Source organism: Bubalus kerabau, chromosome 1, assembly GCF_029407905.1.
Source record: "Bubalus kerabau isolate K-KA32 ecotype Philippines breed swamp buffalo chromosome 1, PCC_UOA_SB_1v2, whole genome shotgun sequence".
Classification (NCBI taxonomy): domain Eukaryota; kingdom Metazoa; phylum Chordata; class Mammalia; order Artiodactyla; family Bovidae; genus Bubalus; species Bubalus kerabau.
The window spans coordinates 207384904-207668604 of record NC_073624.1 but is presented as its reverse complement, the minus strand read 5'-3'; the positions used below and the strand labels follow the sequence as shown (position 1 = coordinate 207668604).

Here is a 283701-nt window from a genome sequence, read left to right as displayed (position 1 = left end):
GATGTTTTTAAAACTCCCCAGGTGATTATATCAGCAGTGGAGGTTGAGAACCATTGTTAGAGGTGCTTAACATTAGGGACTTCCCTAGCAGTCCTGTGGTTGAGACTCCATGCTTCCAATACAGGGGGTGCATTCCCTGGTGGGGGAACTAAGATCCTACATGCCACTACCAAAAGATTAAAAACAATAAAAAAAGTACTCAACATCAAAACCATGGTGTGGGCTCTTAAGGCTGCTGGCTTGGAAGCCTTTTGCTGCTGCTGCTGCTGCTAAGTCCCTTCCGTCGTGTCCGACTCTGTGTGACCCCATAGACGGAAACCCACCAGGCTCCCCCATCCCTGGGATTCTCCAGGCAAGAACACTGGAGTGGGTTACCATTTCCTTCTCCAATGCATGAAAGTGAAAAGTGAAAGGGAAGTCGCTCAGTCGTGTCCTACTCTTAGCGACCCCATGGACTGCAGCCTACAAGGCTCTGCCATCCATGGGGTTTTCCAGACAAGAGTAGTGGAGTGGGGTGCCATTGCCTTCTCCGTGGAAGCCCCTTACCCCTGCCCTAATTCTCACTAGGGCAGTGGATCTTGAAGTGTGGCTCCTGGACTGTCAGCAGGGAACTTGTTAGACACGCATTTTCTCTGGCTACATCCCACAGTACAGGATGAGAGAAACTCTGAGTTGGGACCCAGCAATGTATTTAACAGCTTTCCAGGAGATTCTGATACTCCTCATGTCTGAGAACCACATTCTGAGGGTTGAATGGTTATCAGGCCTGAGGTGTCTGGCTGTCCAGACAGGGCACCTTTCTTTTGTTTTTAAACTCATGTATGCTGTCTGGGGAGGCCTTACAAATAGCTGTGAAAAGAAGAGAAGTGAAAAGCAAAGGAGAAAAGGAAAGATATAAGCATCTGAATGCAGAGTTCCAAAGAATAGCAAGAAGAGATAAGAAAGCCTTCCTCAGCGATCAATGCAAAGAGATAGAGGAAAACAACAGAATGGGAAAGACAAGAGATCTCTTCAAGAAAATTAGAGATACCAAGGGAACACTTCATGCAAAGATGGGCTCGATAAAGGACAGAAATGGTATGGACCTAACAGAAGCAGAAGATATTAAGAAGAGGTGGCAAGAATACACAGAAGAACTGTACAAAAAAGATCTTCATGACCCAGATAATCACAATGGTGTGATCACTGACCTAGAGCCAGACATCCTGGAATGTGAAGTCAAGTGGGCCTTAGAAAGCATCACTATGAACAAAGCTAGTGGAGGTGATGGAATTCCAGTTGAGCTCTTTCAAATCCTGAAAGATGATGCTGTGAAAGTGCTGCACTCAATATGCCAGCAAATTTGGAAAACTCAGCAGTGGCTGAGAAAGGTCAGTTTTCATTCCAATCCCAAAGAAAGGCAATGCCAAAGAATGCTCAAACTACCGCACAGTTGGGCTCATCTCACACGCTAGCAAAATAATGCTCAAAATTCTCCAAGCCAGGCTTCAGCAATACATGAACCGTGAACTTCCTGATGTACAAGCTGGTTTTAGAAAAGACAGAGGAACCAGAGATCAAATTGCCAACATCCGCTGGATCATGGAAAAAGCAAGAGAGTTCCAGAAAAGCATCTATTTCTGCTTTATTGACTATGCCAAAGCCTTTGACTGTGTGGATCACAATAAACTGTGGAAAATTCTGAAAGAGATGGGAATACAGACCACCTGACCTGCCTCTTGAGAAATCTGTATGCAGGTCAGGAAGCAACAGTTAGAACTGGACATGGAACAACAGACTGGTTCCAAATAGGAAAAGGAGTACGTCGGGGCTGTATATTGTCACCCTGCTTATTTAACTTATATGCAGAGTACATCATGAGAAATGCTGGACTGGAAGAAACACAAGCTGGAATCAAGATTGCCGGGAGAAATATCAATAACCTCAGATATGCAGATGACACCACCCTTATGGCAGAAAGTGAAGAGGAACTCAAAAGCCTCTTGATGAAAGTGAAAGTGGAGAGTAAAAAAGTTGGCTTAAAGCTCAACGTTCAGAAAACGAAGATCATGGCATCCAGTCCCATCATTTCATGGGAAATAGATGGGGAAACAGTGGAAACAGTGTCAGACTTCATTTTTTGGGCTCCAAAATCACTGCAGATGGTGACTGCAGCCATGAAATTAAAAGACGCTTACTCCTTGGAAGGAAAGTTATGACCAACCTAGATAGCATATTCAAAAGCAGAGACATTACTTTGCCAACAAAGGTCCATCTAGTTAAGGCTATGGTTTTCCTGTGGTCATGTATGGATGTGAGAGTTGGACTGTCAAGAAGGCTGAGCGCCGAAGAATTGATGCTTTTGAACTGTGGTGTTGGAGAACTCTTGAGAGTCCCTTGGACTGCAAGAAGATCCAACCAGTCCATTCTGAAGGAGATCAGCCCTGGCATTTCTTTGGAAGGAATGATGCTAAAGCTGCAACTCCAGTACTTTGGCCACCTCATGCGAAGAGTTGACTCATTGGAAAAGACACTGATGCTGGGAGGGATTGGGGGCAGGAGAAGAAGGGGACGACAAGGATGAAATGGCTGGATGGCATCACTGAGTCGATGGACGTGAGTCTGAGTGAACTCCGGGAGTTGGTGACAGACAGGGAGGCCTGGCGTGCTGCGATTCATGGGGTCGCAAAGAGTCGGACAGGACTGAGCGACTGAACTGAACTGAACTGATGCTGTGCCTGATGGACCATTTAAGTAAGAGCTTTGTTTTCGTTGTTGTTGTTGTTTTAGAGTTAGTTTGACTGCTGTGCAATTCCCTCCTTCAGGCCAACTTTAAAACCGCCTCGGGCGATAGGTACAACAGCGGCCTCACCCCCACCCTATTCTCCAGCGTAGGCAACCCCTATGTGACGTCACGGTTACCTCAACGTCATAACCACGCCCCTGAATACGTCATAGTGTCCTGGGCATCGTAGGCACATGGCGCAGCTGGACAACCCTGGAAAGTGCGAAGCGAGGGGCGCACTCTGAGCCGGAATGGGCGACTGGAAAGGTTACATCAGTGCAGTGCTTCGGGACCAGCGCATCGACGACGTGGCCATCGTGGGCCACTCGGACAATCGCTGCGTGTGGGCCTCGAGGCCTGGGGGCCTGCTGGCGGCCATCTCACCGCAGGAGGTGGGTGTGCTCACCGGGCCAGACCGGAGCACCTTCCTGCAGGCCGGGCTGTGCGTGGCAGGCCGCCGTTGCTGCGTCATCCGAGACCACCTGCTGGCTGAGGGTGATGGAGTGCTGGACGCGCGCACCAAGGGTCTGGATGGGCGCGCCATCTGCGTGGGCCACACGCCTCGGGCGCTCCTCGTGCTCATGGGCCGGCGGGGCGTGCATGGGGGCATTCTCAACAAGACGATGCACGAGCTGATCCATGGGCTGCGCTCGCAGGGCACCTAGCAGGACAGCCAGCCAATCCAGAATAAAGTCTGACCTGGGCATGGCAGACTCACACTTGAGTTGTGAGGGGGAGTGGGGGGAATTGCCGATGAGGAAGGTACTTTACTAGATCCTTGCGGAAGGGTGCCTGGTGAGATTGGTATGAGTCCAGAGGCTTCCCAGTCTCCTAGGCTCTATCTCAGGACCTCCCGTGGGTGCCCTGCCTCTGCACTAACTCCCTAGGCCAGAGTCCGAGGGCCTTGGTGCCTCCCCAGGGCCCCTAGGGACACCCAAGCTGAGGAGGGGGTAGCCTCCTCAAACCCTCCAACTCAGACCTGAGTATCCTTTCCCACAAAACTTCCACAAGTCTGTGTGGGACAAACTCTAAAGGAAGTCCCCTCCCCACCCTCCCGCACCACTCCCTAAGCTGGGGCCAGAGTACTTCTCACCTCCACCTAGCAAAAAGAAGCACTAGCAAGGGCTGTGGGTGGGTAACATGATGGGGTTGGTAGCTTGGAGAACAGCTCTGGGGCTTCCAGGCCCTTGCATCCCCCCACAACACTTCAAAGGGGGTGGATGTGGAGGTGGGGAGGCAAGTGTTGTAGACCATCACAACTAGATGCGGGGCCCTACAGTCTTCCTGCCACTTTGGGGTCCAAAGGCCCCAGAGATGTCCCTGGACTAGAGGGAGGAGCTGTGGCATTGCCCACACTTTGCCTCTCCTTCTGCAGACCTCTGTTCAGGGGGCCCTATGGGAGAGGAGGAATTGAAAAACTTGGGTGGGCTTAAATGAAGCCTGGTTTACTGCCCAAAGGCAGAGTATAAAGGTGGGAGGGAAAGTGGCTGGTCTCTGCCCGCTGCACCCTGGGGCCCAGGGCATGGCTTCTCTTGCCCATCTCCACCCTCCCTCTCCTTCCTCCAGTAGCCCTGACGGGCCCCACCTGTCACTTGGTTTCTGGAGAACTGATTTTATCCCAGAGAAGAGGAGGGAGACAGGTAGAGAGCAGAGGTCAGCCTGCTGGGGTTGGGAGATAGAGGTGCACAGAGCCCTCCTTCCACTTGCCTTAAGGTAGCCCTCAAGGGGGCTTCCAGGGAGTTTGAATTGTGGATTGGACTCGTTAGGCAGGGTCAGGAGGATTGTTGGGGAGAGCTTGTTGGCTGGCTTTCCCAGGGCACAGCAGGCCCTCTTTCGGAGGGGAGACAGTACTGCTGAGCCTCAAACCATGATCTGTTCCTCCTCTCCAGATGGAGAGCAAGCAGATTTCCAAGTGCACAATGAGAGTTTCATTTCTTTCTTTTCTTTTTAATCAGGCAGTGTTAGGAAGGGGCTTGTAGCAGAGATGCAGAAACCCTGGGCGAGGATGAGGAGAATGGTATCATGGAGGAAGGAAGGTGGCAGGGACGGGGTGAGAATTCAAGCAGTGATCAGGCACCCACATCTGTGCCCTAGCAAACAGCTGTAGGTCACGTACACGGACTCACCCTCATTCCCACCCAGCCTAGTCAGGGTTGTGTGTACACAGGGACACAAGTGCAGGCTTCCAAATACATATGCAAAGGACTCACAATCATACCCAGATACCTTGCAGTTGGCATGCGGCCCCCCCACACGCACACACACACTGACTCTCAGCTGCACAAGCCAAGACCTCCCAGGACCTGTACAAGCACCAGCACATGCCCCGTCGCACCTCTTTGCCCTTCCACCCTGGGCATCTCAGACACAGGCCCCTTCTGGCTCCAGGCAGCCATCTGGGCTGGAGCCTAGAGACGGGTGGCATTGTGGTGATGGGGCATGGCAAGGCGGGGGGAGGGTGTGGCGGGGGGCAGTTCCTCCAGGAAGACCCTGGCGGGCAGTGGGGGTGAGCAGGGCTCGGCCCTGGCACAGCACAGGGTGGCACGGGTGATGAGGCGGTCCAGGGGCTTCAGGGAGTGCATCCATAGGGGCAGGAAGTCCCACGTCTGCAGCCACTTGGGCAGGTACCCGGGGCTGCGACTCTGCAGCACGCTGACAAGTACCACGAAGGCCAGCAGGGCCCCTAAGGGTGCACCCACACCTACCATAGCCCGCCAGCCTGCCATGGAGAGCCCAAACACCATCGAGGGCAGCAGCAGGAAGCACAGGAGAAGGTAGAGGACAGCGAACCAGCGATACTTGGCCGTGCATTTGCCCAACGCCTTGGCCATGCGGATAGGCAGGCGCGTGCAGGGCACGGGGTACCACAGCAGGATGCCGGAGATGTTGAAGAAGAAGTGGCAGAGGGCAATCTGCAGGGGAGAGGGCAGAGGGGCAGAGGCGGGCATGGGCCCTAGCTCCCGAGTCAGGATTAGATGACGGGACCACTGGCTCTGGGCAGCAGGAAAGTCAGCACTCAGGGCTAGCACGCCCCCAGTGAAACACTGGTACACTTCCGGACCAGTGGGTACATAACTGCTGCCCTAAACTCTCCACATTTCTTCCCACTAAGCCCTCTCTCAGGAGTTCCCCAGCAGATCCCATCCAGATCCAGGAGCTGAAAGATTCATACTGATTTCTGGTTCAGAAGCTCTGGCCTCCTGAGTGGGCAACATCCTGGCTTATCAGTTACTCCTTTGCTCCTAGAGCAGCAACCCCTTTGCTGTCTGCCCCGCAGTCCTTGATCCCCCAGATGGAGCCAGGCCCCCTCCTAACAGCACCCCTTCCCTAGAGTGTGAATCCCACCGACTCTTGTTCATTGATTGGCATGTATGCACGCGCACACACGCTCAGTCGTGTCTGACTCTGGGTTCTCAGCAATGTCTCCCTTGTTAGACTCTAAGGTCTTGATGGTGGCACCAGATATACTTTGCCCATATGATTTCCAGAGTCTGGCATAGCAGGTGCCCCCTACTAGGCAGTCAAAAACTGTTTGGTACACACTGCCTACATTGGGTCAGGCTTCAGGTGCCGGTCTTAGCCCTGCCCTCCCTCTGGCAGGGCTCCTCTCCCAAGCTCACCTGGAAAGCACTGGACAGCTTCTCCCGGGGGCTGGCCAGGGCAGCCAGTATGGCCGTGGTGGTGGTACCGATGTTAGAGCCTAGTGTGAGCGGGTAGGCGCGCTCAATGCTGATCACACCGAGGCCTGGGGGCAGAGGAGAGGACATGGGCTCCCCAGCTCCCTCCTTCAGTCCTTTCCCTGCCGGCCCCTCCCCACCCGAACCTGCCTCCGTGTGAGGACTCACCGATGAGTGGGGTGATGGCTGAGGTGAACACAGAACTGCTCTGGACGACAAAGGTCATGCTGGCCCCTACCACCATGGCAAAGTAGCCTGTGGCCCAGGTGAAGGGGGTGGGAAAGTCTGCGAGGAAACTGTCAGTAGGATCAGTGGGAGGGGATTGAGAGGGGCGGGGACGTTTCTTGGGGAGGAGGTCTCCGATGCCAGCTTCCAAGTGGCACCTTGTCAGTCTCCTGCTCAACTGCGGCAGCTTCTCCTGGTCCTCCTTGATCTTGGATTAAAGACCCTTAGCCTGCTTCCATCACACTTTTGCTCCCTTGTTCCCTCTGCCTGGGATAGCTTCCTCACTCCTAAATATTCATGCTCAGGACTCAGCGTGGATATCACTGCCGCTGGAGAGCCCTCCCTGACGCCAGTCCCTAGGCAGACTTTGCTTCTCCTTCCTCTGAACTCTCACAGATCCACAAATGCCCCTTATTCCAGCATTTGTCATACGGCCTCTGCCCATGCCAGGTGGGGTCCCCAAAGCTCAACATGAGGCTTAAATGAAAGTTGGATGGTGTCACTGCCCCAACCCCCCAAGTACCCCCATCGCCCTGGATAAAGTCCAGGCTCTAAGTGTAGCCTGCAGGGCCCTGTTACCTCGCTGACCTCTCCCTGGCTCTGTCCACCTCACTCACCGAGCTCCCACCACAGGGCTGGCCATCTTTCTGTGCCACAAGCCTGCCTCAGAGCCTTTGCATGTACTGTTCCCTCCACTCAAAAAGCTCTTTGGCCACGTCTGACTGCTTCACATGTAGGTCCCTGCTCAAATGTCACCTCTGCACAGAAGCCACTGACCACCTATCAAAAGCAACTCTTCCATACTCTACTTGCTGTTTTTGCTTTCTGTTTGGCAGTTACTGTTCTCTTTTATCTAAATTCATCCCTCCTTGATCATTTATTTTTTTACTGTCTTCCCATGTGTGCTATGAGCCCCCTGAGGGCAAGAGCCATCTCTGTGAGGCTCACCTCTGTATCCCTCACACCACTCTGTGCTTGGTACACAGAGGGGACTTAATGACTGTTAATTGAATCAAACAATGGCCTCTGGGAATCCCTTTGGAGCCACCTGCTGGAACGGAAGCAGCCACAGATTCCCAGCTTGTCAGCATCTCAGGGACCTCATATATCACCCAGTCCAACCTGTTCTTTGTTCACATGGGGAAACTGAGGCTCAAAGATGGTAGGGCTTTACCCAGATCACACAGTAAGGCAGTGGAAGGATTAACAAGATCCAGAAGGCCTGTCCTGGGGCCTGCCCACCCACCACTTGGGGCTCACCGGTGTTGATAACCTTCTGAATGACCTTGGCCACCTGGCCCTTGAGCAGAGAGTTGAGGATCTTGACAAGGAGGATGAGACAGGTGCACAGGAGTGCCAGGGAGCCAGCCAGGAGGATGAGCCCCACAGCTAGGTCAGGCAGCCCCGTGTCCACAAAGATGTGGTTGCCTGTGGGGTTGGGGAGTGGTATCAAGTTGCTGCCCCCTCAATCCGGCTCCCAGCCCCCAACCTTTGCCACCCTCTTGGACTCAGAACCTCGTGTTCCTTCAACCTCTACATGAGAGCCTGACCCAAGCCCAGGAGCTAGGCTGGCCAACAGCTGTCCTCCTGGGCTGGAAGCAGCAGTGGCCAGGTGGAAGATAGCCCTGCCTCTGCCAGGCTCTTCCCTGCTGGGCTGGACATCTCCCATACTGTGGGCACTCACATTTCTCCAGGGTGGCATTCCTGAGCATCCGGCTGGTGTTGGCCTCTGCCCTGGGCATAGGAGTGGGAACCTAGATTAAGAGGAGAGGTCAGTTCAGTTCAGTTGCTCAGTCATGTCTGACTCTTTGCAACCCCTCGGACTGCAGCACACCAGGTTTCCCTGTCCACCACTGACTCCCAGAGCTTGCTCAAACTCATGTCCATCAAGTCGATGATGCCATCCAACCATCTCATTCTGTCGTCCACTTCTCCTCTTGCCTTCAATCTTTCCCAGCATCAGAGTATTTTCTAATGAATCAGTTCTTCAAATCAGGTGGCCAAAGTATTGGAGCTTCAGCTTCTGCATCAGTCCTTCCAATGAATATTCAGGACTGATTTCCTTTAGGACTGACTAGTTTGATCTCCTTGCAGTCCAAGGGACTCTCAAAAGTCTTCTCCAACACCACAGTTCAAAAGCATCAATTCTTCAGCGCTCAGCTTTCTTTATGGCCCAACTCTCACATCCATACATGACCACTGGAAAAACCATAACTTTGACTAAGTGAACCTTTGTTGGCAAACTAATGTCTCTGCTTTTTAATATGCTGTCTAGGTTGGTCATAGCTTTCCTTCCAAGGAGCAAGCGTCTTAATTTCATGGCTGAGATTGACATAGCAAATTTAGGAAAATGCATTCTGAGACTGGGGCTAAAATGGGGGTTAGGGAGAGATGGGGATGGAGAGGATACAGGTGGTCCTTGTGACTGCATGCCCTTGGGTGCTTTGCTTGCCCTCTGTTTCCTCTAGTGATGAAATGGGGGTGAAAACATCTGCCACAGGAGAATCTGGCTGAAGTTAGCCCTCAGAATACTCTACTGCATCAACTCACTGATCTGGCTCTCACCGGGGCCTGCAGGGGCCTCCTGATCAGATGGCATCTTGTCCATGTTTCTCCCACCTCTCCTTGGCCCTGGATGCTGCTGAGCATGGCCCACTTCTGGAAACTCTCCCTTTCCCATCTTTTATTATCAATCCCTGCCTCAGTGCCCCCCTCTTCCCCGGTACCCTTGCCCCACCCTCTCCCCTCGGGCATCTAGCCCAAGTTGCTGGAGTTTTCCTCAATTCCTTGTCCAGAGAGGATGGAGCCGAGGGCCCAGGCCCCATATTTCTTCCCTCCCCCTCTAATGTCAGTGAAGAGGAGAGGGTTCCGGAGGAGGTCCTTTAACTCAGAGGGCCCAGGGCCAGGCAGGTCGCCTAGATGAGGGGCTCAGGCTGTGTGTGGAGGTGTTGGGAAGCATGTTGGGTCTAAAGGGGCAGCAGCTGCTGAGCTCCAGGCCACTGTCACCATCCAGAGATGCAGCCCAGCTCAGCCAAAGGGCCTGCTTTTACAAGAGAAACCACAACTCTGAACATTTAGATAAAATCTCCCAATCTGTAAATGTTGGCAACTGCTTCAAGATGTACTTTATAATTCTGTGAAGGCCAGTCTGACCTGGGGACCACTCCTTTGTAGCCTTCTTGAGTTAGGGATTTTTTTTTTTTTCCTGGCACAGCTTGTAGGATCTTAGTTCCCTGACCAGGGATTGAACCCAGGCCCTCGGCAGTGAAAGTGTGGAGTCCTAACCCCTGGACTGCCAGGGAATTCCCTAAGGAGTTCTTTTTAAAAAATGCAACCTGAGGCTCCTTACCTTTCCCCCAGCGTCCTGTCAGTGAAAGGAGAAAGTGGGCCAGGCTTGGCTGCAGAAAAGCCATGTCACGAAGGACAACTTGGGTCCTGGAAAGGGGTAGTGACTCCTTGGGTCCCTAGCAAAATGCAAGAACCACAGTGTCTGTCACCACATTCTGCCACCTGTGGGAGCTGATATAGACCCTGGTCCCATTCTCCCTAGGGGGTCAGCAGCTTACACCCCTCTGACCTCTCTGGGTGCTGGGGGGAGGGGCTCAAGTGGGGTATGGCACTTGGATTTACAGATCCTTTATGTTTTATTCTAAATCGTGTCATTTAAAAAAAAATGTGTGTTAGAGATGGGCTTCCCTGCTGGCTCAGATGATAAAGAATCTGCCTGCAATGTGGGAGACCAGGGTTCGATCCCTGGGTTGGAAAGATCCCCTAGAGAAGGCATTGGCAACCCACTCCAGTATTCTTGTCCGGAGAATTCCATGAACAGAAGAGCCTGGTGGGCTAGAGTCCATGCGGTTTACAAACAGTCAGACAAAACTGAGGGACTAACACACACTTGTTAGAGATAAGGACTACTTATGGCACATGACTTTAAATCGGGGCTTATTGTAGTGGCATGTTCTCCCGTGAGTGGGGCAGCGTACTCATCTGTGCGCCCATATTAGAGCCCTGCAGCACCTTCAAGCCTCGGCCATAATCACAGGCTGAGAAATCAGAGAAAATGGTCTCTGATGGGCTTGATTGCAAAAGCCGGCTGGGAAAGCGATGGTAACTGGGAGGGAGCCAGGTTTTTGCTATCAGGTAGATCTGAGTTTAGTCCTGCTTTTTATCCCAACTATCTTGCGCAGGTCATGCCACCTCACTGATCCTGTTTTCTCTAAAGCAGGATAAGAAAAGAGCTGTGCTCAAACCCCAGCTGAGCACTCCCTGCTGTGTGACACTGGACCAAACACGAAACCTCTCTGAGCCTCCGTTTCCTTGTCTGCAGCGTGCGGTCCATAATGCAGCCCACTTCTCCCCAGGGGCTAGTTGTGAGAAATCTGGAAAAACAAAGTGTGGAATTTATGTGCCTGAAGAGACAACCCAAACTAAGGAGACTTCTGGCAACTGAAAATGTGAAAGTGTTAGCTGCTCAGTCATGTCTGACTCTTTGTGAGCTCATGGACTGTGGCCCGCCAGGCTCCTCTGTCCATGGGATTCTCCAGGCAAGAATACTGGAGTGGGTTGCCATTTCCTTCTCTAAAGGATCTTCCCAGCCCAGGGATTGAACCCAGGTCTCCCGCATTGCAGTCAGCCTTTTCGCCATCGGAGCCACCAGATTAAGCTCACAGAGGGATGTGAGCTCCAGGAATTCTCCCCACCACCCCGGAGGGAGGCGGGCGGGGAAATAGCAGCAGTGTTTGGGCCTGTACTGTAGCCGCTCCTCCAGGAGAAGGGGTGTTCTAGGGTCTTTGTTTTCCTGGAAGCAGAGCGTGAGTGCCGTGCTAGTGGCACCCTCTGGTGGCGAAGAGGAGAATTCATTTTTACAGCCCTACCTATCACCCCTGGAGGGTCTCCAAGTGGCTGTGGTCACCTGCTGGCATTTATGCCGGATAGTCAGAGTGGGCAATGGACACATATGGTGGGATATACATCTGGAAGAGAAGTCGAAATGGAGAGTCAGGAGTGTGGGGTGTAGTTTACGCCAGGACTTTGGTCTCCCCTCAGTTGCATAGCCTTGGGCAAACCTGTCTGAGCCTGTTTAAAATGGGGTTGTGAGGGGCTTCCCTGGTCCAGTGGTTAGCAATCTGCCTGCCAAGGTAGGGGACACAGGTTGGGTCCCTGGTCCTGGAACTAAGATCCCACGTGCTGCAGAGCAACTAAGCTTCTGTATCACAACTACTGAGCCCTCGAGCTACAACTGCTGAAGCCTGGTGCACTTAGAGCCCGTGCCCTGCAACAAGAGAAGCCACCACAGTGAGAAGCCCGCACACCACAATTAGGAAGTAGCCCCCACTCACCACAACTAGAGAGAGCCCACATGCAGCAACAAAGACCCACCGCAGCCAAAAAATAAATAAATTTTTAAAAATGGGGTGTGATAATCCCTGTCTCCCAGGTTGCAAGTCTGTGGAAGAAGCTTCTTTCATCCATGCATGTAGGGTTGACAATCCACAGGGTGACCAAACAGGAAGGTAATTCCCAGGACAGTGTCAGGATCCCCTGAGCATAAAGAGTTGTTGGAATACTAATACCAACTCTGGCTTTTTCTTTCACCATCTGGAAAATCCCAGACTACCAATCACATAGGTGCCCTGGAGGCTGGCTCAGGCGATATTGGGCCTGGCTTGGTGCAAGCTGGAGGCAGTGAGAACAGGTCAGAAGGGGCCACAGGGAGACCCAGTGGCCAAAGGAAACGTGTAGGAGGAGCTGCCAGGGCACATGATTGTGAACCACTTTCCTGAGGGGACTGTCCCAGAGAGAGGGCCAGGACCGGGAGCTTACCTCCCACCCCCTGCCACTCTCCAGGCCAAGGAAATTCTATCTGGACCCTGCTGTCAAGGAAAGGTTTCCCCAGGAGGGCTGGGTTGAGAAACCAGTGCACGGGCGAGTGGTAGCAGGAGCCATGGAGGAACGTGTGAAGACAGGGAACTGGGCAGCTTGCTTCTGGTCGCTGGACCTCAAGTTCCAGGTGGACCATGTCCGCCTCACCAGCATCACTAAGAGTTCCATCGGGTGAGGGCCCCATTTGCATCCTGCAAAGGGAGACTGGCCGAATGCAGCTGCAGGCGGGCGGCGGGGATTTCAGTAAGCAAGGATCACCACGGGCCGAGGAACTCCTTTCCACAGCTCGCTTTTTGATCAAAGTGTGTGACTCACTTTGCAGTGAAGCAGAGGGGATTTTAGTGATTCAGAGAGGTTGGAGACTGCCCAGCGTGCTTGTGAGGAGAGATGTGTTAGTGGGGTCATAAAGCCACTGCAAAAGCTGTCTGCATGGGCTTTTTGATATCGAACTGCCTTGAATACTCAGCACTGAGCTGGAGCTGTGTGCCACTCAGATGCAAAGGAAGCTTGCAGGGCCGGTTGAAAGAATGTTCTCTGTTCACGCTGGGATTAAGTCCAGGAACATCAATAGGGAGTGAAGAAGCTGTGCTGTTTCCTCGTCTTTCTTTCTTGATGGCGTTACTTGTATGTCATAATCAAGGGGAAGTAGATACTGTGGATTGGAGAAGGCAATGGCACCCCACTCAAGTACTCTTGCCTGGAAAATCCCATGGATGGAGGAGCCTGGTAGGCTGCAGTCCATGGGGTCGCGAAGAGTCGGACACGACTGAGCGACTTCACTTTCACTTCTCACTTTCATGCATTGGAGAAGGAAATGGCAACCCACTCCAGTGTTCTTTCCTGGAGAATCCCAGGGATGGGGGAGCCTGGTGGGCTGCCGTCTATGGGGTCGCACAGAGTCGGACACGACTGAAGCGACTTAGCAGCAGCAGCAGCAGATACGATGGATTATGGTTTTGATGAAGCGTTTTCCTTATTTGATGGCTGAATGAGAAAGTGTGGTAATTGCCTGCTTCCTTGTTAGCCTGGTGTGATGGCTGGTCGATGAGTGTCCAACTGATCCAAACGGAGCCTCATCCCAGGCGTGAGAAGCCAGGAAACAGCAGGAAGAACACACAGGACAAGGGGGCACAAGCCTGCGGCAGTCTCCAGCAGAAGGACCCCAGTATCAGTACGAGTGGCTGTGTGTCTCCAGTGAGGTCTCCATCACCTGCTTGTCCTGCTCCTGGGCCGGTTCCCTGTTGGTCCTGGTTTTCCCAGGCATCCTTGTAGCGCTCTCTCCCTGCCCTCCTCTGCACATTACCCGGGCCCCCAAATATGCAAGAGCTGTCACTAAGCAACTCCCTAGATCCCGATGGGGAGAGACAGCCCTAGAATGCAAGACCTATGCTCGGGGCCCTGAAGCGATAGAACAAGCTCTAAAGGGTTTCTTAGCCTCTTGGAGCCTATTTCTTTACCTGTGAAACCACAAGGTTGAGCCAGATCAGTGGTTCTTCAACTAGTGGGCTTGTTGAAATGCAGACTGCTGGGCTCCACCAGATTTCTTTTTTCTAATTTAGTGGGTCTAGGAAAGGGCCAGATACTTTGTGTCTCTAGTGGGTTCCCAGGTGGTAGGTGTGCCGTTGGCCCACACTTTGAGAACTGATCTTTGGGCTAATTCAATAACTTGCCAACTCTAATTGATTAGCAATGACTGCCTGAGCCGGTGTGAGCCTGGGAGGGTGTAGCAATATCCGCCACAGGTGCAGCATCATAGCAGAAGTGCCCCCTACTTGTCCTCCCAAGCTAAAGGATTGCCAAGGTTTCTGGTGCTGCTGCTGCTAAGTCGCTTCAGTCGTGTCCGACTCTGTGCGACGCCATAGACGGCAGCCCACCAGGCTCCCCCATCTCTGGGATTCTCCAGGCAAAAACACTGGAGTGGGTTGCCATTTCCTTCTCCAATGCATAAAAGCGAAAAGTGAAAATGAAATTTCTCAGTCGTGTCCGACTCTTCACGACCCCATGGACTGCAGCCTACCAGGCTCCTCCGTCCATGAGATTTTCCAGGCAAGAGTACTGGAGTGGGTTGCCATTGCCTTCTCCGGCCAAGGTCTCTGCAGAGCTTTTAAACAGACCGTGATGCTAGCAGTCAGCTGTCTGAAGAGGGAGTCTTCTCATCAAGGCTGGACCTGGTACTCACCTCTGTGGGGTCTGGGTAACACCAGACCCGGATGAGGCTGTGATTTCTCAGGGACTCGTCCCCCGAGGCAAGGCTGGTAATCACAGACTTGTCCAGCTGTGGGCAGTGTGGGCGGTGGCTGTGAGGGTGAGGTCCTACAATCCCCTGGGCCCCACCTCACACCCGCCCTGCCTCTACCTGGATGATGAGCTTAGTGAAGGGCTCCGTGATGATCTTGAGCAGGTCAGGGGCATCGCGGCCACCGCGGATGTTGAAGGAGGCCACCACAAGTCGAGTGATGCGGTGCAGGTACCCCGTGGCAGCCTCCAGGGGCAGCAGAACCAGAACTGACAACCAGTTAAAGCAGTCGTGTACAGTAGCCCCCGCGAAGGCCCTGGGCGGGGAGGCCATGTTGCAGGGCAGGCTGGATCCGGGAGACGCTCAGACTACGGGCTCCTAGCATGAGGGACCACCCTCCCCCAACAAGGACAGGCCCCTCCCCACTCCCCCCTCACCGCCGGAAGTCAGTTCTGTCCCCCGCCTGCATCAGGGCCACGATGGTGTTGGTGACGGAGGTGCCGATGTTGGAGCCCATGATGATGGGGATGGCAGAGCTCACCTCCAGCACTGGTAGAAGGAGGCAGGAGCTGGGTGGGGCGGCCACTCAACTCCTGCCCCCACAGTTCCTCCTGTCAGACCCGTTGCCCACATCCTCAACTCAGCAGGCATTCTTGCCACGCTGCTGACTCTGCTCAGCCTTGGCATCACAGGTACGAGGGGCATGTGCTGTGTGCGTGCGTGTAAACTGACGTTCACATATGCGTAGTGCCCCTGCGAATATGTGACTGTGTGTGTGGGTGAGTGTCCATCAGGACATGGGTCCTATATTGTGCCTCTGTGCTTGTGTGTGCACATACGTACACGAGTGTGATGTCAGTTTCATGTGTCAGCTTGGTTAGTACCCAGTTACTCAATGCAACTCTGATCTAGATGTTGCTGTGATTTCCCTCAACAATCAGTTGACCTTAAGGAAACAAGATTAATCTCAGTAATCTGGGTGGGCCTCATCCAGTGAGATGAAAGGCCCCAAGAGCAAAACTGAGGCTTCCCTGGGGAGGAAATTCCACCTGTGCCCTGCGGTATCAGCTTCTTCCTCTGAGTTCTGGCCTGCCCTTCCCCATGGCCTGCCCAGCCTGCCTTGCAATCACGACAGTCAGTTCCTTGTGATAAATTGTAGATGTCTCTATACCTCCTGCAGGTTCTGTTTCTCTGATTCCTCTGGTTCTGTTCCCCCGACTGATGGAATGAGTCAGTGTGTGGCGACATGGAAGTGAGCCTTCCTGGGCCTGTACTCCCCACTTGCCACCCTTCCCGGCTCCTGGGTACCCCTCCTGGCTGAGACTCGAAGCCACGCTTTGGAGAATAGAGTGGGAGATGCCAGAGCAGCCCGTTGTCCTCTGCCCTTGTCTCCTGCTCTTCCCACCCAGAGCCCCAGGCCCAGCATTGAAGGCCCCTCTACTCTCCCTGACCCTGGTGGGCCCACTCACAGCCAGAGGAGACCATGCTGACCACAATGGATGTGGAGGTGCTTGAGCTCTGTACCAGCACAGTCACCAGGATCCCCACCACCAGGCCCGCTACCGGATTGGACAGGATGGCGTTGTCCTTGAAGATGTCGCCGGCCACCTTCCCTGGGGAACATAAGCCAGCATTGTCCGAGACGCTTCGGGCCCCTTCCCTGGCTCCCTCCCCTCTGCCCTACCTCCAGCCAGCTGGAAGGCCGAGCTGAGCACGTCCAGGGAGCACACGAAGAGGTAGAGGAAGCAAAGCATCAGTGGCACCTTGAGGAGAGTCACGCCAGCCCGGCGCAGCTTCTGGACCAATCCGGGTTCTGGAGACAGGCGGTTGTGAGTGCAGGGGGTAGAGGGTTCTGCCAATGACTGCCAACACCCCTGCTACCCCAACCCAGGCCCACCTGGCTTCCGCTCATCCTCCAGGGCCAGCTTGGCAGGCAGTGGGTCATGGTGCTCCACAACCTCCCCACAGGGGCAGCCATGCTCTGGGAGGGCCACGGAGCCCACGCTGGGGAAGCCATAGGCCGAGGTCCCTGGAATCCTGTGCAAGACTGGGGAACAAGGCTGATGGGGATTTGCCTGGGGCCTCATGTCCCAGGGAGGGTTGGAGGGGTTGGACGGAGGGCTAGAGGCCTCCCTCCGGGGTGGGGCCATATGCAACAGAGGGCAAACAAGGTCCAGGGATGGGAGTAGCACTCACCCTGTGGGCTGGGCATGTAGGCAAAGGCAGCTCCATGCATCATGTGCCCCCCATGGAGAGTGGGAGTGGGGAGTGGGGAGACAGCCCGGCCTCCCACCTTCTCTCCATAAGACATCATCTCAAGTGCACACTGTGGGCCTGCGTGTCAGATGCACAGCAAAACTGAGTGACAACTGCTGTGCCCCGGAAACTGACACACACTCACACACTCATCCCCCAACATCCACACCCATACACTCACTTGCACAAACGCCCATGGTGTGTGATCCCGAACACACCCCCAGTGAAGCACACCCTCCACCACCACACACACCCAAAGAATCACACAGGTGCTCAGCACAGATTTGGGGATTCATTCATTCATTCAGCAAGTATTTATTGAGCGTCTACTCTTTCTAAGGTGCTGAGCTCGATGCTGGAGTACAGCTAGCTAAATACAGATACAGCTTCTGCCCCCAGGAAGCTCAAAGTCTAGCAGAGAAACAGATGTCAATGAAATAATCCCTCAGATCGATGGAACGTGGCAACAGGAACAAGCATTCTAATGACAGAGGAAGGTACCACCAGAGGTGTCCCAGAGGTACAGCGGTTCACCCTCACAAGTGAACTTCTTTCCCTATCCATCCCTACCCTTCCCCACTCTGCCCCAGCAATACAAACACTGACGGGACTTTCTGCCATGTATGAGGCTCAAACCAGGACTGGTTTAGTTAAGGAGGGTGCCCACCCTGACCCCAAGTCTGGGAAGTCTCCAATTTGCTTTAGGACCCCTTGAACTGCCCCAGGAGTTCTCAGTGGCTGTTGGGGTGGGAGTACCCCCATCTACTTCAGCACCCCCACCCTCCACCCCTCAACCTTATTCTAAGAGTCCTGACTGTTGGGGTTGGGGACCATGCAGAGCTGAATTCCAAGCCCTGAAAGAGCATGAGTCCATTCTGCAGACTCTGAGGCAGTGAGCCAGGCTGGGCTGGGACTGAGATGTTACAGGGGACGGGAAATGCGAGCACAGTAAGGACAGGGGCAAGGGGCCCATTTTCTGCTAAGATGGGGATGGGATTGGGATGTGGGGACTCTGGACTCACCTTGGTGTTCTGTGTTTCAGCTCCTGCCAAGCAGCTCAGGGAAGCCCTAGGAGCCTGAGGAGAAGCTGGGACCTTCTCTTTATACCTTTGGGTCAAGGGCAAAGTCCCTAGAATCTAGCTTCCCTCCCTCTGTTCCCCAATTAACTTCATCCTGGAGATTCCTCCTGGTTAATTGCTAATCGTCAGCTCTGCAGGGGGAGTCTGTGGATAGGCTCTTTCCTCTCCCACACAGATACCCAGCCTGAACTGTGACTCAGAACCGGCAAGGATGGCACAGATGATCCCGTGTCCCTAGGCAGAGACCCTGATGTCACTCAGACACCTCATTCCCAGAGTCCCCAGAGACGCCATGGCTCTGGCCTCTTTCTCTCATTCTTGGCCGGACTGTACTCCCCAGGAGGAAACCCAAACACACTTTATACTTGCTTTGTCTCTGAGTGTCCTTAGGGACATTTGAAGGAGAGAGAGTGTGTGATGGAGGAAACAGCAGAAGACAATCTCAAAGGGGCTGTGTAGTGCTCAACCGTGGAAGGTCCACAACCCTAGATCTGAGATATAACCCAAGAGAATGTAAAGCCCCTACTTGGATGGGGCAGGGCCTGGTCTACATTTTAGAATGGTTCTGGGAGTGGGAGGGTTGCATGAGTCAAGGGGAGTGAGTCTGGAAGCAGAGAGACCAGGTAAGAGGGTGATGAGATGGTCCAGGTGATAGAGGATGAGGTCTGAATCTAAGTGGGAAGAAAAGAAACAGAGAGGAGAATGTGTGCTCCTGGGATGCTTTTTATTGAAATTTGAAATTGTTAGGCCCTAGTTGTATTCTTTGCGACTCCATGGAATATACAGCCCATGGAATTCTCCAGACAAGAATACTTAAGTGGGTAGCCATTCCATTCTCCAGGAGATCTTCCCAACCCAGGGATAGAACTCAGGTCTCCCGCATTGCAGGCGGAATCTTTATTGTCTGCCCAAGTAGTTGTTATGCTTGGGCAGAACAACTGGTGTTGGGGGTGGTGGAGGGAGAGGAGGTGTATCACAGCTGGGTTTCTGGATCAACAAGCTGATGATGACCTGAGGTCTGTTGAGGAGCCCCTGAAATGCAGGGAGTCTTTGAAAGTTTCTTTCCCTTTCATAGGACCTTGAAGCCTGAGTTGGGAGCCCATAACCTCATAGAGACATGTCATTCCCTTCTCAGGGATTCAGAAAATGGCAATGAGTATGGATTTATATGGGAGCTGTAGGACTCAATGAGCTAAACGACCCATCTCAGTGCCTTGAACAAAGGACCTCAGCTTGTTTGTTCTCTTCATGCTCTCATGCCCCTTTCACTGTTTCTAGGATGGTTGAAGTGTCCCTGCCAAAGAAATGGCCCCAACTTCTCCAGATTCTAAGCCCTGTTTCAGGTCAACAGCTCTTGGCTCAACAGCCCTCTCATTGCTCAACATCTTATACATCTTAGGGTGACACAGACCCAGCGTTTTCCTTCAAGGAGGATGGACATGTTTGTCCACTTCCCTCTTTAATATTAGTGCTTAATTTGCACAGCGCTGTGGGATTATCCACTGCGTAGAGTTCACAATAGACTGTTGAAGTGACTAAGAGCAAGGAAACAGGCCAACCTGCATTTGGATCCCAGCAGCCCCACACTGCGGCCATGGTAGTTCAGGCCACAAAACCCACGAGGGTGAGGGGGATGGAGGCGTGCCTGGGATTGGTTTTGAGTAGAGTGATCATGAGTCCCAGTTTTCCTGGCCACATCTGGGTTATGACTGTTGGCCCAGAGTCCCTTTCATTTTGCAAAGTGCCCTGGTTTGGAGGATAAGCCATATGGCTTGTTCTGGAAGATTCTGAAGAACTAAGGCAGGGAATCAGCCACCGGGTGCTTACTAGAAGGGTCTCCATTCAGAGCAAAAGGAATATAAAAGCAATCCTGCTACCCAGAAACATCACTGTGGTGTCTAAGACACTACCTTTCGTCTTTTTCCCTGTGCCTGCCGTCTATGCAGTCGCACAGAGTCGGACACGACTGAAGCAACTTAGAGCAGCAGCAGCAGAAAACTGCATCTTGCTTTCTTTCATCTAACATTCTAACATGAGCCTTTTCCTCTGTCTTTACACCCAGCACACATATTGTTTTTAGTGATTGCATCACATTCAGTTATGAACCCTAATTTACATGTTGAACCTATGGGTGTTCTAGAACCTCTCTTACTTGGAGGAAGTGATTTGGGTAAGATTGGGGTTCATTCACGGGTGGTAGGGGTGTTGCTTATCCAGGGAAACGCAGTTATTACTGAATTCTTCTGTTGGATTCATCCTGAAGCTCAGAGGCCCTGATGGGTTTGGAGGTTGTCTGGGTACAAACATCCCCACCCACAGTGGTTCCAGGGACCCCCACCCACAGGCGTGGTCCTCTCTCCTGCCTGCTCCAGTCAGGCTCCAGGCAGCAGCAGTGGTATCCAAGGTGCTCCTTATGAACTGGAGGCACGTCTCCTTTTTAAGAAGGTTTGGACCTTTGACAGTTTTGAAGCCCACCTCCCCTGACCTCAGCTCAGGGTTTAGCAGGGGGAGACAGTTATTAATGAAATGCCTCACAGGAGATACAGTTACAAAATGCTGTGGACATCCACCAATTCCAAAAATATTTTGTGGGCAGTGGGGCTCCTTGGGTCTTCCCCAGTGGCTCAGTGCTAAAGCATCTGCCTGCCAGTGCAGAAGATGCAAGAGACGTGGGTTCGATCCCTGGGTCAGGAAGATCTTCTAGAGGATGGTATGGCAACCCACTCCAGGATTCTTGCCTGGAAAATCCCATGGACAGAGGAGCCTGATGGGCTACAGTCCATGGGCTCCCAAAGAGTCAGACACGACTGAAGTGACTGAGCACTCATGCATGGGGCTACCACAGCCCTAGCAAAAGCATAGAGGTGATCAGAACTGCCTTTGGGGCTCTTGAGAGCAGGGGAGAAGGTGGCCACATCCCAGCCCCCAAGCATCTCAGCCCCTCTGCTCATCTCAGCTTCTGCTCACAGCCTGCCTCCTCCCTGTGTGTGACAGACTCTGTGTGTCCCCTGAATGGTGGGTCCCACCCTGTCTGCTCACCTCTACTCCAGCCACGGCCTCCCCCAGACCTCTGGACCTGGAGCCTGGGTGGTTGGCGGTGCCTCACACTGAGAAAAGGCATGCAGGAGGAGCAGTTTTGGAGGGAAGATGCCAAGATCTGTCTGTTCTGAACTGTACTTCTGTGTCTGAGATGTCTCTGGTGCAGGCAGTTGGAGCTGCGGGTCTGAAGCACACGGCATGCTCCTATCCCCACGTGGGGCCTCCAGCACATTCTGACCTCAGTGAGCAGCACATGGGCCAGACACAGACCCAGACCTGGAGCAGGCATCTTTGACACGTGTTTGCCTCCACCTCCTGGTCTCAGATCCATCCCCCTATTTTCCCAATTTTCCTTTTCCGGGAGCTTCCTAATCCTTCTGCCACCTCCCTGTCCTGGCCACCATTTCTCAGCTGGCTTAGTGCAATAGCCTTTCTGTCCGATGGCTCCCCACAATCCCATCTCCAGAAAAACCGCCAGTCACCTTTCAAAAGGCAAATCTCACCATGTCACCCCTGTTGCTTTTAAATCCTGTCCCTGCTAGCCTTTAGACCAGCATCCGGTCACAGCTAGGGGCCCAGTGTGACTTGACTTACTGCCTGCATGGCCTCAGGTGAAGGTGCCCGCAGGGAGAGTGGGCACAGTGAGGAGAGACCCAGCCAAGCACCCACATTTGAGGGAGGACACAGGAAGAGGTACAATAGGAACCCGGAGGAAGAGCAGAAAAGCAGGTGCCCCAAAAGCCAGGAGCGTCCCCGTTTTGAAAAAGACACCCTGGTCAGCATGATCAAATACTGCTGAGATGTCAGGAAATGTGAGAACAGAGCAGACTGAGTGACCTGGGAGAGCTGAACCGGGGCAGTGCTGGGCAGGGGAAGGAGCAGGAGGTAGGAGCAGAGACAGTGCAGCTAACGTGAATGGGGCAGGTGACAGGCTTGGAATTTCATCACATGGATGACAAGGGTCTCTCTAGGAGTTGCACAATTGCTGAATGGAGTGGAGAATGGTACCAAGAGCCAGTATGTGGATCAGAAAGGGTGTGAGACTTGGGATCCGGCACAACCAGCTCTGTTTCTGCAGTTCTCTGTTGAGATTCATTTTCTCCTTAAATATACACCGTTTGCTTCACGTGAGTTTTCTGTGGGACCTAAAGTTTGACAACAAGCAAAGGAGGAACAACTAACATTCCAGTCCATGGGATCACAAAGAGTCGGACACGACTGAGGGACTAAGCACCGCACCACCCTGGGTCTTCATTGCGGCTCAGGCTTTTCTCTAGTTGCGGCAAGCGGGGGTTACTTGCTCATTGCTGTGGACTGGCTTCTCACTGGAGTGGCTTCTCTTGCTGTGCAGCACGGGATTTGGGGCTTCAGTAGTTGCGGCTCCCAGGCTCAAGAGCAGAGGCTCAGTAGTTGTGGCACACTGGCTTAGTTGCTCCAAGGCATGTGGGATCTTCCCAGAACAGGGATCGAACCGTGTCTCCTGCATTGGCAGGAGGATTCTTTACCACTGAGCCACCGGGGAAGCCCTGACCCGGACTTTTTGAGGGGATCTCAATGACCACAACAGGGTTTCCCATCAGCACGGTTTGGGGAACTTGTGCCTCTTTTCATTCACATTTATTCATTCAACCAACATATAAGCCCCACAGAGGCAGCACAGAGCTGTACACTGGGAATATGGGCGTCAACATTCCAACCCAGCGTGTGGCCAGCCAGACTGCACACCCAGCATGAGTGTGCATTGCACACGTGGATGTCTCATTTCTGTATCTGTGGTCAAGGCAGCCACTCTAACCAGCAGGCTGTCACCTGTCACCTCCTTCTGGGAACAGAGTGTTCCCTCCCTCCCTGGCCCTCTTGACTGGCCTCTCATAGAGAGCTGGATTTTGATCTGAGCTGCCCGGCACAGAGCAGGCAGAGCCCGGAGATGTTGTTCCATCTGAGCCCCACTTTCTAGAGTGGGGCCAAGACTGCATTAGATCCTTTGTGTCCAGGGCAGGGGTGGCTGGCCTGAGGATGCCGTGTCCTTGTATAGGGGATTTGTGCCCCATATAATGATTAATCCTGATGGCCCAGTCACCAGTCACTCATTGACTGACAAGGCCAAAGTCTGTGGCCAAAAGAGCTGAGGCCGCTTTGGGCTTTTCTCAGAAATCACTTCTTCCCCTGCAGCTCTGTTCGTTATGTGCCCCAGCCCAATGCCCTTCCTGCTGGCCTCAGGAACAGGCCTGAATGGGAGGCTGTGAACTCACAGCTGGTGGTCCCAGCCTCTGGCTTCTGGGTTCCAGACCTGAAGCTCAGAGGTGGGCTTCAGACTTAGGGTCCTGGCCTCCACGGTCTGGACATGGAGCTTGTCTCCAGTTTCTGGGGCCCCCACTCTGGTTCTGGCCTCCAAATGGGCTCCAGGATCTGAGTTCTGGTCTCCGGCTCCAGTTTTAAGCATCAGATGTCAAGCTCCGGGCTCTGGTTCTTGGCGCTGGACTTCAGGTTCTGAGTCCTCATCTCCAATTTCAGATCCAGATGCCAGGTTCAGCTTTCCGCTCTTGGCTCCCTGTTCTGGGTCGGAGCTTCAGTTCCCAGATCCAGGCTTTGTGCTCCAGATCCCAAGTTCTAGTTCCACCTTCCAAGCTTCAGGTCTAGGGTCTAGGTTCTGTGTTCCTCAGCGCCTCGGCAACGACGCAGGAAGATGGTGGCCTCCTCCTCGGCTGGTGGGGTTACCTTGACCCATCCACCTTGGTTGGCTGCTTCCTTCTGTCAGCTGGCACTTCAGGCTAGCCTGGAGGTCGGATGCTCAGTGGGGCTTCTCCTTGGCTTTCTGTCCCTCTTTACACACAAGCCAGTTCTCTGGAGACAGGAGCTGAGACGGTCACAGAGCACTCCTCACTTAGTCCCTGCAGGAGTCACTGGACATGTACACATGTCCATGTCCCTTCTTCTTGGACCCTCAGGACCACGGTGGACATGAACGGCACCCCCTGCAGTTGTGCAGGGGTAGGGGCCTGTGCCCAGATCTGGCTGCATTTGATTCAGTGTAACCAATCATGTGTGTTCTTCCCTATCCGGGTCTTCGTTTCCCTGTGGAAGCTGAACTCCAGCCTTTAATCCCCCAGAAGTCCGAGTCACCTGACCACCAGGCCAGGCCCCCTGCTGGGTGTACCCTGCACTGCCCTTGCGGGTGGGGCGGCTATTCCTGGAGCACTAGCCCGCGGCCACGTCAGCACTTGCAGCCCAGCTCCAGGTGAGAAGCCAGTGCCTCTACCCTGCCCCCACCCTGGCTCAGAACCAAGGTCCCTGTGTCTATCCCATACTCCAAGGCTGTTAAGGCAAGTAGGGGGACAAGAGGCAGATTCTCTCTTAGAGGCTCAGAGCCCATGGCCTAGGGCCCCTGCGTATCCCTGAGGAAGTCACATCTGCCCTCTCTGTGAAGGTTGTAGGATGGGGGTGGTGGCGGCTGCAGAGTGGTCCTGCATGTACTCTCCCCCTTCCTTCACCCTGGGCACTGGGTGAACAGGCCGACTGCCCCCAGGGCTGCCCCGCTGGTAGCATGAGGACAAGCAGCTCTGCTGCGTTACCCACCCAGGAGTCTGTGCAGTGGTTTTGAAACGCGGTCCCAGGGGTTGACCAGCAGGTGCTCCTTGCCCCCATCTCTGTAGATGGGGCTTGGCCAGGCTGAGATGGACGATGAGGGCTCAGGGCTGCCTCTAGGGGTGTGATGGGGAGGGGAGCATGAGGGGACTGTGGCAGAGGGACACACCCAGCTGGTCAAAATGGGCTGAGGGGGCAGAAGACCCCTGGGCTGAAGACCCTAAAGGAAGAGTTTAGTACCACTTTTTGAGAAAGAGATGGCAGACCAGCAGTGAAAAAGAAGTGGTCTAGAGGAGTGCTTCGTGATAGTATAATTATTTTTAATTGTGTTCTTTAAAAACAAATTAAAGGCGAAAGTCTCCTTTGACTACTATTTCATCCTGGTCTTCTTCCCATCTCTTTGTGAGTGTGATATGCATCCTTCCAGAACATTCCTCTCCTTTCTGTACACTTGTAAGTGCCTAGTGTGTTTGTGGTTTATATGAAGGTATTGTGCCATGTTCATTGCTCTGCTTTTTCTTTTTTTTTAACCAAACAATAACATGTCTTGGAGAACTTTCCGTAGCAGGACAGGCTGTACCCAATTCTTTATCTGCTGTGTGGTATTGGAATGCACATGTTGTGTAACCCCAACCCCACCCCATCCACTTTTCCCAGTTTTCAGGCAATATACCATCCTGCAGGGATGGGCTCCTTTGTGTCCATAAGTGAGGGATTCTCTAGGGGTGTTGCTAGAGTCACACACTGTGTGTTTTTAAGTTTTAACAGAAATTCTCGAAATGCCCCCCAAAGTAGCCATATCCTCTCCTGAGAGGGCCCAGGCTCCCCAACGGGGGTCCTACAGTATCCAGGCCCTCCTTGTGTCTGTCCCTGAATCAGACAGAGTGCTGGTGACACCCCAGCGACAATTCCCTGTGTGATCCTTGGACTAGTCACTTGGCTTCCTGCAGCCCTGATGTCATCCACACCAGTCTGTTTTGTTGTGAGGACAAAATGAGATAAAGGATGGAGCAGTTCTAACTTGGGGACCTTGGTAGATGTGAAGTCTTCCTCCTGCAGGGACTGACCTTTATGGAGACTTTCCTGCCTGGCCCATGATCCCCTTTCTAATGGGATAATCTTGTTGGTCCCTAAGAGCAAGAGGCATCATCTCTGGGAGTGGGGATGGAAATCTGTAGGAGAGTGGGCCTGGCTTGCAGGATATTCCAACTTTGGGAAGATACCCCCCTCTCACCTGGTGTCCCCACCTCTCTATCCCAGGGCATGTGGAAGAATGCCGCAAGGGAGACGCTCCAGTCCCTGGGGAAGTAGGAGCAAGGTTCTGCAGCTGATCAGGGACAGGACAAAGCTTGCCTCCCTGCCTCCATGTCTGGCTACAGACTGTGACCCTGGTGCTGTGTGGTCCCCTGCCCAGCACCCCCACTGCCCTGCTGCCCTGAATTCCTCACTGGGACTAGATCTGTGGGCTATGGCATTATCTGTCAGCCCACTAGGCCAAGCAGACACAGCAGTAACTAAGACGGACAAAGTTCCTGCTGACATATATCATTCTGTCAGCAAAGTGGAAATAAGTAAACAGGGTCATTACAGAGTGGGCTGAGTGCTGTGAGGGAAGAAAAATGGATAAAATGGTAGAGAACAAAGTCGGGAAGCACGTGGAACTTCTCTGGTGGTCCGGTGGTTAAGACTCTGTGCTCCCAATGCATGGGGCCCGGGTTCAACCCCTGATCAGGGAACTAGATCCCACATGCCACAACTAAGACCTGGTGCAGCCAAAAAGACACACACACACACACAAAGTTGGGAAGCACTGCATATAGACTATCATAGTCTGTTCAGGTGGCTCTAACAAAAAAACCCAGCAACCGGGGGGCTTGTAAACCACAAAAATTTATTTCTCACAGTTCTAGAGGTCAGAAGTCCAAGATCAGGGTGCAAGTATGGTGGCATTCTGGCAAGGACCTCTTTCAGGTCATAGACAGCCAATTTCTGTGTCCTCGTATGGTGGAAGGGGTCAGGGAGCTCTCTGGGGTCACTGTAAGGGCACTAGGCACTAATCTCACTCATGAGGACTCCATTCTCATGACCTCCCCAAACCCCACCTCCACATACCATCACCTTGGGGATTGGGATTTCAACACATGAATTCAGGGAGACATAAATGTTTAGACCATAGCACAATGTGATCAGCAAGCCTCTTCTGAGGTGTGTAAGCTGAGACCTTCAGTGAAGAGGGACATCTATGGTTGTAAGTCTTAGAAACTCACTCAGAGTCACAAGCACACACACGAGCATTGGCTTGCCTAATGAGGAAGTCTAGGAGTGGATGGGTGAATTTAGGAGTTTAGATCCTTTTCATCAAGAATCGCCATCCATCAGACCCGCTTTCTTGTGCTGGTTTCATTTGCATGCATGTTCTCTCCCTGAATGCCTTTTGTGCAAATCCCTCAAAGGACAGTAGAAAATGACCAGGATTAGGATTCTGATTGGGGTCAGAGGATCATTCCTGAACCACACTCAGTAGCCAAGCCTGGCTCATGAGATGACCCCAACAGCCAAACAAAATGGGCTGAGGGGGCAGAGGGCTAAAGGCCCCAAGAGGAAGGCCTGTACTCAACTTCTAGAGTTGTTGTTCAGTCACTCAGTCATATCCAACTCATGCACTGCAGCACACCAGGCTTCCCTGTCCTTCACCATCTCCCAGAGTTTGCTCAAACTCATGTCCATTGAGTCTTTATGCCATCCAACCATCTTGTCCTCTGTCCGCTTCTCCTCCTGCCCTCAATCTTTCCCAGCATCAGGGTCTTTTCCAGTGAGTCGGCCCTTCACATCAGGTGGCCAAAGTATTGGAGCTTCAGCTTCAGCATCAGTCCTCCCAATGAATATTCAGGGTTGATTTCCTTTAGGATTGACTGGTTTGATCTCCTTGCATCCAAGGGACTCTCAAGAGTCTTATCCAACAGTTCAAAAGCATGAATTCTTCAGCACTCAGACTTCTTTATGGTCCAACTTTCACATTCATATATAACTACTGGAAAGTGAAGAGGAACTGAAGAGCCTCTTGATGAAAGTGAAAGAGGAGAGTGAAAATACTGTCTTAAAACTCAACATTCAAAAAACTAAGATCATGGCATCCAACTTCTAGAGAAAGGCCAGCAAACCCCACTCATCTCTCCCAGGAATTTTCAAGGGTAAAAAGTCAGTTACAAGATAGGGGGCAGGTATGGGGAGCCCCTGGCAGAGGGTGAAGAACTGGAGTGGGGAAGAGAGCTCAGCCTGTCAGAGGTAGTCACGAGCACGCCTCACTCCTCCCGGTGCCTTTTCAAGGCTCCTGTGTCCCCTGTTTCTCTATCACAGACACTGGGATTGAGTCTGGCTTCTCTGCCTGAAGGCTGGGGCTCTCCTTCCTGGGTTCTCCCTGATTCCAGATTATAGGAGGCTAAACAGACATGATGATTAAATGTGATACCTGGCCCTAGACTGAATCCTATATTAGAGGGGGAAAGATGCTATAAGAGACTTCATAAATTTGAATATAGATTGTGGATTAGATAAAAGTATCTGTCAATTTCATGTTGATAACTACTGTGGTAAGAGAATATCCTTATTCTTCAGAAATACACACTAGAGTTTTGGACATAACTTACCCTCAAAAGTGCTAAAAAAAAAACAAGCACTCACACACACATGGATACACACTCAGAGCAAATGCTAGAACAAACAGGTATATGGATGATCCTTGTACTATTTTTATTTTTGTAACTTTTTACAAATTTGAAATTGCTTTAATAAAAAGTCAAATTAAAGTATGCCAGTGGAAAAAGAGACATGATTCCCTTTATTTGCAGATGATATTGAATATCTATAAAACCCTAAGAGGATCTAGTTAAAAACAAAAACAAATAAAAACAACCCCACCCAGAATTAATAAGAGAACTTGGCTGTATACAAGATAAATATATAACAATCAATCTCAGATTATTCTCCATTATATATTATTATAAGATTTGAATATAGTTCCCTGCGTTATACAGTAAATCTTTGTTGCTTATCTATCTTAAGTAGCTTGTACCTGTTAATCCCATTCTCATAATTTATCTCATAATCTGAAAAAAAACCCCAAAAACGGAATCTCTCTTGGTTTGTGTGCTCTTCATGATAATTCAAGTTATATAGTCATGACTTCCGTATGTTTGCTATACCTCCATTAAACTTAAAACAGAATCACCTTCCTGTACACCTGAAACAAATATAATATTATCAATCAACCATACTTCAATTAAAAAAGAGTGTGTTTCTCCCCAAAAGAATCACAGAATGTTAAAAGGGATCATTGCTTCTCCTCCTGGGTGGGCTCTGGGCTTCCCTGGCTGCCTGGAGACAGGGAAGACCAAACAGCCAAAACAGGTAGGGCCAGAACCTGCCCTTGCCACAACAGCCAGTGTCCTCCTTGAGGCCTTCAAGGAATCCAAAGGAGCCCACTGCCATGTCTACAGAGACATATTTAGTCTCCACTAGCAAAGGAGTTGAGTGACCAGACACTGTACTCAGATTCAGAGACCTAGGAACAGCACGAGGACGCCAGCAGAGGCACAGCTCCCCAGAGGGGTCTGCCCCCCCTTCCCTTTCCTCTCTTCTCCCCTTCCTCCCTCCCCCACTTCCTCTGTCCCTCCCTCCCTCTCTCTGGCTGTCTCTGTCTCTTACACTTACACCCTATACTCCCGTGCAATCAGGAAGAGAGGCTCTGACAACAGGAAGTCAGGGGGTACATCCTGAGGCCCCCAAGAACTTCCTGGCACTGACCTTAGTGACAAAGGCAATGCAATTTTGGGGTGGGGGCGGCGCACAGTGTAGACTGGCACACAAGGAAGACACCTTATGGCAGAATAATAATAATAATTATAATAACAATATCATACATCCAGGACAAACCCAGCTGCCCCAAGCCAACTGCACAGTCCAAGTTTCTGGGTAGAGGGAGGGGCTGCCTGTCTGCACCCCCAGGCCTTACTCAGACCAACTACTGGAAGAAGGGCCAGCCCCTCCTCCTGCTCCCCGCTGAGGCCTGGCACGTGGTGGGGAGGCTGGCACTGCCAATGCCGCCCCTCTGCACTGGGCACATCTGCACTGGGGGCTAGGCCCACCTCCCCCTGGTGGCCTGGCAGCGAGGGATGGATGAGCAAACCCGTTAAGGGACTAAGTGGTGGCAGCTGTGGGGTGTCACTTCCCTGAGTCTCCTCTCTACTCCTTCCACCTCTTCCTGCGGGCCTGCCCGTGGCAGGAAGGAGCCAGGGACACTCATGGCACAGACAGGGCATGCAGAGCGGGCCCATGGCATGCTTGGCCCGCCAGGTGCCATGCAGCCAGCCTGGACTGTTGGGTAGCTGTCAGAGGGCAGAGTGAACAGTGGAGTCCGAGGTGCTCCCCTTGGGCTGGGCTGCAGATTCCACTTGTGGTGGAGGCTGCTGGGAGTTGGGTCCTTGGGCAGGCAGCTGCAGAAATTCTGGAAGCACTAGGTCCTCTTTGCGCAGAAGGCCCCTCTGGTCATGGGCTCCACAGCTCTGCACTCGGTTCAGCAGCTCCACCAGGCCTGGGGGTGGTGGCAGAGTCAAAGGGCCCATGGGTGCAGACCTACTTATGTGGCCCATCACAGACCCACTGTCCTTACTATGGCCACAGCCTCCCTAAACCCAGCACTAATGCTCCCTTCCTGCCCCCATCCTGGCCCTTCTGGTCCCTCAATCCCAGGAGACCCTGTTCCAACCCAGTGACATCCAGGCCCCTGCCTCAGCTCAAGGCTCTCTGAGGCCACCCTCCCTCAATGGTCCTCAACCATTCTGGTCCCTAGCCGCCACTATTCCCAACATACCTTCAATGTCACAGGTCTGCCGCTTTCCAGTGATACTACTGGGCACTTGGGCCAGTGAGTTCAGGGACGGTGGAGGGAGGTTGGTGGCCTTGTCCTGGATTCTAGGCAGTCCACCCTGTGAGAACGTGGTGTTGGAGCCATAACCAGGAGGGGAGACTGATGGGCAAAAGAGGGCACCCAGCCCCTGGCTCACCTGACTGTGGCAGGGGGGTATGTCACCAGCCTGAGGGATCGTCACACCTGCAGCAGAGGGCACCACAATTCCTGTTTGCCTCCTGCCTGGACCCCCTTCCTATTGGGGCAGAGGTATTCTGGGGGACCAAGCCATGGGGCCAACATCCCTTACCTGGGAGAGTGTCCAAAACCAATCTCTGGGAGGCCACCGAACTCACTAGTTTCTCCAGATCCAGCGGCTGCTTCTCGCCTGGCTGAAGCCACAGGTCAGTAGCCCGCGGGACAGGCAGCCCTCCCCGCTGTGCCCCGGTCCCTCGGCCCCGCGGCTTACCAGGCGTAACACCACTTGCTGCGGGCTCAGGCCGTGCTTTGTGAGGATGGGCTGCAGCGCCTCCTGCAGCCGCTTGGTGGGCTTGGCCGAGATCCGCACCAGGCGCTCCAGCGCCGACACCTCGAGCCTGCGCGGGACCCTAGCGCTGCAGAAGGGTGGAGAGCCCTGCGCGCCTCTCCCCCAACACACCAGGGACTGGCCCAAGACGGGGTGGAGCCTGAACTGGGCGGTGGGACCGATGGGAGGTGGGGCCTTAGCCTAGGGGGCGGGGTTAGTACAGGGGCCGGACTTGGAAGGACAACAGCAGCCCGAACTGGGACCCCAGTGAGTGCTGGGACCCTCGGCTGAGGTGTGATTACTCGAGGGTGATTCACCACTTACTCGAGGGTGATTCTGTTCTCCAGCCGCACTTCCTGGTCTGCGAGCACGGTGCAGTCCTGATCCAGGACTAGGGCCTTCTGCAGACGCAGAAGGGCAGAGTTTCAGAATTCCTTCTCCTTCCCCCTCCCCCCATCCCAGGTCATTCTCACGTCCTTCCACGACCTAGACTATGGAGGCTCCCTAAGGGTCAGAGGGAAGGGCTGATGGTCCGGTGAGCCATAGAGATGCGGACAGAGTAAGAGACCAGGCTGGATCAGAGCCTAGAGTGGCCCAGACTAGGGAGAAGGGTGGCAAGAATGCTGGAAAGACTTGGAAAAGGAGCAGAGTTATGGGAAACATGGAGGTGAGGTAAGCAGGAAATAGTAATGGGGCTACTTGGTTAAAAGGGCCAGCTTAAGGGCTGGAAGAAACTACCTCTTCCTGAGCCAAGTGGGGATCTGCCCCCTGGACAGCTGCCCTTTGTTCCTCAGGCACGTGAAACTTAACCCTGCCAGCTAGACGCATTTCCTCCCTCACCACCCACCTTTGGTCAGCCACCCAGGCCTTGTCCTTATTTTTTTACACTTGTCCACTTCTCTCCATTCCCACCTACTAAGGACACTTCTTGTTTCCTCACTGCAAAAAAAAAAAAAAAAGAGCTCTTCCCTCAAGACACCTGTGAGGCCAGAAGGATGTGAAGTATCTTACACAGTGCCTGACACAGTTGGTACACAAAAGTAGTGATCACCCGGCGACCTGCACCAGCCGAGGGCTGGGAGGCAGCCTCTCCCAGGGAACAGGCCTGTGCTGTCTGCAGGGACAGGTGGAGTGTGGGTGTGAAGTTATATTTAGCAGACATGAGAACCCATCTGGGTTGTGGAGGCTGCCTGGGAGGCCAAGAGAATGGGCAGAGTTTCTTCCACTGTGGCCCTCACACTCCTGTGCTCCAGGCCTCTGAATGTGTCCAGCACTTCTTAGATCCCCCTCTGCCTGAATGTCCTCCCCCCACAGCTCTGCCAGGCAAACTCATCCTCATCAACCACCACCTGTTCTCTGAAGCCTCCTGGGACCACCCAGAAATGCCTATCTTGCCCCAGAAACTCTCTGGAGGGTCAACTCCTCCTCTGTGATCACATTCTGCTTGGCTCACCTCCTGCCTTTGGACCTGGAGGACCCTGGGTCCCTCTGCTCACTCACCTGGCAGGGCCTTAGGAATGTCTACTGGGTGAATGATGTTCTGACAGTCCTCCCTGGGATATAGCATCCTTTCTTTAGATTCCCCCTTATCGGATGGTTTAGTTTAAGTTCAAAGCTATGCTAGTTTGTACCTAAAGGAAAATTTTTCATAGGCTGGATGAAGTTGGGCTTTCCTGGAGGGAGTGAAGGGTCTCCAAATGGCCATTTCAGGAATGGGCAGTCTGAAGTCTGGGGGTGACAGGGAAAAACCCAGCTCCAGCAGTGGAGTCTCTTCATATCACATTCATATCACAGTCTGTGGATATGAATGAAGATGGAAACCAGGATGGGAATGGGATGGGGACAGGATTTTTGTGGGGTAAGAGTAGATATCTGAATTTGAGTGAGGAATTGGTGCTGGATTGATTTGAAGTTGGGCATGGGGCTGAAGGTTGTAGTGAGGGCTGGAGTCAGGAAGTGGGTAGGAATGGGGGATGGGTTAAAGTTAGAGATGGAATTGATGTTGGGGTCACAGCTGAGCAGAGACAGGAATGGGGGGGGGCGTGGTTCAGGATCAGGAAGGGATTTAGAGTTGGAGACCAGGCCAGGTTCACACCTGCTCATTGCCCACCAGGTAGACCTTGATGTCAGGTAGAGAGAGGCCTCGTTTTTCACAGATGCCTGCCAGCATGTCACGGATGGTGAGGCCAGGTCGGGCCAGGGCCAAGGAGGCTGTGCCATCAGGCAGGTATACGCAGCAGTACTTCCCTGGTCGGCTTTCATTCTCACCTTCTGAGCTCCCAAGGCTCTTCCGGTGGCTCTGATCCAGAGCAGATGTCAAGGGAAGTGATGTGTACACATGCAAGGACACAGAGACAGGTACACAGGTAAGCTCACTGGGGCACACACAGGCACACACGTGCCCAAGGGCACACTTGCAGACAGGCAGGATACATCCTCCTATGGGAATACATGTATACTCACCCAAGCCTATGGGCACCCAAGAGACTGGTCTACCCACCGACTGCTACACACACGCTCTATACACCTGGTCACCCACACATGCACACACAGGCTGAAGAGTTCACCCGTAATATGCATGGGGCCCAAAGCAGTGAGGACAGGAAGAAAGTAAGGAGGCTGAGTTGTTGGCCATATGGATCAAGTAGGGGATGAAGTGGGGCTAGTGACGGAGAATGATCACGGTGGCCACTCAAAGGGGTAAGAGTCAGTGACCTGGGCCCACACCTCATCTCACCTAGCAGTTGGCTTACCTCAGATTTGCTGCTGGCAAAGGCAAGGTAGCCCAGGTCCAGACTGGCAGAGGAGTTGAGCGATCCCTGGGACTCACGGCGCAAGGTTGTGTTGGCCGCCCCGCCGGCTAGTTCTAGAGGAGAGGAAGACTGAGCAGGACAGGCCCCCTCTCCTCACCCCTCTGCTGAGGCCTCTCTGCACCCGAGCGGACTCTGCTGGAGCCCTTTTTCAGGGGTCTAACGGTGTTTGGGTTCCGGGAGGCTTCGCTACTGATGGGGACTTCCCAAACTTCTGGGCTCTAGCGTGGGAACCGAACCACCAGGGGAACGTGGCGGGGTGGGGGTGGGGGTCCACAGGGCCCTGCATTTCGATTTTCACTGACTTAGACTGCAGGACCAGTAGGAGGAAGGGGTTGTTCTCCAGACTTGCCCAGTTTCCTGCCCTCTCTATCTCTGCGGCCCGCTTCTGCCTCACCCCTGCGGAAGGACTTGCGGAGCGGGCGGCCCTCAGCAGGTGGCAGCTGCCCCAGCTCCTCCACGCCCAGCGGCAGCGACTTCCCGGGCTTTAGCTTCGGCTTCTGCAAGACACACGGAAGGCAATGGCACTGGGCGGGGTGCCAGCCCTCAGGCCGACCGTGAGCGACCCCCGCAGATCTGCACCGGGACACTGCCCCCCACAACCCCGCGTGCGCACCTTTCTCATGGTGTCGGGGCTGCCGGGGCGCCAGGATCCAGGTTCCCGCAGGGGGCGACCCTCGGCCTCCGCCAGGAGGCACTCGCGGTACAGAGGGGATTTGACGAAGCGCGCATAGCTGTCGAACTTCATCAAGTTGAAGATCTGCGGAGGCGGCGCCGGGCGGTGAGCTGCGGGGAGCGCTCAGCTAGCCGCCGAGAGCGCTCAGCGAGCCGCCAAGGTTCCAGACCCGGCCCTGGGGCTTGGGTGCATCCCCAACTTTGGAGGCGAGCCCCGAGCCCCTCCTTGCCCCAGGCGCCGCCCCCCAACCCCTCCTTCACAGTAGACTCTCGTCTTCCCTCTGACCCGCGCCCTGCCCCTACCTTTAGCCGAGTCCCAGCATCCAGATTTGCTCTCTTCCCCACCCCACCCCCACCATCTCTGCCGCTCAGGCTCCGCCCCTGGATCTGGCCCCGCCTCTGCTCCGCCCAGCTCCCTTCAGAGGCGACGCCCTTTATCCCAGGCCCCGCCCCCTGGGACAGCTCACCTGAAGCTGCTGGGCCCGGAACATGTCCGGTCGCGGTTCTGCCAGCACTTCCTCGCCGAGCCAGGCCTGCCGGTCGATGTTTACGGGGCTCAGCGCCTGGCTGGACAGGAACTCCTGGTAGATGTTACGGGCCTCCTGAGCTAACTGGGGCAGGGACGGACAGGAGGTCAGGGGCATGGCTCAGGGCTTGGTCCCATCTCTCGCAGCCTCAGCTCCCCCTTCACCCCACCTGCTGGGTGTCGCTGGCCGGGATCTGCTGGAAGCGCTCGCAGGCCTTCCAGAAAGTCACATTCTCAGCACTGAACTCCTTCTTCAGGAACTCCTGGGGATGGGGAGAAGGAGGAGGCAGGTGGAGACCCAGAGACCTAGTCAGGGGATGTGGTCAAAGAGATTGGGATAGAAAGAGGGCCCAGAGGCAAAACCAAATAGACAGATGGGATCAGATCCAGAGGCACATAGAGGGAAAAAAGAAGCAGAGAGAAGGAAACTTCCCAGTTGGGAGAAGAGCAATGAGTGCCAAAGAAAGGCTGGATGAGGAAGCCGACAGAGGAGTCCAAATCTGGCCAGCCTGAAACCCCAGCCATGCCCTCTCCCATGCCCCCCCCCGCCCTTCCCCCCATGGTGGCCACTGCCATCCACCCTCCCTATCCCACCCCAGGGCTTACAGTGAAGTAAGCCAGGCCCAGTGGGTCCTGTAGCAGCCGCTCGAAGGACAGGCCCCAGCTGGCCACAGGCTGCTCCTCGGTGGGGAAGGGGCTGCTGGGGCCACTGGGGAGGCTGTGGATGCTGAGGGAGCTGCCTCGGCCCTCGCCCTGGCCCTGGGGCCCAGTCGTGCTGCTCAGCTCTGCAGGGGGATGGATAAGTGCAGGTGAGCCTTGTGGCCTTCCCCAGCCCCTGGCCCAATCCCATCTCAGGTACTTTCCCTGGAAAGAAAGCAAATGGCAGGGGTATCCCCACCCTTTCTCCACATACACCCCCCTCAACCCCCACCCCCAACTCCAGCCAGGCTTTCTCTATACACTTTGACACTTACCTCCATCGGAGACAGCCAGAACCTACAAGAAACCCAAGGCAGAAAGTCAGAGTAGAGCCCCGGGGGGATTCTCAAGGGACAGTTTGAGGCCCAGCCCCTGGGACCAGAGCTGTGTTCTCATCTGCCTGGAGGGCCATGCTGGGCATCCTTAGCAGGATCACTGCTTGCTCATGGTTTTTCGCAGGCTGCCCTGGGCTCCCCTTCCGTCATGTGCCAACCACCTTGTGTGCTAGGACTTATGCCAGGTACCCTCCAGTCACTCCTGGTAGACCCCTAGCTCCCACTGGGTGAGCCTGGATGTTGAGCATGGTGGGTAGGAGCATAAAGTTTGAATCTTGTTTCTGTTACTAGCTCTGTGACTTTGGGCAAGTTACTTGTTTGTCTCCATCTATAAGTGAGGGGGGAGTGATAATAATAGTGACTTACTTCCTGTGCCTGCTGTGAGGGTCAAATCAACTTAATATATTTCCAGTATCTACAACAGGGGCCAGCATGTGGCAAGTGATATATCGATGTTGGCTGTTTTCTTTGAGAAAGGAGAGATTACCTGTGTAACTGATGATCTCCTTATTGTAACTGTTTCTTCTTGGAAACACCCTACCTTGGGCAGGGCATGGGGTTCTATTTTATAGTAGAGAGCAGTGGTTCTCAAATTTTCGTGTGCATTAGAATGATGCAGGGGCACCTCTGGAGCTTCAGGTTCTCCCAGGCAGTGTTGGTGTGGCTGGTTACGAACCTCACCGGGAGTAGCTACAGAGGTCAATCCCGACCTCTGTGCCCCCTCCCTCACTCCCCACCCTGGGTGCACAATTCTGACTTCTCTGGGAATCCCAGCCATTAGTGAAACAGAAAAACCCTCCTTTCAAAATGACTCTCACAGTGGTTTCCCTTGGTCTTCCTACCTTCCTAGCAGCTCCTCCAGCTTCCTCATTATCTATACATGCAAGGCGGCCTTTACCCTTCTCTGACTCTGTTCTGGGCCCTTTCTCCCTCCCACATCTCCCCAGCTTCAAACACGTATAGCCAACTTCCTGCTGACATCTCCACCCAAATGCCCCATAAGCCCTTCCAGCTCAGCCAGTCCCAAATGGAAGCCACTTTCTGCCGCCACCAGCGCAGGGCTGGGAACCAGCTTCTCTGCATCTGGTTTTCTTCCTATCACCAGGGTTTGACTGATCCCCGGTTCCTTCCTGCCTTGGCCCTGCTGCATTTTCACCAGGTCCTGTCACAGGAGCTTCCACCACCTGTCCCTTCACTCCATCCCTACTGGAAACACGTGTGCAGATGTCTCCTCCCCAGGAAGCCTCCCCCTGCCCTCCTGGCTGGAATATTCCTCTCTGTCCCCCACTTCTACCTGGGAGCACCCGGGTCACACATCTGTGGGCCAAAGCTGGCCTGCAAACAGGTAGGATGTTATTAATATCAGAATTTTTTTTTTAACTTAAAAGGGGTTACCCACATTTAAGAGTCAGGCATTTCACATGACACCCGGTTTCTGCCCCAGCTACCCTGAGCTTCTTCCCAGCACGGCAATCCTGGCTGTTCCTGAGCAACAACTGGTTCCTCTAGAAGGAGTTCACACTCTCCTCAGAGGACTCTGGGGCCAGTTTGATGCATTTCTGTTACTTACGGAAGCAGGTCCCAGGCAACCTGAGTTCAAATTTGTGCTCTGTGACCTTGGGCAGGATGCTTCACCCCTCTGTGCCTGCATTCTCTGTACATGCTAAGTCCCTTCAGTCGTGTCCAACTCTGTGCGGCCCCATGGACTGTAGCCCACCAGGCTCCTCTGTCCATGGGAGTCTCCAGGCAAGAATGCTGGAGTGGGTTGCCATGCCCTCCTCCAGGGGATCTTCCCAACCCGGGGATTGAACCCTCATGTCTTGTATCTCCTGTGGGGCAGGCGGGTTCTTTACCACTAGTGCCACCAGACGGGGCAAATAATGGTCCTGACTTCAAAGGCTTGCTGTAATTAAAGAAATTAAATATACTTAGAACTCAGAGCACCACCTGGCATGTGGTAAATTTCAAGGAACATAACTATTATTGTTGTCTCACTAGTGTTGGTGTCTGACCCTGCTTCAGCTTTCAGCTTTGCCAAGCCCTGCTGTAGAGGGAAACGTACAGGTACTGGGTCCGCTGGACCCGGATTCAAATCCTAGCCCTGTCCTTTTCTAGTTTTACCACCTTGGCCCCTCCCTGAGCCTGTCTCCAAGCTGGACTGTGGGAATAAGACGTTGATGAGGAGGAAGGAAAGCTTGTGCACAGGAAAGCTGGGCATGGAACCAAGCTGTGCCCCCTCACCTGGGCGCCCCAGCCCTCGCGCAGCCGCCCCAGCCCTCGCCCAGCTGCCTCTGCGCTCTCCCATCTGACAGCTTCATCAGAATCCTCCCCTGGGGCTGCGGGACAAACTCCTGGGGGGTGTGAAGGGGACAAGCTGAAGCTCAAGATTCCTTCCAGCTGTTCTTTCCCTTTCCTGGCAGCTGCCCTCATGGGCGGGGCTTCCCAGGTGGCACTAGTGGTAAAGAAATTGCCTACTAGTGCAGGAGACCTAAGAGACACGGGTTCGATCCCTGGGTGGGGAAGATCTCCTGGAGGAGGGCATGGCAACCCACTCCAGTATTCTTGCCTGGAGAATCCCATAGACAGAGGAGCCTGGCACGCTACAGTCCATAGGATAGCAAAGAGTCAGACCCAACTGAAACGACTTAGCACAGACTTGCGCCCTCGTGGACATCTGCCTGCCCCGAGTTCTTCCTCCCCAGGCTGCTCTGTGGCTGTTTCCAGCCTTGGTCACCAGGTCAGGTCTCCAGGAACCAGCCTGACTTTCCCCTCCTCATCCACAGTGGCCATCTGGCCCTTCCTCCTCCCACCCACCACCGTCTCTCTGGCCCGCCCTCCAGCCTGGACTCAGCCTCTCCCTGGCTCAGCACTCTCCACTGCACTCTCCCCTGGTTGGAGGGGTGGGGCAGCGGAGTAGCAGGATGCTCATGGGCAAGCCAGAACCCCAGAGAAGGCAGAGGGACCTGGGCTGGCTTACACTTGTGTTTTGTTCCTTACATCTTGTTTCATGGATTGTGTCTTTAGATGGGGCTGGCTCCCTGGTCCTCTTCTGGTCCCACTCCATCTGGGAGGCAGAGCAGTTGCTGGGTTACAGCTGAAGCTCTGCTGGGACCTGACTAATGAACCTCTTCAGCCTCCCCCGTGGCCTCCCCCTCACCTCCACCCTCTGCTTTATCAGACTTTTATTTTGCCCACACCCCTTCACACTCCTGCTTCCTGCTTTGCTGTTTCCTCTGCCTGGTATCTGCTCCTGCTCCTGCCTGCAGTCTCTGCCTGCTGACATCGGTTATCCCTAAACACCAGCTGCCCTGATCCCCGTCCAGTGCATGCTGCCTGTTTATGTCTGGACCTCTCCCCTTCCATCCTGTAGCTCCTGGAAGGCAGGCCTGTACTACAGGAGAGAATTGGCCTGAACTCCCTCCATAAAAAGCACTAGCCCAAGTGCTCCCGAGCAGCCATGGGGGCCCACATAGCCCCCCTCTGCCCTTGCAAGAGACACTGGCACCCCTCCATCAGGGATGCTGTGGCTCCGGACCCCCCATCTCTGTGGCCTACAGTTCTTCCTGGCCCTCTCTTGCCCCACTAGATGTTAACCCATAGAGCTGGGGCTGAGACAGGAAGTGGCAGGGAGTGGGGATGGAGTCCAGTTCCAGATCACCATTCCAGGGCAAGTCACTTCCCTTCTCTGGGCCTCAGTTTCCCCCTGGGTAGTCTGGCGCTCAGCACTCTCATCCTCCAGGGTTGCCAGGAAGGGATGTGGTGGGTGTGCAGCAAGGAGAGTGGCTGCTGCTGCTACTCAGGGCTCTGACCTGTCCAGGCTCCTGGGCCTGGGGAAGTTGTGCTGAGCCAGGCTGGCCTTGCCCCACCCTGGCCTGCCCGAGGAGAAGTGGTGAGTGAATGGGAGAAAAGGGGAAGAAGGGATGAGGAAGGGTGTGGTGGTAGTGGTGCCCCTGACCCATGATGTGGCCTCAGTTTGCCATAGTTCTTTCCTTGGAAATGGGCGCTGGGGGAGTCGCTGGTGTCTGAGAATACCCAGGTAAGAGTGGCCCAGGGTTTCCTGTGCTCTCTCCGACAGCAATGGCACACAGCCACGTTCTCCCTCCATCCTCACCTGGGGTGGTAGGTATTATGGCTTCCGTTTTACAGATGAAACCCAAAGAAACTACACAGCTAGGGAGCGCCCAAGTTGAAATTAGGGCCCCAGTGTGCCTGCCTCGGGAGCTTGAGGTCTGTCCTCCACAGAGTTTCCTCCCTGCGTGCACAGGAGACATACCAAGGAGATGAGAGGCCCAGGGCCTCTCAGCCCCTGGGGTGTAGCTGGGCAAGGTTGATTGGGGTAAAGAGCTCAGGGGCTCCTGGATGAACTCTGCCCTCTGGAGGGGGTCAGACTTCAAAAGGAAGTCTGATTTACTGAGCAACTTCTGAACCAGGCCCTCTATACTGTCATCTCATTTCATCCTGGCTTGGGGTGACTAGGCCCCAAGATCCTATCTGGGAAGACATGGCTGCCTGGCTCTGCAGCCTGAGTCAGCCCTTGGAGCTGACCCCTAGCCCTGGATTCCAAGGTGAAGTGGGCTCTGCCTTGCAGGTCTCCCCCAGAAGGAAGACTGGGTGCCCTGAGAGTGACAAGACTCAGTAACTCCAGGCTTTAGGCTCGCCAGCCCTCAGGCCTTGTTCCTGTTTCCCCGAGTCTAGGCATTTCCCCAAGCTACTCCCCGCTCTGGCTGGCACGTCCTTTCAGGACACCTTCCACACCAACAATGCATGAAACGACTGGAAAAGTTGGTTTTCCTTCCCAGGTCCACCTCAAGCTTTCTCTCTTCCTGACCCACGCTCTTAGCCAAGCCTGCATTTTATCCCAGCATTTGTGCTGTGCCTTCTGTGCTTTGCCAGACCAGGAGCTGTTTGAAGGCAGGGGCTAGGGCAATGGGCTTGGGTCCTGATGCCTGGGACAGGGCCAGCACTGAGCAGGCCCGAAGGAGGGGTTGTTGAACGAATGTGTGAGTGAACAAATGAAGCAGCAGCTGGGACCATGTGAAGGCCTCTCTGGGAGGGGGCTGGGAGCCATCTCTAAGTGACAGGTTGCATTGCAACCGCCTGACAAGCTGAGTGGCAGAAAGACGAGGCTGACAATTGAAGCTGCCTCAGCAGGGAATGACAGGTGGGGGTGGCGGCAGGGGGAGATAGGGGCGGACTGAGCCAGGCAATTCTGGGAGGCGGAGGAGTCCTGGCATCGAGTCAGATCGGCCAGGTTCACAGGCAGGTCCCTCTACCTGCCAGCTGCTTTTAGCATGTCATGTCCTCCTCTGAACCTCCCTCAGGAAGTAACTCATGGAAGGAGGCTGACAGCTGGACCACATCTGTGGATATATGAATCTGATGCCTGCCTATCCCTCTCCATTTCAGCTGAGCATGGCTGCAGAAGCCTGCCTGAGGGCCAGTGAGTGGCTGATCTGTGACCCTCGGGATGCCAAGAGGTAGCACAGAGAGTCAGGATGGAGTTGGGGAAGGGCAAAGATAAACCTGAGTGTGAAAGTTTCTGAGAGGAGCTGGGGTGTCCATGGACTTAAAGAAGCTATGGGTTGACATGCGATGGGCAGAAGCTGGGTGTCTCAGCCCCCTGGCTGCCCTGTAATTCTGGGCACTGCTCAGAAGCATCAAGTCAGCTACCTCTGGGGTGGGTATGGGAGTGGGCATGTTCCTCCTTGGCATGGATGCCCTGGGAGGCGTGAGCCAAGCCCCATGCCTCCAGGGAGTGCGAGGCCACTAAGTGCTCAAACTTTCAAAGTTAGGTTGATGGTAGATAGTGAGGTGGGGGACTGGACCTGGAGGGGTTTGCCTCTCTCCTGCCCAACAAAGAGATGCTGGAGGAAGAGGTGTGGAGACAGGTCTTAGGAATTAATAGGAGGAGTAGGGGTTGGGAGTAGCTCAGCTTCTTGGTGAGGCAGGACATCCTTGAAGAGGTGCTGAGAATGATGAGGGGCATTGGGCTGACATATAATGGAGACTCCCCAGTGGGTCAAGGACCTCAGATTCATTATTCCACTTAATCATCTCAAGTGGAGGAAGGTCTGTCTCTGAGGGTCTGTCCCTAGTCAAGGACAACAAAGCTGAGATGAGATGAGAACCCAGGTCTCTGTGGACAGTTCTAGGCTGGGTCTGGGTCAGAGACTAGGACACTGTCTGGACTTTTTGGAGTTTTTAGGAGGAGCTGGGTCTCTGCCAAGTGGGCTGGTGTCCAGGGGAAGAGACGAGAAGCCCAGCACAGCCTGTCCCATCTGCTGAATGAATAAAGAAGCTGCCTCTCCAAAGGCATCTCTACCTGGACGCCAAGCCACCAGAGGATTTAAGAGGTGGGGCGGCGGCAATAGCCAGGGCCATCCCAGGGCTCAGCTCCCCCCACCCTTCCTAGAAACCCAGGAATAGAACAGACAGGAGCTGCAGGGACCTATCCTGATCCTGCTGACCCATGCCAGGCTGCCAAAGGACTGCTAGCTGTGGCAGGAAGCCTCTGGAGCAGGTCTCAGTGGAGGGTGGTGACCCCATAGGAGCTGCCCCTCATCATGGCATCAGGATACCAGGTGAGGGAGGGGGCTGAGGCTAAGTGAGGCATGGGGGTTCAGGGCCTCATGGGGGTATACAGGGAGCAAAGGGCATGCCAAGTCTTCCTGCGCCTCTAGGAAGCCGGCAGCCCCAGATGGTGCCTAAGTAGCAGGTGAGAGAGCCGTGGGGACTGGGCCAGAAGCCTATGGCTACTCTCCTGTGGTCTCATCCCCAAGGTGGCCCCAGGTCCCCATCAGAGCCATCTGGAAGGTCCTGGGATGAGGGCACTAGGTTCCACCACCTGCTGCTGTCTGTCCACAACTTCTCTAGCCCAGCCCTGCCGGGTGTGCCTGTTGGGCTCCACCCTGGGTGTGCCTACCCCCCCGCCTTGGGCCTGGCCCGGAGCCCACACTCACCATGCGTCCGTTGGGGACACCCAGGTGCTTGGGCTTCCCTGGCATGCCGCTGCTCTTCACGGGTCCCCGCCGCGTGGGGCGCCCACCATGGGGACTGCGGGCAGCTCCGGCCAGAGCTTGCACGATGACGGGCAGATGACAGAGAGAACCCAGGTCTGTTCCTGCGGGCCCTCACATCCTGAAACACCAGCTCACTACCTCTTTTCTCTGCCACAGGAAGTGTCTCTATAGAAACCGAACCACAGAAAGAAGCAAGGTCTAAGAGAGCGAATGTTTCTTCCTACACACACACACACACACACACATACACACACACACACACACGCAGGCGCACACACACATTCACGCGCACACACACATGCCGCCAACGCACCCTTGGCAGTGCCCCACGCAGGCACCAACATACAGCAGAGGCCTCTGTGTGCCCAGAGAGGAACTCAGCCCAGTCTGGCCCATCTGGGGAGTTCCAAGAGCATGTCTGGGCACGCAGAAGTACATGTTCACACACCTGGGCACCCTTGTACAAGCTGCAGGGGCTCCCGTGTACACCAGGACATATGTACTGTGATCTGAGTGTCCATGTGCGTTCTTCACTTAGCACGCACCTATCCCACCTGCCGTGTCCTGGATGTGGGCACATTCAGCGCCTTTCCCCCTGGCAGTTGTATACGTACAGTTGCCACCTCTGTCCTGAGACATCTCCAGGCTGTCCTTCCCGGGCCTGTTCCTGTGTGTGCAGAGAAACGGCTGCATTGCAGGCATGGTCAGGCACACACAGACCCTTCAGGTGTGTGGGGCAGAAACTCACGGGTTCTCCTTCATCAGGAATATCTGGGCGTTCAGTCATGTGAATGCACAGTCCCTTGTGCACAGTCACACATGTGCACAGGCACCTGTGAATTCAGGCACCCCAGTGACAGACACATACAAGCAGGTATGCACACACTCACCCACCTGGGCGGGGAACAGGTCAGGTTCCCAAAGACGCCTGTGCATTCAAGTCACGTGAGAGTCCCTCCTTCAAGTAGTATTGTCGACTGAAGAAGGGCACCCTGCCTCCACGGCCTGGCCCAGTCCCAGATGAACTCAGGCCCTTCAGAGTCTTCAGTTGGCCTCTTTTTTATATGTGCATGTATCCAGCATGGGACTTGTATTTTACCTCAGTGTGGGCTTACTTAAGACTTCTCTGGTGGCTCATCAGTAAAGAATCTGCCTGCAATGCAGGAGACCACCTGCAATACAGGAGATGCAGCTTCAATCCCTGGGTCAGAAAGGTCCCCTGGGGAAGGAAATGGCAACCCATTCCAGTATACTTGCCTAGGAAATCCCATGGACAGAGGAGTCTGGCAGGTTGCAGTCCATGGGGTTGCAAGAGTCGGACATAACTTAGTGACAAAACCACCACCATGGGTTTACTTGGGGCTTCTGTGGTGGCTCATCGGTAAAGAATCTGCCTGCAATGCAGGAGATGCAGGTTCTATCCTTGGCTTGGGAAGATCCCCTGGAGGAGGGCATGGCAACTCACTCCAGTATTTTTGCCTGGAGAACCCCATTGACAGAGGAGCCTGGCGGGCTAGAGTCCATGGGGTTGTAAAGAGTCAGACACGACTGAGCAACTGAGCACATACACACACATGGGCTTATTTAGAGCTCTCAAGTCACTTGCCACTCCAGTTTGGGCCCCTCTTTCTACAAGGATAAGGTGACACCCCATCTTTCATATTATACCCTCTACTCCATTGCACCCTTCTAGGGCCATGACCTGAAAACTTCAAAGGCAGAAACAAGTGACTCTTCACGACAAATTTATGTCATCTTCTTTGGCACACAGCTATGCTTTAGTTTCCCAGGCGCCCTCACAGTCAGGTATGGCCATGCGCTAACTTGTTCCCATCAACTGAATGTGAGTGGAGTGGAGTGTGCCAAGGCTTTTAAGTCCTATGTGTCTTCCACATTCTTTCCTTTCTCTTTAGCTGACTGTACACAGAAGATGATGAAGCCCTAGGGGCTTGTGGAACCACAAGAAGGCAGGGGCCTCGGTCTACACATTGGTGTAAGAAAGCAAGCCACCAGTCAACCAGGAACACCAGCTTTGGACTGTTTGGAGAGAGAGAGAGACCAACTTCCTCGAGCTGTTATACACATGGGGTGTATTTGCTATAGTAGCTAGCATTATCCTAGTTAATACACCTCTTCGCCCAGTTCTAACTCACTTCTTTCTAGACGGCTTGCTCTACAAAGGCCACCAGATTGTTGTTGCTCAGTCATTAAGTTATGTCCAACTCTTTGCAACCCCATTGGACTGCAGCATGCCAGGCTTCCCTGTCCTTCACTATCTCCTGGAGTTTGTTCAATGCTCAATCTCATGTCTATTGAGTCGATGATGCTATACAACCATCTCATCCTCTGTTGCCCCTGTCTCCTCCTGCCTTCAGTAAGTCATACTTGGTGTGTGTGTTGGAAGTTGCATTTGGAGCATTGTCAACGGTAGTCTTAAGGTCTGTGACAGTGTCAATATATCTGTGACAGGGGGTGGTAAGGTGTGTGATGTGAGTGGCAACCACCTGCCTGTCCGCTGTGCAATGGATCTGGGCCTAGCTTCATAAGGCTTTAAAATTTACAAAGTCTTCCCCCAACATGACCTCCTTCGATCCTCACAAACTTCTTGTGAATGATGCTCATTGAATAATTTTACAGTCAGGAAACTGAGATTCAGAAGTGAGTTGCTGGGATTCCCTGGTAGTCTAGTGATTAAGAATCCACCTGCCAATGCAGGGGATGTGGGTTTGATCCCTGGTCCAGGAAGATCCCAAATGTTAAGCAACTAAGCCCATGCACCACAATTACTGAGCCCACATACAGCAACTGCTGAAGCCCGAGTGCCCTAGAGCCTGAGTAACAAGGGAAGCCACTGAAATGAGAAGCCAACGGTTTGCAACAAAGAGTAGCCCCTGCTTAACACAACTAGAGAAAGTCCGCATGCAGCAAGGTTACACATCAGGTTAGAGCTCTGCTGAGCTGTGGATATGTGTGCTTGAGGCGCTAGGAGCTGGCCCTGGGCCACCACTGGTCCAGATTCCAACAGCTCATCTTCCCTGCAAAGATGTAAGCATCCAGGTTCTGCCTGGAACCCCCACCTCCCCTTAAGCACATCCCCTGCTTGCTGCTGCAGAGATATGTCTTCCTACCACTCCACAATGGATGCCAGTTTCTCCCCAGGAACCTCCAGCCAATCCTGGGACTTCCCATCTCTCAGCCCTTGTTTAGTTTTCTCCCCTCCATAATTGTGGTGATACTTCGATGTCACAAAACACAGTTCTCAACTTTTCTTTCCCTGTCTTCCCACATGGGATTTGTTACTGATATCTAGTTTACCTGCAGACTTCTGCTCCCCCTTCCCTGTGGAAACCTCCCTGGCTCAGGCTCCCCATCTCTTATCTGGTCATAACACCTTACCTCACCTGTAACCTCCCTCCAGTATCTCTCGCTGTAGCCAAGGAAACCCCATGATTGGTCACCCCCATGCTTAAAACCATCCCATTGCCTTCTACTCCATAGCTGGAATTAAAGGCTCTTTGAGTTCTGGCCTCAGCCATACTCTTCCCCTACCACTCCTCAGCCATTCCAAACTGTAATTCCTTTTGCTTTCAGGGATCTTTCCTGGTCTTTGCATTTCCTGTTCTCTTTGCTAAGGATGCCTTTCTGGTAAACTCTGACTCATTCGTCAGGGTCTCTTTCCAGATTCTAGACCAAATATCCATTCTTTTACCAATTACTTATTAATCACCTTCTGTGTGCCAAGCACTTTTCTAGATGCTAGGGATTCAGTAGTGACAACAGCTGATAAAAACCCCAACCCTCATCGAAGTCTAAGTGTGTGCATATGTCCTTGTTTGCATGTGTGTGCTGTGCTTAGTTGCTCGGTCACGTCTGACTGTTTAAATAGACATGGATATTTCTTCGGGAGCGCATACCTCTCAGAAGAGGACTTTTGTTGTATATTCGTCTGATGTCGTTGTTGTTTAGTCGCTAAATCATGTCTGACTTTTGTGCCACCACATGGACTGTTGCCCACCAGGCTCCTCTGTCCATGGGATTTCCCAGTCGAGAATACTGGAGTTAGTTGACATTTCCTTCTCCAAAGGATCTTTCCGACCTAGGGATTGAACCCACATCTCCTGCGTTGGCAGACAGATTCTTTACCACTGAGCCACCAGAGAAGCCCCATATAATTTTAAAAAGATGTCTTATTACTTAATCCCGAAGAAGTTCATTCATTCAAAAAGGTAAATTTTGGGGACTTCCCTGGTGGTCCTGATCTTGGTGAGGCAGCAGTGAGTGGTGGCATGAAGTGAGATCTGAATTCCCTACCCAGTAATTAAACCTGGGTATCCTGGATGAGTGGAGAAGGCAATGGCATCCCACTCCAGTACTCTTGCCTGAAAAATCTCATGGACGGAGGAGCCTGGTAGGCTGCAGTTCATGGGGTCGTTAAGAGTCGGACACGACTGAGCGACTTTGCTTTCACTTTTCACTTTCATGCATTGGAGAAGGAAATGGCAACCCACTCCAGTGTTCTTGCCTGGAGAATCCCAGGGACAGAGGAGCCTGGTGGGCTGCCGTCTCTGGGGTCGCACAGAGTCAGAAACGACTGAAGCGACTTAGCAGCAGCAGCAGCATCCTGGATGAGAACCAGAAATCTTTTTTTTTTTTTTCCACGAATAATCATTCTTTTTTTATTATTATTATTTTTTTATTTTTTTTTAAATTTTATTTTTAAACTTTACAATATTGTATTGGTTTTGCCAAACATCGAAATGAATCCGCCACAGGTATACATGTGTTCCCCATCCTGAACCCTCCTCCCTCCTCCCTCCCCATACCATCCCTCTGGGTCGTCCCAGTGCACCAGCCCCAAGCATCCAGTATCGTGCATTGAACCTGGACTGGCGACTCGTTCCATATATGATATTATACGTATTTCAATGCCATTCTCCCAAATCATCCCACCCTCTCCCTCTTCCACAGAGTCCAAAAGACTGTTCTATACATCAGTGTCTCTTTTGCTGTCTCGTATACAGGGTTATTGTTATCATCTTTCTAAATTCCATATATATGCGTTAGTATATTGTATTGGTGTTTTTCTTTCTGGCTTACTTCACTCTGTATAATAGGCTCCAGTTTCATCCACCTCATTAGAACTGATTCAAATGTATTCTTTTTAATGGCTGAGTAATACTCCATTGTGTATATGTACCACAGCTTTCTTATCCATTCATCTGCTGATGGACATCTAGGTTGCTTCCATGTCCTGGCTATTATAAACAGTGCTGCGATGAACATTGGGGTACACGTGTCTCTTTCAATTCTGGTTTCCTCAGTGTGTATGCCCAGCAGTGGGATTGCTAGATCATAAGGCAGTTCTATTTCCAGTTTTTTAAGGAATCTCCACACTGTTCTCCATAGTGGCTGTACTAGTTTGCATTCCCACCAACAGTGTAAGAGGGTTCCCTTTTCTCCACACCCTCTCCAGCATTTATTGCTTGTAGACTTTTGGATCGCAGCCATTCTGACTGGCAACCAGAAATCTTAACTGCCAGACCAGCAAGGGCTAGAAGCTATTTTTCCCTGGATCTTTGCCCCCAGTGAAAAATGCACTTATCACAAAGGCAGAAACTGTAAATGCAGGTACAGAGTTTATTACTGGAGATATAGCACAACAAGAAGTGGGAGAGCAAACAGAGAAATGCTTTGTTAAGATAGAAGCAAGGCAGAGATACAGACTGGAGAGAAAGGGTGTGGGAGTCCCCATTAGTGAAGAGGAACACAACAAACAGGCAGATAAGCCATTTATATAGGGCAGTTCTTCCAGGTCTTTGTCTTCCTTCCAGCCAATTATCTGGTTTCTTTTTTCACACCTAGCCTACCCTGGGATACTCCCCTGGGTGCTGCTGCTGCTAAGTCGCTTCAGTCGTATCCGACTCTGTGCGACCCCAGAGACGGCAGCCCACCAGGCTCCCCCGTCCCTGGGATTCTCCAGGCAAGAACACTGGAGTAGGTTGCCATTTCCTTCTCCAATGCATGAAAGTGAAAAGTGAAAGTGAAGTCACTCAGTCGTGTCCAACTCTTTGTGACCCCATGGACTGCAGCCTACCAGGTTTCTCCGCCCATGGGATTTTCCAGGCAAGAGTAGTGGATTGGGGTGCCATTGCACCCTTCAGCCAAGATGGATCTCTAAGTGAAGACTTCTGAGAGGAGCAAGACTCACTATGGCCTGGCATTATCCCCTGATTTTTGACCCACAAGGAGCCTTTCTGCACAGGTGTAACATCTCCCTTGTCCCAAAAGAGGAGGGAATGGAGATCCCTTAATCCTTTACTCAAACAGGATTTTGTTCCTCTTTGTCCTTGCCATGACTGTTACCTTAGGTGTTTACAAGAGGAAAACACTGGTTATTTACCCTGTTTCTGCTGTTACTTCCATTTTGGAGGGCAAACAGGAGGCTGGTTATAAATGCCTTAAGTGGAGTCCACCTATCTCTTGTTTCAAGAAGTGCTAACAATTGTTAATACCCAGCCTGAAGCCCACTTCTTCATGCCCTATGAAATACAACAGGAAATCAGTTGTAAATGTCTAACCTGGAGCCCATCTATCTCCTACATTGGTCCAGTGGCTAAGACTCTGTCCTCTTAATGTAGGGGGCCAGGGTTCCATCCCTGGTCAGGAAACTAGGTCCCACCAAGAGTTCACAGTTCAGTTCAGTTACTCAGTCGTGTCCGACTCTTTGCGACCCCATGAACCCCAGCACGCCAGGCCTCCCTGTCCATCACCAGCTTCCGGAATCCACCCGAACCCATGTCCATTGAGTCAGTGATGCCATCCAACTATCTCATCCTCTGTCGTCCCCTTCTCCTCCTGCCCTCAATCTTTCCCAGCATCAGGGTCTTTACAAATGAGTCAGCTGTTCACATCAGGTGGCCAAAGTATTGGAGTTTCAGCTTCAGCATCCGTCCTTCCAATGAATATTCAGGACTGACTTCCTTTAGGATGGACTGGTTGGATCTCCTTGCAGTCCAAGGGACTCTCTAGAGTCTTCTCCAACTTCACAGTTCAAAAGCATCAATTCTTTGGCACTCAGCTTTCCTTATAGTCCAACTCTCACATGCATACATGACCACTGGAAAAACCATAGCCTTGACTAGACGGACCTTTGTTGACAAAGCAATGTCTCTGCTTTTCAATATGCTGTCTAGGTTGGTCATAACTTTCCTTCCAAGGAGTAAGCGTCTGTTAATTTCATGGCTGCAATCACCATCTACAGTGATTTTGGAGCCCAGAAAAATAAAGTCAGGTACTGTCAGCTACCCCATCTATTTGCCATGAAGTGATGGGACCGGATGCCACATGCTGCAACTAAAAAAAAATTCCCACATGCTACCACTAAAGATCGAAGATCCTGTGTGCTGCAACTAAGACCTGGAGCAAGCAAACAGTTTTTTTTTTTTTTTTTTTTAAGATGTGTTGTTGAAGCAAAGAACAGCAATTTAAAATAGAGCGGAGCCAACTTCTTAAAGGAGCAAGCAACCAACTATTCCATCCTGTGATCTCTAACAGGGTTATTAATTCAAGTGTCGAGAGGGCCAGGCAGGTGCTGTAAATTAGTGGCCAGAGTGGAGATGAGCTTTGAAAAATATGGCATTTTTAGCAGGGCAGCCCCATGACCCAAGTGTGGTTGGGTCTTCCAATTTTTCCTGAGAAGCTGAAAATTTGGATTTTTAATATGCATTTGTCTCATGATTTAAAATATTGGTTTAGTGTTAGTGTTAGCCACTCAGTCGTGCCCAACTCTTTGTGACCTCATGGACTGCAGCCCACCAGTCTCCTCTGTCCATGAGATTTTCCAGGCAAGGATACTGGAGTGGGTTGCCATTTCCTTCTCCAGGGCATCTTACCAACCCAGGGATTGAACGCGGGTCTCCTGCACTGCAAGCAGATTCTTTACCGACTGAGCTATAGTTAAGCCATTTATTGAAATAGCATCAGTAAGAGTTCTGTTTAGCTGTGGGCCACCTGTTTCTCATATTTGATCCAGTCTGCTTCCCTGGACGTTTCACGGAGGGGACCCACTACAATCATTTGGATATGAATGGGCCCCAGACATCACAGGGACGGGGATTTGGGACGCCTCCTTCTGCTGAAATCCAACTGGCCCTGAGGAGCTGGGAATAGTGGACGCCACCAAATAACAGAATTCTAAGTCTCCAAAGGCTTGGAGCCACAGACGAAAAAGCCCCGCCTGAGGTCTAGAAGGCGCAGAAGTTGGAATTCAGGCCTCCACCTTCAATTTAGAACTCCTTTCTCCTCTGACTGGGAAAGATTACCCCAGTGGCCAGAGGCCAAGTGTTCTAGGGGCCCATAAAAACTACAAGTTCCAGCATGCCCCGCCACACAGACGATCCCCCTCGCAGCCGGCCGACACAAATCATCCTTCTGCACTCCGTTGGCCCGCAAGCCGAACGTGCTGTTCCATGATTGGTTGCTGCTCTGGTAGCTCCTAAGAACCCATTGCTGAGGCTGGTTGACAGGTGTCTCGCAGGCGCCAAGGCACTCGACCAGGACAGGGGGCTGCTTAGCAAATAAAGCCGTCGTCCACTCGGCAGCGAGGCTTTGCTTTTGCTGGGAGTTCCCAGGTGACACTAGGGTTGGTGGGTTTCGAGCCGGAGGCTATTAGATGGAACACCCGGAAGGCGGAAGTCCTAGGACGGAAGTGGCCGAGAGGGACAGAGAATGGCGGCGGCGGCGGCAGCAGGCTGGATTTGGCGCTGGGGCTGGGGCCGGCGGTGCCCAGGGAGGTCTGGGCTTCGCGGCCCCGGCCCAGGCCCCACTATACTTCAGCTTTTCCTCTTGTTGCTGGGGCCGGTGGCTGCGGATATAACTGACGGCAACAGTGAACATCTCAAGCGGGAGCATTCGCTTATCAAGCCCTACCACGGTGAGGCCTGTGGCGGGAATGAGTTTAGGGTAAGGTCGAGGCTGGACGGAGTTGGGGAAGGGATGCTCTTTCTTCTGATCAGGGCTGCCCTGTGGGTTCCCTGCCTCCGGCAAAGCTAGTCCTGGCCCGGCCTCTTACGCACCTGTCTGTCCTTGTCTCTGTCCGCAGGGATCGGTTCCAGCTCCACGCTCCTCTGGGACTTCCAAGGAAGCACAATGCTCACGAGCCAGTATGTGCGTCTGACCCCTGACGAGCGCAGCAAAGAGGGCTCTATCTGGAACCACCTGGTGAGTGGTTCCTAAGAGGGGAGGCAGACCATGAAGTAAGCCACTAGAGTTGATCTTCAGCAGGCCTGAACTTGATTTGAAGGCCAGCCCCCCCCTGCTCCCCCGCCCCCTTGGTCACTTGCCTTACTACTTGCCAGTAGTAACAGGCGATGGCTGTTGAAGTTAGTGTATGTAAGGAGCTGTTCTCGACACTTTGTTCACCTGTCTCCATTCCTTCAAAAGCCATGTGAAGTAACCAATGTTATCTCCGTTTCACTGGCTGAAGAAGCTAAGACTCAGAGTTGAAAGTGCCTTCCTCAAAGTCACATAGCCAGCAAGTAGTGGAGCTGTGGTCTGCTTCAGCTGAACCCTCTCAATAGTGGGATAAATGGAAGGAGTGGGGTCTTTATTGGGTGTTTTATGTGTGTTAGGCACTGACTTTAACGTGCCTTATTGCACTTAGCTCTCAGACTGATATAGGTGGCTTTCGTGACTCTGCATAAGCAGAGCAAACACAGAGAGTGAATGGCTATAAACAGCATTTAAATTCTGTCTCATCTCCAAGTCCAGCAGTTCACTTACTGCATTTGACCCCAGCCTGGATGGTGGAGGAACCCCTTAAAAATCCTTGCAGATGTCAGTCTCCTTCCTCAGTGCTGGATTGGTCTGGTCATCAGTGGACTCATGGGCAGTTTTAGTTTCTGCGACCTTTGCTGCAGAGGTTACGGACCTTCAGGTGTCTCAGGCATGTCATACGTAAGCAGTGGCCGCGATCTGCTGCTGCACAGACGCCACACCAAGGAAGGTCAGGAAGCGGTGAAAGGGGAATAACTGGGGGTAGAACCTACTCCTCCCCTCCACCTGCCTGATCCCAACCCTTTCCATGGCCTAAGCAGCTGGCAGTGATCTGGGTTTCTCCATCCGCCGCTCTTTGGTCTCTCTGAATGACTTCCCATGTAGTTCTGAGAGCCCACACCGTCCTTGTGTGGCCTTGTCTGCGTGTTACTTCTCCTCCTCTCTTTGCTGCTGGGGCATCTGGAGATACTTTGCTTAGCTTTCACTCTGGTCCTCAGAGCCTGGGGTCTCCTGTGAAGGGATAAACATGCACTGTGTCTGCACGGTCTGGCCCCTAGTGCCTCGCATCTCCATTCGTCCGCTCTGTTAATATTCTTCCGGCTTCTCTGGCTGCCATTTTGCCTCAGGACCTTTGCACTTGTAGCTTCTGTCTGGGACACCGTCTCCTGGCTCTTCGTGCTTGCTTGGTTTCTCCTTATTTGTTAAGTTTTAGTTCGAGTGAGTGAAGTACTCAGAGAGTACTTCAATAACTACCTTGTTTCCCCTGGAGTCACATTCTCTCACTTTATTCTGTCATGTAACTTTAAAATATTTCATTTTATGTTTATTTGGCTGTGCCAGGTCTTCGTTTCAATACAGAGGTCTTTGATCTTGTGACGTTGAGGATCTTTTTTAGTTGCGGAATGCAAGATCTTCTTCCCGGACCAGGGATGGATTGATCCTGAGCCCCTGCATTGGGAGTATGGTCTTAGCCACTGGAACCCCAGGGAAGCCCCTAATTTCATTTTATATTATGATTGATTTACAATATTCTGTTAGTTTCAAGTATACAGCAAAGTGATTCGTTTATACATGTATCCATTTTGTTTTCAGATTATTTCTCGCATATAGGTTATTACGGAATATTGAGTAAAGTTCCCTGTGCTGTACTGTAGGTCCTTGTTGATTGTCTATTTTATATATAGTAGCGTGTATTTACGGAGAAGGCAATGGCACCCCACTCCAGTACTCTTGCCTGGAAAATCTCATGGACAGAGGGCCTGGTGGGCTGCAGTCCATGGGGTCGCTAAGAGTCGGACATGACTGAGTGACTTCACTTTCACTTTTCACTTTCATGCATTGGAGAAGGAAATGGCAACCCACTCCAGTGTTCTTGCCTGGAGAATCCAAGGGACGGGGGAGCCTGGTGGGCTGCCGTCTATGGGGTCGCACAGAGTCAGACATGACTAAAGCGACTTAGCAGCAGTGTGTATTTATTAAGCCCAAACTCCCAATTTATCCCTCCCCCTGCTACGTTTCCCCTTTGGGAACCAAAAGTTTGTTTTCCAAGTCTGAGAGTCTGTTTGTTTTGTAAATAAGTTCATTTGTATCTTTTTTTCTCTTAGATTTCACATAGAAGTGGTATCATATGATATTTGACTTTTGATGTCTGGCTTACTTCACTTAGTATGATCTCTAGGTTCATTTATATTGCTGCAATTGGCATTATTTCATTCTTTTTATGGTTGAGTAGTTTTCCACTGTATATACGTACAACATTTTCTTTATCCGTTTCTCTGTTGATGGGCATTTAGGATGCTTCCATGTCTTGGCTATTGTAAATACCGCTGTGATGAACATTGGGGTGCATGTGTCTTTTTGAACTATGATTTTCTCCAAATATTTCCAGGAGTGGGATTACTGGATCATATTGTAGTTCTATTTTTAGTTTTTTAAGGAACCTCCATGCTGTTCTCCATATTGGCTATACCAATTTACATTCCCACCAGCAGCATAGGAGGGTTCCCCTTTCTCTGCACCCTCTGCAGCATTTATTATTTTTAGATTTTTTGGTGATGTCCATTCTAACTGGTGTGAGGTGATGATACCTCATTGTAGTTTTTTTTTTAATCCTTAGGTAGCTTTTTATTATATCCTCCAAAAGAGCATATGATAAGAGTCAGAGCAGTGGTATAAAGTGCTGAAGAAGATCAGGAGAGAGTTGACTTACTGTCTTCAGACTGGGGTGGATGTGGCTTCACAAAAGAGGTAGCAGTTAAACAGAAGGAGGTGCCTTCTTTCCTGAGAAACCAGAACCCCTTTTGCTTTCTCCCATACATACATCCATTAAGAGTACTATTCTTTGCTAAAAGATAAAAGTTTAAAGTCATCTGAGGCCATCAAGGAATTACAGGGCAAAAATCATGATGGGTTTCCAGTTTTCTTCAGCATGCAGAGTTATCTGCTCCTTCCTGGAAGCTAGACTAGTGGTGGCTGTGCTCTCAGGTCCCACCCCTGGGCCAGTGGAGGCAGTTTTCTGGCAGGTCAGTGGTCGTCCCTCCTCCCCCAAGGGGGCCTGCTCAGGAGCTGGCGTTCCTCTCCCCAGGTAGGCAGCAGCCAGCATCGCTCTGGGGACCTGGAACATCACCGCCACTGCACCCAGAAAAGCTAGAAAAATGATACCTACCCCTCCCTCCCCAATCTGACCCCTGCCCCGAAGTGGCTCTTTCACTACCCTTGGTGATAGCAGTGGTGGTGGCCAACTTGCCCCTCTGCCCCTTGCCCATGGTGCCATCTCCACACTGGCATTAGCGAGGACTCAGCCCCAAGCCCCCTCTACTGCTCAGAGGCTATGCTGCCCACCGGGCCCTCATTGTAGTTCTGATTTGTATGTCTCTGATAATGAGCGATGCTGAGCATCTTTTCTTGTGCTTTTTGGCCATCTGTCTGTCTTCTTTGGAGAAATGTCTATTTAGATCTTCTGCCCTTTTTTTTTGATTGGGTGGTTTTTTTGATACTGAGCTGAATGAGCTGTTTGTATATTTTGGAGATTAATCCTTTGTGGGTTGCCTCATTTGCAAATGTTTTCTCCCATTCTGTGGATTATGGTTTCCTTTGCTGTGCAAAAGCATTTAAGTTTCATTAGGTCTCATTTGTTTTTGGATAACTTTTTTTTCTTCGGCTGCACTGCGAGGCATGTGGAATCTTAGTTGCCCAACCTGGGCCCCCTGTGGTGGAAGCATGGCGTCCCAGTGGCTGGACCGCCGGGGGCTCCCATGCTTTCAGATAATGTTTATTTTTTTTAAAAAAGTTTATTTATTTTAATTGATTGCTGATTGGTTTACAATATTGCTTTGATTTCTGTCATATATCAGCATGAACTAACCGTAGGTGTACTTATGTCTCCTCCCTCTTGAATCTCCCTCCTTCCTCCAGCCATTCCCACCCCTCTAGATTATTGTGCAGGGCTTAGTTGCTCAGTTGTGTCCAGCTCTTTGCCAACCCCATGGACTGTAGCCCCCCAGGCTTCTCTGTCCATGGGGGTTCTCCAGGCATGAATACTGGAGTGGGTTGCTATGTCCTCCTCCAGGGGAATCTTCCCAACCCAGGTTTGAACCCAGGTAATTACAGAGCCCCAGTTTGAGTTCTCTGAGTCATACAGCAAATTCCCATTGGCTATCTACTTATATATGTTAGTGTATATGCTTCCACGCTACTCTCTCCTTGAATAACTTCTAAGAATGAAATTTTTCAAGGAAGTGAGTTCAGCATAGAGTAAATTTTTTTTTTTTAAGTGAGATACAAATTGTGCTGAAACTGCTAGAAATTGGTTCAGTTACAAGTAACTTATGATTGGAAGTCACTGGTGGTTGGTAATATCACAGGGCTGAGAGAATTCTGCACTTGCCATCATCAGATTTTCAATCTGGAATATAATTCTCTTATCTTCCTGTTTAGTGGAATCTAAATATTGCAATATGAGATCCACTCTTTTAAATGCTGTGTGCATGTGCTAAGTCACTTCAGTTGTGTCCCATCTCTTTGCAACTCTATGGTCTGTAGCCCGCCAGGCTCCTCTATCCATGGGATTCTCCAGGCAAGAATACTGGAGTGGGTTGCCACTCCCTCCTCCAGGGGATCTTCCTGATCCAACCCATGGCTCCTGGATTGCAGGCAGGAGCTGAGCCACCGGGGAAGCCCTTTAAACACTATTAATAAACCCAAATTGTATGTCATTTTTTAAAATTGAACTTATATTTTCACTTCATATCCCACACAGAATTTTATCCTAATGCAGTGTATGTAATACTTGAAAATCTTATTGATTAGCCTATCATGTTCTTCTGTGACTAAGTGTAATAATTTAAGCTTTTTAACTTTGTTGGGACCTTGAAATTAAGTTTTAATATTTTCTTTGGGATTATTATAGTTACCACTGGTACACAATTGATCAAAAGAAATGCCTTACACATTACACAATTTTTGAGTAATTATTACACCAAGTAAACATTTTTTGAAATGCATCTCATTGAGCTGTCATCTCCCCATCCCCATTTGAATGAATGTCATTGTCAGAATGAGAAGCTTAAGCATGACTTCTGCTTTTTGTTCACGTGAATGCTGAAAATTTGCGTTCGCTTAGGCATCACCGATTCGATGGACGTGAGTTTGAGTGAACTCTGGGAGTTGGTGATGGACAGGGAGGCCTGGCATGCTGCAATTCATGGGGTCGCAAAGAGGCAGACATGACTGAGCAACTGAACTGAACTGAAGTAGTAGATGGAGATGCAAGGAGTTTTGTTATAGCAGGGGTCGTTCAATATTTTGAACTCCTTTGATTTATAAACCCCAAATGTAGTGACTTTCATCAGAAATTTTAATGGAAAAAAATGTTAATGATGTATCAACTGACTGTTAGATTAGCTCTGCCTTTCACTTTGTTGCACGCCAAGACATAGAAACCACCTAGCTGTAAAATGGTTCATGACTGTCAAGTGATTGATTCTGATTTAGCTGGCCTGGGGAGGACCAGGGCATTAATATTTCTCAGCTCCCCACATGGCTCAGCTGGGATGGAGGGCCATGACCATGTCATGTTCTGCCCCCAAAAGCAGCTTTACACTAGTTCCAGCCCATACCTCATCTGCTTACAATCCTCCTTTGTACCGTCTTTATCATAGTACTCTCTCTGATGATCTGCAGTCTTACCTGTAGTATGGGGAGACTTTCCAAGGCTTGGATAGTCTTGATGGTATCAGTTTCTAGGTCCTCAAATTCTGTGTGTGTGTACTCTTTCCTAAAACTGACCTTCCTGCAGGCATGCTGGGGACAGGCGGGGAGGTTTTCCTCTCCCATCCTCCGGTGCACAGTTGCCCTTCTCTGAGGCACACCTCCTACTAGCTTGGAGTGCTTTGTTCCCAGGCACAGGAAACTCCTGGGCACCAAAGAGACCATTTGAAATATTGGCTTCTGGGCTGACTTTTGTGTATGTAAGTTACGTTTTAAAAATTTTTTTTCAAATATATAAGTCCTTTTCTAGTTATCTTTATTTTTTAAGTTGTTATTATCGATATCTAGTTTAATCTCTTCATGGTCAAGAAACGGATTCTGTGATTTCAGTCCTTGGACATCTGTTGAGACTTGCAGGTGGTCCTTCAAGTGATCAGGATCTGGGGGACACGTTCATGTGTGCTTGTGAAAGATGTGGATTCTCTGCTGGTTGAGTGAAGTGTGCTATTTAGATCTTTAGGTCTGTTTGCTGATTGGGCTCAAATTTCTATATCTTTCTGACATTTTGCTTGTTTTTATCAGTTATTAGAAGAGGTGTATTAAAATGTGTGTGTGTGTATTTGCCTTCATCTTTATAGTCTGTCAGTTTCTACTTCATATATTTTGAGACCAACATTTTCCTGGTAAATGGAGTCCTTTGTCATGGAGAAGAGTCCTCTTCTAAACTTTGTTATTGGCACAGCTGCACAAGCTTGCTTTTGCTTAGCATTTGCATGTACTGTCTTTTTTGGTCCTTTTCTTTCCCCTACCTCTTTTAGAGTTGTCTCTTGTAAACAGCATATAACCAGGCTTTTGGGTGGTTATCCTTTTATTTTTATTGTGATAAAATACAGTAACATAGCAATTTGCCATTTAACCTTTCTTAAAAAGCAGTTTATTTATTGGTCTTTGCCTAGACTTAGCTGCAACATGTGGGATCTTCAGTCTTTAGTTGCAGCATGTGGATCTTTAATTGTGGCATGCAAATCTTAGTTGAGGCAGATGCTGTCTAGTTGCCTGACCAGGGATTGAACCCAGGCCCCTGCATTGGGAGCCTGGAGCCTTAGCCACTGGACTACCAGGGGAGTCCCCCATTTAACCTTTTATTGTCTTTTATTTTTAAACAGTTTAATTTTTCAAACCATTTTTAATGGCATTGAGATAGTTTTTAAAAGTGTAAATGGTCACCACACAGAAGGTAAGAGTATACAATGGGAAAAAGGCAATCTCTTTAGCAAGTGGTGTTGGAAAAGTTGGACAGCCTCATGTAAATCAGTGAAGTTAGAACACATGCTCACACCACACACAAAAATAAACTCAAGATGATTTAAAGACTTAAATATAATACATTACACCATAAAACTCCTGGAAGAGAACATCGATAAAACATTCTCTAACATAAATCGTACCAGTGTTTCCTTAGGTCAGTCTCCCAAGGCAATAGAAGTAAAAAGCAAAAATAAACAAATGGGTCCTAGTCCAACTTAGAAACTTTTTCGAAGGAAGCCATAAACAAAATGAAAAGACACCTATGGATTGGGAGAAAGTAAAAGTGGCTCAGTCATGTCCAACTCTTTGCAACCCCTTGGACTGTGATCCATGGAATTCTCCAGGCCAGAATACTGGAGTGGGTAGTCTTTCCCTTCTCTAGGGGATCCTCCCAACCCAGGGACTGAACCCAGGTCTCCCGCATTGCAGGAGGATTCTTTACCATCTGAGCCACCAGGGAAGCCCAGGAATACTGAAGTGGGTAGCCTGTTCCTTCTCCAGCAGATCTTCCTGACCCAGGAATCGAATTGGAGTCTCCTGCATTGCAGGCAGATTCTTTACCAACTGAGCTACCAGGGAAGCCCGGATTGAGAGAAAATATTTGCAAATGATGAGACCAACAAGGGTTTAATTTCCAAAATATACAAATAGCTCATGCAATTCAATAATAATTAAAAAAAATTTTTTAAATGGGCAGAAGACCTAAACAGATAATTCTCCAAAGAAGATATACAGATGGCCAATGCCTGTGTGTATACTCAGTTGCTAAGTCAGATTCTTTGTGATCCCGTGAACTGTAGCCCCCAGGCTCCTCTGTCTATGGGATTTTCCAGGCAAACATACTGGAGTGGGTTGCCATTTCTTTCTCCAGGGGATCTTCCCAGTGCAGATCCACATCTCTTGCATTGGCAGGTGAATTCTTTACCACTGAGCCACCTGGGAAGCCAGTTATTCAGTTCAGTTGCTCAGTTGTGTCCGACTCTTTGTGACCCCATGAATCGCAGCGTGCCAGGCTTGCCTGTCTATCACCAACTCCCGGAGTTCACTCAGACTCACGTCCATCGAGTCAGTGATGCCATCCAGCCATCTCATTCTCTGTCGTCCCCTTCTCCTCCTGCCCCCAATCCCTCCCAGCATCAGAGTCTTTTCCAATGAGTCAACTCTTTGCATGAGGTGGCCAAAGTACTGGAGTTTCAGCTTCAGCATCATTCCTTCCAAAGAAATCCCAGGGCTGATTTCCTTCAGAATGGACTGGTTGGATCTCCTTGCAGTCCAAGGGACTCTCAAGAGTCTTCTCCAACACCACAGTTCAAAAGCATCAATTCTTCGGCACTCAACTTTCTTCACAGTCCAACTCTCACATCCATACATGACCACAGGAAAAACCATAGCCTTGACTAGACGGACCTTTGTTGGCAAAGTAATGTCTCTGCTTTTGAATATGCTATCTAGGTTGGTCATAACTTTCCTTCCAAGGAGTAAGCGTCTTTTAATTTCATGGCTGCAGTCACCATCTGTAGTGATTTTGGAGCTCCAAAAAATAAAGTCTGACACTGTTTCCACTGTTTCCCCATCTATTTCCCATGAAGTGTTGGGACCAGATGCCATGATCTTTGTTTTCTGAATGTTGAGCTTTAAGCCAACTTTTTCACTCTGCTCTTTCACCTTCATCAAGAGGCTTTTTAGTTCCTCTTCACTTTCTGTCATCTTGCAAATCAAAACTTGAGTGAGGTTCCACCTCACACTGGTCAGAATGGCCATCATTAAAAAATCTACCAACTATAAGGTCTGGAAAGGGTGTGGAAAAAAGGGAGCCCTCGTACACTGTTGATGGGAATATTAATTGGTACAGCCAGCATGGAGAGCCCTCAGAAAACTAAAAATAGAGTTGTCATATGATCCAGCAATCCCACTCTTGGACATATACTTAGATAGAACTCTTAATTTGAAAAGATACATGCATCCCTATGTTCGTAAAAGCACTATTTACAATAGCCAAGACATGGAAACAACCTAAATGTCTGTCAACAGATGAATGGATCAAGATGTGTGTGTGTGTGTGTGTGTGTGTGTAAACACATATACACACAAACGGAATAGTACTCAACCACAAAAAAGAATAATGCCACTTGCAGCAACATGGATGGACCTAGGGGGCACTAGTGGTAAAGAACCTACCTGCTGGTGCAGGTAAACAAGAGATGCGGGTTTGATCCCTGGGTCAGGAAGATTCCCCTGGAGGATGGCATGGCAACCTACTCCAGTACTCTTGTCTGCAGAATTCCATGGACGGAGACGTCATAAGGTTGCACAGAGTCAGACACGACTGAGTGACTTAGCATGCGTGCACGGATGGACCTAGAGATTACCATGCTGAGTGAAGTTAGAGAAAGACAATCTAATGATATCACTTATGTGGAATCTAAAATATGACACAAATGAACATATATACAAAACAGACTCACAGACATGGAGGACAGACTTGTGGTTGCCTAGTTGTCAGGGGGTTGGGGAGGGAAGGATTGGAAGTTTGGGATTAGCGGACACAAACTATTAATGCAGGATGAATAAACAACAAAATCCTACTGTATAGCACAGGGAGCTGTATTCAGTATCCTGTGATAATCTGTAATGGAAAATATGAAAATATGCAAAAGACTATGTATGTATAACTGAGTCACTTTCCTGTGTAGCAGAAATTAACACAATATTGTGAATCAGTCTGCAGTAAAACTTTTAAAAGTGTAACGTCTACCAACAAAAAATTAGTTTCAATTACTATAAATATGTATCTGTATGAAAAAGAAAATTTAAAAATTTCTCAAATGTTTTATTGTGGTAAGATATACATGACATAAAATTGACCGTTTTAACCATTTTTAAGTGTACAGTTGAGTGGCATTAAGTACTTTCATGTTGTTGTGCAGCCATCACCACCATCCATCTCCAGAACTTTCTAATCATCGGAAGCTGAAACTGTGCTCCTTAAACACTAACTCCCTGTTTTCTGCCTCTCTACAGCCCCTGGTAGCCACTATTCTACTTTCTGTTTTTGAATTCGACTCTTCTAGGTACCTCACATAAATGGAATCATAGAATATTTGTCTGTATCTCACTTATTTCACTTAGCATAACATACGCAAAGTTCATCCATGCTGTAGCATGTATTAGTATTTCATTCTTTTATGGCTAAATAATATTCCTGTGTGTGTGCACCACATTTTGTTTATCCATTCATCTGTTGGTGGACACTGGGTAGTTTCCACCTTTTGGCTATTGTGCTGCTGTGTACATGGGTGGACATAGGTGGCTACTGAAGTGCCTGCCTTCACTTGTTTTGGTAAATACCTAGGAAGTGGAATTGCTAAGTTATATGGTAACTCTTTGTTAAACTTTTTGAGGACCACCAAACTGTTTTCCACAGCAACCACACCATTTTACAGTCCCACCAGCAATGCACCAGGATTCCAGTTTCTCCACATTTTTATAATACTGTATTTTCCATTTTTTTAATAATAGTCATCCAAACGAATGTGAAGTGGTATGTGGTTTTGATTTACATTTCTCTAATGATTAATGATGTTGAGCATCTTTTCATATGCTTTTTATATACAAATTATTATCTTCTATGAAAAACATGTCTATCTAAACCCTTTGTCCAGTTTTGGGTTGTTTTTTGTTGTTGAGTTTTAGGAGTTCTTTATGTATTCTGGACATTATCAGTATATGATTTGGAAATATTTTCTCTCATTCTGTGGGTTGTCTTTTCATTTTCTTGATGTTCTTTGACATGTAAAAGGTTTTAATTTCGTTGAAGCCCAGTTTATCTAATTTTTTTGTTGTCTGTGCTGTGGTGGCATATCCAGGAAATTATTGCTAAATCTAGTGTTTCCCCTGTTTTCTTCTAAGAGTTTTATACTTTTAGCTCATTAGTTTTTAAGTCTTTGATCTGTTATTTTTAAAATTAAACTATTTTTTTGAGATAATTGTAGATTCACATGTAGTTGTAAGAAAAAATAAAGAGATTAAGAAGTACAGAGTTCCAGTTGTAAAATTAATTAAGTCATGGGGATGTAATATATAGCATAGGGAATGTGGTCAATAATATTGCAACAATAATAGTATTACAGTAACTTTCTATGGTGACGGATATTACTAGACATGTGGTGATCAATTTGTAATGCATGTAACTGTCAAATCCCTATGTGGTACACCTGAAACTGATGTTGTATGTCAACTATATTTCATTTAGAAAAAAGAAAGACAAGAATACAGGGAGATCCTGGGTACCCTACCAGCATTCAGTCTGTCTACATTTTGTAAAGTCACTGATACATTTGGGTTTAATCTACCATCTTACTACTTACGTTCTGTTTGTACTGGCTGTCCTCTGTTCACTTTTCTCTCTGGTCTTGGCTTCTTTTGAGTTGGTTAATTTTTATTCCACTTTTATTCTTCTGTTAGCTTGAAAGTTCTGTGCTTATTTCCCAAGATTTTGGTGATTACTCTGGAGTTTAAAACACAGATCATGTTTTACCAAAGAGTACTGATAAGATGTACTTTTAACTCCTTCCAGGACGATGATAGGCTTTTAGAACGATTTAACTTCTTTTACCTTGTTGTTATTAATCTTTCTGTTTTAAATCACACAAAACAGTATTGTTTTATACAGCCAAGTATTCGTTTGTATTTTTAGTCTCATACTTAGTTTAGTCATTGGTCTTCATTCCTTCTTGAATCTCTGACTTCATGTCCGGATCTGGATCACATTTCTCCCTGAAGAATTAAAGATAGCCTTAGTGTTTTTGTCTGAAAATGTCTTAATTTCACCTTCTTTTTTTTTAAAGAGGATTGCATAGATGGATCTGTCGATTGTGGGCTGGCAGTGGTGGTGCTTCTGCCGGCCCTTCAGTCTTCTGAGGCCTGGCCTCCTGTGATGGCAGAAGCGGTGGCGTTGGTTCAGGCACCGCCAGCTACTGTTCTCTCGAAGGAACCACAGCGCAGATCCCCGCAGCTTGCCTCTTCATCTTGGTTTTGTCACAGGAGCAAGTGTGCTTGTTGTGCTGGCTGATTTCCATTCTCTTCACCATTTTCCTGAGGGAAATAGCAGATCCCATATTTACTGGCTCTTCTTAGTGTGTTTAGTTCTGTTGCCGAAAATTAGGTCCGAGGCCAAAGAGCACCTTCATTCTTGAAAGATACATGTGCTGAGTATAGAATACTATGTTGATTATTTTCCTTCAACTCCAAATATATCAGTCTATTGTCTTCTTACTCCTAGTGTTTCTGTTGAAAATTCTAGTATCAGGCTAATTATAGCTCCTTTGAAGTTAATCTTTTTTTTCCTTCTGGTTACTTTTAAGGGTCCCTGGGATGGTGATGGCGGTGGTGGTTCTCTCTCTCTCTGTGTTTTGTTCCTATCTTGTCTCTTCATGTGCCTGGTATTTTTGGTTGTGTCCCAGATACTGTGTTTGTACAATATTTTGTTAAAAGTATGAGGCCTGAGTGAGTCTGTTTAGTCTAATTTCAGGGATTGTGAGAACTCACAGCTGAGCTGCAGTCCCTGGGAGCCCTTTCTCATTCGTTCTTACTTTTCAGTTGTGAGTTTTGTCACCTCAATGCGAAGCAAGACTGATTCACCAGTCCTTCCACCCCCTCAGCAGGTCTTGGACTCAGATTCCTTGCACATCTGTCATGGAGACCTGCTTTTTATCACCTCGCCGTTGCCCCCCTCCAGAACCTGCAGGGTCTCCCAGAGCCAGTGAATTGTCAGAAACTGGGAGGGCTGACTTCACACTGTGTCAGACTGCCGAGCAGGTGCCTGCTAAGCCTGTGTTCTCAAGGGCCGCGTCTTCTCACCTGAGCCTCTGGAGCCCAGGCCCAGAACACTGCCTGGTGAATCAGTGATGCACAAGCCACGATGGGACATAGGGTTTTTATTTTTTATTCTTTACTTGACTTTTTTATGATTACAGAAGTAATATGTTCAGTATAGAAGATTGAAAATGTAGAAAGTAAACATTCCCCTCCCGGAGTTAGCTTTCATTAATGTTGGTCATATTTCCTTCATTTCCTTCTTTCTCTGGCCATAGACTAATATATATATTTTTAAATGAGCACATAGCGCTGATACTGTTTTCAGCTTGTCTTTCCTCTTATTATCTTTGACATCTTGATCTTGACTTGTGAGAGCTTATGGATCTCCCTCATTTTGTTAAAAAGCTGCAACAGCCAAATTGCCCCCAAGAAGATGGGAGCCATCCACTGTCCTCTGGATTTAGGCCATGTTTCTCTTCATTCTTGTCTGCATTGCTGCTCATGATCTCTTTAAGCCTTGCCAATCTGATAAGTCAGCAATATGTTGTTTTAGTTTGCCTTTCAGCTAGGCCTTTGTTTAATTACTTGCTTACACACCCATCTGCAGACTTTACCTAAGCAGATTCTTGTTAGAGTGTCAATACCATAGTTTTCATGAGCAGCTTCCTGGTAGGCAAAGCAGGCTGGTGTCCTTGCTGTGGGCCCAGCCTTGTGCCTTCCTTCCCTCACATCACAGTAGCTCAGAGGCCCCAGAGCTGCCCTTCCAGCCCCCAGGCCTAATATCACCATCGCCACCCTCAGGCTGGGCTGAGACTGCAAGAGGCAGGTGGTGTGCTGGCTGAGAGTCTAGGGCTTCAAGTCTGCCAGACCTGGGTGTGGGTCAGTGTGAGGGGAACACAGCGGGGATGGAAAGCCAGAAAGGAGTCGGTGCAGCTTGTGTTACAGGCCTGAAGGCCATGGCAGCTGTAGGCAACAGCAGAAGTTTCCGAGTCAGACAGTCCTGGGCGTGCGTCAGGACATCCACTTACCTACTGTGGACAAGTTATTTCGTCTCTGAATGTGTTTTCTTTTTATAAAATACATGACTCAAATAGGGATAGTAATCCTTCCACAAGATCCCCGGGGACAGGAACAGTGGGGATGGAGAAGAAACAGGGCTAACAGGTTTGGCTGGTATCAAGGAAAGTAAGTCAAGGTGTGAGAATCAGCACAGGAGAAGACGGGCCAGGGCGGGTGGAGTCTGGGCCTCAGCAGCCTTGGGACAGTCTGTGGCCTCCCCCTTCCTCCCTACTGGGGCCCTGCTGCTTAGCCCTGTTCTGTGTCCCGACTCACTCTAGGTCAGTTGCATTGAGTAGGCAAGCCTGGGGAGCTCTGACAGCCCTCTCTGCTCTCCCTCTAGCCTTGCTTCCTCAAAGACTGGGAGATGCACGTTCACTTCAAAGTTCATGGTGCAGGAAAGAAAAATCTCCATGGAGATGGCATTGCCTTGTGGTACACCCGGGACCGCCTGGTGCCAGGTAGGGTGGTGCTGGCACAGGTGGGCTGCTGTGGCCAGGAATCCTTCACTCTGCACTCCCTGTTAGGGCACTGCTGCTCCTCTTTGAGGAAACATGGGGCCTGGGGAGTGGCTGGAGGGAGCGTCCCTGTAGAAGAGGACCCTGTGGTCAACTCTGCCCAGTGTGGCCTGGTCTTCACCAGCTAAGTGGGTTTTACCGTCCTATCATCTTAAGAAGGAAAATACAAGGGAGACTGTGACAGAGACCATCTGTGGCCCACAAAGCCTAAAATCTTTGCTCTCTGGCCTTGGACAGAAAGTTCGTGACCCCTGGGTTCAGGGGTGGTCCTTACTGCATGACCATCTGGTTTTTACAGATTAGGTATCCCCTTGCCCCCGACACCTCAGAGCACATAGACAGGTGCTGTTCTTTCACAGTTCAGGCTTCAAACTTGAGTCCTCTCTGCCACATGCCTGAGACTACCCTTCCAACGCCTCTCACCCCACTTAGAGATCCCTTCTTTCTCCTGGGAGCATGACTGTGGGCTAACATCTTTTGACCCCATCCATGCTGGCGTTACTCTGTCCTTCAGGTACCCCTTGGGCAATTCCCAATTTCTCCCGTCATAGGAGCATCTCCTTCTAATTCTAGGGCCTGTGTTTGGAAGCAAAGACAACTTCCATGGCTTAGCCATCTTTCTGGACACATACCCCAACGATGAGACCACAGAGGTAGGCCCTTGCTCTCCTGCAGAGCAGGACAGGACTTCTCCCTGGGTCCTGCGTGAGAGCAGCCTCCAGGGGTCAGGGTGGTGGGTGCCCCGCGGCCTCCCACTGGCTGGGCTGCCCTCGGAGTGACCGGTGTCTTGTCTCAGCGCGTGTTCCCGTACATCTCCGTGATGGTGAACAATGGCTCCCTGTCCTACGACCACAGCAAGGACGGCCGCTGGACTGAGCTGGCGGGCTGCACGGCTGACTTCCGCAACCGCGATCACGACACCTTCCTGGCAGTGCGCTACTCCCGGGGTCGCCTGACGGTGAGCAGGCAGGAGGGGCAGCTCTGCGGGGCTTGGGAAGGCGGGCAGGCCAGCCCTGGGCCACCCTTGACCTGCTGGCTGGCCGCAGGTGATGACTGACCTGGAGGACAAGAATGAGTGGAAGAACTGCATTGACATCACGGGAGTGCGCCTACCCACTGGCTACTATTTTGGAGCCTCTGCCGGTACCGGCGACCTGTCCGGTGAGTGTGCGGGCAGTGCAAGGCATCCAGTGTCAGTCTGGCCTTCCCTGCCGTCGGGAGCTTGTGACACGGCAGATCCCTTTCCTCCTCGACCTGCCTCCGTTTGGTTCCACCCGTGCCTGGATTTCTTCCCCCTCTTCCCACGTGTGTGCGCAGTCCTTCAGCTATCTTCCCTCTCTGTCATCTGTGAGCTGGAGGTGTTTGAATCTGGTGAACCCAGCAGTGGACCCCCACGTTTCCCTCTCCAGACCTGAGTCACCAGCAACATGCCCAGCAGGCCTCTCAGCCTTCACACGCCCACAGCCAGAGGCAAACAAGCCTCTGCTCTAGTGGTTACTTGGGTCAGAACGCCTTGGTGTTCTTCCGGCCTCTGCTTTTTCTCTCACATGCCGCCTCCCATTTGTTGGCATGTCCTGCTGGCTGTGTCTTCTTTTCACCCTGCAGCAGACCACTCTTATTCCTTTACTGCAGGCAGGTCTGGGCCACCGTCCTCTCTTGCTTGGACAATTGCAGGAGCCTCCCGAGGGTGCCCTCCTCCCAGCACCACAGCCGAGCTACTCCTTCACCTCACTCAGGGCTGAGGCTGCTGTCCTGCCAGCAGCGGGCCTGTTGCCTGCCGCCACATTCCCTGTGCCGCATCCTCTCTGCTCTCTGATGACACTGCCGCTATAGCTACTCTTCACACCCACCCCTGCCCTCCTGCCTCGGGCCTTTGTGCCTGTGTCTCTCCAGGTCTTGCTCAGGTATCTCTTCCCTAGTGAGGCCATCCTTGATTCCCTCATTTAAAGTCACACACACACACACACACACACACACACCCCCCAGTCCCCTGCACACTTCTGTCGCCTTTTCTAGCTTTATTTTTCTTTATAGCATTTAACCGTCCTGGTATCCACTGTGTAATTTATTTCATTGTCATGTATCCTCACTGAATTGTGAGCTCCATGGAGTCAGGGCTCTGTCTTGTTTGGCCCATGGTGAGTGCTGTAAGCTTTGGGGTGCTACCTGCCCGTGCAGGCCTCTTGAGACCACCAGGCCTGGGTGGCACTTGTTGGTGGCCCTTGGCGCTGGCCCTTAGTCCCTTCTCAGGGCCAGCTCTTGTTGACCAGAGTTGAGAAGCAATGTGGTAGACCAGACAGAGGCTTGTTTGTTGTCAGGATAGATGTTTCCAGGGCTTATGAGCCAGCCACTGTCCAGGAGCGTCCCCGTCACCATGGAAGCGTCTGGGTCCATTTGGTTCTCGGAGTGTCTATTGTTTTAAGGTTTCTAATATGGAAATTCCAATTGTATACCCACAAGAGGGAAGATGGTGTGATAAGCCCCTTACTGCTGTTACCCAGCTTCAATAATTACCAGCTCACAGCCTGTCTTGTTTCATTTGTGGACCCAGTACAACCCTGCCCTGGGTCACCTGGAATTCCATCTGACTGTTTCAGCAGGCATCATGAGAAGGCTCTGGAAGCAGAGCTATGTCTGTGACAGTGTATTCTCTAAGTCTGTTTGAAGAGGCCCTGGGAAGGGCGATGGAGGGGCCATGCCTGCAGTAGTGTGACCCTTAGGCAGAGGGCTGTGCATGCCCACCTCCTGCAGGTGTCTCGTGGCTGTGTTCTTAGTTAGGTAGCTGTCTCTTTCCCCTTTTGTACAGCTGAGACCATTGGGCATTTGGGAGTTGAAGAGAGGTGGATGTCAAGTTCGGGCACCCAGGAAGTGACAGAGCTCAGATGGGCCCTGCTGTCTGACTCCAGGGCCCCTGCTTGGCCCTGGGCTTCCAGGGCCACTCACACCAGCTGTCCAGTGCGCTGGCCTCTGCCTGGCCTGGCCGCAGGGTCCTTGCTCTTTACGCTTTCAGGTTCTGGTCAGTTAGCTGAGCTGAGAGCTGGTGGTAGGCTGACTGGGACCCTCGTCTCATTTCTGAGCCTCAACCTCTCCATCTCCAAATGGGGTTGTCAGTTACTGTCAGCGTCAGGCAGGGGTTCTCTCCTGCCCATACTTAGTGGACCCGGGCCCTCCTCAAGTCTCCCCAGGTACAGTCGATGACTGTCACAGCTGAGTGTCTGGTGGCTGCCCGCCCCCGGGAGGGTCAGGCTTCTCAATCAGCTGTGCAGCAGTGTGTGGGCCTCTATCCGGTTCTCTTTTCAAGGACATGCTGCCTCCAGGCAGTGCACCTTTGGCCCTGTCTGTACTTTCTCATTTACACGCCTCAGTAACCGCAAGACGGAGATTACCACCCCCATTTGCAAATGAGACTGAGCCTCAAAGAGGGTAGCAGAGCCAGGATTAGACCCAGCGATGTTGATTGTAAAACCTGTGCTTTTTCCTCTCTGCTCTGCTTCCTCCCAGGTTTCTTATTGCTGAGTTCTGGAGTATTCCAGCCCCTGAATACTGCTTGCTAGAGGCTGCTAGGTTCTCCCCAGGGGACCTGGCCACTCTGTGTGGTGTGGGGTGGGAGAGGGTTGAGCTCGTGTGCCAAAGCGGCTCCATGCCCCTTAGAAGCTAACTCTTGTCCTGCAGACAATCATGACATCATCTCCATGAAGCTGTTCCAGCTGATGGTGGAGCACACACCGGACGAGGAGAGCATCGACTGGACCAAGATCGAGCCCAGCGTCAACTTCCTCAAGTCGCCCAAAGGTATGCACGAACAGCCCCTCCCGGTGGGGCCTGGGCTGGCTTAGGCAGCTGCTTGGGGTCCATCTGCCCTTCCCTGGACCCACTCAGCCCTTGAATCAGCAGCTAGTGCTCATGAACAGGCATGTGAGCCCCTGGCCTCTGCATCATCCTGCACTCAGTGCTGGGATCACGGCCGGTGAAGCCAGAGGGGCTGTTTGCTGGTGCAGGCGCTCTGGTACCTCAGTGCGTGGCCTCAGCAAACAGCCTGCAGTAGGGCCCACAACTGCTGGGGGAGCTGATCCTTAGGCTTCCTCAGCTAAAAAGAGGTAAAAAGGCAGGATGCAAACTTGAGTTTTGGCAGACCTCCAAGTCTGAGCCCTTTGCAGGGTAGTAGTCAGCTAATACTCCATCCTCACAGAGAGAGAGTTTTCAGGATGGATGGGGAGTGAGGACCCTGTGTGTGTGTGTGTGTGTGTGTTGCGAACTCTACTTCAGGAGCCCCAAAGTTGTGCGTGTGGGCCCAGCGGGAGATAGAGTACCACTGGAACCCAACATTTTATGTGACATTTCACTTTTTAAAGATTCAAGTTGCTTTTAAATGTTTTGGGGGCCAAACAAACCCCACCATAGACCACTGATTTGCGGCCTTTCATTGAAGGCTTCCTGCTGCCAAGGCTTTTGGACACATCTGCTCCAGCCCACCCAGCAGCCCATGCGGCTGGCCTGGCAGGGGTTAATTCCCAGTCAGACAAGTGGGCCCACTGGGCTAGAAGGTCAAAGCGAAAGCACAGAGGTTGGGGGTCAGGGCCCTGGGAGCCCCCCAGGAGGCACGGAATGCATCCACATGTGAGGGAGGGCAGACTGTGGCCAGGGCCATGTTTCTTCAGCTGGGGACCTCAGACCACTGCACCAGGCTGGGAGTGGTCTTGGGAAAACAGGTCCTGGGCCCACCTAGGCAGACTCAGGCTGTCAGGGAGATCCCAGGCGTGCAGTTCACCAGCTTCTTGCAGCAGAAGGCACCTCAGCCTGAATCCCGGGGAGCCTTGTTCCCAGTGAGATTGTCGCTCTGTGCATGCCCCTGCCCCGTGCTGGAGCCTTGTGAGCAGGCCACAGCTGCTGCCTCGAGGGTGGGGTGGGGCCTTATCACGCTGTCTCCTGGGAGCCCGTTCGGCCTCTCATTTACCCCTCTCTCCTCCTTTAGACAATGTGGACGATCCAACGGGGAACTTTCGCAGCGGACCCCTGACGGGGTGGCGGGTGTTTCTGCTGCTGCTGTGCGCGCTCCTGGGCATCATCGTGTGCGCCGTGGTGGGGGCCGTGGTGTTTCAGAAGCGGCAGGAACGGAACAAACGTTTCTACTGAGCAGCCAGCCCGTGGCTTGGGGAAGGGCCCTGGCGCTAATGTGAACTTTTTTTTTTACTAGGATTGTAAAAGGAAAATAAGATGACCTTATTTCTTAACCGTTTCAAAGAAATAATTAAAGTATTTTCATATATTTTGCTTCTTGCCCAATGGGGAGTAAGGCTGCAGGGCTGGGGAATAAGGGTTTTCCATGCCCACAGCCGGGGGCAGAGGCCCTGGCCCTGTGCCGGCCTCTCAGGAGCAGGGGGTCTGTGCCTGGTGCTGGGCCGAGAGCCTGGCAGGTGGCTGTGAACACTGGAGGCCCCCCAGGCCACACTGGGGTGGGCGCCTGAGGACACAAGCAGTGATCTTGTTCTGTGCTGTGTGGTGTGTGTGGCAGAAGAGGAGGCCAACTGGGGAGCCTGTTTCTTCCTGTTCATGCTCCGAGCTTCTTTCCAAGGCCGACCCTCGGGTGAGGCTGGAGGAGCAGTTTGGTGGGGCCCAGAGTATGATGGTTTGCTAAATAAAGTGAAATAACCAACCTCAGTTGTGTGGCTGCCCTAAAAGGTCTGCTTTTCTCTTCTTTGAATGACTTCCAGGTGCTTTCCAGCTTCAAGCCTCGTCCCCTCAGGCGTGGCACGGCCCCAGGAGGCAGGTGCTGGGGTCTCCATTTCCCAGTTGGGGAATCACAGTTCTTAGAGGTCAAGCAAAACTTGCCTGGTGGCACACACCACTGGCAACATGGGGCGAGGCCTGCACTGTCTCCACGCACCCGGGGCCTCTGGGAAAGGACCCACTGAGGGGAGGATGTGGTTCCCGCACAGAGGGTGTGGTTCCCACCCAAGGGATTGTGGGTCAGCGGTGGTGTTCCCCTTGGTGTCATGGCTGGTCAAAGGTGGTTCAGGACGTGAGGAAAGCTCACAGTAAGTGCCACGTGTGGCAGCCTCTGTGGCTCACTCCCAGTGCAGCTGGCTGCTGCATCCAGTCTCCCGTGACCCCCGCCCGCCATGGGACGGGCCCCCATCCAGCCCAGCACCTTCCCGCTCCCAGATAAACATTTCAGCCACCACTGACTTCTTATCATGTTCCTTCTCCACAGAGAGAGTCATGGGACATCCGACAAATTGAGAGTGTTTCTTCACAATCTCCTTTATTCTTTCCTCCAAGGACTTAGTTAGGTCTTTCAGACACAGAATGGCCTTTGTTCTTCGGCCCGTAGGTTTGCCTCTGATGGTCCTAACTGGACGATCCTCCTACAGAAGGCTCTAGTGGTGATAACGGCCACTTTCAGTAGCCAAATAGGTAGAATAAAACCCAGCACCAAACTCTTCTGTCACAGAGAGCTCTGCAGCAGCCTGCAAAGCCTCCATGAGTGCCTTGGTCCCAGACTTGCAATAGCACCAGGGTTATCGATCAGCACATCCTTGGTCGTCCCTATTTTGGTGTCCACCGCCCTGAGGGTTCGATTTTACTCGTCTGGAATGAGGTTAATGTGCAGCTCTTTCTCACATTTTAGTTTACTGGTGTCTGTCAGTCTTTCATATCATAATTTTGTCCAGAGCATCTGATGATTTAGAAAAAAGCTCCCTCAGAGATAGCTATTTGAGTGGTAGTTATTGCTGCTCAGTAACATCAACTGGGTAATTGCTTCCTGAAAGGCAGGCATCTCAACCTCCTTCTCTGTCAGTTGGTCTGGGGTCTGGGTTTCCTCAAACACCTTGGCTAAAGAAGCACACGGGTTTTTTTTAGCGTCAGTGCAGCACCAGGACACAGAAGCAATAGAACCTCCATCTTCAAGCAAGCGCAAACCCTCGCTTCCAGTTGTGGGCAGGCTTTTTGTAATTGACATTATCAGACTTTCATTGTAGAATAGGTAATGTAAAAGTAGATGAGGTGAAGAGTGAGAACTTATTTTCTCAGTCTTTCAGGCTCACTCCCAGAGCTCTTAGTTGGTCTACTCTTAACCATCTCCTGTCCCTCTCGATGTTTCCTGCGTATATGGCTTAGGTGTCAAGAGATTGTTCACACACTTGACTTCGAGAGGTCTGAGCTGTGTTTCCATCATATGGGTTTGGGAGCTTGTTCATGAAGCCATAAGAGTAAATATGCTGTTCCTCATTGAAATGTTTTATTAAGCACTTAACTCAAAATGGTTTCTTTACTTGAAAAGTAGCTAACGTGGAATGCGCACTTTGTGCCCAAGGATTTGGTTCTAAGCGGTTAACAGGAGTTAACTCCCTTCACTCCATGCCCTTGTGGATGCAGGAGATCTGTAGGGAGAGCTCGTTGAGGCTCCGCCTCATTGAGCATTTCCCTCTTGGAGAGGAGCTCCATGTCCACAATAACATGCACAGCCGAGGCCTGGAGCCTGCACCCCCCTCCATGACCTCAGCAGCCATGTCATCTGCAGCCCACTCGCCATACTCGGTGTTTCCTGAATTCCTGACGTAGACAAGTTGGCATCTGCTACTCTATAATTCTCACCCTTGAGTGTATGTTAAAGTCACCAAGACAAGGAAAGTGAGCCTGCCTTCTTCTCCAGCTCTGGTGTAAGAAGGTGGGGCCTTGGCAAGGGCAGGCTTTTTTGGCTTTGTTTTTTAAAAATATATATATATATATTTATTTATTTATTTTAATAATTTTATGTATTTAGTTTTTGGTGGTGCTGGGTCTTCATTGCGGCAGGCTTTGCTCAAGTTACAGAGAGTGGGGCTGCTCTCTCGTTGCAGCGCTCAGGCTTCTCGTTGAGGTGGCTGCTCTTGTGGAGCGCGGGCTTCAGCACTTGCAGCTCCTGGGTGCTAGAGCACAGGTAAGTAGTTGTGGCGCCTGGGCGCAGCCACTCTGTGGCTTGTGGGATCCTCCTGGACCAGGGATTGAACCCATGTCTCCTGCATTGGCAGGTGGATTCTTTGCCACCGAGCCACCAGGGAAGCCCAAGGGCAGTTTTAAAAGTACTCCCTCCCTTGCCTGGGTGGTTCTGATGAGAATCCAGGCTTGAGAACCAGCAGGTGTCAGGTCACTGATTTGAAGGCAGAGCGTAAAGTGATGGTGTTGGTCTTTGCTTGACTGTCAGGGTCTTGTTTATATTCCTCTCAAAATTCACACCCAGGGGTGCTTCCTCAGAAAATTAGATGGTTAGATGTATGTTCTTAATCTGTCTTTTCATACCCGTGGGATCATGATGCTGTAATCTACGTTTTTGCCAAGTGTGTTTAAAAATTGAGTTATTTGATCATCTGAAAGTTATATCTAAATGCATATCCCTGGACTTGCTGTGCAGTGTGAGAAAAAACATTTCAAAATGTTTGCATACCTCTTCGTTCTCTGCCCTAAACCTGTGCCCTCCCCTCAGATGTGACCACTGCTGGTTCTGACTTTTTATGTGTTTCTAAAAAATTTTACCATGGAAGTGTGTATCCCTCAGTACATAGTATTATTTTGCATTTAAAAAATTATAAATGGTACACAGATGTATTCCTCAGTGTCTATTTGTTTATTTTTGGCCTCACCACTTGGTTTGCAGGATCCTCATTCCCTGACCAGGGGTTGAACCCTGGCCTGTGGCAGTGAAAGCTTGGAGTCCTGACCCCTGGACCACCAGGGAATTCCTTTCCTCAGTGTTTAAAATTCAGCATTGTTTGTGAGCCTTTGGACTACATGTAGCTCAAGATGTGGCCTGAGCAGACTCCAGTTCCATTCTGCACTGCTGGACATTTAGGCGGTTTCCAGGATTTGCCCTTAGAGCTCTGCTCTGCACAATCGTGAGCAGTCTTCATGCACAAGTGTACAGGAGCTACTGTTGTAACCCACGTGAGTTTCAGTTTTATTACAGGTCAGGGTGCTCTCCAAAAGGGGTCACATCCATTCCACACCCGTCTTGGCTGCCAGCCCACTGCCGCTTCTCAGCACTTGATGTTGTTAAGAGTGCTTAATTTTTGGTAGTCTGATGAGTGTACAAAAGTCTTCATTTGTTTTTCTTTTCTCGTCAGTGGAGGCATTAAAAAATTGGGGTGCCCTTTGGTTGGGGCCCAGACTTGGGAGAAGGTGGGACCTGGCAGATCCTTGGACTCCCAGCAGGGAGGGAGCACAGTGTAACAGTTGCTTCTGCTGACGAATGGGGCGAGGTCTGTGCTGCTGTGAGTGCTGAACGGGCGGGAGCCTCTGGCTACTGCTGCTTCCCTTGGAAAAAAGGAGAGCAGTCCCATCTGTCTGTTCTCCTAGTCTCCATCCAGGACTTCCCAACAGCAGAACCCAGCAGGAAGCTGGCTGGCTAAGGAGCATGGCAAGCATAGTTTACAGAGTTCCAGACACAGCACCACAGAGCAGTATAAAAATGTGGGCTTGTGGCTTAGAGACGACAACTAACCCGCAGACAGCAGGCTGCTGGGCACGCGGCTGCCTGGGGGGTGGCACACCAGGGTCCCTGGGCCCGCCACTGCTGCAGAGGGCGTTCACAAGGAGAGAAGTCAAACTTGCATGCATGTGTAGTTTCCTTTTACTCATGGTTGAAGTTAATTCCAACTCACGCAAGTGTGATCAGAAGGAGAATCTAATATGTAGAAGGAGGAATGACGTTAAATGGCTAAGTTGGTAAATTTAGTAGAAACTTCACTTGTCATTGAGAATGTGGAAGGGAGTGGATCTCGTGGAGAGGGGGTGTTAGGAGGGGAGTGGGCAAACCCTGTTCTGCCTTGCTTGAAGCCTTGTGGAGGAGACAGGGATTCATAATAAACCGGGTGGCTTGAGGCAGACGCTCCCAGTCTCAGCTGATGCACTCAGACACCACTGCTTGGCTGAGCACTCCAGAAATCTCAGTGCCTGAACTGGGTGGGGTCCCCTCAGTATCCTGTGGTACTAATCTTAAGTAGTCAGCATTAAACCGCCATTCTGAGGGAGGGGCAGAACAGGAAACCAACAGAAATTGTTTGGGATTTTGGTTATAAATGGCTGTTTTAAAAATTTGCACTGACTTGCCTTCCTCTTTGCTCTCCAATTCTTGTGTTCCAGGTCCTTTTGCATTTTGTGTTGTGTTTTGTGGCATACGCCTATTAGATATTCTCTTAGAGACGGTTCAGGGGAAGTTATCATTCTGAATTCTTCTCTGTCTGAAAACAGGTTTATTTTGATTTTATACTTGTGTTTAGTGAGGTCAACTGTAAGTCTGATGTCATCTTCTGATTCTTGCTCCTCTCTGATTCTTCTTTCCAGAAGTTTTTAGGAGTAGTTATGTTTGATGGTTTGAAACATGGCCAGGATGTGTCTGGGTCTGAATCTTTTTTCTTTTCTTCTCCTCCTTGGCACTAGGTATCTCCTTTCAGTTTGACACTTGTGTCTTTATTTAGCTCTGGGAAGTTTACTTCTGTTACTGTCTTATATTGTTCACTCTTCTGATGACCTGCTGTGTTCGTTTTACAACACTGCCCAAAGTTCTTTCATGTTTCTCTACTCAGGAGGTAGGGTCCATGCTCTGTCTGCCCTCTCCTTGCGTCTGGTGGGTTTCTGTTTGCTTCCGTTAGTGGAATGTGGCAGAGGTGAGGTGCTGTGACTTCTGAGGCCGGCCTTAAAGCCCAGGCAGCTTCACCCGCTTGCCTGGGACACTGGCCCTGGGAACCCTGAGCCACCATGGAAGTAGGCCTCCAGTCCCAGCTGGTCCCGTCCCTCACCCTCCGGGTGCTGACATGTGAGGGAAAAAACCATCCAGACTCCTGCATCAGCTGTTCAGGTCCTTCAGCAGAAGCCCCAGATGTCGTGGACTGGATGTGGAGCAATTCATTTGCTCCTTCCATATCCCTGAACCACAGAGTCCTAAAGGGATTGCTGGGACTTACCCGGTGGTCTAGGGTGGTCCAGGGGTTAGGACTCTGTGTTTCTACTGCAGAGGGCATGGGTTCAATCCTTGGTAGGGGAATTAAGATCTTGTGCATGCCCGTGGTACAGCCAAAAGAAAAAGAAATATTCTGAATGTCCATCAGTAAGTGAACGAATAAACAAATTGTTAACAACAACAAAAAGAGATTGCTGTTTTACATCACCAAGTTTCAGGGTGGCTTTTTATGCAGCAGTGGATAATTGGACCATGCACACACCCCTACCACCGCTCCTCACCATCTCCTGGTTCTCTCCCGAGCTCCAGTTGAGAGGAAGTGCCTTGGCCTTGATCACCCTGCTGTCCTGGGCTCTCGGTCATCCAGTTGTTGGAAGACAGTCATTTCCCCCAGCAGATGTGAGCCTCTTGCCAATGCCTTGAGTTGACTCTGCTGACCAGATGGGCGATGTTTGAACTGACATGTGCCAACCCTTGGGGACATCACTCTCGGCCTCCTCCCACTTCTGGCGGTGGGGAAGGGCAGTCCCTGCACATACAGGGCCACAGGGTGACTGTCAGGTTAAGTGGCTGCTGATCTCCTCCACCTGCGTTAACATACTGTAGGCATGCTTGCAGCTAGTAAAGGAGCAGTCCATCAGAGCACTGGGTGCCAAAGCCCAGGTCTTTGAGGACCGTAAGTGTTCCCCTTTCCCGTCTTGGGAGGGCTGGATGCAGACATCCAGGTATCAGCATGAGGTAGACCATGGCTCTCAGAGTTGGGTCTGGGGGGCACCAGGCCAACTGACCCAAACTGCTGGGGGGCAGAGCCTGGGAATATGCATTTTTTTAAAAAGAGGAGGCCTGTGCACACCATAGACACTGAGTCAGCTGTCCATGTTAGCATTCTCTGGTGGCTTCCACAAACTCACTACAAAGCATTCTGAAAACCTATGATAACAGTAAAACAGTCCAGTAGAAATATTGCTTTATCTAGAATGAAACTGGAGAAATTTCAATGTTCATCATCTTGGACACAAAATCCATTTGGTAACAGTACTCCCCACTCTCCCCAAGAAAGCAGACAAGCACAGCACTGTAACTCAAGAGCCCAAGCATCAATCTCCTTAACCAATCTCCATTTAAGGGTGAGTGCAAGGAACAGGGTCAGGACAAGCCCCAGAAAGCACTCCTTGGCAGCTCATTCCTGCTAACACTCCAGTCAAATATTACCTAGTAAGAAAATTCCCAAACTTAGGATGGAATCGTTAGAATTTTACTCTCATATTCTCTCTCTTGGAGAGTTCCCTCAGTTTCCAAGAACATGGTCTCCCTTGAAGGGAACTTCACTTGAGGGAGAGCCTCCACTTTTTCCTGGGCTGGTGTTTGAAGTCCCAGATTTGTGGGCTGGAGCGACGTTTTGTGGCAGCTCTGCAGCCTTGAGCATTCCGATTCAGAATTTTGATAAGGAGACTCGCTCTAAAATCTACTTACAGAAATATAAACCTGGAATGCAAAAATAAACGCTTTTAGGATGCAGCCTAATTCTTAACATTGCTTGAATTGGTTATGTTTCTCTTCATCCATGCACATCATCTGAGAACAAAGTTAATGTCACGTAGAGTGTGCACAGCAATACAAATTCCTGTAAATAGGCCAACTCGCCATTTAAGTAAGAAGGTGTCATCTCCCTGACACTCTAGAGAATCACACCCCAGAAACATTTGTGACTGAGAAAGGAGGAGACCCCCTCAAAGCAGAAACTTTATCAATCACATCAGGAACTGAAGTTTTTGCCAAGGAGAAAAAAGACTTTGCTAAAAACAATTACATGGGTTCATTTAAATAACTTACAGGTAGTATCAATTCTGTTGTGTGTTTATTTTAAAACACATCAAATAGGGACTTCCTTGGTGGTCCAGCTAAAGCTGAAACTCCAGTACTTTGGCCACCTCATGGGAAGAGTTGACTCATTGGAAAAGACTCATGCTGGGAGGGATTGGGGGCAAGAGGAGAAGGGGACGACAGAGGATGAGATGGCTGGATGGCATCACTGACTCAATGGACGTGAGTCTGGGTGAACTCCGGGAGTTGGTGATGGACAGGGAGGCCTGGCGTGCTGCGATTCATGGGGTCGCAAAGAGTCGGACACGACTGAGCGACTGAACTGACTGACTGAACTTGGTGGTCCAGTGAAGACTTTGCCTTTCAGTGCGGGGGATACAGATTCATTCCCTGGTTGTGGAGCGAAGATCCCACATGCCTCTCAGCCCAAAAACCCAAAACATAAAACAGAAGCAATTATTGTAACAAATTCAATAAAGACTAAAAATGGTCTAGATCAAAAAGAAAAGTAAAACCCACATCTAATAATACATGCAATGATTTAAAAATCAAATATATCAAAGGCCATAGCAGCAGCAACAAAAATGACCACTCTCCACGATCTCCAGTTCGCTCTCCAGGGGCAGGGATTTTCAACTCTTTTAGCTCTTTTTCCTGGCAGTTACTTTTATGTTTCTAAATGATATGCCTGTTTTGTCTGAATATCTAAGTGTTCAGCATTATGTATTCACTTCCTTGTACGATACTTGAGGTTCAGCTCTTTTACATCCGCCTTCTCCCCAACCTCCAAATGTGATTATGTCCCTATTTTTAGCTAAATAAGTGATCATTATCACGATGCAAATGTATTCTACTTTCAAGCCAGGTAGAGCCGACCCAGTTCCAGTGCCTGACTGTGCAGCTTTGAGCTTTTCCTTGGGTTGCCACTTGCCTCATTTTTAACTTGCAGTGTTTCCCGTATACAGATCCTCTGGCCTCCCTAAAGCTCCTCCACAGCATTTCCGCCTCCTTTCCCAGTCGTTCCCCCTCCAGCCCAGGTGCCCCATCCCTAGGTTCTTTGCCCTCCTGAGTCAGAGCTCCTTCTCCTGGGCTTCATTCTCTTTCTTCCTAGGCACGAGTGCCTACTTTAGCTAAAATCTAAACTCTGACCCCTGGTGTGACCTTGGCTTGTCTTTCTCCTCCCAACTCTAGAGATAGGACAGACAGAATTTCAATCAAGCGTCCACCTCAGCCTGTTACATGCACCCAACAGCTCCAGACCCCTCCTTCCCGAACATACCATAAAGACAGTACCCTTGACCCACATGTTACATGTCAATGGTACCTCAGCAAAGCTGGGAGGAATTATGTGAAATTTTAGATTGAAATACTGACAAGTGCAGTGATTGTAGATTTCTGGCTGTGTTTGAATCCTTCCTTCACCCTTGCATCTTGAGAGGAGCAAGTTCAACTCCTGGGTGTCTCTGTGTCATCTTAATAGGGGTCAGGTGCGTCTGCCTCAGGCTTGCTGAGAGCAAAGCATGCAAGAACCCATTACATGGAATAATGTCTGTCTGCCAAGACAGAGCCCCCAGTAACTGTTACTGTTAATACAAATTATGCTGCTCTTTCCTTCCATTTTGTAACATGCACTCTCTGGCTGTGGAAATTAGTTGTCCCTCAGTAAAGTTGGTAGTTTTCTGTCTAAAAATTCCTATTTCTCATGACTTTTATTCTAATTATTTCATTGTATGTTGAGCTCAATCTAGTTTTATCAAATTTTTTCTCATATATTTCCTGATCCCTCTTTTTAAAAATAAGCAATTTTAATTTTGAGCTAATTGGAATCCAATAGCTTTTTTTTAACTTTCTAATCATATCACCCTCAAACCATAAAAGATTTTCTAGATCTGAAAAATGAAAAATATCCACAGGCTTCACACACTCAGTTGGGGGAACGCTGTCTTCCAGATAGGTGCTATCTCCTTCATGCTGGTCAAAACCTAGATTTAATCCAGGGTGACCTTTTCCAGCTCTGTTGCTGGTGAGGTTAGAAGTTAGTGGGAGTCATCAAGTGGTGCTTCCAGCATGTTCTTTGAAGGGGCTGGCTCAGCCTGACGCTCACCCTTCTGCCCCTGCCCCTGCTCCTTCCTGGGATGTCCACCTAATGTTTGGAAGTGCAGTGGCCATCCAAGAGGTGAACTCCAGGACAATATCCCGTGTCACAGCAGAAAGGCAGGAGCTGCTGGCTGCCGCAGTCCTGCCAGCCCGGCACACCTGATGCTGAACACTGTTTCCTGAGAGAAGAGCAAAATGGAACAAAACAGACACAGACCGGGACTTCCCTGGCAGTCCGGTGGTTAAGACTCCACACTTCCACTGCAGTGGGGCTCAGGATCCCAGGTCAGAGAACTAAGATCCCACATACTGCTCATTGTGCCCCCCCTGCCCCCTGCCCTGCCACAAAGCCAAACAGAAACAGACTCACAGATACAGGGAGCAAACTACTGGTCACCGCAGGGTGGGGGTAGGGCAGGGGGAGGGGAGTAAGAGGTACAAACTACTCTATAAAGTAAATAAGATGCAAGGATATAATGTACAGCACAGGGAATATAATCAGTGTGTTATAATAACTGTATGGTATGCAATTTATAAAAATATCAAATCACTATGTTGCACACCTGAAACTAATACAGTTAAAGTCACCCATTCATCACTTAAAAACAATTAAAAGCCCTATGGGACTAAGCCCCAGGTTGGCCCTCTGTCACTGGCAGCCTAATTCAGTTTCAAATGGCATCACTGCCTCGATGGACATGAGTCTGAGTAAGCTCCGGGAGTTGGTGATGGACAGGGAAGCCTGGCGTGCTGCAGTCCATGGGGTCTCAAAGAGTTGGACTGCACTGAATGGATTCATGAGAGACTTCAACTATTTACTGAAGAGACTGGTTTCCCTAAAGAATGATTCTGAAGAGTCACAGTTAACTATGAAGTGACGTACGTTTACACGAAAATGTGTCTGGGACCTAATTCTTCACTCTGGTTCACTCCCTGTTTGTAGTTTGTTTATTTTTATTGAAGTATGTTGATTTACAATGCTGCGTTAGTTTCTGCTGTACCGCTAAGTGATTCAGTTATATATATATATATATTTATATATAATATATAAATACAAACTCTTTTATGTGTGTGTGTGCATGCTAAGTTGCTTCAGTCATGTCTGACTCTTTGCAACCCTATGGACTGTAGCTTGCCAGGCTCCTCTGTCTCTGGGATTCTCCAGGCAAGAATACTGGAGTGAGTTGCATGCCTCCTCCAGGAAAAATTATATATATATATAAAAGTTATATACATATAATTATAAAAATTATATATATATGTAAATTCTTTATTCTTTTTTTTAAATTTTTTCCATTATGGCCTATCATAGGATATTAAATATAGTTCTCTGTGCTATATACAATAGGCTCAAGCCATACTTGAAAGTAGAAAAGGAATAGCTGCATTTTCACGAAAAATGTTTATGATCTTGCTGTCATCTCTTGTGTGCTGTGAGTCTCACCTAAAGGCTCAGTTTACTCAGCTGTTTCTGCTTCTGTTTCCCATTCCCTGAAGTTTTTCGGTTCTTCCTAGAGCTCACTACTCCCCCGGATGTTTATACCCAGCCTACTCTGGTCTGCTCCAGGATCTGCTCACTATTTGTAGAGGAAATTACATGCCCACCTCCCCAGACCAGACAGATGGAAACCAGTGTCTTACTTTGGTTCTCTTTCGTTGAGTGCTGTCCACCCGAGTCGATTCCTACTCGTTCTCCTTGGCGTTGTGCTTAACCTCTGAATAGTCTCATCCTGTGGGTTTTGGGCTTTTTTTGGTGCTTTCATTTTTCTGTGAGTCTGTACTGAACTTCTAGAAATTTCTCTTGAAATTATGGGATGTGTGTTTTCTAATGACTTTAATGGGGCTTTTGGAGAGGAGAGAAGTAGATGCATATGCCTTCGCTTGGGATCTGGTCTGTATTCTTCTGGCAGTGAGGTGAGCTTTTCTTTGGGGTGTAAAATGTAGATTAGCTTTTGCATTGTGATCGCACAGTTAGTTTTCAGAGGTGGAGTTTGATCTGTCTGTGTTACATTGGCTTTGTTCTATTCCTCAGATGCTCTGTATTTTTCCTTTTTGGTTTGTGTGATGAAAAATGAGAAAAACCAACTGAGGTCATTTGTTTTAGAATACTGTTGGTATTTCTGATAACTTTTTATTCATGCATGAACATAGGGGTATTTTTTTTTTAATGTTCTTTTTTCTGAGCAGCATATGAGGAAGCACTTGACCTTTTTTCTTGCCTATCTTTAGTCTTTAGCTTACCAGGCTGTGCTTGTACAAACTAGAATGAAGCAGTCTGTGAGTGATATATTGTTCCAACTGAATGAGAACAGTCAGTACTAAGGAAAAATATCCATTGGGAGATCATGTAGATTATAGGCTAATAATTAGAGATCTTAATAAGATATTGATTCTTTGAAAATAGGACATATTGACTTGGCTTTATCTATAAAACTCGGAGGAGGCAATGGCACCCCACTCCAGTACTCTTGCCTGGAAAATCCCATGGATGGAGGAGCCTGGTGGGCTGCAGTCCATGGGGTCGCTAAGAGTCGGACACGACTGAGCAACTTCACTTTCACTTTTCACTTTCCTGCGTTGGAGAAGGAAATGGCAACCCACTCCAGTGTTCTTGCCTGGAGAATCCCAGGGACAGGGGAGCCTGGTGGGCTGCCATCTATGGGGTCGCACAGAGTCGGACACGACTGAAGTGACTTAGCAGCATAAAACTACCCAAGTTTGTGGTCAGTACTAAGTCACTTTACTTTTATAAAAATTTTTAATAAAATGTACATAACAGTAACCATTTTAACCATTTTTCAGTATACAGCTCGGTGGCATTAAGTTGTGTGTTCATAGTATTATGCAACCATCACCATCGTCCATTTCCAGAACTTTTTCTTCATCCCAAACGGAAGCTCTGCCCATTAAATAGTAACTCCGCTTTGCCCCACCTCAGCCCCTGGGAACCTCTGTTCTACCTTCCGTCTCTGAATTTGCCTATTGTAGATTCCACATTTAGTGGACTCATGTAATATTTATCCTTTTGGGTCTGGCTTATTTCATTTCACATGTTTTCAAGGTTAGGATTAGGGCTTCAAGTTAACGAGTATCAGGGGGACTTCCCTGGTGATTCAGTGGCTAAGATTCCGAGCTCCCAATGCAGGGTGCCTGGGTTGAATCCCTGGCCAGGGAACTAGATCCCACATGCTGCAATGAAGGTCAAAGATTGAGTGTGTGGTGACCAAGACCTGGCACAGCCAAATAAATATTTTGTTAAAGGTTAATAAGTATCAGAAATGATGACCAAATAGTGTTCCATTATATGGCTATACCACATTTTGTTTATTTGTTCATCTGCTGATGGACACTTGGGTTGCTTGCACCTTCTGACTGTTGTAAGACTGCTGTGGGGCTTCCCCAGTGACTCATTGGTCAATTGCCAATGCAAGAGACAGGAATGCAAGAGACATGAATGGTCAATTGACGCATTGCCAATGCAAGAGACATGAATTCAATCCCTGGTCTAGGAGGATCCCACATGCCACAGGGCAACTGAGCCCATGATGCTCTAGGGCCAGGGAGTCACAACTACTGAGCACCACAGCTAGAAAGTAGCCCCTACTCACCGCAACTAGAGAACGCCCAAGCAGCAACGAAGACCCAGCACAGCCAAATACATTAAAAAGACTGCTGTGAATGTGGGTGGACAAGTATTTCTGTTTGAGCCTCTGCTTTCAGTTCTTTTGAGTATAAACCTAGGGGTAGCATTGCTGGGTTTTATAGTAATTCTGTGTTTAACTTTGTGTTTAACCTGACTTTGCATGGTGCTGTAATCTTTGGCATAGGCCCAGCCAGGCTGCCTTCCTACTGCTGGATAGCCTGGACTTGTGACTATGACTCGCTCAGCTGTGTCCCACTCACTCAGGGCTGGCTGCCCTCCAGGGAACACACATGGAAAAGATACCTGCAGAGTATTTCAGGAAGCTGACCTGCTGCTGGTTTATGGCCTGTGTAGTCCCAGTCTACAGGCAGTAAGGAGGTCACTTCCTGGCAGGTCAGACATGCTGGCGAACTTGGGATCTCAAGAAAGATGATACCCCTCCAGTTAAAGGTTATGCCCATGAAACCTGGTAGAGGCTAGTTGTGATAGCCCTTGGTTCCTGAACTCAAAGTGGAGGAACTGACGAGAACCTTAGCTAATACTTCTGGCTTTATGGAAACTGTGACTGGGGGCTTTAGCAAGCCCCATACTCAGTGCCAAGGTGGACTGTTGTCAGCTTCCTGAGGAGGCTCTAAGTGTTAAAGAACAGCTCTTACTCTGTAGGGAAAACGTGCCAAATAGCCCTGCACATCAGGGTAATTATATACATTCAAAACATGGTGATGGTTCCCACCTCACTGGTGGAATTCTTGGTTCCTTGGTGTGGTGTCAGGATGAGCGGGTTGGCTTTTCCAAGGAACAGTGTTGTTGGTGATCAAGTTGTAACTGTCTGAGGTACTTGCATGTGCATTGTGATTTTGTATCACAGTATCTTATTGAGCAAATGAGCCTCTGCCTCGACAGGCACGCGGTCAGTCCGAGGACAGACAGAAACCAAGCAACCCTCCGTGCCGGATGCCCAGGGGCACCTCCTTCCTTTTGGCCATTTTGAGCCTCAGTGACCTACCGAGGTTACCGGGTCCCCGAAACCCCCTGGTATTTGTTGACTTCCTTGCCTCTCGCTCTCATTTCCTTGGCCTCCATTTCTGTTTATTTGGATTGTTTATCAAAATAACCCAGTCGCACACAAGCCCTGGTGGCAGCCACGGCTTTCAAGGAGGGGAAGGACCTAGCCTAGAAACCCATCTAGTCCAACCTAAACACTGACACCTAATGCTTGTTCCCATCCCTTCCAAGTGCAGAATGTGGCCAAAAGGGAAACTGAGGAAGGCCCTGACCACAGGAAGTATTGGACTCTGTCTTTGTTTGGTTCCTTGATCTGGGTTGGCTTTGCCACCATCAGCAGAGGACAGGCAACAAATGGGCACAGCTCCCAGAAAAAAACAAAATGTCATAGACTGGATAAGCCAACACAGTCTTTTGGAAAACCGCAAGTTCACAGATTAGTAACCAGCCCAACCCAGCCGGTCCTGAATGGACCACCCACAGGCTTCACTAAATGGACCGTTCAGTCTGTGGAGATTGTGGTTTTTGACCTTGCGGCCTTTGTAAGCTTTGCCCTCATGCTTTGTTCAGGAGAAAATCTTAAGAGAGGCTGTTCCCTCTGGCGTGAAAAACACCAGTTCTATGGTCCCCACCCTCCCAGGGAACAACTTTTTAAACTCTTCTAGTTGTTTCTTCCAACCCGGGAGAATAGCAGTGGGCGGACACAGGCCCACAGAGAGGCAGAGGCTTAAGAAGCGCCTGCCCCGGGTGAGAGCAGAATGACACAGGACTTGGGGTGGGAGTAGACTGGGGGTGGCAGCAGCATATCCTGGGGACAGAACATCTGAGAAGAGAAATGTATTAGGTTAAGAAAAGTGCACATGAAATATATTGGGCTTTAGGGTTTATTAAGGTGTATGTATGTGATAAGATGGGCTTGGAAATAGTCTGTGATATGCCTGGAGAAACAGAATTAATGGACTCATGAGCACATAGCTTGGTTGCTGTGCTAGTTTTCTGTTGCTGCTCTAACAAATGCCTGCAAATGTAGTGACTTAACACAGATTTCTTTCTTACAGCTCCATTGGTCAGAAGCTCAAGGTGAACCTCAACCAGTTGAAATTGAGGTGTCATCAAGGCCCTGATTCTTTCTGGAGGTTCTAAAAGAGAATGGTGTGCTTGCTTATCCAGGTTGTCACCAGGATTCACTTCCTTGCAGACATAGGGCTGAGTCCCTGCTTTCTCACTGGCTGTCGGCTTGGGGCCATCCCCTGCTTCTGCTTCTGGAGGCCAGCCACATTCCTTGGGTAGTGACCTGCTTTCTCCATCTTCAAAGCCCTCGATACCAGACCAGTCCCTCTACACTTTGAGTCTCTTCCATCATGGCATCTCTCCATCTTCTGCTGCTGCCTTTGTGAGCCCATATCATTACATTGGGCCAACATGGAAAATCCAGAATAATCATCCTATTTTAGAGTCAGCTGATCTGCCACTCTAATTCCCCTTTTGTGATGTAGCATTAAGATATTCACATGTGTGATGCCAGGGGTTAGGATATGGACATCCTTGGGGGTCATCGTTCTTTCTACTGTGGTCCCTAAGCTGAGAACAGGGTAAAGCAGACAGAATGGACTACTAAGGATTTATATTCAACATTTGCTGGGAGGGCAGAAGCCTGAAACACAGAGTAGCTGCCCTAAGCAGAGGGTCCCCTGAGTCTGAGCTTCACAAATATCAGGGCTTTTCCTACTGTTTGGATTTTTTTTCTACCGTAGACTAGTCTTGCCTCCTTTAGAACTTCTTCTCAATGGAGTCATACAGTATAATTTTTTGTGTAAGGTCATTTTCACTCAGAATAATGTTCTTGAGATCCGTCTTGGTTGTGGTGTGTCTTAGCAGCAACATGTCATAGGTTGGGAGATGGTATTCACACATACCTGTCAAAGAACTTGATCTAGGATTTCCCTGGTCGTCCAGTGGTTAAGAATCTGCCTGCCAATGCAGGGGACGTGGGTGATCCCTGGTTTGGGAAGCTTCCACAGGCTGCAGGGCAACTAGGCCGTGCAGCACAACTGCTGAAGCTTACATGCCGTAGGGCCTGAGTGCTGCGGCTGCTGAAGCCTGAGTGCCTACTTCCAGCGCTCTGCAACAAGAGAAGCTGCCATGATGAGGAGCCCCTGTTCGCCCCAACTAGAGAAAGCCCACAGCGCAGCAATGAAGACCCAGTGCAGCCAAAAATAATAATTAATTAAATTAAAAACTTGATCTAGAGTATATGAAGGGCTCTTAACACTCAGTGATGTGTTTTTTTCTTATGCAAATGAATCTGTGTGCATTCTTTATTGCCAGCTTTTTATACGTAATGATAGATTGTGGTTGTTGTAGGCTGATTAATGGCTTCCCCAAAGATGTCCACATCCTAACACCTAAAACCTGTGAATATGTTACTTTAGATGGCAGAAGAACTTGGAAGTTGTGATTAAATAAAGGATCTTTAGATGGGAAGACTGGCCTGGTTACCTAGTTGGGCCCAATGTAATCACAGTGACCTTAGAAGAGGGAGACAGGAAGGGCAAAGTTGGAGAAAAACAGATTTTTGAGGATGTTACATTCTTGGCTTTGAAGATGGAGGACTGGGTTACAAGTCAAAAAACACAGGTGGATTTGGAAGGTGGAAAAGGCATGGAAATAATGATTCTCTAGTATTTAGGGGGATCCCAGTCCAGCTGTCCCCTTGATGTTAGCCCAATGAGATTTCTGATCTACCTGACTATAAGATAATGTTTATGTTGTTTTAAGCCAATAAAACTCCACTCAAAAGGCAGTAATAAGACAGTTGATTCAATATTACAAGTGCAAAAGATTTGAACATACACTTCACAAAAGAAGACATACATATGGCCAGTAAGCACGTGAAAAATACTCAGTATCATTGGCCCTGCCTGCTTTTCTGGACCTTTCTCTCCTAGGAAAAATACTTAATCTTCTGGGTTTCCTTTCACTTTATTTAGGGTGTCCTTCACAAGTTTTACATTTTTAAAAAATGAAATTTTAATTTTAGAAGAGTTTTACAGGAAAATTACAAAGATCATACAAAGAATTCCCATATACTCTACACCTGGGTTCCCATGTTATTAACATCTTACATTGATATGGCACAGTTGTTACAATTAATGAACCAATATTGATACTTTATTCAGATTTCTTCAGTTTTTACCTAATGTTCTGCTTCTGTGCCAGGACCCCATCCAGGGCACTGTGTCACATTTAGTCATCATGTCTCCTTAGGCTCCTCTGGGTGGTGACAGTTTCTCAGACTTTCCTTGTTCTTGATGACCTTGACAGTTTTGAGGAGTACAGGTTAGGTGTTTTTTTTTTTTTTAGGATGTTCTTCAGTTTGAGTTTATCTGATGTATTTTTCTTTTTTTATTTTTAATTGATGTATCTCTCTTAATTAAACTGGAGTTATGTCCACACTCTGTGCAGCCTCCATTTAAGGACTGTGGAGTTATGCCAACTCCTTGAGGGCAGAGTAGCCATGTATATTATTTAGAATTCTTTTGCATGGGTGACTTGTCTCTTCTTCTGATTTATTTAGTCAGTCGTTTATCTGTATCAGTATAGACTCTTTTATACACCATGACAACTTTATTTTGTTGCTCAAATTGTTCCAACTCTGCTTTCAGCTGGTCCTGGGTTCCTTTGACATTTTCCCATCACTGTGTGTGTGTGTGTGTGTGTTCATCACGTATTTACTTTCTGGCACTATAAGATGTTTCAGTCTCATCTTATATAGTTACTACCTGGTTCTACAATCAGCCGTTTCTCCAAGGAGCCCTGGTTCCTTTCATTGGAGAATGGTATTTGAAATCAAGATCTCTAGTTCATCAAGTACTAGATGTACTCATGAAGTTCAATTTATCTGTGTTTTGTGTGTGTGTGTGTTTGATGTCAGATCTGAAGAGGCTTTGTCTAACCCAAGGTCACAAAGGTATACTTCTACACTTTAAGAATTTTATAGTGTTAGTTCATTCATCTAGGCCCACGATCCATTTTGAGTTCATTTTTGTGCATGGTATATGAAAGAGGTCCAACTTCATTGTTTTCCATGTGGGTATCCAGTCATCCCGGCACCATTTGTTGAAAAGACTTTTTTCCCATTGAATTGTCTTGGCACCCTTGTCAAAAATCAATAGATATTTCTTTTTAAAAAACATTTATTTATTTTTGATTGCACTGGGTCTTCATTTCTGTGCATGGGCTTTCTTGTTGCAGAGAGCAGGGGCTATTCTCTAGTTGCAGCACCTGGGCTTCTCATTGCGGTGGCTTCTCTTGTTGCGGAGCACAGGCTCTAGGGCATGCAGCCTTCAGCAGTTGAGGAATGTAGGCTCAGTAGATGTGGTTCTTGGGCTTAGTTGCTGCACCATATGTGGGATCTTCTTGAACCAGGGGTTGAACCCGTGTCCCTTGCATTGGCCAGTGGTCTCTTAACCACTAGATGGGAAGTCCCTCAATTGATATTTCTTCAATTCTTGAATGTATAATTGGAAAAGAGATACCTGGCAACTGGAAGAATGCTGATGTTGGTTCCCTACCCCTTAGAGTGAAAGCTCCAGAAGCTGCTCCTCTGTACCAAAATAGGAACCTGGAAACAAGACTGCCTCCCAAGGGGAGTTGTAGAGCTTAATGCCACATCCCCACATAACTCAGCTGTTGGCTGCTGGTGACTCAGATTGCAGCTGCTGTCCCAGGCGTCACTGGAGCAATTCAGCACATCTCCTGACAGTTGGTAGCTGTTGATCTAGCTAATGCCTTTCTCTCTATACCAATTTGTAAGGCTCTCCAAAGACAGTGTTTTTTTTTCACCTACTGGGACCAACAACTTGCCTTCGGTCTTACCTTAGGGATATGTCAGCTCTCCTGCTCGGCTGTAATATAATCCATAGACCACTCGACCACCTTGACGTTCCAGAAAACCTGATGCTGATCCTCTGCACTGACGTGATGTTGACTGGTCTGATAAACAAGAAACGGCAGATACTTTTGATATCTTAATAAGATGCACGCAAGTCATATGGTGAGCAGTATGAACCTCACAAAACCTCATAAAATTTCAGGGGTCCACCACTTCTTCATTTGGGAAGTCTGATGGTCTGGAATATATCTCTTCTCTGATAAAAGACAAACGCACCTTCCACAACCTACCACCAAAAAAGAGAGGCACAGTTCTTGGTGAGTCGTTTCATAGTGGAGAGACGACACTCGCCATGTTTGTGTCTGATCCCTTACCCAGTGAGAGCCACCTGGAAAGCCACCTGTTTTTTATATTATTATTATTATTTATCCATTTGGCTGTATCAGGTCTCAGTTACAGCACTCTTTAGTTGCAGAATGCAGAATCTTTTAGTTGAGGCATGTGGGATCTATTTCCTTGACCAGGGATCAAACCTGGACCCCTTGTGTTAGGAGCTTGGAGTCTTAGCTCCACCAGGGAAGTCCCAGCCACCTGGGCTTGAGAGGTGACCAGAACAAGGGCAGGCTATGCAGCAGTAAAAGCTTCCCCAACACTTGGGCCTCATGATCCAGCAGAACCAATGACACTCGCTGTGTCTGTGACAAATAGGAATGCTGTGAGGAGCATCTGGAAAGCACCAAGAGAATTACAGTGCAGACCTCAGGGTTTTAGAGCAAATTCTTCCCCTCCTTTGCATATAGAACTATTCTCCCTTTGAGAAATATTTTCTGGTTTTGGGTTGGAAAGGCCTAACCTTTCTGATCCCTTGATGATGCAGCCTGAGCTGCCCAACGAACTTGGCATTGTTGTCCTTATATTGTCCTTTGGCACACCCAGCAGCAACAGAGCAGACTAGAGACTGGGCTTGGGCATGTCCAAAGGCACACATAGGGTACACCATGGGGGGCTTGGACTCCTTTGCTGCCAACTCCTGTGTTTGCCTCTTGCCATCAGTCCAGGCCTGTGACCTCATGGAGAGCCTTCTTGGCCAGTTGACTGAGAGAGAAAGAACTTGAGCTTGGTTTCCAGATGGTCTGCTTGAGAAGCTTTTGACATTCAGAAGCGGACAGCCCTACTGTAGGTGAGAAATCTCACGGGCTAAATCGAGGGGACAGGAGGGCTGGGTTCCTTCTAGACACTCTAGGGGCTCATCCATTTCCTTGCCTTGTCCAGCTTCTAGAAGCCACCTGCATTACTTGACTTAGAACCTCTTTCTCCATCTTCCAAGCCAATTGTATAACATCTTCAAATCTGTTTTTCCCTGACTCTGACCCTCCTGAATTGGGGTCAGAGGTGAAGAGAAATCCTCTGGGCAGCACATCTGGCTGTGCACTTTGTCTGGAGTGGAAAATGCCTGGAAGAATGGGTGTACCATGATTTATGGGCAGTGGCTGATTATTTGGCTGGATTGTCAAAAGTCTTAAGAGGATCAAAATTGGAAAATTAATAATGAGGACATCTGGAGCAGAATATGTTTGGCCCTCTAGGAAGGGAGCAGACTGTGAAGTTTTTTGTGTTCTGTGTGGATGCCCACTAAAGGGCATCTATGCAGAGGAGGCTCTTCATAATTAGGTGGACAAAATAACACCTGTGGGTGTCCATCACCCTTCTCCCAGCCACAACAGGCTGAATGGACCCATGAGCAGAGTGGCCTTGGTGACAGCAGGGGAGCCTGTGCACGGCTCAGTACCACGGGCTTCTGACCACACCTGATTGGGGTCATGCCCCTGCTGAGTGAGCTGGATGACAGCTGCAGAGACCAGCCCTGAGCCCCTGATGAAGGAAGAGTAGCCACTTTCCTGGTTTCTGGTTGATTGTATTCTCTTTTCCATCATGGAGGGGAAAGAAATTCACTCTTACAGATATAGACACAGACCCTTAATCTAGATCTGAATGTAGATTTGTCTTCCTTGGCATATCTTTGGGCGTCCCTGGTGGCTCAGATGGTAAAGAGTCTGCCTGCAATGCAACAGACCTGGGTTTGATCCCTGGGTCAGGAGGATCCCCTGGAGAAGGAAATGGCTACCCACCCCACTATTCTTGCCTGGAGAACTCCATGGACAGAGGAGCCTGGTGGGCTACAGTCCATGGGGTCGCAAAGAGTCGGTCACGACTGAAACGACTGCCACTTTGACTTCACTTGATCTAGATCTGAGACTAGATTTGTCTTCCTTGCTTCTGATGCTTCTTTTAGCTCCACCATTCTGGACTCACACAGCGATCTACCCGCTGTCATGGTGCTCCGCACAGTGTTGCTTCTGACCACAAAATTAATTCCTCTACAAAGACACAGCACTGGGTCCATGCTAATGGCATTAACTGTCTTGTTACTGAGTCCAAGCTCCTACTCCTCCCTGCATATTATTGTTTGGTTGAAAATTTGTGTCCAACTCTTTTTGGCATCCCCAGGGACTATAGCTTGCCGGGCTCATCTGTCCATGGGATTTCCCAGGTAAGAATACTGGAGTGGGTTACCATTTCCTTCTCCAGGGGATCTTCCTGACCCAGGTATTGAAGCCGCGTTTCCTGCGTAGCAATCTCCTGGATTCTTTACCTCGAGTCACAAGGGAAGCCCCAGGTCCCAGCATGACCAGCCAATAAATCAAGAGACAAGGTGTTGATACAAGGAATAACGACTTTATTCAGGAAGCCAGCAGACCAAGAAGATGATGGACTAGTGTTCCAAAAAACCATTTTACCCGAGTTAGAATTCAGTCTTTTTTTGTACTAAAAGGCGAGGAGGTGTGACTGGTTGTTGCAGACTTCTTGATTCTTTAATCCTTTGTTCTTGCAGCTGTCTGCATAGATCTGTTCACATATAATCTTCCAACAAGACAGTTGTTACTTTCTGTTCTACAACTTTTTATCTCTATTTGAATGGGAAAATGTTATACTTGTAAAGCCTGTGAGGCAGAGCATTGAGAAGGAGCTAGTATGTATATTTCAGGCTGCAAGGAATATTCTTTTACAGATGTTCAGAACCAGCATGACCAGGCACAGGCAACACAGTGCAGAGCTCACAGCTACAGGAATAGATCCAATATGTAGGCAGGTTTATTCTTCTCTGTCATAGTCTTACCACATAGTCTGTCATCCAGAAGTGGCTGACTCAATGGAAATGTGGAATGGCTCTCTGAAGACTCAGCTATGGTACCTTCTTGGAGACGGCACCTCGAAAGAATGGGATTCTGTCTTGCCAAATTCTGAGCGCTGCAATGAAGAGTAGCCTCCCTTGCTGCAACTAGAGAAAAGCCTGAGCAGCAACAAAGACCCAGCATAGCCAAAAATAAAATAAAAATAAATATAAATAAATAAATAAATTAGGTAATAATATTTTTTAAAAGAAACAGTGTATGAGAGTGTAAACCAATGACTTTATGTGCAGACAAGTACTCCTTTAAGTATTAAGATGCTAGGGAAAAAAACAGCTTTAAAAATACAGAAACAGGGAATACCCACTCACAGGTTCTTTGAGGATGAAATTTATCCAAAAAGGAGATGATTTGAGAAACTGACAAAAAGCTCTTGATGCCTGGAATATGTTATCTGTGGGTCAAACTATAAAACAAAGATAGGAAAAAGGGTGGAGAAAATGTGTGTAAACCTTGTACGTGCTGACAGTGACTGAACAGTGGGGCGGGGAGAGCCTGGGGAAGCACGGTGAGCTCACCCATCTCACAGAGAGAACAGGTCAGCATCCAGGGATGGCACTCAGAGCTGGCAAATAAAATAGCAGAAACCTAAATGAGGACAAAGGCCTGAGGGCCTCATAGAAGTAATTAACCGAAAAATAACCACTAACCGGAAATACAAACCTCCTCACCTCCAAAAGAAATACAAAAACAAAAGCAAAGTAATCATACAGAGAATTTGTTGCTGCTTCAGTCACTTCAGTAGTGTCCCACTCTTTGCAACTCCATGGACTGTACTCTGCCAGGTTCTGTTTTCCATGGGATTCTCCAGGCAAGAATGCTGGAGTGGGTTGCCATTTCCTTCTCCAGGCGATCTTCCCGACCCAGGAATCAGACTTGGGTCTCCTGCATTGCAGGCTGATTTTTTACCACTGAGCCACCTGGGAAGCCCTAAAAATAAAACAACGCAGAGTGAATATGACATGGTACAAGATAGTTGACACTACAAAGTATCAGTTATATCAGTAAACGTAGATGAATTGAACTTACGTAACAGAAAATTATATATAATATATAATAGTGAAAATGAAGTTAAGCATTTCAGTTTCAGTCATTTGACCTTGAGTGATCTCAGGGCTTGCAGACAGAATACCATGAGTCACAGGAGTGAGCGAGCAGGGAGGAAGCTAGGAGTGAATCACACAGTACGTCTCATAGAAAACGGCTTCTGCTGGGGCTTCCCAGGCGGCGCTAGCTGTAAAGAAACCCGCCTGCCAGTGTACTGAAGAGACGTGGGCTAGACCCCTGGGTGGGGAAGATCCCCTGAAGGAGGGCATGGCAACTCACTCCAGTATTCTTGCCTGGAGCATCCCATGGACAGAGGCGCCTGGCGGGTTATGGTCCATGGGGTTGCATGACTGAAGTGATTTAGCACACACACAGGCGTGCACACACACACACACACACACACACACACACACAAGTGGCAGGGGTACGTTGGGAGGGGGTGAGAAAATGCAGAATGATGGGGCCAAAATGTACCTGAGAGGCCTCAGCCCTGAGGTGTAGTCTCCCCCACAGTAGGTTCACCATCAGGGCAGAGTTGACAGTAGACTCACTTGGGCCTCTTTTATTAATACCAGGCAGGTAGGCTTGTGGGTCCTCCGGGGACCTGAGACTGGCAGGAACTGCAAAGAGGAAATGGAACAACTTGTACTAGTGAGGCCACCTGCATAGACCTGCCAGTAAGGATTTCCTCAGACCCAGGAGGCTCCTGAACATGAAGAAAGAACAAGCAGTTAGAAAGAATGTACTGGAGATATGGGGCCTGAAAAGTGTCATTGTTGACACAAGAAACTCAGTAGATGGGTTGAGTAACAACATGTATTCAACAAACTAGTAAATCAAAAGATCCAGTCAAAGAAGTGTGGATGAAAACAATAAACAGTCTATAATAGGAATAGAAAAGAATTTTATTTGAGCCAAACTGAGGGCTACAGCCCAGAAGACAGCCTCTCAGATTACTCTGAGGGACTGCTCCAGAGAAACATGGTTTATAGCACGGTTTTATGTCTGGTCAGAGCAAAGAACATCAAAGTCAGGGTTACAGTCCTTCAGGATTTTGGTTTTTAAAAAAAATCAGATCAGCCCATATACATTGAATCAGTATAACCTTGGCATGTGAAATGTAGTCTTATCATCTAAGGGTACCAGCATTGGTGTCCCAGGAAGTGAGAGACAGTTCAGTCACTCAGTTGTGTCCGACTATTTGCTACCCCATGGATTGCAGCACACCATGCTTCCCTGTCCATCACCAACTCTCGGAGCTTGCTCAAACTCATGTCCATAGAGTCGATGATGCCACTGAACCATCTCATCCTCTGTCATCCCCTTCTCCTCCCGCCTTTAATCTTTCCCAGCATCAGGGTTTTTTCAAAGGAGTCAGTTCTTCACATCAGGTGGCCAAAGTATTGGAGCTTCAGCTTCAGCATCAGTCCTTCCAATGAATATTCAGGACTGATCTCCTTCAGGATGGACTGGTTTGATCTCCTTGTAGTCCAAGGGACTCTCAAAAGTCATCTCCAACACCACTGTTCAAAAGCATCAGTTCTTCAGTGCTCAGCTTTCTTTATGGTCCAACTCTCACATCCATACATGACTGGAAAAACCGTAGCTTTGACTAGACAGAACTTTGTTGGCAAAGTAATGTCTCTGCTTTCTAATATGCTATCTAGGTTGGTCATAGCTTTCCTTCCAAGGAGCAAGCACCTTTTAATTTCATGGCTGCAATCACCATCTGCAGTGACTTTGGAGCCCAAGAAAAGAAAGTCTGTCACTTTCCATTGTTTCCCCATCTATTTGCCATGAAGTGATGACACCAGATGCCATGATCTTTGTTTTCTGAATGTTGAGCTTTAAGCCAACTTTTTCACTCTCTTTCACTTTCACCAAGAGGCTCTTTAGTTCTTTGCTTTCTGCCATAAGGGTGGTATCATCTGCATATCTGAGGTTATTGACATTTCTCCTGGCAATCTTGATTCCAGCTTGTGCTTCTTCCAGCCCAGCGTTTCTCATGATGTACTCTGCATAGAAGTTAAATTAGCAGGGTGACAATATACAGCCTTGACATACTCCTTTTCCTATTTGGAACCAGTCCATTGTTTCATGTCCAGTTCTAAGTGTGTATGTATACAGCCTTGACATACTCCTTTTCCTATTTGGAACCAGTCCATTGTTCCAAGTCCAGTTCTAAATGTGTATGCTTCTTGACCTGCATACACATTTCTGGGGAGGCAAGTCAGGTGATCTGGTATTCACATGCCTCAGGGCAGCTAAGCCTGTGCTCCACAACAATTGAACCAGCTGTTGAGAGCCCACGTCCCCTAACCACTGAGCATGCAAGTCCTGGAGCCTGTGCTCCACAACAAGAGAAGCCGCTGCAAGGAGAAGCCCAGACACTGCGACAAAGCATAGGCCCTGCTCACTGCAACTAGAGAAAGCCCAGGCACAGCAACAAAGACCCAGTGCAGCCAAAAATACAAAAGTAAAAATTTTAAATATATATTAAAAAATCAGTAATAGAATTTAGAAATGATAGAATCCATTCCCACAGAGTTGGTTCACTGGATGCATAAGGAAATCAAAAGTAACAAGAAATAAGCAAAAAAAAAAAAATACATTCTGCCTTGGTTATTATCTGTAATTGCTAAAATGAAAGCAAGAGTGTTGCAGATCCTGAGACTGGGCCAAGCTTGGATTACAGATGGTCTGAGCTACAGGCACTAGTATCAGGGTCACTATCAAAGGGAGAAATGATACTGGAACCACAGTGAAGATATGTATATATTATATATGTTATATTATGGGCTTCCCAGATGGCGCTAGTGGTAAAGAACCCACCTGCCAATGCAGGAGACATAAGAAATGTGGGTTCGATCCCTGGGTTGGGAAGATCCCCTGGAGGGATGGCATGGCAGCCCACTCCAGTATTCTTGCCTGGAGAATCGAAGTTATATATATTTTTAAACTTGGAACGCTTTACAAATTTGCACGTCATTCTTGCACAGGGGCCATGCTAATCTTCTCTGTATCGTTCCAATTTTAGTGTATGTGCTGCTGAAGTGAATACAAGCTCTGATAGTGAAGGGCCCTAAATAAGTTTGCTTTATTTATTCTTTGTGGAGGAATTTTTAAAGCTGGAAGACAAAGATGGCTAGAGGCCTCCAATTATCTGGGGCAATGGCCCTGCAATATAATCAAGATAAGAACTGACCCCTGCTGGAGACCCAAGGCCATCCGAACTTGAGTGAGTAAAATGGTCAGAGGATGGAGAAGAGACTTTTCTGGGACTCCTTGATATGGGAGCCCCGTGCACTGTGATTCCAAAATCTGTATGTGAAGTCCTAACAGTGCTATAGCTAAACTGGGAGGATAAACGGGATAAAGGTGAAAGTCTGGATGAAAATCGAAGGCAAGAACAGACTGCATGAAGTGGTTGCACCTACTTTGTTGTTTAGTCACTCAGTCGCGTTCGACTCTGTGACCCCATGGACTATAGCCTGCCAGGCTCCTCTGTCCATGGGATTTCCCCAGGCAAGAACACTAGAGTGGGAATCCTCCTGACCCAGGGATTGAACCCACATCAAGACTGTATGAAGTGGTTGCGTCTTCTTTACCTGAATGTATTGTGAGGATGGATACTGTGTCTGACTGGGGAAGGCTTCCCCTACCAGCATTGTAAAACAGGAGGCATGGAAATCTACCCTTCTTCCAATATGGATTGGAAACATTAAATGGGAACCTGTGAGAGTGCCTGAGCCCACACAGGTTGTTGATTTGCAATTCCAAAGCCCAGTGTGCAGTGTGCTGCTGCTGCTAAGTCGCTTCAGTTGTGTCCAACTCTGTGCGACCCCATAGATGGCAGCCCACCAGGCTCCCCCGTCCCTGGGATTCTCCAGGCAAGAATGCTGGAGTGGGTTGCCATTTCTTTCTCCAATGCATGAAAGTGAAAAGTGAAAGTGAAGTCGCTCAGTCGTGTCCGACCCTCAGCGACCCCATGGACTGCAGCCTACCAGGCTCCTCCGTCCATGGGATTTTCCAGGCAGGAGTACTGGAGTGGGGTGCCATTGCCTTCTCTGCAGTGTGCAGTGTAGACTGGCGTTTATAGCAAAAGCCTGTGAGTGCCACCTAGTGGCAACTTCTGGGATTTGGGACCAGAACATTCACATTTGAGAGAAAATTATTACTAAAAGACTTGGACACGACTGAGCCTCTAAGCACACACACACAGCTTGCTATTGGGCTTTGAGATTTCCCCTATGACTGAGAGACATCAAATAACCTTGAACCTGAAACACTCATTATGCCTTGGGTGATGATGGAGAAATACTCTAACGGGGAGGGCAATGTCCAGGAGTGTTCCGTCATACAGTGGAAGTGTTTCATACAGGAACATGCCACAGAATGCCAGGTGATACTTACTCTTTTCCTCTAGGGCTGACTCGGAACCACCTAAAGAGCTGCTGCATCATCATCAGAAAATCCTCAAACAACAAATGCTGGCGAGGGTAGGGAGAGAAGGGAACCTTCCTACACTGTTGGCAAGAATGTAAATTGATACAGCCATTATGTACCAGGTGGTGCTAATGGTAAAGAACCTGCCTGCTAATGCAGGAGATAAAAGAGATGTGGATTTAATCCTCGGGTTGGGAAGATTCCCTTGAGGAGGGAGTGACAACCCACTCCAGTATTCTTGTCTGGAGAATCCCATGGACAGAGGAGCCTGGCAGGCTACAGTCCATGGGGTTACAAAGAGTTGGACTTGACTGAGCAACTTAGTGCATGGCCACTGTGGAGAACAGTATGGATGTTCCTTAACAAACTAAAAATAGAGCTACCATATGACCCTGCAGCCCCACTTCTGGACATATATCTGGAGAAAAATATGATCAGAAAAGATACATGCCCCCCAGTGTTCATTGCAGCACTTTCTTACAATAACCAAGACATGGAAGCAACCTAAATGTCCATCACGACAGATGGATAAAGAAGATGTGGTGAATATATACAATGGAATATTACTCGGCCATTAAAAAGAAGGAAATAATATCATTTGCAGCAAAATGGCTGGACCTAGAGAGAGTGATACTGAATGAAGTAAGTCAGACAGAGAAGGAGAAATATTGTAGATATCTCTTATATGTGGAATCTAAAAAGAAATGATGCAAATGAACTTACAAAGCAGAAAGAGACTCACAGGCTTAGAAAACAAACTTATGGTTGCCTGGGGAAAGGGGTGGTTAGGAAGTTTGGGAAGGTTGTGTCACAGTGCTGTATTCAAAATGGTTAACCAGCAAGGACCTAGTATATAGCACATGGAACTCTGCTCAATGCTATGTGCCAGCCTGGATAGGAGGGGGCTTTGGGAGAGAATGGATACATGTATGCATGTCTGCTAAGTTGAAAGTCACTTCAGTCCTATCTACATCTGTCTGTTTATGGACTGTAGCCCGCCAGACTCCTCTGTCCATGAGATTTTTCAGGCAAGAATATTGGAGCAGGTTGCCATTTCCTCCTCCAGGGGATCTTTCCTACCCAGGGATCGAACCTGCGTCTCCAGTGACTTCTGCATTGCAGTGGATTCTCTGCTGAGCCACCAGGGAAGCCTGGATCCATGTATATGTATGGTGGAGTCCCTTCACTGTTGACCTGAAACTACCACAACATTGTTAATCGGCTATACCCCAATACAAAATAAAAAGTTTGAAATTTGAAAAAAAAAAAAAAAGAGCTGCTGGATCCTCTGGCTACAGGCTACTTGGGCAGTGCCCTATGAGCTGCCCTCCACGGCCAACAAAGAGCTGTTTGGTTTGTGGGCAGAAGCTCCACAGTGAGTGGACACCTTCCTCTTTGGCAGGCTACCACTCTGATAGAAGAAAATCAAAGCAAGTCAACTCAGGGGGCCGATTTGCATTTTTCCTAGCAGTGGTGGAAGGACTGAACAATAGTAAAAAGACCCTATATTTGGGTTTTTACAGACTCACAGGCAGGGGCCAATGGCCTGGCCATATGGCCAGGCAGAGGGCAATGGAAAGCTGGCCTGTTAACAGGATGACCATATGGGGTGCATAGGACATGTGACGCCCAGCAGAAGAACACCTGCCGGATTTGGAAGATGATTTGAATTAACAAATAGGTTTCCTAGGGTGCTCATTTGAGGTGGCCACCTGGGTCCATGAAGTAGATGGACAGAGAGATGTCATCCTCAGAGTAAGTTTGATGAAGAAATGAACAATTGAAACTTCTTTTAAATTGAAGTATAGTTGATCTACAATGTTGTGTTAGTTTCAGGTGTACAGAAAAGTCTTTCAATTATATGTATAATTATATATAACTATTCAATATCATGGTAATCCAAGCCTATGCCCCAACCAGTAACACTGAAGAAGCTGAAGTTGAACGGTTCTATGAAGACCTACAAGAACTTTTAGAACTAACACCCAAAAAAGATGTCCTTTTCATTATAGGGGACTGGAATGCAAAAGTAGGAAGTCAAGAAACACCTGGAGTAACAGGCAGGGCAAATGCTAATAGAGTTTTGCCAAGAGAACGCACTGGTCATAGCAAACACCCTCTTCCAACAACACAAGAGAAGACTCTACATATGACATCACCAGATGGTCAACACTGAAATCAGATTGATTATATTCTTTGCAGCCAAAGATGGAGAAGCTCTATACAGTCAGTAAAAACAAGACCGGGAGCTGACTGTGGCTCAGATCATGAACTCCTTATTGCCAAATTCAGACTTAAATTGAAGAAAGTAGGGAAAACTGCTAGACCATTCAGGTATGACCTAATCAAATCCCTTATGATTATACAGTGGAAGTGAGAAGTAGATTTAAGGGACTAGATCTGATAGAGTGCCTAATGAACTGTGGACGGAGGTTCGTGACATTGTACAGGAGACAGGGATAAAGAGCATCCCCAAGAAAAAGAAATGCAAAAAAGCAAAATGGCTGTCTGAGGAGGCCTTACAAATAGCTGTGAAAAGAAGAGAAGCGAAAAGCAAAGGAGAAAAGGAAAGATATAAGCATCTGAATGCAGAGTTCCAAAGAATAGCAAGAAGACATAAGAAAGCCTTCCTCAGCGATCAATGCAAAGAAATAGAGGAAAACAACAGAATGGGAAAGACTAGAGATCTCTTCAAGAAAATTAGAGATACCAAGGGAACATTTCATGCAAAGATGGGCTCGATAAAGGACAGAAATGGTATGGACCTAACAGAAGCAGAAGATATTAAGAAGAGGTGACAAGAATACACAGAAGAACTGTACAAAAAAGATCTTCACGACCCAGATAATCACGATGGTGTGATCACTGACCTAGAGCCAGACCTCCTGGAATGTGAAGTCAAGTGGGCCTTAGAAAGCATCACTATGAACAAAGCTAGTGGAGATGATGGAATTCCAGTTGAGCTATTTCAAATCCTGAAAGATGATGCTGTGAAAGTGCTACACTCAATATGCCAGCAAATTTGGAAAACTCAGCAGTGGCCACAGGACTGGAAAAGGTCAGTTTTCATTCCAATCCCAAAGAAAGGCAATGCCAAAGAATGTTCAAGCTACCACACAGTTGCGCTCATCTCACACGCTAGTAAAGTAATTCTCAAAATTCTCCAAGCCACACTTCAGCAATATGTGAACTGTGAACTTCCACATGTTCAAGCTGGTTTTAGAAAAGGCAGAAGAACCAGAGATGAAATTGCCAACATCCACTGGATCATCGAAAAAGCAAGAGCGTTCCAGAAAAACATCTATTTCTGCTTTATTGACTATGCCAAAGCCTTTGACTGTGTGGATCACAATAAACTGTGGGAAATTCTGAAAGAGATGGGAATACCAGACCACGTGATCTGCCTCTTGAGAAACCTATATGCAGGTCAGGAAGCAACAGTTAGAACTGGACATGGAACAACAGACAGGTTCCAAATAGGAAAAGGAGTACATCGAGGCTGTAAATTGTCACCCTGCTTATTTAACTTATATGCAGAGTACATCATGAGAAATGCTGGACTGGAAGAAGCACAAGCTGGAATCAAGATTGCCAGGAGAAATGTCAATAACCTCAGATATGCAGATGACACCACCCTTATGGCAGAAAGTGAAGAGGAACTAAAGAGCCTCTTGATGAAGGTGAAAGAAGAGAGTGAAAAAAATTGGCTTAAAGCTCAACATTCAGAAAACTAAGATCATGGCCTCTGGTCCCATCACTTCATGGCAAATAGATGGGAAACAGTGAAAACAGTGTCCGACTTTATTTTTAGGGGCTCCAAAATCACTGCAGATAGTGATTGCAGCCATGAAATTAAAAGACGCTTACTCCTTGGAAGGAAAGTTATGACCAACCTAGATAGCATATTCAAAAGCAGAGACATCACTTTGCCAACAAAGGTCCATCTAGTCAAGGCTATGGTTTTTCCTGTGGTCATGTATGGATATGAGAGTTGGACTGTGAAGAAAGCTGAGCGCCGAAGAATTGATGCTTTTGAACTGTGGTGTTGGAGAAGACTCTTGAGAGTCCCTTGGACTGCAAGGAGGTCCAATCAGTCCATTCTAAAGGAGATCAGTCCTGGGTGTTCATTGGAAGGACTCATGCTAAGGCTGAAATTCCAATACTTTGGCCACCTCATGTGAAGAGTTGACTCATTGGAAAAGACCCTGATGCTGAGAGGGACTGAGGGCAGGAACAGAAGGGGACAACAGAGGATGAGATGGCTGGATGGCATCACCAACTCGATGGACATGAGTTTGAGTACACTCCGGGAGTTGGTGATGGACAGGAGGCCTGGCATGCTGCGATTCATGGGGTTGCAAAGAGTCGGACACGACTGAGTGACTAAACTGAACTGATATAATTATATATCATATATATATTATTTTTTAGATTATTTTCAGATTTTTAGATATTTTTAGATATTAGAAGTTACTACAATATATTGAATACAGTTCCCTGTGTTATACAGTAAGGCCTGTTGTTTGTCTATTTTATATAACATGGTGTGCTTAGTCACTCAGTCATGTCCAACTCTTGTGACCCCATAGACTGTAGCCCGTCAGGCTCCTCTGTCCTTGGGATTCTCCAGGCAAGAATACTGGAGCGGGTTGCCATTTTCTTCTCCAATATAACATGGTGTGTATCTGTTAATCCCAAACTCCTTGTTTAATCCTACACCACCCCCTTTTCTCCTTTGATAACTGTAAAGTTTATTTTCTATGTCTGTGAGTCTGTTTCTATTTTGTAAATAGGCTCATTTGTATAATTTTAAAAAACAATTTTATTTACTTATTACGGGTCTTCATTGCCGTGTGCAAGCTTCCTCTAGTTGCAGCGAGCGGGGTCTGCTCTGTCGTGGAGCGCAGGCTCGTTGTGGTGGCTTCACTTGTGGAGCACAGGCTCTAGGCACGTGGGCTTCAGTGGTCGCAGCACACAGGCTCAGCAGTTGTGGTCAAGGGCCCTAGAGCGCACAGGTTCCGTAGTTGTGGCGCATGGGCCTGGTTGCTCAGTGGCATGTGCAATCCTCCCAGACCAGGGATCGGCTCTGTGTCCCCTGCATTAGCAGGCAGATTCCCATTCACTGTACCACCAGGGAAGTCCCATTTGTACCACTTTTTAAGATTCCACATATAAGTGACACCATATGCTATTTGTCTTTCTCTGACTTACTTCACTTAGTATGATCATCTCCAAGTCTATCCATGTTGCTGTAAATGATGTTATTTCATTCTTTTTATGACTGAGTAATATCCCATCATATATCTTCTTTATCCATTCATCTGTCAATGGGCACTTAGGTTGCTTCCATATCTTGGCTATTGTAAATAGGGCTGTGGGTATATGCGCAGAAGTGGACTTTCTCTGGCAACTCTATTTTTAGTTTTTTAAGGAACTTCCATACTGTTTTCCATAGTGGCTGCACCAATCTACACTCCCACCGCTAGTGTAAGAAGGTTCCCTTTCCTCCAGCATTTATTTTTTATAGACTTTTTGGGATGGCCATTCTGACTGGTGTGAGGTAACACCTCATTGTAGTTTTGACTTCCATTTCACTAATCACTAGCAATGTGGAACTGTTTTGGAGGTCTAAAACATGGGGAAATAAAAGCATAAATGGCTGGTTTACACACCATTATGAGTGTGGAGTTACACACAAGTGGGTGGGGCAAGGGATAGTCCCCCCCTAGTTAGAGTCCTCTGCTTTTGGGGGGATGGTATTTGGGAAAGAGGAGGTAGGAAAAATGGTGGTATAATTATTTTTCTTTTTTCCTCACATCACTTCCACCTCTTTTGTCCTACCTGATGCAATGGTCCAGGACCAGGGCTGCAACTGCAGATGCTGAACGCAGGGATGACCCCTAACAAACTGTAACTATGCCTTTAAATTTTTATGTCAGATTCTTAAGGGTCTGATGCGGTGGGTTGTGCCTTCACCCAACTTGGCAAAATTGGGGCTGAGGGTGAATACCGCTGTATTGCTTAGTGGTTGGGATAGCCCACCAGTTCTGCGCCCTTTCAACCCTACCCACAGGAATGAGAGTGGCCTTGGGGAGGGTAGGTGCTAGACGAGATTTGTATTGCTGCTGGCAGTCTGGAACAACCCTCTCCCCAAGTGGGAACATTAGGGTTTGAATGGAGAGGAGGAAGAGGAATGGGGTGTGTGTGTGTGTGTGTGTGTGTTGGTCTCTCAGTAGTGTCTGATTCTTTGTGACCCCACGGACCTACCAGGCTCCTCTGGCCATAGAATTCTCCAGGCAAGAATACTGGAGTGGGGAACCATTCCCTTCTCCAGGGGATCTTCCTGACCCAGGGATTGAACCTGGACCTCCTGCATTGCAGGCCGGTTCTTTACCATCTGAGCCACCAGGAAAGCCTGTGAGGAATGGTAGCTGAACATAAAGTTTAATGATTTATGCAGTCTACATTGGTACCTCAAGAGAGGCTCAGAGTAAGATGTTATTGTCTCTTAGCTCAGTTACACCAGATGCCTGAAAGGATGATGACATGTTGCCGAGACCACTCCTGCTTTTACAGCCTGCAACAATTGAATGGAAGTCGCCAGCCTGAATGACATCCATCACTCTGGGAGACATTTCCACCAGTGAACTAATTCTCACTGGCTGAGTGGGACTCTGGTCACGTGCCAGAGGTTTTTCAGGATATGTCTGCTGCCACACTGCGATAGTGTGCAACACTGGCCTTGTTACAATACTTATATTCATAGTCACATGTATTGGGGAAATTCAGTTAAAGCCCCTTGAGGAAGTCAAATAGGTGGAAAATGACTAGTCTCAGGAAGAACTGGATTTACCTAATTATTAGCTAATTTCTAAGGTAAATAGTTCTATACAACTTTATCATAAGATTCAAAGGGGACAATGAACAATTGAATTAGTACAAAAATATGAAACTGCTTGTAGGACAGATGAGCTGTTTGTTTGTCCCTGCTCTGACAGGGACACTTGGCCCTGTACTCAGGTCAAGGAGCAACAGTTAGAACCGGACATGGAACAACTGACTGGTTCAAAACTGGGAAAGGAGTACAAAAAGGCTGTATATTGTCACCCTGCTATGCAGAGGACATCATGCAAAATGCCAGGCTGGATGAAGCACAAGCTGGAATCAAGATTGGTGGGAGAGATATCAACAACCTCAGATATGCAGATGACACCAGTCTAATGGCAGAAAGTGAAGAGGAACTAAAGAGCCTCTTGATGAGGGTGAAAGAAGTGGGTGAAAAAACTTTTTTGAAACTCAACATTCAGAAAACTAAGATCATGGCGTCAGATCCCATTGCTTCATGGCAAATAGAAGGGGGGAAAATGGAAGCAGTGACACATTTTATTTTCTTGGGCTCCAAAATTACTGCAGATGGTGACTGCAGCTGTGAAATTAAACCGTGCTTGCTTCCTTGGAAGGAAAGCTATGATAAACCTAGATGGCATATTAAGAAGCAAAGACAAAGGTCCGTCTAGTCAAAGCTATGGTTTTTCCAGTAGCCATGTATGGATGTGAGAGTTGGACTATAAAGAAGGCTGAGCACCGAAGAATTGATGCTTTCGAATTGTGGTGCTGGAGAAAACTCTTAAGAGTCCCTTGGACAGCAAGGAGACCAAACCAGTCAATCATCAGGGAAATCAACCCTGAATATTCGTTGGAAGGACTGATGCTGAAAGTGAAGCTCAATACTTTGGCCACCTGATGCAAAGAACAGACTTAATGGAAAAGACCCTGATGCTGGGAAAGATTGAGGGCAAAAGGAGAAGAGGGCATCAGAGGATGAGATGTTTAGATAGCATCACCAACTCAGTGAACACAAATTTGAGCAGACTCTGGGAGATAATGGAGGACAGGGAAGCCTGGCATGCTGCAGTCCACAGGGTTGCAAATCATTGGACATGACTTAGTGAGTGAACAACAGCAACAACCTCAACACTGGTCCCCCAGCTGTTAGGCAATATGATCATTTTGCTGTCAGAGGCTTGGCCACAGGCAAAGGTTGTCCTGTGTCTTAAAGAATTTAACTGTCCCCAAAGAGGTCTGGATTTTGCCCTCAGGTCCTGGGAGATACCTTTGTTTTTCCTAAATTATGCTTTATTTTCTGGGAGTGTTGGGCTCAGTTCAGTTCAGTCGCTCAGTCATGTCTGACTCTTTGCTACCCCCACGGATTGCAGCACGCCAGGCTTCCCTGTCCATCACAAACTCCCAGAGCTTGCTCAAACCCATGTCCATAGAGTTGGTGATGCCATCCAACCATCTCATCTTCTGAAATCCCCTTCTCCTCCTGCCTTTATTCTTTCCCAGCATCAGGGTCTTTTCAAATGAGTCAGTTCTTCACATCAGGTGGCCAAAGTATTGGAGTTTCAGCTTCAGCATGAGTCCTTTCAGTGAATATTCAGGATTGATTTCCTTTAGGGTTAACTGGTTGGATTTCCTTGTAGTCCAAGGGACTCTCAAGAGTCTTCTCCAACACCACAGTTCAAAAGCATCAGTTCTTCGGCCCTCAGCTTTCTTTGTATCCAACTCTCACTCCGTACATGACTGCTGGAAAAACCATAGCTTTGACTAGATGGATCTTTGTTGGCAAAGTAATGTGTCTGATTTTAATATGCTGTGTAGGTTGGTCATAGCTTTTCTTCCAAGGCAAGTTGGGGTAGCCAGAGAAAAAGACCTGATTTAGGGTGGGTGCTGACCACACCTCAGGGTGGGGACTACTCACACCAGAAAAACCGCACAGCTGAGTTAGGGTCACAAGGTGTCAGTTGATCTGCAGACTGAGGTCAACCAACCAATGTCTTCCCTGAGTAACTCAGAACAGCCTCCCGAGTGCACAGTACACTGTGTGTGTCCTGGCTACACAGAGAGGAGCAGACATCCCACATTTCCACTTCTGTAGACTCATGAACTTCTTCACTTTGATTCTTAATCTGTATCCCTTCTCTGTAAGAAACTGTATAATACAGTGTATACAGGGAGTATAACAGCTTTGAGCAGGTTCTGTGAGTCCTTGAAAATTGCCACTCCCAACAGTGCTTTGGTGAAACCGCTGAATTTGCAGTTAGGGTCTGAAGTGATGGTGGTCTCATGTGAGTGTGATCCTTCTCATCTCTAACCTGTACCGTTTCTTAATCTTCTCACAAAGCTTAGTAGGAATCTGAATGATGAGCCTCTCCCTCTAACTGCCAAACAAGTAAGGACTTGCACTCTTAAGAAAGTAAACAAAACAAAATAATATAGGACTTCCCTGGTGGTACAGTGGATGGGAATCCATCTGCCAGCTCAGGGGACATGGGTTCAATCCCTGCTCAGGGAGGATTCCACATGCCACGGAACAATTAAGACCCGTGTGGCCCAATTACTGAGTCGGTGCTCTAGAGCCCAGGAGCTGCAACTTCGGAAGCCTGTGCACGTAGAGCCTGCGCTCCACAGAGAAGCCACCACAGCGAGAAGCCTGCACACCACAGTGGTGAGAGCGGCCCTCACTCACGCAACTAGAGAAAGGCCGTGAGCAGCAGCGAAGAGCCAGCACAGCCAAAAAATAAATAAATTGAAAAAAACCCCCAATATATACTTTGATATGGTTATACGCCATTACATTTTCTCTCACTTTTTATATTCTAGAATCAGTAAAAAATTATAAGGCATGAGAAGAAGCAAGAAAATGTGCTTTATAATAAAGAAAATATAGTCAATGGAAGCCCCCCTCCCAAAAATAAAACCCTAAGTTATTGGAATTAGCAGGCAAGGACATGCAGCAACTATTATAAATATATAAACTAATTAATAGCAAAAGAATAATTGGGATAGAGAAGGGGTAATAATAAGTTGAATAGTGTCCCTCAAAAATTCATGTTCACCCAGAATTTCGAATGTGACCTAATTTGGAAATAGGATCCTTACAGATATAGTTATAAAATGAGGTCAGTCTGGGACCCTCAGGAGGGAACCAACCCTGCTGACACCTGGAGTTTGGACTTTTCCAGAACTCTCAGAGAACAAATTTCTATTGTTGTAGGCCACTCAGTTATAATATGTGTTATAGAAGTCCATAACACATGGGTAATGTGATATTCTGGGATATGGGTAGAACACTTTACATAAAGGACTAAGTGGAAATTCTAGATCTGAAAAATACAGTAGCTGAAGTAAAAACTACAATGGGTGGGCTAAACGCCAAATTAGATGTTACAGAAGAAAGAGTAAGCAAACTTGAAGCCAAGTAAATAGAACTTATCCACAGTGAAGCAGAGAGAGTAAAACACACACACACACACACACACACACACACACTAAGAATGCTGTATTGTAAACAATTAGCCTTCAATTTAAAAAAAATTAACAGCATCAATTCCCCTTGATATATTATGAAACTGGGAAACATACATGAAATTGAGATCAGATTAAGAGAGGGGAGAGACAAGAGAGGTGGAGAAAAATATCTGAAGAACTAAAGACTGAAAAACATTCCAGATGCTTAAAACACAGCAAGCAAGGCAAACGCAAAGAAAACCACATGCATGGGTGTCATAGCCAATGAAAGTGAGAGTGAAAGTTGTTCAGTCTTGATGAACTCTTTGTGACCTCATGGACTGTGGCCTGCCAAGCTCCTCTGTCCATGAGATTCTCCAGGCAAGAATACTGGAGTGAGTAGCCATTCCCTTATCCAGAGGATCTTCCCAACCCAGGTCTCTGACATTGCAGGTGGATTCTTTACCTGAGCTACCAGAGCCAATAACTGAAAAAAAGAAAAAAATTGGAATAGAGGAAATAAATACGTTACACACAGCAGGAAGTGCTAAGAATTCCGGCTGACATGGAAAAGAAATACTAGTCAGAAGGCAAACCAGTAACATAATTAAAGTGCTGAAAGGCAGTCAACCTAGAATCTTATAGGTAGTGTAAATATGCTACAGAAATGAAGATGAAATAAATACATTTTCAGTGAAGAAAAGCTGGTTCAGTTCAGCTCAGTTCAGTCGCTCAGTCGTGTCCGACTCTTTGCGACCCCATGAATCGCAGCATGCCAGGCCTCCCTGTCCATCACCAGCTCCTGGAGTTCACCCAGACTCATGTCCATAGAGTCAGTGATGCCATCCAGCCCTCTCATCCTCTGTCGTCCCCTTCTCCTCCTGCCCCCAATCCCTCCCAGCATCAGAGTCTTTTCCAATGAGTCAACTCTTCGCATCAGGTGGCCAAAGTACTGGAGTTTCAGCTTTAGCATCATTCCCTCCAAAGAAATCCCAGGGCTGATCTCCTTCAGAATGGACTGGTTGGATCTCCTTGCAGTCCAAGGGACTCTCAAGAGTCTTCTCCAACACCACAGTTCAAAAGCATCAATTCTTCGGCGCTCAGCTTTCTTCACAGTCCAACTCTCACATCCATACATGACCACAGGAAAAACCATAGCCTTGACTAGATGAACGTTTGTTGGCAAAGTAATGTCTCTGCTTTTGAATATGCTATCTAGATTGGTCATAACTTTCCTTCCAAGGAGTAAGCGTCTTTTAATTTCATGGCTGCAGTCACCATCTGCAGTGATTTTGGAGCCCAAAAAATGAAGTCTGACACTGTTTCCACTGTTTCCCCATCTATTTCCCATGAAGTGATGGGACCGGATGCCATGATCTTCGTTTTCTGAACGTTGAGCTTTAAGCCCACTTTTTCACTCTCCACTTTCACTTTCATCAAGAGGCTTTTGAGTTCCTCTTCACTTTCTGCCATAAGGGTGGTGTCATCTGCATATCTGAGGTTATTGATATTTCTCCCAGCAATCTTGATTCCAGCTTGTGCTTCTTCCAGTCCAGCGTTTCTCATGATGTACTCTGCATAGAAGTTAAATAAGCAGGGTGACAATATATAGCCTTGACGTACTCCTTTTCCTATTTGGAACCAGTCTGTTGTTCCATGTCCAGTTCTAACTGTTGCTTCCTGACCTGCATACAAATTTCTCAAGAGGCAGATCAAGTGGTCTGGTATTCCCATCTCTTTCAGAATTTCCCACAGTTTATTGTGATCCACACAGTCAAAGGCTTTGGCATAGTCAATAAAGCAGAAATAGATGTTTTTCTGGAACTCTCTTGCTTTTTTGATGATCCAGTGGATGTTGGCAATTTGATCTCTGGTTCTTCTGCCTTTTCTAAAACCAGCTTGAACATCAGGAAGTTCACGGATCACATATTGCTGAAGCCTGGCTTGGAGAATTTTGAGCATTACTTTACTAGCATGTGAGATGAGTGCAACTGTGTGGTAGTTTGAGCATTCTTTGGCATTGCCTTTCTTTGGGATTGGAATGAAAACTGACCTTTTGCAGTCCTGTGGCCACTGCTGAGTTTTCCAGATTTGCTGGCATATTGAGTGCAGCACTTTCACAGCATCATCTTTCAGGATTTGAAATAGCTCAACTGGAATTCCATCACCTCCACTAGCTTTGTTCGTAGTGATGCTTTCTAAGGCCCACTTGACTTCACATTTCAGGATGTCTGGCTCTAGGTCAGTGAAAAGCTGGTAGAATGTGTTTTTAAAAGACCCGCACTGCAAGGAAGGCCAAAGCAGCTCCTTTGGCTGAAGTAAGATGGTACCAATAAAACCCAGCTCTATAGCACAGAATGAAGAATGTTGGAAATGGCAAAAGTGTGGTGAAATATAAAAGATTCTTTATTCTTAATTTTTAAAAAGTCAATTGACTGTTTAAAGCAAGATTGTAGCAATGTATTCTAGGAATTTTAATACATATAAAATATATAATAACAGTAGTAAAAAGGATGGTAGAGAGTAAATGAAGCATAATGATATATGTTTCTTACCTTATATTTTAAATTGTATAATATTGATTCAGAGTAGACTGTGCTAATTTAAAGACATTTGTTATTACAGTTCTTAAAGTGAATACTTAAAAGACTACTTGAAAGAGGAAATGATAAGCCAATTGTAGATATTAATATATAATATATAATGCAAGGCTGACAAAGACTCAAATAATCCAAAATAAGTCAGAAAAGGAGGGAAAAGAGAAAAAGGACAGATGGGAAAAATGTAAAATAAAAATCAAGATGATAGACCTTAAAATCAACTATGTCAAAATAATTGTATTAAACACAATTCAAAGGCAGAGATTATCAGCCCACAGGGGAAAACTCCCCAGTCATATGCTATTTGTAGGATAAACATGTTAAATACTGAGACACTGTTAGGTAAAAAGTAAAAAAGATGGGAAAAAACACGCAAAGAGAGCACTAATCAAAAGGAACTCTTGTGACTATATTAATATCAAAGCAGTGTTAAAGAAAAGATTGTCAAAGATAAAGAGGGATATTTCAGAATGCAAAAATAATGAAGTCAACAAGAAGATAAAACAATCATGAATCTATATGCACCTAGAGTTTCACAATATATAAAGTAAAATGTGATAGACAATTTCACAATTAAATTTGGAGATTTTAACACTTATCTTCTACTAATTGATAGACCTAGTAGACAAAAAAGATCAGTAAGGATATAAACTTTTTTTTTTTATACAACACAGTCAACCAACTTAATCTGATGCTTTTAGAACACCACAGGTAACACCTGGAGGATGCATGTTATTTTTACATGCATATAAAACATTCATCAAGACAGATCATGTACTGGAACATACAGGCTTTGATAAATTTGATTAATCAAATGATCAAATCATAAGAGTATATTTTCTGACCACCATAGAATTAAATTACAAGCCAATAATAAAAAGACATCTAGAAAATTCCCAAGTATTGGACATTATGGAAAACACTTCAGGTTACCCACAGGCCTCAGGTCAAAGAAAATTTCTAAAAATATCTCTATGTGAATGAAGAACAAAACAAAAACAACACCTTAAAGTTTGTGGGACGGAGAGAAAGCAGGTGCAGAAAAGAAGAAAGGAAGAAAGCAAATTATGCACATTTCCATGTTAAGAAACCTGATAACAAAGGAGCAAAAGAAATCCAAAGTTGATTGTTTAAAAACAATTAACAAAATTGGTACACTCCCAGCAAAACTTATCAAGGGTGGTGGTGGGGAATCTACCTATATCAGGAATAAAAATGTGGACATACTACAGGTCTTATAAAGGCCTTTTCCCGGCGACCCCACCCAGATAACCAGGACTGTCAGCGGCTTCTGAGACGTAGTCTAGCCAGGCCTGGCCTCACGACCTGTTCCCCTGCACTTGCAGAGGGAGCAGAGCCTTCCTGACCATCAGTCACTGTGTTGTGCAGCTCCTGACAACATGCCTGGAGTGGCGTTCCAGCTGTGGCCTCCAAGTCGGGGGCCTGTTGACTGCTATGCCACTGGCCTCCTGTGTACATAGAGACCCAGGCCCACCACGGTCTGCTGTCCCCTCCCGCCACGACAGCTTGGCCAAAGCCCTTTCTTAGCACAGGCTTCCTCTATTGCTGTGCTCATAGGCAGATAGAGAAGGCTGACCCTGAGGGACACAGAGCCGCTGCTGTTTTCAGAAGGATGCTCTGCTGTTTTCAGAGGAATGGAGGCCTGAGGACTTCCTGGAGGAAGTGACACATAAGCCAAACTAGCAGGGTTAGGGAAGTGGGGCAAGGGCAGTGCATGTGGCCTGACAGGTCAGAAGGAAGGCACAGCCAGCTTGAACTTGTCCTCAGGAGTCTTGGAGGGACTTTCAGCAGGGACACAGCCTGGTTAGCTCAGTGACCATGGAATGCTACTCTCTGGGAAGAGGGGAGGTGAGCGAACTGGGAGAGGCTGGGACAGGGAGCATAGAGAAGAGGCTGGGCAGGGTCCTGGGTCTGAGCCAGGCCTCAGCTCCAGTACTGTCCTAACCCTCCCCTCCCGCCCCCACCATTACCCTCACCTGCAGGGAAGGAGGTTAGAGGGTCCTGGGGGAACGGCAGGAGCGGTTTCCTCAGGCATCCCGTCCATAGCGTGAGAAAGCATGGTGAGCCCAGGGCTGAGGCCCTGAAAGCTGCCCTCTTCCAGATGTCCTGACTGGGCCAAGGCAGCAGGGTGGGAGTCCCCTTCTCCCCTCCCACTCAGGGCACAGATGCAGGTTCTACCCCTTGGAGCCCAGAGGACACTGGTTTCGGACAGAACCTGTACTGAAGTGTGGGCAGTAAGGGCTGAGGGGTGGGGAGGCCATACGGCTTCAGTGTGCAGGCTGAGCTCGGCAGGACCTGGGGGTCTGGGGAAGAGGTTCTAAGACCAGTCACTGCTGAGAGGGCAGGACCACTGGAGGCCTCTGCCCAGCCGTGTGCCCAGATGAGACTAGTACTAGTGTTGCCTTAAAAGGGCCCAGAAGGGCATCCAAAGGTTTGGGGCAGGCGCCTTGTCCTCCCCCGCTTGCCCTGCTCCCTGGGAAGGATTGTTTCCTGCTCTTCTAGTTAGTGGCCCTGGGAGGCCTGAGGTCATGTTGTTCCCTAGCTCAAAGCCTACCCTTCTAGGATGAAGTCCAAACTCCTTGACATGGTTACTCAAGTCTGCTTTGCAGCTTCTGCCTCACTTCTACAACCTCCAGTTGGAGCAGCCCTAACTCTGAGCTTCCCTGGTAGCTCAGCTGGTAAAGAATCCGCCTGCAATGCAGGAGACCCTAGTTCGGTTCCTGGGTCAGGAAGATCCTCTGGAGACAGGATAGGCTACCCACACCAATATTCTTGGGCGTCCCTAGTGGCTCAGATGGTAAAGAATCTGCCTGCAATGTGGGAGACCTGGGTTCAATCCCTGAGTGGGAACATCCCCTGGAGGAGGGCATGGCAACCCACTGTAGTATTCTTGCTTGGAGAATCCCCATGGACAGAGGAGCCTGGCGGGCTACAGTCCATGGGGTCCCAGAGTTGGACACGACTAAGCACACAGTACAACTCTTTAAGAGCTGCCTCCCGCTGCTGGGAGCTCTTATCCTTCACAGCTCTCCCTGCCCAAGGCTGGGCCACCTGGGTCCCAGATATCTTACTAGTTGGTTTGTGCCTACACTGTGTGGGTGCTGACTTTAGTGAAATAAAATGGGAAATTCATTCACAAGTCTTGTAACTCTTTTCTGTGGACAAAATTAATTGGGGGTGGGGGTTTGGGGAACCCTTCAGTCTCTTCTGGGCCCTGCAAGCCTCTCCAGTGTCAACCTGCACCATTATCTTTGATCTCTCTACGCTGGCCACATTGACCTTCTTTCCATCTGCATACATCCTTTCAGTCCCAGGGCCCCTGCACCTTTGACCTCTCTGATTAGGTCAAATTCTCCTTTAGGAAGTACGCTTACACTGTGTCTTTTCCTATGTGGACCTGTCACAGTGTATCTTTACTGTGTGATTACTATGTCAGTCTCCCTCGCCCTCATGCAAGAGCTTGTCAGAGGGAAGGACCCTGTCTGGTTCTGTCCAACCTTGTGTTCTCCAGCCCCCAGCACATTGCCTAGGGTCCTGAAAGTTCTCAGCAAATATTTCATGAGTGAACGGGTGGGTGAAAGGGTGGATAGTCCCAGGCAGCAGTTCTTGGCTGAGCATGTCAGTGATTCCTCTAGAAGTGACTCCTAGAGAAACTCAAAGGTTTTGTCCAAAGAACTGAGAGGACTGACTGCCGTGTGCCATGTGTTTACCCAGGGCTGTCTATAAAGAATCTAGTTCCTCCTTCTCCCTCCTCTCCATTTCCGGGCCATAGATTCAGCCCCAGCCTAACAGTAATGCTCAACTCTGTAACAGCTGCTTTCATCTTCCGGGCTCCACCCTTAGACTGTCACTGTCTCCGCAGGGGCGGTGCCGCCCCTAGAAGTCACTGCATCATCTCCTTCGCGAGGCTAGACAGTCAAGTTAAAGAAGGGCTCATTGACTCTGGGTAAGGCAACCATGGGCTCTGTGGAAAGAAGAAGCCTGTGTCCGATTACAAAATCAGCAACTCCTACAAACTGCGCACGGCTCTGATCCTTCAGTGCCCGGGTCTTTAACGACAACGGTTTCGCAGGGCTTCCCGAACTTACAGGAAAGAGGGCACTTCCCGAGCCACACAGCTGAGAAGTAGCGGTGAGAGAACTCAACTCTGATGGCTCCAGAACCCAGGACTCTAGCCATCTGGTTCTCATAAATCGGTACCCTTCTGATGTTTTCGTAGCAACAACAGCTTCCCTGCAGATGAGGAGAAGCCGGGAGACTATTCCCATTCGCCACAGTAGGAAGCTGAAGCTCAGCGAAGAGCTACGGGGGTAGAGGGCAAGCCTGCAAGGATACTAACCCCCTAGCGCCGGAGCCAGATCCGCGCCCCCTCCCCCGGCGCTTGCGCACTGCGGCCCCATTCCCCGCTTAACCCCGCCCCCACTGCCGGGGTTTTCAAATTTGAAACCTGCTCCTTTTCCCGCCCGAACATGTTGACCAGCGGCGGGAGAGGGCGGAGCCGCGCGCAGCCAATAGTGCCTCAGAGGCCCTCCTGCTCCGCCCACAAGGTGACGTCAGCGAGCCACACGCGGCGGAGAGCAAATGGGCAAGGGTGTCCGCCGGCCCCGCCTCCGCGGCGCCCACGTGCAACGGCAGAGCCCGGGGCCTCGGGTGGACCACCCGCCCCCAGAGCACCATTCAGCGTGCGGGCTTTTGGTCACCAGTACTGGGTTGGAGACTGAGGCCCAGAAACACCAAATGATCGGCGCGGGGTCGCTGAGCGAAGCGGCAAGACGCGGCACCCCAACTCCAGCCCGGGCGTTCGCCCGAGGGCCGGGTCTGAAGCCGGCGTTGGTGGAAGCCCCACCGGAGTCCTAGGGGCCGGGCAGGTGGGCGGAGGGTGGGCTGCGGTTCCAGGGCGCGTTCCAGGAGGGCGGGGCCAAGAGCTAGGCTGTCCCGGGGCGGGGCATCTTGGGGGCGGGCCGGGAGCCTGTGTTTGTTGCCCCGTGTCAGTTACATTGTAACAAAAGTGGTGCCGCCGCTGCCCTGGTCTGCACCCCAGGCCCGCCCGCCTCCGGCTGTCGCCGACATGGAATCGGTGGCCAGCAACATCCAAGTCTTGCTGCAGGCGGCGGAGTTCCTGGAGCGCCGCGAGAGAGGTGAGGAAGAACCTTTGGTCGGACTCCAGGCGGCGACCTCGCTGACACTGCCTGGGCTGGGCTTGACTCCCGACTTGAAGAATGCATGGCTTTAGGGCAGTAGTCCTGCGGCACCGCCGCGCTCAACTTAAGAGGGGTCCGCGGGCAGTGGGCTGGAGGGGTTGGGGAAATGGCCCTGTAGCCCCAAATCCCTTTCTGACGGTGCAGTGCCTGGGGCGCCCGCTGGGACTAGCCTGACGCTGGCGGGGACTCTCTCTGGCAGAGGCCGAGCATGGCTATGCGTCCCTGTGCCCTCACCGGAGTCCAGGTCCAGTCCACAGGAGGAGGAAGCGGTCTCCCCAAGCTCCTGGCGCGCTGGACAGTGGGCGGTGAGGAGGGCCGGGGGCAGCGGGGAGTAGGGGGATGGGCGCCGTCCTTCATCGGGTCTCTCCACTGCCCACTTCCTTCTTGTTGCTTGCATCTTCTGGGCCAAGTACCTTGCTCTGGAGGCATACGGACTCCTGTCGTTTCCCCATCCTCCGAACACACACTTCGTTCAAGGAGTATTTCTCAAGCACCTCTGATGTATTTGGAACTGTGAATAATAGTTCTGGGTCCTGCTTCCACTCACACTCCTAAAACAAACCACTTGCTTTCCTTCACAGGCATTCTTCTTTTTTCTCCTCTCAACCCTTTGCACATGCGTTCCCCCTCAATTTGAATGCCTCTCCCCCCACTACTCTTTTTGGGTAACTTGTGTGGCTGGGCTTAGCTCAAATGTCACTTGTGTTCAGGAAGCCCTTCCTGATTGTGCCTAGGGGACTCTGTTTGAACCTCACATGACCTGGGCAGACCTGCCTCTGCCTAGGACTCAGCTGTCTGAGGCCAGCACAAGGTCCCCACAGTGGGCTAGTTTGGGGCACACATCTGTAGTGAATTTTGAGCCCCTGGGGACTCTGGGACTGAGGGTGTGGACACTAACTGACACTCCCTCACCCCATCCTCTCTGGCATTGGCAGGTCTGTGCACAACGAGCTGGAGAAGCGCAGGTGAGTCCCAACCCTGCCCTGAGAGCACCAGTCCCCAGGAACAACCTCCCTCTGGCCTTCCCTCCCCTGCCATCCCTCATCTGGCCAGTGAGCCTGGGCTGGCACTGCCCTCTAGACCCCTCCCTCTGCAGGAGGGCCCAGCTGAAGCGGTGCCTGGAGCAGCTGAAGCAGCAGATGCCCCTGGGGGCTGACTGTGTCCGATACACCACACTGAGCCTTCTGCGCAGGGCCAGAATGCACATCCAGGTAAGACATTACCCTGGGGCCCAGGGCCAGCTTGCCAGGATGCTGGGAGAAGTGTAATAGAGAGAGACGGAGGAACTAGGAGCAAAGTCTCATGTAACAGACCAACTGTGTGACATTGGGCTCTGTGCTTTTAGTTTCCAAGTTTAAGTAGGAAGAAAAGCAGGAAGTGAAGATTGTTCTGAGGCTTTAAGCAAGTTTTCCCAATAAATGTTCACTTGTTATTACAACGATTATTACTTTAATCCCAATTGTGAGACCTGGAGCGAGTTAGGTAGCCTCTCTGGACTTTATTTCCTCCTTGGTATGGGGGACATTCTGTGATGGGTCACTATAAGGGTCCCTCAGACTGGAGAGGGCTGTTTCTCACTCCTCCTGTCCTGCATCCTCAAGGCCTCCTGTTCTGAGGGGCCTGTCCTGCTTTGAGAGGCAGGTCCAGAGGCCAGAAGAGGGAAAAGGGCTGAGAGGACGCCAGTGACCCGTCCTTCCCGGGCTCAGCTCAGCGCCCCCTGGTGGATGGGAGTGGGATGTGCTGACTCAAGACGAGGCATCACCACGGAGTGGGGGCGCTTAGAAGCGACTTGGAAACAATGGAGGCCTTTTCCTGCCCTCCTGGCCCTTTTGACAGAGGAAGAAATAGAGGCACAGCGGGCTGATGAGAGGCAGATTCAGAACTGAGGCCTGTGTCTCTTGACTTGCATTCCTTTCTGCAACAAGTGCACATCTGCTCTGCCAGGCCCTGTTGTGGGCACAGGCAGCTGTGGCAGAGAAGGCTGGAGGTGCCACGCAGCAAATAAAATGGTGTGGGAACTGTTAGCACTGTCCTCACGGTGCCTTATGGTTGAATAACACCCTGGTTGGAAAGTGGGCTCCAGTGTCTCACGTGGAGTTTGCCTGACTTGGTTCTGAGGGATGTGTGTCTTGGGTGCTGGCTGTCCCATGGGCGGGACCTAGGGATTGCTCCTCTCTGGACTTCCTGCTTCCTGTTTTGCCTCTACCTGGCTGTCCTCCCCACCTTGCCCTGGAATGTTCTTTGCTGCTCATAGATCTGTCCAGGTCTGTCCCCTGCTGAAAACCTTCCATGGTTTCTGACAGGACACTTTCAGTTTTTTACATCCTGTGAAACTCAAGGCCCTTCACAACACAGGCCTTGCCTCTGGTCTCATCTTGCCCCATGTCCCACTAAAAAGCTGAACTCTCCATACTCTTCCCGTTTTCACTCTGCCTGGATGTTTCCTCCTCCATCTTTACCTGGGTAGTGCTTATTCATCCATCTATACCCAGTTCTCAACCAATTCTCCCCTTCTCGTTGACTGAATGCATGTTTTTGCCCACTGAGGGCCTGATGGGAGAACCCTTGGCCCTCCAGTCCCTGGATCTCAGGGCTGGCAGAGCTTGCATGGAGGCGGCAGGAGGGGACAAATACTGAAGCCTTAGAGTTCCTGGGGGGGTCTTGAGGAGGAGTTACAAACTGGTAGCCTTTGTTTAATTTCTTGTCGTTTAGTTGCTCAGTCGTGTCAGACTCTTTGCAACCTCATGGACTGTAGCCTGCCAGGCTCCTCTGCCCATGTGATTTCCCAGGCAAGAATACTGGGGTGGGTAGCCATTTCCTTCTCCAGGGGATTGTCCCTACGTCTTCTGCATTGACAGGTGGATTTGTAGCTTTCTAAAAATAGTGGATGCAGGTTCTATGTCTGGTCGGGGAATGAAGATCCCACATGCTATGTGGCGTGGCCAAAACAAAAACAAGCCCTAGGAGATCTGGCAACACTGGGCTTGTTTCCACATGGCAGTAACTGCCTGGGACACCTCCTCCGAGCCTTAGTATGCACTTGCTGGTGTGCCTCAGTCCCTCTCCCGTCTCCATCGCCTGATATTAGCACACTCCACTCCTTCACATCACTTGACAGCCCTGAGGGCCTTTGAGATTGTGCAGCCCTCCCCTCCCAACCATCCAGACAGAACTCCCAGGCCACTTACATGAGATAGGAGGGCAGCAGGCCCTGGCTTCCTGCAGGATGTGGGAGCAGCCCTCTGGCACCCACATCTAGTGAGCCTGTCACATGACCGGTCTGCCGCCGAGCGGTGCATGAGCCCAGCCCCTTGCTCCCCTGGATTTGCAGAAGCTGGAGGAGCAGGAGCAGCGGGCCCGGCAGCTCAAGGAGAAGCTGCGCAGCAAGCAGCAGAGCCTGCGGCGGCAGCTGGAGCAACTCCGGGGGCTGGGCACGGTGGGCGAGCGGGAGCGCCTGCGGGCGGACAGCCTGGACTCCTCGGGCCTCTCCTCCGAGCGCTCTGACTCAGACCAAGGTAAGTGCCCTGGAGTGGAGGGGTCGGGTGGGATGAGTGGGCCAGGCCTCCTGACTGGTCCTCTCCCTGTGCAGAGGAGCTGGAGGTGGACGTGGAGAGCCTGGTGTTCGGAGGTGAGGCTGAGCTGCTGCGGGGCTTCAGCGCAGGCCAGGAGCACAGCTACTCACACAGTGGCAGTGCCTGGTTATGACCCTCACCGCCCAGAGCGGCCTCTGCCCTCAGCCCACTCTTTGCACCGTCAGGCCAGAGCCCTCACAGAGCCTCCAGGGCTGCTTGGAGTCACTGTTGGAATGGACTCAAAGGACCCTGTGTGGGAACAGGTGCTCCTCGTACCCTGCTGCTGGCGGCTGGCAGTCCCACCTGGGAGAGGGGTGTTGGGCCCCCTGAGCCCTGCAGGGCAGGCAGCTTGGGCCCAGGCCACCCTCCCAGGCATGTTGATAGCACTTGGCCCAGCTGCCCATGGCAGCAGGAAGCCTCTTGGGCCCTCATGTTCCTTCCTAAACAAGGGCCCCTGGCCTTTGCCCCACGCATACTGTATTTTCATTAAAAGCCTCTTTCTTAACTTCCTGTCCATGGTCTTGCCTGATGAAAATGTGGGACCTTCCAGCCACAAACTGGAAAAGAAGAAATGAGATTCATAGCCACCACAAGCCCTCCTGACCGCACCGGGCAGCACCCCTTTACTCTCCACAGTTTGGAGGGCATCTGTCTACACTTCAACAGTGGGACCAAGGCCGAGTGATGTGACCAGCCTGAGGGCCAAAGCCAGAAAACAAGTGGGGTCAAGATTCAAGCTTTCTGACTCCAGAGCTGGGTCCGATTGAATTCGACAAGTATTTATTGAGTGCCTGTTACACGCAAGATTTTGTTTCAGATACTTGGGACACATCAGAGGATAAAACAACGGTCCCTGCCCTCATGGAGCTTACAGTCTAGCATTCATGACCACTTCACCTGGATGCAGTGACCGTGGACAAGTCACTGTGCCTCTGTCCTCAGCCACCTGATGCAGGAGTAAGGAGGCCCAGCTCAGATATGGGTAAACGGCTGGCTGTGCTGGAGATGCCAAACAGGGCACCTACCCTCAGCCCACCACCCAGACAGTCGAGAGGGCTAGAAGCTGGCTTTTAATAATAAAGTACAGGAGGAGGGGGCACAGGGACTGGAGCTGGTAGTCTGCTAGGCTGCTGCTTCGGGGCCTGGGCTGGCTACACGAACTGCTGCTGCTGCTGCTGCTTCTTGGTGGCTGCCTTGCTGGCAAGGTCCTTGGCCTTCTCTGTAGCTGCCAGTGCCGTCTCCTTGGCCTTCTCCTTGGCTTCCTTGGCTGTTTCAACGAGGGTTTTGGGAGGGGCCTCACCTGGAGCAAAGGGTGGGGGCTGGTTTTAGAGAATGCCAAGAAAACCGACCTAAATTACTTCTCAGGACATTTATCTCCTGGGGGCCAGGCTCTGAAGGAAATACTCAGGGTACAGATGAGTTGAGGGTGGGCTCAGAGTAGGCTCTGGCCCAGTCATGGCAGTTAGGACTTGACAGCCTCTGTCTGTGTCCCGAGCCCTCACCTTGCAGCTTGGCCAAGATGTATTCAAAACCCTTCATAGTCTTGGTCACGTTGCTTTTGAACCGCGCGAGACCAAATTCCTGGCAAAAAATGACAAGGGGAAGGATTCAGAGTTGCCCATGGAACCCCAGCCCAGACTCGATGATAAATGGCTTTGGCCCCAGCACCCCAACGCCGCTCACCTGGACAGCTCTGGAGACGCCAAATAAGCTAGAGGAGACCCAGGCTTCCCGGCGGATTTCGGTCCAGCCGCTGTTATCAGAGTTCACACGGTAAACACATCGTTCCTCCACCACCTGTGCAGGCAGGCAAGACAACCACAATCGCGTGGGAGTCCTTTACTTGGCCAAGTTACACATCAATTTGATCCCCTGCCTCTTTTCATGAAGGAAAGCATTCTTTCCCTTACCTTACTGCATTCTCAAATGGCACTTCAGGAAGAGAGGAGGAAGATAAAAAGAAAAAGTCATTTTGCTCTCTCAAAACCTTTCCTCTGACCCTTCACACTAAAAGGCACATAAACTCATGAAATGTCTGTGGTGTTTTCAGCCTGCCTGCCAACCATTTGGGGCTTCCCTTGTGGCTCAGATGGTAAAGAATCTGCCTGCAATGAGGGAGACCTGGGTTTGATCCCTGGGTCAGGAAGATCCTCTGGAGAAGGAAATGGCAACCCACTCCAGTATTCTTACCTGGAGAATTTCAGGGCCAGAGGAGCATGGTGGGCTATAGTCTATCAGTCTACAACCTGATAAGGTTGTAAAGAGACACAGTTCAATTGAGTTCAGTTGTGTCTGATTCTTTGCGACCCCATGGACTGCAGTACACCAGGCTTCCCTGTCCATCACCACTGAGCAACTAACACTATGTGACCACCCTCTTTGGCCCTTAAGCTGCCAGCAATCCAAAATCAGAAAAGGAAATCTGGCAATTACCACAGCTATCCTTACCAGAGAGGAGAAAGTGGACCTGCACATCCAAGAGAAACACTTAAAAAGACACCTGTCACAGCTGAATTGAAAGGGAGGTCTCAGAGATCTTATCTTAGTAATTTACAAAACACAGAGATAGGGCCCTCAGATGACTCTGGGGCAAAGCATTAAGGTGACTCATTCTGTGATTTTGCAGCACACTTCCCCTCCCTGAACTTCACTATTCTCTTTGCACAATAGAGTAAGACCCACTTCCCTGTGTTATTGTGCCGATTAACAGAGAAAGAATAAAAGTGTCCTGAAAGCTTTCAAGGTACTCATAGATGAAAAGTTCCTTAAACTAATAAACCATGGGTTTTCAAGTGTTTTTTTTTTTTTTAAGCAAGAAATCAAAGGTAAGTGGAACTTCCCTCTCCTTGCCCTAAAAGCTCAGGCAGAAATCCATTACATTAGATAGTCAAAGAAGGGGGCAGGCCCAGTCCTCTCCCCTCTGAGGTACCTGCAAGGTACCCTGAGGCTTGATGTTTGAAAACCACCGTCTCCTCTCAGCATGACGCCTGTGGCCCAACCCATACTCCTGCCAGGCACAGTGTGAGTGCCCTGCATTTAGCACTTGCAAGTGGAAAACAGGTATTCCTTCTCCACCGTGTGAACGAGTTAGAAGACAGGCCTAGAGAAGGTAACCGGCTGGAAAGACCACCCGAGTTTGTACTCTAGAGCCATCACTCTTCAGATCTGCTTGAACCATAGAAGCTCTCTCATGGTCCCTTAGCCACATGTATCCAGAGTTCTCTAGTTTCGGGGGGGAAGTGAGAGGGGTCTCACCATCAGCCGGGCGTGGTTGATGTTCCAGGTGAAGGTGGTCATGGTCTGGTTTTGTGGGTCCACAATAGAATCCTCCAGGATGTACACTGAGTGAGCAACATTGGCAGGAAACAGCCGCTCAGCCCAGCGGGGCATCCTGTTCGTCTTGGTCAGGAGTCGTCGGGACAGGAGCTTCTGGTCAGAGGTCACCTCTCGGTGCACTATGTCTTCCGTCAAGACATGTTTGCTGCAGGTGTCGGGGTGAAGGTCACCCTCAGGAGCCTGACCCTGGGAGACTGCCTGCTGAGGTTCCCATCTGGAGCCTCCACGCTCAGAATGGCCAGGCCCTTTTCCAAACTTTCAGAGTAAGCTGTGGTTGTGGCTCAGACCTAAACTGGAGCCCTTGAGCCTCTCCCAGGGCAAATTCCAACTCCCGCCCCCTCGCTGACCTGGATTCCTGGGCATTCCAGCAGGGATGGACCTCCAGATTTATTGCACCACTGGAGAGCAGTCAAGGGCAGAGAAGCAGGCAAGCGCCCAGACTTCCAACCCCAAGACCCCTCCCCAATTCCTGTGCTGCCTCCTCTTCCTGTCTCACCACACTGAGATGAGAGAACCTTAAGCCTAGGGCTTCAAGTAATCCACTGCCCAGGCCCAGCCTCCTTCCAGTACCTTGGAGGCCTAGTCTGGCCGCTTACCCGATAGGGTTCTTCTGCCCTAAACATGGCCAGGCTCTGGAGATCCCCCCACTCGAAGTCGAGTCTTTCCCGGCCCCCAGACTCCGATCTCCAAACAGCGAGGTCGGAGGGTTGCTCTTCCCAGGACCACGTACCTATAGGGATTCGGGTACCGCTGCCAGAAGGCAGCGAACACTTGGTCCCAGGAACTCCGGAGCACGCTCTGGCCCAGGAAATACTTCACCATCGTCCCGGCCGGGGCGGGCTCAGCGCCCGAGCAGCATCAGGGGTGCGGAGCCCGAGGGGCACGCGGAGGCCGGGCTGGAGCTCGACGCTCAGCCGCCAGGCTAGCAGCAGATCAATCGCTACAGCGCCGCACCCAACCAGCCGCCGCCGCCGCAGCCGCCGCCATGAGGAATTATCGGGCCGCGCGCCACTTCCGGCTCAGCAGTGAAGCACCCACCTCTTCCGGTGTCTGCCCACGTGACCCGAAGACCCCGCCCCAAAACTCTCCTTCCCCCTACACCCCTCTCCCTTTCCCCGCCCCCGCCACCGCTGGAGTCGCGGCGCTGCGGGCCGGAGCTGGGTTGAAGAAGCGATCCCCCTGGCTCGGTGGGGAATCTGTGCCGGCGCGGCCTCTAAACTAGGTGGGCGAGCGAGCGGCAGAGCGAGCTAGCAAGTCGGGCGGCGGCGTGCGGCGCCGTTAAGGGCGCTGCCCCGCGCGCTCCCAGGCCGTCCCGGGTCCCAGGCTCTTAGAAGGAGAATTCCTGGGCCCGAAAAGCCGGGGCGGACGGAGGCGTTGTCGTCACTCAAGCTCGTTGCGGCGTGTGGAACCTTAGGTTGGCGCCTGGGGTCGGGGACTGAGGTTAAGGGCGCTGCCTGTCGGAGCGGAGATCCCGGTTTGCCTCGCGCCCCGGCTCAGGACCCTGACGCGGGTGAGGCGGCCCCGGGAGCATGAGCGGGCAGCGCGTGGACGTCAAGGTGGTGATGTTGGGCAAGGAGTACGTGGGCAAGACGAGCCTGGTGGAGCGATACGTGCACGACCGCTTCCTGGTGGGGCCTTATCAGAATGTGAGTGCGCCCGAGGGGGCCCAGCGCGGGTGTGGGGCTAGCCGACACGCGGGGCTCTGATCGCTTTCCCTTGGTTGCAGACCATTGGGGCCGCCTTCGTAGCCAAGGTGATGTCTGTCGGAGACCGGACGGTGACTTTGGGTATTTGGGTAAGTTCTCTGGGCACGTAATCTGGGAAAACCCATTCTTGAGGAGGCGTAGGTCCAGCCTTGTACTGACTTGTGGGCTCACGGAGGTTTCTGTTCTCTAGACCCCAATTTAAAAATAGGGGTCTGGAGTACATATTAGTTTGAAGTCGTGGGGAGTATAGCTCCGTAACTCAGGCCAGGGCTGAGCCTCCCCCTGCCCTTCAGGACACAGCAGGCTCTGAGCGCTATGAGGCCATGAGCCGAATCTACTATCGGGGCGCCAAGGCTGCCATCGTCTGCTATGGTAAGAAGGGTTTGGGCCTGTTCCTCAAACAAGAAGGGGAGGGTGCCAGGCTCGCCTTACAGAACAGCTCCTCACCCTTGGTTGTGTTTCCTGTGTTCCACACCAAGACCTGACTGACAGCAGCAGCTTTGAACGGGCAAAGTTCTGGGTGAAGGAACTGCGCAACCTAGAGGAGGTAGGTGGCCTGACCTCACCAGACCAGGCAGGGGCTGGGGGTCTGGTGGTCCAAGGGAGGTAACCCTGACCTTGTCTTCTGCTCCAGGGCTGTCAGATCTACTTGTGCGGCACCAAGAGTGACCTGCTGGAGGAGGACAGGCGGCGGCGACGAGTGGACTTCCACGACGTTCAGGATTATGCAGACAGTAGCTGCTCCTTTGCTCCTTGGGTTGGGAGTGGGGTGGGGAGGGAAGTGGCGGCTTGGGTGGGTCACAGAAAATGGGGGCTGCCTTGGGAAGATCCCCCACAGAAGACTTTCTCCGGCCTCCCTGCATCTGTGGGGTCGGAAGAGTCCCTGTACTGCTAGTCTGTGCCCACCTAATTCTCAGGTAAGAGGCTTTAGTCATTTCTCTTTACAGATATCAAAGCTCAGCTCTTTGAAACATCCAGCAAGACAGGCCAGAGTGTGGGTGAGTGCTGTCCTTGGTCTCACTGCAGAGCACACAGGGGCAACAAAGGAGGCAAAGAAAAGCCCAGAGGGCTAGGTTACTATGTGATCCCTGGGCTCCTAGCATCTGGTCCTCACTGATCGCCCTTTTTCCTGCCAGACGAGCTCTTCCAGAAAGTGGCAGAGGATTACGTCAGTGTGGCCGCCTTCCAGGTGATGACAGGTGTGTCCTTCCTTAGCTCCTGTGGAGACTCCCTTTAGGCCCACAGCACCTGACCCCCTCCCCCCGACAGCATGTTGAGCTATACCACCTCTCTCTCTGACAGAGGACAAGGGCGTGGACCTGGGCCAGAAGGCAAACCCCTACTTCTACAGCTGTTGTCATCACTGAGTCACCACTCACTGGGCCTGGGGGGGATTCTCCCAGGAAAGCTGGCCCTAGCTCTTGTCTGGGCTTGGGTGATCAAGCATCTGAGCTACCTGGTTTCCCGTGGCAGCAAAGGTGGCACCTGCCTGTGCTGGCCCATGGAGCGGAGACAGCATTGGGGCTGACTGATGGGCACAAGAGGGTAAGGGCTGATTGGGACCCCAGGCTTCTGCCCTGGACAGCAGTTGTGTCTACAGATTATTTAAATGGCTTCTGATTTGTAAATAAAATCAATGCACTGTGAATTACACTCAACCCCTTTCCCTGCTGTCTGGATTGGGTGTCAGGACACCTAGGACTTTCTGGGGCCACCTGGTTGGCCTCACTTCCTATGATCAGGGTTCTTCTCAGGTCTTATTTTCCTTTGGAAACCAAGTGGCTTCACCCTAGGGTTGCAGCTGAGATAATGGAGAAGCAAAAGGGCCCTTTGCTGGGTTCTTTGGTGGGGGCAGAGATAGGGTGAAAAGCTGGAGCTGGGGCAGTGCAAAGTTCACATGATTCCTTCTTGGTGTTAAGAACTTGAAAGGCACTCAGGTGGTATCCAGAGATCAAAGGGTCAAGCATTTCTGCCTCAGACTGGCTGGCTCTACTGCACCTCTGTCACGTCTAGGTCTGTGAGTCATCCCTGTGGCTCAGAGCCTAAGCTTCCCAGCAACATGCTATAATGTGTGGCTTAACAGTAGACAAATTACAGGTTCTGCAAGACTTAGAAAGGTCTTAAGAGATCCAGATTGGGCTCTAACTCAGCTACCCAGAAAAGGGACTCAAACTTGGCTGTGTTCTCCATTTAAAATGAGGTGACTAATACCCAGTTCAAGACTATGAAGAGTATGGTTGAAATGTTAACTGTAGGACTAAATGCTTGTTTTCCCCTATTCTTTCCTGGGGCAGGAAGTTCAGGACGAAGTCACAAAGGGAAGTGATTTCCAGGGTTCCCTGAAAGTATTATTTTTGGGCCTTGGTTGTCAAGATACTTCAGAAGAACCAGATGTTACTGTACACAGGACTGACCTTTCCTTTTCACAAGGAAGCATTATAGCAGCCCTCCCTTTCTGGCATGGGATGCTCAGCTTCTTTGCCTCACTATCCCATTTTAGGCCTGGGCTGGGTCTTCTGCAGTGCTTAGCACCTGCCTCTTAAAAACTAAAAACTTGGCCAAGATGGCTAGACTCATAATCAGAAAAGTGCTTTGGTTCCAGTTCCTTTTTAAAAACCAATTCCTCAAAACCCTTCCTTTGTGTGGGTGATGGAGGCCTCCTGGGCAGGGACCAAGACTGACACCAGCCACTCCCAAAAGTAGCAGAAAGACATTCTGACAGCAGTGGCTACTGGGAGGAAACCCACACCACTTCCCTGAGAGGCCTGGAGGAAGGGCTCAGCTCCATGTCCCCATCTGGGAACCACCTCCGAGTCTGGCTTCTGCTCTCACGCCACACCCTCCCTCCTGTTAGGCTCTATCTCCCCACGGACAACAAAACAAAACACAGGGCAAGGGCCATAAGAGTAAAGTTAAACTTTACTTTACAGTAATTTTTTTTCTATATACAAAGAATTACAGTACATGTTTATGGGGACTCCTAGCACAGGCTCCCCTCTTTTTCACTAAGAGTTTCACTTACTGCTGACAATCTATTGGGGTGAAGGGGGGCAAAAAGAGTGATGGACCTCAGCTGACACCCCCTTTTGCCCCTTAAAAATATAAAGAGATCTCTTATTGTCAGCTTATTTTTTTTTGCCAAGACCTAGAAAGCTGCTCTTCCATGAGCTCCTGTGTGCTGCACTCGCCCATCTTCAACACTCTCACCTACATGCACACAGGCAGCACGCATCTCAGACCTGGAGACTGCCTGTTCTCTGCCCCAACCCTGCGAGTCTAAAGCACCAGAACCAATCATTTCTGCTCCTGCTCCCTGGGCTCACCTCTTATCTGCAAAGGTTTGCTGGATTTCCAAGGTGTTATACCTGAAGCCCCTAAAGAGCCTGATGTTTTGAGAGTCACGGGAAAGTAACTCTAGAAAAGGGGCCACATGTGCTATTTTTGCTTATGTTGATAGGAAATGTTTCTGCCCAGGCTGTGGATTTCTAATTAAAATAAACTCTTTCCACTTCCTTAAGAAATAATATCCTTAGTCTTCATAAGCAATAGAGGTGCTCCCATGAGAGTGAAGAGGTAGTGGGGCAGAAGGTATCTGAGGGAGATCCCACACCTGGAGCTCTCTACCAACCTGTTCAGGCAGTGTGGACGGAGGCTGTGGACAAGGTAACACCAGCCCTGAGAAAGAACTCCCTCATCTGCAAACAGCGTGTATTCCACTTCTGGACTGCACTGGATCACCCCAGGGTCGGGTGCAGGACTCACCAAGGCTCTACCTTCTCCTAACAGAACCTCGAGGAAACTAAGACATGAGATCTCTTCCTCCCAAACAGGAATCTAGGTTTCTCAAGTCACCAGTCCTTCAACCCTTGGCAGTGCTTATTTTTACCAGGAAATTAGCACCATCATTACATTTTTGTGTGTGTACAAAGCAAATTACCTATTCTTTTTTCAATTTACACTATAGCAACCGCTGGCCCTGCTACACTAGCCCTAGGAAGCTCAGCTGAGAGCTAACGGGCCACAGTCAATGAAAGTCTCATGCAGCAGCTACTGAGCTCTAAATGATCTGGAATGTCGAACACATGGAACAGCCCAGTCATTATTCAGGAGGAACAGGGGCTTGTCCCACCTCTTTTCCTGCCATGATCTCAGAGAGGTGAGGACAGTGGGCTAACTCTGACCTCCTGGTTGACAAATACCAAGAGGATGAAGATATCCCCCCCAAAAAGCCTTGGAGAAAACCCACTTTTTATAGGAGCTGATGCAAAAATAAAATAAAATCCATCCACGTTTAGTGCTCTCCTGATTCTTCTCCACAGGGGAAGCTGCCAGGACCAACTTCCTTCCTGCCACTCTGTTCTCATGAGGCAACGTGCGAGTCCAGCTCCAGTGAGTAGATGCTGCCAAGCCTGGAAAAGGATCGCTGATGCACTTCATGCCCTGACTGTAGTGTGGGGTGGAGAATGTAAAGAATAAAACAACTATTTATATCAATGCTAAAGAGGTGGATTTGGTAGTTGTTCAGAAGAGTATCAACACAGTGATTTAAATCACTTCAAACTCAGTAACTTCAGGGGGAAGCAGACATTTAAAAAACTTAAATGCTGTTGTAGCAACAACTGTTTTGCTATGAGAATGGGTTTGCTCCAGTAGAGAAGCAAATGAGGCTTTGAATACAAATTTCAACAGTTTTCATAATTTTCTTCTGAACAGGGCTAAGGGAGGTATTAGTTCTCCAGCTACTTGTGGAAGCTATGGCTTCCTCCTCAAAAAGGCTTCCTGGGGAACCAGCTTAGAGGCAGACTCTTTGAGATCCTGATTTATAAGCACTTGGCCAAATGCCAAAATACCACCTTACACAAAGATCAGGAGTTTCTAAGAGTAAAGATTTCCTGTTAACTGCCAATTCACACTCCCTGGAGAAAAGGTCTCAGTACAGGCTCCAGGAAAATCCCCAAAAGCTGGCAAGGTCACCACCCCCCTTTCATGCAAGAGTCTCTTTTTCCAAGTCTTTCTGACTCTGCTTCTAATTGTACAGTGACTGCTTTCATGATGTTAACAATCTAGTATCAAATGCTATTCATGGGCCTGAGTTGAATGTCTAGTTTCCAATCTAAGAATCTTTCAATGGCCCCCCCAAAACTCTGGCTGGCTGTCCATCCATTTAAAGAGCTACCCTGCCTCCCCCAATCCAAGCACAGTTCAGAAGTTGTTTACTAGGCAGGTCTGGAAGGAAGCTTCCAGTGAATGATGGAGAATGGAAAACTGAAAACCACAGAGTGGTCCACCTTTCCCTCACTCCTTCCTGTCCTGTGAGACATCTAGAGTGGCTGTCAAGTCAATTACCTACCAAAGCCTATATCAGAGAAGCTACTTCATGATCAGACTTCTCCTCTTAAAAATTTTACATAGCCTGCATACCCACCCCCCCAAAAAAAAATTCACAGTTTATTTCATGAAACAAAGAGCTACGGTAATTGAACACACAACATAGTGGAAAGAGATTCTGACAGCGCAGTGCAGTTATCTTTTTCTGATCACAACTACAGATGACAGGAGAAAAAGGGCACAGGACTGGCACCAAGCAGATCCTACTTGTACAACCTAAGAGATTAGGGAAAGGGACCTACTAGCTGCAGTTATATACTTATTATTCTCACACATGATAAATACTTAATATAATGAACTTTAATGTTTTGGGTGGATTTCTTTAAAAATATCTTTTCCATGGTTTAAAATTTTTTAAAAGAAAATAAGATGCTTTGTTTTCTCTTCCTCTTAAACAAAGAGCTTTTCCTCTCTGATGATGTGGGAAGAGAGAGGATGAAAGGGGAGAACTAGGCAGGTGGAATTTACAGAGGAGAGTCTGAGGTCTAAGTGAGATGCAAGAATAGGCCCCTAAACTCAGGGCAGCTCTGCCCAGCCTCTTGTCTCTGCCTGAGTTCAAGTGTCTCAACCCCAGAGAGAGACTTTGGGAAATAAAAGCAAATTCTTTTTAAAATCTTTATATAAAGCGCAAATGCTTCTAAAACAACTATTGTTCCCTCCTTAGAAGTGACGGGAATAACCTCAATAAAAACTCAGGAGGAAGAAATTGGGACAATACAGAATCCTGTTGAGGGTATAAAAGCCATAACTGAGAGACAGAAATGGCCAGGAGACACTGGGGCCAGGAGATGGCCTGTTGGCTAAAGCTGCTGGCTGCATTGGCAAAGCAGAGGTAAACATGTTTGGTCTAGGGACGAGGGGGTGAGTGAATGGGAAGGAACTGGCCAAACAGCACTTCCTGTTGGCAGTCAGTGAGCTGGGTGAATGGTAGGGCGGGGTAGCACCAACAGATTTCCCAGCCCTTGGGCCCCAGCTCAGGGCAGCAGTAACAGATAATCAGCAGTTATGAGGAGTCATCTCTTAGGCTGGACATTGCTCTGTACGCCCCATCTTGCCAGTCATAGGGGAGGGGTTCTGGCTTGCCCTTAGGCTAAGTCAGCAGGTAGGCGCTCTCAACACGGAGCACACCATTTCTCAGGGAGAGGGTGATAGGATCCACTAGTGAAGATGACGACTCCTCCGTTCAGGTAGGAGGGCAAAGGATCAGAAGATAAGTAATTTCTCGCCAGGATCTGGCATTCTTTCTGAGCTGGTGGTGGATCTAGCCCAGAGTTTGCCAGATTTCCTAGATCTACTGCCCGAGACTCTGAAATCTGAAAGCACCTGAGTGTTTGGGGGACAGGCTTGGGGTGAGTTGATGTAAAAGGAGGAAAGTTTGTAGAAAAGGAAGGTAAGCTTGCCAATTGCCTTCTTACACCGAGGGAAAGCTGTGTCCTCAGAGCCCAGCCCCTCAACCAACTGCTCCACCAAGGACAGATCTTTAGACTCTGCAGAGCCCAGCCAGAGGCAGCACCGGCTGCCTAGCCACAGCCCTTGGCTTTGGTGCAGCCCCCTCCTGCCTATAGAGGAGACCTCTGCATGAGCTTGCATGCATGCACACGCACACAGGGACACCTGACCAGGAGACACTCAAGAACAACCACTTCTGGGGCCACAAAGGACATTACAAAATGAGCCCAGAGCCCTAGGGCCCCTCAGACTTCCTGTTATTTATTTCCTGGTCCAAGGTTCTTTAAAAACAACCTGAGAACCCAGGCAGGCATGTTAGGCTCACAGGGATCAGGTCTTATTTATCTCTATACTTCCTGCCAGTGACTAGTACCACACCTAGCACACACAGATGTTCAAGAAATCACCACCGACTTGAACGGCTATTAGTCCTCCCAAGGATTCATCAGGTACCCTCAGTGGGGCTTGGCAGGATTAGATAGAGCTTTGAGAGCCCTACTACCTTCCAACCTGACCAGTGGAATTGAATCCCATGCTTGACTCCAGAGTGGACTTTTTATTTCAAGTTCACCATGAGTAAAGGTTGGGGGGAAAGAGACCCGCGTCTGTCTGTTTCCTTGGCTGGGGCCCACTTGGACTTCCATACATGGCTCACAAAACCACAAGCCCCCCCACTGGCTAATGTCACAAGAGTTCTGAATGCTGGGATATAAGGAAAGAATAACAGTGGAAAAGTGTTGGGGTCTGTTCTTTTTAAGAGGGAAAAAGATTTTTCCCTTCCCCAAGAACCCTGGGGGCAGCTGGTCTGGTCACGTGGCATTTACTGGTGTTACTTCTGTTCTGACTCTGCACACTTGTGACTGGAAGGAGCCTGGTTAAGAGCTGGAAGTGTACTTTGCTCTGGTTTAGGGTCTTGCCCTCTTCCAAGAGACCAGCAAGTCTGTGCCAGTGTCTGTGTGCTCCCGGAGGACCAGCAAGACTGTGCCAGTGTCTGTCCAGCCACCATGGGCCAGAGCCCTGGCCCTGGCGAGGCCTTGCCCAGGGCCCAGGGACTCTGCTCTGTGGGTGCCAGCTTCTTCTCTTCAGTGGAAAGGGACGACTTCCCAAGAGGCCTGAAGGACTGCCCACTCTTGGCAGCAAGTCCAGGTAGTTGCTGGCCCCCAGCCATCTGCTTCACCTGCTTCACCAGGCCTGGCGCTTGACTGGGAAGCCCTGGGGTCTGTTCAGCCCCTGCAGGTGCTCTTCCTGAGGCCTGAGTTGCTGGCTCATATAAAAAAGCCTTGGCAGGGGGCTGAGAAAGAAGTCTGGCCTGGGTGAGTGATTTAACAGCTTGCCAGGAGTGTTCTGAAGGGGCCGCTGCTTTGCCCAGTGGCTGAAGGACAGCATCTGACACACTGCCTCTCTCAACAGCTCGTGGTATCTGTCCTAGACCTTTGCTGGCAGGCCATGAGCTCGACTCCAACACTGGCATCTTCTCATCAGCCTGTGGTGTGAGCTCATGGGGTGAACCTGCCCGATCCTTCTGGCGAGGAGTTAGGTCTATGAGATCCATCACCAAAGCAGCTCTATTTTTTGACTGAGTATTCTGGTCCACGGGCCTCAGTGCTTTTTCTTTAGCTACCAGGGTCTGGACCACAGCTGACAGTACTTTGTCAGGAGGTGGAAGTCTCTGGGACAAAGAGACATGGGATTTGTCAGGGGGTCTGTCTGAAGTCTGGGGTTTGGGACCGCTGGTGACTAGCAGTTTCTCTGGCGGTGGAAGTCTCAGGCCCGTAGGGACAGGGGTTTTCTCCAGTGACTGGGGCCTTGGGCTGGCAGCACCTATGGATTTATCCAGCCTTGGGTCAGCTGTCCCCAGAGGTCTTTCCAGTGGCTGAGACCTGACTGAGGGTGAGGAGCTTGGGCCAGTCACGGGAGAGGGTTTGTCAGATAATTGGGGTCTTGGTCCTGCCACTGCAGGTGGCCTGTCCAATGGCTTCTGGCTGGATACCAATGATTGGGGTTTGGTCCCTGACCCAGCAAGGTCCCTGACCCTATCTACAGGCTGGGGCCTGGAGTCAGTTCTGTCAGGAGGCCTTTCAGGCAGCGGGGGCCTCTGACAAGTCCCTGCCAGAGCTTTTTTGGACAGCGACAGCGACGGGTTGGTGTCAGCAGATGGCTTGTCCGACATCTTGGGCCCTTGAGCAGCCACTCCTGATGATTGCTCTGCCAGGTGAGTGCTTGGGCCTGGAGGCAGTGGTACTGGAGGAGGTACATACTCACGGATCTCCCCCGGTTCCAGAGGGTTGGGCCCACAGGGATCATGCTCAGTACAAGACAGGCGCCCATCCAGTTTGGAGATGAAGAGCATCCCTTCCCGATGCTGCTTGCAGAAGGAGCTGGGACACATCTCACAGAAGGAGGCTGCTTCCTTTCCGCATATGTCACACTGATGCCAAGGACACTCCCATTTCCCTGAAAACACAGAAGTGAAACACAAACTAAGGAAAACAAAACATGCCTGAGATGGGCCACGGCTCTGGAACGAAGTCAAAGGAGTGATTGCAAACTGCTGCCTCCTGCAGAGAGCTTGTGCCCCTTGCCCACATCCCCTCCCTCAGGGTCTGGGCTTTACTTTCTGCGAAATGTGTACAAATAATAGCCAAATATTGTCACAACTAAGTATCAATTAAAAACCAAGCAGGAGTAAACAACAACAGCCAAGGAATAAACCTTGATTTCTATGACTACTTCCAACAAGGAGAGAAACAACAATAATAGAACAAAACCGACTTGGTTTTTAATTGATACTCAGTTGTGACTTAATATTTGGCTGTTGTTTTTACATGTTTTGCAGAAAGTAAAGCTGAGATCCTGAGGGAGGGGATATGGACAAGAGGCACAAGCTCTCTGCGGAAGGCAGCAGTCGGTAAACAACCAGCACCAAGGAGTAAGCCCTGATTTCTATGACTAATTCCAACAAGGAGAGAAACAGCAACAAAACCAAACCCAAAGCTCCCCTTAGATGGAATGTGAACATATTACTTTTCTATATTTAAAAATTCCATTTGTCCTATGTAGCCTTTAAATATTTAACTCTAGGGGGAAAACATCAGTCAATTAAACTGCTTACTTCATTGTTACTAGGAATAGGGAGTAGATACACACGGTGAACAATGGAAACAGATTTATCTCTGCTCAACATTAAAACTGGAAATTAGAACAAATTTAATCTGGGTTGTCTACAAAGAATCAGCAGAAAAGACCCAAAGCCAACCTAAGCTGTTCTCTTTTATCCTCATTTCATGATACCAGAGTCTCTGACATGGACAGCTGTTTCCATCCCAGCTCCTTCAAGTGAACTATGCTAGAGCTCACTCCTGGCTCTAGAACTGGCAAGATGAGATCTATCACAACCCATGCCACCTATGACCCCGAGTAATTGCTTCTGAAACAATTCCCCATTTCCTGGCACTGAAATCAGTGTTATGGCCTTGCCCCCAAGGTATCTCAGTTTCTATTATTTCATTATCCTGGCAACCACATACTGAAGAAAAGCTAATTTTCAGACCAACTCCTCTCACTCCCAACCCAAAGTTCTCTTTCTGCAGTTCCCAGAAGCAGGCTGCTAATGGTGCGTGTCACCCAGAATAGTTTCTCACCTCTGTTGGTTAAAATACATAGCACACCCAAATCCCTGAACTCCTCTAATGTCAAATTATCATCCAAAGATCAGTGACAATTTTTCCAGCCACGTATTTCTGAGTACCACACCTGCTTGCATAGGTTCTCCTGTGTTTACTAACACAACTGCATCTCTTTCAGAGGGAAGTGGGCTAGAGGGGGGCTATAATCACCCAGAAGCTCCAGTCTTTCTCAGCGTCTCTTTCTCTAGAGAGTGAACATGATGTAGTGGGCTTAAAGTCAGAAAACTTCTGGCTTCAAGCCAGTCCCTGCATCTATACGCTTTAATGTGACAAGTCAAGACTCAAGTTTTCTCATCTGGAACATGGGAAGGTAAAAAGGCCTCATCTTTACAGGCTGGTGGGAGGATAAACTAACATAAAATGCTTCATGGAGCAAATGAGTTTCTGTTCCCTTTTCTATAGTCTTTGTTGTCATTTATTTTGATAGTGAGAACATGAACCATACCACCCCTCAATATTATGCATGGGAAGACCAAAGGGCTCTGAGAATTCTGGCAGAGAACAAAGAGAACTCTAAATGGATTTTGGCACCAACCTGCTGGTCGCTTGGTTAGATTGAGACAGTCTGCATGGTAAACTTTGGGGCAGCCTGGCTTCTTACAAGAGACGAGCTGGCCAGCATCCCCACAGCTGAAACATTCATCTTCTCGCTCCTTTGTGACTTCACCCTGGGTTCTGCGCTTCCCCTGTTGCTTCTTCTTGAATTTCTTTGACTTTTCCTCTGTGGCAATGGGTTGATTCTAGAGGTCAAATATTGTTGACACATTAGTTGTATGATCTTGACCAGGTTAACTAATCTCTCTGTGCTTCAGACTCTCCTCTGGAAAGACAGTCCTCATAGACTATTGTGAAGATAAAAAAATGCAGAAAAAGGCACAGGGCTTATCATTGGTACCCAATAAATGGTAGCACTAAGTGTATCTGACATCAACTACTCCTACCACCTGAGTGCAATAAAAGAGAAATATGCTGCTCTATGTTGACACACAAGGCTGGTATTAAAGATCATCCTTTAATGATACGTTTTATTTTTATTCTTAAGTTTGTCTAATTTCAAAACTAAGGAAGACTTCTCTGGGTCACACACATTTCTAAATTTATTCAACAAACCTTCACTGAGCTCTTCATATGAGCCATGCTCCAGCAAGACACAGAAAACTAGTGTGTGGTCTTTGCATTTTTATCTACATCAGTTTAGGTTCATATCCACCACTTGCCAAGACAGACCCTGGAGCAGCCAGCAGGTCTACTGTGTGCTCCCTGCAGCCCACATGCGGCCACCAAACTGCATGGTTTTATCACATTATTTACCTTGGCCTAGAAACATCCAGGACCAATCCAGTTTATTGCCAGCCCACAGTGATCTCCTCCCATTTCTAAACTTCTGTTCTCAAATTTCTCTCTCACTGATTCACCTGTGAAGTGCTACACAGACCTTAAGGATACAGAAACAGACATCCCAAGTACACCAAACACCATTAAATTCTGTTACTATTTTAATTTACAGGGACTAAATCCACTGAATACCTTAAGAAACAAGACCATTTAACCACCATCAAAACAAAAAACAAAATCCAATATACATTTTCTTATTTAATAGATAAAAGAATAATTACTGGGTGTTCTTCATGTATTATAGGTCAAAATGATCCTTTTATTAAATAGTTTCATGCTAATTTTCACTTTTCAGTTCTTAATGTTGACTTTACTATCAAAGACGTATAATAAGAAATACCCAACTGGAGTCACTGTGTACTTTGTATCAAAGTTAAACTTCAATTTTCAGCATGCTGTTACTTATGGTAAGAGTAACTCAGGAAGCATCCAGATATTCACCTATTATGGTTCATTCAATATATAAAAACTTTAACAGTCATTGAAAATGATGGTTAATAAATAATGTAACAGCAAGAAAGTATTTTAAAATAATATCTATGAATTATAAACAACAATTTTTAACAGTTATAGAATTATAATTCAGTTAACGTATACATAAAAAACAGGATATAAGATACAACAAAGTTTATACTCTGTTACATGGCACATGGTTAAGATTAAGGGTTCTTGTATGTATACACTGTTATTCAGCTATACTTCAATACAAAATAAAATGTTAAAAAAAAAAAAATTAAAGGTCCTTAAGAAAAAAATAAGGGTCCTATGTTTATCTACAATCTTATACTACATTTAGAATCTTAAACTCAATATCAGATTCTCTAATATCTTTAAAAAGAAAGACACAAAGAGAGACTGAGAATCTAAGTAGTTTCTTAGGAAATGTAAGATTGACTAAGAGCAATAGAGATATGGGAAGTAACCTACCTTATAAATTCCTATTTTACATCTTTTTTAGCTTCAAAGGTATCATTAATTAAAAGTCAGATTACTCAAAACACTTCAACAATACCCAAAGACCTTCTCTAGTGTACCAAACTGGTTATTAGAAGGCTTAAATTGCCAGTGTCCCTACTGACAAATATTCAATGTCATCATTTCAAACAGACATCTTCTTAAATACTCAGTCCTGCCAACAGGTTAGGGAGAAATGACCACACCATTATCCTTGATGCAAACATTTAACAGGTACCTTTGGCCTTACACCCAAAAAGCCACTGCAGTTTGGGGCTCCACATTTGCAAACGGTCTTTCCATTCCCAAGACATTCTAGATTGTAGTTGAAGGTAAGTTCAGTGCCTGCATAAGAGACCATGAAAATATTAGTATCAATAGTTTTAATTACAACAGTTCTGTATTAACCACAAAAGATACAGACTTCCAAGAGAACAAGGTTAGTTTTTAAGAGGAATAAAAGGGCATATTAACTTTAATCCCACTATATTAATAACATGTTAATGAATTTGAATCTAATAACAATATTAATCAACTAACGTAACTGAACAACAGAAAAACATGACCTAACAAGTAATACTTAAAACAATTTTTACCATTGAGGTGTTACCCAAGTTGTTTAGAATTTTTTTTCTAACCATTCAGATACAAATTGTATTATTACCAAAAACAACAAAATGCGATTTATGCACTGATGTGCCAGGCACCGTGAAAGCTAAGTGTGAAGGAAGCCTGTCTGTCGTCTGTCCCAAAGTGAGCATCTTACCTGGCAGCACTCGAGAGACAAGTCAGTACAGAATAGTATTAGGAACTCTAGACAACAAGACCTAAGCCCTGGCTTTACATCCCAGTTACACCAGTCTAGCTGGGTGAGCTGAGCCTGAGAGTCCATTTGTTAAATGCAGATAACAATCTTACAAGCTTACTAAGAATGACATACTGCACACAGCAGGAATATGTCAACTTTAATAGGAGAATTACAAATTTAACATACAAAAATTCCCCTTTTTCTCACAAGTGCATTTCATCAAAATTGAGAGCAAATAAATCACACAAACATTCAAAATCAAAGTGTGTTAGGGAAAGCCTAACAAACAGAAGAATTTTACAGAAATATACAACGAGACTGTCCCTGGGTAGGGGTAATGGCTTACCATTAATGTACAAAGTGATAACTGTTCAGTTAAAAGTGTCAAAACTGAGGAAGATTTCCCATTTCAGAATGATATATCTTCTATCAGTGAGATTAATTAATATAGGTTTTCATCTAATATTGGAAAGAGATCATCATTCCTTAAATTTGGTTGAGTAAATTATAAAGCAGCCGGCTTCTATTTAGGAATCTTAATGGTACTAATGCTAGAATTACTGTGGCCTGGTAAGAGGTTCACATTGTGAAGAGCCTGAAGGAACAGAGACTGACCAAGGGTATCAGCAGGGTCACATCTAACCTCTCACACCCACTGTGAACTTACTGGACTGAATGATGGGTATTTTTATTTACACTAACCTTTTTTAAAATTTTCTGAATATATAGCTGAATTTTCACAAATTTAATGGGCTTACAATGCAACTCAACCAAATACACAAGTATAAGATAGCAGGATACTTGTTATTACCTGCTGCTCACTCAGCATCCACTACACAAACAAAACTACAGGAGGGGTTAATCAGAGGTTATCAGTGTGCATACAGGAAAGCCATTCTAGAAAAGAGTCCAAAATACAGATATCTGCAATTTGGGGGGAGAACAAAGGGCACTGGAGAAGAGAGAAACAAGGAATGAGAACAACACGTTGAAGATACCCCTGCAGTTTGGGAGGACAGGAACGTCAGTCAGTTCCCATACAGCGCTAGGAGCAGAGAAATTTGTGGCTGCACATGGTAGAACAGGCATCCCCACAGACACAGACTAAAGTTTGAAGTGGAAGTGTGGTACTAAAAGCAGTCAGGACAGAGATAGGCACTGAAGTCATATGACTAACATTTGAATAATTAATACAGAGGAACACTGCCCCTTCTTCCCCTAGGGTGATTAGAGAGAAAAACAGATAAAAGATGGACAGAGAAAGGGCAAAGAATGCAGATAACACAGGTATGATAACACATAATTTATAGTACTTTTTAAAGGATTGGACTTCCCTGGTGGCTCAGACAGTAAAGTCTCTGTCTACAATGCAGGAGACCTGGGTTTGATCCCTGGGTTGGGAAGATTCCCTGGAGAAGGAAATGGCAACCCACTTCAATACCCTTGCCTAGAAAATCCCATGGATGGAGGAGTCTGGTGTTCATGGGGTCACAAAGAGTCAGACACAACTGAGCAACTTCACTTTCATTTTGTAAGGATTAAACAGCAAGCTTGGAACAAAGTTTGGCATCTGATAAACGTAGCTCTTAACAGCGTTCAGTTGATAATTCCTCTTACAAATCAGAAATCTACCCAATTTACTCTGAAGCCATCCATTCTAAAAACCTGATACACATTATGATTTTAAAAATCAGTTTCATTTAGTCAGCAGAACACAAGTGCACAGTGATGCTCAAATATTGTTACTTTCATCATTTAATACCTTATATGAAGCAATGCAAAACAGGAGAAAGGAACTAGTGGCTCAATTTTAAAAACAGGAAAACTGTCAAATTTTAAAATTCTAAAGAGCCTAAAAGACTCCTGGGCAGCAGTATATTTAAATTAAAGAGAAAAAATATATGGGGGAGGAGGGGAGAAGAAGAGAGGAGAGGTTTTCTACAGATGAAAAAAAAGGCAACAGACAAAAAGCTGACCAAATTACTCTTTATTTCGATTAGTGTTTCTTGAGGTAAACATGAATAACACTGACTGGGCTCATATAGGATTTCCACTTTGAGAATCACTGGACTATGCTACTGTCAATTATGAACTGCCCAAGTCGCGAGTTGCCCTCCAAGGTGCAACAACAGCAAAGCCAGAACTCAGGGTAACAATGCCGCAGCGGTTGCCTGCTGAGCACAGGGTGGGCACCCAGGGACGGGGGCCGCCAGGGGCTCCACCAGTAAAGTCTGTTTTGACGAGAGGAAAAAAAACCCTACTCAGGCCAGTCTCATTTTGAGTTGGTGGCGGGGGTGGGGCGGGTAGTAGAGAGAGAGAGACAGTGTATGTGTGCACACGTGCTCAGTCTCTCAGTCGTGTCTGACTCTGTGCAACCCCATGGACTGTAGCCCACCAGGCTCCTCTATCCATGGGATTCTCCAGGCAGGAATACTGGAGTGGGTTGCCATGCCCTCCTCCAGGGGGATCGTTCCCACCCAGGGATCGAACCTGCATCTCTTATGTCTCCAGTACTGGCAGGAGGATTCTTTACCAGTAGCACCACCTGGGAGAGTGATCTTTAAACACTTTGCTAGTATTCCTGCAAAAACTTACTTTGAAAAATTAGGTATATCCTTACACTCAAACTTTATATAAGTCTAAATATTAAAAAAAAAATTTAGAGCATGTCATATATTTCAAATTTTTCATAAAAACCTTGACACTAAATATTAAGCTGCTTTAATTTATGGAAAATATCCATCATATACGTTTACGTTCAAACCTCTCAGCCTTACCAGATGTACTTCCAGTTTAACTAAACATCTGAATATTGTGCTGAACACAACAGCCTCACTTCTTCACTCTGAACTCGCAGAGGCATGGGCATCCAGGACAGCCACAACATAAAAGTGCATTCTCCAAATGTCCAGTTCTTTGACACCCAAGAGGTGAGGGATTTTGTTTTTCTTAGCTTTGGGCTCATAAACCATAAAGTTCAGATGGGTGAGAGGTGGCTATTTGGTTTACAAAATGGATGAAAGTCAACTGTGAAAGGAAACCTAGATGCTGACGATTTTTAAGGCAGCCCGATTTTTATGGAGTTCATGTAAGTTATGGAAAGGTCTGGAAATTCATTCCTTTAAAACCATACAGGGAATTATCTGGCACTTCAGTGGTTAGGAGTCAGTGCTTTCAATGTCACAGCCCCAGGTTCAATCCCTGGTTGGAGAGCTAAGATCCTGCAAGCTGCATGGTGCGCCTGGAGAGCATGCCCAAACCATCATGCTAAATAAAATTAGTTAGTCACAACAAAACAAGTATTATATAACTGCACTTACATGAGATTCCTACAGCTAAAAAATAAGACCCAGAAGGTAAAATGGTGGTCACTAGAGGCTGGGCAAGTTGGGAAAGAGGGAATTTTTGTTTAATGGGTATCTTCAGTTCAGGAAAAGAAAAAGTGCTGGAGATGAATGGTAGTGATAGTTGTACAACAATGTGAATGGACTTAAACGCCACTGAACGGCACACTTTAAAATGTCTAAAATGGTAAATTTCAGGTTACATGTATCTTATCATTCCACCACCAGTAAGAATAGACCTGGTACCCGCCAGGCACCACCAATATAGTCTCCTTGTGTCCTCGGGGGTTTGCAGCCTCATTTTGGATTACAGGACAAATGGGGTTTTTAGATAATAAAAACTGGTCCTAGTCCTGGTTCCAAAATCCTTAAATGAGTCTTACCTGCTTTAATGTCACTCAGGGCAAAAAGGCCAACCCGGGTGTCTCCATTCACAGACCACTTCTGTGTTTCACAGTTAGGCTGGCAGCAATGATTCATGAATCGAGCATAGTTTCCTTTGGGGCCAGCATCAATAATCCGGTCCTAGAATTCCAAGAGATGCTGTTCAGCAGACCTCCACTATTACTGAGTAAAATTAGAGTATTTTAATAAGCTGGAGTTTCTATTTGTAAACTTTGACTCTTCCAGAATGTAGTGCCTAGACTAGCTCTAGTATCACCACCTCGGAATCCACTAAAAACGCAAAGTCTTTGGTGGCACTTCAGACATACTAAAGCAGGAACTCTGAGGCACAGCAATCTATGTAGTAACAGCCCTCTAGGTGTATCCTCTTCTGAACCCTGGCTATACATTAGTAATCACCTAAGATTTTAATAATGACATCCAGACCTCATCCCAAATGATCAGAGAACCTTGAGCTGAGGATCTCACAAACCATCAAAGTACAACTGGGTAAATACAAAGTTTCACACTAAGAAAAGTCTATTATAAAAGCTGGGGACAGGGCAAAACCTAACAGAACCCAATACTCACGTACAAGGAAGAATCTCAGTGTACACAGAAACAAAATGCATTAGGATGCCAGAATTAGAAATAAATCCCAGAAGCAACAAGGTCCTACTATATACAGCATAGGAAACTATATTTAATATCCGGTGATAAATCATAATGGAAAAACATATGTATATGTATAACTGAATTACTCTGCTGTACAGAAATTAACACACCATTGTAAATCAACTATACTTCAATAAAATATTTTTAAAATAATAAATTTTAAAAAAGAAATATGAAACATGTTGGAAATGACATATGGAAAAAAATTAAAAATCCCAAATATAATTCTAGACACCAATGGAACACAGCTCATCAGAAATTTCAATAATTGGAGAGCTGACTTGGGTTTGTAAGATGAGTTCTATAGTCAATTTTTATGACTTACTCAATGTACTAACTAAATATTAACAAATCAGTGTTTCAATCTGTAAAATAAACAGTAAAATTATTATTATTTATTTTTCTGGCTTCAAGTTTTAATCTTATAGGAAAAACACTAAAAGAACTCATCCCAAACTTATGTTGGACAGTTGAAAAAAAAGCAGTTTTAGTGCCTTTTGCTCATGGATATACAGCTAGAGATGAGTAACCTTATCCAACTCCAGGACCCTGATCAAGCAATTCCTATGAACATGGGGGAAAGACACTGTTTTATGCAGTAAAACCCTTTTTAGGCATGTATGACATGCCTACACAGAATAGCTGGGACAACACTAATTAAAAACAATCTTATAACAGTGGAAATAGCACTTTCTATTACTTACTTTGTCTAGAGTTAGCATATAAAAATTAGTGATATCATGTTCTTGGGCATAACGGATTCGAGCTCTGCACTCTTCTTCATCTATTAGCTCACCCACATATTCATTCACAAATTCACCCTGGAACGAGAAATGACTTAAATGGCAAAAAGTGCCAACAGTGTTCATAGGTATACCTTATTTTTAAAAAATTAAAGAAAGTAATAGATTCACAAAAGCTTCCCTGGTAGCTTAGACAGTAAAGTGTCTGCCTGCAACGCAGGAGACCTGGGTTCAATCCCTGGGTTGGGAAGATCCCCTGGAGACGGAAATGGCAATCCACTCCGGTACACCTGCCTGGCAAGTTCCATGGATGGAGGAGCCTGGTAGGCTACAGTCCATGGAATCGCAGAGTCAGACATGACTGAGTGACTTCACTCTGTACTTTTGTACTTAACAAAGGTCGTGGCTCAGATGGCAAAGAATCTGCATGCAATGCAGGAGACCCAGGTTTGATCCCCAGATCAGGTCCCCTGGAGAAGGGAATGGCTACTCCATTAGTTTTGCCTAGAGAATTCCATGGACAGAGGAGCCTGGGGGGCTATAGAGTCAGACAGGACTAAGCGACTAACACATTCACTTCACTTATTCAAGATAAAACATAAATATGATGCTTCAACTATTAAACAATAAGAATGATCTCCCCACTCATACCACAGCCAGTAGCAGAAAACTTGGAATTCACCTTAAGATCAATCAAAATGGATGTTAAATAAACTAAAGCTTCACTATAATGGTTTATCCCTTTACCTAAGAACCTAAAAGTCAATTTTCCCAAACTATATTCTTTTTTCATGGAACATACCCTGCCTACTGCCCATCCACATTTCAAATGGCTGTCCTAATGATTCAGTATACTACGGTCATACTGGTTTTCTCATGTGCTGTCCCCTCTACCCGAAATGCTAAAATATTTCACCAGCTTAAGCCAACAACTATTTATCTTTCAAGTCTCAATTTAAAATATTCTCAGAGATAAGCTAGCTTCAGGCCCTTAGTCACATGCCTACAGAACCCTTTATGCTTCCACAGTGAGTGATTACTTGTTCAATATCTCTCTCCATCTAGAAAGTAAACTTTAGAAAAGTATCAAACATGTCTTTCTTACAGAACACTGCATCACACAGCAACATGCCTGGCACAAAGGAGATATACAATAGTTACTCAGCAAATGACTAAAGGAGACCAACCAAGTCATATTCACCTCCTTTCCTAGAAATAAACTTCAATAAAATTCTTCAGAAAATATAACCAGAGTAAGACTTATTACATTCAAATGTCAAATATGATTTATTCCACTCAGAGACTGTATGCTGCTGCTAAGTCACTTCAGTCGTGTCCGACTCTGTGCGACCCCATAGACGGAAGCCCACCAGGCTCCCCCGTCCCTGGGATTCTCTGGGCAAGAACACTGGAGTGGGTTGCCATTTCCTTCTCCAATGCATGAAAGTGAAAAGTGAAAGTGAAGTCGCTCAGTCGTGTCCGACCCTCAGCGACCCCTTGGACTGCAGCCCTCCAGGTCATCTGTCCATGGGATTTTCCAGGCAGGAGTACTGGAGTGGGGTGCCATTGCCTTCTTCCAGAGACTGTATAATACTATCTATTTATCAGAAATTTGTAGGTCCTTCCAAGTTTCAAGTTGAAGATGTTGCTGCATTTTCATTAGAGAAGACCTAATCCTCTTTTCCTTCATGTTCTATGAACCCAAACCTATTTTGCTCTAAGTAAAAATAAACTTTATTTCATTAGCTGATGATTAACACCTGTATCACACTCTTTCTATTCTCTCTCTTAACTACAAGTTACAGGATTTCCACAAATGAGTGGACAAAACCATAGTATCTCTATGAATTTCCCTCATTTTTTTCATCCTCATGCATAATGAACATGATCAGTAAGTGAAACGTCATACAGAAAAGAGACCATCTAGTCTACTAGTCGGAGAAGGCAATGGCACCCCACTCCAGTACTCTTGCCTGAAAAATCCCATGGATGGGGGAGCCTGGTAGGCTCCAGTTCATGGGGTGGCTAAGAGTCAGGCACAACTGAGCGACTTCACTTTCACTTTTCACTTTTATGCATTAGAGAAGGAAATGGCAACCCGCTCCAGTGTTCCTGCCTGGGGAATCCCAGGGACAGAGGAGCCTAGTGGGCTGCCGTCTATGGGGTCGCACAGAGTTGGACACAACTGAAGCGACTTAGCAGCAGCAGCAGCAGCAGTCTACAAGTCTCTCAATTTTGGAAGGATATGGCAAGACATTATAATAAGGCTAATCCTTACACTTTATTGTTAATCAGAAAAATTACTTGTATTAAGCAATTGCAAAGAAGGAAAAAAAACTGAAGATTAAGTTTCCTCACCTTTTTAATATCTGTTTTTGTTCGGAGACCCCAGCCCCTCTGTAATGTGCGAAAAATTTCCACCTCTGGGTACTGGCGCTTGGTAAAGCACTGGTTCTGGCAGCGACCTCCAGCAGGGCACACGGTAGGGTGGCACTCATACAGCAGCATGCGGTTGATGCACTCAGAGTCTATGCCGCAGGGGTTCTCATCCGTGGCTTTACAGTTGCAACGGGGGATCTCAGACAAGTCTGCAGTGAAGATCTGTACCCTGCCAATAGGACGGTTCACCTGGAGAAGAAACACATACTACAGTACATCAGGCAAGTCAACGCAGGACAGTTCAGGGCCTGTGAAAGGCAGATTTCTTTAAAGTTGCACATCACATTTTACATGATTTTGAATTATCAAGATTTAGCAGGATTATTCATAACATCTAAAATATGGCAACAATTCAAGTGTCCACCAGTACATGAATGGATAAGCAAAATGTGGTAAAAATAACGGAGTATTATTCAGCCTAAAAATGAAGGAAATTTGACACACAATACGCAACATGGATAAACCTGGAGGACATTATGTTAAACGAAATAAGTCAGTCAAAACAAACAAATACTTATACCACTTGGATACAAAGAGATAATGGCAATAGTTATACACATGAATGCATTTAATGCCACTGAAATGTATAGTTAAATATGGTTAAGATAAAAAAAAAACTTTATGCATCTATATTTTTACCACAATTAAAAAGGTGAAGGAAATAAAAATCTAGGTAGTTTGATAAAAAAATAAAGCCTCACTCAATACATAAAATATAAATACCACAAATAGAAAAGAAAAAAAAAAAAAAATCATCTCTGGGCTACCCCAGTGGCCCAGTGGATAAGAATCTGCCTTCCAATGCAGGAGACATGGGTCCGATCCCCGATGTGGAAAGATCCCACACGCCACAGAGCAACTAAGTCCATGCACCACAACTATTAAGCCTGTGCTCTAGAGCTGGGAGCCACAATTACTGAGCCCACGTGCCACAACTATAGAAACCTACACAGCCTACAGCCCACGCTCCAAAACAAGAGAAGCCACCGCAGTGAGAAGCCCTCACATTGAAAGAAGAATAGCCCCTGTTTGTTCCATGCATAACGAAGATAGAGAAAAGCCTGCATAGCAACAAAGACCCAGCACAGTCTAAATAAACATTTAAAAATAAATCATTTCTAAAAAATTCATAATTTCAAGCCTGGGTTTCCCTGGTAGCTCAGTGGCAAAGAAACCGATTGCCAATTCTGGAGACAAGAGTTCCATCCTTGGGTCGGGGAAGATCCCATGGAGAAGGAAATGGTAATCCACTCCAGTATTCTTGCCAGGAAAATCCATGGAGAGAGGAGCCTGGCAGGCTACAGTCCATGGGATCACAAAACAGTCGGACACAACTGAGCAACTAAACAAGAGAAGTCAATTGTAAATTTGAGTTTCCGCTACTGCCACATGGTGGCGCCACGTTAGCTGCTATATTAAAAAAAAAAAATTCACCCTTCTCAAGTGGTAAATCTTAAACATGAAACAGTCTCTGAGTAATTGAGTTACAAAATGTGAAGATATATTTTAAAATTGACTATCACAAGTTGAAATCTTTTTAATAGACTACAGCAATGTCACCTAAGCATTCATTTTTAGTGGTGCTAGTACTGAATATCCAGTGTGGTAAAACAAAGGCCAATTTCTGTGATACTGAAGCCATTAGATACTAACAACAGTGTTGGAAAAAAGTAGACATTCCACAATAGAGAGAGATTTGTGCACTATAAGAATGAGTCCTGAGGACCTCCCTGGTGGTCCAGTGGGAGACTCAACGCTTCCAATGCAGGGGTCGGTGGTTCAATCCCTGGTAGGGGAACTCAGACCCTATGTGTCCAGCTACATAGCCAGGGGTGGGGGATTGGGAGTCTGGGATTAGCAGATGCAAACTATTATATATAGGATGGATAAACAACAAGGTTCTACTACATAGCACTGGGAACAATACTCAATACCCTGTGATAAACCATAATGAAAATCCATGTTTTATATATATAAAACTGATTCATTTTGCCATAGGCAGAAATTAACACAACACTGTAAATCAACTACACTTCAATAAAATTAAAGGAACGAGTTCCCCATACTTGATATTATCTAAATGCGAACAGTGAAATCACAAGTCTTCAAAAACCTATCCTATATGTAAAATTTGATTGTTCAGGAATTGCATTATTTGGTGAGTCAATTTTTACTTGCAAGACCTAAATTCAAAGACTGTTGTGGGGAATAATCTACAATCTGTGTGTAAAAATATACTGTCTTCATATGTTCTCCAGAACAACTTAAAATGACAGTAAGTCTCACTGCCAGATCTCTTCCCAGCTTCTTCAAAATACTGGTAAATGCTTGGCAATGGAGGAGCACTCTCACCACATGCCACTGCAAACCACAGACCTACTAAGGCAAACTCCAAGGTGGCAGACCAGGGCTGAGCTCAATCACCTGGTTCCACATAGGGCCATCTGAATAGTCACCTTGATTCAAGGTTATCTTTACCTGACACTCCCCATTCAAAATAGTTGCATTCTACTCCTTTTTTCTACATAAAGGTATGTTTCAATCATTCTTCCTTGACATCTGATCTAAACTGGTATTAATCTCAAATAAGTTTCTTGCCTAACATAATATAAAGCAAGACAAAACCCCATACATGGTTAAGTAAGAACAACATAGATATATAATTGTAGCATTTACACTCACTCTGGGCCAGGGATTGACAAACCTTTTCTGTAAAGGGTCAGACAGTAAATATTTTATGTCTTCAGGACATAGATCTGTGGTGCATGTTGCTCAACTGTCACTGCAGCTCCAAAGAAGGAGCAGACCACATGCACATGAACAAGCATGGCTGGGTGCCAATAAAGCTTTAATTATGGACACTAATATTTGAATTTCATAAAATCTTCATGTGTTAGAAAAAACTCTTTAGAAAAAAAAAGTTCTTCTAGGCCAGAGTTGGGACTATAATTTACCAACCCCTGGTTTAATCTTTTCTCTGGAAATACATCTTTGTTTTAAAGGTGGAGAAAGAAGGTGGTGTCTAAATTTTATGATTAGATCACACAGGACATTAGTTGGTCTCTCAATACTCAGGTTCAATATGGTTGACAAGCTACCCTGAAGTGCCTAACTTCTGTTATGTGTGACATCTACGACTGTGGAAACAGGAATTACTTTCCCTTTTATTGAGGATGAACTACAATTCAGTGTTATGTCTCCATGAACAATTAACTCCATTTAACTCTCAGACTATGCGATTTTAAGTTTTCTTTTTTCTTTTCCAATAGTTTTAACTATTTGTAAGGATTGATATTTTAACTCATTCTATATTGCATACTACCAGGCAGATCCATTACACTCTTTCATAAATTTAAGCTTCATTATGGAGTTTCAGTGTTCTAAACACTAAATGTTAAGTGTTTCCTTTTCCTGTATCTCATAATTCTTTACTATTTCATCACCCCATTTTGCTACTCAGTGATTCCCAACTATTCTAAAAAAGACAAAAATATGTGGAAGAATGACAGAATCGTAAAGGCTTGATGGGACAGTGAAACAGGCACAGTTTAGTTTCTGCACGGCATTACTCAAAGTACTATAATATCTTTCCAGAAAGCAGAGAAGACAGGAGATAATATCAGTATACCTTTAGTGGGATTGTTCGACTTAGCAAGTAAAAATCTAGGACATACAACTGAATTTGAACTTCAGATAAATAACAAAATAGTTTAAGAATGTCCCACAGAATATCTGGGACACTTAAACACACTAGATTCTAAAAATGGTGGTGAAATTGATCTCTAAGTGAAAACCTCAGACTTCAGAAACTCAAAAAAAAAAAAAAAAAAAAAAAATCAATGAGTACACAACTAATTCATTACCAATGACAAAAATAAATATATATAGTTGTCTTATCCAGGAATGACAAACATTTCACAACAAGAACTTGGGCAATTTCATTTTGTTAATAGAGCTTACAGTATTCTTTCATGTGGTCTGGTATTTGAGCACCAAAACTAACTTGATTAAAAGGTTTTCAAAAAGATGTTTTAGTACTTACTAAATACTTCACTGGGCTTCCCTAGTAGCTCAGATGGTAAAGCGTCTCCCTACAATGCAGGAGACCCGGGTTCAATCCCTGGGTCGGGAAGATCCCCTGGAGAAGGAAATGGCACCCCACTCCAGTATTCTTGCCTGGAACATCCCATGGATGGAGGAACCTGGTAGGCTACAGTCCATGGGGTCACAAAGAGTCGGACACGACTGAGCGACTTCACTTCACTTCAAATACTTCACTAAGAGTTCTAATATGTTTGTTCCTCACTATTCCTTTATTTTTACCTCTGTAAATTCTTTATAAAAATGACTTAACAATATACAAATACAAAAGGTCTACCAGACCCAGATGATAAATGACAATGACTCTTTTACCAAGTAGACTAGCATACCTAAGTACACTTAATATGAATTCTTGTGACTTTGGGAATTCTAGTCAGACTAGTCACCTAAAATATCTTTAGTATCAGCTACTACCAGAAGAAATTATCATGTGTATTATTCACACTATCTCAGGGCCGTTTGTCATTTATCATGGCTCTTTGGTGCCTGCCGTTCAAACTGCAAGATGCTGACTGTGAACAGAATCTATTCCATTCACTTTATGAAGACTTTCCAAAGCAACAATAAAACAGTATCATCAGACAGTTGATTTTATAAAATATCAATACAAACAATGTGCTAAAAATGGTCCTCTGGCACTTTTCTCTTGTATTCCTTTAAGCTCATGCCTCTACCTAAGAGCAACTGTGTTTGTGCCTCCAGTTCTCACCATGAACAGAGTGGGAAGCGGGCAAGCTATCACATGGTCTCTCCTGAAGTCTGTTCTCACCTTTATATGTTTGTAAGGTGGTGGCTTCTTGTCATTCTTTCGATCTTCCTGCAGCTGTCTTAGCTCTTTTTGGGCCTTCAACTCCTCAAACCTTGCTGCAGCTTCCTGAAGAGCTAAGAAAACACAGCACAGTCACTTTCTCTCTGGGTAGAGTGATTTTGCCTTTTCTCCATTATAAGCTGGAGAAAATTCATGTTTTAGACAAAAATCTAAGACATACATACAATTTCTATTTTCAAGTAAGTCATAGTCCCCAGAGTATTCATATATGGCATTAAAATAAAACATAACACATTACTCAATGGCCCTATATGGACTACCAGTTTCAGAGGAAAATTTAAAACAAAACAAAAACATAGCTAAATAATCTGAAAAAGCTCACATATAATATCTCCTAACAACAACCAGGCTGCATCCACTCAGCAATGTCACTGCCTAGAACCCCAATTCTTTTCCTCAGACCCTAATTTTCTGCTTCCACAAATAACGTGCCTCATAGGTATCCAGAAAATATAGTGTGTTCCTTTGGAAGAAATGAAACTTGAAGTTTTCTTTTTCTTCCTATCTATTCTCTGGAACACCTACCCTACTCTTCTTCTAAAACTCATTCTGTAAATATCAGTGGTTATCCCAATACAGCTTCCCAGGTGGCATCAGTGGTAAAGAACCCGCCTGGCAATGCAAGAGACAGAAGAGACTTGGGTTTGATCCCTGAGTGGTAAAGATCCCCTGGAGGAGGGCATGGCAACCCATTCCAGGATTCTTGGCTGGAGAATGCCATAGACAGAGGAGCCTGGCAGGCTGCAGTCCATGGGGCCACAAAGAGTCAGACACAACTGAGAGACTAACACACACACACACACACACACACAACCCTAACACAAAGACAGATCTTCACTCCAGTCCTGCACTTTCATATGTTTAAAAGACTGGAGTATATGAAAAGTCCAACAAAACCCCTAAGAATCTCATTCTTCTCCACTTAAAATTTTAATTCATCACTCTTGATTCAGGTTAAAAACTCTGAAAAGAATTCCAAAATTTCCCAGTTTCTTCTGTTGCTCTCGCCATGATCTGTCAAAACAATAAAGAATATCTTCCCTCTGATTCACCCCTTCTTTCTCCATTTCCTCATTACCATCCAGCAGTTTATGTTGCCTGCAGTTGTTCCCTCCTTCCTTTATCCTATTATTTGGCATGTGCTACCTAGCTGATCTACTTATTGTCTAAATAATCTGAAAAAGCTAAATACCCATCATCCTCTCCACCCCACGGACTAGTCCCTGTGACAGTCACATCATCTCTGCTTCAAACTACTAAAAACAGCTATCTCATCGACATTTCTGGCTATATAGCCTCTCACTTTCCATGGTCCTGAAATTCTACTCAGGCTGCTGCTGCTGCTGCTAAGTCGCTTCAGTCGTGTCCGACTCTGTGCGACCCCATAGACAGCAGCCCACCAGGCTCCCCTGTCCCTGGGATTCTCAAGGCAAGATCACTGGAGTGGGTTGCCATTTCCTTCTCCAATGCATAAGACTGAAAAGTGAAAGTGAAGTCGCTCAGTCGAGTCTGACTCTCAGCGACCCCATGGACTGTAGCCCACCAGGCTCCTCCATCCATGGGATTTTCCAGGCAAGAGTACTGGAGTGGGGTGCCATTGCCTTCTCTGCTACTCAGACTGAGACTTATAAAAATCTGTTCTGACCATGTAACTAAACTACCTTATCAGTAAAACAGTCTGGTACTCGCCCAACCCTACGCTTAAACTCTACCAAATACTTAGAGATCACTAACTCATCATGTTAGACTCAAGGTGCACTTTTACATACACTGTCTTCTTGTTACATTTTAATTTAACTTTTTCATAGTCAGTGCAGTGGTTAAGAGTGTGGATTCTGGGGTCCAACTGCTAGAGTATGAAACCTTCCCATATCACTTACTGGCACAGGGACTTTGGGCAACAAATTAAACTTCCTTTTGGCCACGCCATGTAACTCGTAGGATCTTAGTTCCCCGACCAGATACTGAACCTGGCCCCTCAGCAGTGAAAACACGTTGTCCTAACCACCAGAGAATTTTCCCAATTTAACTTTTATGTGCCTCAGTTTCCTCATTAGAAGATAAAGATAATAGCATCTAACTTATAGGGTTACCTCAAAGATTTAAAGTGGGAAAACAAACTTTGAATAGGGACTGGCAAACAAAAAATGGTAATTATCTTGAAAGCATCACTTAAGAAAGAAGTCATCCATGACTTCCATACTGTCATCCTCAGCACTGTTTTGCATACTCTTGGTTGGCTCCCACAGCATACCATGCACATTTCTGCCACAACACTCTCAAAGAACGACCATTTGACTGTGTCCACCCACAAAACCGTGTGTTCCTTAAAGGTAGAGGCATCCCGCCAGCCGAAGTTCAAGGCATAGAGAGCAGAATCACAGAGCTTCAGCAGGCTCAGATTTGCAATATTTCCTACACTCCAACTTCACCCCTAGCCTTGATGGTAGCCAGCTCTACACAGGCAAAGATGTTGGTCACTTGGTCCTTGACCACCTGAGAGTCTAAGGCTCAAGAACAAAACTCCTGTAGTATTAGTACTGATAGCCCATATCTGCACAGAAAGCACATTCCAACAGGTAAATGAGGACCCTTGAAATAACATGAGGCAAACAAAACTTCTGTCAAACTTGTTCCTTATGTACATCATCTTCATTCCCCATCTAAGAAGTTCTACCTGCTTGGAATCTCTTCACCTCACTATGCAGACAAAATATTACACATCACTGTCCAAACATATTCAAATAATAAGAGATACCTGTATTGCCCTTTAAAGGACAGCTAAAGGAAGAAGCTAATTATCATCGATGGGATACCAACCATATGCGTTGCAGGCTGATTTTTATATTATCTCACTGAATTCTCAAAGCAACTCTTACTCATTACATAGGGAGAGATATCGCTGTCAGACCCTCCTGGCCTCAAAATAGCCTCTTCCCCTTCACTGCTAGGCCAGCTTAAAAAAAAACTCTGATTTCGAACATTTATGTGCTTTCACTATCTTATATTGTTCTATAATTTTGGTTGAATTTTATTTCTTCTTAACTTAAAAAAACAAACAAACAAAAAACTCTCCTTGGAACAAATGTGACTCTGCTAGAGATTCTGGTCCTTGCCAAGCAAACTGAAGTATTTATTCTATAAAACAGTTCCAAAGCTCCAGTACTTACTTGATGGGATGCTGATAAAACAGGATTGATAAGAAACATCCCTTAAGGAAATTCTAGTTAAGTAAAGGTTAGCTTCAAAACTACTGATTTATATGGGTCAACTTGTCTGCAAAATTCTATAGCTGCAGCCACATACTGCTCCAGAGGGTAGAACACGGCTGCTAATAGACTGTATATAAATTCTAAAACATTTAATTCAAACAGAGAGAAGATACTCAGGCAACAGAGATCTATGTTGGCCTAAGAAACAAAAAAGATAAAGTTACCTTTTTTGTATGTCCCGTCGACTCCTTTGCCCATCTTATCCTTGCTGCTCACATCCCCCTCCATGTAGGGAAAGACTCGGGCCTGGTGAGTCCACAGGTAGTCATTAGACCCAAAGAAGAGCACAGGGAACTCGCCTACATCATGTCTCATCTTGTCAATATTGGAAGGTACAGCTCGAGGATGGCAGATCTCAGCTGGCCACCACCTGGGAAATGTGAAAACAAGGAAGAAAACCTCTAGAAGGCTGCAAGGCACTAAAAAGAATCCTACTTTGGAGAGAGGAATAAAGAATAGCAATGTCTCCCTAACCTACATTAATGTCTGACCCAGGGCATCCTTACAATATAACTAGAGAAGAAACAAGCAGTATGTGCAAAAAGCCTGGAGAGGCCACCCTCACGCACATGCTCACAGACCCAAACATACGCCCTCAGACTGCTGTTCCACATCAAGGAATGTATAAAAGGAAGTAATTAGAGACATGGACAAAACTTTACGACTATAGTGTTCACTGAGGAATCTGAAAAAATGAAAATCTGTAAACAATTTAAATATTCAACATTAAGGGAATGATGGAAGATGCTGTGGGACACTATACAACAAAATATAAACTGGCCTTTAAAGAGGGCAACTTTGAAAAATTACTAGAAGTATACAAAAATGGAACACCCAAAATAATACCCCACCCCCATCAGCTTGGCAAAACAAGCATATAAATTACAACAACAACCTTTAGGAAGACAATGCTATTCTACTGTGAGAATGTGGTAAATAAACTCCCGTGCATATATACCAAGAAACACACACAAAATGTTCATAGTTCAAACATGAGAATACATAAATAAATAAATAAATAAATACACCACGCTGCATGTAAACATAAAGGAACACTCTGGAATAGTGAAATACGAATGAACCGAGCACTGCACTAACCATATCTAAGGAGCAAAAGAAGAAATAAAAAAACATGCTGCAAGAAAATACAGCAACAATTCCTTTATATAAAGGACTAAAACATATAGAATCAAACACACATATGGTAAATGTATACAGTCAGGCAAAGAAAAAACACAAAATGCAGTACTGCAGTTACTTCTAGGGATGCGGAAAGAAGATTCAGATAGGGGCAGAGAGGGAACCTCAAAGGTGCTATTTTTTTAAACTGGGAGGTACACACACAAGTATTTCTTCAAAATCATGCATGTTATAATATTTTTTGTGCACTCAACATCATGTGAAATTCAGGGCTGAATGACTCACAAGCTGGAATCAAGAGAGCTGGGAGAAATATCAACAACCTCAGATATGCAGATGATAGCACCTTAATGGCAGAAAACGAAGAGGAACTAAAGAGCCTCTTAATGTGGGTGAAAGAGGAGACTGAAAAAGTTGGCTTAAAACTCAACATTCAAAAAAGATCATAGCATCCGGTTCCATCATTTCATGGCAAATAGATGGGGGAAAAGTGGAAACAGTGACAAATTTTCTTTTCTTGGGCTCCAAAAGACTGCAGCCACAAAATTAAGAAACACTTGTTCCTTGGAAGAAAAGCTATGACAAATCTAGATAGCTATTAAAAAGCAGAGACATCACTTTGCCAGCAAGTCCATATAGTCAAAGCTATGGTTTTTTCAGTAGTCATGTACAGATATAAGAGTTGAACCATTAGAAGGCTGAGCACTGAAGAATTGATGCTTTCAAACCGTGGTGCTGGAGAAGACTCTTGAGAGTCCTATGGACTGCAAGGAGATCAAACCAGTCAACCCTAAAGGAAATTAACTCTGAATATTCACTGAAGGACTGATTGATACTGAAGCTTCAAAATTTTGGCCACTTGATGCAAAGAGCCAATTCACTTGACAAGACCATGATGCTGGGAAAGACTGAAGGTAGGAGGAGAAGGGGATGACAGAGGATGAGATGGTTGGATGGCATCACCAACTCAATGGACATGAATCTGAGCAAACTAGGAGATAGGGAAGGACAGGGAAGCCATGTGTACTGCAGTTCATGGGGTCACAAAGAGCTGGACATGACTTAGTGACCAAACATCAACAATATGCAATACAAGTAATTTTAAAAAGAAAAAGCAACACACACAACTGGGTACAAATAACAATAGGTCAGTTATCTTGAAGGTGCATGTATTGGTGTGTCTGAAAGTAAATATGCCAAAATGTTAGCGATGCATCTTCATTGTTTGCGATATTATGGGTTTGTTTTCATTAATAAAGCTTCTACAGATGATATATAGTTTAGTATATAGTTTTTTTCTTTTATGATGGAAAGTTAATGGGGGAGTGGGTAAACCTTCTTTAATTAGACCATTTATTTAAAAAGTTAAACACAAGAAACACAGGCTGGTGAAAGAACTGTCAGTCTCCTTCATGCTTACTCACCTGTATCTTCCAACTTTTACCCAGACAATTTCTCTGTAATGTGGCTTTTTGCCTGCCTTACAGTCATTGCAATACCAGTTTCCTTCAGGGATATCAATGTTCAGGCATTCACGATGAAAAGCAGCAGGGCAAGAATCACAACACAGAAGGCTGCCTCCTGTGGGAATCAAAAAATCTGGCACTCAGAATCACAAGGCTGCATACAAGGACCCAGCTGAAATAGGTTTTGCTCAGTTCCTAACCGATTATCTTGCAGCCCAGGGCTTGGTAATTTAATTAGTTATTTACAAAGACTTTTATATAAGAGTATTCCCTCTCCAATGTACTTGAACCATACCCCTGGGGATCTGTTAAGAGTCACAGCAAATCATGAGATCTTACTGGCAAAATTAGGTTAGGGCAATGAGGGCAGAAGTAAATCCCTTTAAGTCATGTATGTACACAACCTGCCTCCCCTCCAACTTCTTCCTCTTCATTAAAAGACAACACATTATAAATAAATATCAATGATACACAATGACCAGAGTATAAAGAGCACAAGCTTTAAGTGATATCAGATTTGAACTCTAAGATAAATCAGTCTGGGGGATTCACTTTCCTTGCTGAACTTTAACTTCTTCAATGGTAAAGTATTTTCTGCAATGAACACTAAATAATCATACCTATCTGAGAACTAAATAAGAAAATAAATTGCCCCACAGTGCCTGGCACATTAGTAGTCTCTATAAGGTCAGTTCTTTCTCTTTTTTTTAATTACTTTTTAATCATTTTTTGTTGGGTTCTCTCCTAACACCTTAAGGGCCCTTTGCAGAATAAACTTTATAAATGCATAAAATTAATACAAGAACATAGAATAAAATGAACAGAATGTTAGAACAAGACATTAGAATTATATACAGTCCTTTGTAACACACAAATAAGATCTAGCAGTAGTAATGACTGGACACAAGGTTTCAAGATATCTATAATAATATCTGATTTTTACTGGTGACAGAAATCACATGTACTACTGTGATTTTTTGCCTGAACTTCAGTTAGACATAAGATCTCCCCTTTCCTGCTAAGTTTTCAGATACCAGAATAATTATATACATTGCAACGAGAATGAATTCTCACTTCTTAAAAGAGTTTTACTCAAAATGACTCAGTTTACATATCTGAATGTGAAACATCATGGTTACAGATAAAGAATTTCAGGTAAAGAGATTTCACGTACACGTAATATGATAAATGCCTTATTTATCTCATGCCAGAAACTAGCATGTTCAAACACGCTAGACTCAAACATGTAATTCCAAGTTTCATCCTGAAGAGATAATGAAAGACAAAGCCATAAGCAAGGTATATATGTGCATCTTCCTGGTTTAACTGTGCTTCTTTTCCCACATAAAAATCTTTGAAAAACTTACTTTTGTGACACCATCCTCAAATGATTTCTACTGGGCCTTCCCTTTTCTCCATAAAACAAGTTTTGGGGCATTTGTTTTGTTGCGGCCAGAAATGTGCTCTTAAGACCCAACTCTAGCTTCAACTAGAGAAAATCTCCTGTTTTGTACACTGGAGTTCAAATTCAGGATAAGGCTTCATTTCGTAAGAGGTTCTGTTGCTACAAAACAAGTTTCCAGAACTTGTTTATTTAACACATATAGGCTGTACTCTATGCTCTCAAAAGTCATATTTGGCTATCCTTGTGCATTTTATGGAGAAGGCAATGGCACCCCACTCCACTACTCTTGCCTGGAAAATCCCATGGACGGAGGAGCCTGGTGGGCTATAGTACATGGACTTGCTAAGAGTCGGACACGACTGAGCAACTTCACTCTCACTTTTCACTTTCATGCATTGGAGGAGGAAATGGCAACCCGCTCCAGTGTTCTTTCCGGGAGAATCCCAGGGACGGGGGAGCCTGGTGGGCTGCCGTCTATGGGGTCGCATAGAGTCGGACACAACTGAAGCGACTTGGCAGTAGCAGTAGTACTGCATTTTATAGATGGTATAAACAGTCAGCACAGGACATAGAGTCACATGAGTTTAACCACCCCAATAATGGAATACCCTCTAGAACATTCCTCTCTATGCTTATTTATCTGCTGAGTCAAAATTTAATAACAACATGCTAATTACATGGCCTTTGTAAAAAAGAAAAAAAAATCCTTTTATTCACCTGATAGTCATGACAACTAGAAAATATATACAATAAGGCATTTGAATTAGGGCTTCAAAGAAGGCATGGGAAAAAAATCTGGATTGAAGAATAACCAGTGAAGAAAGGCCAAGGGTGGCAAGCACAACAGTTTTGCTGGGAAGGACGTAATGGGATGAACTAAGGGAGGATATGAAAAGAAACTGACAGGATTACTCTGGGTGATGAATGGGAGACAAGCAGGAGGATCTGTCTGGTGGGAGTAAAGGAAACACAAAGGAGAAAGAGAGGAAGAAAAGAAGGAAAATCACATGAACCATCTTAAGAAACCAAAAGATGAAAAGATGATATTTAGTGGAAGAAGGTAAAAGAAAATAAAGTGTAAATAGATTCTTGAATCCTAGTAATAGATTACTTTCTAATTTATGATTTACCATATTATTACCCTAACACTGATAACCACCTTCACTTTTCTCCTACACATGGACAAAAAAAAAGATTTAAGACTACTCTTTCCTTGTCTTATAACAGCAGGATAATCTTAGATACTCAGGCCTTTTAATAAAACAGTTTGCCAATTACATGGCCTTGGTAGAAAAATCTTCCAGGAATATGTTATAATCTTGAAAAATAAGGAGATTCCCAGTGAACTTTTGTTGATATGGGCTAAAAATAGTATTAATTCATTAAAAAGTAACAATGAACCTATTATGTTAACATTAAGTAACACTTTTATGGATAACTTGGTGATTGTGAATAGTGCTGCTATGAATATTGGGATGCATGTATCTTTTCAAATTAGAGTTTTCACCTTTTTTTGGACATATGCCCAGGAGTGGGACTGCTGGATCATATGAATAACTCTATATTTTGTTTCATAAGGAACGTGCCTCAGAAGATAAAGACTCTGCCTGCAATGCTAGGAGACCCGGGTTTGATCACTGGGTCAGGAAGATCCCCTGGAAAAAGAAATGGCAACCATTCCAGTATTCTTGCCTGGAAAAGTTCATGGACAGAGGAGCCTGGTGGGTTACAGTCCATGGGGTAACAAAGAGTCGGACACGACTGAGTAAACATTCTATGCTGTTCTCCATACACCAATTTACATTTCTACCAATAGTGTAGAAGAGTTCCCTTTTCTCCACATTCTCTTCAGAATTTATTACTTGCAGACCTTTTGATGATTTTGATCAATGGCCATCATACTTTTTTGCAAATATTTTTTTACTTGAATTTGTTGCAAAATGTGATCTGGTGAAGAAAATCTGGTCTCTCACAAATGAACAGTTGGAAAAAGGAGTACTGTAATTCTTCTTCTTTGATACTATACACTAAAACCTCACAGGAAAAACCTTAGTCGGTGTCAACTCTGAAACTATATCAATAAACTTTCAGTACTATTACATTAAAATTCATTGATCTGTCTTGCACTTTGAATGGATCCTTTACAAATGCCTGGTTTTTTAACATCATGCATTGTTCCTATGGAAAATATTAGTTTGCTGAGTCTGGCAGATCTTCCAAATATTTTTAATACTTATTTCTATTTATTTGGCTGCACAAGGTCTTAGTTGTGGCACACACTGTCAATCTTCACTGTGACATGTGAACTCTCAAGTTATGGCATGTGGGACCTCGTTCCCTGAAGAGGGATTGAATTTGGGGCCCCTGCACTGAAAGCATGGGACCAACAGACCACCAGGGAAGTCCCAGACCTTCCATATACTGACCTGTTTCATTACATACTACTATAGTGTCACCATGATCTCATCAGTAAATACTAGGAAGTCATAAAGCTCAGAGTCAGTAGGTACATGTTTTCCAAAATTCTAATTTCCACTAAAGAACTCAAATTTTATCATTGGCAACACTTTGTCAGTCGTTTTTCCTTGAATTGACATGCTCATTTTTATCCATTCCAAGAAAATATCTGACAAATATCCAAGAATGAAGAGCCATAGTTTTTCGGTAATTTTTAAGACTAAAAATGGTGTTCCACAAACAAGGCAGCTAGTTCAGATTGCAACTCAATTACATGAATGCTTAACTTTAGATCATGATCAGTATGCAACAGAACTGCTTTATGTATACCTAAAACCACATCTATGTGAGAGTTGATATTTAATACATTTTACTTACTTTTTGCATCACTGATTCGATGGACGTGAGTTTGAGTGAACTCCGGGAGTTGGTGATGGACAGGGAGGCCTGGTGTGCTGCAATTCACGGGGTCGCAAAGAGTCGGACAAGACCGAGCGACTGAACTGAACTTACTTTTTAAAATCAAAGACATTGTGGGACTTCCCTGGTCGTCCAATGGTTAAGCCTCTGTGGTCCCAATGCAAGGGGCCCGGGTTCGATCCCTGTTCAGTGAACTAGATCCTGCATGCAGAACTAAAGAGCCCGCATGCTGCAACTAAGACCCAGTGCAGCCAAATAAAGAAATAAATATTTTTAAAAACTAAATAAATAAAATCAAGGATACGGTTACATGAAACTTCCATGTTTTTACTGCAAGTGGGTAAGTGACACAGAACACAGTTACTGCTTTTACTTGTACAGTTTAGAACCACCACCTTGATTTGTGTTAAGGTGTTGGTAGTTTTACTACTGGCTATATACCACCAGTACAAATGTCAACAAAGTAAAAAAGGCAAGTAACATCTAGGAATTATGATGAAAAGAGCTACGACGCCATGAGGGCTTCTGAGCGTGTCTCTGGGCCCTCCACTTCCCCGGGCGTCAGGGCTCACGTCTTCAGAGCCACTGCTACAGCTACTCAGTCTTCCTGGGTGCTCATTACTACGCCACAACTTAAGACTGCCATCACACAGAAGCCACACTACTTTTGAAACCATCTCATGCTACTTATGTAATTAAAAACAGTCTAGTGCTAAAGCTGTTTTATCTCCCCATTTTTCATGAAGCATGGAAAAGTTTTGGAGCCTGCATTTCAGCCTCTCAGACAGATGTCTATTTTCATTCTAAGAGACAAGACAATCACAAAGCTAACATGTCTAAAACCAAATCCAGCACAATCCTTTGTGCAATAAAATATCCATAACTACATAAAAATTCCATTTCTACCCGAATGATTGCATTTAATATTCTATTTATTCTATATTAGCACCATAATTTAAGGATGTATTGATGCAAACCCTAGTCATGTTACATAAATCTTAAGAGCAACAACAACAAAGTCCTGATTGACCATTTTCAATCACATAAAGCAGTCATAAAACTTTTTTTGGCTTTAGCACTCTTTAGTATATACAAATTTTTCAAAAGGGATGCTAATTCAAATACAAATGCTGACTCTTAAAAATTAGTCCCTCAGAATGTTCGCAACCAGTCAAATTTTCATGCAATTGTATCACCAGTAAGTAGATCTTAAGAAATAGAAAAGTCAAGAAAATTGTTTCCCTCAAATTACTAACCCACAAATTTTAGTTAATTTGAGAAGGAAATAAAAAAACTAGATAAAAGGATGTTGGTACCACCCTCAACACTAAAAATTAGTAGAGTAATATCCATAAAAGTTTTAGAAAAAGAACAAGCGGCCAACAATCTTATAGTAACCCAATGTGTGCTTCTAGAACAGAGGTAAAAGTTGAACAGTCTCAAGCAGAGAAACGCAGGCCTCCTGGGTGCTTCTCAGAAGTCTGGCCAACTAAGAGAAAAATTGAAATAAGTAATTTAGAACTATAAGCACCACAGTAAACAGACTGGTGGAGTACTAAATATTCCACTTAATGTAACTAGCAAAAATCAGGCTGTGTTTAAGAAGGAAAATATTGATTCTGCTCTAAATTAGAAGTAAGTATGTTTTAAGTAGGGGATGTGGGGGAGATACAGATAAAGACATATAACTTATTTTTCCTTCATAGAAAACTTTATAGAAACTAATATATGTTATAGTAAGGAAATATTTAACAGAAGTTCATAAATTCTTTTACTTTCCCCTTATTTATTCCCTTTTAAATATAAAATTGATTTTAAAAAACCACACACAATTACATAACACCATCTTCTAGAGCTATTTCTATCCAAACTTCTGCCCCTTCTACCTACTTATATGCACCTCTGTCTGGAGTGTTATGACTTAATATTAAGCAATGTTTTTTTCTGATATAGGACTTGGGGCTATTTAGGGTTTTTAAAATTTCTTATTTACTTCCTATTTATTTTTTACTCGCCTCCACCTTTACTGAGATACAATTAACATATAATATTGTGTACATTTAAAATGAACAACATATATGTACTTGATATGTATATATACTGTGAAAAGATTACCACAATAATACCAGGTAACACATTCAATGCCTCACGGACTTCCCTGGTGGTGTGTGGTTAAGAATCCACTTGCCAGCACTAGGAATGCAGATTTGATCCCTGGTTCAGGAAGATTCCACATGTCACAGGCCAACTAAGCCCCATGTGCCACAACCATTGAAGCTTGTGTGCTCTAGAGTCTGCACGCTGCAACTACTGAACCTGTGCTCCACAGCAAGAGAAGCCACTGCAGTGAGAAGCCCATGCACCACAAGAGAGCGCAGCATGCAGCAACAAAGACCCAGCACAGCCAAAAATTAAAAACACTTCAAATAGTTACAATTTTAAGCAGTGTGTATGTGTGAATTTAAGATCTGATTTCCCAGACACTTTTAAAAATATAGTATCATTAACTATAGTCACAATATTATACATTATATCCCCTAAATTTATTCATTTGACCACAATCTCAAATTTTCCAAGAATGACTTTGTTCCTTTTCTCTTAATCTTTTTAATTGTTTCAACTGTTTATCATTTTGTTAAAATTAAATCATTATTCAAAATAACAAAAATAAAACCTCTCCCTATTAGGGAACAAAACCACTGTACTGTTATCAGTAATTCAGGACATCACTTCCCAATATAGTTTCTAGTGGCAATGGAACAAAACTATATATTTGTTGCAATTTAACACTGCTAAGTTAATCTCTCTTTACACTATCCATACATCAACAAGTTAAGTCTTACCTTCAGAGCACACAAAACACCAGCTAACATTAACATGCTCATGATTTCGGCAGCCACGCCTGGGGGTAAAGTGATTAGGGCAGATGATGCTATTGGATGCAAGGATCTTTGACCCAGCAGCCAGGCAAAAGTCATTGGCATGGTATGCCACTGGGCAGCGGACACAGCGCATCAGTCGACCTAAAAATACAAGAAGCAGAAAAACCAGGGAGGGACAAAAGAAAAAGAGATTAAGTATAAAAACAATGTGAGTGTGAGTATAAAAGCAATGTTATTCAAGTCTGTTTGCTAGCACTGGGAAAATGACACAAACAAATGGAAGCACTACTAGGTCAAGAGATCTTAAACACCCAATTCTCTATGAAAAAGCTGAGATGGAAACCATACAACAAACAGCCTTAAGGAGTCAAAGACACCACAACAGTAAGCAAGCCTGCCTCAGCAAGGATAAGCCGTACTCAAACCACTGTCCTGACTCTTTGGAAACTGGAATCAGAGGCAGACTAAACGGTGGTGGTACGTGTGTATACGATCAGACTAAAAGACCAGATGGTAGAAACATTAATGGTTGCTTTTGTTGACTTTTACTCTGCGCTTCTTTTAGATGAATGAACCTCTCTACCTCAAACCCACTTGAGATATATCTTCTAACACACTTAACCAACTAAAAACCATTACCAAGCCACCTGAATGCAATCTGCAATAGCAAATGAGAAGGGGAAAGTAGCTGATGGTTAAATTGCAATTTTGGTCAAGAACGTTACGGTATCTACAGGGCCAGGAAATCATCTTAATCATCTTACAGAAGGTACTGCCACTCTGCTTAAAAGAAAAGCCAACACTGCTGCATTTTTCCTGCTCAGTCCCCATAGGGAGAAGGGAGGCTCTTTGGGCAAATAAGGATTTAATAGTAGAGACACTATATTTGACTTTCAGTGAAATCAGTAAGAGACCCACTATTACTAAGCAGAAAGAATTTAAACACTTGAGTTTACCTGTGCCCACATACAGTTTGGAAAGCTCAGCTCTCAGCCTAAGTATGACAGACTAAAAAATTTTCAGGATAGGAATTTCCATTTTCAAAAATAAAACCAATCAGCACAAAATAAATTCTGCCCTATATCATGTCTGAATGATATCACATCTGGTAGCCACAGATACAGGGCCCACGGGAGAAGAATACATTTTATTCTAATGGAGGAGGATATCCAGCAGAGGGAACTCCCTACCAGTCCAGTGGTTAGGACACTGCACGTTCAGTACCCAGGGCACACGTTCAATCCCTGGTTGGGAAACTAAGATCCCACAAGCTGCATGGTGCAGTGAAAAAATGTAAGATATCCAGCAGAACACCTTTGCAAACTAAATGTCACTTGAGTTCCAAATATTTACTGGGCTTCCCTGGTGGCACAGTGGATAAAAATTCACCTGCCAATGTAAGTGAAAGATTTGATCCCTAGTTCTGGGAAGATTCTAAATGCCAGGGAACAAGTAAGCCCACATTCCACAACTACTGAGGCTGCACTCTGGAGGATATGAGCTGCAACCGCTGAGCCTATGTGCCACAACTACTGACATCCATGCACCTAGAGCCTGGGCTCTGCAACAAGAGAAGCCACTGCAATGAAAAGCCTGTGCACTGAAATGAAGAGCAGACCCTGCTTGTCACAACTAGAGATATCTGTGCAAAGCCAACGAAGACCCCGCACAGCCATAAATATATAAATATTTTAAAGCTACTATGTAATGCCAGGGCTCCATAAAGCACATGTAAAAATGTGGTGGCTGCTAGACTTGTCTATTATTCTCTGACCTCTCACGGTAGATGCTGGTACGCTAACAAAAGCTGGACACCATGAAGATAGATAATAGATTCCATCTGGAAACATCCACTGCCAACGAAGCTGAGGTTCTGTAATTAGATTGGCCCACACAAGAAACACATACCTTTAGACGCAGAAACACTGGCTGGATTGGCAGCGTGGCAGGTAGTACATATGTGGAGGGAACACCGGAAGCCCTTGTTCTGCATCACGGTGGGTGGGTACTTCTGGACGCACTCTTCATGGTAAAACTTTCCACATAAGGGCAGAAGGCACCTTTTCACATCTTCCCCACTCTGCTTGCATACAAAACAGGTATGTATTCCTGGGAAACAGAAAGAAAACAAATTAATATAAAACACAAGGATTCACTCAGTGCTAGCCCATTAGGTGGAGAGTTAGTGAGTACACAATTACGCATGAAATTCCAGCATGGGGTGGGGATGGAAGGTTGCCCACACCACAAAGCAACTCTCGGACACCAGCTGGTATCCTACAGTTCAACTCAATTCTGACCCTATCAACTTGGAGGTAATATCAGATTCCTCAGGTTAAGTAAGGGCTCAGTCCTATAAGACTGTCCTCTATATCCACTCTTTCAGACACCAGTTTTAAGACAAGGTTGTCATCTGTACTTCTGACCAATTGGCTATAAATCAAATGCTGGGTTCGATTACCTTGCTCTAATGGTTCACAGAACTCAGAGAATCATTTTACTTACTAGATCATCAGTTTACTAAAATATAATATAATTCAGGAACAGCTAGATAAAAGAAATACACAGAATAAGGTATGGGGAAAGGGCTCAGAGCTTCCAGGCTCTCTCTAAGCATGTCACATTCCCCTAATCTCTATGTGTTCACCAACGCAGAAGCTCTCCAAACCCCACGCTTTTGAGGTTCAATGGAGGCCACATTACTTAGGCATGATTGATTAGATCACAGGCAACTGAGGACTAATCCAACCTCTAGCACTCTCCCCTCCAAAAAGGTAAGGGGGAGATGAATCCCTTTAATCATATGATTGGTTCTCCTGGCAACCAGCTCCCATTCTTTAGGTAGATCCAAAAGTCATCTCATTAACATTAAAAAAAAAAAAAAAAAAAAGGACAAACATCTTTATAGCTCTCATCGCTTAGGAAATTTCAAGTGTTTCAGGACCTCTGTACCAGAAACTGGACAAAGACCAAATATGTATTTATTTAAAATCATAATATCACAGTAAAGAACGTTATAAGACTGGTCAGGATGACAACATGAACCCACTGAACAATCTTAGTGTTATTATTAAGTAGAAATTTTAATACACGCTTGCTGAAGTGATGTAACAGGAAGTATACATCCCCCACAAAGTACTCTTGCCAAAAGAAAGCTGACCTGACCTAACCCAGCCTCCAGATCTAACTACACGTTTCTGGGAAATATGGAGGGCAGATGAACAAATTAAAAAGATACATTAAGGATATATCAACCAAATTTAGAATATGGAAAACTTAGCAGACAAAGGCACTGTTCCAAGAAATAAAGAATACTAAAAATGGGTGAGGGGCCCCTGAAATATGTGCAGGTATTTGGATCCAGCTATAAGGTTCGTCATGTAGGGGTGACAGGTAAGGTATGGTTTAGCACAGGTGCAACAGGGAAAGCACAGGTGCATACTAAGCACTTAAAATGGGACTAGTCCAAACTGAGATGTGTAGTCAGTGTCAATACACACTGGAGCTTGAAGACCTGGCAAGCAAAAAAGAATGGAAAAAATTTCAGTCGTTTTCATATTGACACATTATTGACTGAAGACAATGTAACACCATGAGCATTACCTTCTGCAAAAATTCCCCAGTCAATAATGTGTTAATTATATGCAGATACATTTTTAATATACTGGCCTAAATAAAACATATACTTCTCTTGTGGAAAAAAAAATCAGGTGAGGGGAATGGTACTGTTGTAGACTAAGAGAAATTCAAGAGATGAATTTTTTTTTTTTATCAAAAAATACAATACAGGGACCTTATTTGGATCTCGATTCAAAACACTATAGAACAATATATTCAAAGACAAAATGGGAAAATCTGAAAGTGGGACTGAGTAGCTGAAGACACACAGGAGTTACTGTTTATACTGGATATTATTTAAGTTTAAAAAAATATGCTAGTTACATATATTTTGAGTAAAATGAGGCCAAACGTTGTAATTACTGAAGCTAAGTGATGAGTACATTCAATCTTTTATACCTTTATTCTTTTACAGTTTTCTCTCTACTTCTGTGTATGTCTGAGGAATTCTGTAATAAAAAATGTAAGACAGGAAAAAAAAAATCTACCTCTCTCTGAGAAGCAGCATAATATAAGGGAAACAGCCCAGGTTTGAGAGGCAAGACAGACTTGAACATGAAGCCTGCTTTTGGCACTTGCTGGAAATAGGAACATATTAAAATTACCCACTTAAAATCTTTATTAATAGTGATATCACCCAATTAATAATGATTTTATGAAAAAAATCTTAAATAAGTATTTGAAAAGAAGCTATCTACTTGCCTGATGTGGAATAACTGGCAGCCAATACTGAAGTGGAGTAACCTAAGTTATGGTGTGTTCATCCTACTACAGGAAAACAGGGTGAGCCAAGTAAGAAATGACTCCTTTATGCTTACTCTATTCACCTTTACTAAAACTAGGGTAAAATTTTCTTCATTCAAAAATAATAACCTTGGATTTCCCTATGGTCCAGTGGTTAAGAATGTGCCTGCCAATGCAAGAGACATGGATTCGATCCCTAGTCTGTAAGATTCCACATAATGCAGGCCAACTAAGCCTGTGCTCTAGAGCCAGAGAGCTGCAACTGCTGAAGCCCACAAGCCGGAGAGTCCGAGCTCTACATACAGTAAGAGGAATCATGGCACGGAGAAGCCCATGCACTACACCCAGACGCCCATTCGCAGCAACCAGAGAAAGCCTACATGCAGCAACGAAGATCTAGCACAGCCAATAATAAATAAATAAATAAAACATCTCTCTTACCTCACATAATACATAAAAAACTTAATTCAACATAGACTATAGACCTAAATGTGAAACCTAAAATTATAAAACTTTTCAGAACAAAATCTTTTCAACACTGTGTTTAGCAAGATTTCTTAACCAAAAAAAGAAAAAAGATGTAATCAATTAAAACAAAAATTTCATAAACTAACCTCAACATTAAAGAAAAAACCAAACCCAATTTTAAAAAAGCTTTGAGCATTCTTTCTTCCTCAAGACAGAAAACTAAGCACATAAAAAAATGTGCAATATCATCCATCATGAAATGCATACTAAAACCACAGTGAAATACCACTACTCATCTGTCAAATAGCTAAATTAAAAAAACTGACACTACCAAGTGTTGACGAAGATATGGCAGAATTAAAACTCTCACACATTGCTGATGTGAAGCAAAATGGTACAAGGACTGAATGTTTCTTAAAAAGTAAAGCTGACCATATAAACCACCATTCTGCTCTTAGATAAATATACAACAAAATGCATCCATTCAAAGGATACACAGTTCTTTGTTTAAAATAGCCTGACTTAAGATCTATCCAAAGGTACATCAATAGATGAGTGGATAAACAAACTGCTATATCCAAACAATGGAACACCACTGGCAATAAAAAGGAATGAATTCTCAATACCTACAACAGTGTTGTTGACTCTCAAGATAACTACAACAGAGGGATGGTTTCAAAGGCGTGTACACACACACACACACACACACACACACACACACACACACACGAAAAACTTATCTAAATGTACACTTTGTGTAGTTTACTATACACCAATTAAACCTCAATAACACTATTTTAAGAAAGAATGAATTACCGATACATACATCAACACACATGAGTCTCATTATGGTGAGCTGGACACAAACTCTAAAAAAACGTAAATCTAATGTGCTTTGAACAGAAAGCAGATCACTGTTTAACCTGAAATTGATGATGGGGGTGAAGGGGTGAGGTGCAAAAAGACTGACTGGATCTGATCACATGGAAAGTTTCTGGCATCATGGCAATGTTCTAAATCTTCACTGTGGTCATGGTCGCATGGGTGTATACATTTTATCAAACCTATCAAAACATGTATTTAAAAGAAGCACATTTTATAGTAGGCAAATTGAACTTATATAAAGATGATTTTTAGCTAGCATATGATCCTGAAATCCCATTCCTGGGCATTCTCCAGAGAAAAACAAGGTTCAAAAGGACACATGAACCCCAGTGTTCACTGCAGCACTGTTTACAAGTCGAGATATGGAATCAACCTAAATATCTATAGACAAACAGATAAAGAAGATGTGGTACCTCTATAAAATGGAATATTGCTCAACCATTAAAAAAGAATGAAACACTGCCATTTGCAGCAACATGGATGGACCTAGAGACTGTCACACTGAGTAAACGAAGTCAGATAGAGACAAACAAATACAGTATGATAGTGTTTATACAGAGAATCTTAAAAAAAAAAAATACAAGTGAATTTATTTACAAAACAGACTCATAGACTTAAGAGAAAAAACTTATGGTTACCAGCAGGGTAGGGATAATTAGAGAGTTTGAGATAGACATGTATAGTGTACAATATCTGAAATACATAACCAACAAGGACCTACTGTATAGTATAGGGAGCTCTGCTCAATACTTGTAACAACCTAAATGGGAAAAGAATTTTTAAAAAATAGATACAAGTGAATCACTGTGCTGTACACCTGAAACTAATACAACATTGTTAGTCAACTACACTCCAATATAAAATGGAAAGTTAAAACAAAATTAGGAAAAAAAAAAAAAAAAAGATCTTTCTAACAAGATAAGGATAACAGAGATATGCACATACCTAAAATTTGTTTCTAAATTTCATTTACAGGGCTAGATGGCACCGTATGGCACAAAATGATCAAAAGCCCAACTATGCAGAGGGCCAAATTACCCCACAACTATCTTGTCTTCCAACTTTTGTTCCTATACTGCTGAAAGTGGTGGCAGAAAGATGAAACAACTCAATCTGACATAGCCATCTACTTACAGACACCAGTTAATTCTGTCTCTTATTTTCCACAAGGGCTAGTCTAAACCTATATTCTTTCCTTCAAGTTACAAAGTTACAAAACCTTCCCCACCACTCCCACCATGTCAAGGAAAATGTCTGTCTTCCTCATAATTACATGGTACATTCCTCTTTAATCTTTTCATCTCTTCAAGACTATCCTCTCCTGTCTCTGTGACTGTACTCCATCAATAATTTCCCCTCCTATTATGGAAATTTATTTCCCTACACAATTCTCAACCTTCATTCTACTAAAGATGTTCCTCCTCCTAACCCTAAAACATCCTACCTTCAGCTCCTTTTCTCAATGAAGTTAAGTTTCTGTAATACACAGTGTACACTGCTACCCATTCATCTTTCAGTCTGGTTCAGTAAGGCACTCTTGCTTCCAAAAACAGATCTCCTTTTCATTCCAGAACCTCCTTGGTCTATCTGACACGTCTGCCTCTCTACGGATATATTTTTTTGACTAGTTCCTCAGTAGCCACATTTAAGTGGGTATCCCCAGGTACTATTATTAGGCCTCTTCTCATACTACAGATGCTTTCTATTTGCATGACATCATGCACACCTACAGTTTTAATGACTTATAAGATCTTTATTATCAGCCCTATTTTCTTACTATTTTCATACTGTAACATCTCATAATGATGAAAAAAGAGCCATCTCTTTAGCACAGCTGTGGGGTCTCATCTAACCACTCCTAGTTACTGACCCGATATATATATCTTGTAACTCTCACAAAACAGCTTTCTCATTTTTTTGTTAAACAATTTGTGCACTTTGTTAATTATACATTAATAAAATTGTTTAAGTTTACAAATAATCATGAAGTGAATACATTTCTTACCAGTCAGATCAAGAAACATAAAATATCAGTAACCCAGAAGTCCTCCTCATCACTACCTATGCCTCGCCTCCTCCCTAAAATACCTAGAACTCCAAACATATTGAACTATGTTATCTATTCCCCAAATAGTTTACATGTTATTTACTGGACCTTCCATCCTTCTCCTCCACAGACCAATTTCTATTTCTCTCTTAAAGCCAAACTCAGACACCTTCTTCCCTGGCACTATGCATCTTCATCACACAGCACTTTAATGTTCACAACACTGTTTGCATTACGTTGTGCTACACATTCATTATTCACTTTAAGTTCTTTGGAGGGCAAAGACCACAGAGCACCTATCTCTGTGTCTGCAGGAATTAGTTAAGTATTACCACAAAAAAGTGTCTCTAATAAACAATTTTTTCCTAAAAAACTTAAAGCTCAAAACTTCCCTGGAAGAAGACCTATCTACTTTACCTGTGCGACATTCATTGCAGATAAACTTTCCTCTGGGCATTTCAGTTAATCCAAGGCACTCCAAGTGGAAAGCCCCACAGCACTGAGCCTCACATAATAGCAGCTCACCCAGTTTCTCACAGTTCTGTTAGGAAAAAGAAAACAGATCTGTCTATAGAGAAAGGTTTTAAAAATCCCAAGCAGAAAGTCTTCATTAAAGCAAAAATTAAGAAGCAGCTCTGGCAGAAACAAAAAATACCACCATTCATTCAGCTAGTATTTAATTACCTCCGTTATGCCAGGAACAACAAGGTCCTGGCTCCCATCATTCTTACATTCTAAGGATACGAAGATACAAGTAAATGAATAAACAAAACTATCAGAAAATAAGTATCTGGGTAGAATTCAAATAGCAAATTTGGACTAAGTGGTTAGGATTGGCCTCTTAGACTGGCCTCTGAATGGTAAGTCAGCCATGTAATATGAAGAGACCAAAATGACAGAAAGTACAGAAAGCCCACAGATAGGAAAAACCATTGCATGCTTATGAATCACAAAGTCAACATCATTGGACAAAAGCAAACAAAAGTTAGAAGTGGTAGAAATGAGAAAAAGACAAACAAGAGCCTGGCTGTGTGGTCTTATAGATTATTGCACAGAGTTTCAGATTTTATTATAATTACAAAGGTGTGTCATTATAATGAGAGCTATACCAAGGGAAGGTTGAAGTTAGGTATTTATCTAAGCACAGGTCCCTATGACTACATGAAAAATTAATTGAAGGGGGGAAGCAGAGATAATCAAAGAGGCTACTGCAATCATTCAAGCAAGAAATACTGCCCAGTTGGATTGGGGTCACAACAGTCCAGAAGGGTTCTGGTTGACATGTGAACAACCCTTGAGATACATCAAGAACCTTATGTGAGAGATCACCTTTCTAAATTAATCTCATCTAAAACAGGGTGTGAATGATGATAGAATCTTAGGAAATAAAAATCTGACTTTGTTGCTTTGAAAACTTTTAAAGAGTTATTAAAATTCTGGAAATTCCCAATATTTGTTACACCTTTAAATATTTTCCCCCATAGTGATTTTCCACTTGTTTCCCTATAGTAATATCAGCAGAAAAATGCTAAAAATGAAAAAAGTCTTATACTTATTTTGTAAGACAAGAAAAAGGGAAAGATGGCTAGGCAAGTCTAATATTTTCAAGAACCTAAAGAAACAGAACAGGTCTTGGCCACCTAACATCAAAGTTTAAATAAGCAAGTAAGGAGAAAAGCTTTGGGAATAAAGGGCTAGAGACAGCCAGGAATTAAAAGGGGGACCGCAAAAGATCCTGAGCCAGTATCACGTTTGGCCCTCCCATCATCTACTATTCATACAAATCCACCTTCATCACTCAAACAGGAAAAATTCAAGTATACTATGTACTGAAGAACAGATTTTTCAAATTAACCAGATATTACAGACTAATCCTTTAATTGGGATGACCATGTAATTCATCTTTCCAATTGGGACACCAGAACATGAAAGAAAGTGCTGTCAATAAATAAATTATACAAGCACAGCAGACTGAAACAAAGACTGATCCAAACAAACCAAGACCACAGGGTCATGATACCTTATATTATATGACAATTTTGGTGGGCTTAAGTCTCTGAGGACTAACACCACGAGCAGGACTGAATATAATCAACAAGAGACAAACTGAGTTGAAATTATATTGGCCATAATAATAATATTTTATACCTGGAGTAATTTTATTTTTTAGAAGTTTCAATTAGGAAAAAAGACACTAATATTTTCAACTTTCTATATGCAAGTTTTAATGCATTGCAAGGGTAAATTAAGACTGTGAAAGGAGAATATATTACCAAAGCATCCATTTAATTGACTCTATTCCCAAGTAAGATAAAGGCATTTGACATTATAGCATCACATTTCACAGAAAAGCAAGACAACATAGCAGTTAAGGCTCAAACCCAGGCAATATGGGTTTGAATCCTGGCTTCACAAAGTGACTACAAGCAAGCTATTTAACACCCGGTGCCTCAATTTCCTTATACAGTGTATTAAAAAGCAAAGACATCACTTTGCCAACAAAGGTCCATATAGTCAAAGCTATGGTCTTTCCAGTAGTCATGTACGGATGTGAGAGCTGGACCATAAAGAAGGCTGAGCACTAATGAATTGATGCTTTTGAATTATGGTGCCAGAGAAGACTCTTGAGAGTCCCTTGGACTTCAAGGACTCAATCCTACAAAAAATCTATCCTGAAAATTCACTGGAAGTAGACGCTGAAGCTCCAATACTGTGACCATTTGATGTGAAGAGCTGACTCACTGGAAAAGACCCTGATGCTGGGAAAGACTGAAGGCAAAAAGAGAAGAGGGCGGCAGAGGAAGAGATGGTTGGATGGCATCACTGACTCAATGGACGTGAATTTGAGCAAACTCTGGGAGACAGTGAAGGATACTGCGGTCTGTATGCTACAGTTGATGGGGTTGGAAATAGTCGGAGATGGCGTGGCAACTGAACGACAAAAATGACGATAATAAAATCTTATGAGATTGTTATGATACCTAAATGATGCAGTATTCAAAAAGTGAATGTAAAAACACTTAACATATAACAAAAACACTGTATGCTTATTAAACAGAAATACAAACTGTAGGTTCGCTAAAGTAGTAGTAACTACTTAAGCAAACAAAACAAAACAGACCAAGAAGATCTCAAAGTGACAATTCTCCTTGAAAAATTCCCTAGAAACCCAAAGATTCTTACACCATGAGTGAGCAAAATTACCTCTGGCTGAGCAACCACAGATTCTCTGCCACCTCAGATCTAACTTTATGTTATCTACCCAGGGACAACACTATTTTACTTCTCTTTTTGTGGGGAGAGAGCAGAGTTAAAGCCTTAAAGAAGATAAGTAATTCCACTGGAATCATCGCAGAAAATTTTTATTCTAACCATGACTAAGTCATCAAGAGATGGGAGACAACGATTTCTCTTAAAAGATAACCATGCAATCAAAATGCAAGTTGGCAAACATTCTCTACCTGACAGACATTCTCCTTGAGTGCGGCTCCACCTCCTCGTTCCCCCTGCAGCTTTTTAGATGCAGGCATTCCATGGTCGTTTTCTACACCCTCCTCAACAGTCTCCTTGGGGCTTGCAGCTGTCCTGTGTGTCATCAGTTCTCCCTTGCAGAGAAAAAAATAACATCCCACATCTGTATTATTGATGTCTCCGCCATCTGACCCCCTCCCTCTGGGCTGCTATTTGTCTATCCATTAAGCACTTACAGATGTTCAGCCAATCACGCGGGCGGACTGCATGCAATGTTAGTTCTAACCCTGCTGTGATTGGGCGGGTAGTGGGCGCCTCATGCCCTGCCACTAACTGCTCTGAGGCTGTTCCACTGGAACTTTTTGAGCTGTTCCATTTTAAGGTTTCACTAAGGGAGAGAAAACATTCTTAAGTTTATTTGATTACTTTTTTGTCCTTCCAAGATCAGTATTTCCTAAATAATGCCCACCTTGGGCATTCTATTCATATTGTCCTGGAAAGAAATGCTCTGCACCATAATGTGTGATGCTGACCTGACTTGTTCTAATTCTCTCTTAACCTGAATTGGAAAGTGAGGGATAGCATCAATGACTTCAGTGATGCTCTGTAAGGAAATGGCTTTAAACTTGTTTCCTAAGTCACCGTTTACAAACATTACTCTAAATTAAGTAGTTGGCAGTTTCAATATATAAGCAAATGAGTTTTTCCCTTAACTGTAGCAGTCTCAACGTTTAAAGGGCAATATCCAAGTTCATTTGGATCATGTATTTTCTTGGTATTGGTGCTCTCTGGTTTTAGAACAATTTTACTTCATGATGAAACAAATTATGTATTTCATCTGACATTTAGAGCATGAGGTGTGATCTTTTAAAAAGGTCATGCCCACAGGTACCATATGTGTTTTGATTTACTTCTACTAGAATCAGGTTCTCCTTTTCTCCAGTATTCCTTATCACTACTAACAGTTTCAATAGAATACTATTTTCAGGTAAACTCAAGGGAAAGAGGGGTGTGGACTCTACTGTGAAAAGAAGCTTCACTATGGAAGGTCAAAAGATGAAGAACTGAGTAATACCTCAGAGTTTGGAGTTTCTTTTGATGAGATGTCATTTTTCACTTTTTTACAATGCACCTTGGCTGTAGCATGCCTCTGTCGTTTTCGCTTCCTTGGTTTATCAAACAGCTTGGTGGTGCCTAGGATAGGACAACAGGTGTTACCTGATGGCTGATAATGTACATGTCTAAGAACTTCTAACCTCGACTAAAGATATCTCCTAGAATTATGGAATGTCAAGAGTGAAAACCAACCTTAATTTTAATTCTCTGACTTTGTAGATGAGGAAAACAGGGGAAGAGAAAAAAAAAAGAGACTTACCCATTAGTATATATGTAGTTGGGGAAATGGCTATACACATACATATATATGTATGTATGAAGTGAAGTTGCACAGTCGTGTCTGACTCTTTGCGACCCCATGGACTGTAGCCTACCAGGTTCCCCATCCATTGGATTTTCCAGGCAAGAATACTGGAGTGGGTTGCCATTTCCTTCTCCAGAGGATCTTCCTGACCCAGGGATCGAACCTGGGTCTCCCACATTGTAGGCAGACGCTTTAGCATCTGAGGTACAGCGAAGTATGTATGTATGGGTGTATATATATGTTCTGTTTCATACAGATTAAACAGTAAATGTATAGATTATTAAAGCAATTTCATTTTATATGATTGATATGAAAGACGTTCTAATTCCAGAAAGGACTTAAATATCATTCAGATAGGGAGGAAATGCATTTAGTAGTCAGGTAACGATAACTAAAACCAGGCCTCCAAGATTAAAGACAATAAAGTATATCACTCTCTGAGTTAAGGATTAAGATAAAAAATTGAAATACATAAGATGCGGCTTACAGGAGGAGAGAAGAACACCTCCCTACCCCAAACAATACATCTATCAGCCAAAAGGATATATTCATGCAGTGGTATTATACCCTTGACCATCCAACAGGATAAAATAAATGCCTAGTCTGACATATTTAGAAAATGGTCTAGACTCTCCTTCAATTTATATTCTACATATTTCAACTTTCTGTTATAGAAACATTAGGAGGACTCTAAAGAGGTATTTTGTAAAATGTTCCTGGATATTTAGGCTAGATACCAACGTGAAGGTTGGACTTTGGAAGACTGCTTTAGGGTTCTCTTCTTGAACTGCCTGATCGAGATGGAGAAGCTCTGCTATCAAAGCAGCTGTCAGACTAGACTAAAAAGGAAGAGTCAATATGGTAGCAGAATAAAGATTCAAATTTCTCACAATGAAAACACTTAGATGAAACTTACAAAGGATTACGTACGGGCAGTAGGTTTTACAAAAAGCTGAAGTACAAGTGTATATGGAAAGAGCAGATATCATTTTGAAAGTACTTTTTGTTTTAAATCAAACAAATTTACCACCCTATATTATAGCTGCATACAGGGTTAAAATAAGTTAATATACTGCTAAACTTACTTGCTGAAAAACTTAATAATCACAGATCACATTTACAGAAGTGTACACTGACGACCACAAAAACTACAATCTCCCCATAATACCTTTTGCTGATAGACCATATCTGATGCACTGTGCTCAAATATAGGCTAATATTTCAGGGATGACACATTAATACATGGCACTGGCAGACAACATGATCAAAGGGGTAGAAAGAATTCGAATGGAGAAAAAAGAAAATACAGAGTGGATAACGAGACAGTAGTGTGGCAATAACTTTGGTCAGATTTGAATATCCCAACTCTGCCAGCCTCTTTCATCTTCATGTTTCTTCTACAAATAGGGATAATATAGATAATATCCCAATTCTTGTAATGCTTTAGACTGATTAATGGTAACAGTCCTTAAGCAAAGAACCTGGTAGATACTACAACTATTATTTCATCTGTTATTGAATGAAGCACTATCAATTCTTCCTGTGAGCAGAAACAAGGTGACCAAACAGAAGTTCCAGGAAATAGATTTAAATTTAATCCAGAAGATTCCCAAGGCCTTAGGATGCAACTATAATAGACTAGGCTCAAATGTTTAAATTCTTCTCTGACCAAGGTCACGGGTGTGATAAAAGAATATAAGACTATGAAAGATTTAAGGTGATTTGCAATTTCCCCTTAACTCAAATTCTCTATTTCTATTCTACAGAAATAAAAACTGAATCAAAGCCAAGAAAGTAATGAATGATGCAGTATAGAGAATTATCTAATAAGAATAGGAACTGATTTTTCTCTGCTATTCCTAACATTTCCTTAATGCTAATATAATTCTAATAACATTTAACTAATTTCAACATAAAGATGGAAATGAATCAATACAATTTCCTAGTGTTATTTGAAGCACATATTGAGCAAACAAGTCTTAGAACTTGCAATCTCACTGTTCTCATTAGCCGACTTCACAGTTATTTCTGTAATACACTTTTTAAATCTCAAGATACTCACCTCCACCAAACTCTTTAGAACGAGGTGCAGCACATGATTCATTAATGTCATTCTCCAAGTGACCAGCTTCATAACACTGTAAATAAGTAAAATGCATCATGTTTTACACAGGAGTAGAAATTAAATCTTTTACATTATGTGCCAAAAGTGGGACTGCCTATTGACATAGATATAGAATCTTAGCTATTTTGGACAATTAAAGGAACAGTACAATAATAAAGAAACTTTGAGAGTAAAAGCATCAGATTTTTTTAATGCTCTAAAACTCAGGAACATCACATGGGGCAGACAGGCACTGGCTGGGCGGGACACACACACAGGACACTGGTGTACTCAGAGATTTCCAGTGTATAGAGCATATGCAGAACACTGTTCTCATTGAAGTGGGAGTGAAAAAGTATGTACTCATATACCCACCAGCTCAATTCTATTCCACGCCACCCTTTTTTAAAAATCTACCTTCCTAATATTATACTTACGGCCACTGGATTTTACAGACTTATTTACTTGGTGAAATCTAAACATTAAGTTTGTATCATGGAAAGTCCTTCTAATTCAAGTTGCTGTACATTAAGAAATATAAATTAAAACAACACAGAAACTAAAAACAAAACACTTAAAATATTGTGAATTCCCTGGCAGTCTAGCAGTTGGGACTCCACGCTTTCACTGCCAAGGGGCCCTGGTTGGGAAACTATTAATAGGATTCCGCAAGCCATGCAGCATGGCCAAAAAAAAAAAAAAAAAAGCCAACCTTAAACATCAAGAATAATTTACTATGCATTTTATTCCCCTACTACTAATGCCTGTATCAATTAGTTCTATTCCAAGAAAATGTCTTCTCCTACAAGAATAATGTTTTTCATCATGACTGTAAAAATTTAGTGGCCACAAAAGCAAATTTAACAGATGCTATTCTTGCTATGAAGTTCCCAGAGTTTTAGGTCAAATCATAAAATGCAGCGGTGAATTTCTGAATGCTTCTTATATACATTAATAAACTATAAGAATATAACTTTGTCATGTTCAGTGTACATCAGTCTTATAAAGTCAAATAAAATCAAAGAGCTAATGTTAGGTATCTAGTTAAAAGGAACAAAACACCAATAGAGAAACACACAAAATAGATTACATAATTTAAAGAAAATTACCATTTATATTACTTTGATAACTAATTTATACTTCGTTGTTTAACACTAACCCAAAAGTTGTGGGACAAAAAAAATCAAAATGTTCCCAAAACTACAGTCAGAGAACAATACAGAAAATATTCTCATGACTGATATCAACAACTTTGTTAAGTTAAAATAGAAATAACAAGGTACATACACACAAATCACACTATGTGAATAAAAAATCCATCTGCTCTGCTTGTAATAAAAAAGACCACAGAACTCTGTAAGTGCCTTAGAGAGTACATGAAAGATTCCATTAATTTATTTTATGTGTAGCCTGGTGTGGATATGTATTAAGTCAGTGCACTCTTAAGGTACCAATACTGCAATAGACTACCTCTTTCTCTGAGCCACCGACTGATCCATTTATAGGAAAGATGTGGCCTGCCTGTTAAGCCATGACGTAGTCCCAAGATTGAGCTGAATCATGGTTTCAACCTGATGGTTTCAAAATACAGTTTGGAGTAGCCAGGAATTTAACCGTGAAGTTGACTAGGTCAGACAGTAGAATTGACTTAGAGGTCACTTTTCTCCAGAGTCTGGGTCTAGCCATCACCAACAATTCTAGTTTTCACTTGTTCTAGCAACAAACCTGATTCCCATCTCCCTACCAAAAAAACTAAAAATTCAACAGTGACAGGGTCATTAATTATATTTAATGCTTAAAGAAACCAAAAATATGAAAAATAATTGGATAGCAATAGAGATTTTTAACTAATGGTACTAAAACAATTGGATATGCACTTCAAAACTCCATCTCAAAAAATGAAGATCTACCCTGGAGAAAGAAATGGCAACCCACTCCAGTATTCCTGCCTGGGAAATCCCAAGGAGAGAGGAGTCTGGTGGGCTACAGTCCATGGTGTTGCAAAGAGTTGGACATGACTTAGGGACTAAACAACAACAGCTTCAAACAAAATGACCTCATGGGCTTCACTTCCCAAGTGGGATTTTTGGATGTTAAGGGTCAGCTACCTGCTGACCCTGTGTGAGTGGCTTGTACCTCCTCATTCAACAGGTTATCATCTGCATATTTTTTTTTTTTTTGGGGTTTTCAAACTCTTTTTTTAATTAATTTTTTAATTGAAGTATAGTTGATTTACAAATGTTGTATTAATTTCAGGTATATAGCAAAGTGATTCAGTTGTATATAACAAACTTTTTTCAGAATCTTTTCCCTTATAGGTTATTAGTAATACAAAATATTGAGTTGAGTTCCCTGTGCTATACAGTAGGTCCTTGTTGGCTATCTATTTTATATATGGTAGTGTGTATATGTTAATCGCAAACTCCTAATTTATCCCTCCCCCTCCTTTCCCCCTTGGTAACTATAAGTTTATTTTCTTTGTCTCTGCGTCTGTTTGTTTTTTATATGTTCATTTGTATCATTTTTTTTAGATTGCACATATAAGTGATAGCATATGATATTTGTCTTTCTCTTGTTTACTTCACTTAGTATCATCATCTCTAAGTCCAAGCATGCTGCTGCAAATGGCATTGTTTCATTCTATAATCTGCAGTTTTCATTCAACACACTAGCTCCGGCTTCTCAATACACCTGCAGGAGCTCAGGCAAAACAATGCAGACACTTTTTGGTGTGGGGCTGAGAGAATCAAAGTGGACCCTGGGGTCTGAGTTAAAGTGACCACTGACCCAGATAAGGACTCTTCTATGTTGCTGGTCAATGGAGGTCCCAGGATCCCCTTCATTCTTATTCAAACTATAGAGATGAATCCCCGAACCTTCCCCTGCGACCATGTGTATGAGTATGAGTGAGTGAAGGAATGAGTGTATGACATCAGAAGAAGATGACTGTCTTAGCCTCTCAGAGCAGGACATGCTCAACTCAGGTAGAAGAATCTGAAAAAGACCGTGTCCCGGCGGATTCATTTCAATGTATGGCAAAACCAATGCAATATTGTAAAGTAAAGTAAATAAATAAATAAATAAATAAAACTAAAAGAAAAAGAAAAAAAGACTGGGTTCCCATTTTGATCATTGATGGCACCCGCTCTGCCTTCCTTGGAACTGGACAAGCCTGAAGCCCTACTACAATGGAACCTCCAACTTTTATCGGTCTTTCTCTCTGGACAAGACATTGAAGAGCATGGGGGCTACCGATTTTCCTGGGACTTCCCCCGGATCTCCTAAGAGGCCTGTTGACCCAGAGGACAGCACCAAGCATGCCCAGGAGCAGGGGTACCTTCAGGAAGACCAGGGGCAGGAAGTGGATGCTGCCCAGCAGGGACCTGTGGGGGAACACGGTGACAGGAAATGAGTTGCTCCAGGCCCCCTCCTCCCAGCTCTCTGGGTACCTGGGTCCTGGTTCCAATAACCTACGTGAGGGTCAGCCTGGGACCCTACGGTAACAATGGACTTCACTCCCCCAGACTCTCCTTCATTTCTCACTGTTCTTACCCTTGCTGCTCTACTGAGCAGGAAAGGACTAGTGTCCTCATAAGAAGAGCTTAGAACATAGACACACAAAGGGGAAACCACGTGATGCCACGGGGAGGAAGACAGACGTCTACAAGCTACGGAGAGAGACCTTAGAAGAAAGGGATTCTGCTGAAACCTTGATCCCAGACTCTGGCCTCCAGAGTTGTGCAAAAATTAATGTTGTGTAAGCTGCCTGGCCTGTGTTGCTTTGTCATGGCAGCCAAATTAATACAAGTATTATCCCTTATTCTTCACTCTTCACAGAAATCTACTGAATAAAGTCATTATCAATTATTTTTTTTAAAAAATGAAGATCTACACATAAAATCAAAATCATAAAATCCCTCAAGAAATCATAACAAGTACATCTTTGTGTTGATGTGGTAAGCAAAGATTTCTTAAAATAAACACAAAATATGAATCATAAAAAAAAAACTTTAAAAATTCCTTTTCACGAAAGATACAACATAAAAATGAACAGGCAACCATCAGACTGGGAAAAAATATTTACAGTATATATACCTGACAACAGACTCATATTCCAAATACAAAAAGTACTCCTAAAAAGGCAACTATAAAAAAGCTGAACAGCCCAACCAAAAATACGTGTGCTTGAATAGTTGTTATGGTCAGTAAGCACATAATAAGGGGCTCAAAATCATTAGTCACTAGAGAATACAAATTAAAACCATAATTAGGTATCATTTCATATCCACTACAATGGCTAAACTTTAAAAAGACCAGTAAACAAAATGCTGTTAAAGATGTGGAGCAACTAGAACTCTGATATACTGCTGGTGGGAATGTGAAGTTGTACAAGCACTTTGGAGAAGTGTTTGGTATTTTCTTTAAAAGGAAAACATTTATGAGCCAGCATTCCCAACCCTAAGTATTTACAACACCAAGAAAAATGAAAATATGTGTATACAAAAAGACTCTGAGTATATTCATATCAGCCTTATGATTAATAGCCCCAAAATGAAAACACAAATGTTGCCTCAACAGGAAAAAAGACAAGCAAACTGTACTTGAACTACTACCCAGCAATAAAAGGAAATGAACTACTGAAATAGCAACTTTGTAGATGGATCTCAAATAAGTGTGTTGAATAAAAGTTGCCAGCTAACAAAAACAAAACAAAATATATGACATTTAAGAACAAGCAAAACTGGATTTCCCTGATGGTCTGGTGGTTAAGAATCTGCCTGCTAATATAGGGGACACAAGTTCGATCCCTGCTCCAGAAAGATTCCACAGACCACGAGTCAATGAGGCCCATTTGCGACAACTATTGAGGCTGTAATCTGCAACTCTGGAAGTCCATGCATTCGAGAGCCCATATTCTGCAACAAGAGAAGCCATCACAAGAGGCCTGCACACCACAACCAGAGAAAGCCCACCTGCAGCAATGACGACCCAGAGCAACCAAAACTTTAAGAAAGAACAAGCAAAACTAATCTATGGTAACAGAAGTTAGAAAGTTTTGCCTCTGGAAGAGATGAGAATGGATAATTAATGAAAGGGGGCACAAGAGAACTTCTGGGGGTAGTGGATTTATATAGAATACTTAGTTTGGCTGGTACTTACATGGTATATTCAACTGTCTATCAATTGACATCAAACAATTAAGATCTGTGCATTTTATTGGTGTAAATTAAATCTCAAGAGTTCTGGGACACATTCGCCTATTAAAATTAAGTGTATCAACTATATCAGCATCCAAGGTGGAACAGCGGTAAAAAGAATCCACCAGGAAATGCAGAAGAACACTGGTTTGATCCTTGGGTCAGGAAGATCCCCTGGAGTAGAAAATGGCAACCCACTCCAGTATTCTTGCCTGGGAAATCCAATGAACAGAAGAGCCTGGCAGGCTACAGTCCATAGGGTCACAAAGAGAAGGACACAACTGAGCAAGTAAGCACACACACACACACACATCAACTAAACCATGTGTTTTCTGCCCCCTGGAGTAGAAGTGAGGACTCTTTTAACCACTGGACAGCCAAGGAAGTTCCAACTAAATCATGCTTTTTATCCTCTTAAATTTCAGATTAGAAACCTACTTTGGACAGAGAAAGGTTACACAGATTAACTTTTTTAAAATACAATTTTAAAGGTCTCCATTTACAGTTATTATAAAACAAATTAACACTATTTTTTAAGTAACACAGTCTCAAAACCTCAAAACCGAGGATTCGAATTTCATCTTATTTCTTCAAATCATTAACTTAGGTATGTCAATTATAGCTCCATAGAGCTTCCCAGATGGCAGCAGTGGTAAAGAACCTGCCTGTCAAGGTAGGAGATGTAAGAGACACAGGTTCAATTCCTGGGTCGGGAAGACTGACCCCCTGGAGAAGGAAATGGTAACCCATTCCAGTATTCCTGCTTGGAGAATCCCATGGACAGAGGAACCTGGTAGGCTGCACTGCATAGGGTCACATAGAGTTGGACATGACTGAAGCAACTTAGCACAAAATGGGAGGAGGGGATCATTCACTTAACTCGCCTGAATTCTTACTTGCTTTTGATATTTGCAGTGCCGCACTTCTAGCAGTAAGACAACAGGCCTCCCATGACTCACCTATTAAATCTATCATCTGACTGCAAAAGTCACTTCCATGCTCAACTGAATCCCAGTTTCCCTGGCCCTTTTCCAACAATCTTGCAAAGTGGCTATGATTTGAATAATACAAGTCAGGAGAGAAAACACTGCAGGAGATGTTCTCAGCCTTACTAGAGTATAAGGAACAACAAGAGGTAGTGAGTTGGAGACATACTGTCACTGAAGGTTGCACAAACTGCAGAGAAAATGCAGAGGGCAGGAGATGAACCTAAGAAAAACTGATAAGTCCATGTCACATAAGATTGCTTTGAGAATAAAAACTAAAGTACATAAAATGACTTTTTAAAATAATATATTAATAAAAAAACAAATAAACTTTACATTTACTGGTGGGTGACTAACAAAAACAAGGGGACTTAATATAGGATTAAAGATTAGAAGTTTGCCACGGCTAAGAAAAGAATTCCAGAAACTCAATTTATTTATGACTTGATTACAATCTTGTATTTTTTCTTTATGGAAAAAGAATTTCTAAAAACATGAAATCTGGCAGTTTCCCTGGTGGTCCAGTGGTTAAGAATCTCCTTGCAGTGCAGGGAATGCGAGTTTGATTTCTGGTCAGAGAACTAAGATCCTACATGCCACAGAGCAATGGACGCCATAAGCATTGAGCCCAAGCGCAAACACTCGAGAGTCTGTCCACCATAATGAAAGATCCTGTGCGCCATAACTATTGTAAGACCCAATGCAACCAAATAAATATATATATATATTTAAAAACAGGAAATCTGTGCATCCTACAACTGAAACTTTAACATATACTTTTTCCTCAAATACAAAAAGAACAGGATATATCCTAAGAAATCAATATCCAGTTATCATCCGTTATAGAATCAGAAAATAATTTTCTATTTCTAACTACTATAGAATTATGCCTTCTTGGCTAATGGGAACCAAGTTCACAAAACTGAAGGTGAAATGTTTCTGCCTGGAATATAGTTGAACAGGGTCTTTTCTGAGGTATTACGCAGCAGACAGTGAATGCAATGGCATTAACTTACAGTGGCTTGTAGAGACAGAAGTGAAGTAGAAATCAGGTAAGAGGTTTTGAGCCCAGAAAAGAGATTACAACAAATGCAAACTTTACTCAAGTGTAAAGGCTTTTTTCATTTTCATTTGAAAAGAAAATCTAAAACCAACAGGTACATATGTCCATACAAATGCAAAATGGTCCCTTAATGTAGAATCACTCAGATCAACCATATATATTCTGACATTCTAGAATTTCTATGTACATGTGCATTGATGTTATAGGTATTACTAAAAGATTTGTTTTTAAAATCCCCTATTTCCTGGATGCAACCCTATTTTAGAATTGACTAAAATTAACATACCTTTTTAGTAAGGCCAAGATCCCCTTTCTTGGGCATAAATCCAGGGTCTAAATCATTGGATTCAAGAAGTTTCTTAGTTGGTTTTCTCTGACGCTTACTTTCATAATTTCCTGAAATGCATGTATCTTTTCATTAGATGATTTAGAAACTGGGCACAAGCTGATTTTTTAAAAAACCTATATATCATGCAAAAATTAGTCATCCTATTTTTTTGTTTTTCTCATGATATTCTGGGAAGAGACGGGGTAAAAATTTATTTATTCTAAAATACTAGTTAATGTAAAACAAAATAAGAAAATAGTTCTGAATATAGACACAAACTAATGTGAGGCTGTTCTTATGTCAACGTGTGTGTATATACACAAATGAACTAAGGGAGAAATCGAAAGGGCAGAACTGCCTTTAGAGCAATCAACTGGTGGTTAAAAAAAAAAAAAAAAAAAGGAGAAGTGAATTCAACAGAGCCAGAATTCTGGGCATAAATGGACCAAGAGCAGAACTTTTGTTCAATTCCTAAATAAGTAGAGACACTTATTTACTTTATAGGACTGCTCTTAAGAATTATATAAAACAGCCAAATAACAGTTTGGCACATAATGGGGAATGAACTGCTGACCGTCTTTATTATTCTTTTTGATTCTGTCTTATTTGATTCTGCACAACTGGACACCTTTCTAAAGAATAACATCACAAGCAATTCTTGGGAATTTAAGAAAGTTACATGCAAAATTTTCCTTGGCTGACTACAATACTCAATAGTCAGTATTAAAAAAAGTATAAAATTAAAAACAACTTCCCAAGTAACACAAAGATTGGTAAAATCAGTATCTAAAGTATAATTTTTATGTGTTTATTCAACTAGTATGCAGTGCTCTTCCCCAAAATCCTAGTCTGAGTGCTGATTCACACTGTGGTTGATCAACAATTATGAAGAGCAGTAACAGTATAAGGTGCCTAGCTTTTTTTGTTTGTTTGTTTGTTTTTAATATGTCTTCCTGACAGTACACCACCAATTTATGATCAGTAGCTGTATCCATTAGCCAATACTATAAGAATTTCCCAGGATCAAAATGGATAGTTTGTCGTACACAGATATACCACTGGCTTTCCATCGAAATATACTAAAATCTCCTGCGTCCTCCAAGTATACCCACTTACATACTGAGACCCATCCCCATCTTACCTGGTGGTTTAACTAGCAATTCCTCAGACTCAAGGGCAGGCCGTGGAGAGACTTCCGGAGCCACAGGTACAGATAAGGTCAGCTGTGGCAACTCAGCATGTCCACCTCCAAGTTCTGACTGAGCCAAGGGCCCTTCCAAAAATGGAGCCTCCCTTTCAAGAACTGGAGGCTCTTCTTTGGTTGAAATCAAAGAATTCTCATCCACCTGTTTGTTCTGAGCACTAGATCGACATCGGGCTAAAAGGCTTTCCTCTTCACAGCGGGAACTTACCTAAGAACAAAAGATAAACGGGCAATCCATAGGCCAAAAGTGTTGTGATTTAAGTGTTAAAAAGAATAATGCACTTATAAAGGAATGAAATCCTGACACATGCTACAAATGGGAGAAACCTGAAGACATAACACTAACTGAGATGAGCAGACACAAAAGGACAAATATTGTATGAGGTGAATTCTGTAAATAGGAAAATTCACAGGACAAAAAAAATAGAATGGTGGTTGCCAGGGGTTAAAGGAAGGGGGAAGTGGAAACATTTTAACAGGTACTGAGTTTCAGTTTGGGATCATGAAAAAGTTCCAAAGACAATGATGGCATACTTAATGCCACAGAATTTTACACTTAAAAAATGGTCAGGGACTTCCCTGGTGGCACAGTTGGATAAGAATCTGCCAGTGCAGGAGACACAGGTTCAATCCCAGGTCTGGGAAGATTCCACATGACACAGAGCAACTAAGCCCGCCGACAACACTACTGAGCCTGTGTTTTCGAAGCCGCACACTGCACTACTGAGGCTGGCACGCCTAGAGCCTACGCTGCACGACACAAGCTACCACAATGAGAAGCCTGTGCACCACAACGAAGCGCACCCACTACGTGCCACAACTAGAGAAAGCCCACATGTAGCAAAGAAGAGCCAGCATAGCCAAGAACAAAAATAGGCAAAAACTGGGAGGAAAAAAGGTTAAAATGATCAATTTTATGTTATATGTATATATTTCACTGTAATTTTAAAGGGTAAAAACGTCATTGACAGATACAACAAAAACGACAAAATGATCTCAGGAACGACAGAATGATCTCGGTTCGTTTCCAAAGCACATCATACAACATCACAGAGACTGAGAAACACTAAAGCTATAAAAATCCATTAAGGCCATAGTGATGATCTTAAAAAAGACAAAAAAGATTCTCTAAACTTAAAGTGTTAGTTTCTCTGCCGTGTCCGACTCTTTGAGACCCCATAGACTGTAGCCCGCTAGGCTCCTGTCCATGTAATTCTCCTGGCAAAGATACTGGAGTGGGTTGGCCATTTCCTTCTCCAAAAGATTCCCTAATGTGTCATCAATAAAAGCAGCTAATAATAAACTTCCAACATTGAACTGATACATTAATGGGAAAGAAACATACCCATTTCTATACTATAAAATGAGATTGCCAGATAATATAAGCAGAAGAGATAATAAAATCTGAAAGTCTTCATTTTATAACCTCAAATGAAATTATTGATATAGACAAGGAATTATAATTGATTTAAAAAATCAGGGAAATAGCTGATGGGAAACACGATATTCTGTTGGAGTCAAATTAATTATACATGTAGTGTTGCTTGATCAAAAGAGGTGAAGCATAACTCAAACCAGAGACATCAGTTAATCACCATTTTGAGCTAGTGGAGGTTAAATACTTTCCAATGTCATGCAACAGCTATGATGTAATCTAGCCAAAATGTTTAACTTGAATCTATCAAAATATTAGTTAAAACTACCACTTAACAGGGAACCTAGAAGCAAATTGAGAAGGCAGATACTCTTAATACGTCACTCTCATCACTTACATAGGGTCATGAAAGCGGGCGACTGTCCTGGATTTAAAGCGATTAAAGAAATACAACAATAAGATATAAAGTGTAGCCCTGGACTGGATCTTGTTTCAGATAAATTAAATGTAAAGGTTAGGAAATAACTGGAGAAATCTGAATAAGGATTTGTTATTAGATTTTTAGAGGTGCGTATTACCTAGGGAAACAGAGTCAAAATATCTCTTCTGCTGCTACTGCTGCTAAGTCGCTTCAGTCGTGTCCGACTCTGTGTGACCCCACAGACGGCAGCCCACCAGGCTCCCCCGTCCCTGGGATTCTCTAGGCAAGAACACTGGAGTGGGTTGCCATTTCCTTCTCCAATGCATGAAAGTGAAAAGAGAAAGTGAAGTCACTCAGTCGTGTCCGACTCTTCGTGACCCCATGGACTGCAGCCTACCAGGCTCCTCTGTCCATGGGATTTTCCAGGCAAGAGTACTGGAGTGGGGTGCCATTGCCTTCTCTGCAAAATATCTCCTAATTACTTTAAAATATTTTGAGTTTCAAGCAATTCAAGTGAAAAATAAAGCAAATAGGTACTGTAACATTTGTTGACAGAATCAGGCTCAAGCTATTATTTTTATATTATTTGTATTATTTTTTACTAAATATATTATCACAGTAATACTACTAAATCATTAAAATCATTTCAAAAGCAAAAGGGGAAAATATACATACACACACTATATACACATAGTATGTAGAATCATTTATACCTTTTCTGTATATGCTAAATACTATGCCAGAAACTGGAAATAAAAAACTACAAAACAAGATTCCAGTTAACAAAACTATTGTCCAGTTAAGATGAAACATGATATTGAAGGCAAAATTGCAGTATCCTAAAAGGACTGATAAAACATTGTTGAAATGTTGGAATATACCTTGTGCACCTGTTCCTGTGTCTTCTTTTGTTTTTTCTTAGGAGCAAATATCTGATCATATTCTTCTGTATATTCCAGAAGCCACTTGCTTGGCTTCCTAAGGCGTTTCTTCTCTGATCGCACAGCTAAAAGAAGAGGCACAAGTTCAGTATTAAACAAAAAGTTAGAGAGAAACCCAATGTTTTCATTATAACCATCTCTGCATTCCCAAAGGAAGAGAAATAGGAAATTCACAAAAAACACCATGATTTAAGCTCCAGGAGGGTAAAAATGATTTGCTATGGTTTATCTTATGCAAAAATTGGGAGGAAGGAAGACCTTTGTTGTTCTATCCACAAACAGCCCACCGAATCTTAAGGAAATTAAACTGAAACTAGTCCTATAGCAGCTTCCCTGGTGACTCAGATGGTAAAGAATCCATCTGCAATGCGGGAGACCTGGGTTTCATCCCTGGGTCAGGAAGACCCCCTGGAGGAGGGCATGCCCACCCACTCCAGCATGCTTGCCTGGAGAATCCCAGGGACAGAGGAGCCTGCCAGGCTGCAGTCCATGGGGTCGCAGAGAGTCAGACATGACTGAGCAACTAGGCACAGCAGAGCACAAAGCGTCCTACAGCAACAGAGCTAATAATACAATATAGATTCTAAATCAGGCAAGTTCATAAAGAACACCACGTAGCATCTCTCTTAAGGGGATTCCTAGGTAGTTCAATGGTAAAGAATCTGCCTGCCAAAGCAAGAGACATGGGTTTGATCCCTGGGTTGGGAAGATCCCCTAGAGAAGGAAGTGGCAACCCACTCCAGTGTTCTTGCCTGGGAAATCCCATGGACAGAGGAGCCTGGTGGGCTATAGTTCATAGAGCTGCAGAAGAATCACCCAACTTAGTGACTAAACAACAACTTCTCGCTGGATTATGCAGAATATTAGATGAATATCCAGATAGAATATTTACCCAATCAGTACTGCAACATGAATTTCAAAACCATTTCACACGTACTTTCTATCACGGTTGTGATGAGTTTCACTTTAGAAACATCAAAAAAATAGTTATCCGTATACCATTAAATGTATGCCAATATAACATTTTAAAATGTATGGCATGTACCCCAACAGAAAAGATATAGAATTCTGGGTACCGGCTTTAAAAAAATACCTCTTGCCATGTTTTATAACCAAAATATCAAAGTACCATACCATTTCTCTTTGAATTAACAGTGAAACAAGTATCTATTATAATTTCCCTATAAAACTTTATCCTAGTCTTAATATACTTCACATGTTGTAATCACTTTACTTTTCGTACTGCAGAGGATGAGACAGTTAGACAGCGTCACTGACTCAATGGACATGAATTTGCACAAATTTTGGGAGATTGTTAAGGACAGCAAAGCCTGGCATGCTGCAGTCCATGGGGTAGCAAAGGGTCAGACAAGACTTAGTGACTGAACAACAACAAGAATCATTTTACTATACTGTAAACTCTTTGGGAGCAGAGGCTAATGCCTACAGAATGCTGGATACAATCTACTCAAGGGGCCAGGAGTACTTCATACTATGGTGACTTCAGAGAACGTTATTCCTGCCTCATTTTAATGTGGCAATATGGGTGTTCTCTTAATAAAAGGAACACAAAAGAAAAGGTCACAGGCTTAGCAAGCACTGGGGCAAACCAGGGTACAGCACCCAGGGCAGTCAGCATGGGGGCCCAAGACACTGGGCACAACAAAAAGAGGGCAAGCGTTGGAAAGCAGGGAACAGGTAAGCAGAGCCATCCATATCTGCGGCCCGGGTGCCCAGGTGCTAGGTGCACAGAATATAAGGTTCTCAAGACATAGAAAGTTATAAAGTAGGGGTGTTTTAGGCATGGGGCACCCTGAATGTGGGATTTTCCTGGCAGGTGCAGAGAAAGATGAGGTGCCCAGCATGCACAGGACATGGGGCACGCTTGTTGTGGGAGTCCCCGAGTACAAGGTAGGATGTTCAAAGTGAGGAACACACTGGAAATAAGAAATATGACATCAGGGACATGGGTGATCCTGGGTACACTGCCAAAATGAGTAAGATACTGCTACATGCCACAATATTAGTAATCCACAGAAACATTATATTAAATGAAAAAACAAAGACAAAAAGATCATGCATTGTATAATTCCATTAATATAAAATGTCCAGAAAGAGCAAATCTATAGAGAGGAGAGAGTAGACTAGTGGTTGCCTGGGACTAGGAATAGGAACAGGGGCTAACTATGATGTATCTTACAGAAATGCTGCTGCTACTGCTGCTACCACTAAGTCACTTCAGTCGTGTCCGACTCTGTGTGACCCCATAGACGGCAGCCCATCAGGCTCCCCTGTCCCTGGGATTCTCTAGGCAAGAACACTGGAGTGGGTTGCCATTTCCTTCTCCAATGCATAAAAGTGAAAAGTGAAAGTGAAGTCACTCAGTCATATCTGATTGATTCTTAGCGACCCCATGGACTGCAGCCTACCAGGCTCCTCCGTCCATTGGATTTTCCAGGCAAGAGTACTGGAGTGGGATGCCATTGCCTTCTCCACAGAAATGCTATAAATATTCAAAAACCGATTTATAGGGATATTTGTACAACTCAGTAAATTTACGAAAAAACATTTGCTTGCACACTTAAAAAGTGTGTGACTTTTGTAGAACGTAAACTTTACCCTGAGTAAGTTTAGATCTTTTCTTCAAAACACTGGTATTTCCCAAGAAGCTAGAATACTAACAGCAACATCAATCCACCAATACAGATTATTAAATCCTCTACTTCTCTGGTTCTGGGATCTCAGAGGAAAAAGAATTTAAAGGGGGTGGGGAGGCAAAAATATAAACAACTGTTCATAATAATGGCAAGTTACTCAGCCCAAATCATCTGCTGAAAGTAAATACAAATACTGCGTAAATATGTTTAAAAATCTATCTTAAACAAAGTAAAAACTGACTAAACTGTAAAGAATTATAAACCAAAATCCAATGGAAAGTAATAACCCAGGGAAATAAGGAGAGCACTGAAACTGATTTTGTCCTGAGGACTTCTTGGCAACCCTGTTGGGAGGCACGAGTTTAAAGGAGACTAAACTTGAGCCCCAAAAGACTCTATCCTCAGAGTTACAGTGAAACAGAAGTAAACTGTATCCCAACCCCCAGGAGACCACAAGGAAAGGTGCTTTGGCACCAAGTAGAAGGGGAGCAGGAGAGAGGACAAGTCCTTGAGAAATTGTGACTGATCCTCCTGTCGGTTTACAGTCTGATGGACAGGAAAATTCAAGTCCCCATAAGAAAGTTAACAGGTCATATTAAACGAAATAAACAGGAATAATCACCTCAGTAAGCTCAAAAAAAAATTTGAAAAACAAACTAGGTATAGAAGGGAATTTTCTCAGTATGAAAGGCCATGTATCAAAATCCCAGTAAATAAATATCATAGTTAAATGCTGAAATCCCAGAAGCTTTCCTCCCTAACATCAGGAGTAACACAAGGATGTCTGTTCACTCTACTTGTCCTCAACAATGCACTGAAGGATTAAGCTAGGGCAATTAGGCAAGAAAAAGAAACAAAATGTTCCCAGATTAGAAAGGATGAAACAAAACAATCTCTTTTGGCTGAAGACATTGCAACCCCATGGACTATAGCCTGCCAGGCTCCTCTGTCCATGAAATTCTCCAGGCAAGAATACTGGAGTGGGTTGCCATTTCCTTCTCCAGGGGATCCTCCTGACCCGGGGATCGAACCCAGGTCTCCTGCATTGCAGGCACATGCTTTACCATCCGAGTTACTAGGGAACCCCAGGAAATCCTAAGGAATTCATAATAAAACAATTAGAGCTTTTAAAAAAAGTTCAGCAAGGTTGCAACACATAAGATCAATATATAAAAGTCAACTGTGGGAACTCAAACTGGGGCTCTGTAACAACCTAGAGGGGTGGGATGGGGAGGAAAGTGGGAGGGAGCTTCAAAAAGGGAGGGTACATATGTACACCTATGTCTGATTCATGTTGATGTTTGGCAGAAACCAACAATTCTGTAAAGCAACTATCCTTCAATTAAAAAAATAAGTAAAAAAAAATTTTTTTAAGTCAACTATATTTCTTACCTACTAGCAATGAGAAATCCAAGAATGAAACTAAAAAAATAATCTTATTTATAATAGCACCAAAAAAGGATATAAATATTAAGGGATAAAATGAACAGAAGAAGTGCAAGAGTTGTACACTGAAAAGTACAAAATATTGTTGAAAGAAATCAAAGATGACCAAAATTAATGAAATGCCATCTCTTGTTCATAGGTTGGAAAACCTAACATTGTTACAATGCCAACACTGCTCAAACTGACCTATGATTCAGCACAACCTCTATCAAAATCCCAGCTGGCTTTTTGGTAGAAATGATAGGAAGCTCCTAAAATAAATACAGAAATGTAAAAATCCAGAAGAATCAAAACAGTCTTGAAAAGGGATAAAGTTGGAAGACTTGCACTTTCTGATTTCAGAGCTACAGTAATTAATTACTAAAAGATTAAGAATTTGTGGTACTGGCATATAGTTAAACATATATATTAATAAAAAAGAATTAAGAGTCCAGAAATAAATAACATCACATTTATGGTCAAAAGATTTTCAAAGAGGGTGCCAGGACCATTCAATGGGGAAAGAATACCCTTCTCCACAAATGGTGCTGAGACAACTGGATTAAGCAATGGTTACTTAGCTATGACACCAAAAGCACAACGAACCAAAGAAAAAACTGGCAAATCAGACTTTGTCAAAATTAAGAATGTCTGTGCTTCAAAATATATGATTAAGAATATAAATGGTGACCCAGAAAATATGAGAAAATATGTGCAAATCATACCTAATAGTGGACTTATATAGACCATGTAAAGAATTCTTACAATTAAATAATAGAGACAAACAGCCCAATAAAGATTTTAACTGATCAAAAAACATATAAAAAAAGATGTTCAATATCGTCAGTCATCAGCGAAATGCAAATCAAAACCACAGTAATGAGATAGCACTTGACACCAACCAGGACAGCTTTGTTAAATAGGTGTATATGTAGAGGTAGACACCTTTGCAAAACATTCTGGCAGGTCCTCAAAACTTGTACAGCAGGAAGGCAGAATCAGTTAGGAAGTTACAGTACCCCAGGGCAAGTACAAACCCATGAAAAACAGTACTGAAATGGATTAGAAGAGCCAATCCACTTTACCTGAGACTGCCACTCCGAAAGCAAGCACAATTGAGCTCCCCCTTAAAGCTGAATGTTGGAGGTGTCCAACATTGAAGTTTCTGCGTTTCTGTCTAATCTTACTGGGAACCCAACAGAAGTCACACAGTTTGGACTCTTGGAGGCACTACAAATAAGGGAGAGAGGGAACAACATGTTGTGGAACCAGAGGGGCTATAGTGACAAAGACAGGGGCCAGATTGGTAAGACTGGGAGAAAGTACTAAACTCCTGGCTTCTCTCTACAAAGGGAGGTAAAAGAGGGAGCATTTGGAAATCTGGGTTTTTAGAAAATTGCCCAAGGGACTAGTACCTGTTTGGCCTGCTTGTGGGAGCTAACAGAGAGCTGGCTTCTTTAGATACCTGGGAGCTGCTGAGAATTAAAGACAGTGAGAAAGCTTGTTGCAATAGCAACAACTAACTTGCAGTACTGCAGAAAAACACAAGAGGAAGCAAGAGATTGCAAACTCCTGAAAAAGAAATAGACAAACCTCTCTGATTAGGAAACTACACACACAAGCCCACACAAACCCATTCTACAAAAAAGATTCCAGAGGTCCCCAGAATCTCTAGCCAAGATGATTGGTATGCCTTCCCCTATATGAAGCCTCTCTGTAAAGACTCAGAAAAGTGGCTGTTTAATCAAATTCAAATGCATGAAAATAGGGGTAGGGGGGTAGGGGGAGGAGGGTTTATGAAATATACGAAGAAACAAGGAAACACATCCCAAAGAATCAAAATAGATCTCCAGAAACTAATCATAAAGTAACAGAGATCTATGAATTATCAAAGAACTCAAAACAATTGTATTCAGGAAACTCAGTTATCTACAAGAGAACACCAATATCTAAAAGAAACCATGACAGTCAACAAAAAATAGTAACAGTCAACAAAAAATACTAGAATTCTTTAAGACTAAACTACCATTTTATAGAAAAACCTGTAATCACTTTTTAAAATCCAGATGGATATCAAACTTATCTTGGAATTTCTTGAAGAATACAAATGCCCAGGTATTACTTTTTTCTCCAAAGCTCCAGATATGTTTCTAATGAGCAGTCATGTTTAAAAACAAGTACACTCTATGATGATTTTTACTTTTATCTAGTTTATTTTACTTCTTCTATTTCAAAATCAGTGCTACTATTTCATTCAGCATGTTTTCCAATTTCTCCATCCTTTTTAAAAAAATTTTCTTTCTTAAGTCTTTATAAGCATAATAGAAAAGCTTTTGTGTGGGTGTATGCATATGTGTGTGTGTGTGTGTGTGTGTGTGTGTGTATACAGTATGTATATATATATATATATACAGTATGTATAACATATATTTTGGAAAAAATGAGTTATTGTCTAGCAAAAAATTTTATGACATTCATTCCATTTGTTTGACTTAATCTGAATGCGAGATTTCTAATTTATATTCACTCAAAACTTTGATATAATTCCATGTATTTTGGCATCAAGTATTACAGCTAAAAGTCTAGAAAGCTTATCATCTTAGTGATTTAAAAACATTTTTTGAATGAGGCTTGAAATTTCTAATTCAATTCTGAGAACCTAAAGAAATACTATGCTCTGTAAAAACAAACAAAAAGAGGAAATTAACATGTACAACAACATTATTAACTACAGATTTTGTTCAAAATTTCACAAATTTTTATCCTAGTGTCCATTATTTGCTTTCTTTTCATACCTTATTCAAAACTCCACGTTGTATTCAACTACACTGAGCAGCTGAAGCTGCATGCAACAAATTCTGGAAAACTCTCTTTGCATTTTTATTTTCTATTTTCTATTTCCTTGCTATGGCTTCTTAAGATACACCCACTGTTTAAAACTGGACAATTAATTTCCAAATACATGGGATTTTTAAAGTATCTTTGAAATAAATTTCTCATTCTGATACTAATTGCTCATTTAAATGCTTACTTCTCTGCAATTGCCCTTTGTGCTTTTTCAGTCTTCTAACTTTACTGAAGCTTTCAATGGCTAGGTCAAAAATCTTTTTTGGTAAATGACACATTACACTTGAAAATATATGGGTTATTTTTAAATATCTTTGCTACTGATCTCTAACCTAATTCCACAGTAATAAGAAAACACCCTGATTTCAATATCTTTCAGCTCAGTTCAGTCGCTTTCGACTCTTTGCCACCCCATGGACTGCAGCACACGAGGCTTCCCTGTCTATGATCAACTCCCAGAGCTTGAGCAAACTCATGTTTGAGTAAACTCATGTCTATCAAGTTGGTGACGTCATCCAGCCATCTCATCCTCTGTTGTCCCCTTCTCCTCCTGTCTCCAATCTTTCCCAGCATCAGGGTCTTTTCCAATGAGTCAGTTCTTAGCATCAGGTGGCCAAAGTATTGGAGTTTCAGCTTCAGCATCAGTCCTTCCAATGAATATTCAGGACTCATTTCCTTTAGGATTGACTGGTTGGATCTCCCCGCAGTCCAAGGGATGCTCAAGAGTCTTCTCCAACACCACAGTTCAAAAGCATCAATTCTTCAGCGCTCAGCTTTCTTTATAGTCCAACTCTAACATCCAACCTAGATAGCATATTCAAAAGCAGAGACATTACTTTGCCAACAAAGGTTCGTCTAGTCAAGGCTAAGGTTTTTCATGTGGTCATGTATGGATGTGAGAGTTGGACTGTGGAGAAGGCTGAGTGCCAAAGAATTGATGCTTTTGAACTGTGATGTTGGAGAAGACTCTTGAGAGTCCCTTGGACTGCAAGGAGATCCAACCAGTCCATTCTGAAGGAGATCAGCCCTGGGATTTCTTTGGAAGGAATGATGCTAAAGCTGAAACTCCAGTACTTTGGCCACCTCATGCGAAGAGTTGACTCATTGGAAAAGACTCTGATGCTGGGAGGGATTGGGGGCAGGAGGAGAAGGGGACGACAGAGGATGAGATGGCTGGACGGCATCACTGACTCGATGGACGTAAGTCTCAGTGAACTCCGGGAGTTGGTGATGGAGAGGGAGGCCTGGCGTGCTGCGATTCATGGGGTCGCAGAGAGTCGGACACGACTGAGCGACTGATCTGATCTGATCTGATCACATCCATACATGGCTACTGGAAAAACCAGAGCTCTGACTAGACGGACCTTTGTCGCCAAAGTGATGTCTCTACTTTTTAATATGCTGTCTAGGTTGGTCACAGCTTTTCTTCCAAGGAGCAAGCATCTTTTAATTTCATGGCAGCAGTCACCATCTGCAGTGATTTTGGAATCCAAAAAAATAAAGTCTCTCATTATTTCCATTGTTTCCCCATTTATTTGCCATAAAGTGATGGGACCAGATGCCATGATCTTAGTTTTCTGAATGCTGAGTTTTAAGCCAGCTTTTTCACTCTCTTCTTTCACTTTCATCAAGAGGCTCTTTAGTTCCTCTTCACTTTCTGCCATAAAGGTGGTGTCATCCGCATATATGAGGTTATTAATATTTCTCACGACAATCTTGATTCCAGCTTATGCTTCATCGAGCCCGGCATTTTGCATGATTTACTCTGCCTAGAAGTTAAATAAGCAGGCTGACAATATACAGCTTTGACGTACTCCTTTCCCGATTTGGAACCAGTCTGTTGTTCCATGTCCAGTTCTAACTGTTGCTTCCTGACCTGCATATAGATTTCTCAGGAGGCAGGTAAGGTGGTCTGGTATGCCCATCTCTTGTAGAATTTTCCACAGTTTTTTGTGATCTACACAGTCAAAGGCTTTGGCGTAGTCAATAAAGCAGAAATAGATGTTTTTCTGGAACTCTCTTGTTTTTTTGATGATCTAACGGATGTTGGCAATTTTATCTCTGGTTTCTCTGCCTTTTCTAAATCCAGCCTGAACATCTGGAAGTTCACGGTTCACATACTGTTGAAGCCTGACTTGTAGAATTTCAAGCATTACTTTGCTAGCATGTGAGATGAGAGCAGATCCAGGATAAAACCCACATCTCTTGCCTCTCCTGCTTTGGCAGGAATATTCTTAACTTGTGAGTCACCTGGGAAGCACCACTATCATCTCAATTGGTGCAGAAAAGACTGAATTCAACACTTTCTCCTAATAGAAAACACTCAACAAACTAGGAACATAAAGAAATAATCTAAAATAAAAGTTATATATGAAAATCCCACAGCTAACATGAGCATCTATAGTGAAAAACTGAAAGATCAGGAAGAGGGCTAGGATGCCCATTCTTGCCAATTTAACACGACACTGGAAGTCCAAGCCAGAGCTATTTGACAAGAATTATAAACAACGATAAATAAAAGACATTTTATAAATAAAAGACATTCAAATTGGAAAGGAAAAAGTAAAATGATCTCAGTTCATAGATGCCATGATCTTATGTAAAGAAAACCCTGAAGATTCCACCAAAAAAAGCTGTAAGAATAATAATGAATTCAGTAAAGCTGAAAGATAGAAAAATCAACATTTAAAACTCAGTTGTGTTTCTGGGCTTCCCTGGTAGCTCAGTGGTAAAGAATCTGCCTACCAATGCAGGAGACATGGGTTCGATCTGTGATCCACAAAGATTCCACATGCCAAGGAGAAGCTAAGCCCACGTGCCACAACTACTGAGTCCAGGAGCCACAACTACTGAAGCCTGCTCACCGTAGAGCCTGTGCTCAGCAACAAGAGAAGCCACTGCAATGAGAGCCCTGAACACTGCAACTAGAGAGTACAGCCCCCACTTGCCACAATTAGAGGAAAGCCCTCACTGCAATGAAGACCCAGCACAGTCAAAAATAAACATTTTTTTAAAAAAACATCAGATTGTGTGTTGATGTTTAGTAGAAACCAACACAATATCGTAAAGTGATTATCCTGCAATTAAAAATAAATGAATTAGGGTACACGTGTCTCTTTCCCTTCTGGTTTCCTCAGTGTGTATGCCCAGCAGTGGGATTGCTGGATCATAAGGCAGTTCTATTTCCAGTTTTTTAAGGAATCCACACTTAGTGGCTGTACTAGTTTGCATTCCCACCAACAGTGTAAGAGGGTTCCCTTTTCTCCACACCCACTCCAGCATTTATTGCTTGTAGACTTTTGGATCGCAGCCATTCTGACTGGCGTGAAATGGTACCTCATAGTGGTTTTGATTTGCTTTGCATTTCTCTGATAATGAGTGATGTTGAGCATCTTTTCATGTTTGTTAGCCATCTGTATGTCTTCTTTGGAGAAATGTCTATTTAGTTCTTTGGCTCATTTTTTGATTGGATTATTTATTTTTCTGGAGTTGAGCTGTAGGAGTTGCTTGTATATTTTTGAGATTAGTTGTTTGGGGCTGGTGCACTGGGACAACCCAGAGGGATGGTATGGGGAGGGAGGAGGGAGGAGGGTTCAGGATGGGGAACACATGTATACCTGTGGCGTATTCATTTCAATATTTGGCAAAACTAATACAATAAAGTTTAAAAATAAAATAAAATACAAAAAAAAATATGAATTATATAAATTAATTTTTAAAAACCAGTTTGTGTTTCTATATAATAACAACAAACAATTCAAAAAGAAAATTAAGAAAACAATCTCATAATACAATAACAAAGAATAAAACACTCACAAATAAACTTACGCAAGGATGTGAAGGAGTTGAGTACTAAACACAAATAAATGAAAAGACAGCCTGTGTTCATGGATTCAAAGATTTAACATTAACAAAACATAATACTGCACAAGTGATCTTCAGATTCAGTACTCTATCAAAATTCCAATGTCATTTTTTGCAGAAATACAAAAAAGCCATCCTATACTCAAAATACTCTTGACAAAGACTGATCATACATTGTTTTCAAAACATACTACACAACTACAATAGTCAAAACAAACTTGTTATTACCATAAAGACAAACATATAGATCAACAGAACAGAGAGTACAGAAATAAACCCTTAAACGTATGTCAAATTATCTCTGACAAAGGATTTCCAACACTTTGGACACCTGAAGCAAAGCCAACTCACTGGAAACAGACCCTGATCCTCGGAAAGATTGAAGGCAAAAGGAAAAGGGGGGTGACAAAAAAAATAAGATGATTAGGTAGCATTACAAACTCAATGGACATGAATCTGAGCAAATGCCAGGAGCTGGTAGAGGTCAGAAGAGCCTGGCATGCCAAGGTCCATGAGGTTGCAAGAGTTGGACACAATTTAGCGACTGAACAAGACTATACATACAATGGGGAAAAGTACAGCATGCTTAATAAATGGGGCTGTATAGTAATGCGCATACAGTTAAGATTGTAGTATATACTTTCAACTTGTTCAGAAGGTAAATTCATGTGTTTTTTACCATAATAAATATAAAGTGCTGATATAAACACTAAGCAAAAAACCCCAAAGTACCACATATTATATGATTCTATTTATATGAAATGTATAGAACAAGCAAATCTATAGACAGGGCCGAGATGAAGAGAGACTGATAAAGGCTGCAAGATTTCTTTCTAGGGTGATGCAAATGTTCCAAAATTAATCATGTTTATGGATGCACAAGTCTCTGAGTATACTAAAAACCACTGAAGTACCAACTTTCAAAAGGTGAACTTTATGATACGTGAATTATATTTCAATAAAGCTGTGAGAAAACAGAATCTACATGGAGAAATCTTTTAAGGAAAGTCAGTTTTATCCTCAATGCATAATACTTATATTTTGAAAAATGTATGCTGCTTTCCTTCTGCAGCTAAGGTAGGATACCCTGGCATTTCAGATTTTTAAACATTTATTCTCAAACTTCATTCCAGAAGGGATGCAAGACATCTAAGTTCTCCAAATAAGTACCACAAAACAGTCACATTTTTTCAAAAACATATCCCCTTTGTCTATATAACAGGAGAGCCTTCCTTAAGCTGTAAGAGCTTAACATTCAATAAAATCTATTTGCTTTCTGTAAACTAACAACTAGATTTTAATCTTACACTCAGAATCTCTCAAATACAGCATCTCCAAAAGTTCATAGATTTAAAAAGGTATGAAATGGGGAGCAGATCTTGATACTTATTAAAAGCAAAAGAAAAAAGAGCTTCTTGGTAAAATGTAACTTCTGAAAGTATGTGGAAACCTGGTCATCAAAATTCAGACCCTTCTACATAAAGCCCTTTTTTCACTTCAAGTAATTAACCCTTCCCTCCCAATTTACACTTAGGTCTTCCGTGAAAACAGACCACACTTGGTAGGGTATTATTATCATCACTTCATCTAGTCCCTTTCTTTCACAGTTAGGAATCCTTACCTGGTTCGGGGAGCTCAGGTTGAGGAGTCAAACTGGGAATTCCTGGCTCCTTTTCCATCTCCTCATTGCTAGCATTGGATTTATCACAAACATTCAACCGCGGTCCAGCTGAATCTAAGTGGTTGGCATGATTTGGATCTGTCAGTGCATCCTCTAGTTTGTTTGTCGAAGCAGGAGGTCTCTGCTCTGGGAACTCGTCTTCCTTCTTTACAGGGTCAGCAGAAAGCAAGACCCCAAAGGCACCCTCAGAGTTTTCTTTTTCCTTAAATCTGTTAGTGCGTTTACGAGGTTTAGTGCGCCTTTGGTTTAAACGTTGCCATCGCTTTTTAGGCACTGCTTCATTTATACTATTGGGTTCATCATTCTCACTGTTCATTTCAGAGTCCAGCTTTGGGACTTTCCTGATTTCAAAAGAGGGGCCTTTTTCAGGAATTTTTTCAGGGTCAGACTGGTTGACTTTATTATCAAAACTAACACTGGAAAAATGGGCACCATCTTCACTTGTTAAATGGCCCATTAAATGAAGGGTTGGTTCTTTACCAGGGTCTTCTGCTTCACCTCTGGAGGAGCTGTTCTCTGAACCCCTACTCTCTCTGTCTCCCTGTAGTGCAGCCTCAAGAGTCACAGCTGGAAGCTCATTCAGTTTTCTTCTGCGTTCTGTTTTTAAGGCTTTACGGTTCACTGTGTTCTTTCCCATCTGGGCTGAAAAACCATCTCGAAATTTGGATGGCTTTGATCGACCACAGTTGCGCCTAGTAACGCAGTTTGAACGATTTTTGCCAGAAGCAGGGAGGTCTCTTTTATCAGACCCCAAGCCAGGCAGGGAAGTAGACAGCTCCCCAGACAGTGCAGAGTCGCCCCCACCAGGGCCAGGGTGGACTGGATCCTGAGTGCCATCTCCACTTTTTTCTGAACTGTGATTGGAGCCTCCTGAAACCAAGACCTTAGGAGCTGACACAGGACTACTGGTAGAACAGTCCCCAAGACCAGGACTCCGATAAGAGATCAAGTTCTGAGCTGTCATTATTCGTTGCTCCTTGGTCTTACTATCATGCATATCTTTCAACATCATTAGTAATGTACTGAATTTGTAGTCTGGTTCAATAGGTATGTGATTCTGACCAGAGGCAGAAGAAAAAAGTAATGGTTTCGATGGCTTTGACGTTCCGGAGTCACTGACATCTTCACTTAAGGATCTGTAAGAGAGCTCCTTCAACTCTGACAGAACGTGTTTCACCACTGCTGTTTCTATGTCACTCGAATCCCTGGTTTTCTCATGCATGTTGCTCAGTAGTTTCAGTCCATCCACTTTCCCGCTTTTAGAAATGCTGGCCAAAGGAGAGCCTTTGTTATCAGAAGAGCAGCATTTCAAACTGCAGTCCTCATTTGCAACTGGAGGTTCTGCTACAACTGGGTTTTCTTTATGTTTGCACTTGATACTTCGAATTTTGGGCTGTTTGCTTTTTGAATGTAACAGAGCTTGATTTTTAGCCCCACCTTTTATTATTGAGTTCTCACTGGAAATGCTTGATGATGTGTTGAATTTTGGAGAAAATCCATCGTTTCTAAAATCTGGTTGGGGTTTTCGGACAAGAGTTGACACTTTAAGATCAGAGAGATTAATCTGAGACGTCTCAGTTCCAGGCTCTGTTGTCTTAGTACAATTTATTAGGTGGTCCGTATGTGAGTTAGTAATCAGAGACTTCTGCTTTGCTTTTACCTTAGTGTTTGTGGCAGGATACCTAGAATACTTTACCTTTTCATTTTTCTGCACAGGTAACAAGTTCTCTGATCTATCAAAAGCATCTGTAATTTCAAGGACACTGTTATCAGACTCTGAACTATGATCTACAGGATCCAAATCACTGCTTCCATCATCAGAAGTGGTACAAATACTAATGGAATCACTTCGTTTTTCTTCATCACCTGCTCCAATATAGCAGAGCTGTACTTTCGAACTACACATCAGACCTCGCTGGAATTTCTTCTTCTCCCCAGAACGTTTAGAGATCAAGGCACCCTCAGACAAGCCCAGTAAAGAGTCACAATTTGAAGTCTCAAATTCTTTCTTTGCAGTGTTTTTTGCACAAGAAGAAAACAGGAAACTTCCTGGAGCAGTGCTGGGCCCTGTGAGGCTGTTCGCTATCCGGGAAAGTTCATTCGAGGCCTGCTTATCAGACACATCCCCAGAAATAAAGTTTAAGCCAAGGTTTTCTGGAATCTTTCCCCTCCGTTCTTCCTTATGTGTTTCAAATTGCATATGGCCCTTTTTCACACTAGTCCTTTTTGGATTATCAGAGCTCTTTCTGGCTCGAGACTTAGCACAAGGTTTTTCCTTCTCATCTGCAGAATGTTCAGAGTCAAAAGCCAGAGATTTCAAGCAGCCATTAAGCAACAGGTCATGTTCTGATTCAGGATCATTTGTACAGTCCTCAAATGGCATATCCTCCTCACTGTCCAACTTGATTGAACTGGTGACACACTTTCGGTTCTTCGACCCTTTGGGAATATCATACTGCTCAGCAAGACCAACACTGGCTTCCCATTTACTCAAAATCTTCTGAGGAACCTTAAATGTAAAGAAAAAAAGATGATTACTCATCTAAGAAATAGAAGAGGAAACAGGGAAATGATCACTGAACACCTCTCAAATCAGAAGCTTTTCAAGCCTTATTATATTTCTTTGAGGCTCTTTTATGGGACTGTCAGGCTGTTACCTCCCACAGCCCAGTCAGACCTTAGGTAATGGGGATTCCGCAACACTTCTTCTATCACTAAGATCTATCACTGGAGATCCTGGAAACCCTCCACTCTCCTTACCAGTAAAAGCACAAAAAGTGGACCATAAATTAGACTATGACATTACATTACTAATCAACAATATATTACTAAGTCAAGGAATAACCAGATGACTCCTACTTACTCTGCCAATCATAAAGATTTCCTTCCTGAATTATGAAGGCCAAGCACTTGCTGAGTTGCATAAAAGAGAAAACAAAAGGCTAAAGAAGATGAATGTGGAAAAACTAGAACTGGAAATGAGTTAAGTCAGATCTGCCCTAGAAGACCTGAAATTTGAAACTCAGGTTATCACCAGGCCCTTGACTAATCAAGAATTTTCTATACGTTTTACACACAATCTGGATTATAATCAAACAGTGTCCTGGGCTTAATCATGTAGTGCAGAGACACCAGTACACCCTGGATAGCTTAACAAGTTACACATGCTCTTGAATCCTCATAGCATAAGGTGGAGAAGGAAATGGCACCCACTCCAGTATTCTTGCCTGGAGAATCCCAGGGACGGGGGAGCCTGGTGGGCTGCCGTCTATGGGGTCGCATAGAGTCGGACACGACTGAAGCGACTTAGCAGCAGCAGCAGCATAGCATAAGGACATCGAGGCTCTGTGAAATATATCTAATTCTCGAGACTCTTATTTCCCTCCCTGGCCTCATACAATAGATGTTAGTCAAGGTTCTAACTATCATTTAGTGTCCACAAATACTTTAATACTTGTGAAAGAGATGTTCTGCTGACCATGTAACAATTCAGGCCACTACACAGGTAGCCTCTTCTTATTAAGCAATATATAGATCATCTGATTTACTTTAGACACAAACACATAGCCATTAATTGTCTAGCTATGGTCATAGTAAATCAATTTTCCAGAACCTGAAAGCCCAAGCAAACTCTTTTGAAAGGGGGCTTGTTTAATACACATACTTAAAAGGCTTGACACAAAAACTTTGATATCTCCCCACCACCAACTACCCAAAGTATTAGAAAGGATGCAGTTAGCCTCCTGTATCCTAATAGTAGCACACATTAGTTGTTTCAAAGCATGAATACTGTGACATACAAAGTATTTATTGATAATCCTCACGAGAGTTCAACAAGGCATATATTACTACCTTAGTTTTAGAGACGAAGAAACTCCAGTTGGAAATAGCAGGGACTGCATACTGACTCAAAATTATCCAAATTATGATTTTTATATAATAGTCTAAAAGTAGGAAATACAAATCTAAAAGAAACTATTTCCCCTTTTAGAATGGACTATAATAGCTAAAACACAGCATCAAGCAAATGAAACAAAAACATCATGTTCTTTATTAAAACATAAAAAGGTTTGAAACTATAATCTTAAGCATTGATAATCACACATGAAAACCAAAATACAAACAAAACAAGAATGTTCAAAGCCTTATATTTGTCATTTTTAAGAAAAATAATTAATCTAGAGAGGGAGAAGAACATTTCATTTTGATGATCATTTTCTGCTTAAATTAGATAGACCCAAACATGACTGGTCGTGCCATTTTGTACTATCACATGTAAGTGACATGGCAAAAGTAAGCTGAAATCACTTCTCAAAAAAATTGAGTAGAAATATTTGGAAGGTTAGCCCTATCTTATCCCTGCCAAAAAAAAAAAAAAGCTTTCTGACAATTTTCTCACCAACTTATATTTCAAAAATTATATTTCTTCCTTTGGCTGATCCCATAAACCAACCCCCAGACTGATACTGGTCCATGACCTGTTAGGACCTGGGCCACACAGCAGAAAGTGAGCGACAGGTGAGTTAGCCCCCATGGCTAACATAAACCACCTGAGCTCTGCCTCCCATCCATCAGCGGTGGCATTAGATTCTCATAGGAGTGAGAACCCTACTGTGAACTGCGTGCTCCTTACAAGAGTCATCCCCAAACCATACCCTCCCCCTTGGCTTGTGGAAAAATTATGTTCCCTAAGAGTGGTCCCAGAAAGGCTGGGGATTCCTCCTTCTCTAACCTAAGAAGATACTCTGAGACGCTTTAAAAAAAAAGAAATACCTTATGCCTATATCCCTTCTCTTTCTGCTTCCCTCTTCTCCTAAGGACAGGTAGCTCTTCAAATTGATGTCTGCCTTCGAACATAACGATTGCTTTTCCAGCCACCCAGGCTCTCTCAGAAGGATCTCCAAAAGCCTCCACGTAGTACTGTCGATAGGGCCTGCGGTTAGAAACTAGATAAAAACAAAAACCACAATGTCATTACTTAAAAAAGAAAAAAAAAAAAAAAAAAAGACTACTCATCATCAAGGGAACAGCAACACAGCAGTTGCAAAGAAGCCTCTTGTCACTTAAAAGTAACATAAAAAACAACAAGCTAAAAACCTACAGAAAAAGAAACTTTAAGGTAGGTCAGATAGAAAGTAAAATTTCAATTTATGTGACAAGAAAATGGTTAAGATGTTAATGAAACAATATAATGTTTTGCTCTGGTGATATGCTATCTATTCCAAACCAGAAGTTTTATACCCTCATTACCAGAAATCACAAAGGGCATATAATAAGTTGCAGTATTGTAAAAATGACAATTACCAAGAACTAACCACTAAACAAACATAAAATATTATGCTAAAATATAAGGAGGAAGACATGTTTCAACATTATTGCACATATCATGTGCTAACACTTATGGCACAGCTACTTTGGACAAGCTGCTTTTCATGTATTCTTCACAATGAACTCTAAAAATCAAGTGGTATAACCTCCATTTTACAGACAATAATAAATTCAACGACTTCAGAGAGAACAAATTCAGAATGAAACACTGGATTTGCAGAGAAAGTGGGACTTGATAATTCAAACTACAGAAATTTCTGAAAAATAAAGAAAAGGAAATAAAAAAGTAAATAACTATTATTAATAAATAAATAACTTAATAAATAAATTATAAATTAAAAACTGCTGGGGAAAAAAAATCCAGTTATTCTACAGTTTCTTCGCTGTCCAAAGTTATATGCATGCAATTATCAAAAATCAATACAAATCTCATCCAGAAAAGATTACAATCTAATTTACATAATATATGTACTTCTATACATTTATTTTCTTATCATTTTTCATACCAGTAAAAAAAAATAAGGTCACAAAAGAAATACAGCCAGGGCTACACAGGTGAAATGATTTGTCTCTATTTAAAAAAAGGAAATTGTTTTATATAAAAATTCACTTTAACCCACACTGAATTACAACCTGGTTAAATTTTGTTTTATTGTACATTTTATAAACAAGTTCTATTAAAAAAAAAAAAAAAAAAAAAAAACAATGAACTCCTTAGTCTCTATCTAGTAAACACTTCAACAGAAACCACCTATAAAGGAAGATTACATGTACACATACACACACACACAGATTCTTAAAGTCAATTTGAAAAGTCATTCTCCCAAAAACAAGTAAACTCAATTACTACAAACATTTATGATGTGCCACCATACAGAGAACTGAAAGCACTTGCTACGCAGAGAACACCATAGAGAGGCAAAAACACTCACTGTTACAGACAATGGAAAGAATTCACTGCAGGACAGGTACGAGATACACAGTATAAAGAGAGTAAAACAGCATGCTAATTGATGTAACATGAACACTGTTTTTTTTAATCTTCAAGTACATTGCATACACTCAAATTTATCATTTGATGGCATGTATTGGCAATGGCATTTCTTAATATTAAGGTATAATTAGTTTCAAGTATGTAACATAATGATTTGATATTTATATCAATACAAAAATTTTTTTCTTGTGATAAGAACTTTTAATATCTACTCTCTTAGCAAATTTCAAATATACAATGCAGTATCAACTACAGTTGCCACGTTGTATATTACATCCATGTGACTTATTTATTTTTCTTATAACTACTACTTTGACCCCCCTTTCACCCATTTTGCCATTCCTGACCCACCCAACCCTGGGCCTCTGACAGCGAGCAACATATTCTCAGGATCTATGAACTTGGTTTCGTTTTCTGGATTTTGGGTTTTTTAGATTCCACATATAAGGGAGTTCATACGGTATTTATATTTCTCTGATGTACTTCACTTAATACAATGCCTGCCAGGTACTTTCATGCTGATACAAATAGAAAGGGTGCTTTCTCTGGAATGGTTGAATAATATTAAACTGTGTATACATACCACATTTTCTTTATCTGTTCATCTACTGATGGACACTTAGGTTGTTAATATTCTTTTTTTTTTTTTTTTTTTTTTTTTTAAGTAAAATCATTAATTGGAGGACAAATGGGACACCCAAGTAGAAAATTTTTAAAGGGAGAAGAATTCCTATAAGAGGGCCCAGAACCCTCAAAGACATAAATGAACAGAACAAATGAAACAGCTAGGAACAATAAGTAGCTCAGAACACTAAATCAAAAAGTTGAAGGAAAGGGAAACTACCTGAAGAGGTTGGATGCCATGTTAAGAGTCTGACCATTATCCCATTAGCACTGAACTACATTTAAACGGTGGAACTACAGGTTCAGTTCTGTACCTTAGAAAGATAAATCTCCTTGACCAATGAATATTACATTTAAGAGGAAACAAAAAGGAGACACAGGAGACCAGAAATTACCACTGCTGCTGCTGCTAAGTCGCTTCAGTCGTGTCCGACTCTGTGCGACCCCATAGATGGCAGCCTACCAGCCTCCCCGTCCCTGGGATTCTCCAGGCAAGATCACTGGAGTGGGTTGCCATTTCCTTCTCCAATGCATGAAAGTGAAAGTGAAGATGCTCAGTCGTGTCCGACTCTCAGCGACCCCATGGACTGCAGCCCACCAGGCTCCTCCGTCCATGGGATTTTCCAGGCAAGAGTACTGGAGTGGGGTGCCACACCACTAGTGTATACTCAAGATGACCAGAACATAAACTTAGGTGGCTGCAGTGGGGGAAAACAAAATTCGAAAGATTTGTTTAAGAAAACAAATGAAAAGGACTAGATATTAATAAAAAGTCAGATAGGGAAGATAGCTGAACACCAATGTTCATAGAAGCATTATTCACAATAACCAAAATGAGAAAACAACCCTCATATCCACTGAAGGATGTAAAGATGAACAAAATGAGGCATATATATATAAATGAAAATCACTGAGCCTCACAAATGAATAACATTTGTGTTATTTGTAAGGATGAACCTTACAAACATTATGTTAAATAAAATAAGCCAGACACAAATGGACAAACACTGCATGATTCCACTTATATGAAGTACCTAGAATAGTCAAATTCATAAGAAAAAGTAGAATAGTATTTACCAGGGCTGAAAGTTTTGTTATATTAGTAGAGTTTTAGTTTAAGAATATGAAAAAGTGCTAGAGATGGACAGTGCAAATAATTTCACAAAAATGTGAATGTACTTAATGCCACTAAACTATAAACTTATAAAATGGATGAAATGATAAAATTCTGTTATATATGTACATTGTTTTACTTAAAACAAACAAACAAACTCAGGTAGCAATTGGTGCTAAGGATGTAGAGAGATGAGAATCAAAGAATTGCTGCTTTCAAACTGTGGTACTGGAAAAGACTCGAGAGTCCCTTGAACTGCAGGGAGATCAAACAAGTCAATCCTAAAGGAAATCAACCCTGAATATACACTGAAAGGACTGATGCTCAAGCTCCAATACCTTGGCCACCTGATGCAAAGAGCTGACTCACTTAAAAGACCCTGATGCTGGGAAAGATTGAAGGCAGGAGGAGAAGCGGGGACAGAGGATGAGATGGTTGGATGGCATCACAGACTCAATGGACATGAGTTTGAGCTGTGGGAGACAAACTCTGGGAGACAGTTAAGGACAGGGAAGCCTGGCATGCTGCTGCTGTTCATGGGGTCGGAAAGAGTCAGACATGACTTAGCAAATGAACAACAAAGAGCAATTTTTATAAAAGCAAATGGGGGTGGGGGGGGGGGCTCAAGAGGGAGGGGATGTATGTATAGTTAATAGCTGATTCACATTACTGTATAGCAGGAACTAACACGACATTGTAAAGCAATTATCCTCCAAATAAAAATTTTTTAAAAAGATACAAAAGATAAAATACAGGAAAAGAAACAATAAAAATTTGGCAAAGCTGAAAGTCAGATGGTGACAAGAGTTAAACCTAATGAATGAGAGGTCAGCCTTGAGAAAAGCTAAGAAGTAATCTGATTTACATTTACCCCTAGATTGCTTTGCAACGGGAACTCCAGAAGTGGAAGCACAGAAAAGCATAAAATATAGAAAAACATAAAAACAAGACTGTCTGAAAGTCTATTCAAGATGAAGTGAGAGTATTTCCAGGTCAAGATGAAGAATTGAGTAAGCACTTCTAAATTCACTCCATCTCCTAATCTCCACTAACACTACAATAAAGAGATGTTCAAGGATAGACTCATTAAGGACAGGAGAATAAGAGGGAACAAGTGAATAAATTATTAGCATGCAGGTATGTTACACAGTTTTGGAAGCTGGGAAAGACCTGGATAAGGATTATGTTAACTTACATAAGAGATACTAAAATCTATCAATCAACAGTGAGCATGGACTTCCCTGGTAGTCCAATGGTTAAGAATCTGCCTGCCAATGAAGGGGCCACAGGTTCAATCTCTGGTCTGGGAAGATTCCACATGCCATGGAGCAACTAAACCTGTCTCTAAAGCCGGTGTGCCCTAGAACTCATGCTCTGCAACAAGAGAAGCCACAGAAATGAGAAGCACCCACTCAAAACTAAAGAAAGCTCATGCACAGCAACAAAGACACAGCACATCAATTAATTAATTTTAAAAAAGGAAATTTCTTTTAAAAAAACAAAAAGTGAGCAAATCCAAGAACCAACTACATCAACACACTCATGTGTGCTCTACCCCATGAAGTAGAGCAAAACAACAAAAATTCAACCAAAAAAAAAAAAAAAATTAGTTCAATGCAGAAAAGTCAACATGTGAATAAGACTTACAGGAAAATAAAGGAAGGAAACAATCAATGAAAAAATTCAAGAAAATGTTCCAGAACTAAAGAAAACTAACCTTGTAGATCAAAAGGGGCCCACTAAGTACCCATTACAAAGAATGAAAACAGACTCACAGCAAGGTATAGTCTATGAACTATCAGAACAGAAGAGACTACAAGCTTTCAGAGTAAAGGACAAAAATCACATACAAAAGATCATAAATCAAAACAATCTCAGATTTAATAGAAAACTCTGGAAGCTAAAAGACAATGGAACAATGCCTTCAAAGAACTGTGAACAAAAATTATTTCCAGCCTAGTTATTTTATACAGCTCAACTACCAAACAAGTACAGGAAAAGAACAGAAATATGTCCAGATCTCAAAGGTCTCAAAAAACTTTACCTTCGTGCTTTCTTTACAGGAAACTACTTAAGGGCTTACTATGTATTTTATATAATAGTAAGCAAATCAAAAACAAGGAAGAGATGAAATTTGACACAAGAGTATTGAGGGCAATCTCCAAGATGATAGCTCTTCACCAGGCACAGAAGGTAACTCATGTCGACTGAAGGGGCAGAAAAAGTTCCAGGTGGTATTTCCTCAAGATGATGAAAAATAACAAATTACTGATGCATCAGTTCATATGGAGAACAGAAACTAGGAGAGATTGACTACCAACAATAAATACATAGAATACTAAGAATTCTTTCCCTTACCAACACACACATACACACACACACTTCAGCCACAACTGTACCATCAAAAAAGATTACCAGTGATCTCCAGCTTCTTATACCTAATGGACTTTTTATCTCATCTCTAGGCACCCTTCAACCAAACTGACCACACTTGCTTTATAAAACAAATCTAGTCACCAATACCATATGCTTCTGGTGTTTCCCTTTTATCTCTGATTTTTTTTCTATCTCTTTTGCACACTCAGTCTCCTCCACACAGACCTCAAATGCTGGCTTCCTCAGAGCCACCTTTTTTCCTCACCATATTATCTTCTCCCAAGGCCAACTCATCCATGCTTTCCTCATGGCTTCAAATAATATTAACAAGAAGATGTCACCTTCAAGTTGTAGATGTTCCAGTGCTCTCAGGAAATGGCAACATTTTTACATGCTGGTATAGCTAAAAACTTGGGGACCATCCTGAGATACAGAAACCTTAGCCTTCATTCTCCCTCATTTCCCATTATCCATCTATTAACAAATCATACACATTTTACTTCCTAAGTAGTCTTCATTTCCTCTTCACCACTATAATCTTGACATAATCACTGTGAAAACCCATTTAATCATCTCCTCCGATTTATCTGTGCCCCCTCCAAATCATTTTCCACACTGCACTAAGTGAACTTGAAAATATATAGATCAGATCACATCTCCCTCTGCTCACAGCATGTTAATGGTACTGTTCTTAGGAAAAAATACAAAATATTAATGAAGTCTACAAAATGCTACATGATCTGAATCACATCTATTTCTCCAGCCTCATGCTGTACCACATTCCATAACTCTATGGGCTGCAGCCCTCACAGGAGCAGAACATATACTACTTTCTGTGCTTGGAACCTTCTTTTCTACTTGCCCTATCACATCTCAGATCAAACATAACTTTACAGCAACACTGGCCCCGACAACCCTGCACCACTGGCCCTGACTACCCCTGCTCCAAAAGTTCAGGTTAGGTACCTTCACATCATCACCAACATCACTTCACATCATAGTATTTTTCCTTGAACACACCTCTCTGTTAAGTAATTAGTTATTTCGTCTATTTGGTGGTGCCTTCTCTTTTCAACTGGACTCTAATTATACATAAGGGCAAGCAAAATGCGTTGCCGATGACTAGATCCCAATACCTAGCACAGTACTTCTAGAACACACTGATTACTTGTTGAACAAATGGCATCGACCCAACTAGTGCACATAAAGGACACCACAATGAGTAAGAAACCAGCAATCTCACAGGCACAGAAGGCCAGAGGGACTAAAAGAATTTTCTACAGAAGAACTTAAATGTCCAAGGAGGTCACAAAGTTAGGTATCATTTTCTTTAAACAGTGAGCTATAAAAGTATTTGGGTACTTCAATACTAGTATTCAAAATATAAAATAAAATCCAGCATACCACTTGTGGTAAATCATCCTACAGATAAATAAGCATTAAATACAGTTATTGTTTATAACAGTTTTGTATGCACACAAACACGTGTGTATGTATATGTATAATATTTTCAACCCAAGATTAAAAACAACCTAAACATCCATCAACAGGGAATGGTTATAATCTCCAAGAAGTCAAACAGGTGAAAAAACTGTACCTACAATATGCTACTTTTATGTTAAATAAAAGGAGGATAGGAAGATGAGAATACATAGTTGTATTTACATAAAGCAAGTTTAGAAAGAAACATTAATAACAATTGGCTACTCTCTGAAAAGAGGTAAAGAATCGGACAGATCAGAGATTTTTTTTTTAAACCTTGTGCATATGTTAGTGAAAAAGGTGCAAGTGAAAATCTCTCAGTAGCGTGTGACTCTTTGCAACCCCATGGACTATACAGTCCAGGGAATTCTCCAGCCAGAATACTGGAGTGGGTAGCCGTTCCCTTCTCCAAGGACTCTTCCCAGCCCAGGGATCAAACCCAAGTCTCCCGCATTGCAGGCTGATTCTTTACCAGCTGAGCAACCAGGGAAGCCCCATATGTGTTAGTAACTTAGTCAAAAACCAAAATATATACATTAAAACTACAATAAAATCACAGAATATCTTAATAGGAAACAGGGAGAAGTTAAGACATTAAGATACAAACAGAATAATCAAGTAACAAACAACAGTAACTGAAGAAAATATTTTAAATCAAGATTTTAAAATTCAAGATAATTTATAAGCATTCTTTGTAATTATTTCAGCTTTAAAACTAACAAATGACACAAATCTGAAGACTGAAGTAGAAAAACATAAATATACTGAAAAATGATTCTGAATAATATAAACTTTACACAATAAAGCCTAACATTTTTCTGGCATCTACAGATAGACTAAATGAGAATTTTTAAAATCATAGAGTAAAATAAAACAAACCTTTTTAAAAGAAATCCAAAAGAGGTTAAAATACATAACTATGCACTACTGAACTGATCAAAAGTAAATATAAATTGTTACTAAAGGCAACTGCAAGTTTGTAATTCCACACTATATATATATAATCAGCTGCAAGTTTTACCTTTCATTTTTGAGTGTGTATTAATCAACGGATCAGAACAAATCCTGCAGGGCCACCATGGGCGTCTCTTGAATTTTGCCCAGATGAGATCTCCAACTTCATACTTCAGTGGCGTAGCCTTTTTCTTGGGATGACACTTTAGACAGACAAAACATGGAGCATCAATAAAAATCAACAGTTTTTAAAACAAGTGTTTAAAACATTACCTTCCCACATGCCTTCTGAGACAAAATGACCTAAAGAATACTAAATGAAAACACTCCACCTTAACAACAATTACAAAATAAGTAGAACTAAATTATTTTGTCTTAACTGTTTATAACATATTCCAGTTGGTAGTAGCTCTCAATTTATATTTGCTTGACATAAGCAATCTACCTGCATTCTAGGAAAATAAGTATTTTAAATTCTAAAAAACTAAAAACTGAGTAACAGAGAAACAGAATCATCCCAAGGAAAAGATATCTTTGCCTTAGTCCTTGGATCACAATACAACACAGGGTGGAAGCAGGGAGCCCAAGAAAAATGTTAACAATATCAAGAGACTCTGATCCCATTACAGTGTTACATGCCAACTACATCTCAATAAAACTGGAGGGTGGGGAGGATACTGTGGTCCCTTGGGCAGGTGATATTCTCTTCTCAAACATAGACATTTCTGTTAATTAATTAACAATAAAGGGCGAGTGGTTAAGAATTCTCCAGTCATTGCAGGGCATATGGGTTCAATCCCCAGTCCAGAAAAATCCCACAAGCCAAGGAGCAACTAAGCCCATGTAACAGAACTACTGAGCCCAAGTACCACAACTACTGAAACTCACATGCCTACAGCCTGTGCTCTGCAGCAAGAGATGCCACTGCAATGAGAAGCCTATGCAAAGCAAAGGAAGAGCTGCTCCTGCTCACTGCAATTAGAGAAAGCCCAAACTGGAAAATTCTTAAAGAGATGTGAATACCAAACCACCTTACCTGCCTCCTATGAAATATGTATGTAGGTCAAGAAACAATAGTTAGAACCAGACATGGAACAACAGGAGTATGTCAAGACTGCATAATGTCACCCTGTTTATTTAACTTACATGCAGAGTACACCATGTAAAATGCTGGGCTGGATGAAGCTCAAGTTGGAATCAAGATTGCCAGGAAAAATATCAACAACATCAGATATGCAGATGATATCATTTTAATGGCAGAAAGCAAAGAGGAACTTAAAAAGGCTCTTGATGAAGAAGAAAGAGTGAAAAAGGTGGCTTAAAACTCAACATTCAAAGAAGATCATGGTATCAGGTCCCATCACTTCATGGCCAATAAGTGGGAAAAAAATGGAAACACTGACAGATTTTAGTTTCTTGGGCTCCAAAATCACCGTGGATGGTGACTACAGCCATGAAATTAAAAGATGCTTGTGGCTTGGAAGAAAAGCTATGACAAACCTGCTAACTGCTAAGTCACTTCAGTTGTGTCCGACTCTGTGCAACCCCATAGACGGCAGCCCACCAGGCTCCCCCGTCCCTGGGATTCTCCAGGCAAGAATACTGGAGTGGGTTGCCATTTCCTTCTCTAATGCATGAAAGTGAAAAGTGAAAGTGAAGTCGCTCAGTCGTGTCCAACTCTTAGCAACCCCATGGACCGCGGCCTACCAGGCTCCTCCGTCCATGGGATTTTCCAGACAAGAGTACTGGAGTGGGTTGTCATTGCCTTCTCCGATGACAAACCTAGACAACGTATTAAAAAGAGACATCACTTTGCCAACAAAGGTCTGTATAGTCAAAGCTATGGTGTCTCCTGTAGTCATGTACAGATATGAGAGTTGGACCATAAAGAAGGCTGAACACCAAAAAAAAAAACACAAAAAAACAATGCTTTCAAATTGTGGTGCTTGAGAAGACTCTTGAGTCCCCTGGACTGCAAAGAGATCAAACCAATCAACTCTAAAGGAAATCAACCTTGAATATTCACTGGAAGGACAGATGCTGAAGCTCCAATACTTTGGCCATCTGATGCAAAGAACCAACTCACTGGAAAAGCCCTTAATCTTTCCCAGCATCAAGGTCTTTTCCAATGAGTCAGGAGGAGAAGGGATCGAAAAAGGATAAGATGGTTGGATGGCATCACTGACTCAATGCACATGAGTTTGAGCAAACTCTGGGAGATAGTGAAAGACAGGGATGCCTGGAGTGCTACAGTTCATGGGGTCACAAAGAACTCAGACACAACTTGGTGAATGAACAACAACAACGTCTTTAACATCCCATCAACAGTACAGGTCTCCTGCCCTGAGAGAAAGATGACTTTGTGTTTAATAGAACTGAGCTTCCCACCTGATAAACCACACAAAGTAGTGGCACATATGCCAAACTGTTTCTAGGTAGCTAAAAATAGCACCTAAGGTACTTGGACAAATGATCTATACATTTACTCCAAGAAGGCAAACAAACAATATGACTTTCCATAAATTCCAAGTCTCAAAAGAGGCTTGATGAGTTCCTGTTTCAGACCGGATTGTCCCTGCTTACTGCCTACAGAAGTACCCACCTGAAATATATTGAGTGTTCAATAAAGAATATGCTGAATAGGGTCTTCCCTGGTGGTCCAATAACTAAGACTCTCACTCTCAATGCAAGGGGCCTGAGTCTGACCTCTGGTAAGGGAACTAGATCTCATGCGCTACAACTAAGAGTTCAGATGCTGCAACTAAGACCCAGCACAACCAAATAAATAAATAGGAATTAAATGAAATATTTGTGAATGAAATGAGTGAAATCATTCAAATAAAATAATGATCAGTAATATCTGGGGCTCAAGGATACCAAAGTACTAGGCTCAATTCCATGATTTGTAAGTTACCATTCAACTTTAAGACTGCATTCAGAGAAAGGTAATTCTCACAGAATACACTTACTAAAAATAGTCTCAGGCATCCCTGGTGGCTCAGTGGCAAAGAATCCACCTGCCAAGGCAGGAGACATGCATTCAATACTTGGTCCAGGAAGATCCCACATGAGAAGGAACAACTGAAGCCTGTGCACCACAACTACTGGGCCTGTGCTCCAGAGCTCAGGAGCCTTGACTACTGAGCCCATGTGTCACAACTACTGAAGCCCACTCATCAAGCCTGTGTTTTGCAACAAGTGAAGCCACCACAATGAGAAGCCCACACACTTCAACTACAGAGTAGCTCCTGCTCTCCACAACTAGAGAAAAGTCTGCACAGCAATCAAAACCCAGCACAGCCAAAAGTAAAATAGTTAAAAATAATACTAATGCCTAGTGTGTCTGTCAGATAGTAGGTGCTTAATAAATTTTTTAAAAACAGTGTCATTAGTTCTTCATGTATATACAGTTACTAGGAACACAGACAGAAGCTACAATGTTTTTTTAAAAAAACTTTTTCAAAAGCACCATGCAAAGGCGCCATTTTTGCCTATTATCATTCTGTAAGTTATCAGGGGGGAAAAAAATTACTTCAAAGCTAGCAATGGCTTCAAAACTTTAAAACCATGATACCAAGATGGGACAGAAAAACAAATCTGGTCTTTCTTGCTGGTCCCATGGTTAAGAACGCACCTGTGAATGCAGGGGACATAGGTTCGGTCTCTCTAGGCCAGGAAGATTCCACATGCCGTGAAGCAACTAAGTCTGCGAGCCCCAACTACTGAGCCAGAGTCCAGAGTACCACAACTCATAAAGCCCACAGGCCATAACTACTGAAGCTTGTACACCAAGAGCCTGTGCTCCACAACAAGAGAAGCCACCACGAGAAACCCATGCATCATAATGAAGAGCAGCCCCTGCTCACAAATCCCACATGCCGCAACTAAAGATCCCACATACTGCAAATAAGATCCCACACAGCCAAATTAATGTTTAAAAGGAAGACAGAAGATCTAGACAGATATTTCTCCAAAGAAGATATACAGCAGGCCAACAGGCACATGAAAAAATGCTCAACACTGCTAGTTATTAGAGGAATGCAAATCAAATATGCAAAGCTATAACAAAGTACCACCTAATGCTGATCAGAATGGCCATCATTGAAAAAATATATATATCTACAAATAATAAATGCTGGAGAGGTGTGCAGAAAAGTGAAAACTGGAAAACACTACAGAGGTTTCTCAAAAACTAAAAGTAGAGCTGCCATATGATCCAACAATCTACCTCCTGGGCGTTATCCAGAGAAAATTCCAATTGGAAAGATATATGCACCTCATGTTCACAGCAGCACTATTTACAATAACCAAGACATGAAAGCAACCTGAATGTCCATCAACAGATGAATGGATAAAGATGCAGTATTCATATACAATGGAATTCTGAAAGTGAAAGTGTTAGTTGCTCAGTTGTGTCCGACTCCTTGCAACCCCATGGACAGTAGCTCGTCAGGGTCCTCTGTCCATGGGATTTCCCAGGCAAGAGTACTTGAGTGGGTAGCTATTCCCTTCTCTAAGGGATCTTCCCAATGCAGGGACTGAAGCCAAGTCTCCCAAATTGCAGGCAGATTGGCAGATTCTTTACCATCTGAGATATCACGGAAGCACAATAGAATTTCTACACAGTCATAAAAAGGATGAAGTAATGCTCTTTGCTGGAACATGGATAGAACTAGAGACTTTAACACTAAGTGAAGTAAACTGGACTAAGAAAGACAAACAACATATGATATCACTTATATATGGAATCTAAAATGTTACAAATGAACTTATTTACAAAACAGAATCAGACTTAACAGAGTATGAATTTATGGTTACTAGAGGGGAAAAGGAGTACATCAAGGTTATATATTGTCACCCTGCTTATTTAACTTATATGCAGAGTACATCATGAGAAACGCTGGGCTGGAAGAAGCACAAGCTGGAATCAAGATTGCCGGGAGAAATATCAATAACCTCAGATATGCAGATGACATCACCTTTATGGCAGAAAGTGAAGGGGAACTAAAAAGCCTCTTGATGAAAGTGAAAGTGGAGAGTGAAAAAGTTGGCTTAAAGCTCAACATTCAGAAAACGAAGATCATGGCATCTGGTCCCATCACTTCATGGGAAATAGATGGAGAAACTGTGGAAACAGTGTCAGACTTTATTTTGGGGGGCTCCAAAATCACTGCAGATGGTGACTGCAGCCATGAAATTAAAAGACGCTTACTCCTTGGAAGAAAAGTTATGACCAACCTAGATAGCATATTGAAAAGCAGAGCTATTACTTTGACAACAAAGGTCCGTCTAGTCAAGGCTATGGTTTTTCCTGTGGTCAGGACTAAGGAATGTGAGAGTTGGACTGTGAAGAAAGCTGAGCGCCGAAGAATTGATGCTTTTGAACTGTGGTGTTGGAGAAGACTCTTGAGAGTCCCCTGGACTGCAAGGAAATCCAACCAGTCCATTCTGAAGTAGATCAGCCCTGGGATTTCTTTGGAAGGAATGATGCTAAAGCTGAAACTCCAGTACTTTGGCCACCTCATGCGAAGAGCTGACTCATTGGAAAAGACTCTGATGCTGGGAGGGATTGGGGGCAGGAGAAGAAGGGGATGACAGAGGATGAGATGGCTGGATGGCATCACTGACTCGATGAACTTGAGTCTGAGTGAACTCCGGGAGTTGGTGATGGACAGGGAGGCCTGGTGTGCTGCGATTCATGGGGTTGCAAAGAGTTGGACACGACTGAGCGACTGAACTGAACTGAAAGGGGGAAAGGGGGGTTGATAAATTAGAGCGTTTGGGATTAGCAAATACAAACTACTATATATAAAACGTAGATAAACAAGGTTCCAGTATAAAGCAAAGGGAACTATATCCAATACATTATAACAAACTAAAATGGAAAAGAATCTGAAAGGAGAATGAGTATAACTGAATCACTTTGCTTTACGCCAGAAACTAATGCAATATTGTAAATCAAATGTACTTCAATTTTTTTAAAAAGTTAACAACCAACAAGAGGCCTATTAAACAAATTATGCAGAAAACAATGAAATACGCAAAGTGCAGATGAAGTTAAGGGATACTGAAAGTGTAATACAAGCCTTACATAAGTTATATCAACTATTTAGAAATTATGCCTGAACTACAATGATGAAAAAAAAAGTCGCTGAGAAACACAAAAAATAGTTTCATTAAACTAAAGGTATCATGGGTGAAGATTTTCATAAACTTGAAACATTAATTTTCTCATTATTTAATTCATTTACCAGGACAACCAAGAAAAAAAAAACAATATGATAACCTACTGGGAAAAAATGCCTATACAAATACATATTAGTAAAGAACAACAACATCCAAATACTAGTGATCTTTTTAAATTAAAAAAAAAAATTGTTTTTAGTTATTTTGGGTAAGCTGCAATATCTCCATCACAGCACATGATCTTAGCCCATCCAAGAAATATGGGATCTTAGTTCCCAGACTGGGATGGCACATGATTCCCCTGAATTGGAAAGCAGATTCTTAACCACTGGACTGTCAGGGAAATCCCTATAAGTGACCTCAATATATAAAAAATTAGAAAGGGGCAAGAATTTCAGACCAAAAACAGGCTTCCAAGCATGAAAATAGAGAAAATAAGGACAAAGGAAAATTAAAGGGGGAAAGGGATATGACTCCTCAGGTGCTTAAAAATACCACCTCAGATAGAAAGACTCTGGAACAACTCCTTGTAAAAGCCCATAATTCAACTAAAAACCTACATACAAAGCAAAACAAGAAACACAAACATGAATTCCTGACTCCAAAATTCCTGGACAAGAGCAGCAAAGACTAGAGTGAAGGAGTGTCATCTAAGCTGAGAATGGAGGACAGGCATTATTTCAGAACAGCTCAAGTGGCTCAACGGTAAAGAATCTGTCTACTAAGCAGCAGTCATGGGTTTGATCCCTGGGTCGGGAAGATCCCCTGAAGAAGGAAATGGCAACCCACTCCAGTATTCTTCCCTGGGAAATCCCATGGAAAAGGAGCCTAGCAGCTATAGTCCATGGATTCTCAAAGAGTTGGACACAAATTTAGTGGCTAAACAAAAACCTAAAATATAAGGAAGTGATGTGAAGGCACAGGGAGAATGCTCTCTACAAACCAAGGTTCGACAGAGGCCACCAGACATTAAGAAAGGCATGGGACAGATTCTCACTGCCCTCAGAAGGAACCACCCCTTACCAATAACTACTGGACTTCTAAACTCCAAAACTTTCACTTTCCCTTGAATTTCCATCAAGAGGTCCAAACCAGACCTATAATGGTTTTCTAAGATGAAACAAGCTCAGGTGGTACAGGCAAAGTTGTGTTCTACCTGAATGCTACCCCAGAGTAGATAACCCTTAGATACCAGATTCTTCCCAGGCATACGAAGTAAACTATACATCAACCAAATCATACTACAACAGTATCTTTCCTCCCTTTAATTAATAAAAATTTTGTAGTAAGGATAACTTGGCCTCTCTGGTGACTCAGTGGTAAAGAATCCGCCTGCCAATGCAGGGGACAAGGATTTGATCCCCAATCCAGGAAAATCCCACATGGTGAGGAGAAACTAAGCCTGTTCACCACAACTGTTGAGCCTGTGCTCTAGAGCCCAGGAGCCACAACTACAGAAGCCCCCGGGGTGCAACTATGGAAGCCTGTTTTCCCTAGAGCCTGTGCTCTGCAACGTGAGGGGTACTGCAGTGAGAAGCCAGCAAGCTACAACTGGAAAGTAGCCCCCACTTCCACAGCTAGAGAAAAGTCCACACAGCAACGAAGACCCAGCACAGCCAAAAGTAAATTAATTAAAAAATAAAATAAAAACTTAACTGAGATTATCCTCTTAACAAATTTAAAATATACAACCCATTAGTATTGTATATTGGTATATCAAACAATATCTTCTAAAATAACTTTTTAAGAATGTACAGTGAGGACTTCCTTGCTAGTCCAGTGTGCTTAACCTGCCAAAATAAAGGACACTGGCTTGAACCCTGGTCCAGGAACTAAGATTGCACCTGCCTCAGGGCAACCAAGCCTGTGCACCACAACTACTGAGCCTGCGCACTCTAGAGCCCGAGCTCCGCAACAAGAGAAGCCACTGCGGTGAGAAGTCCATGCACCGCAAACTAGAGAAGAGCCCCACTTGCCACAATTAGAGAAATAAACAAGAATGTACAGGGATATAGGTCTTAATGTGGGGGGAAACTAATACTGTCATGACAATTATCAGAGGACTCAGTTGTCATTTTAGGTAACAATAACTGCATAAAATTAAACTCACATTAGAAGACAATAGCAATGTGTAAGACAAAATGCATCTCTTTAGATGCTTGATTATTTGATATCTAAAAACTGATTTCGGAGAAGGCAATGGCACCCCACTCCAGTACTCTTGCCTGAAAAATCCCATGGACGGAGGAGCCTGGTAGGCAGCATTCCATGGGGTCGCACAGAGTCGGACATGACTGAGCAACTTCACTTTCACTTTTCACTTTCATGCATTGGAGAAGGAAATGGCAACCCACTCGTGTTCTTGACTGGAGAATCCCAGGGATGGGGGAGCCTGGTGGGCTGCTGTCTATGGGGTTGCACAGAGTTGGACACGACTGAAGTGACTTAGCAGCAGTTCAAACCATCCATTTTGAGAACAACTTCAACTCAAACAGACTATACATACATAATCCTCTGGTTTATAAACAAGTAAAAATCATATTCCAAAGACCTGTTAGCAGTCTCCTACTGCTTCTACCAGGTTTCCCTGGTGGTTAAGTGGTAATGAATCCACCTACCAATGCAGGAGACATGGGTTTCAATCCCTGTCAGGAAGATCCCCTAGAGAAAGAAATGGTAATACACTCCAGTATTCTTGACTGGGAAATCCATGGACAGAGGAGCCTGATGTGCTAGAGTCCAAGAGGCTCTAAAAAGTCAGACAAGATTTAGCAACTAAACAGTAACAACAACTGCTTTTATCAATTCCAAAAGGAGAAAAAAATATGTTTAGTAACTTATTTAAAATACCAAGTTTTGGGACTTCCCTGGAGGTCCAGTGGTTAAAATTTTGTGTTTCCACTGCAAGGGGCAAGGGTTCAATCCCTGAAAACTAAAATCCCGCATGACTCAGGGCACAATCCAAAAAAAGCTAAAAAAATATTACAAAATACCAAATTTTAAGTATTATTCTAAAGAATTACATTATACAGGGCTATCTAAATTTTCCTTTGAATTTCAACTTTTTCCTACCTATCCCTTTATTCTTATGCTAAAAGTAGGTAGTTTCAGTATTTTACAAGTAGGACACCTAAGGTGACAGATTACATAAAACACACTGTTGTTCCTTTATGATATGAATTTTTTTAGTAAATAAAATAAAAATAATCTTACATTTCTGTAAGTTGGGTGGCTTATAAAGCACTTTCCAATATGATTTCATTATAACATGATAATAGCAAAGCTTATCTTTAAGTCTACAGGTAGTAGACCTCAGAGACTATAGTCACCTTAACGAAAAGGAGACCTCTCACACTATCTGTGTCCAACACTTAGCCCTAGCAGTACTTGGCAAACAGTGGGTGTTCAATAGTTACTGTCTGGCTAATTCCCCAAAATAACTAACATGATATTCTTTATTATTGAAGGAACACTTAAGCATATTATTATTGTTGTTCAGTCACTCAGTCAAGTCCAATTCTTTGTGACCCCACGAACTGTAGCAAAAGAGGCTCCCTCTGTCTACTGAATTTCCCAGCAAGAATACCAGAATGAGTTGCCACTTTCTCCTCCAAGGGATCTTCCTGACCCAGAGATAGAACCCCTGTCACCTGACTCTCCTGCATTGCCGGCAGATTCTTTAAGATTGAGCCACTGGGGGAGCCCCAAATTTCAAGGGACTTCCTTACCAAATCTGCCCTATAAGAAATACCATTGGGGGGCTGTGGTTCAGTGGTTAAGAATCCGCCTGCTCATTTAAAGGACACGGGTTCGACCCCTCGCCTGGGAAGATTCCACATGCCAAGTGACAAATAAGCCCGTGCATCACAACTACTGAGCCAGCTCTCTCTAGAGCCCATGCTCCACAAGAGACGTTGTTAATAGAGCAGTATGAGCACAGCCCTTATCAGGCAGCCAGTGCTGTGCCTTATTATTCTGCACCCTATTACTAGGCAACAGTTCTTGCTCAGCCATTGGTCGGTGTCTCAGTGGGCTCTGCCCACAAGCAACCATCAATGAGGAACCATCAGGGAAATGATTCAGCCAAGGGTCAGTGGTGTGTGGTGGTCATCAGGTAGAGTGTGAGGTAAGAGTCAGATTCAGGCCTTGTCCTAAAGGGCCTCCAGCTAACTTAGCCTCTAGCCAGCAGGTGAGCTGGAGGCCCCAAGGAACAGACTGGGGACTATGTCCTTCAGGGCTTCAGAGTCCTCACTAAGGCCCTCCACTAGCCTTGGCCCAGGCTTTGAGGAAGTGGTGAACCTCTCCCCCATCCTTGTCATTTGTCTGGGCTGCAGTCAGTGAGACCTGGTCTCCCCTATTTCAGTGGCCTGAGGATACTGAGGGCCATTTGGGTTGGGTGCCTGGCTCCCTCAGTGATGACAGCTGGGCAAGATGTGGGAACCTGGCCCTGAAGGAGCTGCCGACTGAGTTCTGACTCCTTAGTCAGGACTGGAAATAGTCCTGAACATTCAATGGAAGGACCGACGTTGAAGCTGAAACTCCAATACTTTGGCCACCTGATGAGAAAAACTGACTCATTAGAAAAGACCCTGATGCTGGGAAAGATTGAAGGCAGGAGGAGAAGGGGACGAGAGAGGATGAGATGGTTGGATGGCATCACCAACTCAATGGACATTAGTTTGAGCAGGCTCTGAGAGCTGGTGATGGACAGGGAGGCCTGGTGTGCAGCAGTCCATGGGGTAACAAAGAGTCGGACACAACTGAGCAACTGAACTGAACTGAACTGAACTGAGACCTTGGAGAGTAAAAGTAGTGCCTTGGTACCTTGCCCTTTCTTGTAAAGACAGAGAATAACATTCATTTGGTAGAGATTTATAGGAACCCTGTTATCTGACCATCACCTGACCTCAAGAACAAAAGATCTAACACCAATAAGTTTGCAACAACTAATCATACCCCTCCCCCATCTTTCGCTTTTAAAGGGGCTTGTGATTTAACAGTTATGTGAACCTAGCTGGGATGGCAGGGGGCTTGCTGATAGACTGGATGTGTATGCTAAAACAGAGAACTCAAGGATCACTCCTTTATGCCTTAAATACTGCAAAGATGGAGTTCCCATTTATTAAAATGGAGAAGACTACAAGAAAAGCAGGTTTGGGGAAATAAAATCTGGAATTTGGTCTTGAACAAGTATAAAACTCCATTGGACTCCCCTGGAGGTCCAGTGGTTAAGAGTCCCCACTTCCCACTTCCACTGCAGAGGGCACAGATTTGATCCCTGGTTGGGGAACTTAAGTCCCACATGCCTCGGGACAACTAAACCTGAATGCCACAACTGAGTCTGCAAGCTCTAGAGCCCATGCTCCCCAACAAGAGAAGCCTGCACACTAACTAAAGATGTACTTTAAGAGGGTTAAAGTGCATCCCAACCACATCACACATCGAGTAACTGCTAAGGAAAACAACTGTACTAAGTATAACAATCTAGCCAGGTACATTTAAGCACAATAAAAAATCAGACACTTTGCTGAACATTTAATTATTTCTGATGTCACAGAAGCTTCCAAGAACAGGGTAGAAGGGTGTTTTTCTCCATATCATGCATGCAAAAACTGAGGCAGAAATTAATTCATTTACCCAGGTTCACAGAACTATTACTAAAATATCAATGCAAGGATTCAACTAACTCCAATAAAAATGCTTTTAACACTGCATTAATCTATTCACTGAAGATAAACCAGAATTTTCTTTACATAAGATTTTACACTTTACATATAAATTTTCCACACTATTTAAATATATCGTAACCCCCTAACCATTTTAGAAATCCAAATATTCCCCCATCTAGAACAACTATTGGGTTGGCCAAAAGGTTCATTCAGTTTTTCCCATAAAATGGCTCTAGTAGTGCTTAGTTGTCCTTAACTTCCTTCAAAACAGTTCTGTTACACTGCATTGTGATAGCTGTCATATCACCATGCATTTAAAAAAAAAACTTATCAAGATTGGTGAATTGCTGTGTAGCAATTTTAATATTGAAGATGGAAAGAAAAGAGCAACACTTTTGGCACATTCTGTTTTATTATTTAAAGAAAGGTAAAAATGCAACTCTGCCTCTTGAGAAATTTGTATGCAGGTCAGGAAGCAACAGTTAGAACTGGACATGGAACAAAAGACTGGTTCCAAATAGGAAAAGGAGTACGTCAAGGCTGTATATTGTCACCCTGCTTATTTAACTTATACGCAGAGTACATCATTAGAAACGCTGGGCTGGAAGAAACACAAGCTGGAATCAAGATTGCCGGGAGAAATATCAATAACCTCAGATATGCAGATGACACCACACCCTTATGGCAGAAAGTGAAGAGGAACTAAAAAGCCTCTTGATGAAAGTGAAAATGGAGAGTGAAAAAGCTGGCTTAAAGCTCAACATTCAGAAAACGAAGATCATGGCATCCGGTCCCAACACTTCATGGGAAATAGATGGGGAAACAGTGGAAACAGTGTCAGACAGATTTGTCAACAATCAAGAACAGTCAACATTAGACCATGCAGGAAACAGCTGACATGATGAAAAGTGGATAATATATAATACTGTGGAACAGAAAAGATCATAGAACAAGTGAAATGAACCCCCACCAACCACACCAAAGACCAGTCTTCGTCCGAAGAAGGTGATGTTGTGTATATTGTGCTATTGCAAGGGGATCCTCTATTATAAGCTAATTCTGGCAAACAAAACAATTAATTCCAACAGGTACTACCCCCAGTTGGACCAACTGAAAGCAGCGCTTGACAAAAAATAACCAGAACTAGTCAACAGAAACCACGTTATCTTCCATCAGGATAAAAGCAAGACCACATTGCATGTTTCTTTGATAACCAGACAAAAACTGTTACAGCTTAGCTCGGAAGTTCTGATTCATCCACTGTATTCACCCAACAAGGCACCTTTGGATTTCCATTTATTTCAGTCTTTACAAAATTCTCCTAATGGAAAAAATTTCAATTCTCTGGAAGTCTGTAAAAGGTACCTGGTACAGTTCTTTGCTCAAAAAGATAAAAAGTTTGGGAAGGCAGAATTCTAAAGTTGCCTGAAAAATGTCAGAACGAAGTAGAACAAAACGGTAAATGTGTTGTTCAATAATTCTTGGTGAAAATGTGTCTTATTTTTACTTTAAAACCATAGGAACTCTTCGGCCAACTCAATAACTTTAGGGAATTCCTCGGAGAAAAGCCTCTTCATGAAAGTGAAAGAGGAGAGTGAAAAAGTTGGCTTAAAGCTCAACATTCAGAAAACGAAGATCATGGCATCTGGTCCCATCACTTCATGGGAAATAGATGGGGAAACAGTGGAAACAGTGTCAGACTTTGTTTTTGGGGACTCCAAAATCACTGCAGATGGTGACTGCAGCCATGAAATTAAAAGACGCTTACTCCTTGGAAGGAAAATTATGACCAACCTAGATAGCATACTCAAAAGCAGAGACATTACTTTGACAACAAAGGTCCGTCTAGTCAAGGCTATGGTTTTTCCAGTGGTCATGTATGGATATGAGAGTTGGACTGTGAAGAAAGCTGAGCGCCAAAGAATTGATGCTTTTGAACTGTGGTGTTGGAGAAGACTCTTGAGAGTCCCTTGGACTGCAAGGAGATCCAACCAGTCCATTCTGAAGGAGACCAGTCCTGGGTGTTCATTGGAAGGACTGATGCTAAAGCTGCAACTCCAGTTCTTTGGCCACCTCATGCGAAGAGTTGACTCATTGGAAAAGACCCTGATGCTGGGAGGGACTGGAGGCAGGACAAGGGGACAACAGAGGATGAGATGGCTGGATGGCATCACTGACTCAATGGACATGAGTTTGAGCAAACTCTGGGAGATAGTGAAGGACAAGGAAGCCTGGCGTGCTGCAGCCCATGGGGTTGCAAAGAGTTGGGACATGAATGAGCGACTGAAGAACAACAAATACATTTGAATGCTATACAGAAATTTTCTGGGGCTTCCCTGGTGGCTCAGTGGTAAAGAATACGTCTGCCAATGCGAGAGATGGGTTCGATCCCTGATGTGAGAAGATTCCACATGCCATGGAGCAACTAAGCCCATATACCACAACTACTGAGCCTGTGCTCTAGAGCCCACATGCTGCAACTACTGAAGCCCGCACACTCTAGGGCCTGTGTTTCACAACAAGGGAAGCCGTCACAATGAGGAGCCCGTGCAGCACAACTAAAGAGTAACCCCAACTCTCCGTATCTAGAGAAAAGCCTATGTAGCAAGGAAGACCCAGGACAGCCAAAATTAATTAATAAATTTAAAAAACATTGACTCTCTGAAGTCAAACTTACAAAGTTATAAAGGGCCTAACACAAAGTTACAACTTAAAAGCAGCTGCTATATTATTATTCACTGTGTTTCTTTGCAAAGGAATTACTTCAATTATTTTAAGAATTAATATGGCAGCACAGGCACTTAACCTCCATTTAACACTATGTTTAGAGAAATATTTCAAATGCAAAATAACTGACCTAAAAATATTTAAATAGAAACACAATTCCGATGCTATTAGATAATTTACATAGTATTATAACTTATTAAGATTCCCTGGTAGCTCAGCTGGTAAAGAATCTGCCTGCAATGTGGGAAACCTGGGTTTGATCCCTGGGTTGGGAAGATCCCCTGGAGAAAGGAAAGGCTACTCACTCCAATATTCTGGCCTGGAGAGTTCCATGGACTGTGTAGTCCATTTGGTCGTAAAGAGTCGAACATGACTGAGCGACTTTCACTTTCTGCTGCTGCTGCTGCTAAGTCACTTCAGTCGTGTCTGACTCTGTGTGACCCCATAGACGGCAGCCCCCCAGGCTCCCCCATCCCTGGGATTCTCCAGGCAAGAACACTGGAGCGGGTTGCCATTTCCTTCTCCAATGCATGAAAGTGAAAAGTGAAAGTGAAATGGCTCAGTCGTATCCAACCCTTAGCAACCCCATGGACTGTAGCTTTCCAGGCTCCTCTGTCCAATGGATTTTCCAGGCAAGAGTACTGGAGTGGAGTGCCATTGCCTTTCACTTTCTAGAACTTATTAAAAATGAGTGTCCTCTCTGAGGGATAAACTATTCCCAAAGAGACTGTGAAAGACAGAGGGACCAAATGACTTGTCCATGACTATGAGATAAGTAGGGTAACAAGATAAATAGCTATACTATTCTGTGCATTTGTAATTCACTAATACTTTGGCCACCTGATGAGAAGAGCTGACTCATTTGAAAAGACCTTGATGCTGGGAAAGATTGAGGGCAGGAGGAGAAGGGGACGACAGAGGATGAGATGGTTGGATGGCATCACCAACTCAGTGGACATGGGTTTGGGTGAACTCCGGGAGTTGGTGATGGACAGGGAGGCCTGGTGTGCTGCGGTTCACGGGGTCACAAAGAGCTGGACACGACTAGGTGACTGAACTGAACTGAACTTAGAGTGACTAAATTTAAAGTCTTAATCCTTCATATACATTTGCTTATAATTAAATGAAGAATTAAATACACTGCCAGTCAGCATAACAGAAATGTACGGGCTTAACTCCTGCTATGCTCTTAAACCACCTGTGAGCCTCTGAAGAGTTACTCTACCTCTCTTAGTTGGCAGTTTGTTTCTCTGCCTGTGAAAGTAGGATAATACCTCCAATTTTGTAGGAGGCTGAACAACTCTAATACTGTTTTTAATTCGGTACAAGAAATCAAAAATAAATGATAGCTATTTTTAGTCAGTGATTACAATTCTTCTATCTTATGAGAATTGTGATTTCCTTTCCCAGTATCAACCAGAACTGTAAAGGAAATGTTCAACTCTAGAATAGAAAGTAAAATACTACTTTAAGCATCTGCTTTACTCCCACCTTGCTCACAGCTACAGTCAAATAAATGTTTGTGTGTATTCTAGTTGTCAAAGCTCTTTTAACATCCATTTTATCATATGAATCTCAAAAACAACCAGGTGAGGTAGGCAGCACAGTTTTTATTATCCCGTATTTACAGCAGACCAGGAAAGAGAGACAAAGAGTGATCCTGTCAGAAGTGTAGAGAGCTTTAACAAAAGGTGGGGATTAGAAGTCAGCATCCCTACTTCACCATACCAATCACAGAACAAAGGAGTGAACTGCAGTCCTTAAGTCTCCTCTCACCAATCCTCTCTACACTGCAGAGGGCAGTCAGAGCTACGTCTATTAACTTTCACTGAGAAAAAAAGGGGATCTGGGACCCAGGTAGCAAAAAAAAATCTAGCAAAGAGTAGTTAGATAAACGATATCTGGCAGCATTACAATTTTAACCTACAGCAAGCTGAGGCAAAAGACTAAAGATTATTGTGTACAACTTAATTGTTATGAGTAAGAAATGACCTCTTGTTTATTGGCTAAATATCAGAAACAAAAGATCAAAGAGAAAGTCATTGACAATAGATCAAAGAGAATCACTGAAATCTTGGAAAAGGACAGCAGAAAAGCAGGGAACTGGTCCACTGAAAGCTGGAAAGCAGAGCAGCTGCTAGGTTAGTCATGGAAACAGGTGTATTGAGGACCACACAGTAATTAAGGCTGAGGCTAGGAGACTATCAGTGGAAGCCCCACCTGGATGTAGCATGAAGCTGCTCACAAAGGGCAGCCTGCTCACAAGGTAGAACAGAAACATGCAGGCCAAGGCATTCCTGCTTAGCCCAGACCTTTGACTTTATGCCATAAAAATTCTCAAACCCACAATAAAACAGGTTTGATAACAGTGCAGAAGACAGGCCTGAAAGGATGCAGCCTTCTACAACCCCAAAAGGCTAGAACGAGAGAGGAGAGCTATACTCTCTGACCTGATGCAAGAAAAGAAAATGGCATGTATGCCATTATGTCTGTACGTTATACTGGAACTGAATGATTTAAACATTAGTTTGGAGATATCCTTGAACTCTTAATCTGGAGAATTTCGTAACACTGACAAGAAGCCTTTTTGCTACAACAGAAAACTTAGTGCCAAAACACAACATAAATCAACTTCATTTTTCACAGTCTTTCTGTCCACAAATTTTTCTTTCACTGTTTGAGAAGCTATTATGTCCCCACGATTCCCATTCATCATTATACCATGTAACTATTGGGTATGACCTGGGGCTTATTTTCCCTCTGACTTCTGCTTTAGTCTATGCCTTTTACAGATCTGCTTCTGCTTCAGAAGAAGCAGATCAATGGTTCTCAATCCTAGCCAGACCCTCATACCCACCCACAGGCCTGGAGACTCTGATTCAATATATACAAAGTGAGGTTTTTGGCATCTAGTTGTGCATCTGATGAACAGCCAAGGTTGAAAACAAACCATATAGCTAGCTAGTATTTTATTGTAATTATAGGCCTGAGTGAGTTTGTTTTGGCGGGGGAGAACATGTAAGAAAAATTTTTTTAAAAGGTATTCTGACACCAGCAAGAGGTAACTGACTATACAATTCCAATGTAAAGTCACACAAGAAAAAGGAAGTGTTTTTCTGATACTTCAAGTAGGAGAAAATGAAAATGTATATTCTTTCTATTTTAAACCTCATAGTGACAATGAGGCAGATATCAATTACTATCTGTTTTAGGTGTAGAATCTGAGGCTCAGAAATCGGAAGTGAGCTGGTCAAATGCCGAACAGAGCCATGTCTGTGCTCTGTTCAATTGCCCATACTCTCTTCACTAGATCACAACACAGAAAAACAAATAAAAACATCAGCCTTTAGTATCCGTAACTATACTCAACCTCAACACAATCAGTGACCTTACTCTCTCATTCAATAAGGGGATTCTGCTCATAAACTCTCACCAGGTAACGTTCTTCACAACACCTTTACATCATAATTCAACTAACAGAAGATGCCTCAGTGTCTTCAAAAAAGACATCTGTTCTCCTTACTGTACTTCTTTATGAGTCAAAATTAATCAATACTGTTAAGAGAAATTAATCAATACTGTAAGGAGACAAGTCACTAACGGATAGTACTAAACTTGAGTCAGCTCAAGTTTAAAACAAAGATGCCCTCAGAAAACACAGTAAAACAATTTGTATAGCTTTCTGCAATTTAAAAAGGGGGGGGGGGGGGCAATAAAACTGGCATGGAGAAAACATAAATAAATAAATAAATAAAAGGCAAATTTTACCCAATCTAACTTTATATGTCCCCATGTACCTTAAAAAAAAAAAAAAAAAGGCAATGTTTTTTGCCATACCTAAGTGATTTCCTCAAGATAACAAGAAGACTAGACTATGTGGCCTTCTATTCTAGTGTCTTTTCCCTAAGGCTATGCTGCCTTTCCAGTCTTAATACCCTACAACACTAGCCCTCTCATACAATGGAGAGACCCAGGATGCATGAATTTTGGTACAAGCTGTGATGATCTACAAACCTCATATCTTGATTATTTTGAAGCAAATCCCCAGATATATTTTCCTTCATGATACTTCAGTATGTATCTCTAAAGGAACGTTTAATTAACATTTATTATCTATTAATAGACTATTCTAAAGAACAGAAATAGTTTCAAGACAGCCCAAACACAGGTGGACTGGCTTCTTTCCCCCTTGCCCTCCTCCATATGTGACACCAATTGTTTCCCCCAGTAACAACACATTTTACATTTACTGGTTCAGGTGATCTCTCCCTCTGGACTTCTCAAAATCCTTGTGCTGAAACTCCATCCAAAAAGTAGTTTCAATTGTGTTCCTCAGAGAGTGTATCTTGAAGAGTCCCTCAGGGTCTGCCCAAGAGAGGAAGAAGAAAATATGCCTTTTCTCCATCCCAAATTAAAGCAGTGCCATCTTTTTTCTGTTCTATACTGATGTTCTGGATGAGATTCCATTTCAAACATATGATATTGATTATATGAGGAAATTTTTTTAAATGACATAAATTAACTTATTTACAAAACAGACTCAGGGCCTTACATAACGAATTTATGGTTATGGGGATTGGGGGACAGACCAACTGGAACTTTGGAATTCACATGTAAACATTATTATATTTAAAATAAACAGGGAACTCTCTGGCTGTCCAGTGGTTAGGACTCTGTGCTCTCATTGTGGAGGGCCCAGGGTTCAATCCCTGGTGTGGGAACTAAGATCCCACAAGCTGTGTGATGTGGCCAAGAAAAAAAAAGAAAGAAAATAGATAACCAACAAGGATGTATAGCCCAAGGAACTCTGATCAGTACTCTGTAATAGTCTAAATGAGTTGAATCACAACATTGTTAATCTAACTGTACTCCAATATAAAATAAAAATTCTAAAAAAAAAACCTAGTTATTAAAATATTTTTACACTAAAAAAAGTAATAGTGTGCATCACCATTATTTAAAAACAAAAACAAAATGGAGTGAATAGTATATGCATTTGCTTATATATGTATAAAATATCTCAAAGGATAACACATAAGAACTGATAAACTGATTTACCAGGGACAGAAACTGGCTGATTTAAATACTTTTCACTATAAATCTTTTATAGCATATAAGGTTGTAAAATGCCATTTTCAAGCAGGAAACAAAAAAGAATGGCTCTAAAATCTTAACTGAAACAAATAATTTATTTAGAAGGCATCATGAGAGAGAGAGGAAAATCTGGGCATTGGTATAAAGAGTTTCCTCTCACCATAGTCAATGTGAGTACACAATCTATCTCTGAATTAAAAAAAGAAAGGAAATCTGAAAGGCAGATTCTCAGGATGCCCAGGATTCAATCATAGGCTCACAGACTTTGCACAATTACTAAATTACTGTAGTTCCTTTTAGCCTTTACTCAAGCTTGTTCCTCTGCCTAAAATGGTCTTTTAGTTCCTTTCCCCCCTATAAAAAGAATGAAATAATGCTATCTGCAGCAACATGAAAGGACCCAGAGATTATCTTACTAGTGAAGCCAAAAAAACAATCATATCATATACATGTGGGATCTAAAAAACTGATACAAATGAACTTATTTACAAAACAGAAATAGACTCACAGACACAGAAAACAAATTTATGGTTACCAAAGGGGAAAGAGAAGTGGAGATAAAGTAGGAGTTTGGAATTAAAATATACACACTACTATGTCTAAAATAAATAACCAACAAGGACCTGTTGTACAGCACATGGAACCATGTTGTAATAACCTATAATGGAAAAGTATCTAAAAAATACATGTATAACTGAGTCACTCTGCTGTACACATTAAACTAACACAACAGTGTAACCATATTTCAATAAAAAATTTAAAAAGAAAAAAGATACACATTCAAAGAAAAAGAAAATTCATTTCTCCCACTCTCACCACTACCCTCCCAATCTCTTTTATGTCCAGTTAACACTTAATCTTTGGATTCCCAGTCTCCCCATTCTTAGGGAAAACTCCCTAAGTAAGCACCAAACTATATCAAGTCTTCCTGGGATGCAAGCTCCAAGTTCCCTGTACTTTTCCTCTCCCCCTCCCCCTTTCTTTCTTTGTGGGGGCGGGGGTGGGGGCGGCGGGGGGAGGTGGGGATTGCACAGTGTGGCTTGTAGGATCTTAGCTCCTGGACTAAGGATCAAACCCAGGCCCCTGGGAATGACAGAGTCCGAACCATTGGACTGCCAGGGAATTCCCTACTTCCCTTCCTAATCCTCAGTTTAACTGTAGTTACATAGGTATTGTGGAGTATCCAGTTTAATGTTAGCCTCCCCCACAGTACTCAAAGGAGGGTCACTATATTCCCAGTACTTAAAACAGTGTCTGGCACATTGTTAATGCTCAGTATTTGTTGAATAATGAGTGAATAAATGAAAGATAAAAAAAATAACCTAATGAGATATTGTAAAAGTTTGTATCTTTCATTTTACTCCCTGCAACATAAAGCAGCTTTAAGTCCTACTTACATGTAAGTGGGAAAACAACAGCTGCATGCACAAAGGTGCAAAGTACCTGCTAAAGTGTCACGCTCATTTAAAAACCACAGCCAATGGGCATTTTCTCCTTTGGCTGCCAGTAGTCTACTTGGAATATTCAAAAAATTTAACTAGTCCCCTTCAGTGGTGTATGGTATGATTCCCACACAGAATCAGAAATAAAAATACAAAGATCTGTTGAGAAAAGAAAGCTACAGCATGTGCTAAAGAGGACCCTGATACAAACTGGAAGGAACCAGAAAACAAGTTTCACAGTTTATCCATGTAGATTCTCAATGCTAAACCTGTTGCATTTATGAAAATGATGTATCTGAAGTTTCTGGTGAACAAATAGGATCAAACACCAACTCAAATGATGAAGAGCCCACAGGTCTTAAATCCACTGAAGTTAAGTAAATATGCTGAGCTAATCGGTGACCCACATAGCTTGAAAACCCAATGTTTGTGGATCAGTATTTGAATCTTTAAAGAAAAACTTTGACCCTTTAGAAACTGGGACCAACTTGAATCTTAGGTTTAGAGGAAAAAACATTTCTGAAAACCTTCAACCATGTGCCAAGACCTTTTACATGTAATATAATGGAATCATAAAAAATGCTAATAGGTGGGGTATTAACCTCCATTTTACTACTGAGAAACCCAAAACAGAAAATTTCCAATGGGACATCATTAATTGTTGAGCTCAATTCTGACTGATTCCTAAAGTTTGGGTATCTACCATCTTGCTCTCTGCAAAAAGTCTGGGCTTGGACTCTGAACTAAGATCTAGAGTTTAAAGAAAAACCTGAGCATATCACCAGAGGCGGATTTTTGAAAACCAAATTTTTTTTTTAATTTTTCTAAGTTATTATAAACTCTTTCAACACAATACTTTTAGATTTATACTGTACTAATCAGGAAAAGTAATGACAAAACCTATTTTAAACATATCAAATAAAATGTAGACAGTATTCAGAATTTGCAATCATAAAATTTTAAAGAACAATTTAGTTTTTAACACTTCAATTTTGAAACACTGTTTGAAGAAACTAAAATGAAGAAAAAGTAGAATTTTCTAATTTGAATGTTCACATCACAAATAAGCTTTACTGTAAAATGCACACAGGATGTATCACTTGCCATTCTAGAGATATTTTTAGAATTTTACCTTGTGTATTATTATTTTAAGTGACATACAAAATATCCTTTTCCATGTGGTTTAAATACTACTACGTATCATAGACAAAGCTTTAACATTATTTGCCCTTCCAAGAATAACCTCTGAATAAGACTTTAAATACTATTTCCAATAACGTAAATGCAATTCAAATTATCTTTCTACTGACCACAGAAAATTAACCCTCGTTTTTTGTGATCACATAGTTGATGACACAGCCCAAAAACAAAATCAATGAAGTAATAAATATGTACAATCTATACTTTGGTGAGTTAAAAGATAGTAACAGTTTTGGCCAGTAGTATTTTGAATGTATAACAATTTCCTACAACTGATTCAGTCTCTGGCAAGACCCTATTTATTTTAATTTACATCTCTAAAATATACATCTAGATTTAATCTCTTTCCTCTTTGAGGATCAAGAATGAGAAATGACTTAGATATTTCTCTAACAGAATATTCATTTTTTCCTCCTAAAAATATTTGTTGCTTACCTACTTATGAGAAACTGTAGCAGGACTCAAAGATACAAAATAAAGACAACACAATCCCAAGCTTGAAGTTGTAAGTTTACTGGGGGGATACAGGACAGAACAATAATCAAAACATATATGAAAAATGCTGTAACAGTATTATGGGAACACAGAACTTTTTATCCACCTTTCTGAAAACCGAGGAAGAGTATTAAGAGAGTAAGAAGAAATGCTAACCAAGTAACAATATGAGTATCAGACTACCTATAAACATCTTTCCCATTAACCAGAAAAGTTGTATCTGTAGTTAATTTAACTAATGAATTAGTTTTAATTCATTAAAACTTAAAATATGAGATGTGTTTATGAACAATATTTTGACATAACACACCAGAATTTGTAAACAAGTATGGTCCTTACAAGACCATTTAAAATAGTTCTCAGGATAACTTACACAGGAGAGTGACAACTTTTTCTGTTAACGTCCAAATAGTAAATATTTCATACAGTCTTTTTCCCAACTACTCAATTCTTCCATTATAGCACAAAAGTAGCCACAGACAACACATAAAAGACCGACGTTTCAGCAGAACTTTTTGGTTACTGAAATTTTAATTTTGTATCATTTTAACATGTTACATAATATTTTCTTTTTGATTTGATTTGATCCCATTCAAAAACAAAAAAACTATTCTTGGCTGGTGGGCTGTTACAAAGACAGGTGGTAGACAGATTTATCTGTAGTAAAAAACTACTAACAAGTCAACTCTACATACCACATGATAAAACTCTTTCATATTAATTACAAATTACATGCAGAACCTAAACTACTATCTATCAGTTTAACTTCTTCACCAGATTCCATTCTTACTTGATTTTCCCTAATAAAAGCAAGGTCTGGGGACCTTCTCCAGTGGTCCAGTGGTTAAGACTCCCCACTTCCACTGCAGGGGGTACAGGTTCGATCCCTGGTCAGGGAACTAGGATCCCACATGTCGTAAGGTGTTGCCAAAAAGAGAAAAACGAGGCCCAACAATGAATACAAAAAATAAACTCCCAGAAAACTGCACAAAGGCTGTAATAGTCAAATGTGTCTCGAATGGCAACGTTAAAGGCGTCCCCCCACAAAAATAACAACTCAACAGGAGAAAGAAAAACTACCACAAACAACTACACAACCATCTTGAACAACTAAAAAGGCCTGCAACAATCAAGCAAAAGATTAATCAAGAAAAGGGGCGAGGCTGCCAGCTTTTTATACTCAGTATCTGTGGGACATCCAAGTAGACAATGGGTGCCCCCAAGGCTAGGACAGGTCTGGCCTTAGCAGATGTGGGCTGTGTATGCACATGGGGTATGCACATGGAGGCTGGGCCAGGGTCTGAGCTGCTTCCATAGTTCCCACACTGCAATTACTCTGGTCCTGGTACCAGACTTCACTGGATCTGAGCTGGTAGATACACACCGGTAGTTTTGTAAATGCAGTGCCTGAGGGACACCAGGGCCTACAATCAGCATTCCCACAGTTGAATCAGGGATGAGGACAGTGCCAGCAACAGTGTACTTTGTGAGCTTACACAATAGGTTTTAGGTGACACCACAAAGCACACTCCCCAGTGGACAGCTCCAGCAGAGGAATACTCAGTGGCTCCTCTACCAATGGGAATGCTCCAATCCCATCTACCTTACAGCACAGCTCAGAAACTGAGGGCTTCTACTCCTACAACTATGGGCTTCCCTGATAGCTCAGTTGGTAAAGAATCTGCCTGCAACGCAGGAGACCCCGGTCAATTCCTGGGTTGGGAAGATCTGCTGGAGAAGGGATAGGGTACCCACTCCAGTATTCCTGGGCTTCCTGTGGCTCAGATGGTCAAGAATCTGACTGCAATGCGGGAGACCTGGATTTGATCCCTGGGTTGGGAAGATCCCCTGGAGAAAGGAAAGGCTACCCACTCCAGTATTCTGGCCTGGAGAATTCCATGGACTGTAAAGTCCAGGTGGTCAAAAAGAGTCAGACACGACCGAGTGACTTTCACTTTCATTCCTACAACTAAGGAGCAGACTCTGCCCATAACAGGGCTATGACAACCACAGAGCAGAGGTGGCCACGCTCAACTTCCAGTGCAGGCTCTGGTCACAACACGAGGTACACCCCTTTATCAAGGGGATAAAAGTCAGCACACACTGAGGAAAGAGGTAGCAGGCATCCATACTAAAAACAGCCCTCACACCAAAAATGTTAAAACTTGGAGACTACAAGGGATGCTCCCACAAAAAGACCCCTCAAAGACCACAGCAGAAAACTGTTTTTCATAAACTCATAGAGTAAGAAATATAAGTAAAAGAGAAAAGCAAAGTTACCACTACCAGTTATAAGATCAAGAGAATTCCCCTGAAAGAACAAACCATGAAACAAATCTCTTCAGTTTAACAGACACCAAGTTCAAAAAGGAAGCAATGAAAGTAATCAAGGAATTAAGAAAGGCTATCAATAGAAATGTGGACTACTGTAAAAAGAAACTAGAAAGGGAAGCCAAGAAAAATTAGGAAACTCATTTGCTGAGACAAAACCCAAGCTACAGGCAATAAATAGCAGATTAAATAATGCAGAAGAATGAACATGTGATCTGGAAGAAAGAATAATGGAAATTATCCAATCAGACTATCAGGCAGAAAGCCAAATGGAAAAAAGAAAACTGAAAGCAATACAAGAAACCTATGGGAAATATATATATATATAAAATATAGCGTGCCAATCTACACATAATAGGGATTCCAGAAAGAGAAGAAACAAATCAAAAATGTATTTGAAGAAATTATAGCTAAACATTTCCCAAACCTCACGAATGAAACAGATAATCCAGGTAAGGAAGCATTAACGGGTCCCAAATAAGTTGAATCCAAAACAGACGTATACCAAGACATATTATAATTAAAATAACAAAAGTTAAAGAGAGTATGGATTCTTCTTCAAGGCAGCAAGAGGAAAACAAAAGTTAACTACAAGAGAAACCCTGTAAGGCTATCAGCTGATTCTCTACAGAAATGCTGCAGAGGCCAGAAGTGGCAAGATACAATCAAGGTACTGATAGAGAGAAATTTGCAACCTAGAATACTCTACCCAGCAAGATTATCATTTAGAATATAAGGAGAGAGAAAGAATTTCTCACACAAGCAAAAACTGAAAGAATACAATACTAAACCTATTCTAAAAGAAATATTGAAGTCTTCTCTAAATAAAAAAGGAAAAAAAATCAAGCAGCTATAAGAAAGAGAAAATCACAATTCTCAAGTAAATCATTTAAATAAGCCAGTATACAAATTAAAAGAAAAAATAAAATTTTCTGAAAGTTACAATCAATATGAACAACAACAACAAAAAGAACAGTAAAAGAATAAACACAAAGATGGAAAAGAGGACATCAAAATCAGAAAATGTGGACTTAAGAGGGAAAACTCCCAGACATTCTATGAGGCCACCATAACCCTGATACTAAAATTAGACAAAGACACTACCAAAAAAGAAATCCACAGGCCAATACCTTTGATGAATATTAATGCACAGTTCTCAGTAAAATACTAGCAAACTGAATCTAACAACACCTTGAAAAGATCATACATCATGGACTTCCGATTCAAGACGGCGGAGTAGAAGGACATGTGCTCATCTCCTCCTGTGAAAACACCAAAACTGCAAAACTGCAACTAGCTCCTCCTCCACAGGAGGATGCTGGAACCACCAAAAAAAGATACCCCTTGTCCAAAGACAAAGATGATGCCACAGTGAGATTGTAGGCAGGGCACAATTACGACAAAATCAAATCCCATACCCACCGGATGGGTGACGAACAAACGGGAGAACAGTAATAGCAAAGTTATCCAACTGCTGTGAAGGTTCTGAACCTCACATCAGACTTCCCAACCTGGGGATCCGACAAAAGGACTGGGAACCCCCATGGAATCTGGCTTTGAGGACAGCGGGATTTGATTATAGGACTTCCACAGGACTGGGGGAAACAGAGACTCCAGTCTTGGAGCACACCAACAAGGTCTTCTGCACACCAAGACCCAGAGGAAAGGAGCAGTGACCCCACAGGAGACTGAACCAAAAATACCTGCTAGTGCTGGAGCGTATCCTGTGAAGTGTGGGTCAGCGGGGGCTCACCACAGGGACGGAGACACTGGCAGCATTAAGCCAGGAAGGTCCCCCTTGGCGTAAACCCTCTTGGAGTTCACCAGTTAATCCTACCGCACAACTGAACTCATCTCACACGCTAGTAAAGTAATGCTCAAATTCTCCAAGCCAGGCTTCAGCAATATGTGAACCGTGAACTTCCTGATGTTCAAGCTGGTTTTAGAAAAGGCAGAGGAACCAGAGATCAAATTGCCAACATCCGCTGGATCATGGAAAAAGCAAGAGAGTTCCAGAAAAACATCTATTTCTGCTTTATTGACTATGCCAAAGCCTTTGACTCTGTGGATCACAATAAACTGTGGGAAATTCTGAAAGAGATGGGAATACCAGACCATCTGATCTGCCTCTTGAGAAATTTGTATGCAGGTCAGGAAGCAACAGTTAGAACTGGACATGGAACAACAGACTGGTTCCAAATAGGAAAAGGAGTACGTCAAGGCTGTATATTGTCACCCTGCTTATTCAACTTCTATGCAGAGTACATCATTAGAAACGCTGGGCTGGAAGAAGCACAAGCTGGAATCAAGATTGCCAGGAGAAATATCAATAACCTCAGATACGCAGATGACACCACACCCTTATGGCAGAAAGTGAAGAGGAACTAAAAAGCCTCTTGATGAAAGTGAAAGTGGAGAGTGAAAAAGTTGGCTTAAAGCTCAACATTCAGAAAACAAAGATCATGGCATCCGGTCCCATCACTTCAAGGAAAACAGATGGGGAAACAGTGGAAACAGTGTCAGATTTTATTTTTGGGGGCTCCAAAATCACTGCAGATGGTGACTGCAGCCATGAAATTAAAAGACGCTTACTCCTTGGAAAGAAAGTTATGACCAACCTAGATAGCATATTGAAAAGCAGAGACATTACTTTGCCAACAAAGGTCCGTCTAGTTAAGGCTATGGTCTTTCCTGTGGTCATGTATGGATGTGAGAGTTGGACTGTGAAGAAAGCTGAGCGCCGAAGAATTGATGCTTTTGAACTGTGGTGTTGGAGAAGACTCTTGAGAGTCCCTTGGACTGCAAGGAGATCCAACCAGTCCATTCTGAAGGAGATCAGCCCTGGGATTTCTTTGGAAGGAATGATGCTAAAGCTGAAACTCCAGTACTTTGGCCACCTCATGCGAAGAGTTGACTCATTGGAAAAGACTGATGCTGGGAGGGATTGGGGGCAGGAGGAGAAGGGGACGACAGAGGATGAGATGGCTGGATGGCATCACTGACTCGATGGATGTGAGTCTCAGTGAACTCCAGAAGTTGGTGATGGACAGGGAGGCCTGACGTGCTGCGATTCATGGGGTCGCAAAGAGTCGGACATGACTGAGCGACTGATCTGATCTGATAGAGCCCAGGGCTGAGTTGCCTCAGGCCAAACAACTACCCATCAGCAATCCACCCATCAGCAGATAATGTTAAAGCTTTACTGAGTAAGGTTCTGTGCATCAGTTTTTCCCATCACCCATCCCTCCCGTCAGGAAGCTTACTCAAGTCTCTTAGCCTTATCCATCAGAGGGCAGACAGAAGAAGCAAGAAGAAGCACAGTCCTACAGAAAACAACATATTTTTATTTTTGTTACAGAAAATTAGACTACAGAAAACTAATCACGATGAAAAACAGAAAGTTATGTCCCAGATGAAGGGACAAGATAGAACTCCAGAAAAACAACTAAATGGAGATAGGCAACCTTCCAGAAAAAGAATCCAGAATAAAGATAGTGAAGATGATCCAGGATGTTGGGAAAACAATGGAGAAGAAATGCTTATGAAAGACCTAGAAGAACTAAAGAACAAACAAACAGAGATGAATAATACACTAGAAGGAATCCACGGCATAATAACTGAGGCAGAAGAATCAATAAATGATCTGGAGGACAGAATGGTGGAAATCACTGCCAAAGAACAGAATATAGAAAACACAATGAAGAGAAATGAAGACAACCTAAGAAACCTCTGGGACAACATTACTTGCATGAACATTTGCATTATAGGGGTCCCAGGAGGAGAAGAGAGACAGAAAGGACCTGAGAAAATATTTGAGGAGATAAGAGCTGACAACTTTCCTAACGTGGGAAAGGAAACAGTGAACCAAGTCCAGGAAGCACAGAGTCCCAGGAAGGATAAACCCAAGGAGGAACACACCAAGACACATAGTACTCAAACTGACAAAAATTAAAGACAAAGATAAAACCAAGAATACTCTATCCAGCAAGACTCTTCAGATTCAATGGGAAAAATCAAAAGCTTTTCAGACAATCAAAAATTAAGAGAATTCAGCACCACCAAACCAGTTTTACAACAAATACTCAAAGAGCTTCTCTAGGCAGGAAACACAAGAGAAGGAAAAGACCTACAGAAAATAAACCCAAAACAATTAAGAAAACAGTAACAGATCATACACATCAATAAATGGATTAAATGCACCAATCAAAAGACACAGACTGGATGAGCAGATGAAAACATGTGCATGTACTTACTTCCACTTACCACATCCGCTCGACTCCCCCAACCCCCTGCCCTCAAGTTGTATGTAATTATTTTTTATTGTTAAGTTAATGTTCCCATTACAGCCTGCAACTGTAATTATCTTTTATTTTTGTCTGGCTATTGATTGCGAAAACTGATGAACATCTTTTATTATTGTGATTGTGTAACTATTACTCAATACTATTGTATCATGATTGGTTTGGTGTCTGTCATGTATGACTCTTGCAACCCCATGGACTGCAGCCCACCAGGTTCCTCTGTCCAGAGGATTTTCCAGGCAAGAATACTGGAGTGGGTTGCCATTTCCTTTTCCAGGGGATCTTCCTGACCCAGGGGTTGAATCCAGGTCTCCTGCATTGCAGAGATTCTTTACTAACTGAACTACAGACCCCACATAGTGTATCATGATTGGTCAACAGCAAAATTATAGAATTCTCTATCACCAAAACTACCATTTAATAGAAAAACCTGTAATCACTTTTTAAAATCCAGATGCATATCAGAATTACCTTCCAATTTTTGAAAAATACAAATGCCCAGGTATTGCTTTATTCCCTCCAGAGGTCCAGATATGTTTCTAATGGGCAGTCATGTTTAAAAATAACTGGACTGTGGGTTGCCATTTCCTTTTCCAGGGGATCTTCCCAGCCCACAGACTGAACCTGGGTCTCCTATATTGCAGACAGATTCTTTACCTTCTGAGCCACCAGGGAAGCTCTGACCTATTAACCACTTTTACTAGGAAGTGCAAGGTTGGTGGGTTATCATCCAGTTAATGTACAAGTAAGGTGAATCCCATGGACAGAGGAGGCTGACAGGCTACAGTCCTTGGCGTTGCACAGAGTCAGACATGACTGAAGGGACTTAGCACACACAAAGGGTTACTATAAAGTAAGACTCATTTGTGTACATAGTTCATGGCATTACTAGACATAGTTCATCGTCACAGCTTAAATTATTTCAGTGATGGGGACTGATGTGACGTCAGATTTTCTGATGTGTGGATCTTTAAATAGTCTTCATGATCCTTTACAGCAGCTTAGCTCATTTCTTTTGCCTGTTCTAATACTGTTGAGACTTTTGCCATTTATAAGGTAATAGAAACCATTAAAGTAAAATAAATTATTATAAAAAAAACTGGACTATATGATGATCTTTTATTACTTTTATCTAGTTTGTTTCACTCTATTTCATACTCAGTGTTTCCATTTCATTTAGTTTATATTTTCCAATTTCTCCATCTCTTTCTTTTTTTGATATTCTTTCTCAAGCCTGTATCGGCATAGTAGAAAAGCTTTTGTATAATATACATAAATAAAATGTATAATATATAAATTTTAGAAAACTTAATTTTTGCCTAAAAAGTTATGACATTTTGATTCCACTTGTTTTACTTAGTATGAATAGAATGTTAGATTTCTAATTTAAAAAAACAGATATGCAACAAGCAACAAAGTATTGTATAGCACAGGGAACTGTAGTCAGTATCTTGTAATAACATATTAATAGAAAATAATTTCAAAAATAATATATGTGTATAACTGAATCACCCTGCTGTGCACCTGAAACACTGTAAGTCAATTATACTTCAATAAAATAATATATATTTTAAAACAACTAAAAGAAAAAAATAAAAGGCTATAAAAAAAAAAAAAGATCATACACCGTGATGAAGCTGGATTCATCTCAGGGTCACAGGGATGGTTCAACATATACCAATCAGTAACTGTTACACTTCACATCAACAAAAGAAAAAACAAAAACCATTTCAACATTATTTCAACAGATGCAGAGAAAGCATCTGACAAAACTCAACTTTCATTCATGTAAAAACTCTTAACAAAGTGGGAATAGAGGGCATATTAGGTTGGTGCAAAAGTAACTGCAGTTTTGTACTGCTGAACTTAGCTGTTTGATATTGGAATACACTCAAATAAATGTGGTTGTGTTATATATCACTTTAATGTGCATTTCTCGCCTTATTTTTTTTGCTAATGACTTATTACTTGCTATTTATTTTAGACTAGGGAAACGATCGGAGAAGGCAATGGCACCCCACTCCAGTACTCTTGCCTGGAAAATCCCATGGACGGAGGAGCCTGGTAGGCTGCAGTCTATGGGGTCGCTAAGAGTCGGACATGACTGAGCGACTTCACTTTCAATTTTCACTTTCATGCATTGGAGAAGGAAATGGCAGCCCACTCCAGTGTTCTTGCCTGGAGAATCCCAGGGACGGCAGGGCCTGGTGGGCTGCCGTCTATGGGGTCGCACAGAGTTGGACACGACTGAAGCGACTTAGAAGCAGCAGCAGCAGCAGAGAAACAATGTTAAACAAAAAGCAAATTCAAGCAATTTTCTTATTCAAGTTTAAAATGGGCCGGAAAGCAGCTAAGACAACTCGCAACATCAACAATGCATCTGGCTCAGGAAGTGCTAACAACATACAATGCACTGGTGGTTCAAGAAATTTTGCAAAGGAGACAAGAGCCCTCAAGAGGAGGAGAGCAGGGGCTGACCACTGGAAGCTGACAACGACTAGCTGAAAGAATCATCGAAGCTGGTCCTCTTACAACTATACAAGAAGTTGACAAAGAACTCAATGTTGACCATTCTATGGTCATTTAGTATCTGAAGCAAACTGGAAAAGTGAAAAACCTCAATAAATAAGTGCCTCATGAGCTTACCGAAAATAAAATCGTCGTTTTGAAATGTCATCTTCTCTTATTGTATGCAACAACAACAAATCATTCATTTCTCTATCAGGTTGTGACATATGACAAAAAGTAGATTTTATATGCAACTTGGAGACGACCAGCTTTGTAGCTGGACTGAGAAGAGGCTCCAAAGACCTTCCCAAAGCCAAAAACTTCCACCAAAAAAAGGTCATGGTCATTGCTTGGTGGTCTGCTGCCTGTCTGAACCACTACAGCTTTCTAAATCCCGGCGAAACATTACCTCTGAGAAGTACGCTCAGCAAATCGAGATGCACTGAAAACTGACACGCATGCAGTGGGCATTGGTCAACAATATGGGCCCAACTCTTCACAAAAACACCTGACTGCACACATCACATAATCAATGCTTTGAAAGTTGAATGAATTGGGTTACAAAGCTTTGTCTAATCCACCATATTCACCTGACCTCTTGCCAACCGACTACCACTTCCTGAAGTATCTCGACAACTTTTTGCAAGGAAAATGCTTCCACAACTATCAGGCAGCAGAAAATGCTTTCAAAAGTTCTCTGAATCCCAAAGCACAAATTTTTATGCTACAGGAATAAACAAACGTATTCCTCTTAACATCTTACCTTAATATAGCACATACATTAGAACTGATGAGTCTATGTGCTCAGTTGCTTAGTCTTGTCCAACTCTTTGTTCCATGGACTGGAGCCCACCAGGCTCCTCTGCCCATGGAATTTTCAGGCAAGAATACTGGAGTGGACTGCCATTTCCTATGCCAATTGATGAGCCGATACTGCATTATTATTAAATAGTTACATTAGGGTTTACACTAGAATTTACTCTTTGTATTGTACATTATGTGGGATTTTACAGTTTATGATGAGGTACATGAGGATTCTTTGTCTTTTCCACTCAATTTTTCTGTAAACCTAAAACTGCTCAAAAAACAAAACCTAATAATTGTTTAGAAGGGCTAAGAAAGTGGGGAGCAGTAAGTTCACTCTGAAAATTGCAACAAAAACTGTAAAAGAAAAATGAAAAGTTGTAAACTGTAAGGCAAAATTTCTCCCTTGGAAATCTTCACATATGAATAAAAATCACTCCCAAACACCAAAAATTAAAAAAAAAAACTTATTTCTTGTTGGCAAAAATGTGTTGATTGTAATGGTTCTTACTTTGATTAATAAAGATGTGCTTGAGCCTAGTTATGATTGGAGAAGGAAATGGCAACCCACTCCAGTACTCTTGCCTGGAAAACTCCATGGACAGAGGAGCCTGGTAGGCTAGGTAAGGCTACAGTCCATGGGGTCACAAAGAGTCGGACACAACTGAGCGACTTCACTTTCACTTCTTTTCATGATTTAAAATTCATGGTTCAAAACTGCAATTACTTTTTCACCAACCTAATATCTCAACATAATAAAATAAACTAATAAGTCATTTTATTTTATTTATCAACAAAATAAAAGTCATTTATGCCAAACCCACAGCCAAGACAATATTCAACAGAGAAAATTTTAAAGCCTTCCTGTGAAAATTTGGAACAAGACAAGGATGTCCACTCTCAACACTTGTATTCAACATAGTGTTGGAAGTCCCAGCCACAGCAATCAGACAAGAAAAAGAAGTAAAAAGTTTGCAAACTGGAAGGGAAGAGGTAAAATTGTCATTATATATAGATGACATAATACTATACTATTACAGAAAACATGAAAGATTCAACACAAAAACTACTAGAACTAATAAACGAATTCAGCAAGGTAGCAGGCTATAAGATTAACACATAAAGGTCAGTTGCATTTCTTTACACTATCAATGAAATATCAGAAAGGGAATGTTAAAAAAAAAAAAAATCATAGAAGCAACCTAGATGTCCATCAGCAGATGAATGGATAAGAAAGCTGTGGTACATATACACAATGGAGTATTACTCAGCCATTAAAAAGAATACATTTGAATCAGTTCTAATGAGGTGGATGAAACTGGAGCCCATTATACAGAGTGAAGTAAGCCAGAAAGAAAAACACCAATACAGTATACTAACGCATATATATGGAATTTAGAAAGATGGTAACAATAACCCTGTATACGAGACAGCAAAAGAGACATTGATGTATAGAACAGTCTTTTGGACTCTGTAGGAGAGGGAGAGGGTGGAATGATTTGGGAGAATGGCATTGAAACATATATAATATCATATATGGAACGAGTCGCCAGTCCAGGTTCGATGCACGATACTGGATGCTTGGGGCTGGTGCACTGGGACAACCCAGAGGGATGGTACGGGGAGGGAGGAGGGAGGAGGGTTCAGGATGGGGAACACGTGTACACCTGTGGCAGATTCATGTTGATATATGACAAAACCAATATAATATTGTAAAGTTAAAAAATAAAATTTAAAAAAATCCTTTTAAATTGCATCCAAAAATATTCTTAGGAATAAACCTAACCAAGGAGGTAACTGAAAACTATAAAATATTAATAAAACTGAAGATAATTCAAAGAAATGGAAAGATATTCCACTCTACTAGTTTGGAAGAACACTGTTAAAATGGCCATACCACCAAAGGTATCTACAGATTTGATGTGGTCCCCATCAAATTACCCATGACATTTTTCAAGGAAATAGAATAATCTTAAAATTTATATGGAACTATTAAAGACCCAGAAATGCCAAAGCAATCCTGAGGAAAAAGAACAAAGCAAGAGGCATTACCCTCCCAGACTTCAGATGATAATACTATAAACTGAAATCACTCAGTCGTGTCTGACTCTTTTGTCACCCCACAGGCTGTAGTCCACCAGGCTTCTCTGTCTATGGAATTTCCCAGGCTAGAATACTTGAGTGGGTTGCTATTTCCTTCTCCATAAAGCTAATCAACAGCATGGTATTAGAACAAAAACAGACATACTGATCAATGGAACAGAATAGAGAGCCCAGAAGTAGACCCACATACCTACGATCAATCTTGAACAAAGAGACAAGACTACACAATGGGAAAAGACAAGAGTCTCTTCCAGCAAGTGGTGTTGGAAAAGTTGGACAGCCCCATGCAAATCAATGAAGTCAGAAAACATCCTCACACCATATACAAAAATAAACTCAAAATAGCTTAAAGACTTAAATACAAGACATGACACCATAAAACTCTGAGAAGAAAACAAAAGCAAAACATTTTCTCTGACATAAATCATATCAATGTTTTCTTAGGTCAGTCTCCCAAAGCAATAAAAATAAAAGCAAAAACAAACAAAAGGGGCCTAAACTTACAAGCTTTTGTATAGCAAATAAAACCATAAACAAAACAAAAAGATAACCCACAAACTGGGAGAAAATATTTGCAAGTGATGTGACTGACAAGGACTTAATTTCTAAAATATACAAACAGTTCATACAACTCAAGAACAACAACAACAAAAAAACAACGTAGTCAAAAAATGGGCTGAAGACCTAAACAGTCATTTCTCCAAACACATACAAATGGTCAACAGGCACATGAAAAGATGCTCAACATTGCTAATTATCAGAGAAATGCAAATCGAAACTACAATGAGGTACCACCTCACACCAGTCAGAATGGCCAACATTAAAGTCTACAAACAACAAATGCTAGAAAGGGTGTGGAGAAAGGCAAACGCTTGTATACTGCTGGTATGAAAATAAACTGGTACAGCCACTATGTTAAACAGTATGGAGATTTCTCAAAAAACTAAAAATAGAGTTGCCATATGATCCAGCATTCACACTCCTGGGTATATATCCAGAGAAAACTTCAATTAGAAAACATATATGCACCCCTATGTTCATAGCAGCGCTATTTACAACAGCAAACACATGGAAATGACCTAACTGTCCATTGATAGAAGAATGGACAAAGGTGCAGGATACGTAGCTGTAAAAAAGAAAGAAACAATGCCATTTACAGCAATATGGATGGACCTAGATATTATCATACTAAATAAAATAGACAGGAAAGAGAACAGCAAATACCATATGATATCACCTACATGTGGAACCTACAATATGACACAAATGAGCGTATCTATGCAAGAGAAACAGACTCATAGACAGAAACAGACTTGTGGCTGCAGAGGAAGAGGGGGCATGGACTGGGAATTTGGGATGAGCAGACACAAACTATCACATAGAGAATGGATAAACAACAAGGTACTATTGTACAGCACAAGGAACTATATTCAATATCCTGTAATAAACCATAATGGAAAAGAATATGAAAAACAATGTATATACATGTGTATATGTAATTGAATCACCTGGTTGTACAGTATAAATTAACACAATAATGCTAACTGCCCAAGCAATATGTCTGCCTTCAATATGAGTTCAGGTGGATGGGGACTCCCCAATATTTCTGCCACCAGTTTTTATGACCCCCCCCACACCCCTGCCTCCCAAGAGACCCTCCAAGACTAGCAGGATCAATTAGAGAACTGAAGTTACCAGGGCCTAGAGAGAAAGCAATTAGTTATTATTTAAAGGGTAGAGATGTTGGGGATAATGAAAGTTTTCACTCCAGTTAACAGTGATGGTTACATAGCAATATGGATGTAATTAACACCACCAAATTGCATACACCAAATTGCATATTTATTGCAAAATAATAAATACTTCCACAACAACAAGAGAGGGTAACCATCCAAAACAATTCAATGTAACACATCATGTTAATAGAACAAAAGAGAGAATTCCCTGGCAGTCCAATGGTCAGGACTCAGTGCTTTCACTGCTGAGGTCCCAAGTTCAATCCCTGATCAGGGAACTAAGATCCCATAAGCTGCCAAGAGTGGCCAAAAGAGAAAAACTGAGCAAAGAAAAGAACACACAGTTACCATTATATATACACAGAAAAACCATCTAACAAAATCCAACACCCTTTCATGATTTAAAAAAAAAAACTGAACAAACTAAGAATAGAAGGGAATTTTCTTAACTTAATTCAGGATATTTATGAGAAACCCACAGTTAACATCATATTCCACGGCAAATCAAAGACTAAAAGCTTTTCCCTTAAGATCAAAACAAGACCAAAATATTTTCACAACTCCTTTTAACACTATGTACTGTAAGTTCTGGCCAGAGTAATAAAGCAAGGAAAGAAAAACGGGGCATCTAAATTAGAAAGGCAGAAGTAAAACTACCTCTATTTGCAGATGACATAATCCTATACACAGAAAATCCCTTATAATTCACACACACAACACAAACACACATACAGGCACACAGAATACTAGAATAAATTCAGCAAAGTTGCAGGATATAACATTACCTCAACTATTACCTTTGTTTCTATACAGGAGCAATGAACATTCAAAACAAGAAACTGGAAAAAATTTCACTTTACAATAGCATCCAAAGAATAACAGTGAAAGATGTGTACACTGAAAACTACAAAAGACTGCTGAAAAGAAATTAAAGACCTTAAACAAATGAAAAGACATCAATGTTCACTGATCAGAATTTTTAATTTTGTTACTATGGCAATACTTTCCAAAGTAATCCACATATTCTATTCACTCCCTATGAAAATTCCAAAGGACATTTTTGGAGAAATGGACAAGCCAATTCTCTAATTCACATGGAACTGCAAGTAAACAAAATAGCCGAAATAATATTGGAAAAGATAAAGAAACAAGAGGACTCAACCATCCTGAATTCAAAACTTACTACAAAGCTAAAGCAATCAAAACAGCATGATTCCAGCGTAAGAGCAGAAATATAGATCAAAGGAATAATATTTAGAGTCCAGAAATAAACTCTCACAAACATCTTCAGTAGACTTGACAGTGGCTCCAAGACCATTAAATGGAGAAGGAACAGTCTCTTCTGTATGCAACAATGGTCCTGCAACAACCTGATCACCACATTCAGAAGAATAAAGTTGGACTCCTTCCTCACTCCATGTACAAAAGTTACTCAAAGTGGATCATGGACTATCTGTTGCTATTTAGACGCCAAATCATGTCTGATCTTTGCAACCCCATGGACTGTAGCCTGCGAGGCTCCCCTGTTTACAGGATTTTCTAGGCAAGAATTCTGGAATGGGTTGCCAATTCCTTCTCCAGGGGATCTTCTCAATCCAGAGATCAAACCCATGTTACCTGACTGGCAGGCAGATTCTCTACCACTGAGCCACCAAGGAAGCCTATTTAAGAACTGATATAAATCAAAGGGTTGTCTTTAAGACCTCCAACTGGGCAAAGGATTCTTAGATTTGATATCAAAAGGATAAGCAACAACAAAAAAAGATAAATTACACTTCATCAAAATTAAAACTTTAGCCAATCAAATAACATTATCAAGAATATAACCGAAAAAGACACATGTACCTCAGTGTTCACTGCAGCACTATGTACAATAGCTAGGCCATGGAAGCAACCTAGATGTCCATTTGAAAGATGAAATGCATCTGAGCCAGTTCTCATGAGGTAGATGAACCTAGAGCCTATTATACAGAATGAAGTAAGTCAGAAAAATACGTATCATATATTAATGCATATACATGGAATCTATAATGATGGTCCCGATGAACTTATTTGCAGGGCAGGAATGGAGACACAGACATAGAGAACAGACTTACAGACACAGAGGTCGAGGGAGAAAGGAGAGAGTGGGATGAATGGAAAGACTATCATGGAAACACATACACTACCCTATGTAAAATAGATAGCTAATGGGAATTTGCTGTATGACTCAGGGAACTCAAAACGGGGTTCTATAAAAACCTAGAGGGGTGGGACGAGGTGAGAGGGAGGTTCAAGAAGAAGGGGACCTATGTATACCTGTGTCTGATTCAGGTTGATGTATGGCAGAAAGCAATACAATATTGTAAAGCAAGTATCCTTCAATTAAAAATAAAAAAAATTTTTTTTAAGAATATGAGAAGACAGCCTATCAACTGGGATAAAATATTTGCAATTCATAAATGGTAAGAGCTTAATATCCTCTCTATATATAGAACTCTTAAAACTCAACAACAAAAAGGTAAACCTAATATTAAAATGGGCAAAGAATGTGAACAGATATTTCTACAATGAAGGTATTCAAATGGCCAACAAGCACATGAAAAGATGGTTAACATTAGTAGTGAGTGAGGAAAAGCAAATCAATACTACACAAGATACCACTTCACACTCATTAGGATGGCCCTAACTTTAAAAAGAAAAGGAAAATAAAGCACTGGATAGGCAAGAATATCAACAAATAAAAACTCTAGTACAATGCTGGTGCACATGTAAAAATGGTGCAACCACTGAAAAAGTTTATCAGTGCCTCAAGAAGTTAAAATGTAAAATTACCACATAGCCCAGAAATTCTACTCCTAGGTATATAGTGAATATAAATGAAAAGTTATGTCCACAAAGAGACTAGTACACACATGTTTATAGCAGTGTTAATCAAAATAGCCAAAATGTGGGAAGAAACCAATGTCCATCAATGGAGAATGAAAAAAATGTGGTATATAAATACAGCAGAGGATTCTTCAGCCATAAACAGGAATGAAGTTCTGGTGTACATGCAATATGGATAAACTATGAAAACATTATGCTAAGGAAAAGAAGCCAGAAACAAAAAAGTCACACATATGTGACTTCATTTATATAAAATATCCAGAATAAGCAGAATACATAAAGACAGACTGCTGGGAACTAAGATGAGAGGTGTATAGGAAATGACTTTAATGGTCATGGGATTTTCATTTCATTTGAGTTGATGAAAATGCTATGGGAACTAGATAGAGGTAGTAGTTCTACAATGCTGTGAATATCTATACTAAATGCCAATGACAGATAAACTTTAAAATAATTAATTTTATGCTATATTAATTTACATCAACTTTTATAAAAAGTAGGGAGAGACTACTGGGAGTATGCAAGGAAGCAGCTACAATTTTCATAAATAATAATTTTCTTAGTTGTGACATTTAATTTAAAAATTTTGAAAAACATTAAATGTGAATTCAAGCTCAGAATATACTCAAGAGAGAAAAAAAAAGTAAGCGTCCACACAAAAACTTTTACTTGAACCTTCACATTAGCATTCCAATAGCCAAACTGTGGAAATAAACCAAAGATCCATCAACTGATGAATGGATAGCAAAATGTGGTATGTATCTACGCAATAGAATATTATTCAACCACACACAAAAAATTGAGGTACTAATACATGCTATGACATGGATAAACTTGAAATTATTACACTAAGTTAAAGAACTCATCATAAAAGACCATACATTATATGATTTTACTTGTATGAAATGTCCAGAATAGGAAAATCCATAAAGAAAGAACATAAAACTGCTGGTTGCCTCAGGCTGAGAATGATGATTGCTAATAGAAAAATAAGGAAATTCTTACAGGGACTTCTCTGGTGGTCCAGTGGCTAAGAATACACCCTGCAATGCACGTTTGATCCCTGATCAAGAAACCAAGATCCCATATGCCTCGGAGCAACTAAGGCTGCATGCCCCATCTGAGCCTGAGCACCACAACTACAGAGTCTGTGTATCCAACGAATGATCTCCATGACGCAATGAAGATTCCTAGGCCATAACTAAGACCCAACACAGCCAAATAATTTTTTTCAAAAAAACTTATAGTTAGATTGTGATGATGGATGTGTAACTCAATGGATATACTAAAAATCACTAATTATATGTTTTAAATGGATATATTTGTGTGGTAATTATATAATAAAGCCATTCAATTTTTTTTTAATTTAAAACATGAAGTTAGACCCTTACCTCCCACCATACACAAAAATTAATTCAAATGTATCAAAGATCTAAACGTAGAAGCTAAAACTATAAAAATTTTAAGAGAAAACACAGCAGTACATCTTTACAATCTAGGATTTGGCAATGGAGTCATAGTAAGGACCCCAAAAGCACAAGCAACAAAAGGGAAAAAAGATTAAGCTGAACATCATCAAGATTAAAGTTCTCTTTGCAGAAGAGGGCACTATCAACTATTAAGAGTGGTAACACACTCTGCAGAAGAGGGCACTATGGTAACACTCATGCAATGTTAGCAAATATTTGCAAACCGAATATCTGATAAACACCTAGCATCCAGAACACATAAATTACTTCCACAAGTGTTGATGAGAATACACAAAGAAAAGGGAACCCTTATATATTGTTCATGGGAATATAAATAGGTACCATGGAAATCTATGTGAAGGTTCCTCAAAAAATTTAAAATATGATCAGAAATCCCACTTCTGCCATATATACCCAAAAGAATTGAAATCAGGATCTCAACTAGATATCTGCACACCCATGCTCACTGTAGCATTTTATTTACAACAGCAAAGACACCGAAGCAACTGTGTCCAACAGATAAGCATATAAAGAAAATGTGATATATATGTACAATAGAGTATTATGAATTTTCTTAAGAAGGAAATTTTGCCACTAACTATTATATGAACATGGAGGACACTATGCGGAGGGAAATAAGCCAGATGCAGAAGAACAAATTCTATATGATCCCACTTATACAGAATTCAACACAGTCAAATTCATAGGAGCTAAAGGTGAAGGGTGATTTTCAGGGGTGTATCAGGGATTGGAAGGTTATCAGGACTGGCAGGAGGGGGAACCGGGGATATGTGAATCAAAGGGTACATAGTTCCCCTTACGCAAGACAAACAAGACTGAGAGATGAACTGTATAGTGCATATAATAAACAATACTGTATTATATACTTACAATTTGTTGAGTAGATCTTATGGTTAAATTAATTGTATGGTATTATACATGGCATCATATACGGTGAGTTTCACAGATGCATACTTATCTTCAAATTAAGATAAATACACTAAATATGTATAGCTTTTTTGTATGTCAATCATGCCTCAATAAAAAAAATAAAAGGGGACAAAAGATTAAACAAAATTAGCATATGACCCAGAAATTCCACTGGAGGGTATACATCTGAGATTTAAAAACTGGTAGTCAATCAAAAGCCTGTACACAACTATTAATAGCAACATAATTCATCATAACTGAAAAGTGGAAATAATTCAAATGCCCATCAACTGATGAATGATAAACAAAATGTGGTACATTCAAACCATGGAATATTATTCAGCCATAAACAGGAACAAAGTGTTGGCACATATTACAATACGGATAAACCTTGAAACATGACGGTTAAAGCAAAGGAACCAGACACAAAAGGCCACATACTTTGATTCCATTTACATAAAATGTCTAGAATAGGCATATTCATAAAGAGAAAAAGACCAGTGGTTGCCAAGGACTGAAGAAAAGAGGGGTAATTGTTCTAATGATTAAGTGCTTTCCTTCTGGAGTGGTAAGAATGGTCTGGAATTAGCAGTAATGGTAATATAACAATGTAAATATAAAAAATGCCAATGAATTATAGTTTAAAGCTGTTTAAATGGTAAATTTTAACTAATTTAAATCTTATTTCAATTCTTAAAAAAGTCATAGCTTCCTAAGGTAACTATTTTTTAAATGGAACATTCACATCTGGTTATGATAAACTGAAAGAACATTTTATTACCACATAGCTACACTTACACTGTGGTTATTTACTCGGTTATTTATTCATAGAAATAACTCAGAATTCAGACAGAAATAAATCCTCATGCTGGACAGAAGTTACATTTGACTTTGAAGTACAGGACAGGACAGATTAGTTAATGATACATATCTTTCTATTCATGTTTTCAGGCCAAATTGACATGTAAACTTGAGAAAAACTTATTGTCAAATTTCTACCTCTCATTTTAATCTCCCACTCCCAACAAGACAAGAGTCCACTAAAAATACATTATTAATGAACAGCACCCTTGCAGTAGAGCAGAGAAAATGCTCTGAAGCCAGATGGCTTTAGCTGAAACACCAACACCATCACCAAGGTTCCATTTCTTAATGTGTGAACCTGAAGTAACATTTGTGCCCAGCAACTTATGTGGGCTTGTTCTGAGGTTTAAATGAGCTAATACTTGTTAGGTGTTTAGTACACAGCCTAGCTGCCTACCATAGGGCAATATATGTTAACTATGTTAATTAACAATAGCAGCAAATACTCACCATGTTCTATGAGTTAATTTTCAAAACAGCTTATAGATTAAGAAACTAAGGGTGAAAAGTCACTTGTCCAAGGAAAACAAAAGAATCAAGTCTTGGTCTCAAATGGAGACATGTCCAACTCCAAAGCCCACAATTGTTTTTTTGAGAGTTATGTTTTATTTGGTTGACATAACTGAGCACTTAAGCCCAAGACACAGCTTTCCAAATAACTCTAAGGGTCTGCTTCCTCCCACATTTTTTCTACAATCATAAACTGCCTTTCTAATAAGGTAAGAGTCTTATGACTTCTTTTAATGGGATTTAATCTATGGTTTTTCCTAGTGAGCAGCAATCACAATTTAAGAAAGAGAAACAGGTTAACAATAGATACAGATGTCAAATACAAATAGAAAAAAAAAAATCACTTCAACAGGGGATTTCCCTGGTGGTCCAATGGTTAAGAATCTGCCTTCCAATGCAGAGGACATGAGTTCAAACTCTGGTCAGGGAACTCAGATCCACACGCTGCGAGGCAACTAAACCTGCACAACACAACTAGAGCGAAGCCCACGAGCTGCAAAGGAGAGCCGACACAGCCACAAGCATGTAAAATGTCACTTCAGTCATGTAAACAAACAAACAAAAGAAATGGGAGAAATCAGGGAAAGACCTGGACCCTAACTTCTCCCTTCAATATCATCCCTTCCTACCCCGTCTTCCCAAACTAATCACACCATATTCAACTTCTTATCCTCCCAAAGCAGCAGCTATTTCAATCCTTAGAATCCTAAATCACACTCCCCTCAGCCTACCAGTTGCCCTGCCTCAGCTTCCACCATATTCCCATCTTATGCATTCCCGGCACATAAAAAAGTATGAGTAATGAATGAAGAATGTATTGTCTCAATGTTAGCAATTTTCAAAATGCAAAGTTACAATAAAATGTACCTGGTAAAATTACTAACTGAAAACTTAGAATGTAACTCTTACTATTAAAAATAATCATGTTAAAAAATGAAATTCATTCTATTAGGATAGTATCAAAGCCTTTGACTGTGTGGATGACAATAAACTGTGGAAAATTCTGAAAGAGATGGGAATACCAGACCACCTGATCTGCCTCTTGAGAAATTTGTATGCAGGTCAGGAAGCAACAGTTAGAACTGGACATGGAACAACAGACTGGTTCTGTTGTTCTGTTCAAATAGGAAAAGGAGTTCGTCAAGGCTGTATATTGTCACCCTGCTTATTTAACTTATATGCAGAGTACATCATGAGAAACGCTGGACTGGAAGAAACACAAGCTGGAATCAAGATTGCCGGGAGAAATATCAAGAACCTCAGATATGCAAATGACACCACATTGGCAGAAAGTGAAGAGGAACTAAAAAGCCTCTTGATGAAAGTGAAAGTGGAGAGTGAAAAAGTGGGCTTAAAGCTCAACATTCAGAAAACGAAGATCATGGCATCTGGTCCCATCACTTCATGGGAAATAGATGGGGAAACAGTGGAAACAGTGTCAGGCTTTATTTTGGGGGGCTCCAAAATCACTGCAGCCATGAAATTAAAAGACGCTTACTCCTTGGAAGGAAAGTTATGACCAACCTAGATAGCATATTGAAAAGCAGAGACATTACTTTGCCAACAAAGGTCCGTCTAGTCAAGGCTACGGTTTTTCCTGTGGTCATGTATGGATGTGAGAGTTGGACTGTGAAGAATGCTGAGCGCCGAAGAATTGATGCTTTTGAACTGTGGTATTGCAGAAGACTCTTGAGAGTCCCTTGGACTGCAAGGAGATCCAACCAGTCCATTCTGAAGGAGATCAGCCCTGGGATTTCTTTGGAAGGAACGATGCTAAAGCTGCAACTCCAGTCCTTTGGGCACCTCATGCGAAGAGTTGACTCAATGGAAAAGACTCTGATGCTGGGAGGGATTGGGGGCAGGAGGAGAAGGGGACGACAGAGGATGAGATGGCTGGATGGCATCACTGACTTGATGCACGTTGAGTCTGGGTGAACTCCAGGAGTTGGTGTCAGACAGGGAGGCCTGGCGTGCTGTGATTCATGGGGTCGCAAAGAGTCGGACACGACTGAGCGACTGAACTGAACTGAATCCTGATACCAAAATCAGAAAGACACTGCAAGAAAACTACAGACTAGCATCCCTTATGCAAAAGATGCAAAAACTCTAACAATCCAAATATAGCAACAAATAAAAAATATTATATATCATGAGCAAGTGAAATTTATCCTAGGAACACAAGGCTGCTTCAACATACAAAAGAATCAATTAACGTAATATACCGTACTAAAGAAGGAAGGGAAGGACTTCCCTGGTGGTCCAGTAGTTAAGAATCTGCCTTCCAATGTAAGGGGCAAGGGTTTGATTCCTTTTCAGGGAACTAAGATACTAAGATCCCACATGCTACACGGCAACTAAGCGGAACTCAAGAAGCCTGTGCGATACAGCTACTGGGCTTGCAAGCTCTAGCGCCCATGCTCCACAATAAGAGAAGTCCAAGCACCACAACTCTTAAGTTATCCATGTGCTGCAGTGAATACTCAATGCAGCCAATACAAAAAAAAACAAAAAAAAGGCGGAGGGCAGGAGAAGACAGCCGGGAGGGCTTCCCTGGTGTTCCAGTGGTACAGAACCCAACTGCCAAAGCAGGGGAGACGGGTTCGATCCCTGGTCGGGGAACTAACTATGTACCACAACTACTGAGCCTGCGTGCTCTGGAGTCCAAACACTCTAGTGAAAGAACCTGCATGATGGAACAAAGATTCATCAGCAACTAAAATCTGTACAGCAACTAAGACTAGACACAGCCAAATAAATAAGTTAATTAATTATATATTTATATATATATAGGTGTGTGTGTGTGTGCCTATGTGGCATGGACTTCCCTGTCGGTCCAATGGTCTCCCACTGCAGGGGTCCTGGGCTTGATCCCCAGTCAAGGAACTAGATCCTGCATGCAGCAACTAACAGTTCACATGCCACAACTCAAGATCCCACATGCTATAACAAAGATTAAAGATCCCGAGGGCCACAACTAAGACCTAGCGCAGCCAAAAAAAAAAGATTAAAAACCTCTGGGATTTCCCTGGCAGTCCAGAGGTTAGGATTCCATGCTTTCACCACCAAGGGCCCTGATTTAATCTGTGGTTGGCTACTCAGCATGGCCAAATCAAGAAAATAAAGACCTTTGTGCTTCAAGGATACCATCAAAAAAAATGAAAAAAAACCATAGAATGGGAGAAAATATTTGCAAATCATATCTGATAAGAAACTTAATACATAATATACAAGGAACTATAACTCAACAATTAAAAAAAAAATCCCTATTTTTAAAAAATACACAAAGAATTTACAACACAGACTCTCCAAAGTAGCTATACAAATGGCCAAAAAGCACATAAAAGGAGTCTCAACATCAGTCATCAGGGAAATGTAAATCAAAATCACAACGAGATAACCCGTTAACACTCACCAGGGTGGCTAAAATTTTAAAAAAAGAAAGCAAGTGCTGGCAAGGATATGAAGAAATTACAACTCTCATACATCATTAAAAGGATGATAAAATGGTGCAGTCTGTCATTTTCTCAAAATATTAAACAGTCACCATGTGACCCAGCGACACCACTCATAGGAAGATACCCAACAGAACTGAAAACATATATCCATTAAAAAAACCTATACACAAGTGTTTCCAACAGCATCGTGCCTGCATACATGCTAAGTTGCTTCAGTTGTGTCTGACTCTGGGACCCTATGGACTGCAGCCTGCCAGGCTCCTCTGTCCATGGGATTCTCCAAGCAAGAACATGAGTGGGTTGCTGTGCCTTCCTCTAGGGGATCTTCCTGACCCAGGGATCAAACCTGTGTCTCTCACATATACCTGCACTGGCAGGAGGGTTCTTTATCACTAGTGCCACCTGGGAAGTCCAGCATTACGCCTAACAGCCAAAAAAAAGTGAAAACAAACAAAATGTCCATCAAATGATGAATGGGTAAACATAATACGATTATCAATATAATGCAATATTATTTGGCAATAAAATAGAATTAAGTAGTTATAGTAATACTACAATATGGATAAATCTGAAAACATGCTAAATGAAAGACACAAAAGGCCAAAGGTTGTATAATTCCACTTACATGAAATTTATATCCAGAACAGATAAAATACTTTGTCATAGAGACAAAGTAAATCAGTGGTTGACAGGGACTAGGAGAGGGGAAAATGAAGAGTAACTGCTGGCTATGGGTTTCATTTTGGGTGATAAAATGTTCTGGAATTAGACAGTGGTTTTAGTTGCTCAACTCTGTAAATACACTAAAGCCACACTGAGTTGTATCCTTTAAAAAGGTCAATTTTACAATATGTTAATTTTATCTTAATTTTTTAAAATGCAGTTACTATGCTTTTTTAATTTATAAGACATATACTCAATTGAAATGTTGAAAAAAATTATACATAACATAAAGGATGTTTGATTTTTACTGGTCCATGCTTTAAACAACAAAAAATACCTTAGAAATGGAAGAGAGGGAGGGAGGGAGAAGGAGGGGGGGGGGAGACTATCCAAATTATAAGTCATTTAGGTATCAAATAAACATTTATTATTCCTTCTTCTCCCTTGGGTATAAGTAGTATCGTGAGAATCCCCACAGGACGACTTTGCTGGTGGTCCAGTGGCTACGACTCTACCCTGTGCTCCCAATGAAGGGGGCCAGGGCTCAAACCTTGGTCAGGGAACTAGATCCCAAGTGCCACAACTAAGACTCAGTGGAGCCAAATTAAAAAAAAAAAAAAAAAGCTTTAAAGAATCTCCATAAGGAATTCCCTGGCAGTCCACTGGTTAAGACTATGTGCTTTCATTGCTGAGTGCGTGGGTTCAATTCCTGGTCAGGGGACTAAGCTGACCACAAGCTGCATGGTGTGACCAAAAAAAAAAAAAAAAGGGAACCCCACTGAATCTAGAAGACATATCTGTACACCTATGTTCATATCAGCATTATTCACAATAGCCAAAAGGTGGCCATCGACTGATAGATAGATAAAGAAAACGTGGTATACTGCAGAATATCTTTAAAAAGAAAGAAAACTCTAACAGCCTACAACATGGGTAAACTCTTGAGGACATTACACTAAGCGAAATAAGGTAATCACAAAAAGATAAACACTGTATAATTCCATTTACAAGAGTTTTTGAGAGCAGTCAAATTCAGAAACAGAAAGCAGAATGGTAGTCGACAGGAGCTGGCAGGAAGGGAAAGTGCACAGCTGTTTAACGGGAGAGTTTTCTAAGATGGTAAGAGTGCTGGAGAATGGCTGCACAAAATGTAAATACACTTAATGCTATCAAACTGTACACTTCAAAATGGTTAGGATGGGGAGGTCCCTGGTAGTCTAATGGTTAAGATTCCAGGCTTTCACTGAGGTGGCCCCAGGTTCGATTCCTGGTTGGGGAACTGAGATCCTGCAAGCCACACAGTGTGGCAAAAAAAAAAAAGCTAGGATGCTAAATTTTATACTGTGACAAATGAAATAAAGAATCCCCATTGAAACAGGCAAATACATATACTGCTGGCTGAGAGTATAAATACATGTACTCTTTTAGTGGGCAATTTGGCAATATTTTCAAAATCATAAATATTTAACTTTGACCCAGAATTCGGTCCTGGAGATGTACCCTACAGATTTATTTGCATACATTCACGATGACTTATGTGCACAGTTGTTCCCTTTCAGCAAAAGAATACGTGGAATGAAAATGTTCATACATTCATACAATAAAATACTATCTAAGTGTATAAACGAATGAGAAAATATTGTTCAAAAATGTAAAGATTTAGACAACAAATTAAGTGAAAAAGAAAGATTAAGTGTGCATAATCTGCTACCTTTGTCATACAAAAAGGTAGGAAGGCCCATAGGAATAGAAAGTGTTAATTAAGCAGACAAGGTAGAAGAGTACTTTAGGGTACTTCATTAGTTAGCTTTCTATATTATATTTTTCAATCATACACCTAATTCAAAAATCCAAGGTCCATTAGCTCAGCTTAAAAGTTTTAAGTATCACTACTATGTATACTTATGCTTTCTCCCTTAATTAAAACTGTTTATTTCTTCCTGGGTGGACTGGTAACTTAGTTGCACTGGGTGGACTGGTAACTTAGTTGCCCTAGTGGCCCCCAGTGATCCATATCTCAAGGTATTCCCCTCCCACACTGTATATCTCTTTGGATCTCCTTGTTAGGCTTCTCCTCTTTTGAACCACTCACTCTGGGGAAAGCCTGCTACTCACTGTGAGCAGCCCTATGGAGAAGCCCACAAGGTAAGGAACTGAGGTCTCCTACTGTCAACAGCCATATGTTTTTTTTTTTCCCCAACAGCCATATGAGTGCGTCATCCTGGACAAGGATCCTGCAATAGCCTTCCAATGACTGCAGCAGTGAAGGACATCGTGCTTGTAATCTCAAGAGAAAAAGGCAGAACCATCCAGCTAAGCCACACCCTTATTCCTAACTTCGTATGACAGAAATGTTTATTGTTGTAGACTACTCAATTTGTGGGTAATTTGAGGGTAATTTGCTTCCCTAATACAAAGGGAATTAGCTAAAAGAATTTGTTTCCAAAAAGAATACTAAAGACACAATAAAAATTATCTGTATAGTGCTGGATATTAAAATAAAATCTCTATTAAATCAGTAAGACTGTAGCAGACAGGATTTCTTCAAATTTTTACAAGCATGTAAAGTTTGTTTATCGAATATATACAAGCACTGCTGCTGCTGCTGCTGCTAAGTCACTTCAGTAAGCTTCTAATCGGTAAAAGAAATTACTCCAAAACACCAATTTGGCTATATGAAAAATGAAACTTCAGCTCTACAACTATACAAAATTATTAACTAAAATTAAAAACAGATTGAGAGGAAATATTCATGTCCATAAAATAAAAGGATAATAGCTACAAAACACTACAATCTAGATAAGTCAGCGAAGGATACAGACAGCAAAGGCCACAGAAGAAATACAAACATAAACAAATCACTTTCAACAATAAAATTGTATTAATTAAATCAATCTTTCAGTAGCAGTATGCATCTATTTAATTATGTAAAAAACTTAAAAAAAATCAATGCTATCAAAGTTGTTTTGTTATCAAAGGGAGGAAAACGTCAGACTCATACACTATTGAGAACTGTGTAAAATCATACAATCCTTTTGGAAAACCATACAGAAGTAGGCACATCTGAGACACAAAGAAAATTAACCCATTGCCCTGATAATTCCACCATCACCAGTTTATCCTTAGGAACAATTCCACAGGCATTACTATGAAATTATTAAGGTACCTATCAAGACTTTACTTAAAACTCCAGTATCTACTCCACCAAGTAACTAATTTCAGTGGTCGGTAACTAATTACCGACACTAAAACTTCTGCCCCAAAGCTCTACTACATTAAAAAAGCATTTCAAATGTAGCACTTTTGTTACCTCTCAACCACTGCTCTGCAATTCTTTACAGATCATGGCATGGTGGAAGTGCTTTTTCTTCATATGTTAATAAGAAAAATAGAGTCAATACACTGTCAACTGAACCATCTGCAACATTAAAGAGATGCCTTTAGACATAAAATTTCATTAACAATTAGCATGGCACTAATGTCTATTATTTTTACTGGGTATAGACAGAACTTGCACAATGCACACTGCCGACATCATCAGGGATCCCCAACAGCTCCAATTACTGTGTCAAGAGAAATTATAGAAATGACAAGGGGAATATACCCTCATAATTTACAGAGGAAGATTACCTTCAGATTCTTCTTGGTATATGAGGGGATATCATATAACCAATAATTACTTTTAATTTAATGTGTAAATATAATTGTTCATCCTCCAAAATGGATTTTATCCTCCCAGCAATCTTAAACACAGTATTATGGTATTTCCTGTAAGTTCACTAGACATGTGAAAAGAATTTTAGAGGACTTAATAAAGTAATTCTACCTAATAACAGTACACTAAAATCTGTTCCAATTTATTAAGGGGAAACCACAAGTTTGTATGATTATATAGTTTCTTTAATAAGTCATCTAAAAGACGTAATAGTTAAAAATTAGGATTTATATACAGGCATAATAAAGAATGTAGATCATCTAGAATACATAAAGAACTCTCAAAACTCAACAATTAAAATCAAACAAATTAATTAGAAAATGAACAAAAAACATGAGTATATTTCACCAAAGAGGATATACAAATGGCAAATAAGCACACAAAAAGATGCTCAACACCATTAGCTATCAGGGAAATGCAAATTAAAACCATAATGAGATATTATTACGTAACTATCAAAATGGTTAAAACAAAAATAGTGACAACACTCAATGATGGTGAGGATGAACAGAAAGTGGATCACTAATACACTACTGGTGAGAATGTAAAACAGTATAGTCACTCTAGAAATCAGCTTGGCAGTTTCTTATAAAAGCAAACATGCCAGTAACATATGATTCAGCAATTGTACTCTTGGGCATTATTCCCAGAAAAATTAAAACTTATGTTCACACAAAAGCTATATATGAATGGTCACAGCACTTTTACTTCTAATAGCCAAAAGCTAGAATAAACCCAGATGTCCTTCAACAGGTGAACGGTTAAACAAACTGGTGTGTGTGTGTGTGTAATAGAATGCTGCTACTGCTAAGTCGCTTCAGTCGTGTCCGACTCTGTGTGACCCCATAGACGGCAGCCCACCAGGCTCCGCTGTCCCTGGGATTCTCTAGGCAAGAACACTGGAGTGGGTTGCCATTTCCTTCTCCAATGCATGAAAGGGAAAAGTGAAAGGGAAGTTGCTCAGTCGCGTCCGTTTCTTCGAGACCCCATGGATTGCAGCCTACCAGGCTCCTCCGTCCATGGGATTTTCCAGGCAAGAGTACTGGAGTGGGGTGCCATTGCCTTCTACTTAGTAACAAAAAGAAATAAAGTATCGATATACTCAGTAACTTGGATGACTCTCCAGGTAATTTTAAGTGAAAACACCAAATACATATATATACTGCATGATTCCATTTACGGGCACTTTTTAAATGACAAAATTTTAGAAACAAAGGACAGGTTAGTAGTTGGCCAAAGATGGAGGAGGAATTGCCAGGAAGAAGATGGATGTGATACAAAAGGGCCACAGGAGAGACCCTTGCGGCACTGAAACTGTTAAATACCTTAACTGCGGTACTGAGTATACAAATCCATACAGGTGACAAAAATGCAAAGAACAGAGTATACACAAATAGAAGTAAAACCAGGGACATCTGGAATATGTCCTTATAGAAATAAAGAATTTTCTTTAAAAAATAATACGAAAAACAAAAACTGGGTCATCTGAGTAGGTTTGGTGGATTATACCAATGTCAATAATCTGGTTGTGGTATTAGATGCTTTCACAAAACATACCACTGCAAAATCAAGCAAAACACATGAGATCTCTGTACTATTTCTTACAACTAACTGCATGTGCACTTATACTAATTTCAATAAAAGTTTCAATAATTAAAAAAAAAAAAAATCTACCTACATGTTCATTTGAATGCATGTCCTTAATATATTAAACAAAGTATCAATAATATGTATATGAGGCCACTTGTGTGTCCAAAAGATTAAAAAAAAAAAAAAGGTCTACAAACACAAAGAAAATTCTAATAAAATATTAAGAGTGAAAATGAGGGAGCATTGGGAATTCCCAGGCAGTTCAACGGTTAGGACTGGTTAGGGAAATAAGATCCCACAAGTGGCAGTTTGACCCAAAAAAAGAAAAAAAGAGGGAGCATGTGAAGACAGAAATAAAGATCCTTTTTTATTAACATTCTATCTTTCACTTTTACCATGAATTTATGTTACTTTTCTAACTAAAAAGATTCCTAGCAATTTCTTCATTTGAGATCATTTTAAAGTTTCAAAAATGATCATTCAATGAAAATCAAGTCCACCACCAGAAAAGAGGTGGGCTCTCCTACAAACCAGGGGGTGGAAATGAAACATTTATATCCAGGACAAAGAACACCCAGCAAAGAGCAACAATGTAATAAGTTATACCACTTCACAGCTGGAGTGTGGAAAGATACTGAATTTAAGGCCCAAATTAAATTCTCCTGATTACCAATCAAAAAATGGATCCAATTCTCCTGATATTAAACAAAAACTGAAACTGTCAAATAGTCCAATGCCCTTATCTTACCAATTAAGCAAGAAGAGTTTGGATAAACAGAAAAAAGCAAAACAGTAAAGATATGTTTCTCAAAATTCACAATTCTTTCAAATGTGCATTTGGCTCTTGGCATAGAATAACATGCATCACTTACTGAGCACCTACTTCAAAAACAGCACTGTGCTAGCTGCTTCAGATAAATTATTTTGCTGCATCCTCTCAAATGTGCAAGGCTGCACAGTATTTGCCTCATTTAGAAATGAGGAATGGGCTCAAAGAGATCAGGGACTTCTACTAGTAGCATCTCAAGGAATCTGTCCTACAAAACTATTATGACTTAATATCCTTAAGAGCTTATACATAAGAATAGGAAAATGAAAGCTTGAGATATAAGAAGCACAAATTCAAAGCCCTTAGAAACTGAAGGCATGAGGGAATGAAGTAAAAAAAAAAATCTCTGAAGTTTTGAAATTTGGTACATTGATCTGATCACCTTCCTACCTAAAATTTACTCCCCTTCCCAACTTGTATCTCTGTAATAGTACCATTCATTCTTCTACTCCATAAGTACACTGAGTGTCTGCTACAAAGAAAGCATCACACTACACACTGTTAAGATACTAAATGCTGAAATTAGACCAGGAAGAGAAAGGCATAAGCCAGGGGACAGTGAAGTAAGGCACCACTAATAATTCAGGTTGGCTGAACTCAGGTCAGCCAGGATATCTCAGCAGATGAGATTTGGGAAAGTCAAGATGAGGTCTTATCAAACACACTGAATTTGGGCTTTATTTGTTAGGCAAATGGGGAGAAGAGTTAGGCACTGAAGGTAAAGCTTTCATCAGAGACCTGTGTTTTGTTTGTGTGCTTACAGTCACTCAGTCCTGACACTTTGTGACCCCATGGACTGTAGCTCACCAGGCTCCTCTGTCCATGGGGTTCCAGTCTAGAATACTGGAGTGGATTGCCATGCCCTCCTCCAGGAGATCTTCCCAATCCAGGAATCGAACCCAGGTCTCCCATATTGCAGGAAGATTCTTTACCACCTGAGCTACCAGGGAAGCCCCATCAGAGACCTCACCTCGTATTTCTCATTTTGAAGGTCAAAGGTAATTCTGTCTCTCCAGAAAGACTGGAAAGAAAAACAATATGAAGACCAGTAATAAAGATAACATAATAGAATGGAAACAGCATAAAAATTCAACCCTATATGGAATACAAGGCCTATATTTATACTTACCTCCTGATAACCCTGCTTCTCTCAGATTCCTATTCAAAGAATTTCTTCCCACTTTCATATGCTATTCCTCCTTACTTACTGGCATGTCTCTGCTTAAATATATATAACCTTCTATGAAATTCTTCCACATTACTCCAGGCATGACTTTTTCCAAACTCCCACAGTCCTGCTCTGTAACTTCTACCAGGCCGTGTGGTATTCTGTACTGTCATTGTTTACACCAGTCTTCCTTGGATGGTAAAGTTCCTTAAAAGCAGACTGTATCTTTCCTTTTAATACCAGCAGTGTCTGGCATTGAGAAGGTACTCAAGTTCATTTTTATCATATAAACAAGTGATTCCAAGGTTTCCAACCTTGAAAAGAACTGGAGGATGATGCCATCATTAAGACAGGAGGGGATTTCCCTAGCAGTCCAGTGGCTAAGTCTCCCTGATTCCAGTGCAAGGAGCCTGGGTTTGATCCCTGGTCAGGAAACTAGATCCCACATGCAGCAAGTTTGCATGCTGCAACTAAAAGACCCCCACAGGCTGCAATTAAAAGATCATGAATGCTGCAATGAAGATCAAATATGCCTCATGTTACGACTAAGATCTGGCATGGGCAAACAAATAAAAATAAATATTTTTTTAAAAAGACAGAAGGAAAAGCATGTTTGGCAAAAAGAGATGGTCAAAAGTAGCCAATATGCTACAGGTGGAAGAGAAACTCAGCTGGAAATTTGTTTCTTGGTCTGAAGCTCAGAAGTCAGATCAAGAGTTTTCACACAGCAGAGAAGTGAATTAATAAAAGCAGATAAGACTGCAGAGAATGACAGAAAAGAGGAAGAAAAGAGAACAAGCAGTCCAAAAAGGACTGTTTAAAGGAGCAGTGGTCAAAACACTGCACATCTAGTAGGATAAGTCTGGAGGTGTCATTTGTAACTTTGAAAAGAACAGTTCCAACAGAGTAGAGAAGCCAATCCACAGGGCTTTAAGGAGGGGTAAACAAAGTAGACAACTCTCAAGAAATTCCCCAGGAAACAGGAAAGTAATCACAGGGGTTAGAGGACAGAGGAAGATTCTTTAGAATAGAAAGATGGCATTCTGTTTTTAGGCAGAAAAAGTGATGCAGTGAAGGTTGAGAATAAAGATCCTAGCAGAAAGGAGAAAGTAATGATGAGAACCAGGACCTCCAGCAGGGACAGAGTCAGAGAAAAAGCAGAAACTGAGAAGTGTGGAGACAGGAAAGGAGGAAGCCGAGAATTGCTGAAATGATGAGAAGGGAAGAGCGAACCCCATTTCTGTCTCAGGCACCAACACAACAAGCCTTGAACATAGTCTGTACTTATCTCTTTCATTCCTCAAATCCAGGCTCCAACTTTATTTCCAGTCCAGGCAACCCTAAAAGGGCTGCCAATTTTCTCTCTGAAATAATCTCTCAGATTTATCCCCTTTCTACTACTGACTCTGCTCAATTCTAATTTTTAATTACTACTGCAAGACTCCACAACCTAACATTGCCTCTACTCTCTCCCAGCCAAAATTTCCCAAACACAGATTTCATCATCACTTCTCAGCTAAAATTCCTCACTGGATCCCAGTTTCTATCACATCAACATCAAATGCCAATCTGAATTTCTAGGCCCTATTTCACAAGGATGGGCTTCCCTGGTGGCTCATTGGTCAAGAATCTGCCTACAATCCAGGAGACATGAGTTCGATCCCTGGATCAGGAAGATCCCCTGGAAGAGGAAATGGCAATCCACTGGAGGATTACTGCCTAAGAAATCCCATGGACAGAGGAGCCTGGCAGGCTACAGTCCGTGGGGTCACAGAGTCAGACATAACTGAGCAACTAAACCATTCTACCCAACCCTGTGAAAATACTCTGTTTATTTAATTCTTTTTATCCAAAGTACCTTTCTAAACCTAACCAAACCCAACCCAGTCAATGAACTGAAGTCCCACTCTTCACTGGAGCCTTGATTGCTCTAGGTTTCATTCACCTCTCCATTGATCTCCATAACCACCTGAACATCCACAGCCCAGAACTTAGTACAGAGAGTGGTTCGTATTTTCTCCATCTCCAAGACTATACAGGGGTATACTGTCACAACATCAAGATATCTATCTTGAAATGGCTCCCAAAAAAGTCTCTATTTAACGTCTATCCCACATACAATATAGTGTCTGTCTCTACCTAATGAAGCACAAGCTAGTATTACAGTGTAAATCAATTACAAGGTAAAACTGCAAACAAATCTGGCACAAAGATGCTGTTTCTTAAAGTCAATGCAAATAATAAAGAACTACTCCAATTAAAGGCAAGAAAAAGGTGATCTAGGTCAACCAATAAACAAGTGACAACTGACAAGGAGAACAGGACAAAAGCTTGAGAGAGAGAGATGATGAACATCAAAGGATTAAAAGAAGTTAGTGAAATGACATAGTGGAGGGAGGATAAAACAAGATTGGCAAAATATCAGTAATTCTTAAAGCTTGGTGAGGAGTACATGGAAATTCAACCATTTTCTCTTCTTTGGTATATACCTGAAACTGTGCATAGTGGATTTTTTTTTTAAAAGAATACCTTAGTTAAGACTAAGTCCTTAAAAAAAAAAAAAAGACTAAGTCCTTAAATATTTTATAAAAATTTATCCTTATGATCATGGTAAGAAAATGAAGTAAAACAAAGTATGCCATCTACCTATTGTACAATTTTGCTGGACAAAATTTTTAAAAACCTACTTGAGGGCTTCTCTGGTAGTCCAGTGGTTAAGACTTGCAATTCAAGGGACACTGGTTAAATCCCTGGTCCAGGAGGATTCCACATGTCACTGAGCAACTAAGCCCCTGCGCCACAACTACTGAGCCAGTACTCTAGAGCCCAAGGTCTGCAACTACTGAAGCCCGGGTGCCTAGAGCCCATGCTCCACAACAAGAGAAGCCATTGCCATGAGAAGCCTGAGCACCACAATGAAGAGCAGCCTATGCTCACCGTTGACTGTACAGAATGCCAATGTGCAGCAATGGAGACCCATCATAGCCAAAAATAAAAATCTATTTGATTCTTGCCTTATTATAAAAAAATAGTTGCCATCAAAATCAAAATTTTGATAAAGGTTTAAAACTGACTTTTTTAATTCTCAATTTTACATTTCAATATAAAATCTAAACCTGTTCCTCCCTATTTACTTGTGAAATTTTAGTCCTCAATTTTAATTGTGTTCATTTTTAGTGGTCTTCTTCAACTAAAGAGAATCACTAATATATACTTTAGACTACTCTGGAGGCTGCCTACATCCTAAGAACTTGGAGGATTCCCCAAATTCATGAATACTGCCACAGCATAAATTAACTCAATTTTACCTCCATAAAATATCTAAATGAGGAAGAATATCAAACAAACAATTGCTGCAGTCTAGTAAGAAAACCAGGAGATACTTCAGGCCCAGGCAAGAATGTCAGGGACCTTCAAAAGTCCCTAAAGAAAACCAAGAATACTCAAATAATTCTATGGTTTCAATAGTTTTCAGTCTTATCCCCAATAATCTTAAGTACCTTTAAGGCAGACCTAGACCTTCCATGACATTTGTTTTTTACTACAAAGCTATGAAGACCCAATGAGACAATACAGACCAAAGCACTTAAAACTAAGTTATTGCCTGTTATAACTTGGAGCTCTGGGAACCAACCTTCCTTGAAGATTTTTTCCAAACACCTACAATATACAAAGCACTGTATACTATATATGTACACTGGCAGAAATTAGACAGTATCAACCCAATTAAATATAAAAATACCAGGTCAGGATTATTAACTATAGTGAGAACCATTTCACATCACTGTATGCAGAAAAAGTAACTGAAGAGTATGAAGGTAAACTGAAGAGGTTGCTCCTTTATGACAGGAGACAGACAGTCTGCTGATAGCGAGTTGTACAAAAACAACTGGCAATACAACGTTTAATCATGTTGTCATTTCTAGTTCCAGACAGAGGGTTTAAAATCCTAATAAGTACTCGTTTTAAAATCCTAATAAGTACTTGTTACCCTTGCCAGGAGACTCTTATTCTATCACAGTATCAGACAATAGCATGTGCAAAAGATTTTCTAAAATTTCTAGCCCTAAGCACAGGCTCTAATACAGAGTAAGTGCTCTCCATACCTGCTGCATCAACCAGTCACTGTGAATAGTCTGAATACATCAAGTAGCTATATAGAATTTCTTTTAATTACACCTCTCTCAAGCTTACTGTTCAACTAAATTTGCATTTTGAGACTGACTTCACTTTAAATTCTCAGAAAATATCAAAGGCGAAAATAAAAGCAATCGATTTTGGATGAAGCTCTTCAGATTTATCCACAATCTGTGAGAAAGACTTAACAGAATAAAGATTCCAATTTCCTGGCGTTCAGTGGTTAGGACTTTCACTGCCATGGCCTGGAACTAAGACTGAACTACTGCACTGTTCAGTCTGGTCAGGGGAACTAAGATCCAAAAAGCCACATGCAGGACGGTCAAAAAATAGATACTGGTTTCTTCAAGTTCACAGTCTTTGAGTAATTTTATTTTCTACATGAAAAAAATTTTTCTACACTTATACAAGTTTGTTAACTCTCATTTTAGATGCATAATGTTTTTTCTAAAGGCTCTAGTATTTTAGAACCAATAATGACACCTCTTTGATAAGAACCACACAGATTTACACTTACACTTACTTCTAAAGAAACATGTATCTCCACCTTCCGATCTAAGTTTTTATGTAGGGACAAAACTATATACATGTAAAATACATCTCAATGTAACAAGAAGAATTTGTCTGAGCTGCTGATAGGCTGCCAACACAGCCTATCCACCCTAAAAAATAGCTAGGACAAAACAGACTCAAGATAACTACCGAAACAAATTTTTTAAATCTGCAACTGCCAAACTAAGAAATCAAGGAGTAGTACTAACGCATATTTAAGATATGAATCAACAGAAACAAAAGCGACACACCCACATTCTCACTCTTAATTTTAAAGAACAGCAGGGCTATATAGTAAAATGAACGTTTAATGCACTCAAAACTATCACCACACACCATAAAGTTTTTCCTATCTAAATCTTAACAGAGTATTTCAGAGGCATCTTGAGGAGGGAATGGGATCCTCTTTGGTGACATAACAGATGACCATGACAAATGTGTCTGGGCAGAAACAAAATCAGAATCAAATATTTAAAGTTGAAAGGAATCTTTTAACAACCAAGCTGGTTCAGATTTTTAAAGTGATGAAACAGGGTAAGTGAAGTCAACTGGTCATTTAGCTAACTAGGGACAGTCAAAAATTCTGGGTGAAGACCAGATTTTTAAAAAGCAAGTATCATTTACCACAATCTAACAACAGTAGGTAGCGCTACTGAGTAACTCAAAGTACATTTTTTCCCATTTCTATACACATACACCCATACCACACACATAACTACACTTCAAAATTTAAAAGCAGAAAAGGTTCAAGAGTGTACTCTGATGGTGGCTGTTACCATAGGATGCTGTACAACACGTACTTCAGAAAAAATAGCCTAATTTAAATTTTGACTGATGTCCAAAAAGGCCTTTTCATCTGAGCTACCCTGAATGTGAACCCGAAATGTACTTCAACCTGCAAGTCATCCCATCAACTAAAAATGTAAGCCATGCCTTATGCAAAAATAGGACTCCAGGTTATTCACTGATTCCTGTACTCATGACACAAGCAAGCCAAAGCCAAGGACACTTCTAGAAAAAAAGCTAAACAAATGTATACCTCTATCTTGAAAACTTAATTCTGAACTCCATCAAATGCCCTTAAAAGCTTAACTCTTAACCAGTCCTCAATGGAGAGTTGACTTGGAAAATCAGAAAAGAATCAAACTCATATAAAACAGAAAAAATTTTAGATCAAAGTAAAATTTTCCCAAAGAGCTTATCATTAGCAATAAGCTTTCATCTGTGAACTGGTAAACAACCAAAAACCAATTAGTTATAACTGGTTTTTATAGTTTCCCTTTAAGTTGCCTGTATATATACATTAATGTATATATTTAAGTTGTACCAAAAACTGCTTACAAATGGCAATTCCTGTGAAGTAGATGATGATGAAGTTCCAGGTAATTCTAGCATGTTTCCTAATGTACTGGTACTGGAGTCTGGATCATCCTGAAAAGATAAATTTATTGAGTTTAATTGCTCTTCTATGGTAACGTTTGTATCTCCTAGCGAAAGGGGGGCTGGGAGAAGGGCTGCTTTTTCATGGCTGCCGTCCACGTCACTTCTTTGCTTATTTCTCTGCGTTTCGGTCTGAGGAGCTAATGGCAAGAATGGCGGTTTGCCTGCACCGTGTCTACTGTCTGGTGTGCTGTCTTGTTCATCTCCCATGGCCACGTCTACACCATTCTCTGATTTAGGCTCATAATTGCAGGTGGCATTGGTTTGAGTTTCCTCAAAGATCTCCTCTATACTCTCATCCTCTGTGACTGGCTGTTCTGGGTCCATTTCAGAATCTACATCTGCATCGTCCACACAAGTAAAATTCTCAAAGTGCAGAAAGCCATTCTTGACAGTCTTTGTTACTTTTACCTGGAGTTCAGGGGAGTTATTACAAGAGGGTTCCTGTTTCATAGCAAGTGCTGTTGGACCACCAGGATTCAAGGAAGTGCAAACAACTGGCGACTGAGCTCTTGAATCACTTTTTTCAGGGTCTTGAAAGGATTCTGATCCATCAGCAGACCCATTTAAATACTCTACATTGATCATGGAGGCCAAATCCTGTAGTTTCCGCAGTGGAATGTAACAAGATGGAGAATCTTGTCCATAAGCATTTTGGGATGTTCCACTGGCAGTCGATAACTGCATAGTACACCCATTAAGTGGCTCAGAAAAATTGGATTGACCATTACCGAAAGGGCTGTCCTTGTCTTCAGGGGCATCTAAATTCACTGGATTGGAAAAGGGCAGCAGACAATTTCTTCTAGGTAGTTCACAGGTCTGATCCATCCTGGGCCAGCATCAACCTGGAATCCAAAAACACGTCAATTAATCTGAGTTAATGGGCCATTTGACTCTTATCTTCAAAATGGCAGCCACTTCTCAAGGCCTAGTGGCCTCGATGCTTTTCTGCTGCACTTCCATGGGTGGAAAAAGTTCCCCAGCTGACGATGGAAAAACAGCCTCGGTGAGCCTCCGCGAACTCCATCTTCCCGGAGACGGGTAGATCTTGCCACATGGAAACAGCCCGTCCCTTTTTCCTGCAGACTGGTGGGCAGTTGGGCTGATCTAAAATTAAAATCCCGTTGGCAGTAGAAATTTCCAAATCTCAAACAGGATTGTCTTTCCCCTCCCCCGCTAGGAGTCCAGCGGCCGGATCTCCCAAAAGCAGCGGGCTATAGGGTTCGAGGGGGGCTCCGGGACGCTGGACAAAAAGGTTACCCCCCCATCCTTCCTGGCTCGCTCGGGCGCAGCGGTCACAATAGCGCTGCACCCTGCGCCCCAACTGGCGCCCGAGCCTTTGCAGTGGCCGTGCTCAGGCCGCAAGCAAGTCGGCGAAGCGGGTGCACCCCGAAGTTCTCCTTTCTGATTGCAGGCCTGCTTGGTCCACAGCTGCAGGCCCAGAGGCCGGAACGCGGCAGGGGGAGAAACGGAGGCAGTCGGTGAAGCCGAGTCAGGGCAGCAGCAGCAGCTGCTACAGCTTGACAAACATGGCTGCTGCCGACGCCGCCGCCGCCTGCCCGGGCCGCGTTCCTTCCCGCAGCGCCGGTAGCACCTCCTGGCCGAGCCGATCGCACTCATCAATATTCAGCACCAAGCAAAGTTTGCTGCAGGAGGGCAGCCAGCCCCGTGCCCCCCAGCCGGCTACCTGAAGGGAGGCGGAGGCCGAGGTGCGCGCGGGAGGCCGGCGGGGCACGGGCCGCGCGGGGAGGAAGTTCGCGGAGCCCCGGCCGGCTAGGCCTGAGCCCGGCTGGTAGTGATGTAGGGGGAGGGGACCTGCGGCTGCAACGCCGCGGGCCACCAACCCTGCGCCGCGCCCGGCCCTCCCCGCGCCCCTCACCTCACGGCCACCACCATCTTCCCCGCCCGGCCGCCTCCCCCATCCGCTCGCGCCAGCCCGCCGCCCACCCCAGCGCACTAGTTACCGTGCCCCGCGCCCCCTCCCGGGCCGGCTGGGGGGAGGGGGTGACCCTCATTACACTGGGGCGCGAGCGGAGCGGTGGGGAGAGCGTGGAGCCGCTCGCCGCACCCCCCTCCCCCCGCGTCTCTCTTCTGGAGAGAAGGTAGCAAGCGCGACCTGCCCCGGCCTATTCCGCCGCCGCCTCCTCCTCCTCACACCCCCACCGCGCGCGCCCCCGCGGTGGCGCGTGCGACCGAGCGCCTCGCGCCGGCCCGCGTGCGGCTGGGGCCCCGAGTGCGCGCGCACCCCTTCCCCCAAGGCGCGCGCTCCTTTGCCTCACTCTTCGGGGTTCAGGGCGGGTGAAGTCGGGCTCGCGAGCGCGCCACCCAATCAGCGGAGCCGCCGCTGCCGCCCCCTCCCCTCCCCCTGCGCTCCCGCTCGCGGCCCGGGCCTACGGGCCGGCCCGACTGCCCGGGCGGGGCCTGAGGCGGGCTCCCAGGGGCCTCGCGCGCCTCCCCAGAGTGTCGGGGCCTGCGGGCGTCGTGGGTGGCACTCCGATCCCCTCACCTACCTCGGGGAGCTGTGCCGGCCCCGGGCTGCACACGTTTCCAGAACCCTACCGGTCTGGAGCCCCAGCCCCGGCGGCACCTGGCTGGGCTGAGGCCTGTCCGACCGCCCCGCCAGCCCCGCTCGGGCCCGCGTCAGTCCCGGCCTCCATCTTAGGTTACAGCCCGGGTTCCCTATCCACTGGGCACCTGCCTTCAGCCCGCTCGGCTCGGGCTCGAGACCAAGGCAACCCCCCTCCTACCGCGGGGCTCACCTGGGGGCTTGGGCTGGGGTCTTCGAGGCCTCAAACCCCGAGCAGGCGCGGCCGCAGGTGAACCCCCTGCCGGGCCGCACCCCAAGCCCACATCACCACCACCACAGACCAAGCAGAGCAGGAAACAAAATGGAGGCAGCAGCTCGGGTCTGCCTCCCCGAGCCAAGCCTGTGCAGCCCCAGGGCTCCCTTCTGCCGCAGGCCCGACGCCCGCGAGGCCGGGGGCTGGCTCGTCCCAGGCACCAAAGGCAGCCGCCCTAGAGCAGCGCAGACAGGCCGGGGACTCAGCCCTGCGGTCCCCACAGCCCCTCACCCACCATCCCTTCCCTTCCCCCTCCCTCCATTCCTCTTCCTCCCCCTGCCCGGCCGTGCGGGGTGAGCGGCTCCCGGGAGCCGGGTCGGGTCGGGTTACCCGCCCGGGCACTGCCCGCCCAGCCTTGGCCTCCGTGGGAGGATGAAGCCAGGCGACCCCCGCGCTGAGCCCACCCCCCGCACCAGAGCCGGGCAGCAATCTGACAGCGCGCCCGCACCTCGGCCTGCCGCGGTGCGGCCCCCGCCCAGTGAGGCCGAGTCCTGAGCCCGGGCACCGCCGGGACGAAGCTCCCTCGTCACCCCCGGGCCCAGGGGTCCTCGCAGCCCCGGGCGGGGCTAGGGGAGCGCTGGGGGAGGGGTCCACTAATCCCTGCACCGCCTCCCGCGCCTAGTCCGAGTCTAGGCCTGGCACTGGGACTCGGGCCGGGGGCGCGGGCGGGCGTCAGTAGGTGTGTGCGCGCGGGGCAGTGGACGCGGGCTGGGGGCCCGGAGGGGCCGAGCCTCGCACCGCGGACGCTGCAGTTCTCTGCACCCAGGCAGATGGCCCTCTCGTGCCACCTCCGCCCCGCGCAGGCCGCCTGCTCCGCAGCCCTGCTCCCCGGGGAGCGCGCGCCTAGCCCCTGCGGGCCGGGCATCGGGACCCCAGCGGAACAGCGCTGGGAGGGCGGACCGCCGGGCTGGCCCCGCCAAGACTGCTCGCCTAATTCCTGGTCTGGGGCGCTCTGCCCTCGGGCGCCTGGCACCTCGAGGCCTGCACCCAGTACCCGGGGCCCCGCAGCACTGGCCTACTGCGTCCAATCACCAAAGACACCGCGAGGGCAGGTGGGGAAACCCAAATAACGACCCCGCGACGCCGACCTCCCCCAGGCCCTTCGCCTAGCCCGATCCAACTCTGACCCTCCCTCCCCCTCCCGGCTTGATCCCCGACAAAAAGCTCACCTGGGTACCTATTTGGTCCCTAGAGTGCTAAATTCATCCTCGATATTCAGAGAAAATCACTAACGACCGCCATAAAAAATTCCGCCTCCTCCAGAAAGCCTTCTGTGATTAGTGTTAACTCCATCTCAAAGCTGAGGGCGCCGCCCTCGAGAGCCACGTGACTACCATTCCTCCTAGGGCTTAGTAAATGTGCATAATTATTGCCTCAGTGGAGTGTTTACCCGCCATCCTTCTGTCTGTTAATAGCGAGCCCACCTGGGAGAAAGGCACTTTTGGCGTTGTCTTCCGCGGTATTGGCTTTGGCTTGCTGCTCCCTAAATTCCGTCCTTCAGCCTTCCCCAGCCTTCACCCCGAAACTGGCCCCAGTAGACTTGGAGCTCAGGATGCCCGTAGCTTCCTTCCCTCCAAGACCCACAGACCAGCCAAGGAGATAGACAACAGGTCCTTACCACACCTGAGTGCTGGGATGCATCCCTGCCAAGAAAGCAAGCAGGCTGTCTTGGAAGGAAGGTGTCCCCTGGAACCAGTGTGATGAGGGGAGCACTATGACCTCAGGTGGCCTCCTGTTGAAGAGAATGAGGTATCCTGACTGTTCCCAAGTGCATAGGCAGGTTGGCAGTGAGTCGAAGAAGAGCTGGGTCTACACTCCAGGGTCCCGCCCTACAAGGACCCGCCCTTTGTTCTGCTAAGGAGTGACTCCTGCTAATCCTTTCTAGTCAATTCAATGGGGGAGCTCTGACTGACTCCTTCCTTCTTGCATGCTAAATTGTTTTAGTCGTGTCCGATTTTATGTCACGGTATGGATTGTAACCTGCCTGGCTCCTGTGTCCATGGGATTCTCCAGGCAAGAATACTGGAGTGGGCTGCCCTCCTCCAGAGGATCTTCCCAACCCAAGGATCGAACCAGCGTCTCATGTCTCCTGCCTTTGCAGGCGGGTTCTTTACCACTAGCGCCACCTGGGACTCCCTCGCACCTAATCTTTTGAACTAGTCATTTCTGACTGACAGTTACCTCCTATCAACTGCCCCAATTCAGATTACTTGCAACCCTTTATTCTCCCATGACCATCCTGAGGGCCTGTGAGGTGCCTGCCACTCACGAATGGCCTTGAGCCACTCAGTTAAAAAGCCACAAGCCTCAGTTTCCTCACCTGTGGTTTCCAATGCACAGGGTGGCTCTGAGGCTCTTGCAAGGCAAAGGTGTTTGGAGCCTATACAGACTACAGACTTGATAAATGCTGAGATGTTTCATTGCTTC

The 283701-nt window shown here is 44.2% G+C and overlaps 8 protein-coding genes and 1 non-coding gene across 41 annotated transcripts; 4 read left to right on the top strand and 5 right to left on the bottom strand.

Annotated features, from left to right (window-relative positions):
• The first annotated feature begins 2866 nt into the window (after window positions 1-2866).
• PFN3 (profilin 3) lies at window positions 2867-3429 on the top strand. Its single transcript, XM_055566693.1, has one exon. The coding sequence runs from the start codon at window positions 3016-3018 to the stop codon at window positions 3427-3429; it is 414 nt and encodes a 137-aa protein (XP_055422668.1). The 5' UTR covers window positions 2867-3015.
• Window positions 3430-5172: 1743 nt separating this feature from the next.
• On the bottom strand, window positions 5173-17102 carry SLC34A1 (solute carrier family 34 member 1). Its single transcript, XM_055566692.1, has 12 exons — window positions 16985-17102; window positions 16686-16835; window positions 16473-16601; window positions 16258-16401; window positions 15226-15337; window positions 14909-15104; window positions 14732-14827; window positions 8351-8420; window positions 7927-8094; window positions 6610-6726; window positions 6385-6509; window positions 5173-5676 (listed from the first exon to the last, which is right to left on the bottom strand). Exons 1-12 carry the CDS (start codon window positions 17100-17102, stop codon window positions 5173-5175), a joined length of 1929 nt encoding a protein of 642 aa, XP_055422667.1.
• A 9523-nt stretch (window positions 17103-26625) lies between these two features.
• RGS14 (regulator of G protein signaling 14) lies at window positions 26626-43303 on the bottom strand. 2 transcript variants are annotated; one of them, XM_055551272.1, is made up of 15 exons: window positions 43183-43303; window positions 36164-36185; window positions 35796-35974; window positions 35360-35452; window positions 35131-35274; window positions 34605-34748; window positions 34386-34488; window positions 33932-34044; window positions 33274-33477; window positions 31503-31579; window positions 31122-31248; window positions 30963-31044; window positions 30810-30856; window positions 30617-30731; window positions 26626-27807 (listed from the first exon to the last, which is right to left on the bottom strand). In XM_055551272.1, exons 1-15 carry the CDS (start codon window positions 43225-43227, stop codon window positions 27776-27778), a joined length of 1527 nt encoding a protein of 508 aa, XP_055407247.1. In that variant the 5' UTR covers window positions 43228-43303; the 3' UTR covers window positions 26626-27775. The 2 variants fall into 2 exon arrangements, with proteins under 2 accessions (XP_055407247.1, XP_055407241.1); XM_055551266.1 differs by lacking the exon at window positions 26626-27807 and adding an exon at window positions 28455-30337.
• Window positions 43304-51888: 8585 nt separating this feature from the next.
• On the top strand, window positions 51889-72581 carry LMAN2 (lectin, mannose binding 2). Its single transcript, XM_055551260.1, has 8 exons — window positions 51889-52174; window positions 52343-52461; window positions 66749-66866; window positions 67497-67576; window positions 67720-67881; window positions 67970-68084; window positions 70596-70715; window positions 71896-72581. Exons 1-8 carry the CDS (start codon window positions 51970-51972, stop codon window positions 72054-72056), a joined length of 1080 nt encoding a protein of 359 aa, XP_055407235.1. The 5' UTR covers window positions 51889-51969; the 3' UTR covers window positions 72057-72581.
• Window positions 72582-98574: 25993 nt separating this feature from the next.
• On the bottom strand, window positions 98575-98681 carry LOC129642506 (U6 spliceosomal RNA). Its single transcript, XR_008709775.1, has one exon. It is a non-coding gene; the product is annotated as a U6 spliceosomal RNA (small nuclear RNA).
• Window positions 98682-117545: 18864 nt separating this feature from the next.
• Window positions 117546-122251, top strand: MXD3 (MAX dimerization protein 3). 3 transcript variants are annotated; one of them, XM_055551215.1, is made up of 8 exons: window positions 117546-117845; window positions 118019-118115; window positions 118378-118483; window positions 119114-119143; window positions 119275-119389; window positions 121510-121693; window positions 121768-121806; window positions 121936-122251. In XM_055551215.1, exons 2-8 carry the CDS (start codon window positions 118046-118048, stop codon window positions 122238-122240), a joined length of 849 nt encoding a protein of 282 aa, XP_055407190.1. In that variant the 5' UTR covers window positions 117546-117845; window positions 118019-118045; the 3' UTR covers window positions 122241-122251. The 3 variants fall into 3 exon arrangements, with proteins under 3 accessions (XP_055407190.1, XP_055407202.1, XP_055407197.1); XM_055551227.1 differs by having other exon boundaries at window positions 121768-122078; XM_055551222.1 differs by lacking the exon at window positions 117546-117845 and having other exon boundaries at window positions 117916-118115.
• A 253-nt stretch (window positions 122252-122504) lies between these two features.
• Window positions 122505-126075, bottom strand: PRELID1 (PRELI domain containing 1). Its single transcript, XM_055551235.1, has 5 exons — window positions 125817-126075; window positions 125006-125231; window positions 123434-123547; window positions 123253-123331; window positions 122505-123050 (listed from the first exon to the last, which is right to left on the bottom strand). The coding sequence occupies exons 1-5, from the start codon at window positions 125906-125908 to the stop codon at window positions 122902-122904; spliced, it is 660 nt and encodes a 219-aa protein (XP_055407210.1). The 5' UTR covers window positions 125909-126075; the 3' UTR covers window positions 122505-122901.
• Window positions 126076-126223: 148 nt separating this feature from the next.
• RAB24 (RAB24, member RAS oncogene family) lies at window positions 126224-131286 on the top strand. 4 transcript variants are annotated; one of them, XR_008703749.1, is made up of 9 exons: window positions 126233-126732; window positions 126813-126881; window positions 127086-127164; window positions 127272-127339; window positions 127427-127526; window positions 127740-127790; window positions 127929-127991; window positions 128095-128337; window positions 131112-131286. XR_008703749.1 is itself a non-coding variant. In XM_055551255.1 (8 exons), exons 1-8 carry the CDS (start codon window positions 126616-126618, stop codon window positions 131156-131158), a joined length of 594 nt encoding a protein of 197 aa, XP_055407230.1. In that variant the 5' UTR covers window positions 126224-126615; the 3' UTR covers window positions 131159-131286. The 4 variants fall into 4 exon arrangements, 2 of the variants coding, with proteins under 2 accessions (XP_055407230.1, XP_055407221.1); XR_008703748.1 differs by having other exon boundaries at window positions 130757-131286; XM_055551255.1 differs by lacking the exon at window positions 128095-128337 and having other exon boundaries at window positions 126224-126732.
• Window positions 131287-134170: 2884 nt separating this feature from the next.
• On the bottom strand, window positions 134171-283421 carry NSD1 (nuclear receptor binding SET domain protein 1). Of its 27 annotated transcripts, none has more exons than XM_055551118.1 (24): window positions 282893-283415; window positions 279166-279279; window positions 278336-278425; window positions 217716-217851; window positions 209550-209722; window positions 204717-207285; window positions 192243-192367; window positions 189503-189773; window positions 188320-188429; window positions 180745-180820; window positions 178338-178456; window positions 177253-177396; window positions 174209-174332; window positions 167938-168138; window positions 165991-166170; window positions 158824-158980; window positions 156424-156629; window positions 152928-153040; window positions 147977-148246; window positions 145580-145696; window positions 144200-144341; window positions 139903-140009; window positions 137851-138055; window positions 134171-136083 (listed from the first exon to the last, which is right to left on the bottom strand). In XM_055551118.1, the coding sequence occupies exons 2-24, from the start codon at window positions 279193-279195 to the stop codon at window positions 134459-134461; spliced, it is 7290 nt and encodes a 2429-aa protein (XP_055407093.1). In that variant the 5' UTR covers window positions 279196-279279; window positions 282893-283415; the 3' UTR covers window positions 134171-134458. The 27 variants fall into 27 exon arrangements, with proteins under 27 accessions (XP_055407093.1, XP_055407149.1, XP_055407123.1 ...); XM_055551174.1 differs by having other exon boundaries at window positions 282898-283415; XM_055551148.1 differs by lacking the exon at window positions 282893-283415 and adding an exon at window positions 282699-282861.
• Between the last annotated feature and the right edge of the window lie 280 nt (window positions 283422-283701).

Excerpts from the sequence above, each read along its gene's own strand:
- SLC34A1 (XM_055566692.1), bottom strand. The coding sequence starts at position 17,102 with ATGATGTCTTATGGAGAGAAGGTGGGAGGCCGGGCTGTCTCCCCACTC. Across the intron at positions 15,105-15,225 it reads GACAGAACTGACTTCCGGCG|GGCCTTCGCGGGGGCTACTG; the intron begins GTGAGGGGGGAG and ends CTCCCCGCCCAG. Across the intron at positions 6,510-6,609 it reads AGCCATCACCCCACTCATCG|GCCTCGGTGTGATCAGCATT; the intron begins GTGAGTCCTCAC and ends CTCTGCCCCCAG.
- RAB24 (XM_055551246.1), top strand. The coding sequence starts at position 126,616 with ATGAGCGGGCAGCGCGTGGACGTCAAGGTGGTGATGTTGGGCAAGGAG. Across the intron at positions 126,733-126,812 it reads TGGTGGGGCCTTATCAGAAT|ACCATTGGGGCCGCCTTCGT; the intron begins GTGAGTGCGCCC and ends CCTTGGTTGCAG. Across the intron at positions 127,165-127,271 it reads GGCTGCCATCGTCTGCTATG|ACCTGACTGACAGCAGCAGC; the intron begins GTAAGAAGGGTT and ends TTCCACACCAAG.
- PRELID1 (XM_055551235.1), bottom strand. The coding sequence starts at position 125,908 with ATGGTGAAGTATTTCCTGGGCCAGAGCGTGCTCCGGAGTTCCTGGGAC. Across the intron at positions 123,548-125,005 it reads TCAACCACGCCCGGCTGATG|GTGGTGGAGGAACGATGTGT; the intron begins GTGAGACCCCTC and ends CTGCCTGCACAG. Across the intron at positions 123,051-123,252 it reads CATCTTGGCCAAGCTGCAAG|GTGAGGCCCCTCCCAAAACC; the intron begins GTGAGGGCTCGG and ends CCTTTGCTCCAG.
- PFN3 (XM_055566693.1), top strand. The coding sequence starts at position 3,016 with ATGGGCGACTGGAAAGGTTACATCAGTGCAGTGCTTCGGGACCAGCGC.
- LMAN2 (XM_055551260.1), top strand. The coding sequence starts at position 51,970 with ATGGCGGCGGCGGCGGCAGCAGGCTGGATTTGGCGCTGGGGCTGGGGC. Across the intron at positions 52,175-52,342 it reads GCTTATCAAGCCCTACCACG|GGATCGGTTCCAGCTCCACG; the intron begins GTGAGGCCTGTG and ends CTCTGTCCGCAG. Across the intron at positions 66,867-67,496 it reads CCGGGACCGCCTGGTGCCAG|GGCCTGTGTTTGGAAGCAAA; the intron begins GTAGGGTGGTGC and ends TTCTAATTCTAG.
- RGS14 (XM_055551266.1), bottom strand. The coding sequence starts at position 43,227 with ATGCCAGGGAAGCCCAAGCACCTGGGTGTCCCCAACGGACGCATG. Across the intron at positions 34,749-35,130 it reads TCCGGGCCCAGCAGCTTCAG|ATCTTCAACTTGATGAAGTT; the intron begins GTGAGCTGTCCC and ends CCGCCTCCGCAG. Across the intron at positions 31,580-33,273 it reads ACCTGGTGGGCAATGAGCAG|AAGGCCCTAGTCCTGGATCA; the intron begins GTGTGAACCTGG and ends CTGCGTCTGCAG.
- NSD1 (XM_055551115.1), bottom strand. The coding sequence starts at position 279,262 with ATGGATCAGACCTGTGAACTACCTAGAAGAAATTGTCTGCTGCCCTTT. Across the intron at positions 166,171-167,937 it reads CAGTGTTTCTGCGTCTAAAG|GTCGACTGATGCGCTGTGTC; the intron begins GTATGTGTTTCT and ends TTGTATTTTTAG. Across the intron at positions 148,247-152,927 it reads CACCTTACAAACATATAAAG|GTGAACCGTCCTATTGGCAG; the intron begins GTGAGAACAGAC and ends TTTCTTCTCCAG.
- MXD3 (XM_055551215.1), top strand. The coding sequence starts at position 118,046 with ATGGAATCGGTGGCCAGCAACATCCAAGTCTTGCTGCAGGCGGCGGAG. Across the intron at positions 119,390-121,509 it reads GGGCCAGAATGCACATCCAG|AAGCTGGAGGAGCAGGAGCA; the intron begins GTAAGACATTAC and ends CTGGATTTGCAG. Across the intron at positions 121,694-121,767 it reads GCGCTCTGACTCAGACCAAG|AGGAGCTGGAGGTGGACGTG; the intron begins GTAAGTGCCCTG and ends CTCCCTGTGCAG.